Source organism: Nyctibius grandis, chromosome 13 (assembly GCF_013368605.1).
Source record: "Nyctibius grandis isolate bNycGra1 chromosome 13, bNycGra1.pri, whole genome shotgun sequence".
NCBI lineage: Eukaryota > Metazoa > Chordata > Aves > Nyctibiiformes > Nyctibiidae > Nyctibius > Nyctibius grandis.
This window is the reverse complement of record NC_090670.1, coordinates 235,930-480,408: the sequence shown is the minus strand read 5'-3', so window position 1 is coordinate 480,408 and position 244,479 is coordinate 235,930. Positions and strand designations below refer to the sequence as shown.

General features: G+C 51.1%; 8 protein-coding genes and 1 long non-coding RNA gene across 16 annotated transcripts; 5 read left to right on the top strand and 4 right to left on the bottom strand.

The window, feature by feature from the left end:
• Window positions 1–2,269: 2,269 nt before the first annotated feature.
• AR (androgen receptor) lies at window positions 2,270–41,791 on the bottom strand. The gene is made up of 8 exons (XM_068411787.1): window positions 40,771–41,791; window positions 26,221–26,372; window positions 19,072–19,188; window positions 13,775–14,062; window positions 9,694–9,838; window positions 8,861–8,991; window positions 8,399–8,556; window positions 2,270–7,412 (listed from the first exon to the last, which is right to left on the bottom strand). The coding sequence occupies exons 1-8, from the start codon at window positions 41,733–41,735 to the stop codon at window positions 7,257–7,259; spliced, it is 2,112 nt and encodes a 703-aa protein (XP_068267888.1). The 5' UTR covers window positions 41,736–41,791; the 3' UTR covers window positions 2,270–7,256.
• A 47,259-nt stretch (window positions 41,792–89,050) lies between these two features.
• EDA2R (ectodysplasin A2 receptor) lies at window positions 89,051–102,904 on the top strand. 2 transcript variants are annotated; one of them, XM_068411945.1, is made up of 9 exons: window positions 89,051–89,248; window positions 93,899–93,998; window positions 94,586–94,764; window positions 95,433–95,518; window positions 95,825–95,989; window positions 96,518–96,664; window positions 97,108–97,586; window positions 98,165–98,213; window positions 98,641–102,904. In XM_068411945.1, exons 1-9 carry the CDS (start codon window positions 89,163–89,165, stop codon window positions 98,934–98,936), a joined length of 1,587 nt encoding a protein of 528 aa, XP_068268046.1. In that variant the 5' UTR covers window positions 89,051–89,162; the 3' UTR covers window positions 98,937–102,904. The 2 variants fall into 2 exon arrangements, with proteins under 2 accessions (XP_068268046.1, XP_068268047.1); XM_068411946.1 differs by lacking the exon at window positions 89,051–89,248 and adding an exon at window positions 93,254–93,334.
• A 6,335-nt stretch (window positions 102,905–109,239) lies between these two features.
• Window positions 109,240–113,409, bottom strand: LOC137669811 (G-protein coupled receptor 83-like). Its single transcript, XM_068412130.1, has 4 exons — window positions 113,032–113,409; window positions 112,801–112,926; window positions 111,425–111,558; window positions 109,240–109,822 (listed from the first exon to the last, which is right to left on the bottom strand). Exons 1-4 carry the CDS (start codon window positions 113,374–113,376, stop codon window positions 109,240–109,242), a joined length of 1,188 nt encoding a protein of 395 aa, XP_068268231.1. The 5' UTR covers window positions 113,377–113,409.
• Window positions 113,410–140,288: 26,879 nt separating this feature from the next.
• On the bottom strand, window positions 140,289–145,372 carry LOC137669741 (G-protein coupled receptor 83-like). Its single transcript, XM_068412030.1, has 4 exons — window positions 144,995–145,372; window positions 143,674–143,799; window positions 141,442–141,575; window positions 140,289–140,913 (listed from the first exon to the last, which is right to left on the bottom strand). The coding sequence occupies exons 1-4, from the start codon at window positions 145,370–145,372 to the stop codon at window positions 140,289–140,291; spliced, it is 1,263 nt and encodes a 420-aa protein (XP_068268131.1).
• Window positions 145,373–161,255: 15,883 nt separating this feature from the next.
• HEPH (hephaestin) lies at window positions 161,256–185,898 on the bottom strand. 7 transcript variants are annotated; one of them, XM_068411851.1, is made up of 23 exons: window positions 185,388–185,482; window positions 184,721–184,914; window positions 183,137–183,225; window positions 182,155–182,351; window positions 180,007–180,251; window positions 179,094–179,306; window positions 178,354–178,533; window positions 177,682–177,936; window positions 176,940–177,108; window positions 175,595–175,734; window positions 173,908–174,039; window positions 173,112–173,323; window positions 171,299–171,449; window positions 170,769–170,981; window positions 169,779–169,989; window positions 169,377–169,516; window positions 168,339–168,470; window positions 167,273–167,379; window positions 166,300–166,525; window positions 164,681–164,820; window positions 164,134–164,296; window positions 163,555–163,587; window positions 161,256–162,391 (listed from the first exon to the last, which is right to left on the bottom strand). In XM_068411851.1, the coding sequence occupies exons 4-23, from the start codon at window positions 182,316–182,318 to the stop codon at window positions 162,147–162,149; spliced, it is 3,471 nt and encodes a 1,156-aa protein (XP_068267952.1). In that variant the 5' UTR covers window positions 182,319–182,351; window positions 183,137–183,225; window positions 184,721–184,914; window positions 185,388–185,482; the 3' UTR covers window positions 161,256–162,146. The 7 variants fall into 7 exon arrangements, with proteins under 7 accessions (XP_068267952.1, XP_068267953.1, XP_068267954.1 ...); XM_068411852.1 differs by lacking the exon at window positions 184,721–184,914 and having other exon boundaries at window positions 185,388–185,488; XM_068411853.1 differs by lacking the exon at window positions 183,137–183,225.
• A 189-nt stretch (window positions 185,899–186,087) lies between these two features.
• LOC137669653 (heat shock factor protein 3) lies at window positions 186,088–201,675 on the top strand. Its single transcript, XM_068411862.1, has 13 exons — window positions 186,088–186,243; window positions 187,665–187,773; window positions 189,135–189,262; window positions 191,420–191,544; window positions 192,391–192,466; window positions 193,197–193,258; window positions 193,716–193,797; window positions 194,067–194,200; window positions 195,027–195,272; window positions 196,586–196,691; window positions 197,240–197,305; window positions 198,472–198,538; window positions 199,125–201,675. The coding sequence occupies exons 1-13, from the start codon at window positions 186,124–186,126 to the stop codon at window positions 199,454–199,456; spliced, it is 1,653 nt and encodes a 550-aa protein (XP_068267963.1). The 5' UTR covers window positions 186,088–186,123; the 3' UTR covers window positions 199,457–201,675.
• LOC137669654 (V-set and immunoglobulin domain-containing protein 4-like) lies at window positions 201,284–210,136 on the top strand. Its single transcript, XM_068411863.1, has 9 exons — window positions 201,284–201,369; window positions 201,917–202,039; window positions 202,668–203,990; window positions 204,859–205,215; window positions 205,824–206,105; window positions 206,621–206,689; window positions 207,442–207,555; window positions 208,384–208,405; window positions 209,331–210,136. Exons 3-9 carry the CDS (start codon window positions 203,936–203,938, stop codon window positions 209,524–209,526), a joined length of 1,095 nt encoding a protein of 364 aa, XP_068267964.1. The 5' UTR covers window positions 201,284–201,369; window positions 201,917–202,039; window positions 202,668–203,935; the 3' UTR covers window positions 209,527–210,136.
• A 2,689-nt stretch (window positions 210,137–212,825) lies between these two features.
• Window positions 212,826–216,988, top strand: LOC137669810 (V-set and immunoglobulin domain-containing protein 4-like; the record flags this gene model as incomplete). Its single annotated transcript, XM_068412129.1, has 4 exons — window positions 212,826–212,937; window positions 215,497–215,853; window positions 216,486–216,767; window positions 216,888–216,988. Coding segments are annotated over exons 1-4 (795 nt in total), but the record flags the coding sequence as incomplete, so codon positions are not given.
• A 184-nt stretch (window positions 216,989–217,172) lies between these two features.
• Window positions 217,173–219,312, top strand: LOC137669684 (uncharacterized). Its single transcript, XR_011049157.1, has 2 exons — window positions 217,173–217,400; window positions 218,224–219,312. It is a non-coding gene; the product is annotated as an uncharacterized lncRNA (long non-coding RNA).
• Window positions 219,313–244,479: the final 25,167 nt, after the last annotated feature.

Below are 244,479 nucleotides of genomic sequence, written 5' to 3'. Positions count from 1 at the left end.
CGGGGGTTCGGGCTGGGCTGAGCTGGGCAGGAGAGGAGCGGGGAGGTGCCAGAGCCCATCGCCACCTTGGTGGGGCCTCGGGCTCACCCAGGGCTGCCCCGGGGGGCTGCAGCAGCGCTGGCACGGCCCGTGCCGAGGGGCGGTGGGACAGCAGCAGCCAGGCTCTCCGCGGGCTCCAGCTGGAGCCTGGAGGGCGAATTAGTCTGTCCCAGAGGGAGCTGCAAAAGGTTGTTATGCAAATCAGAGAAACTGAACCAAATTTAAAGGACTTTCATTATAAACAGTTAATTTGCTCATTACCAGGCCCTGTGGCCCCCGGCACACCGTCCCACTCCCTCATCACAGCTGGGAGCCCTTCACCATGGGGTCTGTATGAACAGCAGGCTCGGGCCATCGGGCCATCAGGCCATTGGGCCATCGGGCCATCAGCTGTGGTCACTTTGTTTCCACAGCCCATGGGCAGGCTGAGCCCCTTGGAGAGCTGCTGTCCGGACGGCTCCTGGTCCTGGGGCTCCTCCTGGACTGGGACAAATAAGTGCTGTAAGATGTCACAGGGTGGTGGTCTGATGGCTGGATTCTGACCCCTCAGTGCAATGCAGGGGCACGATGTGCACAGGCACGAGCCAGCAGCACGGCTCAGCCCCGGCACGGCTCAGCACCAGCACGGCTCAGCACCAGCATCGCTCACCCTGCGCCCGTCCAGCCGCAGAGCTGAGCCTGGCTTGGCAAAGGGGACAGAGGAGCTGCCCAGACCACGGGGACAGGAGCTGGTGTCTGCGGCTGGAGAAGGAGCAGGGACCTCCCCACCATGGGGCTTCAGCAGCAGGTGGGTGTCCTGTGGGGAAACGGTGGCCAAGCCGCACTGTCGGGGGGGGTCTGGGTGCTGCTGGCCAAGGGCCATCCACCTCCTGAAATAATCCTGCGGGCAGAGCAGCCCCCTCCTCCGGCTCAGTGCAGGGCACCCTCGGGGGGGTCAGGGCAGCCCAAGCCCGAACCCTGACACGCTCCCAGCCCCGGGGAGGGGAACCGCTGGCACAACGAGTGTTTAAAGTGACTTGTCAGCGGTTCAGGAAATTGAACAATTTTTCTGTTTTAAAAATTTCCCACTGGCTGTTCTGAGGACAAAGGCAAGTAAACTGCTTCAAAGCACCGAGCTCTTTTAGGGCTGCTTGACATGAGGTGTCTGCAGCCAAAGAAAGAAAAAAAAAAAAAAAAAAACAAGATTGATTCCTCGATTCCTCCCTTGGTTTCTGCTGTTTGAGCCCATCCTGCAGCAGACGGGCCAGCCCTGCAGCCCTCTCAGACCTCCCAGCAAGCCCTCCTCCCTGCTGAAAAGTGTTGCTTGCTCTAAATTGAATGGTTATTGTGGATACGAAGTGGGTTTCTGCTCCAGAGCAAGACCATTGCCAAGGACAAGGCACTTTCCCCCATCCCTCGGGACTCTGGGCTGCACCGAGCCCCCCCTGCCCACGCCCCCCATCTCACGCACTATTAGAAACAACCAGGAATATCAGCAATTTCAGTGTAACTTGCAGGTCACGGTGAACGTGGTGGTGGGTGGATGCATGATGTGGCAGGAGCGTGACAGAGTGAACCTGGTCCATGCCCTTGGGCCAGCCCCAATCCTCCGCAGACCCAGACCAGCTCCCTCACTCCTCGCACAGCCACAGGAAGGACGGGTCTGTCACACCGTGACGCGTTGGACTGGTGGCCCCAGAACGTCCCGGGGGACATAGGTGGCCAAGTAAAAGTTTGATAGGGGGACACTGGGGCTAACGCGGTGCCAGGTACCTGGGACGGCGCCGCAGCCCGGGAACGGGGTGGATTTTTTTCAGTATGTGTCAATTAAGGATGAATTTTGAAAACACCCTCGTGTTTAACCGTGAGTCAAGTAGAGGGGCACCAGGGTCTCTGCAGCCAACTAAACATGGCACGACCCCACACGGGCAGGGCTTTTTGTGCTGCTAAAAGTACCTCGTGCTGCCAGCTTGGGGGGTGTTGGTACACGCACCGCCGCTGCGCGATTACACACCAGACGCTGCTGGATATTTGGGGGCTGATGAGGTATTATTTTGTTTTTCTAAGCTCTTTGGTTGGTCTCACAGCGAACAAACCGCTGACCCTGTGCAGTATTTACAGCTGTGCCTTGAATTAAGAAGTGGGCCGATAAGCAGGCTTGTTTATTGCTTGGAGAGCGTGGGTCAATTTTCTAAAGAAGTTCCAGCAGAATGGATTTACAACTGCTCATAAAGACACCGAGAACAACAAGGAGGAGGAGGACACTGGCCTTTATTAGCTCCTTGCTTTGAGAAATACATTAATCAAATGAATTCAATTTAAAAGACCCAAAGAGGCATATACGAAAGGATTAGTCAATTGATGTGTAAATGAAGTAACAGTTCAGACGTGTGATTAATAGAAAAATCTGACTGTGGAAAATAGCCCATGAATGACCCAACGTCCAGCCTCGGCCACGGAAAAACGACCCCCTTATTCCTGGCCCCTTCGAGAGCCAGTGTTCGTCACACCGGGTAACGATTGCATGCACGTAACAAACAAAAGCCGAACGCACGCACAGAGCAGGGCTCCAGCAAAGGAGTTCTGCCTGTATTGTACTCGGAACAGCAGCAGGTTTTAAGATTACAAAGAAGAGCCAAACACCGAGCGCGAAGGTCTGCCCCACGGCACGGCACAGCCCCAAAGGGAGGATTCTCGTTCCCCCTCACGCAGCGGGGCTGGTTCTGACCTCACCCCGGCTGCCAGCCGGCTCCTCTCTGCGCCCACGAGCACAGACACCCTCCAGGCACCGCCATCCCCGGGCACCCTCCGCCTCCCGCCGGCCTCGGGGGCAGTGTAACATTGCAGGGCTCCGCTTCCATGTTCTCAGTTCCGATTAAAACCCACCTAACGTCCTTCTCTAGAAGCAGAATTCGCCCTCGGACGCTATTAATTTGGCCAAAACTCTGCCATTTCTGAAAGGCGGCTGAAAAAGACTAAAGTTGCACCTGTAATACGATTGCAACAGTAATAAAACGGTGTAAGCTTCGCCCTCGCTGCACATCCCGCAGGGGTAAAGGTTCCCCATGCAGCAAAGTCCCACCGAGACCAGGCAAAGGCTTTTCCCTGTCACACGCAGGAGGCTGAAAGCTCAGCCCTCACCGTGGGAAATAAATAACCTGGAAGTCTTCCTGGCTTGTTCTTTTCCTCTGGCAGCCCTGCAGCGTCTGCTCCGGACCGTACCCAGCTACGGCCAAACGAGCGGCTGCAGAGACGACGCTTTGTTACCTCCATGACTACAGCTGTGGGCTGGGAGTCCCCCCCCCCAGGCACAAAGGCACCAGCCATGAGCTTTTTGGCTTCTCGCAAAGAAAACAAAATATATCAGTATAGAGAACTCTTTTTATTACAGAGACATGTTAACAAATAAAAACAGCATTAAACTGCCACGGAACACAAAATACCCGGCACAGAGAGCAGCTTAGTAGAAAGTCACCGTGGTTTTACGTGTGGTGCAGGTGTTTACTGCTTGAATCACAAGTGCAGGCTCCCCTGTCATCTTAAAAGGGAACGAGCAAAAGTCCCTCCGTGCTGCCGGGGAGCAGCTGAGCCAGCGTAGGTGGGCGCGGGAGGGCTGCAGCCTGCACCGTCCTCCTCCAGCCCCACATCATCCCCCTGCAGCCCCCTCCAGGCCCACACCGTCCCCCTCCAGCCCCACGCCGTCCCCCCGTGCAGCGGGCACCAGGACGTGACGGTGCAGGACACGACTTGGCCAGTCGTTACGGTACAAGCCAGGATTTCCGTGCCTCGAAAAGTCTGCCTTGAAACAGTTAGAAAACAGCTGCCGCTCTGTAACGCCAGGATTCTGCCCTGAAGTGCAAGGACACTTGGTGCAGTCAAAGAGGGCAGAAATAAAGGACACTGCGCCGTCCCCCAAGTGCAAATACTATCCCTGTCTAACCAGGATCAGCTACAAGAAAGCTGGAGAAGCAGAGACCGACACCAGCCTGTGCCAGTGTCCGCTCCATTCACGCCGTGAAAGGACAGACCTCTGAAAGCTGGGCAGCACCTACCCAGAAAAAATTATTAAATTAAAAATTTCCATTACTATTGGCACAGACTGACTCATCTCCTGAAGAAAACTTAGTTGCAGTGAGTGTGCAATCAGAAAAGAAACTCTCTTAGAGCATCACATTCCACAGGTATCTGTAGCAGTATAAAATGGGGCGTGCTTTTTTTAATATATATATGTTTAACATATATTATGTTATTGAAGCACCTCGGGAGAGAGGTCAGGGAGCAGAGCAGCAGCTGCACGTAGCAGGGAGCTGCAGAGACAGCCCGTGCGGGCAGTGGCTCTGGGGGAGGCCAGCTCTGCCCGGGGCACCAACAGCCCCTCGCCTGGGGCAGGGACACCTCGGGTGCCACCTCGGGTACCACCACGTCTGCTCCCCGGCCGGGCGAGGCAGCGATGCCAAGGGCGGCCCCTCTCCCAGGGCCTGATAGCTTCTACATGACTGTGAAGAAGATGGTGAAATTCTCTTTGCTTTATTAAAGCAAAAGTAGACAAGAAAACGCAGAAGGAAACACAAAGTACAAAGATATAGGGCAGGACCTGGGCTTTGGTATGTCTTACGCCTCCTTTTTCCCCAGTTCCTGCAGCAGCCCATGAAAATCAACGAGGAAACAGTGTTAACCCCCGCTGCAGATACACACACCGGCGCTGGTGATCCTCGCTCCCACATCCTCCAGTCACCCCTCTAACAACATCACAAAACCTCAACTTTTGAGTAGAAAAGTTCACTCTGCTGCTGAAGAGGCACCGAGCAGCCCGGCAGCGCGGGGCTCGGGGTAGCTGTGGTGGGGGCTGCCCTGCGCTCCTGCTCCCTCCCGAAGCACTGTGCTTCCACCAGCGATCAGTGCATGCAAATCCCTGTTAAGTTTGATTTCTTCCCAGTCTCCCAGCAGAAAAGCACCCAGCAGGGTATCTCCACTCTCATTAACTAATGAAAACATTACCAACGTGAGCTGGGGTGAGATAAAAGCTCTCCAAGAGGAGCTATTCCGATGGCTCGTAAACACCCTCCTGGTGATGACAGAGACCGGGCACCACCACCCCGCTGCTCACTGTGCTCTTCTGCTAAGAGCCAGACCGTGTCCGAGGGGAGAGGAACGCACCAGCAGGGTTTTTTTAACTGGTTCATTTGCAAATGTCAGTAGATCATATCAACATTTAAAACGCTTGCAGCCCTCTGAAATAGAAGCCACAGAGAACACCGTGCTGTTAGCTGGCATTCAGGACATTATCTACAGAGTCTGTTGCCACCTACACGAAGGGATTTCAGGGGGAAGAGCAGGATCAGCGCCGTGTCTAGCAGGGCAGGAAAACCCACGACAAACAGCTGTAAAGAGAGACCCTCCCCTTCGATAGCTTTGGGTTTGTTTCCTTACCCCTGCCCGTAATGAAAATCCCACAGCGTGACTGAAAAGCATCAGGAAAATTAAGTGTTTGTTCTTGCTGAGAGTTTGCAAAGAGCCCAGACGTGCCACGGGGGCATCTGCCTGAAGAGCTGAGGGTAACGCTCAGCTCGTGAACGGCCCGAGCAGCAGAAGCATCAGCACTGTTCTCTGCTGGCCCAAACCTCATCCCCTTCGCTTTGAGACGTCTGGCAAACGGAAGGAGCTGCCATTACACGGGGAAATGCAGCGCGATGGGGTGGATGCGTCTGATCAGGGTCACTGCTCCAGACTCCGGCGTTTGCTTCGTGCTCGTGGCATCTGTGCCAGGGTACCACACCGGCGCCCTGGGGGGGGGGACAGGGCTCGGGGGTATGAAACGGCGTCAAGCCAACACTCACGCCCGACAAACAACGCCTGCTTTCCCCAGATACCCCCAGGAGCTGCGGCCCCCCAGCCTGTGCGGTTTGCTGGCCATGCACTGAGCACCCTGTGAGCCAGGGCACCTTCATCCATCAGCCGGGGCATGGGCTGTGCCACCCCTACGGCACGTGGAGCTGCTGGGGACAGGCGGTGCACGTGGGACGGTGTCCCCCAGGCTGCCATCAACCACCCCCATTAGCAGGAGCCGCGCGCGCCGCTCGGAAGGGCAGAAGGTCTCCTCGGCATTTCCTTTACGATCCCCAGAGCCGCCTCCCAAAGGGCAGGACCAACGCAGGGGTCCCGTGGCCTCGCAGCTCCGGCAGGTCCCAGCCCCGCTGCTTTGCTCCCGGGCGCTCGTCTGCCAGCATCAGAAAGAACCGTTGGGATAAAGGGAAAATAAGTCGTGTGGCTGGAAACGTGGGGTCTGCGGGCAGCCAGGAGGAGCCGAGCTGGTGAGGGGCTGGGCAGGGGCTGCGGGCGCCCACAGGAGGAGGGCAGAGCAGGAGGTGTGAGGACGTCAGGCACTTGCAGAGGTGGGTACGACCGTGCTGGAGGAGCAGCAGCTGTTACGGACGGGAAGGTGACTGCTGAGCACCCGGGGGGCCGGGGGGCAGACCGAGATCCAGCTCCACTGGCCTCAGGAGAAACATCCCAGGTGGAAAACAGCACCCATCCACCACCACCACCTCTGGGGACTTCCAAGGGTCACCTGCCCCTCCAGCCCTTCTGCTGCCAACCCCGTAAGGCTCCACCAGCCAACATCAGCAATGCAAACGCGTGGGCTGCGGGGCGCGGACAGCAGCAGCGTGGTGTCCAGAGCAGACCCCACCGTGGCTGCACAGCAGCTGACCCAGCAGCGGGTCCTGCAAATTCATCAGGCTGCAAAATCCATCTCGTCCCCCATCTCAGCCCTGTTTCTCTGCTGCAATTTTTTAACTCCTCTGCTTCCCAGCACCACAATGCAAATAAAAAGCCCCAAAGGAGGCCAGTGAAGTAACCCACACCCAAACTCACAGGTTCAGCCTGCTGCTTGTCTTGTTCTGGTTTTAAAACAACACCCAAACCCAACAGCTGCTGGCATTTCTGCCGTCGCCCTGGGCCACTAAAAGTCACTGTGGAAAACACACAAACGAGAGAGCGCAGGCGTGGTGCCGCTGCCCCCGTGCCACAGTCCTGTCCCAGCACGGCGAGCCGCCGAGGGCGGGCAGGTCGGTTCGGAGGTACCTCAGGAATCCCAGGTATCGCTGGGGACTGTCCGTCTCCTTGGCACACCGCCTCTGCGGAGGGGACTCCCCAAGGCACTGCAGGACAGTAGTGCAGAAACAACAGCAGGAGATGGCTGCGGTGGGGCGGCAGAGCAGGGAGGTCCCTCCAGAAGGTCACTGCGCGTGGAAGTAGATGGGCTTGACCTTTCCAGACAGGATCTTGGGGACCTGCACGGAGATGATCTCGGCCATCATCTCAGGGTAGTCCACGCTCACCATATGTGCCTTAATTAAAAGGTCAAATGTAAACTGATGCAGATCCTTGGCAATCTGGGAAAGGAAGAAAGGTTGTTAAGCCAGAAGGGGTTCCCCCGGGAAGGCGCGGCGCAGAGGGCAGCGGGCACGGCAGGCCAGGGCTGCACCTCGCTGCAGAGGGACCTGCTCTGCTCTCCGACCATCGCTGCCTGGCCAGCAGTTACCAGGTGGCCGGGATGCACCCCGAGGAGGAGCAAGGGAACCACCCAGCCTGGCAGCACGGAGCATATTTTGCCGTGGTCCTTCACACTCAGACATTACTGAGTCCCACAAAAACGGGAATGTATAAAACCAGCACTTTCTCACTCCTACAGACACTTGTCTTACTGTGTGCAGATGCTGCTGGCTGCACTTATTAAGACTTGCTTCTTGCTGGTAGACACAGAACTGTACGGGCACGGAGCTGAGCCCCAGGGAAGGGGCAAGGTCTCGCTCACGTGTCACCAGTACAACTTTAAGTCACAAACAGAGAATTTGTTTTCACCCCTGCAATCAGAGAAGATTCACTGGGGGCACTGAGACTGAGCTGTTCTGCTAGGCTGACGATGGGGAAGTATCACCTACAAAGAGCTTTTCATTGCTAAAAAAGGACGCCCACAAACCCGAGCACGAGAGTGGTCATTGCAGGGAGTGACAGACACAGACAACTCTCGCTCCCTCAGCAGAGCTGGTGTCTGCCTTTTCCCTGTCACTCAATCTGGGAGCACACCGCAGCACCGTCCCTGCAAAGGTGTGCCAGGAGTTAAACCACAACGAATCACAGAATCCTCCAACAGCCCAGGCTGGAAGGGACCCCGAAAGGTCACCTCGTCCAGCCTTCCCTGGGAAAGGGAGCCTGGATGGGACGACCTAGCGCCCTGCCCAGTCGCATCAGGTAAACCTCCAGGGATGGGGACCACCACCACCCTGGGGAGGTTGTTCCAGTTGTTCTCACTGTACAAAGCTTCTATCTGATATTGTTTCTTATGTGCATAGATGGACATTTCACTGTCCTCTCTTACAGGATGCACGGAGTCCAGGACCTTGGTGAGCTGGTAAAATCGCCGAGAGCAGGAGGTAGGGTTCTTCCTCTTGCAAGCGATGATACGGTCAAGTTCCTTAATGTAATTCATTCGAAGTTCATCGAAGAGCTTCTGGTTCTTCAGGCCATCCACTGGAACTGGATGGAACAGGGGAAGGAAACAGTGAGAGCTGCCCAGAGAGCGGAGAGGATAGAAGGGCAAGAGGAAGGCCGAAGAAGTGGTCAGTGTGGACCTTGGAGGAAAGACCCACCCACCAGCTCTGCTATGGCCCCCACTGATCAGCTCGCCGGGCTGCTGCTCGCCCCAGGACCCACGCTGAGCCCTCGTTACAGCAGAGGGGCACGGTACCAACCGGCAGCGCTGTGGCCCCGCTCAGGAGCCATGTGCGGGGGTCCCCTACAGCAATGGGAGCTGCGGTGAGGAAAGGAGGTGGGTGCTTACTAATACTGAAGAAGAGTAGAGCCTTCATACAGAGGAACTCCTGGGGCGTGATCTGAAGCCAGCCGAACTCCTGCGAGAGGTGCCGCATCCGGACGCACTGGCTGTACATCCTGGACTTGTGCATGCGGTACCTGGCAGGGCGACACACGCGGGGAGGTGAGAGCGCCTGCGGTGTGTGGTGAGGGCCCCTCTGCCCAGCCCGGCAACCCCTGGGACCTGCAGGGCTCGTCTGGCCCTCAGCCCCCCTCAAAAACCACGGCGATGATTCACCAAACGTGGCTGCCCGCGAGGGACAGGAGCTGAGCTCGGCCTCTCGGAGGGAAGGGGTGGGTTTGCCTTCTGCTGCGCTTAGTTACTGGTTTTACGCTCTTCTACCTCAGTGTCAACAAACCCTCCCCAAGCCTAAGCTGGTGGTACAGCAGAGGGAACCCATCAGAACACACAACAACGTGTGTGGCCGTTTCTGCTCGCTCCAGCTGACCAGCCAAGCTGCAAACAGGTGCTCAGACCCCTCCGAACAACGGCAGCTCTGTGTGCACCAGCCCTGCACGCCCAGCACCGGCCCTTGCTGCTGCCCTGGTGGAAGTCAAACCCAGGGCAAGGCGGAGGGAAAGGGAAGAAGGAGCAGGAGAGACATTGCAGCTCTCCTTACTGCTCCTGGAGATTGCTGTAGAGCAATGAGAGGGGGAAAGCAGGGCCCTCCTATGCTCTGTGGGCAGCTCTGACAGCAGGATTGCTCAAGCTGTACAGGATAGCAAACCCCTTGTTCTCATTTCTCACCTAGTCTGACCCGGACAAAGCACACTATCAGATTGCTGTTATTTCACACTTACTCATTAAAGACCAAATCCGGAGCGAAGTAAAGCATCCTGGAGTTGACGTTGGTGAAAGATCTCCAGCCCATAGCAAAAACCATGAGGCCCATCCAAGAGTACTGGATTATTGACATCTGGTCATCCACGTGCAGGTTGCGAAACCCTATTAAAAAACGAGAGGGACATTACAAATTAACATTGGCTTCCTGCAGCTCCCAGGACTGTTTTCGTGCAGACTCCAGCTCTGCCGCAGCGCTCCTGTCGTGACAAGGTGTCCTGCAGCCCAGCCTCAGCCCGTCCCAGGACACACAGGCGCAGCTGGGTGGCACAGCCACAGTGCCAGCAGCATGGAGCTCCCACCCCGATGGGCAACGGGACCCAGGCAGAGCCGAGAACTGCAGCTGGGAGGGGAGAAAGGGGGTCTGCAGACACAGGAGGGGACAGAGCAAAACACGCAGCAAAGCGTTTTAAAGGCAGGCAGTGACAAGGGGCAATAAATGCCATCTTCCCCCTAAGAGCCTCACAGACCTTCACAAATCGTATGTGAAGGCTTTGCGAGACCCAGTGAGGTGACCAAGCATCATTCTGCAATGGACTGGGCAGAACGGACACAGCAGGATGGATTTAGTGACTCCCCAAGTCCCCGAGGACGCACAGGGGAACCCCACAGCCACCACTCCAAAACATCCATGATGACGAGGTGAGATGGTGTGTCAAGAGCGAGTGAAACAAACGGCCGGTGGGGATTTGTTTGCCTTGTTCTGCCAACAGAAATAAATCAGCTGGAGGGGAGCTGGAGCCCCAGCAGCCACACAATTAACTGTATCCCAGTCTCCAGGCACCGAGGCAGAAACAAGCCCTCCTTAACCAGCCGCCTCCTTCGGTGCAATCCTGGCACTCAAGGAAATAAGCCGAAAAACTTCCATTATTTTCAACCCTTAGGACTTCACCAAATTTATGTAAATGGGTTTTAATGTATAACGCTCGGCGCCAGCAAGGAACCCCGCGGCCCCATCACACCGTTACCAGACTGCTTCGGTTCCTCTGTCAAACACACACTGCATCTATCTAATGACTATGAAAACGAGTATGAAAACCTCTGCTGAACGGCAAACTAAACAAAAACATCCCTTAAATTCAAATCAGTGTTCCCAGACGGTGGTTCACAGTTAATCCCAGGCATGGCCACAGCACACGCACAAACGCCACCTCCACACTCGTAAGCAGCCAGATGTAACCTGGTTTCAAGAAAACCGTGTGTTATTTCAATCAGGCAGCTGCAGACACTAGTTCCCATCTAGGACTGCCCTTCCCTCAACCCCAGTACCAGCTTTTCAAGGCATTTCTGCAAGTATTTGTTGCTCCTATTCTTTGCTGTGAGAAGGATTTTGCTGCACTTGTTCATTACTTTGTAATTATGTTCACTAAAAAAAAAATATTTGCACGAGCTTTATCGGTGTTTAAGGAAAAGCATCTGAACACACCAGTTTTGGTGCTACAGGACTCAGAGTTCGCTTTCTGCTTCTCCACAAAAGCAAGTTAGAAACACAGTGAAAAGGAACCGCTGCCTCCAGGTTCGGAGCTGAAATGCCTTGAAACAAAACTGACTTTCAGAAGCAGACACCTGTGGTTTCCTGGGAACCTCCCCCTCCAGGCACCTCACAGGGTGTGTGCCCAAAACCGCTGTAAAAGAGAACAAATACAAACCCAATGCTGCAATGTAGTGTTAAATTTTTAGTCCTGGCGTAGGTTGAAGAGACCCAAATGAAGATCCCTCCTACGGAAAGGACTCAGCAGAAGCGGTCATGGTTTGCAGCCCGGGTTCTGCACAGCTCCGGGAATGAACTGAACACGTCCTGTTTGCTGCCAGACAAAATGATCTTTAAACTAATGTGTCTGAGTGCTGATCTAAGCTGACTGTAACACCTTCGCTGAATTTATGTATGTGGAAAAGGGAAAATACATCCTCCGCAGAGGACAGATTTTATGGATTTAATCAGATTTTTTAATTCTGTGTTTCAGCAGCTTTCTTGGCAGGCTGTGGTTACTTAATCTTTCCTTTCCAGGGAACCCACAGCTTGACTCTACCATCTCCTACGCAGAATTTAAACTGCGCAGGGTCCAAAGGGCCATACGTTACAATTTTCTCCCCTGGACAGGGGCTGATACTGCTACTGCAGGCTAGCAGGATCCAGGAATGCTCCTGCCTGGCGCAGTCTTGTGTCTAGGGTATCACAGACCTCGCTGGCAGTGCAGCAGCACCCTGCGGCACATCGATCGCTCTCGGTACGCAGGTGATGCTCCACGCAGGACACAAGGTTAATAATCCCCCATTAACCAATACTAATCCATGCCAGCACGGCCAGGCTGAGGCTGCCTCTACCACAGGTGCACCTTCCCCCTCCTCCCACCAGCACCAGTCACTGGAAAGTAAAACCTCTGCCCCTTCCCGCTGGTATATACCTGAACCAACACACACAGGGCTGCTCGCGCTCAGCTAAGCCAGCGCTTGTGCCGCATGTGCTCCATTACTGGGGAGAGGGGAGGAGGGGGTAACATCCCCCCCTCCCCGCAGACCTGCCGAGGACCCCGCAGCACGTCCAGCAGGCACCTGCCGCCCGCTGCCGGGCTCCTTCGGGGCAGGGCAGAGCCAGCTCTGCCCGCTCGGCACCAGGAACACCCGCTGCGACTGAACCCGCTGCTTTGGCCCGGCCTCGGGCACGCTCAGGCTCACGGCCGAGGCAGCAGCGGCGGGTCGAGCCCTCTGGGCTGCTCCCACCGCACCGTGCCGGCAACCGTGCTCATTACACAGCCTCCCATCTCCCAACAGACCCTGTGAGATCTTTCTGGTTTGGTCAGAACAACTGCATCCCGCTGTTTTAAACTGCTGGGGCTTTGTTTCCATTACTTCTCCCCCTGCACGCGTTCGCCCACACCGCCCCGAGCCTGCCGAGTGCCAGGCTGCCCAGCCGACCTGCGCACCCGGGAGCTGAAACACCTCTGCTGTACTAACCAAAACACAAATTACAGCCAGCAAACTGCCTCTCGCCAGGGGGGAGGATGCTGCACGCCTACCCAGAAAGAGAGGCGGCCGCAGCGTGTGCAGGGAAGGCAGCACCTGGGCACAGCCGCCCGCTCCTGCAGCCGGCCCGGTGCTGCCAGCTGTGCCCATCGCCGCCAGCTGTGCCCAGAGCCAAACTGGCTTTGCCTCTCGCTTGGGGCACAGCGATGCTAACGGTGAGGCCAGCACCGGCTCCGGGGCAGGGAGGGCAGCCAGGCAGCATCCCCCCAGCGCGCCCACGCAGGAGAGCCGGCCTTGGAAGGGACCCCGGGCCGGCGGAGGGGGCTGCGGGTACACTGCAATGCCCGCAGAGCGGTGACGGCTCAGACGGAAGATCATCAGCATTAATTTTGCCCAGATGCGTGGCCGGCAGAGCAGGCACCTGCCCCGGGGGCAGCGGTGCAGCAGCTCACACCACCGTGCCACCACACACTGGGGTCGGTGATCAGGTGCAGTACGGGGGAGCAGAAGCCTTTGATGAAGGGGGTTGTGACGATGAAAGTGCTTTTCACAGCCCTCTCCCTTCCCACTAGCACCACTGCAGTGTCACCACCTCAGCCCCCGGATTTCCTGTCCCCTTCGGTGGTGTCTGCGTGCACTTTTCTGAAGAAATCTTGATGTCTGACATAGATAAGCCAGAACAGAAAGCATGCTTTGTCCCTGGTTGCACAAGCTAGCTGAACCTTTTCTGACTCCAGAATATAAGAAATAGAATTCTGCATTTAAACCTATTCAGAGTAACACCCCGCCCGGACCCCCGGCCAAGCTGCTTCGAGGGGGACTGCTGAATTCCTGGCAACATCACACGTCTGACTGCATTTCATCACCAGGTTTTGGCATATAATGGCAAACTTATTTTGCCTCAGTTTCCTCCTTTGGTCATATCAAACCGCACATAAAGCTTGCATCGGCTGGGGTGGGTTTGGAGGAGCTGGTCTGCAGCCTGTGTCCCACCATCACACAGTTCCTTGGGCGAGTGTCCCCTGGATTTAGGAACGTGCCAGGGAAGGGATGGGATTTGTTAGTTTTCCTCCTCACCTGGCAAAGCCTTTGCCCATTTGACCACGTAGACCAGCTGCCTCTCCCCGAGCTCATTCAGGCTGCTCAGCAGGTTGGAGAAGGAGTCTGGCTGGCTGTTGTCGTGGCCGGCACACACCACGCCAGGCTCAATGGCCTCCAGGACGTTGAGGAAGATGGGCTGGCACTCATACCCATCGATGTGCGTCATCACCATCTTGGGAGCTTGCTCCTCGGTGGGGCTGGATGAGCTGGCTCCATCGGCGTCATCTTGTGTCTTCAGGTTACTCAGCTTCTTCAGCTTGCGGGCTGTGGGAATGACACATTCTAGTGTGAGACTCGAAAATAAAAAAAAAGACGAGGCTTCTTGACCTCCAGCTCCATCACTTATAGTTACAAGGAAGGGGAAGCTGATGGCCAGCGGCAGCTAGTCCTTCCGTGCACGCCGCCCAGAGTGCCCAGCATCACAGACCTCGCCTAAGGACAACAGGGAGCACACGCTGAGCAAGGAAATCCATTTGCTCATTAATCTTATATGGAAAAGAGCAAGGATTGTTCACATCCTCAGCCGTGACTGGTCTCACATCAGCTCCCACTTAGAAATGGAGAGGAAGAACTGGGAAAGGAGGGAAGAGGTGACTCGATTCAAATGTTAATTACAGCTGCCAGTCAGCGAGCAAGAGACACCAGGAGCGTCAGATGCCCGACTCCAAAGTTCTCAGGGAGTCAGTGTTCACCTCATGTGCTACCTGATGACAGCGCTCGGCACAACACAGGCTGGCAGGCCCCTGCAGACAGCAACAACTTTCACCCCTTACCGACGCCAAAAAACCCTAATTCACTAGAGACAAAAAAGAATCCTTTAATTCAAGCAGAGAATATAACATCAAACCAATTGTCCTTGGGGTTTTGGCTCCTTCATTACATGATACTTATCTCAGATTTCCTTTCAGCTCTAATTAGAAAAATAAGCAGCGAAACATAAAAACGTCAAGTTAAAGTGCAGCTTTGTAAATCAATTCAAAACGATCTTTAAGTAGTGTACTTTGGATGATCTACTGTATGAGCAACGGAGACGGGCTGCTCTGTAAAAAAGGAGGAGAAAAGAGTAACCAAACCAAGCGAGAGCAGCGGGAGAGCGGGGCTGCAGCGCAGCCCAACTGCATCTTCCCAAGATGAACAACCAGTGCCCACCAGGTCGTGTGTGTAAATGGAGCCAAACCCACACTGTACAAAACACACACATGGCTTGGTTTAAATGTTAAGTTTTTTTCTTAAAGTTGCTTTATCTAGTACTGAAAAATATTGAGTGAAGTAAGAGGAGAGCAAGTGACCAACCGTGGTGGCTCCAACCCCTCCGTGCTGGAGCACAGGGAAGGCAGATGGTAACTGCCCCTACCAGAGGAGCCCCACGTCTGGGCTTTCCAGGAGCAGCTGTTCCACGGAGCACCGAAACGCTGATGTTATGAGATGGAGAAGAGCTTCAGGGGTAAGGAGCAGCTCACATTGTCACCTGTGCAAAACCCCTCTTTGGTGGTAGCTCCTGCTGGGAGAGCATCGCAGGGGTTTGAAAGCAACCTTAGAGGACACAACTATACGGCATCACGATAAAATACTGCCCAGCGCGAACACGTCCAGGGAGCGCAGCGCGGAGGATTGTCGGTGACGCAGGCTCTGAGTTAACCTGCCCACCCCGAGGCTGGGCACGGAGCGCGCCGGCTCCAGCACGGACTTGTCACCAGTGCTGGGGCTCGGGGAAGTTCTGGGGACCGGGAAGAAAACTGCTTCTGCACTAGCAACGACAGCGCAACCCTCCAGCCCCAGCACCGCGCGCTGGCTTCAGCTGCAGGCGGAGTGTCAGAGAAGCTGAAACAGGAGTGACTTATACCCTGTTCTTTGAAGTTTTTATTAACACCAGCGTGTGGCTTGTTGAAACCAGACCCTGTCAAGCTCTCAGTCTTTTCTGGCACAATAATTTTAGTTGATAATTATAATAGTACTGCTATAGCAGACATTTAAGATCAATCTGAGTCAGTCGGGCCCACATGAATTAAAAAAACTCGAAAGATATATAATCAGATGGTACGGCTGACTGATTCACATCACCCAGGTGATACATCTCAAAAGTAATTATAAGTGTTGAAACAACATCAGACAGGTTTGTTTCTTACGAGGGCTGTGCTAGCGAATGTCTACATTCATTCCAAAAAGAAAATTAAAGGCTACTGAAGTCTGTACAACAATGAAAAGATGGGAAAACATCTTTAAGATGTCAGAATTTTACCCAGGCTATGCAGAAGGCTGAAGGGTTATTAAGCCACAGCCAACAAATACCCGCTGCGGGGACAGAAATTCAGCGAAAGCAGCTTTTTCAACCCAGCAAGCAAAGCCGTAATAAAGATCCAGTTGCTGGAAATGAAGGACAGACAAGATGAAAAACAGGGACATCTGTCACAACACTGAATGTAATTAACTCCTGCAACAGTGCAGCAAAAACGTGTTAGATTCTCCACTGCTGGAAACGCTTACCTCGGTACCAGGGGATTTTATGAGACACGAGCTCTACTTTAACCACAGCAACTGGACCTGAATCAGGACTAAACACCCACTCCTTGGGCTTTCACAGGCCATCGGCAGTTACTGCAGTAGTTTTCCAGCCCTGCCATCAGTGAAGTGAACTGGACGTTACGTGTTTGGGAGGTTTTGCCCCAGGACGGAGCAGCGGCCAGGCTGAAGGGGCACGGCAGACGCCCCGCAGCACGGCGGGCTGCCAGCTCCAGCCGCGGCAGAGGCTCGCACGATGGAACAGCCTGCGGGACCTCGCACCCCACCACAGTGTGAACAGGAGGTGCCTTAAACCCGGAGCTGCTGAGCGGCGTGCGGGGCCAGGCCGGGGCAGGGCAGGGGGCCGGGATGCCCGCGTGTGCACGGGGCCGGCAGGATCCATGCGAGCACCTGCGCTCGCAGCAGGAACCGGTGCTGCCGGAGAGGGAGGACAGTGCACCAGGATGGAGCACACAAACCCACCATTATCACTTTTTTTTTCCTTTTTTTTCTCTTTTTTTTTTTTCTTCTCCTTCTCTTGGGCTTTGCAGTGTTGATTGGGAGAGAAGATTCTGTTTAATGGATTTCAGCTTGCAGGTCAGGGTGATCTCAATCAATAATGAAGTGCTTCGACGTATTGCCATTCTGTGCCAAAGCAGAGTCCTAAATAAGGTATTCAGCGTGTCACCTCCTCCTCCTCCCATTAAACATCCTGAGAGCTGCGGCTCTGCTGGTCACAGGCGGCTCTATTATACCCTACAAGTGACTGGTAATTAACAGGCGGTTAAAAACAACTGTTTGGAGCTTGGAAGCCTTTTCAAATGCTCTGCCTCTCTACTGTGGGAGAAATAACTGTGGACAAACTCATAGCATGCATGTTTTTAACAATTGCCTTTAAACCGACATTCAAAACAAATGTAAAACAGCCCAGGCAGAACGGGTCAGGGTGACCCAAAGAGCATAAGAATAAAAAAAAAGGAGGGGGGGGGCTATCAGTATTAGCATTAATTTTGTCAGTGTGTCCTGCGGGAGGAGGTTACACTGATGTATGTCTTCTCTTACTTAAGGAAATCTCACCAGAAAAAAGCCCTTACAAACCAGAGCACGCTTGTTTTGGATGGCATTACGAAGCCCTGCGCTGGCCGCTGACCAGGGAGCTGCGTTTGGCTCCTCGCCCCCGTCCCCTGGAGCCCAGCAATGCCATGGGCAGGGTGGCAGCAGCCTGGTCCCCCCATCCTGGGTGGACAAGGGAAGGGTCCCGGAGGAGGGTCCCTGCTTCCCAGGAAGCCATGGCTACGAACGGCCACCAGTGGTCACGCCAGTGACTGTCACCAGGAGGTCCCGCAGGAAGGCGTGCGGGCAGGCACGGGCCAGGCGCCTCTGCCCTCGCTCCCTCCCGGCCAGGCTGGGGCAGAACCCGTGCAGCAGCCACTGGGCACCAAGATGGAGACAGCTGCCTGGTCACCCCAGCAAGCCCACCGCCTGCCTGGTCGCATCGGGTGGGCTGGGCACCCCCCCTCGGGGCTGGCGTCGTGAGGTTTTAGGACTGCGTCACCCCTTGGGACATTTGTTTTTGCTGCTGGCTACCAGGAGGAAAGGAGTGTTTAGATGTGTTTAAGACAAGACTGGACATGGCACTTAGTGCCATGGTCTAGTTGACAGGGTGGTGTCAGGGCAACGGTTGGACTCGATGAGCCCAGAGGGCTCTGCCAACCTGGTTGATTCTGTGATTCTGTGAGTGAGCTGCACGTCTCTGCGTCACCCCCTCCCCAAGAGCTGTGTCCCCACCGTGCTCCAATTTACTGCCCGCTGCTGCCACAGCAGGGGCGAGAGGCCGGCTCCTGCCCTGCCGCCTGCACGTCTTTGGTGGTCCCTGAGCTGTGAGAACTGTCCTGGGGAGAAACAAAACAAAACCACTGCTCCTCGATGAGCAATAAAGCAGAACCTTTCCGGCAGCAAGTTCTTCAAGACCACGTCCCAGCAGCTCCGGGAGACACTGCCCATCCCAGCGATGGGGCAAGTGTTTAAACCGAACTGTTGGCACATCCAAGGAGCCAGGACTCCCCCACGTCCCTCTGCGCTGCGCTGGCGCTGCCAGAGCCTCTCCGTCCTGTACCACCGTGACCCCCCTCCCCTCCGCTCCCAGGGGCCTTTTCCCGTGGGTCAGGCCCACCCCATGTTTCGGGGTATTTGCTTCCTCACTCCCGCATCAACCAAACACAAAGATGAGCCACTCGGTGATCTACATTGTGGCTTCTACATTTTGAGCAGAAAACCTCACATTTTGGACACGGGCACTCTGTCACGTTTTGGTAGAGCTACAGGTTTCGTAAGAGAGACGAACGGTGTCAAGGATCTTTACCAGTGATACAGGAGCAGCTTCCATTCAGCAAAGAAAAATATTCGTGCTGTGATTTTGTAAAGGAAAATGCCCCTTTCTGCAGGGGAAGAATCATCTGAACACGGGAGTGCTCTGTTCCAAGAGGCTCTGGGGTGAGTGAGCATCCAGCTAACCCATCTGTTTACATTTTTTCAGATTAACAAGCTTTTAAGTTAAGGAAAAGAATGTTTCCTGAAACTCAAACAAAAGTTTAATGAAATTCACAGTTTTGGTATTAGAAACCTGCGCACGTTTCCCAAAGCTCACCACGCTCCATCAGCCCCGTTTTTTCAGACATTTCCTGACTTAACACGCCAGGTACCTTCGCTATCTGCAGGACTAGCCCAGTGCCCCGGCCCACCCCAAGGACCCCGGGACGTTACCCAGACAGTACCTCCGAGAGTCATCCCGGCCTCGTAGCACTTCCGCAGGCGGCAGGACGGGCAGTTCTTCCTTCGGAACTTGTCGATGGTGCAGTCGTTGCGGCTGGCACAGAGGTACTTCTGCTTCCCTGCGAACAGCAGAGGAAAGGGCACGTGGGTGGGGGGTACCGATGAGAGCAGGCTTACAAGGGGAAACGGGCTCACGGTTTCTCAGGGTCACCAGCATCGGGAGAGAAGAGGAAGAGAGAGGAGAGGAGAAGGAGAGGAGAAGGAGAGGAGAAGGAGAGGAGAAGGAGAGGAGAAGGAGAGGAGAAGGAGAGGAGAAGGAGAGGAGAAGGAGAGGAGAAGGAGAGGAGAAGGAGAGGAGAAGGAGAGGAGAAGGAGAGGAGAAGGAGAGGAGAAGGAGAGGAGAAGGAGAGGAGAAGAGACGGAGAAGAGACGGAGAAGAGACGGAGAAGAGACGGAGAAGAGACGGAGAAGAGACGGAGAAGAGACGGAGAAGAGACGGAGAAGAGACGGAGAAGAGACGGAGAAGAGACAAGACCATATCAGGGGTCTGGTTTCCCAGTTCATGCCTCAGCAGAAAATGTGAGTTGGAAGTTGGTATTTTTAGGGAAAACAGCGCAGTTCCTCCTCCGCTGCCCCAGGAGAGGGTCCTGTGTACAAGCGCTGGCCGCCCGGCACGCAGCCGTGGTCACTGCTGTCTCTCCATGCTCCAGCACTGCTCTGTGCCTGCTTTGGCACCAAGAGCTCCAGGGAGAACAACCACTCTGTGCTGTGCAGCACAGCACAGGTAGTCAATAAACAGCAATTTAAAAGTAATGAAATACGGACAGATTGGTTCTCATACATTTATTGCTTGGCTTTTTGCTGCGACGAGCCGTTTTTCTCCCAGAACACCTCCAAAACACAGTCTGACCCTCCTGCCATGGCACTTACCGATAGCGTGCTGAGTCCGGTCCCCAGACAGCCGCCTTCCCTCTACAGCCACAACTCTTTACAGTGCTTTTTGGGGCTGAATTACTTTTTGTGCCACCCATTAGTACTGACTGGGTTTGTTGTCTGCAGGTTACAGACACTGGGATTGGGAGCTGACTGCACGGCGAGCTGCTGCCCCACAGGCGCTGCCGCCGTGGCCTCATGCCGGGCTGGCCCCAGTCACCCTGTCCCCTGGGCTGCCCTCGCAGCCAGCCAGGAGGAAACCTGCCTGTAAGGGAGACCCTGGCAGCAGCAGGTTCAGGGGGGCTTGCAGAAAATTCAGAAGTTACTGTCAGACCTACCTCAGACCCACTTGTTCAGCGAGCAGCCCTTAGAGCTCCACACTTCAGCTCCTTCTTTTTTTTTACTGCCTCATTTGCTCGACATGCCAAGAATGAACTTTCCTTCCTGACACATCATTTGTTTTCTTGTCAAGCCTAAACACGTTCACTGGATCAGGATTTATCTGATGTTCTTCGTAGCGTTCCAAACTAAACCGCTCTCGGTTAACAACAGAGCTGTGCACCTCAGGCTCTGCCTAAGTAGCCTACATGGGAAGTCAGTCTATATCCAGCTTAGCCTTTATCCATCATCCTGCAAGTGTTTGCTTGCTGTATTCTCATAGGAAACAGCCCTTTGGAGTCATCCAAGAGCCACTGAAAGGATGAGGTTGAATCGAACCGATTAATGCACCAGTTTGGACAAGAGATGCGCGGATTTTGGTGCCCTGATGCAACAACTCCCCACCTCCCACACGCACACCCACAACTTCTGAAGATACCAGGATCAGAAAAAGCAGCAAGTTTTTAGCAGCCCGGTATCACAGACCTCGCTGGCACCGTCTGCTGCTTCCCCATCGCCCTCCCAGCTCCGGGGAGCAGCTCTGCCTCCTGCGCCCGGGGCGGGAGGAGCCCACGGACGGTCCCACCGCCCCATCCTGGCGCTGGCACCACGGGCCAGCCGCAGCCCCCACCCGCAGCCCCTCAGCACCGGGGCGCAGAAAAGCCCCTGTAAGGCTGAGCGTGTGCCCAGCTCCTCCCCACGCTGCGTGCGCACGGAGCTGGGCCAAAGGGCTGCAGAAATACCACACGTCTGAACTCCCTAGAACCATCCTCGTTACAAGCTGGTCATTACGCCACCCCCAGCGCCTTAGCTGGTAAGGCTGGAGACATAACGGGGCAAGAGCACGTGACACCTCACTAAACCCTCTAACGCCGTTCTCATCAGCCCCTTCTCACCCCCTCCCCTCGCTCATTACCAGCGTTAAGGACCCTTGGACAGGCCTCCCAAGCAGTGATTACACCAGATCGCAGAGAACACAAGCACCATCCTCTCTTTCAACAGCCCATTGAGGAGGGTGAGTAACAAACAACTTCAGCTGAAGATGGGTTACTTGGAGTTATTTTTATGCCATGGAAAATGAGTGCTGAGGCCACACTCTCTCCACTCGACCTCTTTACGTGCGCACATCACACAGGAACGGACGCGCTGCTTTCCCAGGCACGGAGAGCTGTGAGGTGGTTCTGCCCTCCTTCCCCTCCAGCTGTCACCCTGTCTGGTGACAACGTCTGACACTGGGATGGCTCCAGAGCCCATCGAAACTACCACGAGTATAAACTTTTGTTGAGTTTAACACTGGAATGATTTTTTTTCTCCTTTTTTTTCCTGCAAACAATAGAGATGCTTTCTCATAGCACTCCAAAGCAGAGTGTACAAACCTTTATGTACAGGTCTAAACTTTAAACACACTCTCCCACTTTACCCAGCAGTCCTGCTCTTTGCTAAGCCCATCACTCAGACTCTTTACAACGGGGGTGTTGGCAAGGCACCAGCCTCAGATATAACCACCCAGCTGACGACATCGCAGATGTATGCCTAGAGAAGACCCCTCCCCTCCCTGCCTCTGCCATCACCGAGCCCCCCTGCCCGTCACCCGGGACTGCCCTGACCATCCGGAGCAGAGGGGAAGAGCCTCCAGCCTCGACCGAAAAGAAAGATTTATGGAGCAGGATTAGTTGCTCAATCCAGAAGTTATTTAACCAAAAGCCTGTTGCCACATGAGTCGCTGTGCCCGGAGTAGCTCTCCCTCCCAGAAATCAAAGCAACCTCTGCAAATGTCTGGAGTAAGATTTACGATCGTGAATGTGAAACCCCATTAAATGCCTTTTGGAAGAGAGACACATCGTTGCATTTCAGGGCATAAACCAAACCCTGACAGCTGGGGGATAAGGCCACGGATCCCCCAGGGTCTCAGGTAACCACAGGGGCCCCAGTGCTCTTCTGTAAACCTCTGGTCCCAGCCCTCAGCTGGGCTGAGGCAGGAGCTGAGCTGTGGGCTTGGTGCTGGGACCGCTCTGACGTTCCCACTTTACACCCCCATTAGAAATAACCAGAGGGCACCGCTATGAAGCTCTCGGGAACCAGCACTAAGCCACTATTAATAAACCATCTTTGCAAAGTCACTTTCTTAATAGTCACCTGTATTTACCAGAAGACTAAAGAAAACAAAAGGAAAGCATCCAGCCCCGGTGACACAGGGCAGGCTTCAGCACCGGCGCCGGCTCTGCCTTCCTGGGGCAGCGACTCCAGCAGCCGGCGGTGCGGGGAGGGCAGGCTGGCTCTGCGGGGAGGGGTAGAACAATAACCCATATGGAGAGCGACTGAGAGGGAATCGGGACGGACTGCACAGCGGGCTGGCTCTCAGCCCGCTAGGAAATTTGCCAAACACTGCGTTATTTTTCTCATTTAGCTCTCTGCTATTTAAAGGCAGCCCCACCAGGCACAGAGCCGAAGGAGTCCCAGCCCCGCGCTGCCAGGAACGCCGCACAGAGGCAGCTCTGAACTGGCCACGACGGCCACCAGATCCCAAGCAATCCTGGAGGGACGAGGAAGGTCCACCATTTTTCAGGGATGGATGCAGAGGAGACAGAAATGACTCCCTCCCTGGGTGGGATGGTACAACAGGAACCCCTGGGCTGCCAATCGATCTGGAAGTGTGTCGTGTTGGAAGCATTGTGCTGTCTCAGGGACAAGTGTGGTACCGTGAGGACCAAACCCCGATGTCCTTAACTCACCCCAGCCACCATAACCACGCGCAGTGATGCTGGGCCTACGCGTGTTGAGAAAAACCATCATCTGTGCCGAGGTGGATGCACTTTTTGTTTATCAAATCTCTGTTATTGGAGGAGAAAGAGGAATCAGAAGGAGGAGGAGTCCTCGGCTGAGAGCGTGCCTGGCAGCAGAGGAGCAGCAGCACCTCTCGCCGGGGCAGCAAGCCCCCACCCTCCGCATCCCTCAGCCCTGGGACACCAGAGCGGGTGACAGAAAGGGACAGACAAACGCCAGGTTTGGTGACAAAAATGAGGCTGGCCATCTTCAAGTGAGGAAGCCCACATCAGAGCTGAAGAATCTGCAGGTCTATATATAACCTGGACATCTTGAGAGAGTCCATAAATCGAGAGAGCCGACAGAAAGAGATCAGGAAAATATTCCCGTCTTTTCTGTTAACTCTTCCAGCATCTTTCTGGAAGAACTGGCTGGGCTTGAGCTTGCAAAAAACCTCAAATCTGCCAAAAGTTTTACCAAAGCAGAGTGATCTGCTCTGCTGGAAACCACACGAACCCCTCAGCGTGTTCCAAAAGGGAAGAGGAATCAACGCCATAACTTTTTTTTAAAAAAAATCTTTTCCCTTTCTAATCCCTGAGAAGCCAGTGCATGTCTAGAACAACTTCTTAAATATCCCTGAAGTGCTGCCAAATAAGTTCGGTATTATATTAGTCAAAGAATATGATAAAAGAAAAACTACGTGTCCAGCTATTCTCCATTCCCTCCGAGGTGATCTGTCTGTGCTGCTCTTCAGTCCCCAGCCCATCGCTTCTCCTCCCCATCAGAGGCTGCTGATTTACATGGTAACAGGAAGGTAACAGGCAGAAGAAAAGGTTTCTTTTCTCATCGGGGAAGCTTTCTGATCTGCTGCTGAAAAAAGCCTCCAAAGGTGACCCAAGGTTTTCAGAGATGCATTTTATGGACTTTAAAACATGAGAACACACTGCGATATCAGCTTTCAATATTGCTCCTCAACTCCAAGAAGGAAAGGTCTGGCTGGAAACTCTCCAAGAGCCAGGACAGAAATCACCACCTACCACTACCCTGCATCCACTATCTATAAAGGAGTCTGATTTATTGTCTCTTCCCCAACACACAGACTCTATCCATGTGCCTCAGGGTGAGGTACGATGAAACCTCACGCTCAGGCAGGTCCCCTTGGGCTGCTGCTCCTCCCTGCAGACACACTCCGCTCCACGGTCTCGTCCAGGGGAAAGGCAAAGGGCTGCTGCTGCCCGATCCCAACGCAACCACTTTTAACCCTCTGCGATACCTCGAGGCTTAAAAACTAAGAAGAGGCATAAATACTGTTTAAATTAATGCCATGACCCCATCAGGAGAAGGCCCACCACCACGGCAGGCGATGAAGAGCAGTGCCAGCAGCCCAGGCGGCCCCTCTCCCCGAGCAGGCACCCCACAGCCCTCACACCGCGCAGGACGGAGCCCACCCGGGCTCAGAGGAGGAGCATCGCCCCGGGACCCGCCGGCTGACACCGGGTATTTCATCAGCGCTTTATCTGACAGAGAGAGCCAAGACTCCACTTACTATAAATCACCGATAACTTGCTGACTTTACCAAGCCTCTGTTATTTACTCTGGCTGCACACGCCAATCCATTTGGCCTTACACAGAACTGGTGCAGAGCAAAGAGACAGATCTGTAAATTATCTACTTGGGAAAAATATGCCAAATGTATTATGTATTGATGTTGTTTGACTGTCCTATTACAGCAACAGGATGCTGCTGTCCTCTGTGGCACAGCCCGACTCTTCCCTGGACTAGCGCTGCCAAGTTACTCGTAGCACGCACGATGAACCAGGGAAAAGGTGACTCACAAAACGCTCAGGACAACGCCAGAATTAATCCAGAAGCAGTGCTCTGACAACGGCAGTGGGCACCCTCCGGTTTGGGACCCCCGCTCCGCAGAGGGGTGACGTCAGGCGCGGGAGGGAAGGTCACGGTGAGACACGCCAGAGGCGGCAGCCTCCGTCCCTGTCCTGGCCACCAGCTGGGAACCACGGTGCCCCCCTCTGCCAGGGATGCCACGGCCTGCAACACCCATCGCCAACCGTGTGCCAAACAAATTACATTAGCACCGAGGAGGAATGATGGTCCGTATTGGTTCATCACTCCAGAAAACAAGTCAGACGTGTGATTTTCAGGCATGTGACCGGACAGTCAGGCTTCCACAGCAGAGAGTCCTGCCCTGCTGCCAAGGAACCACGACTCTTCGCTGCAGTGAAGAAACCAGACATTGCTGACCCACAGCCCAAGGCGACAGCTGGGCTGGGTCCTTCTACGTGCTAATTACCAAGGAAAGACGGTGCAAAGAGCGTGCTGCTGAGAGGGGACATCTGGGCTCACACTTATCTCTGGAGAGCCTGGCACTACAGAGCTGGATGTGAAGGAGAAGTTGCTTTCTCGAGGGCTGGGGAGAAGGATCGTGGACACCAAGGTCAGAGCACAGCTCTCCACGGACAGATGGTTCTGCCCGTTTGCATGTACTGAGAGAAGTGACCCTCTGAAGGGGATGCAAGAGAGGAAAAGCAGCCCCTAAATTTGGAATTGTGGGTCTGAGATCGCAGGAGGGCTGATGGGAACTTAAAGCACCCTTGAGAGCCAAGAGGAGAAGCAGGAACTGACTCCTCCAGGGTCTCACTAGGTCACTAAGACAAACAGGCATTGAAAAGGATTGTGTTTTGGCAAACGGATTTGGCTACTTTTTGAGGGCAATCTGTAATGTGGAATGGCAAACATATGACAAAGAAATCAATTTATCCTTGAATTTTCTCCTTTACTTGTTTAAGAAATCTTAGAAACCACCACACTTTGACCCCACCACTCTTGCCTCAGTGCCCTTGGCTTGGCAGGCTCCCCAGAGCCAGGCTGCTTAACCTCTTTCAACAGGAGGAAAACACAGCACGATGCTGCAAATGCCTCCAGCACTCAGATGTTACAGACTCGACTGCTGCTGAGAGAACTCATGTTAGTAGCATTTGACTCTTAGGCTACTTTGGTAGACAAAGACAACACTTGGAGGTAGGAGTGATTTTCCCTTCTCTCTCCATGTGCATTACCTTCAGCCGCCCGTTTGAAGAAGACTTTGCAGCTCCCACAAGTGAGGGCTCCATAGTGGCACCCAGATGCTTCATCTCCACAGATCAGGCAAGTCTTCTGAGGTGGAAAGTAATAGTCAATGGGCAAGACATGCTCACGGCCAGTCTCCAACCTGCAGCGTAAAACAGAGAGAGAGCAAGGGAAAAGGTCAGCAAACGAGGTTAGGAGGAGCTACAGGTGAGCACAGAGGATAGTGCTTGGGAGAACGTTCAGGGCAAAACCCAGAATGCTGGTGACGGGACAAGCCAAGCACTGAGCAGAAAGGAGGCAAGCAACGACTAAGCCAAACCTCGCCCTGACCACGCAGAGGACCATGCTGGGGTGCCCCTCCTGACACTGCCCCTAGGTACAGTGTGTGACGAAGTACAGGCACGGTGACAGCACGGCCTAGAAAGACAAGACAACTGGGACTGGCTGTTGTAGTGTTCATGTAACTTTGGCTTCAATAGTGAGGCTTGTGCATCGAAAAAGGACTCCATGCTCATCAAGCTACGTGATCCCACTCCATTAAGGTCACTGTTGTCACTTCACTGCAGATGAATTTATCGACTCCTAATTTTAAACACCTTATTTCCCCCTAAGCTATCAAACTCCCTTAAGCTATTCTTTTCTTCTTGCTTTGTTGTCTTGCTGGTTGTCTACCCACTCCGTCTTTCAATACCCAGCAACAGCTGGACTGAACCTTCTTCCAGGATGCCTTGTTCATCCACATGACTACTAAAACCAGCCAGAAGCCTCTGGTGGAAACATAAAGCATCTGCTGTGCATGTGTCCCAGCAGACTCCTGTTTATATCCATCCCATGACTAAAGGCACTGCCTCTACGTCTCCCAGTCGCACAGGGTACGTTGGGATAGTGCCACCGAGGTCCCTGCCCTGGGACAGCCCCATGTGCAGAGCACGGCGCTGCCAAGCACCAAAGGGCGAAAACAAACCTCAGAGCCAAAAATAAAAGTTGCAGCTGCCGTATAATAATTATGATTAAATGCTGGGAGTGGATCAGTGTGGATCACGGAGCTTCACATTGTCCACTCGCCAGCCCAGTAGTCGGAATGACCCGCTCTTGGTTTTCAGTCTGTGTAGCTGGGAACGAGGATGGGGAAACCAGCTGCCAGCAGGGGCACCGCGTGGGCTCCCACGAAGACCTGGGGCCACCCTTGCCCCTTGCTGCTTTGCCCAATCCCCAGTTTTACCACAACCCTTCCAAGTGCTGCTGGGGAAGCATGAAGAGCCTCCGGCAGCCCTGGCACAGCCCGGACAGGCGCCAAGCATGACGAGAGGACAGCGGCGGTGCCGGGGTGCTCAGGAGGCAGAGCTCCACACCCCCACCCTCCCACCGCTCCCCAGCCAGCACAGCCCGCAGCTCCCACCGTGGTGCGAGTGTGGGACCGGGTCACGGAACCACAGAATCCTTCAGGTTGGAAAAGACCTTGAAGATCATCAAGTCCAACTGCAAACCTAACAGTACCAAACCCATGTCCCTCAGCACCACATCTACACGTTTTTTAAATGCCTCCAGGGATGGCGACTCAACCGCTTCCCTGGGCAGCCTGTGCCCATGCTTGACAGCCCTTTCAGTGAGGAATTTTTCCTAACATCCAATCTAAACCTCCCCTGGCACAACCTGAGGCAGGTCCCCGTGAGCCGGGACCATGGGAGAGGACTTCACCCGCCCGTGCTACGTTAACCACAGCACCAAGACGCTCCGAGAGCGTTGACTTGTCAGAGTTACAAGCCAATGCACGCCCAGGCACTATGGGACCCAACAGCATTTTAAGTTATTTGTTAAAACTGGCTTTTTGTCAAGCCACTGGACGAGGCAATTAGCTTCTAACACTCAGTAGGTCACCACAACTTTTTGGTCAAAATCAGATCTGCTTTTGGTCTCTGGTATTGTTTGAATGCTTGCAGGTGAGCTCTTAGAAATGAAATTATATTAAGAGCAAATGTGACAGTGCCAGGACTTCTTGGGGAAAATCTTTATGTTCTGAAAAGCCCCATTTGGGCCCACAGCGTGAATAAACCCAAAATCCACACAAACAGAAAACCGGGTGCAACGCTCCTGCCTTCGGGGTCCGCACAGGGCAGCACCCAGCCCCCTGCGTCCCACCGCGACGGGAGGTGGGTGTTTGGGCAGCTCGGCCGCAGGCTGAGCCCTGAGCACCAAGACAGCTCCCAGCTCACTCCAGTACCTTTGCTGCCAGCAGCCCCTGTCCACAGAGAGGAAGGATTTGCCCAGGAACACCCTTGATTTTAAAAAGACACCAATTTGCCTTTTCTCTTTTATTTTTAGAGGGAAAATTGTAAGAAAAACATCACTGAAAGCATGGGCAACTCGGAGTGAGCTGTGATAACGGTACCTTGAACGAGCTATTTTCCAGTTTCCAAGAGACCTTTGAAGGGCATCCTCAAAGCACGTAGCTAATAACGCTGCAATGAGCCAAAAGGATGTGTGCGGAGGCGGCAGGGGACTGGCAGCTCTGGGCAGAGCCCCAGACACCCACCTGCACGGGGGTCCCATGGACCGCAGGGGGGGTCAGCAGCAGGCTCTCGAGGGGCTGCCCAAAGCTTTGAGTCTTCCCTCTGTCGGTGCCGGCTGATTGCACCCACCCCACAGAGCTCAGGAATACCGAGGTCTGGCAAAAACAAGCCCCGAGAGCACTGCGGAGGGCTCCAGAATACGTGAGCGTGGTTTGCACGATGTATGGCAAGTGTCAGGGTGCCTCGGGAACCCAAAGCAGGAGATAGCGCGGCGCGGGCAGACACAACGGAGCGGCGGTGACGTCGGGCAGAGATCCCAGCCTGGCACACGGCTTGAAGGCCAAGGTCAGGGCTGCTCGCAAAGCAGCGCGGCGGTTTTCAGGGGCGAGAAAAAAACAACCTCGGTATCTCTCTTACGGCTACAGGAAGCATTTTACTGTCGTTTCAGAAGGGTTCTTTAAGGAAACGGAGAGTCTGTGGAGCTCCTGCCACATGCCAGCATTTCTGCAGCGCAGGAACTACAATTGTGCAATACAAGCACTTGTTTGTCAACAGCTAATTTCACCAGCCAGCCAAGATTTCACAACACACCCAGAAAACCAAGAGCAATCATGGATAAGAGAAAACTGAACCACTTCTCATAACCCACAGAGAAAGTTTCTGTCCCAGCAACAGGCGGCACGTGCCACCCGAAAGGAGCCAAGGCACAACTGCTGCCCCTGCCCCGCAGAGCCTCCGACTCCTGAGACAGACCACGACAAAGTACATTTGCTGCTTTCTCTGCACCACTCCTGCAGCCCACGCTTACCTGCTCAAGTAAGAGTCATTCATTAAGCAATTCACCATGCTAATACAGCACTACGCCTATTCCTCACGCCCCCTCTGTTCTCCATCGGTCTGACACAACCCAACAAACACAATTTCCACCTCCTTCACTCTTTAATTTGACTACGTTTTCCATGTTAAAATTACTCCAACAGTCGCAGCAGAACAACCCACCAGCCTGACGTGAAACGCTGCAGGGCTGGCACAGCTCCTCGTGGCACCGGCTCCCGGCACGAGCTGCTCGGTGTCCCCAGGATGTCACTGCCTTGTCCAGAAACACGTCTGCTGGAGCACAACGTGGTGGATTTGCAAACACGGGCACTCAGCCGGACTGGCCGTCGGAGAAGCCCTGGCCGGGCCGTAACGCTCAGGTGCTGAGCCAGGAACGGAGCGAGCACCTGCACACAAACTTGGATGGCAGAACCCTGCCCAGTCACTTCAGGTATCATCTCTGAGATAGTGGGATGTTACCAGTAGCAAACGTTGCCTTTCAAACGGCATCATCTGTGCGTGATGTTTTCAAACACAGCATTAAAAATAACTGCCTTCCCGTCAACAGTTGCGTGGCTCATGCCCGGACAAAGGTCTGTGACTCACGCTGAGGTGCAAGGCCCACGTTCAGCTACGAGCATGGCTGTTCACCTCGGGAACGAGCCTCACATCCTCTTTCACAGTCCTGTTTCACTGCCTTCAGCCAGAGCTGAGCTGGATCTTCCACCCACAGTCACCAAGCCACGCTGATCCAGATAACAAGGCCTGCGCGGAAACTTTAAAGCATCCCATCTGTTAAAACGCTTTGAGCAGTCTATAAACATGCAGCCTTGTACGCTGAATTTATTTCCTTTTTTCTAAATAGCCTTGAATATGTTTCTAAACTGACCGTGCCTTGTTTTCGTGTGTAACTGCTGGAGGCGGAGAGCCAAGATCGCATCTCGCAGAGAGCAGAGCACAGCGCGCGGCGCGAACAACAGCGACGGTCCGTGGTAAACACACATGGGAACCCGATCTGCACCAGATTTAAATAAACACTAGCAGATGACAACGGGTTTTCCAAAACTCCCTGGCAGTGAAGGCAGGCAGGGCCAGCACGCCTCGGGAGAGGGTCGTCCCTCCCACACCTCCGCGGCACGGGGCTGAGATGGCAGCAGCTCAGAGGCTGCCTCCCAGCCCAGGGGCACAAATAACTTCCACAAGCCCAGCTTCACAAATCCATTCTCTAATCTCCCCAATTAAATTATCTTTATTCTTTTCAAATGCCCTATTTACTTATTTTGACAGTTTATTTTTCACACGCTGTGTCCCCGCTGCACCTGAATCCCCCCTCTGCCAGCCCCGGCCCAGGCAAGCCCGCAGCTCTTCCCTTCTGCTCTCCTTCGCTGCGCAAGGAGGCTGCTCCAGCCCGGAGCTGCACCAAAACCATTTGCCCTGTGGGGCAGCCTGTGCCCTGGCACCCAGGGACAGTCCCCAACAGCCACCGACCAACCGAGCCACCGCACACCTACTGCCGGGAGGGATGGCAGAGGCCATGTCATAACCCGACCCACTGGGGACTCTCCTGGTTTTAGCGATCACCATTGGCTCCCACCCTCCAGGCATCCCTGAGAAAGGGGCAGAAAATGAGGCTAAAAAGGTGAAAGGAGGCAGGTGTGCTACACGTGACACGCAAAGCCTGGGCAAAGCCACCCTGCAGCCTCTGCACCACAGAGGTGGCCGCTGCAGCAGGCTGCTGCCTGCACCCCAGGTACAGCGCCGAGACCAAAACTTCTGCCCAAAACCTGATCTCCAGCCAGTGAGCTCAGGGAGCTGCTGAAATAAATCATCTCAGACAAGATGAAACACTTGACTTCCTCAGACCGAGAAGGTATCTATGAGAAGAGACAGCATAAACGTATTGCAAGGTTACTTAAGACAGGAACTCACCCGATTATGAACCATGAAGGGGACAGAAAGCAAAACAGGAGCAATGCAAGCAGGCTCCAGCCCTGCCGAGCAGCCCCGAGGTCATCGGTGCCGTACACCGTATCGTCCTGGTGACTGCAGAGTCACCTGGAGTCCCCAAGGACAAGCCCTTGGTGTCCTTGGTGCACAGAGAGCCCTACTTATTTCCCAAGGAAACAGTCTGGCCTGACTAATACTTAAGTTGGTTTAACCCACACCATAACCTTCCATTCTCAAATCCATCTCCTCTGGGGCAGGAATCCCCTCCTCTCCCCAGGCTCACACAGCCACGGAGATCACCGAGGGGCAGAAGACCAAAGCTGCTCTCTCCACACGCCCTCCACGTGCAGACTAACGCTCCTTTTGTGCTTGCACTACACAGATCTTAATGCCATTTATGAATTAGACAAGTAGTCCCTGCTCCTGCTCACAACGCCTTTGCAGAACGATACCTGCTCCGAGCCCTTTCTTTTCGCTGCAGGACACGGGGATAGGGGAGGCTGGCGGGGCTGGGGGCTCGGCCAGCACAAACAGACGAATGTCCAGTGACAGGGTGCAGCCACAGCACCCCGTGTGGACCGGCCAAGCAGCTGAAGAACGAAAGCAGCCAGGAACCGTTTTCTTTTAAGCCCACCAGCGAAAGCACAGATGCCACATCTAATTTTAGGCCTCCCAGCCTTGAGAGCATCCTCTTAACACTCTTTTGAGCAATCAGCAAGACAGCCATCTCGGGACAAAGCCGAGTGCCTGCCTTGACCCCAGCTCCTGGGAAGCCGGAGGGTGTGTGGGGGCAGAGCCCCATCCTCCCCTCGGGCCATGAGGGCACGGCTCTGCCTGCTGCCAGGGAGCACACGGATCCCCACCAACCCCAGGGGATCCCCGACGGAGCCCCCTCTGCTAACCAGGAACAGGCGTGCAGAGGGACCGGCCCCCCCCACTAACCTCAGGCTCCCATCCCATCCCCGGGACTTTGGCAACTGCTCCGACTCAGGCCATAATTCAAGCGTTGAAGAACCGACGTGGCAACACGGAGGGTGAGCTGCAGAAAGAGTGAACAGGGGGGATGCTCCATCCCGCAGTGCCCCAGCACTGCCCCGCTCTGCTCCCCCTCCGAAATGGCCCAGAACCGAGGCCCTGCCATTCGGCACAGCCTGGGCTGTAAACAAGAAGGGGAAAAAGTTCCCTGTGCTGCCATTTTTTTTTTTTCTAACCATTTAAAAGATGTTCCTGAGCAGATGGGGAAGTAACAGATTTCTCTGCAAGTGGAAGATCGTGTTATCAGGGAAAGACTCTCCTCTCTGACCACAGGGGACACATAAAAACAAAGTAACTGAAAACCAGAAAGCTAAATCCATGTGAACGGGCCGAGCTAACTGGGATTGCCACACACGTTCTGAAGCGTACCAGCACACACGGGGACAAAGCCCAGAGCCAGCCGAGGAGGGGACGCGGTCCCCGCGGGACCCACGGCTCCGGGCTTCGGACCCGAGCTGGACAAGGGCCACCCAGACCTGCCCCGCTGAACAGAGACGGCACCTCCAGACAGCGGGAGAGGGGACGGGGTGACCTGGAGGGTTAGTTCTTAACCTTGTGCCTGAGCAGCGAGAAAAAGAGGTGCCGATTTCACGCCAACCCCCACGACATCCCCTCGCAGAGCCCCAGCCAGCCAGGCTGGACCTGTGACCGGCACTGCTTCCCTCAGACAGGATGGTGCAGAACGCCCACTCCTCCATGGACGGGGTCTGCAGGGGGAGGGCTGCGAGGAGGGCAAGGGATGGAGATGGTACTCATACAAGAAGAGAATATGCATGCAAAAACCAGGCCTTGTGTCCACGGGCAGATGACACACACCCACAAATGCTCACACACACGATCCAAGAAAAAAATGTAGAACATCGGAACAATATTTTCATGTGATATTTCATTTCCCAGTTAATGCACCTAATTGCTTTCATCTGGGTGGCAATTAACCTGACCTGCACACAAATTACGTTTCTCCTTTTCTCTCTTTAACAAGAGGAAAAAGGAGCTGCTGGACAGCCCACCCAAACCCTCCCCAATGGCACGTCAGAGCGTGCGGCCGCTGCTGCTGCCCGCTCCGGATAGCGGGGAGGGGGGAGGCAGGAGCCTGCGCTGGGAAATCACTGATACAAAAAACTTGTGCCTGGACTCTGTTCTCAGCACACGGGCCAAGGTCAAAGCATTTTTTCTGCCATTTCTAACCAGCAAAGAAGCTAATGCAGCTAAAATATGTAACATCAGTCAAACTGCTGAAGGGTTGGTGAGAAAACACCAGAAAAAGAAGTAAAGTATCATCTTGGGAGAGACAAGCAGCAGCCCCCTGACTCACGGGACGGCTGCCTGCAGCGCTCCCTCCTCTCGCAGCAGAGGATGCCCCAGACAAACACTATTGGTGTCCCAATATCAGTGGTTCTGCACCCACTTTCTAAGCCTTATTTAAGACATATCTTTTGCTCCCAGAGCTGTTTTGGAAGCAGCGGCCACCTTGCCTGCAGTCTCAAGGAGCTCAGCGTGGTCCGTGGCCCCACACAGCCCCTCGGCAGCCCCCACTGCCAGAGGCACCCAGCCAGCCCCTCCAGCAAACACACGGGCTTATCCACTGCTCTTCACTGGGGATCGCTACTTATTTATTACGGTGTGATCCAGGCTGCTTTTTGATTGCACAGAAAAGTCACCAGGAGCCCTGCAGAGAACTCGGGGTGTCGTTCACCCTGTGCGGACACCCGGGACGGGTGCCCACCGCCCAGGGAAAGGGCAGCGGCTATAAATACCTGCAGAGCTGGGCTATACTTTAAAACGATTTCTACTACTGCAGTCACTTAATCTGTGGTCTGTGTCCCAACAAACCATTCTTACCGCTTCCGAGGACGTGTCAGCATTTGACTTTGTTTGCTCTCAGTATTTAAAAAGGCCTCCCCAGACGGGGGCTGGGGAGTTTCAACCCACAGAGGAGCGCGGGTGACCTTGCTCTTTCTGCCTTCTGCTCAGATCGCACTGAACAGGAAAAAAGCAGAGGCGGGAGTATTCTTATTACTGTTAGAGGATACACTGAACTTTGCTTAAAAATACTCGCAAGAAGAATCGGGGTTGTAATCGTTATTTTTAAAGCAGAATAAAACAAACACACGTTGCAACAACTGCCAGTGCTGCCTGTTGCGGGCACCTCGCGGGGTGAGTTCGGCATCCCAGCACGGGGGCACAGGGCTCCCCGGGGCGGCTCGCCCCACACCCGGAGCTGGCAGAGGGACTGAGCTGAGGCTGGGTGTGATGAGCAGCACAGTCAGCACCGGCTGAGCAGTGGGGATGACAGAGACAGCAGTGGGTGCAGTGAAAGGGAACATGGATGAAGAGCCTCCGTCACAAGCCTTTGCCATGACAACTGGGTCGGTTCCTCTTTATTTCAATGAGCTTACTCGTACCACTACTATTGTTAAAAAATAAAGCCAGTTCTGGTCCCCTCAGCGTGCAGCAACTATAGATACTAGGGCCACCAGCCCGTCTGGGTTAAAATCCCAAAGCCACCAAACCGCTTTCTTCCACTGCAGGGAAGCAGACAGAGCCCGGCTCCTCCGCGGCGCCAGGCCAGGCCTGGACGGGGCCACTCCAGCTCCGCCACGCAGATGCGGCCATCAAACTACCCGTCCCCACACGGGTGCACTCCCTTCGAGGGAGATACCCTCCACCTTCCGCGTGCTTGGGGGGGTTGCCCCGTTACTCACCAGGACGCAGCGGCGCGGCTGGCGCAGGCACGGCTGTGCCCACCGGTGCGGCCGCACAGGGCCGGCCAAGCCGCACGCCGCCGCCAGGCTCTTTCCAGACTACATCAGTCTCCCCAACGCTATGAACAAACTCTGCTCTCCTCAGCTGAAGAGTAACTGACTCTGTGTCTTGACAGGGGAACAGATGATGGCGTCCGGCCACCGCGCAGGGACAGCCGGGACAGCCTCTGGTGACGCTGGCACACAGTGCAGGGCGGTGACACCAACTGACATACCTACTGTTCATACCCAAAGTCAAATCCCAACTTACACGTTGTACCAATTAATTTAAAACTGAACAAGAGGAGGAAAAGACCATGTCTCATAAGCCCTTCAGGTTCATGGGATGCTCCTCGCCCAGCACTGCCTTCTGGCTGATGATACCGTGCTGGTTTTTTCCACTTGCAAACACGTTCAAGACCGCTAATACCCTGAAAACGGTACAGGGGAGTGCGGGGGGAATGCAGCAAAAGGGGCAAAGCTGACACTGCTCAAGGCATGTGGATCACCTTGCAATATACCAAACACAAAAATCCTCCTTTGAAAGCTCATGTGTATGCGGAGGTGTAAGGGTTATCGGGCTGTCACGTCAGGATTTCTGTGAGCTGTGACAGCGAAGGAGGGTTTTGAGGAATGGTGTGACGAGGGGCAGAGGCTGCTCAGGGATCAAACAACTGTAGTGCAGCGCATTCACACATTATGCTCACGAGCTGTTGAGCTGCATCGTGCTGGTGACCCGGCCCCAGCCAGCACCGCAGGCCCCGGGGCTGCAACGGCCCAGGCACGACGCTCCCAGGCCTCGTGCAACGTCTGTGCAAGGGGAAGGTCAGATTTTCTGTGTATTCCCCATGTTTAACTGTCAGAGCCGCACAGCCGCTGCACAGACTTTTGGGATCTACCAGAGCAGCTCAGAGAAACAAATGGTTTTTCCTAGAAGTAGCAGAAAGTCTCCCACAGAATAGTTTTATTTCATTAAATGCTCATTTGGCAAATTTAAAATGTTCCATGGGATGATAAAATAATGTAATTTTTTTCTTTTATATTTAATTTTGTAACTCTAGCCTACAATCACAAGCAGAAAGTATCCATTTCAAACCAAAGAGCCCACTGAAGCAGCCACCGGCGAGCGTGCCAAGTACAGCCCGAAGCCAATTAGAGTAACAATTGCCGATACCGAAGTGGCAAATTAGGACAGCCATTTTCAAATCAGCAGTTCATAAAACGTGAACAAAGCTCAGTGCTAAGACAAAACTGTAATTAACATGAATGACGGAAAAATACAAAGAACTGAACTGCTGCTCTCTATTACAAATTATTTTTAACTCGGTGAAATGAAACTGCTGTCATCACTGGTGTTCACTGGGCTCTTCCCTCGCGCTGCCCATCCGAAATGTGCTCTCGAATGCCTTTGTCTTTCCTCTGCCTGAGAGCACGCCATTCCGAGGCACCACCCTGGCACGGACACAGAGCCAGCCGTTGTCTCCCGCCCGGAGCCGAGCGCGGCCTTGGCGGGTCCGGGGAGCGGAGGGGAGGGGAGCTGTGCGCGGTGCGGAGGGGCTGCCGGGCGCGGGGGGCACACGGCGTTCCCCACCTCGATACAGTGCCTGCCGTCACTCCTGCGGGACTGTCCCACGCCTCCCACAGCCCAAAGCGAGGGGCTGGAGGCAGCGACTTCCAGGAATCGCCCGCTCTGCGCCGCAGGGACACACCAGCAGCAGCAGCACGCTCCCAACCCCAGCACTCACAAACCCAACAGAGGGTCCCGGGCTCCTCGGCACGGCACAGCCCCTGCCCAGTGCCAGTATTTTCTATGCCGCGATGCCCGCAGGTGCTTTTGGTAACGTGGCAGCAGCCCCAGGGGAGGCACGTCCCAAGGGAGGGGGTGATGCTGCACCGGGGGCTGATGCCCGTCCCCATCGTGATGACCCTGCACCGGGGGCTGATGCCCGTCCCCATCGTGGTGACCCTGCACCGGGGGCTGATGCCCGTCCCCATCGTGGTGACCCTGCACCAGGGGCTGATGCCCGTCCCCATCGTGGTGACCCTGCACCGGGGGCTGATGCCCGTCCCCGTGGCCTCCCAAGAATGGAACACGTGTGGAAAGGCACAGCTGTGCACAGGAGTGGTTTTCTTTCCGATATGGCAACATGCAAAGCCACAGGTTCCTACACAGGCTACAAAACCTGCTTTACCTCTCACTCACAAGCAGTATTTTGAAATATATTGACCTTTTGTACCAAATCATTACCAATTTTTAATTAGCTCTCTTTGGCTGCAATGAAGTTTTCATAACAGGAAAACCAACAGCTTGTACTATAGACTGACTGCAAGAAGTAATGCAAAGCACAGCTGGCATCTGCATAACAAATACATACCAGTGAATACTGTAAACAGCAGCAGAACTGTAAAAGCTGTACAAGTAGGAGAAAGCTGAGAGAGGGCACCCACCCACTGCTGCCCAGGACTTGCTCAAAACCTGGAAGTGATCAGGAAAAATATGGAATCTGTCTTTTTTCAAACAAGATCTGACAAGAGATCAACCCAATCACCTACTAAATAAATGACAAGAAATGGGCATTGCCTGGTGACGATGCAGTGCTCTGAAGGCGGCACTTGTTTGCCCCACAACGAGTCACAGGAACGACAGAACCCGATGCCCAAAGGCTCCTGGAAAGAGCAAGCACCTCGGCTGTGCTGCAGGAGAAGGACCTGATCCCGGCCGAGAGCACTGGGAACAGGAGTGCCTGATGTGTACGGTTAAAGAAGAAAAGACAAGAATTGAAAGGTGACGAGGATGAGATTTTTTTTATGCTTTCTCTTCTGCTTCTACCAGGAACCATCAAAAAGCTCCAGCACGCCAGGCGGGCGCAGGGCCCCGGGAGCGAGGGCAGCCCAGGGAACGGCTCCTGCCTTCACCCATCTCCGAGGGTCACAGCCTGCCTTGATCTTTCCATCCGAGCCTTATCTCCTCCTTCATCAGGCAGAAATTACCGCGGGTATTCTCTGTAGGCGGTATCACAATTACATAGCTGGCCACCAGGAGATTATAGAGCCATCGTGCCAGGTGAGGCATAAACCCATGGCGCTCGCCCAAGGCGATCACAACTGAACCGAAGCAAGGAACCTGCAGGCAGGCGCGGCCAGCGCACACGGGGACACAAACAGGTAACAGTAGTAACAGCAAACGCCACTTAAAAAACATTTGAAACTACAAGGACAGACAGATTTTTCTGAGCCAATTACCCTTAAATTTGTTGATCCCCTTTGTTTCCATTGCCGCAGTAACAGCTCCTCCCTTGAGTCCATTTTAGCCCAAACCAGACAGACCTACACCACTTACCCGCCGCTGTGTTTCGATCTTACAAGTCAGTCTGACACCATAACTTTGGATTTATTCTCTCAATGCCGCATCTCACTCTTAAAACAGGTTATTCACTCACCTCAGGGACTGCTAGTAATAATTATGCAATAACGAGAGCACAAAGATAAACAGTTACGAGTCCACAGCGTAACAAAAGCTTGGATTAATTTGCTAATTACACATAAGCATTACTGGCACCATCAGGTACCCCACATCAAAAGCTTTTAATTAAATCAAGCCCCGGCCGTTACAACACTGGTTTCATGAGCTGTGCGAGCTGGATCCCGGAGCGAGGCGGACGCCAGCACATGATTTTCCATTAGCGATCCCTCCAGCCTCGCAGCCCCCCTCTCTCACGGCTCTAGGGGTAAACTCTGCTACTCGGGACCCCAAACCCAAACCGAGAGTAGTTTAATTGAAGGGAAAATGTAAACAACTCCCCCAAAGTACTAAGAAACTGCTCATGCTTCATATATGAAGGGGGGTGCCTCTAACTTCAAAACCAGCAATCCATCCCCGACCCAGCGTGCGCCAGCGCAGAGCTGGGGTTTGGAAGAGAGGTTCACCTTGGAGGGAAGAGATGCAGCCCCGCTAGCACAAAGCCGGACCGTTCAGAAAGAGAACGAACTAGGAGCACTCGACAGCACAGCACACTGTGAAGTTAATGGAGACTTTGCCAGGATGAACGACTCCAGCCCGCACGACTGCCTGCTGACCCCCACGTGAGCCCAAACCTGCTTTCTCACCGCGACGTTCCCTGTGTGGGGTTCCATCGCACGGGCTTCGCAGGGAAACCAACCATCGCAGGGCTGAGCCTTCCTCCATCAAAAACCTGCACCACCCACCGACAGCATCTGCACAGTTAAACGTTCCCAACCGTTCACCCCTGCTCAGCCGCACGGCTTTCGGCAGGCTGTACCTGAGCCGGGCACACACAGCTCCTGCCACCGGCACAACCCTCCACCGCTTGGACTCATTTTCACCTTTCCTTACTTTTACCCCAGGTTTTTTGCCAGGCCCTCAACTTCTTCATAAAATCCCCAAGCAAACTGTTGCGTGGATGATAACAACCACACTGCCCGAACAGAGCTGCGAGTGTTCTAAAGCCACAAAACAAGCACAGGAGCTCCTGCAAACGCAGGATGCATTTGCCCTGTGGTAATTTAAAGGGAAAATCTAACAGTTCGTTTTAATCTTTGCTCCCCCCACGCAGAGTACCACAGGGCGAGCCCACGGATGTGCAACTCCAACGACGCAAACCCGAGCTGAGGCCGTACCAACCGCCTGTGGCTGGGGCTACCTCCGCACCAGCACAAAAACCCTTTTGCAGTCACAGTCTCGCTCCCGTTTCTATCAGCTGCAGCGATTCTCTCACGCAGTAACGCGTTTTGCCGCGATGAAAGCTGACGATGCAGTATGCCCACTGTTTGTGTACACCTGTTTTACACACAGAGTTACTCTTTTTTGAGATTAATCCACCAGGAAAAGTTACTCCTGACCAAATCCTTCTTACACATGTCAACCTTTCCTCCTCTGCTGTATTCCTAAATACTCTTCTGTCTCTAATTTAAGACACATCTTCTGCCTGTGCTTAAAACAGACCTTCCAGGCACACACGGTATTTCTCTGCCTATACACCCAGCAGTTTCAGCTTGCTCTGCACAGCCCATTCCCCGTCAGCAGCTCGCGGAGCAGCAAGGCACAGGGAGAATTTTAACTCGATCTAAAGATTGGTCCGTGCTTGAAGCGCAGCGTCCCGATTCCCACACGCTTACAGCAGAAGGGGGGTAACAGACACGCAGGGAAATGAGATAAATTCAATCAACCTTAAGGGGATGGCGGAGACCACCGGGGTTTAGCGCAGTATTTCTGTCACAGTCGTGCCTAGTAAGTCCCAAATGGCAGCATGTGGGCGAAAGGGAAGGCTCCGACAGCGGAGAGGTGACCCAAGCCGGGGCAGCCAGGACAGAGGCGGGCTGGACCCGCGGCGTTACCGGGGCAGCTGCGGGAGGCGGTGGGGCGCGGGGTGCCGGTAGGATGCGGGGTGCGGGATGCTGGGGGTAGCAGGATGTGCGGTGCGGGATGCGGGACGCAGGACCCCGGTGCCGGCGGGACGCGGGTACTCACCGGACGTCGCCGTAGGCGCCGGCGTAGCCCTCGGCCCAGGGCCCCAGCTCGCTCTTGATGCAGGCGGCGGGGGCGGCGAAGGGCGCCCGGCCCACCGGGTACCAGGCGTCGGCGGGGAGCTCGGCGGTCTCGGCGGCCGGCCCGCGCCCGCAGGCGAAGGGCCCGGCGGGGGGCTCGGCGCAGGGCCCGTAGAGCTGCCCCTCCTCGGCGAAGAAGGCGGGCCAGGGGCCCGCGGGGCCCGGCGGGGCCAGCTCGGCGCCGTAGCGGCACGGGCCGCCCCAGCCGCCGCCCGCCGCCGGCGCCGCCGGGCTCTCCAGCTTGACGCGGGCGGGCGCCAGGCTGAAGCCGGGGGGCGGCCGCGCCGCGGGCCCCGGCGAGCCGCGGTAGAGCCCCGGCCCCGGCGGCGCGTCGACGGCCAGCGCGGCCTCGGCGCCCGCGAAGGCGGCCAGGGCGGGCGGCGGGTGCTGGGCGGGCGGGCGCGGGGCGCGGGGCGGCTCGGCGAACATGCAGTCCTCGCGGGGCGGCTCGGCCGGCGCCTCCAGCGCCTCCAGCGCCAGGCCCATGGAGGCGGACACGGCCCTGCGGAGCTGCCGGGCGCTGTCGCCCAGCGGGTCCTCCCGGGGCGCCGGCGCGGCCTCGGGCGGCGGCAGCAGCGGCAGCGCGCCCGCCTCGCACAGCAGCTCCCGCAGCTCGCCGGCGCAGGGGAAGGGCGAGCCCATGGCGGGGCCGCCGGCCGGCAGCGCCCTCCCGGCGCCGCGGGGCTCCGCGGGCGGGAGGCAGGCGGGCGAGCCCGGCGGCGGCCGGGGGCTCGGCGCGCACGCCGGCGGCTGCTGGCTGGGGCCCGGCTCCTCCCGCGGCGCCTGGAAAGCCTCGCACACGCTCTGGAAGAAGGTCTGAAAAGCCCCGCGGAAGGTCCTGCCGCCCGCCCGCGGGTAGACGCGGCCGACCCCCAGCTGAACCTCCATGGCCGCCGGGCGCGGGGCAGCCACGGCGGCGAGGGCAGGCGAGGCGGGGCCGGCAGCGCCGGCAGGTCCCGCCGGGCCGGCTACCAGCGGCGCTGCCCCGCACCGCCCATCCCCGCAGCGGCGGCGGGCGCGGTGCTCGGTGCGCGCAACAGGCAGGAAAAGTTGGAGCGGAGCGAGCGGGCGGCGGGCAGGTCCTGCGGTCCGGGCGAGGAGAGCGGGCGGGCGGCTGCGGAGACCGCCCCGCGCCTCGGGGGCTCTGCAATGATTAATCCGGGCCCCGCGGCGGAGGGCAGCGGTGCCCGCCTGCCCGCGGCTCGGCTCCCCCTCCGGTGGCCGGGCTGGGCGGCGAGCGGAGCCCCGCGGGGCGGCCCCGGAGCTGCGCGGCCCGCGGAGCCGCAGCGCCGCCGCCGCCTCTCGCCGCAATTTCTGCGCTCGGCGCCTCACCGGTGCCGGCCCCCGCGGGCGGAGCGGGACGGGGCTGCGCGGCCCGCCCGGGGACAGCGCCCGCCACCGCGGCCTCTGGGCGAGCGCCCGTCCCGCCTCCCCGCGCCCCCGCCGGGCGGAGCGGGGCGCGGCTGCCCCGTTCCCCTCCCGCCGCGGCTCCGCTCGCCCCCCGCACCCCGGCTGGCAGCTGCGGGGGCGCGCACAGCGGGGCGGGATCCGGTAGGAAATCCGCTGCTTTGGGTGCGCTGAGGTGGTCGGGGCTCAGCAGGTTCCCCCAGCTGGGCCCGGCGACGGGGGGGCCGCGTAACTCCGCACCCGCGCACCTCCCGCTCCCCAGCACGTGGCAGCGTTTGCTCCACCTTCCTCTGCTCCGCACCTTGCAATAAGCCCCAGTCGCCACCAGCGAGGAAGAGCAGGTCCGCGCATCGTGTGCGTAGGTACCACCGCTCTGCTCTAGCAGACAATTAGTGTAGGACCTACTATAAAGAAGACTTGAGCTCCCCTCACTGGTCCTGTAATAACAGTCCTAAAGCAACTTCTCGTAGGCACCATACCCAGGCAACCCGGGAATGGAATCATACTCAAATGGGTTAAAATAAGACCCTTAATTTCAACCCCTTTGGAGACAAAGGGGGAAAAGTAATAATGTGCTACAAATGGAGAAGTGGAGCCAGTCAGGAAAATGAAGAATCACATCCAGCCTTTTAAAAGCATTTTTACAAGCCATAGAAGATTGAAATAAAAAAACAAAGTACAGCCAAGCAAAATCTGGCAGTGTCCTCTGTACTGCTCGAGGGGCCAGAGAACCCCTCAGCAAAGCGGCTGGGGAAGGCACGGGCTTGGTGTGCGAGGTGAGGACGGCGTCGGTGCCGCCCCACGGACCTCGCCGTTAGCTGGTACCGGGGGCAGGATGGCAGTGAGCAGGGGGTACCAGGGGCAGGATGGCAGTGGGCAGGGGCAAGTTGGTTTTTAATGACAAGTAATATAGCCCCTAAAATAATAAAGCACAGCTAAAATCTGAAAAGGTAAAACCAGAGGGAGGCACTGTACAATACGTGCCTGTTTAAGCGCTCGTAGGTCTCAGTAATCCCACCTGCGTCGCTGGAGAGGGGCCTGGCTGAGGCTCGGCGTGGGCTCCCTCTGCGCGTGGCCAAGAAGCCCCAGCCCGCTGGCTCAGGCGCAGCCCTTCCCTTCTGCAGACAACCCCCCCTGAGCACTCCCCACGTCCTGCACCCTCCTGCCACACCACCCCTCTCCCAGCAAGGGCCTCCTTCCCTCCTCTTCCTCCCAGCACTGTGCCTCCCATGAAAAAGTATGCAAACAGCTTCTCTTTTTCCATTTTCATGCTTTTATTTAGTGCTGCAGACCTCAAGAGGACAATTAAAACTGAAAAAAAACCCATTAATTTTGTTAAAGCCAAGAGTGTGACAATATTTATACTAATACCGAGCATCACCACCCGTTAGAACCCCAGCCGTATTCACATCCTAATGACTGACCTCACTTGCCCATGGCAGGTGCTTTAAAAAGAAAATGTAGGTTATTAGGCAGAACAACTCGTTACTGGCAGTAAGACAAAGCCCATCACCGTGTTGGTAACACCTCCCCAGCTGTTACATAGACATCTCCTACGTTCCTTCTGCATTACTGATACCAGAGGGGCTTTTGGCTTTGTTTTCAGCAGTACCTACAGGCTCCCAAAGTTAAAAGCTCAACTCTTCCAGCCCTTATTAGCATTTACTGGTTTGAATCCTTACCAAACAATTCTGTTCCTGAAATGCTGCTTGCCATGGCCCTACCTGAAACGCTTTGACCGTCCTCTGGCCCGCAGCACCCTCGGGAGAAGCCTCAGCAGGGCCACATCGGGGCAGCGGGCAGGAGGGGGGGGAATCCCAGTAGCGAGGTGGACAGACCGAGATGGATTCTTGCCCAGGGAGACAAAAGCCAGGCAGACCCGATTACCTGCTGCCTCTGTTTGGTGCGACTGTGAAAATGTCTCTGCAGAGACTTAATTGTATTGCTCTGGAGCGTACACCTTCTCCTGCGAGGCAGAGGAGGGAACTCTTCGGGAGGCTTCCCCTGGCACGCAGCTGAATCAGACCAGGAGGTGTGTAACAGATGGAAATGCTCTCTGGACATGTTATACAATTGCTCATCCCTGGAAAGATCAAGGAGTCACTTTCAGGATGGGAGGAAGGGAACATCACAGGGGTTTCCCACAGGAGCTCGGTACCTGGGTAGGTGAGAGTTAGAGTTAGTTAATCCTCATTCAAGGACGGTTCAGATCTGCAGCCCTTAGGAACTTCATCTCTTTGATCAAAGAGGCAGAACACTGTCAGACATCTCTGCTTTTCCCATTCCTGCGGGTTCCCCCTTTGGGAGCACCAAAACGCCTCGCAGCCTTTTTCAAGGCGAACCTCAGCGCGGACGTGGGCAGCGGGAGGCGGCGGCACGGTGGTGCCACTGCTCGTCCCCGTGCCCCACGCAGGGACACGCGGGGTGGCCACGCAGCAGCGTGACCCGGTGGCGATGGGATGGGGAGCCCGGGGCTGGGAGCAGCACCCACAGCTTGTTTCTCTTCCTCATTCTCTGACTCTAAGCTTTTTCCACATGTGGCTTATTGCAAATCAGTCACGGTTACAAAAGTTATCGTCTCTCTGGGTGTTTCATGTTTCTTCTCCCTCAGTCAGCCCCGGAGAGCACTTGCTCCATAAACAGAGCAGGGTTCTTCCAACTGACACGACCGACAGGTCAAAGGATAACAAAAACCCAGCGCTCTTTTCTCCCGTGTTCCCCAGCCCTTGCTGAGGGTGAAGCAAAGCAGAGCTCAGAGCCTGCCTTTGGCTGCATTGGCCTCTGCTTCCCCCAGGGCAGAGGAACCCGGGGCTGTAGGCATCGTGCAGTATTTCAGATCTGACCTGTTCTCCACCTGGATTTGACAGGGCTTTGAATTTTATTCTCCCATTCTCTCAACAGCATGGACTGAGGTAATTTGTATCTGTTGTAAATATTTTTTAAAGGGTGAGTTTTAAAGTCCCCTACAGATACTTACAAGGGACCTTCACCGTAGGCTTAGGTTAGATCTGCGGATGTCACTGAAAGTTTTGCCTTTTGGTTCAGAGAAAGTCAATTTAAATGCATGAGGAAGAAAAAATATAAAAGATGCTGAACTCGAATGTGCGTTACTGAACAGGCAATTTGTCTGACTTCATCACGAGCAGAGTGAGATCTGAATAGGGGCAGGGGGAGATGCTGAAGAGATCTGATCCAGGAAAACACTTCAACACGTTTTCATCTTTAAATATATAAATAGTCCCGCTGAAATCTAGGAAATTCTCATGTGCTTGATGTTAAGTATTCACTTAAGTGCTTTGCTGGATCAGTACCAAAATGATTATTTACGAAATCTTGTCAAATACATCAGACACCAAGACAACACTTGTTCTGATAAAATCCTTTGGCTCAGGATATCCTACGTGACTGCTCAGAATCGCAGCAAATAACGTGTCAGATAGATAGGGGACATTCCATTAAAAACTTTCTCGACTCCAGATTAACAGCTGTTCCTTTGTTTTGTTTCCTGAAAAATATTCAACAGCAGGTGATCTTTAAGAGCACAAATCCACAACCATTGAGAACTCAAATGTTATCGTACTCCCGTGGAGCTTGCCAGGAGCAGAATCAATCATTTTTTGCCATTAATCTCTAGTGAAATAAGGGCAATAGCGCAGTGCAACAGCTTTGCCTCCACTCCTCTGAGGCAGGTTGCAGGCATAACCCATTAGCCAGTCGCTTACACTACTATCTTGATTGCACAACTTCTTTTGTGCTGTCCCAGCTACGCAGCAATTAACCTATTTACGATACAGCTGCAGCAGACCTGCCTCGCCCACGTCCTGTAAATGTTGAAATAATAAAGTCCTCTCCAACCACAGCAGCCTGTACGGGAAAATTAAGAGTCATTCTTGCAGTACATTTAAAATAATGGCAAATATTCAGAAGGCACTCGAGCACCATCGCATCCCGCAGAGGCAGCTCGGTTAGCCACGGGCACTGCCAGCCTTGGCGTGAGCTCGTGCCTGGACTGGAGCTCGTTACTGCGCCCACCTCGTGTGACAGGGAAGGATGCGGCCACGAAGAGCGTGTAATTTGGGGGAAAGAAACGGGCAAGGAGGTGAGAGAGATCTTATTTGTACCTCGTCTGGATGCTGTCGCTGAGGGAGCCACGACATGAGCTGCTGGTGCAGCAGACGGCCCCGCAGACCCCCCCCACTTCTGTGTGCAATGACATTTTGGTCATTTGTATCAGTCCTGGACTGCTAACTGTGCCTTGGCTTGTCAGATAGACATGTGAGTTCACGTGGGCGGGTTTAGAGGCTTTAAAAATTGTCTTTGTAGACGGGTGCAGAACAGGTTTTCACTTCCATCTATTTTAACTCTGAACAGTAAGAACATCTTACATTGCTCAGTGTGCTGCATCCTTCTGATTTAGCACCACGGGTTGCTTAACTCTCCCCTGTGCCTCTCCTTGACGTCCAACACTCACGCTGCTTTTACCCAAGGAAGCCCAAACCCCACGTGCTCCTGGGACAGGAATTGCCTGGCTCCTTGCCACTGCCTTCGGCGAGTTTGGGTCAGGCTTATGGCGCAGATTAGCGAGAGGATCCTGCTCTGCTCATCAGTCACCCTGCACGCCTCGTCCCAGCAAGGGGGGAACAGGTTGAGCATCATTACTTCTCAAGAAGAAAGCCCTCAGGAGAAGCTGAGTTTGACCAATTCCAGGCACACGGCAGGACCCCCCGGCCGGTCCCTGCCCAGGGGCAGCATCAGGCCAGCGCCAGGTTGCTCAGCAACTGGCAGCCTCCTTGCACAGAAAGCGGCAGACCTGCACGGTGGCTTCCAAATGCCTTCGTCCACACGTTTGGAAACAAATCTTGCTTTAAATGGCAGACTAAGCAGATATCTTAGCCAATATTTCTGGAACAGTTACAATCACCTGAAACGTTATTCTTCTCTTTGCCCACATTCACTCCTGTCACTCCAAAGAATCACTAACGTATTTTCCTTCTCTTGCAAATTGGAGACAGATTTTCAGAACAGCCTGTTCATGCACCTTAATGAAATGACTGAAGCGCTTGGTCCATTTCATCAGAGGCGATCACTGCGGTGCCAGGAACTTTAAGAAACTCCATTCCTAATGAAACACACATTTGTACCATTTATTGTGTCTTTCACAATTGCATTTTGGGCAGAGTCTAAAGTTCCCCAGGAGCTGGGGAGGTAACACACAGGGCTGTGACTCCCAGGTTCCTGTATGAAATCTGGTCCGAGGCAGCAGTGCTGATAGATCCATTTTCCCAGTGTACAGCTGGGAGAAGCCTGGGGTAAGGCCACTTCCATCGCTGGACAGGATGGCCACCTAAGGTGAGATACTGGAAGTTGATGGAGATTCATTGGCTCCACTGAAGTCCACGGGTGCCAGATCATGCTGATAACACACCGGTACGGATCCCTGTGCCAGAGCTGGCTGATAACACACCGATACAGATCTGCTGTGAGAGGCTGGTTGGGTTTATATTCACCAAGTGTTTTTCTGCAGTGCAAAAGTAACCTGCTGGTGAAACAGGCTTTCAGTGATTTGCCTCCTACTGCCCTTCAATTAGTACTGAAAAGTTTTGTGTTAGTACAAAAAAATTGTTAGGGACATCATTACAGGGCAGTAAATCTTGGCATAAGGAGGCAACAGAGACTGCCAGCCTTTCTACGTCCTGAGCAGTATTTCTAAAATACTGCTCCCATGGGGAGAGAAATGTTGTCTTTATTTCTTAGCCTTTATCTTTACTGCTCCCATTCCAGCCTTAGCAGCTCACGTACACACACACAGACACGCTGCAGTTCCTTCAGCCCCGGTGAATGACAAGAACCCCGACACTGAAGGAGGTGTCTGCATGTGTGTGCATTACAGGAGACAGCTGGATCAGACACAGCACTTTGGTTCCAGGTTTCTGTTGTCAGTAGAGCTCATACCTGTACAGAATATGTCTAAACGCGGGGACTCAGGAGCAGCTTCCACCTCTCGGGTCCAGCTGCCCAGTTCAGCAGCATCTCAATGCGACAGCAGGACATGGCTGGGGCACGCAGTGCCCTGCTGCCAGCATCCCCTTCCCCTGGAAGGGCAGCCTGGGTGCAGGAGCCAGGCGGGAGCCCTGACACATTTCAGACAGGTTCCTGCTCTGAACAGCAGGAGAACTGCAATGCCGGGCACTTCAGGGCACTCCTGCCTCGTAGGGTGCAGAGCAACGGCCGTAGCAGGACTGTGCAATCAGTACATGCTCTCATATATAGGGTTGAGAAATATCTTACTAGGCTTTAAAACGTTGTGAAATCTCAGGAAAGGCTTTAGCAGTCAAAAGCAGCCTCCTCACATTCTAGTCTTCGATGCTAGGTTTGCGTTTGAATGGCTGCAGTGTTTTCCCACGCTGGGGATGGAGGTGAGGAGAGCTGTTAGTGGTTACAGCCCTCCTCTGACCCTTTGGTGGGCTGAACCAAGAACAGAAACACTCAGGAGTGGAGTGTTGGTCTGTGCCTTGCTCAGCCAACAACAGATGTTTATCAACTTCAAAATTTGACATAATTGTAACTGGAACCGTGTTGCCCAAAGCTTCCTTTTCAGAGCTGATTGTTGTTCGTCATGGGATGTTCTGGGTAATTCCATGAGCTGTTGTAGCAAGTCCATTCGGGGAGGCTTTTTGTGCTTGTAAATTATCGGCAGATGTCTCGTTTTTCTGAAACATCAAGAAACTGGCAGCTCTACTAATTAAAAGAAAAAGAACATTTTTTATTGTTGTTATTGTAGCGCCCCATTAAACAAGAAAAGTCTTGAGTACTTGCATAACTTGGATTCTGTTGTTTTTCAGTCTTTCCCTTGAGGAACCTGGCCTTTTGATATCGAGCCCTATTTTGAAAGCAGAGACTAGAAATGGCATCTCTGTCCAGCCAGGTTTTGAAATCCTGACCTATCCTCGCTGCAGGCTTTGCTAGCCCGGTGCCCGCCCTTGCTCATTAGCAGATCGGTGCGGTAATTGCCCCCCTTGTGACCAGCCAGCCGCCCGTCCGCAGTCCCTCTCCCCGCAGATGCACCGAGCTGCTGTCCTTTTACCCACTGATGCTGCTGTTTCTTGTTCCTTTGCTTCGAGCACCAGATGTCATTCCTGGGGTCTGGTGTCCTCGCCTTCCCCTGGACCTGGGACCGTTTTGGCCGCAGCTGGCTGGCAGCCCTGGGAGGGGGTGAGCCATGTTTTGTAGCTCTGTAGTTCCTGCAGAGCCGCACTCGGCTTATTTTGATGAATTTTGGTTTTTATTCCATGCAGACACAGTTGTAACCCTGCAGGAACAAACTGATGCAGTGCCACGTTCTAACCTACACGGAGGCAGCCTGAAGTACTCACTTTCTGCTCTTGTTTGTGCCAAACAGGCAACTGTGACTGAGCCACAGAGAATATAAAACTGTTATAGGATTTTCCTTGCAGCAGTTCAGCCCAGGCATACAACAAAGCTGGTCCAGCACATCAGCACACACTCAGCTTTCTTTCAAGCTGGTACGCTCTGTGATCCCCCGAGCACGTACTCGGCGGGGTCCGTCGGTTCTGCTGCAAGCGGAGCCTCCGGCTGCGTCACAGAAGTGGAGCTACACGGGTTTAGGAGAGCTGCCTTGCTGGGGGCTGAACGCTGTTTGTGCATCTGCAGCAGAGCACTAGGCAAAACATCCGCATTACAGACAACAGCTTAAAAGGAAAACGGAATTCCCTTGTGTCAGAATCGCTGTCAGTTGTCTGACAACCCTGTTTATCCTGTTTTCTGGGAAGCCAAGAGCTTCAACCAATTATTCAGGGCTTCCTTCCTCTTCACTAGTGCTGCTCGCACCACCTCATCAGGGGCATCTGGTTTTCTGCTCCATTAGACAAAATCCTGTTTGGTGTTAACAAAATAAAGTAGAAACAAACAAAACGAGGAGTCTATTTCAAGTTGATTGCCACTGCTCAGGTCCTGCCTCACAGCAGATCTTTGAGTACCTTAAATCTGCACTGTCTGCTGAGCATGACCTGAGCTGGGTTGGTCTTCACGTGGTAGAAAAAAACCCAACCAACCAACCAAAAAAACCCGACAAACACACACTACAAAAGGTTTTCAGCCTTTTCAGCCTGCGAGAAACAAGTGCAGAAGAAATGCAAAAAGTGGATGTCCCAAAGATGACAGTAAACCCAAACAGCTGATTTTCCCCCCGATATCTGTGACTTTACTGCAGGCACAGCAGTGTGATCATCCTGCTGGGTGGCCAGGGCAGCGCGTGGGATCCCCCGGCCCTAACACTTAGTTGTCATAAAACTGGACTCGAGTGCAATGAGAAAACTGATGTGAGCAAACAAGAATGAAGCTGGTTTATGTATAAATAATCCCATTAGACCTGGAAACGCAAACACATCCAGAGTCAGGTCAATGAGCCGCATGGCAAACAACAAGGACGTGTGAATGGGCTGGTTTTACTCTTCAGTGTAACTGACACGCAGAGAGACAACAAAGGATGGGAAGAGAAGCTGGAGAATGAGATTTTCGCTTGTCTCTGAGCCTTCGCAACCCTTTGGGCTCTGAGGTTTGTGTAAAGTCCAAACCATCTGTACTTGTTGGTGGACTCCAGCCAGGCCCGAAAAATCAGAGACCTGATTCAAAGAAGAAAGAATCAGAGTGCGTAATAGTGCTGCGGATAAGATTGAAGTCTTGTCCATGATCTTCTTGGGGAAGAGATGTAAGAGCTCAGAAAAACAATGAGCTAAAAGGAATGAGTTGCTTTCACCAGCATGACAGCAAACATCTAAAGTCCCATTGAAAAATCCCAGCGTGTCTCAAAGGTATGAACAGAGTGGGCCGGTGTAGCACTTCCAATTCATCTTTTTCTCTGCTAATAAAGCCTCTTTTCAACAATCTGCCCTTGTTCCAGACCTCAGTCACGACACAGCAAATCCATATTAGCTGCTTATTGGGCAATACGGGACATGTTGCCTCTGTGCTGTCTTATCTGTCTATCTGCAGGAAGGTGCCAGGTTCTGCCTCATGCTTTCTGACTGATTGCTGCCTTCGTTGTGTCATTTGGCAAAGTGAAATGCAGCTCCTCATCCAGCGCTCTTTTCTTCTCAGCCACGCAAGAACATTCCACACGCAATCAGATTTGGGAAACGCTTCCAGTCATTTTTAAGGGTGGGACCTCATTGATTTTGGATGTGACTCCATTGAGCCCACATCTAGGGCTAAACAGTAACCAGTTGCTCCACCACCCAACGACCCCTCCCCAGCCGAGGAAGGAATTCGGAAAAGGAGGGAGACTTGTGGGTTAAAATTTAAACAGATTTAATAACATAAGAAAACCAATATCATGCTAATACAAAAACCACAAAGTTATACTTAGCTGATATAGTGGTGGCGAGACCCTCCAGGGATGGCAGCCATCGAGCAGAGCAAAGAGAGGAAGGAGCCCAGGCCATCCCCAGCAAACTTCCCAATTTATACGTTGATGGTATAGAGCACACCTGTGGGCCAGCCTGGGGCAGCTGCCCTGGGTTTAACTGCTCAGAGCTTTAGCACCTGGCTAACTCAAAATTGCTAAGGGCCTCGATCGCCATGGAAACCTGCATACCATGGCTGGCCATGAACTGAACCAAAATGTAACAGAAAATGGATTCTATGATTTTATCCCAGCAAAACCAGGACAGGATGAAATTGTAAGTTTTTAGAGAAAAATGGGGGAACAACAGCTGCAGAGACTGCAATATAATAGTAAATAAAACGAAAAAAATTTTGATCAAAGAATCACAAACACCCAACAGAGAAAAGAGACCTTCCATGCCAGCTCTGCCCTTCCTTAGAAGGGTTAGGGTGTTGCTATCTTGAGAAAGCTGTCTTGTCAAGTAGAAGGAGAATTCCTTTTCCTCTGTGTAAGGCCACTGGCATCAAAGCCAGCATTCTCTCTACAAAGCTCCCCAGTCCCTTGAGCAGACCAGCCCCTCCGCCTCTGTCAACAGCTCTCCCCTGGAACCACACTCTGGCAACGGTCAGGCTGGGAGACACGAGCACTTTCTACGGCAAAGCACCACGTCCTGGCCAGCTTCCACTTACTCTGTACATCAGGAGGGTCCAAGGATGTGCGTGAATTCTCCCCAAACCCAGAGCTACGCTTGCACTCTGTCCACGGTCTTGGGTATCTAATTTCATGGCTTTCCGTCTTGAACTTGGATATTTTGCATCCTTCAGTGACGCACTGACCAGACAATCCATCCCGGTGCTGGCTGCTCCTGCAGCACCGAGCTGCCTGACTTCTGTCTCTCTCAACCAAACCAGCTCCTTTGCTTTCTTTGCATTTGCAAAAAGTCCTGGCAGTGCTGCTGGCATTTGCTTCTTGCTCATGTGGACAACACGTTGCCAATGGCTCATCAGCTGTGATTCCTGTCACCAAATCTACTTCAAATGTGGTGGCTAATGTGGCTAATGAGGCTTTTGCCCTCACTAGAAGAATGAGGAAAAGTAGTAATGGTAAATTAACTCAAAAATATGAAATCCTCTAGCCAGGCTGCCAGCCAACAGCTAGGCAGACAGGTAGCTTGTAGATGTAGACAGGTAAATAGATAAGCAGACAGACAGACAAACAGACAGATAAGGTTTTAGCACCCAGGGTCTTCCCAGCCTTTTCCATAAAGCACTCCGAGACACGGATGGAAAAACGCTGGTGTAGAGATTATCCTTGTTTCAGCAGATGGGTCTGGTTTGTGGCGTGAGTCTGCAGCTAGACATGCTGCAGTGCAGGTCTCTCCATCCATCAGCATTTCCAGCCACTGAGCTAATGCAAAGCGCATTTAGACGTCCGACTCGAGGCACTGATGTATTGGAAATAACGGCCTGTTTTCCTCGGGATTTTCAGACCCACACTGCTCTAGAGATACAGCTGCGTGTGAAAGACAGGAGTTCCTCAACTTCAGCAGAATTTAAAGGAAATGTACCCTGAAATAAGCCTCAGTTCACTTTCAGTCTAATGAAGTTATTGGGGTGTCACTGATGGAAGAATTTATTGCACTCTGTTTTTTTTAATTTTTAAAGAGAAATAAAGGCAGGTTAGAAACAGGGTTTGTCTCAGTTAAATCCATTCATTCAAACTAAGTTTAAGGTACGCAGGTTAGGGAGAGCTTCCAAAGTAAACCAGAATGGTCTCTGAGTCTCTGTAGTGCTTTGACATAATTAGGAACCATCTGTGGGAGGGCTGGGGTCTGGTGGCCTCTCCTCTCGGCAGCGCTGCCGGTACACGGTCCAGCAGCGTATGGGGACAGAAGGACCCTTCGGCACCGATCCGGTGCACGTCGGTACATGGGTGCTCAGGCCAGAGCCCTGTGAGCCAGTACCATCAGCTGCTGTTGCTGGAGAAAAGGAACTTGAGTGAGATGTAGGTGGGAAAGGGAAAAGAACAGGACTTTTCTATTTCCTTCACCCTCTGATCTCAAGTACAGGGCTTGGGCTAAACAGGATCTGAGCAACTTCTTGTTTCAGAAAAATTCCAGGAAGGGTTTGCATAAACTAGCTGAGGAGTGCCTTGCTCTATGGGATGGACGATTTCTGGAGAGAGTTCAAGCAGCTAAAAGAGATTGTCAGCTTGCTAATGGTCATTCAGAATAATGCAACAAGATGAGATTTCTAATGTCTTGAAAAATCAGTTTAGACTGTAATTACAAGGAGGAAATTTCTCTGAGATTAGTGAACTTGAAGGCTCTAGGAATGCATGTTCAAGAACTGCATCCTGTAGTTTTGATACTTAACAAATAATAATTAAAATAATTTACAGCCAAGCAGAGACATTCACGTTACGGACACGACCGCTGGCACTGTTTGGGGTTCACTTGCTTGCTTAGAAAAGCAGCACCTGCCCTGCAGGTTTCCCCCCTGAAGCTGTGTCTGTGGCGTCATTTGGGCCCAGTCACAGTGTCTGCAATTAGCTGTGGGCATTCTGCGTGTGTAATGAGGTATCAGACAGGGGTAGGAGGGGGCAGTGTGTTGGAGGGGATCTCTGTGCCCTCTTGCTGGGCCTCACTCCTACTCTAAGCAATGATTCATTAATTTTAGCTTTTTTAGCAATTGTCACTGCAAGCTCAGCTGAGTGCCAGGGACTGACAAGTGACAGCGGAGCTGCTAGAAACCGACCAAGGACACAAGCCTCAGAGGTCAGGATGGACGCTCTTCCACATGCAGGCAGCATCTCAGATCCACCTGAATAAACTGACCCCACCAGGTCCCACCTCCTGCCAAACTGCGTGGCTGTGACCCCCGCGCAGCCCCAGGCTCCTCCAGCGACCCAGGGTGGCTACAAGGCTTGTCCTGTGCCAACAGGTGGGACAGTTTCACTGTCTGGTTTTTCACCTGAACTTCTATGCAGTGATTATTTCTGAGGACCATTAAGTTGACATCAAACTTATTTTCACCTTTCATCTTTCCCTCAGGCGTAACTGAGCTCGTTCCCCACTGTTCGGTTCAAATCGAGATTCAGGTACCAGGCACAGGTTGCACAGCATCCTTGGGAGTCCAGCTGGTAATTACCTGTCAGCCTCAGAACTGATGTTGTCAACGGTGGGAGCAAATGCTCTAACGCTGTCACTCTTTGGCAGCCTCCTGGCCTGCGGAGGGATGGCCCTCAGAAACTGGAGATTGAGCTGTTTTTCTGTCCCATTCCCATTCCTTTCTCTTGTCTGAACCATTCCTGTTCCTCCCACTGAATTGGCAACAAAGATCTTACAGCTTTCTCAGCTGTGGTTTGATCTGTGGCCTTTTGTGAAGTTCCTGTCAGGTGTATCTCTTCACACCTTTTACATGCAGAGCACAATGAAAATAAACCCTAATTAACGCGCAAAGCCTCCTTGTGAGGCTGGTGAGCTTTCTGATCCTTCATCTGTCTGTGGTGAAGTTCTCTGCTTTCTCCAGGCTCATAAAATCAATGTCAGAATCAAGGTTAAAGCTCAGAAATCCTTAGCTCCTGTTCCTGGGATCTGACCTTGCTCCTCCCCCAGGAAACCTCCCCAGTCGGTTCACAACTGGCACATTGCATGACCCATCCCTGCCCACACCAACAACTGCCAGGAGGCTTTAACCCCTTCCTGCTCCCACCGCCCCAAGGAGGAGGCTGCGGGTTAGCAGAGCTGGGTACAGCCGAGTCCTGCCGGACCAGGCGGGGGTTTACCCAAAGGTCAGAGGGAGCCTTTCAGCTCAGTGTGAAACGCCCTGTTTCATTTTTCATGTTCTGGCGTGGGCATCTCCTGTTTGCACTGAGAGTCGGTGTAATTACCCTCCCTGTAAACAAGGAGGTTAGTGCACTGAGGGGAGTTTACTTAACTCGGGCCATGGCAGATTTATAGCTTTTAAATGGAATGCCAGAACCTTGTTGGCACTTCGGGGATCCTGGTTTGTTATATCATAATCACGTACTTACGGTTCCCACAGCACATTGTTTCTGTCTTGCCGTTGGTTTATTGCAGGCCCATTAAGCTGTCACTCCTTAGCTCCGAGGCACTGGGCTGTAATTCTGTCCATCACTGTGATTGCACTTTCATTCTTCTGGAACGGTTTTGATGGAGATCGATATCGGTGCCTTGGGGGATGTATAAGGAGCATGTTCTGCCCTGTGAAGCAGGCACAGAAAAAGCGAAGTTTGTGAATGGGCTATTGTCTGAGGAACTCACTCCTTACGAGGAGGAGTAATTATCAGCGAGCCCAGGTGCTGGCTCTTTGAGTGTACTGGCTGATGGACAGGATCCCATGTATCAGGACCCACCTGCACAGTTACTTACTATTCCTGTTGGCAATTTTAGCAGAGAAACCAGGGTTAAAGTAGGTCATTGATATTTAGCTCCCTTGGAAAAAAAAAATTACCACTTGGAAATCTTTGTGTATTTCTTTGCTGGGCCAGAATTTTGCAGCTTGTTCTTGTCCTTGATTTTTTCTCCTCCTAATGGGCACTCACATTCTTCACTGTTTCAGAAAAGGAGCTGCCTGGTTCTTCCTGTGAAGATAAAGGTAAAGCAGAGTCCCATGCAGCCTACCTGAGAGTGGAGCGAAACGCTTTGCTTAGTAAAGGGTCAACACAGTAACCCAGCCTGTGCCCCCAGCCCGTGTTCTGGGCAGGCTTTGTCTCCTGCTCTCCCGCTCCGTGGTCTGCCCTTCCCATCCCTACAGCAAGCCCCGTCCAACGGCTGAACACCAGCAGGTCCCTGGCCGTTCCCAACACAATCCTCTCCTCGTGAGCTCATTGCTCATCAGATCCTACGTATCTATCTGCCATATGGAAGCGAATCTCCCCCTCCTCGCCTTCTGCTAGAGCGTTTCTGCTGCCTTCTGATCCCTTCTGTAGCTGCTCTAACTCCTCCGAGGGCTGTCTGGCTCCGCTGCTCTCCAGATCTCATTTCACATTCCTCCTCCCTTCACCAGCGTGCCCTCAGCTTTATGCACTCTGCCACCCCTCACCACCCGCCTGCAGCTTTGCTCTTGCTTGTCCGTGCCTCCCACCGCTTCCTCAGTCTGGTGAGGCAGCTTCTACTTCCCCCTACTTCCCCCTTCTGCTTCCAGACCTTCCTCAGAACAGATGTATACACCTGTATCTATGTGTGCACACACTCATAGATACATGAGTTTACCTATAGGGATTAAATCTATCAGCTTTTTTTTTTTTAAGAATTAGACCCATTGACACCGTCTTAAAAAGTGCATTTAGAAACTGGGAGGGTCTGACACGTGTGTGCCCTGTGAATCGGATGTTCTCCAATACATACTGCAAGAGAGATCGTGTCCTTAAAAAAATCAAGTAGAAATTTTAAACAGCTATCTTCCGTGCCCTCCTTTAAACGCCTATAATGCGTAGTCATGACAGCTCTCCTCTGCACACAGCATCATTTTCTTCCAAACTAAAGTGAAGAGGAAGTTCAGGTCTTGGACCAGTATGAACATATTTCAGTATTTGGTTTGTGCCTTCTCCAGAATCAGTACAATCAATTTTTGCTGGAAATTCCAACAATCAATGTGCTCTAACTCAGGCTGAGCACTAGGACAACTTGATGACAAGATCGACAGTCTACCACTGGAGTATCAAGATGAGCCAGGCACAACCTGGTAGGCAATTTCCCTCCATGGTAGCTCATAATTTCATAATTATGTCTAGAATGCTGCTAATATCACAGATGTCTAGTACAGCCAGCCCAGAAAATACTAATTTGATGAAGACTATGGATGCCATGAGAATTTCTCACACAACTATTTTTGACAAAGTCAGTCTTGAGACCTGGCCTTGCTGCGTTGCCATGCCAGTGACAATCCGTGATGCTCTCCTTCTGGGATACCACTTTAGAATGAATTAATGCCTGCTTGTCACAAAGAGTTTCCAATTCATCTTTAAAAAAACACAAGGGAATGGGAGAATGCCCTATGTTGCTCCTGTTCTGGAGACAAGCAGAGGCTGCAATTGCCTGAGAGTGGTACTCCAGCACACTTTATCAGCATTAAATTAATTAAAAATACAAACAAAGAATTCATCCTTCCAACAGAGCTTTTTTCTTTACTTCTCTTTTTTTTTTTAACTGTAAGAGATTCAGCTGATGCACTGAAAAACCTTGTCCAGACTTCAAATTATTTCAGAAACTTTTTAAAGACAGGATCTTGTGCTGTGTAGTAGTTGAAGTTTTGCAGATGACTCATTCCCACTCAGGGAATAACCTGGGGAGCGCTCTCTTGTTTTGCTCGTCAATACCTCCGTCGGTTCTTTAGAAAAAAGAATTTTGAAGTTAATGGATAATCTAGAACTCCACAGCTCTTCAGTCAAGTTTGAAAAGCAAACATACCGAAAGAAACCCAAATTTCCGCTTTTGTTTTGTACCCAAAACGTTAAAAAAAAAAAAAAGAGCAAAGCAAAACACTTCATCATGGTTTGAATTCAGCAGCCAACTTACAGACACACACGTTCACGAGGACAAACAGACATTTCTGAGCCTGTTTGTGATCTGATGTGAGCCACTCGCAGAGCGCCCCATGCTTAGTGAGTCTGTGGCAACAATGGACCATAACTGTGGCAAAGTGAAATAACAACAGGCACATAATGAAAGTTTGGATGTCATTTGGACCATGTGAAAAACAGAGAATGGACCAAAAAATAGCAGAAAATAGAGCAGGAGATGCCTGTGGTTTATTCAGCTGTTACTTAAGAGAACAGCTTGGAACTGAGGCCAGGATTCAGGGCCCCACATACTCAGCGATGTTCCTGTCCTTGAGACTATCAACACATTTTTTTTTTCTCTGCGAATCTTGCATTCCCTTCTAGGAAAAGGAGAGCAATCAACAGGACTGGTGAAGCTGTTCCCTTCTGCGTGTAACCAGCAAGGTTAGTCTGTGAGCACTGTGGATGTTGTCCTCTCACAGGTCTGGATGCCCCCAGGTCAGGAAATAATGACAAGTGTAATGATAGCAATAAAGCCAATAATAGTACCTAAGGCAAGTGCAGTAGCTGCCCTGCCTGGAAGAAGTGTTTTCACCAGGATGACACGTCAGCCAGCAGAACCAACACCCCTGTCAGCACTTCAAAAATCAGAGATGCTGTTTGATTTGCAGTTCTCCACTGCTTAAGCTTCTTGGGCTGGGTCAGGTTGTCTTGCCCAGAACCAGACCTACAAGAGTCCAAAGGAATTTCCAGGTCAGACGAGGCATCTTCCTAGTCAGAGGGATGCTCAGAGCCGTGGAACTTTTCATCCCATTAGACTGCAGTATCTGCATTAAGCATCCAACGCCTGCCAGTGTTTTGACTGGGAGTGAAGTGAGTGACCCAGGTCCGCAGATGGAGGCAGAGCTGGGAGAGCTCAGGCGTGCTCAGCTGCTTCGTAACCTGCTATATGGGACGAGTCGCTTTGGGCTTTTTAGTTGTCATCCAGCAGACAGCATGAAGATTAGCTCTTATTATTCCAGCTCCTTTCTCTGTCTGGCTTCTAGTTTCTTTCTGGTGTGAATACAGGAACTGGTCTGTGCGTAAAAGATAACAATCCATTCAGATACTTACAAAAGGTTTAAAACTATTTCTTTGTACTTAAAAATGAACGGATGCATTGAAATTCTGCTCAAGAATCCAACTAAGTAGAGGAAATAGTGAATATTGTGTTTGCATGAAGGGAGGGTAACGCATAACAGAGTGCTCAGCGATTGCTGATTTGAATTTTCAGCATTTTGAGGTTTTATCCACTCTGGAAGTTTCTCTGCAAGGCCTGGACTTTCTAGAGAGACTTGCAAATGCAAATCAGCCTTACTGGTGCTGCACACTGTCCTGGCCCTCACCACACTGAGATCGGGATCTTCTCTGTCTTGCCATCAGCGGATGGGAAGTTTTCCCCAGGTATTTCTAGCATCCAGGCAAAGCGTGGGTCAGCTCTGGGCTCTCCTTAGAGAGGCTCGGCCTCACCTAGCCCTCCGCCAGCGCCCAGGTCAGCTCTGGTCAGCGTGTGCTGGGCTGGCTGCGCTCCTCGGGCGGGCGGTGAGCCCTGCCCAGCCTCCTCACACGCTGAACGTCGAACGCAGAGGGTACCCCGGGAGTGCTCCCACGACCTCCTTCTTACCTCTTCTTTGTCCTTAGCCAGCTGAAGCAGTCTGAGTCTGCAAAGCCAGTGCTGAGCTCACCCCTGGGTTCGGGCTGGCTGGACGGTGAGATGGTTATGGCGACCAGCTCGCAAGTTCCCGCAGCGCTGGTACCCCAACAGCTCGCTCCTGTGAACAGCGGCCCTCACAAATCACTGCAATGCTCCCAGTATGATCCAGTAATCACTGAGGAACAGGCATAAGAAAAGCACCGGGGATACAGCGCTTCTTGTTAGCAAGAAATGTTCTCCAGACCGTCTTGCCCGGCTGCTGGGGGCTCCTCCTTCCCTTCCACACCTGACACAGAGGCTGTAGGTGTGCAGGCTTTTTGTGCTGTCTCCATCTGCAGGGAATTTGCTGGACTTTTATCTGCTAACAGATTTATTAGGAATAATTTTTGCACAATTAACACCAAACGTAGTTCTAGATTTAGAAGAACATGAGCAATTCTGAGGTTCAATGACAGTGCATTTGAAAATAGGATGCACTCAAGTCTATGCTGTTACAACAGAGTTGCTAAGCTGACACGATGCAGGCAGTGAGTGCTCCTGCACGAGACAGGACCTGCAGCTGTGGTTCTCACAGTGCCCTACCCTGCACACAGTCCGTTCAGCTAAAGCAATATCTAATTTCTCAACGCATGCTTATTTTTTTCATTTACTTGATCATCCCAGAAACCTTTCAAGACTTTCTAATGAGAATATTTATTACTTACATGGCACAAGCTTAAGTTTTGTTTAAAATATAAATTCCTTCAAAAATATCAGAGAAAGTACAAATCTGTAGTGCACTAGAGTGCACAATCTGTGTTTGGCAGAGTTGATGCCTGTGGGTATGGATGGAGACAACAGCATTTGCTTCATGACTGTGTTGTATTATTGCTGGAGGTGAGAAGAGGAAAGGAAGGGTAAGGATCACATCGAGAGGAGAGCAGACATCACCGCTTCTGATTCGGGGGAGTTACTCAGCGATTTTATATGAGGTGGGTGATAGCTCAGGGTTACATGAATCAGGATAGCATTGCAAACTCCAGCTTTTCAGCAGATGTTCCATCAGAGTCTATATTACAGAATTTAAATGTTAGAGTGTTTTAATTGTTTATACATTCAAGTTTTCAAACCAGTCCACAGGCAGTCACACTGAGTGGGACTAGTTCTAGAGCAGAATAAGAGTTAAGGAGACGCTGAGTCATGTCCATAAGCCTAGTTAGTCCTCAGAAAACAATTGACCCAGCATGTCACAAGCCTCCGTTTAGGAGTATTTAAAACCAGAATCATGCACATAATCAGTCCAATCACTTAGTAAAGCTAATGTTAAAAATAGCTTTTGTACCTTGACTTCTGCCTGCAGCCGAGAAAATCATTGGTTTAAGGGGAGTCCCAGCTTTATGATTTATTGTGGCTGTATGAGTATAACGCTGTCACTCTGTGATGACTGCACACTGATGTTTATGGATTGCCTGGTGTGGATTTGTGTCACACAAATCACGTAAGCACGGCAGGAAGGCTGTTTCTGCAAGGGACATTTACACATCCCACCGACCGGCGAGGTGCAACGCACGCAGACAGATCCCACCAGGGAGGCTGAGACGGGTAACGGAGCAATTCTGTCCCGTTATTCAGGTTCTGCTCCAGAGTTATGAATTACCTGTCTACAGCAAAATATCTCTCTTCAGGACATAAAAATCTGAAATAGGCAGCATTATCAGCATCACTAGTTGGCTGATTTAAATCCTTATCTGACCAAACATCATCTGTTCTGTCTGAGGCCTCCATTTCCCACCTCCGTGGAAGGAAAAGACTAAGTGAGCACCAGAGGACTGTTTCACAGCAGAGGAATGAGGAAAACTGCCTGAATCTGTCAGGCTGAAAACCCCATGAAATCTACTCTTCTAAACAGATGTTAACCTCTTTCAAACTAACTGGTACTTTTTGTCATGCATATTCTCAAGACATTTCTGAACTGATGAAATATTCATCCCAAATCCTCTGTGTGGGGATATGAAACCAATACTTATGCTCAGATCCTCCTCCCGTCGTGCTGCACAGCCTATACTGAGGATCAGGCTCACAGCTCTGAGTTGTTTCCAGTTAAATAAGTGTTCTATATACACACACTTTGTTTCATATCTCAGCTCTTTGGTTTAGGCTTGACACCTACCTGGAAAATGTTACCAATACATATAGAATTTGATTATATTAAACCCAGATCAATCTATTATGCCCATTTGATGTAAATTTAGGAAAGGTTGTTAGTTTAGCAGGAACCAAAACTCCATTCCTGGCTTTGCCACTGGTCTGTGAAAATCTGTTTTCTGTTGCTCTTTTAACCTCCAGTTTGTAACCTTTTTGTCTCTGAATGCAAACTCTTCGGTATAAATACTGCCCACAGGTACAGTGCCTCGAAGAGGCTGAGCTGTGTCAGACTCTAGACTCTCTTGGAATACTAACAGTTACAATGTGCATGCTCAACACATACACCATTTGTATGGCAGTCTGCCGTGTTCTGGTGTACTACGAAGGGAGGAAAAATCAAGGCACAGTTCAGCGCCACTCCTCCAGAAAGGAGTGTCTGGGGGATGTCTGAGCTCAGGCTACTGTCCTGACTATCTGTCTTGGCAGAAAGGAGGATTGTCCACAACCCAGGCTTATATTCAAAGAAAAAAAATCCTTATTGTGTGTTACACTGCTAAATTATTCAGAAGTTCCTGTTTTCCCTGTAAAAAAATGAGAGAATAAACAAGGTGGGAATGTCAAAGGCCCCTTCCCCTGAGCGCACCGTACAGCCTCCACGATGCGAGGTGCCGCACGGTTACCGTGTGATCCCTCCGGTCCTACAAGAGGATTCAGAAAGCAGAAACCTTGCCTAAATAAAGACAACCTTGGCAAAGCACATCGCTGCAGCTCGCGGTTCCTGTCAAGGCAGCCTGCGGTCACAGTAAGGCCGTGCAAGGAAAGGAGAGCAAAGCAGCAATCAGACATTTCTGTTGAAATAAACAAGAGTGAAATTCAGCCCAATGGTGAGAAACCCACGTAACTACCGGGGCCGTGCCTCCATCCTGCACGGAGGGCAGCCCTCCAACGTGTATCTCCAAACAGACTCCTCTCTGGAGCAGGGGTTTTCAGCCAGGGGCCTTTACACCCTTTCTAAATCCCTGGTCTAATTCTGAACAGCTGATGTAAAGAGAAGGGCGGCAGCACAGGTACCCACATACACACTACACACATAACAGTGCTACATATAGCAGATTATGTATGTTAATTTTCTCATAGGAGATGAATTTCCCTTGAAAATGTTGTATGCCTGCAAGAATTCAAAAGAAGTTGGATTGCAGCTTCATGAAACTCGGAGGGAGCGCAGAGGGTGAGCACCCTGCTCCAGGCAGAGGTTCGCCACAGCTGTGGTTTGGTATGGCAGCTTCTTTCCATCAAGATGTGAATTCTGCAAAGGACAATAAACCCATAGTTTGACACAGGAGCCTCCTTCCTGACCCAGACCCGTGGCTGCACACAGACCCCAGACTCATTTACTTCTCTAAGTCAGTACCTTGGAAAGCAGAACCCTTATGCAAAAATTTCATTGATGTTTGTTTAATAAAGTCCCTGGCTAATAGAGTCCTTAGATCAAATATAACCACAGTTCAAGTCAACTAAGTTCTGTCTGTGGAACTTATGATCGTTCCTTCTGAAAATGGGACTGGCAGGGAAACTTTCTTCTGAGATATCCTTAGCAGAAACTGGAAATAAAAAGAGTTAATAGCTGAGCAACTGCTTTTGCACTTCAGCAGGGGTTGGCAGAGACAGGAGTAGACAGAAAAGTTTATCAGACTGATATTTGGATGCTTGTTCATCTCCAGAAACATCATTTCTCCTACCAACTTAGCAGTAAGAAAAGTGTAAGTGGGGTGAGAGGGATCTCACATAGGCCCCATCAGTCTCTGCAGGCAGACAATATCCTTTAAGAACTAACACCCTGTCCTGCAGCTCAAACATCTAGGTGGCCTCCAGCCTGTTCCAGAGACATTCATGCTGCTTCAGCTAGGCATAGGCTTCTGCAAAGTTGGTTGTCCACCTACAAGAAAGAAGAAAGGCATAGGAAGTCTGTCCATAACTTCCTAAAAAAAAAAAAAGGGTCTTAGATATGTTGAGATATATTTTAAGAATTCTCTTTGCCTTTTTTCATGAATCTATTGTGGAACTCCTGTTCAAAAAATTCTGTGAGAAACAGTGATGTAAAATATCCAGAACTCAATATTCTGTTCTCATAATGATAAACCATGAATTCCTAGTCTTCAGGATCAGGAGGGATATTCTGTATATCCTATTCTATTGAGTTCAGCAACTCATATTTGATGAAAGACCACATCCTAGTAAGTTCAACCCATGGTCCAGAAAGAAACCTAGTGAGAACATGGCACCAAGAATGAGCAATTTATTCTTTGTTGAGGTTGTCTGTTCCAGGGTTTAATCACTTTGCTGTTAAAAATGAGTCCCTTTTTCCTATGTAAGCCCCTCTGATTTTGGAGTGACCTCCAGCCATTGTCTCTTTTTCCCCCGTTAGACATGGCAGGCACAGGCCATATATGCTACACAAAGAAGTGTTTATGGATTTTTTTCTCCTTCCTCTGTTGTCTTTTTGATTAAAAAACTAATTGAACACAACTTCAAGGGCAGGTTCCTTTGCAGAGGTTGTAACGTATATTACAAAACTCTCTTGACTTTGCAGCATTTCTAGAACTATCTGCTATACAACAGTTTTTTTAATCTTAGAGTTGGTGACATACTCATGACTTCTTATAGGAGCCACACGTGACAAACTGACAATAGGAATAACACATTTGACAATACAATGTAGATCAAGCAGCTGTTCTCCTCCCTTCCCCAGCGTACCATCATTTTTTTGCACGACAGAGATGCTCTGAAGACAGAACCCTCAAGGGTTTTTGATCCTCAGATGCCTGACCCAGCGTTGGTACTAAAACACTGACCAAAAAAGCAAGGTAGCAAGGTCATGTACTTCATGCTCTCCTATCAAGATTCAGAACATGGTCCCATGGGCACTGTGAGGTATATGCAATTACAGAGGAAAACAGCAGCATTTTCTTCCTTTGGTCAGAGAGGGTTTGTGGCTGTTGGTCTTATATGAGAAACACTACTGTGTTCAGGGAGATTATGTAAATAGAATCCAGTTTCTAATTTTGTACTGGATTCCCACTTAAACTGCTGAAAGGAACAGCAACAAATACCCAGCCCAAGCTCAGGAATGAATACAGCTAAATAAAGAGGCAAATACTGTAATTTATCTGGGTTGCAGTCACTGCAAAATGACTGCTAAATTCAACAGGATAAGTAAAACTTTCCATTCTGGTTGGTATTTTAGAACACTGGCAACAGACATCCTGCAAAGCAGAGCAGTTCATCCAGGTACTCAGAGGGTGGGAGCCATGTATAGGTCCTGAAGCTGCTGACCAACGCAAACAGGCTGTAAATTTAGTAGGCAATAGTGCAAGTCAGAGGAAAACATGGAGAGAAAACAGAACATATGGTCATAGTCTGAAAAGCAGATGAAAGTTCAAACTGGGAAAACAAACCCAGTCATTCCAACAGGGAAATACTTGCGTCTGCTTGAGCATACACAATAAATCATGTTGAGAAGATCATGTATGACATTATTTGCAGGCAAATAGTTTGACACACTCAAATGGAAAAATGAGTTCCAGATACCTCTGAATGTAATGTAATTTGCAAACCTGCACCCATATTAAGTACCACGTAGGCACTTGACCTGAACCCTGAAGAAGTCCAGTTGCAAATTGTGTTGCTCTGACCACTCTCTAACCAAACACAACCTTCAGGCTGCTCTGAAGTTAGCGTCATTATCTGATGAAAGCTGACACAGATCAGTAATTACACCCAGATGTTAAAGTGTTGTGAGCTGAAGCTTTCTGCTCAAGAGCTTCACCAACACTGAAGCACGAAAGAAGTTGCGTAGCATTGTAAAGACATGAGTGATGTTCCTCTTCAGCTGACAAAATGGCTGGTGCCACGTGCAAGTGGTTTCATGTTAAAAAATGTGTGTCAGTGGGCAGCATGTTACAGAAACCTTTACTTTCTGCATGTTACCTGGTGAGCTATGACTTCTCTGGAGGGGAGTTTGCACCTCAACATCATTTATTTTTGGTGAGTGAGAGCATTTGTCCAAAAACAATGAGTCATAAGTAGTTTTGTAAGCCCCTGAGCAAGATATCACTCTGAACAGCAGAACATATCCAGTACTGATAATTCCAGGTATCTTTGAGATCTCATGACAAAAATAGTTACCTGGGAGCTTGTACTATTGCCATAGACCTCAATAACACAGGGCAAGATTTATGCAGTGACACAGTATTCTCTGCGTAAAATGGTACGGAAAAATGAAGTTTTTCCCCTTGGTGAAAAAAGTAAGTGGGAAAATTGGAGTGGATTGAGGTTGTGGAGCATTGACAAATGCTGCTTGTACTCTGCATAGCAAGGATGTACCTTGAGCATCATCACACCTCTAGTCTGGGTCCCTCGCCTTTTGGGAGCACGATGGCTGAGCCTCTCTCCACGCCACACTCCTCCCAGGGCATGCCCAGTTCTGAGTGCTCACTCAAAATATCGAGGCATGGTGGCTCTTGGGGCTACTGTGACTAGAAGCAAGGGACATGCCGTGTTTCTTCAAGTACTGACCCATCAGCACTGTGCTCCTCAGGCAGCGCAGTGAGAGCACCTGGTTACGCTGCACAGAAGGAACCAGCCTGGACCAGCTAAGCCCAGTCTGGGCTTGCAGTCTGGAAGGAAAATAAGGGTTAAATGCACAACAGGGACTGACAAAGAGCCAGCTAAATGTCCAGGTAGGCAGAAGGGGCAGCCGAGGCCGGCATTTGGGAGAGTTGATACTGGCAGAAGATAAGACGCTATCAGAGCGAGGAATTCAGCTTGGAGTAAGCTTTTGTTGGGAAGAACTATCTGTCTTTACAGGCACGGTGCATATTGATTGACTCCAGCTGTGGGCAATGGCTGAAGTGTGCACCTACCTCCTGCTTGAGCAGAAGTCATGGGCTTGGAAAGTGCTTGTTCTGGCAAGCAAGCTCAGAAACCTTACGTGAGTGTAGCCGGGTGGCACAGTCACAAATACAAACCAGAATTCATAGCTAATTGTTAGTGTAGCTTTACCCTTTGTCCTTGTTACTTTGCCTTTGAACAGACATAATAAATACTGTTCATTACTCAGATTTATTCTGAAGGAGTCTAAACTTCCCCAGCTCACTCTTTAATCATCCTCTGGCTTATGCTTTTGTCCTTCCTTCCAAAATGCTCATAATAAATAAAGTTGTTGAAATGGTCACAGCACTGTGGTGAGCCTGCTAGCCCATACATTTTTGTATTTGTCTTTGTTTTGGTTTTTTTTTAAACTAATATATAGCCTCTGTATTGCTTAATTTCAGAGACTTGAGAACTTCAGTATTTCTCAGCTTGCATTCTGCCTCAGAAGATGTCTTATGAAATGTCTGCTAAGAGCTTGTCTCTCAATATTATAAGAAAAACAAGAAAAAAATACATCAATATAAAGAAATAAAAAATATTTTTTTATATATATTTGTTGAATAAATATAAATAAGAAAAACAAGAGAGCAGCTGCTTGATGCTTGGGCCAAAGGACAAGGAGTAGTATATAAACTCTGTATATTCTCTCTGCTGCAAAGCAATAAAACAATGCTGGTATCAAAAAATATCTGAAAGTCTGGGCAAAACAGGAGCTAATGTCTTAGTAGCAACAAGGGATAACAGCACCCATCAGCCAGACTCCAAGATTTTTGTCAATTAGGAAAACTGAAGGCTGGAAAGGCTGCCAAAATCACCAAAATCAAAGATTATCTCAGGCAAAGCACAGAACAAAGAGACTTAACTAATAACTTTCTCCTTGAACCTCTGGAATGATGGTTCCATGACTAGTTCATTGCTCTGGTGGGTCCCCCTGGACAGGTTGTGTCATCTGTGCTGCTTTCCATGGATGGAGTTCAATCGTATGCATGGGAAAATGTTGGTAAAGAAAGTCTATGATGAAAGGGAATTCGAGCTTTTAAGTTATTTAGATTACTGTGAAAGAGTTATTCTGTACAGCATTGCTTCATCCAGCTTGTGCTTTTAAGTTAATGAACTCTGTTACGCAATTTTAATCTATCCTTTTTCTGGACTGCAAGCATTAATCAATCAAAAAATAACACTGATCTGACTGGAGAAGTACTGATGGCAAAATACTGATTCCAACTGCCTGAACAAACTTCAGACCTTGCACATTGCCAAACCATCAGCTTGGGACTGCTCTAGGATATCTGTGAAGAATTGAAGGAACATTACCTCTTTGGCAGAGAGCTGTCGGGCACCAAAGATAATTCCTTTCTTTGGATTTTTCTGGCAAACATCTCCAAGATCAAGGCGTGACTTCTTTAGATGCTGCTCACTAAGTATTGGGCAAGTCTCACATGAATTGCCAATCAAAATGCCAAGGAGCTGCAAGGTGTCCTAGCATACCCTCTAATTACCTTCCAAGCTCTCAGACTGAAAACTCTTAATGCAGTTCCTCCACAGTCTACCTCAGTCAAGTTGCTTGGTCTAACTGTAAATCAGGGGTAATATTTACTCAGTGGCTCCTAAACACGTGAATGAACATGTCATAATTACTCCATGTGATTGCAGTTCTCAAGGTACCGGGCCTTGAGCTGATTTCCAACCATCTATTCCTACCTGACTGTGTTTTCACAAGCACTCAAAGCTGCACTCAGAGAATCCTTTGTACAGTCAAGCCAGAAAAGATTCTGATTTTTGAAAGAAAACAACCCCCACCAGCACCACCCCAAGGAACTGCAGGAGAGCTTACTGAAATTCATCAGAGGACATAAAGACTAGACAACCCACTTTTGCTGATTTCTTCTTGAGACTTGGAAAAGAGAACATTAAAAGGAAGAGAATGTCAGTTTGACTGAAAACAAAAGCAAAACTTCTTCTAATGCCAGAACTGAGTTGGCATTTCTTTCCAATATATGCAAAATGAAACACCAGGAAAATATCACTTCTCACAATCATGGCTGTAATTAAACTTTCTAAATAAAGCTTGATGAATATGTTCAATAAATACAGAAATAAACACAGGAAAAAAATTTCAAAAGTCATGTAAGTTTAGATAATACAAAGCAGAAAACACCTAGGAACAGCATCAACACTTGCACAGAGATTTTCCAACAAGAGTGACAAAGTACTTCACAAACTTGAACTAGCTAAACATGCTTTGAGGAAATATATCCCTTTGAGTGGGAGATAACGGGGACATGGAACGCCTGGACACATCAACAGAGGTGAAGGAGGGGTTCAGTGGCAGAGGTAGGAACAGCCGCCTTTCTTTCCCATCCAGGATAAAGTTATATTGGCAAAAAAATGAAGTAAAGCAGCTGTGAGTCAGTGTTCTAATCTGCTGCAGGCATTTGCAAACACTGACTATCCTGATAAACCATTTTCATTTTTTTCTGTAGTAAAATGCCTTACTCAGGACAGCAGCACTACTGAGAAAAGATATGTAAGCACAGATGGGTTCTAAAAATGGGTAAACATGACCGTGGTGATTAGACAGTGAAATACTGGGAACAACTTTGGGTCTACTTGTATCAAATAGTTTTTGAGAATGACTAATATGCCATTTCCACTGGCTCCAAAACACACAGGTACAAATTAATACACAAGATAAGGGGAACTTCTGTTCTCCCCCAGGCTATTAGCTTAAGACTGTGAGATTTGTAATCACCAATTTCTATTTATCTATTAATGACCTGTGTACGTGGTTGATTGACCAACCATGCCTGGCCACAGAAAGGAGAGTTTTTGTTGTGCAGTTTCATTTCTTCTACCATAGCAAGAAAGAAATTTGAGTCACCTGGGTCATCATGGTCCTCAGAGAGTCACCATAGTCACTCTCCTTAGTAAACAGTAAAACACAAGGTAAATTTCATCAAATTGATGGAACTTCTACAAAAAGCATTGTGGGAAGGAATATTTCAATATCCAACCATCATAATTTTCTATGTATGTGTCACTGTAAGCTCCTTCTACACTACATAATTTACACAGTCATTAATGCTCTTCTACAGGAACCCAAGTCTGTTGTGGATGTTTCATGGGGATATGCTAACTGGCTTTATTTATTCACACAGCTATACTAGCTAGAGCAAGTCCATTATCATATTCCCTAATAATGTCCTATAACAGTATATAAGGCTCTTTGTTTCCCTGACATCCTAATAGTCTTTCTCCACACCTGCTCTAGTCTGAATTTTAATTACTAAATCTACTTCTAAGACAAATATGTTGGAACAGTGGCACAGGACAGAGCTCTGACACCATTTAATTCTCTTTCTAATCTGGCTCCTTCTGGCAATAAGTCATTATTTTTTATCACTGACTGAGAAATTCTCAGATGGGACGTTGTCTCCATTTAGCCCTCACCCGAGGCTAAACAATAAGCAGTTGCTCTCTCACCCAATGTCCCTTCCCCAACCAAGGAAGTGAATTGGGAAGATGAGGGAGACTCCTTAACTTCTTTAAACAGAATTAATAAAATAAAAAAAACCAATATCAATGGTAACACAAAACACACAAAATTATACTTAGCTGTAGAGTGCTGACAGGTCACCCCAGGGATGGCAATCGTTGAGAAGGAGAAAAATGGATGGGAGAAGAGAGCAGAGCAAAGCAAACCCCTCCTTCCCCCCAAACTTCCCCATTTATAGTGACCCTGAGGTTAACGTTACAGAACACACCTGTGGGCCAGCCTGGGGCAGCTGCCCTGGGTTTAACTGCTGATGGCCTCGATCACCAGCCCACAGCTGGCCACAAACTGAAACAAAGTGGAGCAGGAAAGTGAGTCTATAAATTTTATCCCCACGAAACCAGGACAGACATATGAAAGGCAAACCTCAAAAATATAACAAAGAACCACTGGGGAAAAAAATCCCCTAAAGCAAAAACCTGATATCCATCTCTTTCTTCTTCCTCAGCTTCTTGGGCTACAGAATTATCAGTTCCCATCAGACCTCACACAAACATCTATCCGGTCTGTAGGTTGTAACATTACTTTCTGCTGAGGACACGGTGACTAACAATAGCTTTGATCAACTAACCACTGCAAACTTGTATTTATTTATTTATTTACTTTTTACATAGCAGGCATGGTTTTGCAACCAAAGGTCACTCAAATAAAGCAATTTGGCCGGTGCCCAGTGCAGCAATGTTTACCCCAGTACACTCTGTTCAACTGCACGGGTACTGGAAGTACCTGGGTTTCTCTCAGCACAAAGGAGCCTCTTGATTTTGATTTTATAGCTTCAAATTATAGAAGTCAATAAAGTAAACATAGGGCAGAAGAGGCAATGATAAAGCTGACCTACAACTGTATTTGCAGGACTTAATTGTAGCTGGGTGAATTCTGGTTGGGAAAATGGAAAAAAATCTGACTCAGAGATGTGATGACTGCTCCAAATATACTAGTGGAGTGCAAAAAGAATAGAAGCTTTGAGGTGTTTACTCAGTGACAACAGTAACAGCAAAGAAGAAGGTGGATAGGGTTAGGCAGCAGCGGAGGGACAAACCAACACGGAACAAAGTTGTCATGTATTTTCTCTTATTACTAAGGGCTTTTAATCAAGGATCACTCAGGTACTTGGGGCATCTTTGGGAGATGTGCTTCCCAAAGCGCTGTCAAACGCAGCACAGGGGATCTGACAGGAGTGAGCTTACCTAACATTGCCTTAATGCTACTGCTGCAAGACAGTAAGAAAATCCAACAGGTTGCTTGGGGGAGGACAGAATACTTATTGTAGCACTCTTTTAATGACAGGAACATAGTGTGGTGGAACAAGAGTAGTGTGGTATCCTTGTCTGCTAGAAGTTCAAGGATCATCACTCAGCACTGGACACAAGTCCAACCATCTAACTCGTTTCCCCAAAAGAAACTCTCATCTGTTGAAAGTGAACATTACATCATTATAAAGAAGAAACCTGTACAGAAGAGAGTCCAGATAGTCTTTACTGATTGTATTATGCAATAACCCCTGACAAAATTAATTAAGATGCCCCAAAGAAGAAATGCATAATAAACATCCCAAACTTTTCTGGTCAGTCATAAAGACACTCCATAAATCTCCAATGAAACACCAGACCCTTCTGTCAGCTTGCAAAATTTCAGCAAGAGAGCACAGGAGGCTTATAGGAAATACTGTGCCAACCCTGCTGCAAGGAGGGAGCCACATTTAGGATGTATCAGAAGTTCAAAGGAGACACAAAACCTGACAAGACTCTAATCTAGAAAATTAATAATGCCACTGGCCAGTAGAGAAAGGCAAAAACATACATGATTTTGAGGTTTCATAAAAGCATCTAAGCTGTCTTATTTCTGTTGTGCCTGGAACATCTTATGCATGAACTCAAGAGACCCTTGATAACTTAGCTGGAAACTCATTAGTCTCCATTCTTGATCACAGAGTTTGTAAACAATGGCAACACGCACTTGGCAGCGTTCGCTACACCACGACGGTTAGAAGAACGCGTTCACGCTCCTACAGCACAGCAAGGCCACGGGAAAGGGTATGCCAGTGATATCAGATAAACAATAGCGTCACAGAAAACAAGGAGGGGCCCCAGAGACCAGATAATCCATCTTTTTACCCCAAACCAAGTTTAATCAAAACCCACCACTCCCAACAGATGCATGTCCAACCTGTTCTTAAAGACCTCGCGTAAAGGAGACTTCACCACCTCCCCAGGCAACCTATTCTAGTGATTTCATTGTCCCTTGCCAATACTTTTTTAACTTTATATCTCGCTTTAATCACTCGTGCTGCAGTTTAAGCACATTATTTCTCGTCTTTTCCAGCATGAGCCCCAAGAACAGATTATTCCCTTCTGTGCAACATCTTACATATTTGCAGACAGTTATCTGCCTTTGTAAATTACAAAGACAGGTTATAGGATCTCTGATGATTTTTTGTTATTCTGTCTGCAGGCTCTCCAGCCAGTTCGCATCTTCTTTGGAGAGCAGCTCCAACTGTTTTATTTGAAGCTTTACCAAAATTTAGTTGAGCCACAAGATTACTTTGCCTGCTTTGCTGGCTGTATTCCTAATTAAACATCATATTATCCATCTTTTTTTAAACAGTAAGATTTTATTTTGTGTTCAGTTTGCCATCCACTGTAACTCTACATTCTTCTCTGGACAGCCATTCACTCCCCATCTTGGATCTTGGCACCTGGTCACTCCTTCCCAACTGCATTGATCTCTATTTGTCCTCTCTGTACTATATCCTACAGTTTCCCAGTCATCCTTCCTGTTTGCCAAGAGTACTAAGAACTCCAAAACTGTTTCTTCATGCAGCACGTTAAAGGAGACATTGACGTAGTCGAGCCTAGAACAGATGACTCTGAATTCCCATCTGAAACACTTCACTAACAATTTTTGATAAAGCCTCCCTGGGTACTGGTTCCAAAGCCTTTTGTGCACGGTAACTTTCCTACTGGTCGTGTTTCCCTAGCTTGCTTATGATAATATCATGATACATGTCAAACCTCAAACCACCTTCCGTCATTCTCCCTACCCACAATGACAAGACACCTGCATAGTCTCCCGGATGATGAGCCTATCAGGGTGGACCTTCTAGACAAACAGCCCTAACCTGAGGAAGTCTGTATCACAAAGTGCTCTAGATTCTGCTTTGAAAGGCTGTTTTGTTTCTGCAGTGCTTGTACACAGTCCAGGAATGAAAGAAATGTTTATTTGTAAATGAGGACAGCAACCATTTATAGACGTTCTCTTGACCTCGCTGTGTTAGCTGAAGCTGGCTCATCACCATCCGCACCGTGAAGGTCTCTGCTCTCCCAGTTTCCCCACTGGAGCTCTACACCAGCCCAACATGTTGTGTCTACTCGCGTGATCCCATCTGCCAACAGAGCTGTGGGGGTGGAAGCTCCCAGCTTGCGAGTGGGGCTGAGCAGCTGGGACAGTGCTGTCCTCAGGCAGCACAGCGGTCTGCAAAATTAATGTCTTGTGTAGCCTCCAGCACAGGTCGCAGAAGAACACAATGCTAGTCATTTAAACTAAAATAGCAGGAGAGACTGTGAGCAGGCATCATTTCAACTTGCTGCTCCCGTGAAATGTCTAGAGAGAGAAGGGATTACAAAGGCTCGTTTCACTGCTACGAGCTGCACTGATGAATCTGTAATCAGAAATGGGAAATGAAGCAGGGTGGAATGAAGTGCAGGCGTACAACCCCCCAGGGCCCTGAGGAGTGCTGCACGATGTGAGAGGCCACCCCTCACGACAGAAAGCTGACCCAGGGCAGCATCTCCGGGGTTCTGTGGGTCCACCAGAGAACCAGAGCGTGGACGAAAGCAGCTCACAGTCCTCAAGCAATCCCTGAAGCTGTTCTCAGTGTCCCTCCATCTTATGCAAATAAAATAAACTAAACTGCCACTAATTCAACAGGCAACTGTATTTTCGAAGGGTTCTGCCATGTTAAATAACCAGGAAGTGCCAATACCAGAAAACCACCGGTGAACGCTGCCAGAGTAGCAGAGGAAAACTAATTCTGAAAAAAACAAAGCCTAAAGGAAGGACAGGCCTCTTAGAAACCTTAGACTAGTCATGCTATGTAGGCCTCGTGCCTTATGGTCTTGTGCTTTCACGGAACCCATATACTAAGTAGTCTAATAAAAAAAAGAGTGATAAAAAGGATCACGCTTGTCTGCTTCTGTCATGTTTGCTCCAGGTTGGAGAACAGACAGACAGAGACTTGCGTCTGTGTGTCACGAGCTCGAAGCTGGTGGCCAGAAGGCAAGGTGCAATCGTCACTCTCTGGACTATCGTGACAGCCCCTCAGCAAAAGCCAGAGATGTCCTAGTTCCAGCAGTTCACAGCAACGCCTGGAAACCAGCCTGTGCGTGGCGAAGTTGTGCTCTGTAAACTGCCGACCCACCTCTGTTTGTGACCTGCACACTCCTCTGGCTAGAACCTCGATTTTAGTTCCCCAATTCCTGATGCTGCTTGAGAAATACGAAAAGGTTTGTTTTCCAGAACTTCCTTTTCTGTAACTCACAGCTCCCATGTTGTGGGTTCCTATCCCTTTAACAGCAGTTGCCTTTAAAATACAATTTCTGCCAGAGAATAGCTGTTTTCCTAACCGAACAGAAGGCTGCGTTATGCAAACATTCAAAGCTCTTTCTGGATATTTTACCTATAAAGTTCTACATCAATCACCATAGTATGAAGAGAAGATATACCAAAATGGGTTTGCATGCATAATTTGCCAGCCAGTTGCAAGTTCAAAGATCTGATTTAAATCAAGATCACATTATTTTTTGAAAAGTTCTAAGTCTCTTGACAGTTTTTCCTGTTCTCACTACAAATACATTTTTCCCTGAAAATTCTGACTGCTCTTTAAGATGTAGTTTGCCAATTGTCATCCATCTCCATCAAAAAGCTTTCAATAAATTCTATCAAATCTTAAGCCACAGGGTTCAAAACCAAACTGGATCCCTGGAAGATCTGGTGTATATAATGTTCAGAGACACAGCATAAATTGCAAAGTAAACAAATCTATTTATATTACCAACTTAAAATGACCAGCCAAATATAACAGCATAAAGAGTAACGAGATTAAAGGTGCATGCATAGAGGCACTAACAGGATGCTGCCCTGGTTGAAGTATCTAAACAGAAGTGTACATATATGTGCATATGCGGAAAAACAAACATACAGTTGTCAAAAGAGCCTCTAAAACCAGTTAAAATACCTTTGGGAATGATACAAATACAGCTGATCCTGCCTGAGGAACAGGGTCCTGTAGAAGACGCCCCTCCTAGCCTAACACTAGTGAATTTTCTTTGGGCAAAGGTTAAAAGCAAAATAACGTAATGGGGAAAAAAAAAGTCACAGAATAAAGATAGTTCTCGGGTTCCCACTGCAGATCACTTCTCTTTTACCTGCTAAACTGCAGCAGGCACCTCTGAGCATTTTCTGGAGAAATGGAAGGGATGGTAACAGCCAGGAAAAATAAATCTGGAAAAAAACCAACAATTTCCACTGCTAGGAACGCTTTAGCAATCCTGCTGCAATCCTAATTTTAGACCATTTTTCTATTAAACTTTGCAAATTCTATAGTTTAACAGTAAAGTTATTTCATTCAGCTTGACAGCAAATGATTTCTTTGTGATTTCCTCACTTTCTGGAAATGCTGCACTTAACTTGAACGTCTCGTGGAGGGTGATACGCTCAAACTGTCGCTGTAAGAAGAAAATCCACATCCAGCAGAGGAACATCAGCAGTGTGTGTGCACCTGGTGAGAACGACTAAAGCAAAAGATCAGAAAGTTTGCAGATGAGCATTATGGCTACATGCTGTCTCGTTTTTTTCCTTTTGGGAACAATGAGGAAAGCATTTAGCTAAAGCATCTGCAAAGGCAGCATTGCCTTCGTACTTCTGTTCTGAATTGAGAACTGAATGCATTTTATGCATGAAATATAGAGCATAAATACTGCTCCAGCAAGGGCAAAACATATTATGGTAGTGCAGAGTTCAGAAAAGAAGTGGGGACTAAAGGGCCATTAAGTCTCTTGCATTGGTTTTACAGCACTAACTCACAAATATTCTTGCATACTGATGGACTGTCTTTCACCACAAATTCTAAGTGCAGACGCTGGGACTGCTGAAGAGGAACATGGCAGTGTGCCAATATTTGGACAGACTAAAGAAAATTATACAGAACTGAAAAAGAAGTAAAATTTTAGGACTGTTTGTTCTGCTACAGCCAATTGAGAAGCCTCAGAGGAGGGCACAGGCATAACTGCAACCTGTCATGACAGATCTGAGAACTAGTGGACATCAGGCATGTGAGGAGTTCTGGGTCGCTTTGTTCACTGTTTCATCTCACTTCTGTGGATGTTCATCCCATGCAGATCACACAGGATTAATATAGAGCCTTCGGTGACCATCTGAACTTCATTCAACTTCTATCTATGTTGCTTATCCTGGTGTCTCACATTTATTCACACATCTCTCCACGTCCCTAGACTTGCTTTGCACAACAGGGCTACGCTTAGTGATTCTCAAACGAGCACAAGTATGCCAAACCAAACCAAAATTTTCTTTAGCTCAGCCAGAGCAAGCAACAATCAGTGTGCTGCGAAATACTGGTGGAGGTGCCTGTTGTCATCGTTGAGTCCAAGCAGCACTGAGCTGTAGATTTAATAATCCACCAAAATTATTTTACCTTGACAAAGGAAAAAAATCCCAGAAAGTTTCTTCCTGCCCACCCTGTGGCTGTGCTGGAACAATTCCTTACTCTCTGTTCAATTAGCACACCCTCGTTCTTCCAAGCTCCTCAGGCAGTCTCACGTTCTCCCATCAGTTCCTCCCTGCACAGATGTCTTTCGTCTTTCTAGAACAAAAAGATGCCGTCCAAAGAGGCGAGGATGCCTTTTTCATGATGCAGGCATCTGGCTGTCATTGTTCACGCACAGATCCCTGCCTAGCCCACGCTGCTGAACTTTGCCTCAGTGGTGATCAAGAATTCACACTATCCTCTGGCTTTGCTTTAGTTTCCTTCCTTTGGTTTCCTTCCCAAAGGTTTAGGATTCCTGCCCAACCCATAAATCTGTCACGTCTGCCAGTCAGACAGCAATGCCTCAGCGTGGTGTGTAGGACAGACACACGGCTCTGCCTTCCTGAGGAGCCTCACGCTTCTGCCTCTTTTGTCCCCTGTGCCTGTGTGTGTGTCCTGGCGCGCTGCCGAGGAGACAACAGGGAGTTTGTCTGACCCTTCTGAGCACACCACTGGTGAGTCTCAGCATGGATCTTCCAATTCTCCAACAACTCCTCTCTCACCTCAAGCAGGATTTCATCGATGACTTGTAGGGTTCACCACAGAATGCATGGATTGAGGAGGAGTGGCATAAAGCTGCTCAGCTTTTTCCTTTCAGAACTTCCTCCTCCTCCCATGCACCTGAACCGCTTCCAGACCAGTCATGGGGGTCACTGCGGAGCACAGGCAGCCTTCGCTCCCACTCCACACGGCCCCGCAAAGCTTCACGCCTTTTCCAGCCCTGCTGCTGCTCCTGAAGTGAAGCAGTGAAGCCCTGGGCTCAGGTCCATAGTGTACTACCAACACGTTAACGTGTGCTTGTCCCCTTCTGGGTTTAATCTCTGCTGGTTTTACATTTCAGCTTTATTTTGTTGTAAAGTATGACCCAAAGTCAGGATATCTGTTATCTATGACTTGTGTGCATGTTCCAACATATAATCCAGCTACAGAGCATGATAAGGATCCATTTTTGGAAAATAAGTCCTTTTCCCACTTTGCTGGTTCTCCAGTCATGTAACAGCGTGATAGGTAAATCCTCCTTCACGCACCTCCTTAGGAACGCTGGAAATCACAATTTAAGTCTGCCTCCATATGGAGAAAGAGCTGTTGCACCAAAAGGTACTGATGATGATTAACAAACATGCTGAGGGCGCTGAGAACCAAAGTTCTTGATAAAACAAGTGGAAGAGGTGGCTGCCCCTCATCCTGATAAATGGAAGACACCATTAGGCACCTTTCTGTAACAACAGTATAAAGAACAGAATCCATTGCCCAAGGTGAAATGTTGCTTTGCAAGTCCTAAGCAAGAAATAACTGTGGTGAAAGAATGTTTTCCTAGGAAACAGGCTCCCAGTGCTGGTGGGGTATTGAAGCTTTGGCTGGCTTCGTGTTCGAGGCAGAAGGCAGCTGAAAAGCCTGAGAGCTCCTTGGAAGTTTGATGCAAGGAGAGAACAGAAAGAGCGCTTCAGGGCACAGAACTGGCTAGAAAAGTGTGCTTGGAAACTGCTAGCATGGAAACTTCTAGCTGTTGCTGACCTTTGCCATGTTGACAGAAGCAGAACTTTCGGCACCTGTAAATAGAAGGAACGAGCTGCAAAAAGATCTGACTCACATCATCACTTTCACCTCTTAACAGAAACAACTCTGTCAGGCTCCAAGTACCAGCCGTGTGCACCACGGGGCAACATCCCCCAAAAACAAGCTGTCTTTGACCACTGCCACCTGACCCCTTTACCAGTGTTCGCTCCACATCCCTTTTCGTCTCTCCCAACAGCATCCTGACATCTCCTGTGGCAGAGTCCACCCACGCTGTCTGATCCCTTTCTGCTGCTCCATCCCCTTGGCTCCCTCCCGTCCTCCTAGGTGCCACCCTGGCAGCAGCACACAAATAGCAGAATGGATCATGCCTGAGCTCGCACTGCAGCTTTTCCTTTCATGAGAGTATGACTTGGGACCTCTCACGTCTATCACCACCAGCGATTGCCCAAACCTGTAGTGCCTTGGTTTCTGTAAGACCTTTGCTGTTGAGCCACGGCTGAGTGATGGCTTCCAAAGGTAACCAGGAGGCTGCTGACAAAGCTGTAAGGACAGAAAGGCAATATCGTTAGATAAGCCTCACGTGGGAAACCAGGCTAAAAAGAGACGTTGATGTCAGCTGCTGCTGGTATGTTCATTCAGGGAAAGTAAACAGTAATGTCATCCAGTCTATCAGAATCACAGGTGAGACTTTAAAATACCAGGAGAGAGTGCTTCAAAATCATTCATTATTCATATTTCTGAAAAGAGCACTGTGGAGAAAAAAAAAATCCATTGTTTTTGAACTTTCAGACCATTTTTTGGCTATCCTGTGCAACTGGGAGGGCTCTGCTTTAAAATTCTGCTTTCAAAACAACAGAAAAATGAGACTGATATTTGAATGTAGTCATCTGGCACCAGGAGCTGAAGCTGTAAAGTCTGAACATTGCATGATTGAGGATGAAATTCTGGGCGTTGGCAACGTGGAGTGGGTGACAATCCAACTGAAATCCACGCTTCACACAGTTATCTCTGTGTGCTGCCCCTGTTGCTTGAAGAAACTCATTATTTCCTCTTTCTGCAAAACATGTAACCAATTCCTTTCTCTGTACAAAACAATTTGTGATACTGGGCAAGAAGAAAGTTCATTGGAAATAACCTTTTGGGATTTTTATTAACATCTCATTGCTACCAGAATATGGGTTTGAGTTTTCCCCCCTTCTTTAAAGTTTATTTTATACTAAGTTTATAACTGTGACTCTGTAGGTTTTTCTCTACCTATATAACATCAAGAAAATGGAGCTAAAATCTGTGGAATGGTGATAATGTTATATATTCTTTTTTTTTTAATCTGAGGTAGGATTATTTATCCACATTAGTGCTAGGCAGGGGTGTTTCAGATATTAGTGGCTGAATCAGTGTTAAGCCACGCATGGCAGGGAGAAATATGGGTACTGTAGTTTTTGTTTATGCAATTTCAATGAGCAAATGGAAATGGACACATTGTTTTTATGCTCTACACCTGCAAGAGCAATTCCCATGGCTGTTGAGTATTACTAGAAATAACTGTTAAATATTGAAATAACTGAAGTACAGGGTGCACAATTGTCATGCAGATAGAACTTTTTATTTCAAAGTGTTATTGTCACTCACAACTCACAGTTAAACCACTGCCTTCGGTAGGATGAGATTTAATTATGAGACTCCAGTATTTCTGTATTCAAGACTAATTGATTTCTGGAGAAAGAAGTGAGAGAGAAGAGTGAGAGAGAAGAGTGATGCAGAACTGATCTCACTGATACACGCATCCCCAGGCCAAGAAGCCAAGACGTTCCTGTTTTGTCAGGATGAAATAATTCAAATGAAAAATTAATCTCAGCAAGGTGAAAGTTACTTTTTACAATTTTTATGTTTTTTCTTCATTATGCAGTGCTTGAATTAACCCTTATGGTACGTAGCAATTGTCCTTAAGCAGAAGAAGTTTTCCTGACAAGACTTTCTAGACAGGTCACTTCTGACCCAGTGATGTTTTGTGAACCAAGCCAGAGGGGCCTTGCCCGAGGTGGAGGAGAGGGTGGTGGGGGTGACCTGCAGTCCTGCAGACACGCCAACGCGGGCACGGCGCTGGTTTCCCCTTGCTCTGGAGTGTGATCTCTCCCTCTCTGAGTCTGCTCAGCGCTGACTTTTAGTCCAAGTTGTTTTTTCTTTATGGCCACTGGAAGCTGCGAGCACCCAGAGCCTCTGAGCGGGCAGGGCTGCAACCTCAGCTCCGCGGGAGGCCCTGGGTGAAGGTGAAAGTACAGCTTCAGCCTTTTTGATCAGTGAAACAGGCCGGCGGGCAGGAGCCCTGGCACGGGGCGTGACGCGGCATCCCGCGGTCGCTCTGTTGTTGGCTTTGAATGTGGCATTCCCTGAACGCCTACGAGTTACGTTCCCACTTTGATCATCTCTGGTTATTGCAAAACATGATTATCTGATGGTGCTCTGCTGGGCTTCTTGGAGCCGCTGGTATCCAGCACGTCAGCAAAGGATCAGCAATGTTAACGCGCAAGGTTTGGGCAATGGAAAGTATCTTCTGTAGGGTGACCTCCCAAGTGCCTACTCCCTGCTGCACTCATTAAAGATACACACTTACTTTAGTGTGACTTTTGAAAAGTACTCGGAGTGTTTCCTCTCATAGTGCTCCTTTGACCTCCTCTGCTCTGCAATATACTCACCGCTGCACGCTGCAGCAAGAGGAAAGTTGAAACATGCTCTGCTGCCTTCCGAGAACATTCTACGAGCACGGACACGCACGCTGACAAATATGGACATGAATTTGTAACTGAGACCTGATTTACCTCGTGTGTATTTAACCAGGTCACCTGCCAGGATGCACGTCTAATGCACCAGGCTCCGGCAGTGTTTGGTGATGAATAACGCAGCCACATCCAGCGATACCCCAGCGATTTGGCAGCACACTCGCAGTAATTAACACGTTTGAACTCGTCTAGCTGTGAAAGGCTTCATGCTGCGTGGACCTTTTGTTCACAACAGACAGCTCTGCAGCAGGCTCAGCCTCTTCAATGAATCATTCCCTCACTGAGACGGGTTTTAGGATGTTGTCTAACCCTTTGCTCAGGAAAAAAAAGTCATGTCGTCTTGCTGCATCAGTACCGTACTGTCCTAAATGTTTTTCCTGACCCTCGTGGCTGACTGAGTCCACTCAGAAACAGCACAATTTTGAAGCTTACATTCCTAAGCTGGCCGTGAGCTACTTTAATTCCTCAAGTTTCTAGCTATATGTCCAAAATCATTAATTCACTGGGGATAAAAGGGCATGATGGGAGCTCTTGATGGACCTTCCCGAAGGTGGTTGTTTTTAAGACAGTCATCAGCATCTCCAAGTAGTTTTGGTGTCACACAATGTATCTGGGAAGTTGTGTGAAATTAATTTCTTGCTGTGTTTTAGCTCTTCCTGCTTCCAGCTGGGTCACAGATACACCAGACAGGCTTCCCTGCAACATTTTGGCACTTGTATTTCTCACTTCTGCCAGACATACTGGGAAAAACAGTATTTAACTGTTACAATTTGGCAAAGCTCCAGTTCAGCTTGACTTTAGGTGAAAAGTAAAACAGAAAGCGAGGGAATGGGGTTTGTTTTTTTATTGGTGACTCAAGTTAAAAGATTCAGCAAGAGGTACCCTCTGAGGAGCCAAACTGATGGTGCTTTTTGAAGACATACGTCTCTGTTCTTAAAGAACGTTTCATTGGGCTGCTTTCTAATGTCGTTATCATTATATTGTCTGTGGTAGTATCAGGCCGTCCTCATGCTTGGTGAGCAATCACGATCATTAAATGGTATAAGGAGGAGGAGGAGAAGGAGAAGAAAAAGGGATAGAAACTTGTATGCAAGTGATGTTTCAGTCCAATGAGAGTGTATTCTTTGCCAATCTCTCACATGAACATGCTGAGAACTGATTAGCTTTGGCTTTTCTGATACTTATCTGCGTAATTTGTTCTATATTTTCACTTTCTCTTCCGTAATAAGGAAACATGCCACTAACAATACTTGGGCCAAGTTCTATTTGTCAGTTTAATTTATTCTGGCTACAACCTGAAGATTAAATCATGCAAGTGAAAGGGTGGATAAAAGGGAAACAGGCTGAATATGAAAGGGTGTGATCTGAACACACGGTCAGAAACCTGGGCTTAAAGCATCTGTTGTAAAACCCACACTTGGATCATTTAAAACCTCTCTGTAAAAGGCACACTGGCATCGCCAGTCTCAAACTCACCTATTTAGTGGGCCAGATGTGACCAAAAAGGGTCCTCAGATCCCCTGCTTTGTTCATTTAACATATTTTAATATCAGTAATGCTTCGTTCTTTGGTATATTTTCTTACATCACTGTTGCCAGTAATATCTGTACATCGGATGGGATTTGAGAAAGGAAAAATGCTGAGGTGATCGTTTGGTGTCTTTCAAGGTTATCGCTGTGTAACAAGGCAAATAAAAATCTAGCTTAGTCTCTGTGAAAGGAAACGCCACTTATGATTAATATAGAGCCTGTCGAGATTAAGAAAGCTAAAATTTGGCCCATTCTTTATATGTAAATCTCTTTGTAGAATCAGAGTCATTAAATGCATTTTCTTATTTTCAAAACAATCGCCCAAAGCTTTGGTTGTGGGTTTTTTTGTGTATAAAGAAAATAACGGAAGGAAAACAGAGGAGTTCAGTACACAAACACAGACAGACTGACAGTGCCTTGTGAACGTGCAAATCACTGAGGAACTGGAAGAGACAAATGGGTGGAACTGGAAACGCACAGCAACGTTCGACTTCAAAAGGATTCTCATAAACAGGATTGGGTGGTTTTTAATTGGCTGAGTAAATGCAGTGAGAAATCACTTTTACTTTCCTTTGTGCAACTGCTACTATTCTGCAGGTGTTATATTGCCAGAGCGTTTTGGCAAGAGGATTTCAGGGCACAGGCTTTCTGTCACCACCTATTGCTGGGCTGAAGAGCAGGAATCAGGAGGGCGAGCAGCAGACCCTCCTCTGCAGCCCGGCAGCTCCCCGCAGAGGGACCCTCTTGGTGACGAGCGGTTTCAGTTTGGTGGCCCATCTTTCAGCAGCTTTCTATTTTTGCAGACCCACATAACCAGTGTGTTATAACCCACATAACCAGTGCTGGAGCTGCCTGTCCCACAGCAGGCCGGCGGTGAAGTCCTGGCAGGCGGCCTGACCAGTGTGTGTGACCACTGCGCTGTGAACATGACCCGGGCTACGCTCATGGACACGGCTTCTCGTTTATGTTACAGCAGAAAAGTCCTTGTCACTGCCAAAAAAAGACAAAAGGCCACCAAACAACAACACAGCCGTACATGAAGGCTATAAATACGGAGACGGGTAGTAGATAACTACAGGCTTTCTCTCATACGCAGGGCATCCAGCTTGGTCAGTGTCCCGTAGGTCAAGTTGTTGCTTGTTCAATGGGACGTAGGAGTTGGCCCCAGCAAATAAGAGGCTGTCTTTGCATACAACCCTCTGGCAACTGCGGGTGTTTTGGAGTTCTTTGCCTCATTTCTGGAAACCTTGCTCCAGTCCTGCTCAAAGTCCAAAATGAAGCAAGGTCTGTCCGCCTCTGTGGCTCCTCATGGCAGTTTATCTACATCACTAGGGTACAAATCGTGGGTTTGCTGCTGTTACACTTTTTTTCTGGAAGTTAAGTCTAATTTTTCACTGGCGGAGGATGAACACTCTTGTTCAGTGGGAGCTGAATAAACCTACCAGAGGGTGTAACAGGAACCTGCAATACGTGTAGGTTGCCTTTGGTGAGCAAGTTGCTTACCCCTCTAGCTAGCCGTTGCATTCAGAAGCCTTGATGCTTTCCGGGCATTTTCCCTTTCTTTGGGAAATGTGGACTTTGGAGGGCCCTTGCTGTGGTGCTCCCTGGCTTAAATGTTGTATTTTAAAGAACGCACAGCAAAGCGTCTCTGCCTCCAGAAAAAGGTGTAAAAAGGGATCTTTACCGTGAGCTGTGGGTGACTGATGGCACCAGTGCTGAGACCTGAGCTGGAATGACTCAAAGCTGACTTTGTACAAACAAAGCTTGTAGCTGGCTTTCTGTTTATTCACAGGGACTCGTTTTACCTCTGCATTAAAGCAGGTTGACTGATATCCCCCCAGCTCAAGTGCCTCCTACCCCTTCATGCCTTCACGAGAGGGGTCCAGCTGTACCCCTGCTTATTGCAGCACTTTGTCTATGTGCAAAATACAACAGATCAGTATAAATGGCATGATTTTGCTGAGATATGCCTTTTTAAGTGGGAAAGAGGAGACATACATTAGATAAAATATGGCCTTTTTGAATGATTTTACAGAGGTACTTGCTTGCATGGAACCCACCATGGGGGTTCAGGGGGGTTTGAGGAACAACTCTGCAGATGTGTCATGTCACTGGAGTTGTGGCAGCCAAGACACTGAGTGGCAAAAAAAACAAATAAACCAACCCCAAGCAGGTATTTCACAACAGGGAAAGCTGAACCTTCACTGCATTGTTCCATTACAAATTAACACAAATTCATATTTTGTGTGATGTGGAAGGTTTTGATCCCAAGTCCTGGAGTGCCCACATAGGCTGCCTTCCAGGGAGCAAAAAGTCCATTCTGAATCCTCCACTGAAATCTCTCCAGTGTTTTTGTGACATGACACTGTGCTGAAATACCTCTCTTAGAAAGAAAAGCAAAAAGCCAGTGTTTTAATTTGAATCCATCCTTCACTAAAAGAGAGGACCTCAGGAAGCTGATAACAACTCCTTCTAAATCAGTCTGATTCCCAGCAGTATTTTGATGTTAATAAAACAATACTTTTCAACAAAAATGTTACTTACTGAGGGCTCTCAGCCGCTGGTGGATTTCAAGGGAGCTGGTGGTGCTCAGTTCTGTCTACAGACACTCTGGTCCTGCATTCAGCGGCTCCAGGGGCTCTGTGTGTGAGGGGAAAAATTGAAAACTAAGTCTTCGTTCTAGTGCCTGTGAAAGCAGCTGAACATTTATGGAAGACAGAAGCAGGATCTGCTTTTTAATGTATGTAACAGACCTCTAACCCTGACACAAGTCAACATCAAGATGCAAGGTCAGGGCTCAATTTTTGATGGAAAACAGTAATAAGTGATGCCTGCAGCCCCTGAACACCGCCGAGCCTCTTGTAGAGAAAAAGCTCTCTCATGGATTTGAAAGGAAGTTTGAAAAATCAAAGAATGTAATCAATTGACATAGAATGAGGCTGTGGGCACAAGCGAGAGCAAAAGGTTGCCCAAAGATCCTGGTATGTTAAAAAATCGTGCTGATTTAAGCTGACTTCATGCTGTGGCTGCCCTTCTGAAACAGTTCTTTGCAATATTCATTTGTCAAAGGCTGAAATGTTATTTAGTTGTACAATGACACTGTAGCTGTGTAACAGCCACAGTTATTGCCAGGTGGTTAAGAACAGTTGATTTGCATTAATGCCCACAAACGTCCTTCAGGCAGCAGGTTGCTGCTGCCATTGATGAGTTTCTGCTGAGTTATTTATTCTGGACTGCCAGCTTTGGCACCTGATGTACAGACACATTCAGGGCTGACTTCTGTTCAGCTGCAAGCGGCCTGTGTGCTATTGAAGTCAGAGGAGTTATTTTTTAAGGCAAAGTGAAATTAAATCCGTGCCGGTGGTGGCGTGACCTTCATCAGCTCAGCTCGGGAAGGAGGGTGGGTGCTGCTGCGAGCGGCTTTGTGCAGAGACCCAGTGCCCTCTGCTGACACCAGCCCAGCAGCAGCAGAGCCGCCCGCTTCCAGCGCAGACACGGCGAGTTTCTGGGCTCTTAATCCCTCTGGCAGCAAGAAAACCCACCAGTTCCCCTCTGGGGAGATGCTGAACTCAGCGCCCTGCCCGAAGCCCTGCGGGCGATGCCCCGTGTCCTGCCCACGCGTGTCCCCGCACCCTCCAGCGCCCACGGGAACACCCGTGATCCAGCCCCAGGAGACCCGTGGGAAACCAGCCCTGTGTGAGGGGTGCGAGGGCAAGGCTCACCTCGAGAGGGGCTGGGGTGGCTGGGGACACCTGGGGTGGCTGGGGACACCTGGGGTGGCTGGGGACACCTGGGGTGGCTGGGGACACCACGTGTCAGCGGAGGGTGTTTGTGTGTGTCTGTGCGCAGGGGGGGTGTTCACAGCCTGCTTTGCCCCTCGATAGGTTCGTCCCTGGACTTGGTGCTCTCTAGTGCTGTGAATACTCCAGTATGTAAGAAAAACCGTAAAACAGATTCTCTGCCTCAGAATCCATGGTTTTGCTAACTCATAATACCGTAATTTTGTTAATTGTGCTGCGTAGTTGCAACTTAATGGAGAGAATGTGACCTTGAGCATATCAGGTAATTACAGCCACAACACCAAATACTTCAGGGCACGTTTCTGTAGGCTGAAGCTGGCATCTCAAAGGCCTTAGTCTGCAAAATACGCCCGAATCTGCGGGATGTGCAGCGCTTCACCTGCCCCAGTGACCCCTGCATCTGCAATGCCAGCATCTGGCACACACCACACCACCAGTCACTCCTTGGTGCAGTTTGCCAAGGCATTAAAGCCCATCTAAGCCTGTGCCGCTACCAAAAGGGCAGCCCTGCCGCCTCCCCAGCCGCTGGAGGCTCTCACAGCGTCCTCGGGACAGCGCTGGTGCTGCTGTGTGTGGCTGGGAGGTGCTGGTCTGACTGGGGAGAACCCCACCACAGCAACAGCATCTCCAGCTCCACCGGCAGCTTTCTCCGGCTCCCGTGAGGCCACCGAGGAGGGCAGCAGAGCCCCGCAGAAGGGAGCTGGGGCGAGAGCGGGCGTCTGCATGATGCAAGAGGGGCAGCGGCGTTACGGTGCAGGCCGGTTGCATCAGACACGGCCCCACGTGAGGCAAACTGCCCCGTGTGAAAGATGAAGTCATCCTCCTCCCCGACAGAACAGCTCCCGTTGAGCTTTGTTGCCTGTGGAGATTGCATCATTAACCTGGCTGAAGCACCGAGCCAGGAAAAACCAGAAGACTTAGGGAGAAAACCATGAGGAAGTTGACTGCTTAATTGGATTTCATATTAAATCCTTCCAGTTATTCCAATCTGACAGTCTGGCTTCTCTAGAAGCTGTTACACAGTGGTGGTGGGGAACTTACAGGAGTTCTCAAAAGCATTTGCTGGAGAGAGATTCCTTGAATTTTGAGAAAAAGAGGGAGAAATGGGGACAATGTCCCAAAATAACAGGTTTAAAGCCAAACACAGTTCAGGTACACATCCTTGTGCAACCACTGTTACTGAGAGCTGCTGCCCAAGCCACCAAAATTAAGCAGCGCTGACTCTGCCTGCCCTCCGCCTCCCAAAGCCTGGGAAGGCTGCAGGGTTGTGCAATGGGCCTGGCAGATCCAAACGTCGGAGCTAACGAGTATGGAGGCACAATAGACTGAAGGGAGGGTGCCAAGATCAGTACTACTGGGAAAATAAACTCCCTCCTGTGCAAAAAGTTGGATTCCACATGGCAGTTCGGTAAACACGGTGATGGAGTCAGTCTTTTGCACAATAACCCTGGGACGCTTCCAGGATAACTCCCCTGAACCACCCCAAAGACCCACACGATGGGTCACGCCAAACGCGCTGTGGACGTTGAATTCTGAGCATGAGAGAAGCCCCCGGCCGCGGCGAGCTTGTGCCACCGGGTGGTCGCTGCTCTGTACACGCTGTGTGTGCCCACGCTGGACGTGCCCGAGCTGGACGTGCCCGCGCCGTGGCAGAGCCGCAGCCGGACACGGTAACTGTGTTCGCTGACCGTGTGCATTCGGTCTCGCTGGTGGAGAGGGGCTGGACGGGGGCTGAGGAGCCCACACGGGCACGAGCGGGGGCATCACCGCACCGCGGCCGGTAACACGGGACGCCCTGTTGTTGCTCTGCCCAGCCACCGGGTGGCGCTGCGCCGCGCCGCTCCCGGTCGGCGGCTCCGAGCCCGCGGCGCCCGCTCCCCGCTCCCGGCCCCGCCGCTCCCCGCTCCCGGCCCCGCCGCTCTCCGGTCCCGGTCCCGGTCCCGGTCCCGGTCCCGGTCCCCCGCCCGTCCGGTGTTCAGCGCTGCAGGCCGGCGCCGCTGCCGGGTGCCCCAGCACTGGCCGCTCTTTTGCATGTCCCCGCCCACGCAGCGGCGCCCGCCAATGGGAGGCCGCGGGGCGGGGCGGGGCGGGCTCTCCCCGCTGCCCGGGGCGCGCCGCGCTCCGCTCCACGCGGGGTCCCGCCGGTACCGCCCGCTCCGCTCCGCACCGCACCGCATCGTCCTGCCCGCACCGCACCGCACCGCACCGCTCCGCCCCGCGCCGTCCTGCCGGTCATGCCTGCTCAGCCCGCCCCGCTCCGCACGGTCCTGCCTGCGCTGCCCGCCCCGCTCCGCACGGTCCTGCCGGTACCGGGACACAGGTGAGCCACGGGGCCCGCGCACCCGCCTGCCCGCCCGCGGCGGCCGCCCCGACCCTCCCCCGGTGCCGGAGCGGGGGCTGTTGCGGGGATCGGGGGGACTGGCGGGTCCCGCAGCCGGGAGGGCGGTGGCAGCGATACACGTGGGCTGCAGCGGGCTCCGGCGGACACCTCGGAGCGCCGGGGGTACCGGGCGAGGGCTGCGGGAGCCGGGGGATGCGGACCCGGCGGGGTGCCCCGGGCGGGGGGTGCCGGGCGGGGTGATGCGGGGCGGTCGTGCCGCCGCGGGCCGGGGGCCCCTCGCCGAGACATGCCCGGGCAGATCCCGGCGCGCTGCCGCCGTCCCGCGGGCGGCTCTCGGCACCGGGCGGCTCTCGGCACCGGGCGGCTCCCGGCAGCTCGCCCCGCGTGGGTCGGTCGGGCCGTGGCCGCGCTCCGCGCGTGTTGGGCCGGGGGAGGCGGCGGGCGAGCCGGGGCTTGCCGGGCCGGGCCGCGGGTGGGCGGGCGGGGGCCGTCCGGCACCGCGGGGACCGGCCCCGCAGCGCACCCGCCCCTGGGCGGCGCACACGCGTGGGCGGCAGCGCCGCGGGCACCGCGCATCCCGCGCGTGGGAGGCCGCGCACCCCACGCCGGTGCCTCGCGGCCCAGCACCGGCCGCACCGGACTGTAGGGTCCGGCCCCGGTCGCCGCAGGCCCGGACCCGCCGGGGCTGGCGAGGGTGCGCGGTTCGCTCCTCGCTCCACGCGAGGGCTCGCGGCGGCGGTGGGGATGCGCTCGGGGGGCTGCGGGGCGCGGTGGTGCTCACCCCCATCGAAAGGTGCCAGCGCTTTAAGGGCACGTTTAAGTAGCTCAGAACAAGTACTGCTGGCGAGTCCTTTCATTCATAACAGCCATTCGAATTACACGGTGCTTTGCTCTTCTCAGTGTGAGTTTGTTTTATGATGGTGTTAAGAACTGAAGAGCAAACCAGGCACTCCAAAGAGTCTGAATTAGTATTGCAAGCAGGACAGTGACAATTACTGTAGGTAATTACAATACAATCGCAGTAATTACAATTACAATTACAGTAGGTGTGGTGCAAAAAAACAGATAGAAATCCAAGGTTTTATGAAAAATGATAGGAGTTTTGGAAGCCTTACTTGAGGTATCTACTAAGGCAGAGTGTGGGTGCCAGAGAAGCCAGAACTTGACAAAAATCACTAGTTATGGTCCCATCTATAATTACGTATCAAACCTCTATGCAGCGAGTGTAGGAATAGAGCCCTGTAGCCCTGGGGGCCCTAGGACTGGTGTCACCCACATGCTGGAGGGCTGTCGCGGGCCCCCAGGACCCTGCGTTCTCCCTCTCTCAAGCCTTGGTTGTCCACCACAGTTTGTAGCGTGGCTTGTGCTCCCCACGGGCACACAGTGCCAGGGCAGCCCTCCCTTTGGGCAGGGATAAACCTGTGTCTGGCTGGGTGCCCTGGGGGACTCCGCAGAGCTGAATGGGAACAGCAGCCAACCCCGGAGCGATGTGCTCTGTCCTGTACTGGGGGGGGGGGTTGGGTGGTGTTTCAGGTGCCCCCTCCGCAGCCAGAGCCAGCGAGCAGGGGTGGGAGGCAAGTGTGGCAGCCTGGGGGCTGGTGTGGTGAGGGGAGCTGAGAGCAGCCCAGAGCGCTCCCCGCCTGAGCCTGGGGTGCTCTCGCCTAAAGCAGACAGAGGTTCCCAGCCACTCCAAACTGAACAAGTAGTGGGCAATTTGTGAGCAGAATTTCCAAATATATTGGAAAACCTACTGATTTCCAAGCCACACGGAAAGATTCAGATTCAGCCTTTTTTCCCATATTTTTGCTTCCCTGAGCAGTCCTTCGTCTACACGGCATCCTTCGGGGGCGGCGGGGTCACTCCCAGCGTGGTTTGTAGTGTAGGGAGGCACAGAGAGATGCTGTCTGGACAAAACGAGTGCAGACTAAGGAGGAGGAGCAGAGGAACGACTGAGTAAGAGACTGGGACTAGACAGTGTCCTACGCGAGGCAGGCAGTAATATTTTCCAGGTAACATTTCATTTTCCCCCCCCTCCTTTTTCCTTGCAGTTGCTGTTTAGGATTTCAGCTCTCTAGTTTTATGTTCCAGCGTGTACAAGTATCTCACCTGGGCTACAGTTGCTGCCTGGCTCTGCTACAAACCCTCCTGCGACGTCCCGCTGGCTTGTGCGGTGACATGAGAACTGCCACTGGTGTGCGGGTGTCACAGCCCCTGAGGATGGGACTCAGCACTTTCACTTACTGATTTCCTTGCCCCTTTTTTTCCGACCAGAATCGATCAGCTGGACACAAAAGAAATTTATAAATAGTTTAGATTCCAGATAGTCTGATCTTTTTGAAAATTACATTTTTCACAGGAAAAAGAAAACGATAGAGCTCCAGGACTCTCCCAGAAGTGAATGAACTGTGACTTTTGCTGTGGCTCTGCTGAAATGCTTTTTATCTCATGCAGTGAAACTCATTCAGCAACTCATGTTTTCCCTGTCTTGAGTAATAACACAGTGGGGAGCACACTCTGCTCGCCTTGCTCGGGCAAGTTGTCCCATTAAGGCAATAAAAGAGTCCTTTAACAAATTATGATGTTTTTAAGTTAGAAGATTTCATGCAATCTTGTAACGAGGGAGGTAGGTTTTGCTTCCCTCCAGCTTGTAAGTACATTGATACTGTGTCATGTTTATATTCCTCTTTGGCAAGTAAGTTGCTCTGGCAGTCACCTTGAGATCCCGTGTAGTTTCCAAAGAGGTGGGAGGGTTTCGTTGTTTGTTTTTTACTTTTGGCTAATTAGGACCAGTTGTTTTAGTGGCTTATTAGACTATCAGAAATTGCTGCTTTACCAGGGCAGTGCAGTGTGGTTTGGATGGATGCTCCACTTACAAATTAAATGTCTTGGTTCTGGTATTGTTAAAATAAGAAGTAAAAAAAAAAAAAAAAATATCCCACAGCTTTGAATTTCATGCCAGATATCCAACAAAGCGTTCGTTCCATGTATCGTTATATTGTGGCTTGAGAACTCGCAGGCCTGGGCTGCGCCTGGCAGTTCTGCTGGCGCGGCTGCGCTGGTCCCCCGCCGGCCCGGAGCTCCCGTCACACTCGCAGATGTCCTCGTGCGTGGAGTCGCCCGGGCGCAGGGCTCCTTTTATCTGTGTAACTTTCTGTGTTTGGGAAACTGGTTTAGGCTGTGCCTGTGCTGGTGGAGAGGCTGGGAGGGGTGTACCGCTGGCTGCAGCCCCTTCTGAAGGGCAGGAAGGTCCATAAATACGTGAGAGAAGGTGGTCGTGTCGTGTTCGCGGGGCAGTTTCGCCGGGAAGACAGCTGGGTTGGTTTGGCTTTTTGTCACCAGTTCTTCGTTCCTGTGTTACAACACTTGGGAGAGGTGATGAAAGCCGGTCCCCTCGCTCTCCAGACGCCGGTGTCTTGGCTCCTTTTCTGTTGCCTGCAACTCTATTTTGTACATCTTTATGCTCGTTATGAATGAAGGCTCAATCAAACTCCGGGCTCCAGCCCAGAGCATTGGGCTCGGAGCTCACCAAGAGCCTGGGTTCGGGCTGCTCACGTGCCAGCAGTTGTGTGTCACCCCCGAGGAGCCCATCTCCCCCCTTTTTATTTTTCCTGCTGCCTGTAGCTGAACCCTAATGCTGAACCCCGTGTGTCTCCCTGGGCGCCGGCACCCAGCTCCCTCTCCGCCACCTCCTGAGATGGTGACAAATCTCCTTTATTTATTCGGCAGCGTCAGTAACCTTTATGCTATTTATAGGCCGTGATCATGCCCCTCCCGAGATGTTTGCAAGATAAATTTAGCTCCCTTCGCTCCTCGCCGCCGGTCCTCGCTGGCGCGCGCTGCCTCTCCTTGTAACGAGCGCGGCCCGTGCGGAGCGCGGCGAGGGCTGACTCACTCGCTATGCTCGTCCGGGGCAGACCTCATCGCCAATGAATCTCGGTCGCTCAGAGCCTGGGGAGCCCGTCCAAGTGTCCGTGTCCTGGCGGCAGCCGGCGAGGGAGTGGTGGGGGATTAAGCGGGGGAGCGCAGAAAAAGCCTGCGGAGGAATGCTGCTGTGGGCTGTGATCGGTGCGCGGGACGGTGTGGGTGGGAGGGGAAGGGGCTGGGGGGGGGGACGGGGGGCTCGGGGGCTCTGCAGTGTCCCCCCTTACAGGGGTGGGTGACCCCCCCGAGCCATTCCTCCTCCCGAGGCTGCGGAGCACGACGGCTCTGCTTGAAATGCCAGGTTTGCCCAGGAGCTTCAAGCTGTTCAGGGTGGTGGTCTTCAACAGAGCGTGTTCAGGTGCTCCCCGTTCCTGGTGGGTGTTTAGAAGTTAACGAGGGCAGCCCCAAAACTCCAAATAAATTGCTCAGTTTTGTAGCTTCAGTCTGAGTTGCATGTCCTCAACGAGACACCGGTCCCGCGTTGCCCTGCGAACCGCTCCACGTGCAGAGCCAGAGCCTGAGCTCTGGGAAGCCCTCCCCGAGCTGCCGGAGCAGCCTCCTGCCGCGGTGACATCCATGATGCCCAGGCGATGCGGGCTGCCAGCCCGGCCGGAGCGGAAGCTTCTGCCCCAAAAAGGGCACGCTGCTCGTCTGGAAAGCGTTGGGGCTGGCTGTGAGCTCTCTTCCTTCTCTTCCTCTCCTCCTCAGGCTCCCGGCCGCGATGAGCTGCCAAGAGAGCGAGTACCTGGACGAGCACGGGAAATGCACGCCCTGCAGAAGCTGCATGCCCGGGCAGGAGCTTTCCAAGGTAAACCGCTGCTCTGGAAGGACCGGGAATCATCTGGCACCGAGGCTTTTACCGTGCTAGGGGAGTCCTCTGCCAGCCGTCCTTCAGAAGGACAATCTTGGGTCCTGGCATGCTGGGACACGGTGGAAGAGGTGGTGAGCAGTTCCCTCACCTTGGACAGGAGGGCGAGGCGATGGGAGCACCGAGTGGGACGGGATTTCGGGTTGCTGTGCAGGGTGCTCTCTTTCCTTTTTGCCAATGGAAATCTGAATTTCCTCCCGGTCGGTAGCGGCGGGTGGAGCCGTGCTGCCTGGCCAGGCTGCGCGCTGGATGGGCACCCGTGGGACACGGCCGCGGGGGGTCCGGCCCAGCCTGGGCGGTGGGGCTGGTGCTTCAGGCCCCGGCTGGGCGGCACACGGCCTCCCCACGTGTCTCCATCAGAGCTGCTCTGGTGGCATCTGCTCTCGGCTGGGCTCAGAGGACCCTTCGCCTCAGCAATAACCCCTCCACCCTTTGTCCCCAAGAAGGGACACCATTCCCCCCGGGATGGCTTTGGGACCTGAGGTGGCTCCTCACCGCAGCCGTGCACCCGACCTCGTGTCTTGCAGGACTGTGGCAACGGCAGCGGGGGGGACGCGCAGTGCGTTGCCTGCCCTCCCAGGAAGTTCAAGGACAGCTGGGGGCACCACGGCTGCAAGCCCTGCCTGTCCTGCGCCCTCATCAACCACGTCCAGAAGTCCAACTGCACGGCGACGACCAACGCGGTGTGTGGGGAGTGCCTGCCGGGGTGAGTGGGGCTGGAGCCGCCATGGTCACACACGTGAGAGCGGACAGGGGGGGTCCCCACCCAGAACATGGGACATAAGAGGAGCCCTGGTGACCCGGGGCTGCCTCTCTGAGGACACCGCTAATGACATGCAAATCGGACCCATCCGATGGCCCCCTCGTAGCTCCAAAGAGGGGAACCGGAAGGCTCCCATGAACGAGCAGTGGAAGGAAACTCCTTCCAGGCCTGAGTTGTTCCTGTGGGCTCCGGGGTGGCTCAGCCCTGGAAGAGGAGTGGCTGTAGACCACCACAGTTGGTGGTCCCCAAAGAGGAGGATAGACGGTGCCTCGGGTGATGGGTTTAAGGAGTTGCTGAAATGAAGATGCCGCGTGCAACCAGCCTGCAAAACACCTGAGGGCTGCAGGCCACGTGCGGGGAGCAGCGTGGCTCCTGAGAGAGGAGCGAGTGGGAGCTCTGGTTTGTGACCCCTTCCCAGGCGTGGTTGTGGGCTGGGGTGTTTCCGTGGCTTCGTGGAGCTATCGATCTCTATTGCCACTTTAGACGTGAAGAAGTAGCTGCGGGTACAGCTCCAGGCAGCGAGGGAGAGACCTGCTGCCCTGGGGTGTCCCGGCCCTCTGCGGCATGGCCCCGGGGCCCTGCGCTGCTGAGACCCTCTGCTCTGTCCGCAGGTTCTACCGCAAGGCGCGGATCAGCGGGCAGCTGGACTGGGAGTGCATCCCTTGCACCAAGCAGACGCCCTCCTCCGAGCCTCAGTGTACGTGCCGTCCCTCCCCGGCGGGGCTCGGGGTGCTCTGGGGTAGATGGGGGGCAAGGACGTGGCGGAGCGGATTCGTGGTGCATGCTGTCATCGTGGCCGTGTCAGAGGCGTGCGCTCAGGTGTGCACCGTCCTTCCACCCCCCCTGCTCGCTGGCCAGCCTGCGCCACTGGCACAGCACAAGCCGCTGTCCCACGGACCGGCTGGAGGGGGCACGGTCGTTACATGTGAAGAGGGATGGGCAGGGAGGGGGTGGCCCCAGCCTGGCGCTGGGCTCCAACGCTTTGTGGCTGGTGTGTTTGCAGGTCGGTCCAGACTCGGCCTGGTGAAGGTGGCCATCCCCACCGTGCCGCCGCAGGACACGGCCCTTCTCGCGCTGACCAGCAGTGCCCTGGTCATCATCGTCCTGGTGCTTCTGGCACTCTCCATCATCTACTGCAAGAGGTTTTGGAAGAGCCAGTGCCAGCGAGGTGGGTCGATGCCTGCAGCGCTTCGCTTCCGTCTCCCTTTGCCATTCACGCATGCCCGTGTCCCGCCTCGCTGTGCCGAGCGTTGCCCCCAGCCTTGCTGCTCTTGCAGCACACAGTGACCCACGTGTTCCTCTGCTCGTGCAGAATAAGCACCTCGTCGTGCTTTTTACATCTGCAGGACCTCCCGTGTGCTGTGCCTGCTCAGAGGCACGGCGGAGGCTCCCTCCTCCCCAGTACCCTAACCAGCAGGAGGAGGATGCTGTTCCCAGTCGGCACTGGCCATCCTCTGCCTGGGGTCCCTCGGGGCAGGCTGAGCCTGAGTGGCTCCTTGCAGGGCAGGGCTGTAGGACTGCAGAGGGAAGAGGGCGGCAGGTTTGGTGCCTGGGGTCGGGGCACATTGGCATCCAGCAGCGTGCCAGGGAGCTGCTGGCTCCCGGCTCCTCGCCGGCACACATACCGCCCGGCTGAGGACATGCCGGGGCGGCGAGCCAAGCCTTCACTCAGACCGGTTCTCCTCTGTCCTCCCAGTCTTCCTGAGGACTCAGAACTTCTCAGGCCAGCGAGCAATGTTCCCGACGGCGGCGACGCCCGGCAGATTCCTGTGTGAGGAGCAGATGTCAGGGCCCTGCTGCCTGGGTGTGAAGAGCCTGAGCCCCTGCCACAGGCAGGCAGAAGGTACCTGCTCCTGCCGCCTTCCTCTTCCTCGGGGGAGGGAGGGTGGTGCTGGGCTCCAGCTCGCACGGTCCCCAGACCCACTGAGGTGCCCTTAGGCAGGAAGGATGGAGCTGGATGGTGTCTGAGTCCCACCAACATGAAATCTGGGACCTCTCTTAAGAAACGCTTGCAGACCTTGTACCAGACAAGCTGGTGCGCAGCCGCTGCGGCTCCCGATCCCCCCAGCCCGCTCCTGCTCTCCCTGCGACCGCGGGAGGGATCGGTCCCGCTCAGGCCTTGGCACAAAGGCACAAAGTGTCTTTGCTCAGTGGTGGGGCAGGGGACAGGGTCTGACCGCTGCAGGGTGCTCCCAGGGCCCGTGAGTTTAACAGGGGGCTGGCAGACCCCGGAGGGGCCAGGGCAGACCCCGGGCTTCACTGAGCCGTGCCCGTTTCTGGTTTCAGGCCCCGTGGAAGTGGTGCAGTTCATCTCAGACGGGGAGGCCGTGGGCCTCCAGCTGCCCTCGCTCCAGCCGGAGATGGACTTGCCGCCGGCCGTCGCGGTTGGTGCCGCCTCCAAAGCGCAGCTGGGCAGGAGCCTCCTGGAAAGCCAGCCCCTCATCCGGGCCTCGGGCCGCGGGGACTGCCTGGCCGGGGTCCTGCCGCCCCCCGACCCGCGGCAGGGCCAGGCGGGCACGGCGGAGGCCCTGGCCCCCCTCTCCTCCTGCGCCTCCGAGATGCAGCACAAGTGGCCGCACGCCCCGGTGGAGTGCACCGAGCTGGACCTCCAGAAGTTCTCCACCCAGGCGGAGTTCGTGGGCAGCGAGCGGCCGGAGGACGTGGCGCAGAGAGGCCCGGCAGAGAGCGGTGGCGCGGGGCGGGAGGGGGCCCGGCGCCCACCCTCCGCCTTCCCGAATCCCACGGCCGAACGCGGGGAGCAGCCGGTAAGTTCCTCTGGCCTCGTTGCTCACCGGACACCCGGCGCTCGGGCACAGGGTGCTGGGCTCGCTGTGGGTTAGGGATGTAGGCTAAGACTCATTAATATCTGGGGCTAACTGGTAATTACCAAAAAAGATTTACCAGGTATTTGGGGATGTGTCACTAACCGTGGAGAGGTGACCTGCTGGGGCGGCTTCAGACACCCAGTTATCGAGTGTATCAGCATGTCTTTAACTGAGGGGCTCTCGAGTGGTTCTTGTCCCCTTGCTCTCCCGAAAGCCGGCCTGGCAGCGGGGCAGCTGGCTCCTCATCCCTCCCTGCTGAGCTGCTAACAAACCTGGTGACTAACATCAGTGAGGCTCAGAAAATATCTGGCAGAGAGATGGCTTTAACAGCTTGGCTCCAGGTGCCCATTCATGGAAGCAGTTTGCTGGGAGGCTCTGGAGCATCCCGAGGAGGTCGTGGGCTCTGGGATGGCAGTGCCAGAACTGGAAGCGCCGTCCCTCTGAGGGGCCTGGGAGCAGTGACAGGCGTTGCTGTTGTCACCACACTGCCACCAACCTTGGGGGCTTTGTCTTGCCAGGTGGACGATGCCCAGAGCCTCGTGACTCAGATCAGCAGCACCGCGAAGGGTAAGTGTCTCTCCAGCCTCATCTTTGTTCTCCAAGGACTGGGGTAGCAGAGAGAGGCAGGTTCTCGGCAGGGAGCTCATCCAGGCGCCCACCACAGCTACATGGAGGTGCCCGTCGTCACAGGGACTTATTGGGCTTTGATGGCCTTTGGTGCCAGTTCACAGGGTAGATTTCCTGTGATGATGCCTTGAAAGGTCTGCAGGTGGGTGGTGGATGGACACCCGGTTGTCACCGGTCACCATCCTCCCCAGGACTGAGCCAGCTCCGTGTTGCTGAGCTCTGAAGGTGATGTTGGAGGAGATGCCTGCCCTGGCAGGGCGTTTCACCTCCTCGGCAGGAACAGGGCTGGAGCCTGGCCGCTGGGTTTGTCCTTATCCCCGCCGGATCACTTGGTTTCTAACCTGCTTCGCTGTATTGCTGCCCCCAGGTCTCCCGGTAGCGGAGCTGCCCCATTCCTTGGTGCAGTCGCTTGCCTTCTTGTTGGACCCTTCCTTGAACGGCGTGAAGAACTTCAGCCACGTGGCGCTGGAGCTGGGGGTCGCGCCCCAGCTGCTGGGACGGCTCTCGGGATTTGAGCAGCTCGTCGCCCACTTGGCCCGCTCGGGAGAGGCGGTCACCGTCCCACTCCTGGCCCAGGCTCTGCAGCGGCTCCAGCGCTTCGACGCCTTGCTCCTGCTCTGCGACCACTTCGCCCTCAGCCAGGCTCAGGGCCGCCAGCGCTAGGGAGGACCCGGGACGGAGGAGGCTCCAGGCACCGTGTACTGGTACGGGAGAGGATCGGGCAGCCCTGCGGTCACGTGCTCTCTCTGGTGTGCACGGGAGGAGCACGTGGAGCTGGTCTTTGCGCTGCGGAGCAGAAGGATGCATGGGGGAGCCCGCACCCCGGTGCTCTCACTCCACAGGGACCCCCGTGCTGCCCCCCATGTCGGCATGGGGTCCCTTGGCCATGGGGCTCGGACCCGCGGGCAGCCACACTGCCCCGGCCATCGCCCTCCTCCCGCTCCAGCGTCCCATCCTTCGGCTGGCCCGTGCTCTGCTCTCCCGGGTGCCACTTTCCCAGTTTCTGCTCGCTCCTCTCCCTCTGTGCCACAGACGGTTCTGGCAGAGGACTGGCCATGGCCGCTGCGCCGGGCTCCAGCCGTCGGTCCCCCTGTGCCACCCCGGTGCCTTCCCCTCCGTGGCCTTTTCGTGGAGTGGCGCGGTTTTTCTCTCAGGAGTCCCGGGCTGATCCCTGGCACGGGTTGGCGTGTGTCCTTGTGACACGCTGCAGCTACCGGCGTGGGGAGGGTGCTGGCTCGCTCCCCGGGCTCCTGCCCTGCGCCCCGGCCCCGCGGGCGTCTGCTGACCGCCACCTCCGAGCGCCGGGGCTTTGCAAACCGCCACGGGGTGACACGGGGCCACAGAGCCTGGGCTGCTCCATGCCCTGCCCCGGGGAGCAGCCGGCACCGTGCCAGTGCCGGGCAGCAGCTGGGGGCTGAAGCTGTGACCGTGGCTGTATCACAGTCGGCGGTGACATCGCTGTGCCAGCCACGGCAGAGCCCACTTGTTTTAAAATAATATTTCCTTTTTTTTTTTTTTTCCTGCCTAAAACAGCCTCATCCTCTCGTTTCTGGGAGTAGCTGCTAGGGAGGGGAGCGCCTTCTGCTTTCCATTTCTTCCTGGAGGATGTGTCAGAGCTCGCAGCAGTCCCGCCCATGCCGGGCGCCCCCGATGCCAGGGGTTGTGCCCCGGGTGGGTGGCTGCCGGCGTCGGGGCCGCTCCCCCGAATCTGCCCTCAGCCTCGGGGGTGTTATGTGGGATTTTGCCGGCCGCCCAACCAACAGGGCTTGGGGGATGCGGCGGGACCCGTGCCGGGGCCGAGCCCTGCCCTGTCTGCGGGGGCGAGCGGCTGTGCAGGGCGAGGCGGCGCGGGGGCGGCCGGGCATGCGGGGAGCTGCCCCGGCGCGGCGGCCAGGGCGGTGGATGCCGTTCCTGCTGAGGTCACGGGCAGAGCGGGCGGCTGCGGCGGGTGCCCGTGACCCCACAGCTTCCAGCAGCGGGGCTGTGGTGGGTGCCCGTGACCCCACAGCTCCCTGCGGCCAGCGGTTCAACACCACGCGCCCTTAGGTGCCATCCCGGGTTGTCCCGGGACCCCTGGGCAGCAGCGCTGGGGCCGAGCTGGTGGCACTCACCTCCCTGACACTGTGGCTGGCTCTGGCGAGCGCTTTGTGCTCTGTCCCTTGTCCCCGGGCCCGCGGCGGTCGCCAGCAAGCGGCACTGTTACCCCGCCGCCCACCCCGCACCCCGGGCATCCCCGCTGCGCTCGGGGTTTTGCCTTTTATCTGCCCGCAGCACTGGGAAGAGGCGGGCGACCTTCTGGGAAGGCACCCTGGCCTCGGAGCCGCCCGACACGGGTATTAATAGCTGCTGTTCTCTTCCCTTTCCCCGTTAAATGCTGTTAAGGCTCGAACGCGCCCAGGATGTGGTCAGATAACGGGAGGCACAGGCAGTTTCAGCTGGATGTGACACTTTCTCCCTCCCCGCTGTTTTTCTGCCAAAGTCAAGGTCATTCTGTCACTCTTTGCTCCACAAGACGCAGCAGTACTGGACCTTGTGCCTGTTTCAGGCCGGGGTTAGTCAGGCTCTCGTTACGTGCCTGGGCTGTTACGGAGCAGTCAGGGAAAGTATTGCTAAAGCAGAGGCAGCCTGGGGCCAGGGGATTTTCCGTTCGAGGTTTATCTGCGGCAGGGAGAGAGCATTTGGATTAACCACAGTCGAATAAATATTTAATCCCTCTGTGGACACACTTAGTCACTTCCAGCGGGAGTGAAGATAAATTCACCGACAGCGTCTGAGTAAGAGCATTCGTGCAGCTCGAGTCACCGGCTCTGGCTCTGGAGTTGGGACCGCTCTGGGTGGCTTGTCCCGCGTGTCCCCGTGTACGTGTGTCACCGGTGCCACCCCGGAGGTCCCTCGGGGTGCCCAGCACGGCAGAGCCGCCTCCTCCTGTCCCACGGCAGCGTCGGGGGCGAGGGGTGGGCAGGAGCGGCTCTTAAACTAAAAACAGTGAATAACGAGGACGTTGTCACACGAGTGCTGCAGGTCCCCGTGTTTGTCCCTCCAGCACGTGCTGACCAGCTCTGCTGGTGTGACAGTGGGTGGGCTTTGGATGCATTATTTTTTAAATTCTTTTTTTTTTTCCTCTCCCCTCTTTCAAAAAATCAACCCCCATTCTCTTCTTAGTTTTTAAGGTAAACTATTATTTTTTGGTTGTTTGATGTCTGAGCAATATTATTCACGGTCAACACTTAACCTCTGCCTCGAGGCTGAGGAGGTGGCGCGTAGGGTGGGTTTGTGCCGTGTCATATACAGTGTGTAGGGTGGGTTTGTGCCGTGCTGCAGGGCTGGCAGGAGCTGGCAGCACGAGGCAGGGGTGGTGGTCAGTGTGTTTTAACTGTTCCTGGTCCCCTCTGTGGTCTTGGTTCGAGTGGCCGTGGTTGGTGCTCCAGGGAGGCGTGTCTCCCCCCCACGAGAGCGTGGTGGGACGGGGCTTTGCAGCGGGGGAGCCCCCCCAGCTCCCACCCAAGGGCTGCTCCCCGCTCTCGCTGGTGGCCGGGGCGGGCACCCTCCTTCCAGCTGCGGTGACAAAACCAGCTGTGTTTACACGGGCTAAAATTCCTCCAGGAATTAACCGCCCCCGCCCCGGGCACCCCTCGGGCCACATTGCCCCATGACGCCGCGGTTTGGCCATCGGAGCCGGCGGCAGTCCCTCTGTGGTGAATTTCTTCAGCTGGGAACCAATGGACTTGACACTTGACCTCTGCTTTTTAATAGCATTTTCAGCACAATCCACGGACCGTGAGGGAAGGGAATCCCTGTAGCGCTGGATCTCACGTGGCGGCGGCAGGAAGCTGTTCAGGCCGAGCTGGCACGGCTCAGAGGGAGCTGAAAGAAATCAAATAGTTCAGCATCTGTGTAAATTTCAGCTGGGGCTGAACAAGGGAAATACTCTTGTGCAGCGGGGTTATTTTTTTACAAGCGATTATTTTTGACACCGCTCTTGCCTGGAAGTCTGATTTGCAGAGGAATTTATATGATAAGTTTAAATCCAGCCCTGTTCTGGGAAGCTCTTAAGCATAGACTTAAAATAGGCACATACTTTAATAGGATTTAAGTGTTCATTAAAATGAACAATTAGTACATCCTTGGGTGCTGTTCTTGAACAGGGTGCTTGTAAGAGTTGTACCTTCCACACGCTCTTCCAGCAGCAGGCAATGCTGAAGAAAACTTGGTTTTAATCATCTGGGCACACTTCTCAGAAAAGTCTGCGAGTGGTAGGGGAAATGCCCCGTGTGTTTTGGATCACTTAATAATGCAGACTCTGGTGCTTTTTAAAAAATAATAATAAATACATTTCTGAAGCCATGGTTTACCTGGGGGAATACATGGTATTTTTTATGGTGGATGTTATTTTTCTCTAAGGTTACGAATAGGTTATTTATATTTTTTGTAAATTCTATGTCACTGCCATTGTAATTCTGCAGTAGAGTTGTTCCTGTTGTTTTTGGGGTGATGTCTGTGTTCAAATAAAGCAGTAGCCGAAGCTCCTGCCCTTTTTGTTAAGCAGGGGCTGTGTGCGTGCCCCCCATTCCTCCCAGCCCTGGTGCTCTCGAACGCTGTGTGTTTGTAGTTAAATAAATTTCGGAGCCGGTGGTGGTGGTGAGTTTTGATTCCTCTCCCCTCATGCCTGTGGGTCTGGGGGCATCAGCCATTTGTTGTGTGGGTTTAACCTGCCTTAAGGGTCAGATCCCAGCCGGGGTTCATCGCCTGGAGGAGGCAGAGACCCCGTAAACGATGCCCAAGGAGCTCCCGTTCCTGGAGCTTCACTGAGGAACAGTTGTTCTTTAAGCTCGCTAATTACAGTGCTCGTTAAGTCTGTTCATGCCCTCACCCTTGGTCTGTTATTTAGAACAATTATCAGCATGAAGGATATGCTGATTTTCTTTTCCAATTAAAGCTACACTACCTGTCCGAGCTCTCGCAGGCGGTACGGGTGCTAGTAGGGCCGTAGCTCGTTCCCAGGGTGAGGAACACCCGCGTGATGCTGTCGCGAGCAGCCCTGCGTCGCTCGCGGTGCCTCTGCCAACGCCATACCCCAGGGAGGGTAAAGAAGCCTCCGAAACCAAGGCCCAGGAGAACCAGTCGTTGATCACTGGCTGCAGAACCACGGTGTCGGTGTTCAGTGTGCGTGGTGGCCAAAGGAGCCTTTTCCATGGAGCTCCCTGGGCGTGTGGAGCCTCCGTTTTCACAGATGCTCGAAGTAATACACCCCAGGTTAAGAGTTAAATTAATTTGGTGCCGTACTGAAAGCACCCAGCCTTACTGCAGGGCTGTGAGGGGTAAGTGATGCCAAGGTCTGCCTGCCCCAAGCCCTGGGTGAACCCGCAGGTGGATGGTGCTGCAGAGGAGCCCAGCTCCGCTGCGGGAAGGCTGTTTGTGGGGTGTGTGCGGGGAGAGCAGCCTCTTGCACCCTGCTGGGATGGGCATTGAGTGAGCCTTGCCGTCCCTGCGGTCCCTCCTGGTTCTGGGGCTGTGACCATCCAGGACTCCGCGTTCTCAGGTGCCTGCGGACTGGAAGCGCTGCTGTAGGTAAGGTGTGGGCAGGTTTGGCCTGACCTCAAGGGTCTGCTCTGCTGGAGAGCTCCCAGGGGTGACCACTCCCATGCAAAGCAGACGCTGACACCCAAACTGGGAGCTCCCTGTGAACACGAGGTTTACACCCCGCTCTGCTCCTTGCCTCAGAGCGTTGGTGTTGTCTGGTCTCGCCTCGGTTTTGGCTGAGGCACAAAGAGCGATGATGAACCATGTTCCCCTCAAAGTACTTGGGATTCTTGTTCTCGGCGCTGTGATAAGAGGCAGAGAGCTGTGGGCCCGAGCTGGCAGAAGGAGCGTACGTACTCCACGCAAGCAGAGAAGCGTGGGGTTGAAAACCAGCTCCTGGGTGGTCAGAGCAAGGCTGAGTCCTGCCTCTCCTGTGCCTGGTGCCTCATCGGCCACAATCCGCAGAGAGGCTGGCAGAGTAGCAAGGTGCTGGGGTACACGTGGGCTTCACCTCAACTGCCTCCGGGAGGGACATCTCCAGTGGGGACGCAAAGCTGCACAAAGGCATTTGGAGCACACGGGCTGGGCTTGGCCAGCCTCGGTTCCACAGGGGGATGCCAGTAAATGCCACACGAGGCACGTGCACGGGGCATCCGCCTGAGCTGGTCTCTGGCGCGGGATGCAGACGTGTGTCCTGCCCTTCACAGCAGCCACAGCTCGCAGCCAGCGATCCTGCCAAGCCAAATCTTCCTGCTCAATGGGTTTTTGCTTTAAAGGACTTGGCTGAAACGTGTGGGGTGTTGAGATACATCACTTGCATCCCCTGACGAAGTAACTGCAGAGGGGGAGCCCAGTGACTCTGTGTCCTGCTGTAGAGCAGCAAGCCCTGAGCAGGGTACTTGTGGCACTGAACCCCCGACCTCGCTGCGCTCCCGGCTCCTCTGCACAGGGGCTAGAGCACAGGCAATTACATTTCGGTTGCTAAAAATGAACACTTAAATCTGTTAGAGAGAACTGAATTTCCAGCCCCAAGTTTCTTCTTCACTTCCCTTCCCCACAGATGATTTTTTTATTGTTTGTTCTCTGATTTTCCCATTTTGTATTTTCCACAGCCGTTCCCCTGCGTGTGCAGTTCTTGTATCACTGCTGCCCCGCAGGACACACGGGCAATCACAAGTGAACGAAAACACGTTTTACAGAACATTATTGAATTATTGAATGTGTTTGCCAGGAGACAGAAATTGACTTTTCTTCTGCCTTCCAAACTCACCTGTCGAAGCTGGGGCTGGCTCCCGGGGACGCTGCGGACGCAGTGTCAAGCAGCTGAGGATGCTCGGGAAAGAAAACAACCCAAAAATGGGAGCCTGATCCCTTCTATTGGCAGCAGAAGTTCATTTTTAAGGGAAAGCATTGCAACTCCAATCATAAAGCCTTGCTGCTGACAAACAAACACTCTTTGGCTTCAGGGACAGTCTGATGCCAGTAATTATTATTATTGGTCAAAAATACATTATTATCCCAGTGGAATTCCTGTATTCCTTCCAGGAGTCCTGGTGGTAAATGAGGTTGGTTGAGCCTGGCCAGCCTATTTCTCTGTGACAATTACTATGTTAACGGGAGCCAGTGGACTGGTAGTGGGCTGGTTTGGGATGTGAATGCAGCTGCATTGGGGAGCAGAGTTTTAGCAAAAGAATGAGGTGTTTTTGCAACCCATTCAATACCTCTTCAAACTCCCCCTCACATTCTCCTCTGAGCTTGTTTTAAGAAATTATTGGATTACAAATAATGACTCCAATCAAATACAACAACAATAGGGCCAATTTTCGTGCTTTCTTACCTCTGGCAGTTAATTTAAAACAAGTAGGAACGAGCACATGATGCCTCGGGATGTTTGGAGGAGGCAGACAGGACCCCGAGCCGGGGGCTCCGTCCCCCTCCACCCCGATGCTGCCCGTGGGCACCGCAGGGCCTGGGCAAGGACGGCCCCGTTGGCAGAGCCCCGCGGGAGCAGGGGAACAGTGTCCTCGCTGGGGTCTCATGAGGGTCCTCCCAAAGCGTGTGCCCCGTCACCGTGGGCACCAATGGGGATGTGCTCCTGCACTGGGGCACGTGCGCCCCAGAAAGGTGTTTGGGATGGAGGGTGGCATCTGAGCACCCACAGTGTGTGCGTGTGTGTACATATATATATATATAAAAAAAAATATATATATATATATATATAAAAAACGTAACGGCCGTTGTTGGGAAGGTGTGTAAGGAACATACACTGGGATGTGGGCAGGGGTTAGCGCTGGGCACTGGTGGGACAGGGCAGTTGCATGAAAAGCCTCCCATCTCCAAGAGCTGGCTGCAGCGCGGTGCGTGGCGTGACAAACCTGCCCTCGCCCTGCCAGCGTTCCTGCTGGGCTTCCTCCAGACTCGAGATCAGAAGCATTTTTCTCCCTCCCTCCCGCAGCGCAGGAGGCGATAGCTGGAGGGAAGCAGCATGTCTGCTCCTTGGTCGGGGAGAGGGCAGAGTCATGTGCCCCGACCTGAGGGAGAGGCTCTCCTTGCTGCCCATGGCGGAGGGTGGCTGCTCGTTATCCTCGTTAGCTTCCAAGTGTTAATTCTGGGTGTGCCCTTTGCATCTGAGCCTCCTGGGAGGTTTGGGCTGCTTCCTCCCTCTTCCTCCCCGGTCTGGGGTGACCCAACCTGCTGAGCTGTATCCCAGTGCACGAGGGTGGTCTCTGGCACTGACCCAGCCACATCCCCACTTCCCAGCTCTGATCTGGATTTAACTGAGGACATTCCCATTCATTCCTTCAGCCTGCTTTGGACAGCCCCTCCGTTCTGTTTTCCACTTGAAGAGCTAACTGATGGTAATTTTATTCTGTTTCTCCTTCCTGAGCTAATTTTCTGACTCATTGTGGGTTTTTTCCTGCTTGCTTTTTGTTAATCTAGTTGGCATGTTGTGGTTTCTTTGTTCATTATGTGACGGAGCTATATAAGGGGATTTGTCTCTGGAATTCAGGTATCCCCTGCGCTGTGTTCTCTGTTATCGTCTTCATCAGCAACTATGCTGAAGGCAGTGAGATGCATTTGGCATGAGCTAACCTTAATAAATCTGGGTTGTTAATCACTCAGACAAGTCTCTGTTGAATCTTTGCATACTGATCTTTGTGTGCTTACACAGCTCCTCTGGAGCAGACTTCTGGCAACCCGGTGTTTCAACAATCTGCCCTCCGAGTTCACCCTCAGGTCTTTTTCCTCCCTCTCCCTCCCCGGTCTGGGGGTGACCCAACCTGCTGAGCTGTATCTCAGTGCAAGAGGATGGTCTGTGACACTGACCCAGCCACATCCCCCCTTGCCTGAATGCTGCTGCCTTAGTCAGGGCATCCTCAAGAGATACAAGAGCCTCGAGGCAACGGGCAAGGCGTGCGAGGCTTGGAGTCTCATTCAGGCACTGATAACTGCCAGCGTAGATAGCTGAGCCCTTAGGAGGATGCAATAGTCAGCTCTTACATCATGCCCATTTAGGGGAGAAAAATTCAGCCATCAAGATGCTACAATTGACAGATCCAAGGAGAACCAGTGAGGTTATTTTTCACAGCAAGTGACAGCTAACTACATGGATCAGCAGAAGATCAAGGGAGTGTGAAGAGAGACCCAAGAGAGTCTTTGGAATGAGGTCTTGGGTTCCTCCAGAAAAAGATGATGAAGCCATTTAAAGAAAGAAAGGAAGGAAAAAAAAAAAACACACTAAGAAATATTAAAGATGGACTCAACACAAGAGTGTTCAGTAAGAGCCTTCTACTTGAGCCATGGCCACTAGACGTGACAGGGGCTCCCAGAACAGCTCTCCTGGCGAAGGGATGATGGGCAGGTACGACTTCAAGGTTTGTTGGCTGCTTCCCAGGAACTTGGCTGTTTCCCAGGAATCCAGCCCCCAGTCCGTACCAGCATTCTTGGACCAACATCTCAAGAAACTACCGAAAACACCTTTCTACCCCTCTCGCACTGTAGAACAGCCCTGGGGATGGGATTTAATCCCCGACTTGGCTCGTACCCCAGAATTTGCCAACAGTGAGGTAGATTTCATTTCAGCATCACAGCAAGAGCCACAGCTTAGTAGTTCTCATGGCAGATATCAGTGTTAGTGTTGTTGCTATGGTTATTTCATAGAAGCCCAAGATATAATGTGTACCTTGAAAGGAAACATAGAAGTATCTCTTTAGAAACTGTGTGAGTTTTGTGTGCACGGCGCGTCATAGAGCAGCCCATGGAAAGGGACACCGAGAACAGCACGGGGCTGGGCATTGGGTCTGGGCATTGGGGCTGGGCATTGGGGCTGAGCACGGGGCTGAGCACAGGTTGTGATTTTCCATCTTCTGTTTCTCTGTGGAACTTTTGTTTTGAGGTGTTATTCAAAGAGCCCTGGAAAGTTTTGGCCAGGGCAATAAAACATCACAAATGAAGAATATGCTCGTCCAGGATGGAATTTTAGGTGAGTGTTTGTGTTCAAGTCTGCACGGTTTTCGGGTGACACCAGTGGTGTTTTTCATATCTACCTGAATCAGCTGCGTACACGTGAACAGCAAAGCAGCCCACGGATCAGAGCCCACCATTAGCTGGTGGGTGCTCTGTCACCGGTCACTCACCACCACTGCTACGGCACTGGGGAGATGGGGACCCTGGTTTTCACCAGCACGAATCCTGTTACTTACCGGCAAAGAGTGAGTTTAAACCTTGTTCAGTGACAGTGTAGGTTTATTTCCTGAAGTAATATATTCATAATAAAACCAAAAATACATTCTCAATGGACTGTGCTTGTCCGCCCGAGTGCCGCCGCTGCCCGGCGTGCATGCCTGCCCTCCTGCTCCCCTCCTGGCCGGGGCCGGGTCTCAGCTGTCAGCTCTGCGGCTCCAGAGGTGGGACAGAAGGAGCAGCACCCTCTGACATTGCTCCGGGCTGACCCTCACCTCTGCAGGGAGGCTTTGCTGTCAATGAGCTGGTGACACTCGGTACAGATGGAGCCAGCCTGGGTGTCCCAGTCCTTCAAACGCAGGTCAGAGCGGGTCCATTTCTGTTGCTCTGCAAAGCCCCCGAGTCGTGGCACACTACGGGCTCTGCGACAGGCCAGCGACCCGGGGCAGCCTGAGCAGTGATGGAACCCTGGGTCCCGCTCCCTCTGCTAGTCATCAGACGGGAAATCCCAAAAGCAAATCACCAGCCTGTGGCCCTCCGTGTCCCCTGCACATACACCTGCTCCTTGGACTGGCTGCGGGCTCTCAGGGAGGGTGCTCGAGAGGCTCTGCTCCCCCTGCTCCGGGTAACAGGGGTGCTGCTGGATACCAGTCACAAGTCAGCAGTAAAACCCCCGCCGAGCAGCGCCGTCAGCTCCTGAGGAGAAACGGGGAGATGCCCTTCGGTGTCCACCGGCCCCAGCCGGCTCCCCGCGCCCCTCGGCTCACAGGTCCGTGTTGGCCGTCCGGGCGTTCAGGGTGCGCGAGGCCGGTCCCTCCCTGCGCCCGGCCGGCTCCATCCAGGCCCTGCGGCAGGACGCGGCCGCGGGCGGCAGCGCGTCGTCCCGGCTCTGAGGCACCTTCTGGCACAGGCCGAGCAGGGCCTTGAGCTCCGCGCGGAAGCTCTCGTTCAGCCAGCAGTAGATGAAAGGGTTGTAGCAGGTGCTGCTCATGGCGAACCAGTGCAGGGCGAAGTACAGGGAGTTCTTGGTCTTGATGCCCAGGCTGGAGATGAGCACCACGTAGCAGTTGAGAGGGAACCAGCAGACAGCAAAGACCACCACCACCAGCACCAGCATCTTGATGCTCTTCTTCTTGTTCTTGTGGTGGGTGATGTACTGCTGGGTGGTGACGTCCCCGATGGCGTTGCGGAGCCACAGCTTCTTGGCCAGGCGCGTGTAGGTGACCGTGATGATTAGCAGAGGCAGGAGGTAAAGAAGGAGAAAGGTAGACAGGTCCAGATACTTCCAGACCAGCTCTGCAGGCTCGGGGAAATCCGGGAGGCACAAACTCCGGACAGTGGCTTCCCTTGAAAAGAAATACATACATATACAGCATGTGGCCATGGCTGTGTAAATGGATGCTGCTAATCAGGCAAACCACAGTGGGGCTTCCACACCACCCACCACCAGCTCCAGAGAAGGGCCAGATATTGCTCAGCTCAGCAAAACAAAGCTCAGTCAAACCTTTGCTTCCCAGAAAGTCTTCTTGTTATGTTCTCTGTGTCCCCCCCACACACCACCCCGTGTCCCCCCTGCACAGCACCCGTGTCCCCTCCACACCCCACAGCAGGCGGCTGGAAGCGATGAAACGTTGAGAGGAGCACTTGCACAGTTATTTCTGTATTCTTTTTCTTTCCTTTTTCCCCTCTTTTTGTTTCTCTTATTCCATTTTGCCCTTCTCTCCTCAACCCTTGCCCTCAGCTCACTTGGATTCAGCCCAGACGTTAGTCCCCATCCGGCTGCATTATTTGCTGCAGTATTGATTAATATCTGTAATATCCTGTTTTCAACCTCGGAGCTGGCTTTTGTGACACAAATAGAAGACAGTTTGAAAGCAGACGGCTGCGAGCGGGGCGTGCAGCGGCTGTCGGAGGGGTGACAAAGAGGTGACACAGCTCCACTGAGCACGGCCGGGAGGACCCTGAAGCTGTCTGTCAAGAGGGGAACTGATGCAGAAGGGAAAATCACCCTCTGTGAACCACGCTCCCAACTTTTTCCTCCCTGGGATCACGACCACGGCCTTGGCCACACCGCTGTGCACTGCAGCCAGAGGTCTGATGCTGGTGGAGCCCATGTCCTCCTGCCCCAGGAGCCCGGCCCTGCAGCAGCTATTACGAGCAATATTACGACTGCAATTTTTATTCAATGGAAAGCCAGGATGAGAATAGCACGCCCTGGAAGTCCTTATATTGCCGAGCTGCCCCATGCCGATGCGAGGCTGGGTTTCCTCTGGCCGTGCTAAGGGATCAGCAGAGACAGGTGCCGTGAAACAGATCGCGGCGTTCGTTCATTCATGAGCAATTTGCTCGGCGATACCCCGAGCACAGCTGCGAGGCCAGCGCAGCAGTAACCCAGCACTTTGTTTACCAGGTCTAAGCAGTTGAAGATATTCTGTCCCCCATGGAGGCATCCATCCATCAAATCAATCACAAGCCCAAGGAAGAGCTGCGAGGCCCCACGTTACCCTCGTGTTTTGTGTAACCTCTTGTACACAAACAGCGGTAAAAAGCCTGTGCGGGCAGACAGACACCTCCCGGCCACGCTGACGGGAGGAAAGTGGCTGTGCTGCAGGAAGAGAGATTTGTCCTTTACACAGAAGCTCGACATCTACGACAGAAGATGGAAATGCCACCTGACACACCACCAGCACAAGGTTGGGGAGGTGAGACCCATCCTCCCTCGTCTGGGCGCTTGGGCGATGGCGAAAGCCAGCCCAGGGCCCGAGGACGTGCGAGTGAGCCAGGCCAAGCCTCTGCTGCGGGAGGTGAGACTTCACCCACCCACAGCCCCCACCCGCTCCCCGTGCCCTGCCCCAAGCTGGGAGCCCTTCCAGCAGCTCCCACCGCTGCAGCCGCTGCCACAGAGGGCTATCAACCTCCTCACGCCCGCGTGGGAGGGAATAACTCACCTGTAGTTATACTGGAAAAGCTTTTGATAGATGGCGTGGGGCAGGGAGAAGCAGGTTGCCATCAGCCAGATGACGGAGATGCTCAGCGCTCCCTTCGCTAGTGACATCCTCTGCTTCAGCGGGTTCAGGATGACCTGCGGCAGAGGCGTCACCGTGACCCCACCGCGCGGGAGAGCCAGGTCCCTTCGCCAATGCACGGGGCAGAGGCGTTTTTTAACGTGATCTAACGCTGGTAAGAAAATGACAGCCGTGATGAGGAAAATGCTCTGCTCGTTAGGGTGACCTGGGAAATGGGAAACACTGAACTTCTCAGCCTGCTCAGAAGTGCTTTCAAATAAACCTTTTCCTCCGTTTTGTTCTGTGAGTTAAATTGTGGGTTATATTAGGCAGGAAAAAAAGAAGACATCTACACAAGACTCTTCACCTGTGGGTATGTTTGCTTGTTCTATGTGAATTACATAAAGAAATGTCTCCTGTTCTAGCTGAACCTACGAAGCTGAGCCCTCCTCCCCTCTTCTGAGGCATTAACTCACCTTTTACGAAATTTTCTTTGTTAGATGAAAAGGTAAAGAGCTTATAAAATCTGAGGGTCTGGAAGATGCTGTGTGACTGCAGGACAGAACAGGGGAGTGATCGCTAGAGACGAGGGCACGGCCTGGCTGCCCTCTCCTTCCCCCAGGGGCGACACAGACAGCGCTGACCGCAGCTTGGGGGTACAGGGGTGGGGGGTACAGGGGTGGGAGTACAGGATGCGGGTACAGAGGTGCGGGGGTACAGGGGTGCGGGGGTACAGGGGTGCGGGGGTGCAGGGGTGCAGGGGTACAGGGGTGCAGGGGTACAGGCTCCTCACAGCACTGGGGCCTCCTCCCAGCACCCCCAACAGAGATTCCCCTCTGCCGCTCCCCGTTATAAGGGTCCAGCGTTAGTCCCATGGTTACACCAGGGACTTTAGTCTCAGAATTTCTTTTCACTCCAACCGTCCCACAACTTGGTGATGCAGCAAATGCCCAGCGGGAGAAGAGCAAAAGAACAAACAGGCAACTAAATCAGTGTTTAAGCTCAGGACGCTACGGATGGGCGTGCTGTGGGTTTGGGTGGTAAAGTAAAGAGCCTGGGAAAGTTCACTCCAGCTGCAGCTGTGAAACTTGTGATTTTTTGTTTTTTCCCCCCTGCCCCGTACCTGGGAGCCCACAGAAGCCCATCGAGCCTCCCCACCCTGACACACGAGGGGCGTCTTTGAAGCTGGCTCTAGAGCCTTCTCACTGCATATGGGTTTAACCCCCAAGACTGGGCCACCCTGAACCCATGGCTCGACCCAGGCCGGCAGGGGCTGGGGAAGAGCTGTGCACGGGGAGGGCGGATGGGTGGCGTTTTACCTGGTGCCTGTCCAGGGCGATGGCCGTCAGGGTCAGCGTGGAGACGTGGAGGGAGCAGTACTGCACGAAGCGGCTGACGTGGCACATGGCCTTTCCAAAGATCCACGTGCTGTTCACAAACCGGACCTGGGGGGAAAACAACCGGCCATCAGCCAGCAAATGTACTGAAAACAAATCTGTGGGGAAACAGATCTGTCCCCGGCTGAAGGGACAGCACCGTGGGCCACTTACCAGCGTAAAAGGCGTGTTGAGCAGCGTGATCATAATGTCAGACACTGCCAGGTTGGCGATGAAAAGGCTGGTGGCTGAGTGCATCCTCTTGTTCTTCAGCACCACGTGGCACACCAGCGTGTTCCCAAAGAGAGACATGATGATGATGACCGAGTACGCCACAATGAGGAGAGCTTTCACCGTTGGTTTCTGGGATTCCGGCTCGTATTTAGCCAGCTCGGCAAACTTCTCCCACTCAACAATGCGGCTGTCTGTCCAGTTGAAGGTGGTCCTGTTGGTTGCTTGGTAGATTGACATGAGTTTGGCCAAGGAAGAGTAATGATCAAACTCCTCAAGAAGCCCCATCACCTGTGACCTGTATGACTGAAGCAGCAAGCGAGGCACAGTGGGTTAACCTGCGTCTTCACTCAGCTCAAGGCCCTGGGATCACAGCTCCAGCTGACATCGCAAGTGATCCATCAGCTTCGACTGCCTGGTTCTCTAGGAAGCTGGGGAAGATGCAGCTGCCATTACAAACACCCTGAAACACAAAGCTGGCGAGAGCCTCTAAGGTGCGATGGGTTCCCTGGGGCAGAGGCGGCACTGGGGAGCAGTTCCCATGGGCACGTTGGAAAGGGGCTGGTTGGGGACCACATGCTCTCAGCCCCTTCATAAACCAAGAAGAGCAATAGCTCCACAGGTGGGCTGGAAAGAACTAGTTGTTACACGTAGCAAATGTAGGAAAACCTCAGGTAGGGTTTGAACTTGTTTTAATCCCACGTCAGCTTTTTCTTCTTTGTTCTCCCCTGAGTCCATTTTTCCTCCGAGTTCCACAGAAGGCTGCGCTGTCGGCGCTTTCATCCTCTACTTCAAAACAGCCCTTTCTTTTCTGTTGAAATGGAGAGGCAGAGCCATGTGGGGTAGCATTTTTAAGAGCACAGGTAGCTTTTGTCTGTCCCTAACCCCAGCAATTACCCCAAAGCAATTCAGAACCCAGAAATCACATCAGAAGTTGACCTTAGTCTGTCTCATATTTTCTCCTCCAAACAACAACTGAATTCTACTTCAAGTGTTTTCATTTCAGTGAGAAAATGGTCTTTCCTGCCAAAGGCGAGAATTAGCACAAAGGCGCACACAGCTCACAGAGGAGCCACTCACACCGTACACAAACCAAGCAACACGCAGCGACAGACACACAACAACCATTCCCTAGAGACAACAATCTCCGCTCCCCCACCTTCACCGACATCCATTTTTAGGCATTTCTAAATAAATTTTTTAGATTGCATTGATCTATTGATGTTGGGTGGACCCTATTCACTACACACACCAGTACTTACAGATGTGCTACACACAGGAAGAGAAAGTCGCTCAGAAGCTCTGCCGGGCTCTCCGAGCGGTGGCTGGTGTGTTCGGGACACGCCATTCCCGTCAAGCCCCGCGGTGATGTGCACGAATCGATGGGCCTCACGCGGCGGGAGGGATTAATAAGCAGAGCTTTCAGCGCACTAACAGGCTCCCCGATGCCTGCCCACGCAGCAGCCCGGCGGGCGAGCCAGGGCAGCCAGCCCACGCGTGGCAGGCGGTGGCCCGAGGCAGGCTCCAGTAGACCCCGACCCTACACACCGCGCAGCCTCGGCCGCGGCCACCACCGAGCGAGAGTGGGAGATGGGCTGCCTTCTTACGGAAACAAGGTGCAGGGATGGGTGTGTTTGTAGCCGTGCTGTCCCACAACACAATCCACACGTGGATCCTACTAGGGCACATTAGCCGTAATGCGGCAGGCAACCCAGCTCTTGTCGCTCTCCCGGTGCTGAGCATCCGACAGGACCAGCCCCAGGCCAGGTCCCAACCCGACTCTCTCACAAGACATGAACCTGGGGAGCTGCCAGGAAACTGGGAGCAGAGCTGAAACCGGGGAAAGGGATCAGTCACCTTACTTGAGAAAGATGGGACTCGTTGCAGTGAAACGTCTCTGAGACGAGGAGCTGGGCACGAGGCTGAAAGGACGCAACGCTTACACGGGTAACGAGAGGATCCAGACCTGCATCCCTCTGGGCTGCTGGCGCGGGACAGCAGGCGGGCACTGAGCACCTCAACAGCCCTACGAGGGTCCCACACTGGGGAAAGGTGAGCAGGACCCCACACCTCTTTGCTGTCCGATGGGGTATATACCGGGATGTCATAGCTTTGCACAGCAGCTCTCAGCGGGCAGCGAGAGGGAGCTGCTCTGAGCTGTAAGGGTACCACAGCATGTGCGTAACAAAGAAATAGGATTTTACTCCGCTCCAGCTGAACCACTTTGGTCTTTGAACAAGCACAGCTGGGATATCCACGCTACACTGAAATGCCACCCCTGAGCCTGAGAGAGGATGGAACCACATGTTGCCTTCCCTGCATCACTTTACACCAGGTTCCCATGTAGAAGCTGGTCTTTGCTGCCATGAGATGAGGACAAGTTTCACGAAACTGCTGTAGTGCGCGGGTCAGATCAGATTTGCAGCCTGTATGCTTCAGACTGGTGGACAGCAAGAAGAAACTTTGTACAGATTATTCAATTTAAAAAAGCCAAACAGGTTTTCTCAAGTGCCCATGTGACTGAGAAGCCCATTTCTCAAGGACTACCTGTAGGACCTGCACCCTTGAGTAGCTCACAAAGATCACGGAACCACAGCCTTAAACGTGGACTTAAATGGGGATTCTCTTCTTCCCTACTACATACAGCCATTTCTCCTGTGCCTATGTGCAGGACCCTGCACAATCAAATCAAAAAGCTGATCCACCTGAAAATTAAATAAACAGAGCTTTCAGCTGGGTCAGTCTCCTGCCCTGGCCCATGGCATGGCTGAACCTTGCTCTTTCCAGGGAAGGCTGCAGGAACAAATGCTCACGGAGAATGGAAGACCTTAAGATGATGGAGCTATGACCTGATTTTCTAACACAGAATTTCTCCTCAGATCTGCCTGCATCCAGTAAAACACTACTTTCAGCAACTGCTGAAGCTCTCGGTGTCGGCTGCTGCCTTGGATGAGACCACAGGTGCAGCAGAGAGGACTCTCCTGTTTTCCTGAGAAAGGGTGTGTTTAAAGGCAGGTTATCCCGACGAGCTGAAACTACAGTTTCATGCAATACGAGAGCCTACCTTTCAGTTTTTATAACTTGATATAACCCGAAGGACCGGAGAGGAAGAGCCTACAGCAGTACATCTTCTCCCAGCTCTTTTAGCCCCCGGTCCAAGGGGCTGCCCGCGTACTCCCGGCTGCTGCGGCAGTAATTTCTGCCCGGTGCAGAAATACCAACCCTCTACCTCGACGGTGCGGGGCCACCTCGCCGAGAGCAGCCTGCCCCGACGAGTGCGGGGCCACCTCGCCGAAAGCAGCCTGCCCCCGACGAGTGCGGGGCCACCTCGCCGAAAGCAGCCTGCCCGGCCACCTGAGCCCCGAGCAGATGCCAGCAGCTCGCTCCCTGCACCAGACCAGCCTGTCCGCACCCCGCGGACGCCGCCCGCCCCGCACGGACGCTCCCCGCACCCCGCGGGCGCTGCTCGCCCCGCAAGGACGCTCCCCTCGGATGCTGCCCGCCCCGCACGGACGCTCCCCGCCAGCCCCCGTCACTCACCCCCCGCCGTCCGGCCGCCGCGTCCCCCCGCCCCGCTCCGCTCCCCCGGGGCGGCGGCGGCTCCCCCGCCTGCTGGCACGTGCGGCCGGGCGGGGCGGAGCCGCCGCTGCGGGGCGGGGCTCGGGGGGGGTCCCGCTCCATTCATAAAAGCCCGGGACGCCCCCGCTGCCCCCGGTCCCTCGGTTTAACGGAGCTCGTTCGGGTGGGCAGCGGCCCCCCGGGTCCCACCGGGGTCTATCTGGGTGCTGCGGGTGCTCCCACGCTCCCCGGCCGAAGGCAGGAGTTTGAGCACAGAGAACTCGGCAGCAATCAGAGCTCCCGCGTTCCTCAGTGGCCTTTAGCACAGAGCTGTTGAGAAGTGTCCTGTTATTCCATCATTTTAAAAGCATCAGAGGCAGCAGACAGGGTGCTCGACACACATAGTGAAAACTGTCACTGCTCCTTTGAGGACGAGCTGTTCTGAAGTTCTTGTGAAAAAGGAACAAGATTCTTTTCTTCTTCCAAGAGATTTGGCTGGTCTCAAAAGTCATTAACAGGAGCTAGAATAACATATCGGGTTTTTCATCCACGTGGGTTGCCAGAACACATCCACGCTGATGCTGAGGATGAAAGGCCAATCTCCTCCCCACGGTAATTCCCAGCCCAGCTGGTGTGGAAAGTTAGTGCCTGTGCCACCTTTCTGAAAGGGGATTGTTGCAAAGCCCGATTCGAAGCCCAGCGAGCTCAATGGGGATCTTTGTGTTGACTTCTCTGGGCTCCGGACCAAGTCCTCCGGCAGAGCCGCGGCGCCTGCACCCAGCGAGGATGCGGCAACCGCCGAGGAGCAGAGCCCGGCCCAGCCGCCGTGCTGCAGGCTGTGAGCGTGGCTCCCTCGACGCCTTCTCAGGTATGGAGCATCTGTGTGGGCAGAGGTGCTGGCAATGTAATTAACAGAAAAAAAATGCCCACAAAACTCTCCGAGCCCAGATTTCTGAAATGAAGCTCTTACCAGTTTGCCGTGAAGCAGACTGAGCATCCCAGCCTGCACCGCATCAGCCAGAGGCTTTTTGAGAAACCAGTGAAGATCTTCCAAGCACACAGGAGCAAAAGAGAGCCCAGGCAGTGACAGGAATTCCTTCTATGGGAGGAAAGACGTGTCCATTTGATGTGTGTGTTCCAGGGACCCAGTTCTTTGCTCAGAATTTTGTGTTTGTTTCTTCCCAGGGTCTCAAAGCTGCTCCAGTTCGAGGCTGTGGCAAAACTCCAGTTGCTTTCAGCAGAAGCAGAGTGAAGTCTTGTATTTACTATATGGAGTTTCTTGCCCAAGGGCTGTAGGAAGGACACACTGTACATTTATTTTCATTACAACAAGATGATCTGATAGGCTTCTGCTTTCTCTTTTTCCCTCTGAAGTCATTCTCATCACGACTGTGAGATTCCCAAGCATCTGAAGAGCCATTTCATTACCCTCTCATACTTTTCTTGCCTGGCACATATTATTACTGGCTTCATAACTGCAAGTATGTTCAGAGAGGGATGCTATGAGTTTAGTCTACTCAAATTTCCAGCAAAATCCCAGGCATGTTATCTTTCTCCAGGTGCAAATTATTTAATTACAGGTAAGTGCTAGAACCTCTTGAAACACTCTAGCACTCACTGGTTGAAGAATTAAGACTTGATTCATTCCAATTGTTGCATCTAGCCTTCCTTTGTACAGCAATGATCCTTATTAACCCTCCTGACTGGGGACAGAGACTCTTCCCTTTGCAGTTGCCCACTTGTGCCTTACCGCCTGCTTGGTTCCCAGATGGAGGACAGACAAGCAGCTGGATGCCCGCTGCTCCTCCTGGCTTCTCCTCTTCCCCTGGGCTACTGCCCCTCTGCTCGGTGAAGGGGGAAGAGGGTCCCAGCGCTGCGGCAGGTGTGGTACTCTGCTGCAGTCAACATTTGTGCACGCACCTGAATGTCTTGATGAACTGAACATCTCTGATAGTTTGCAACCTGAAAACCAAGTGGAGAATATATCATTGCCAGCCGTGTTCCCAAAGGCACAGGTCAAAGCACTTGGCTGAAATCAAGCTATTTCGAAAGATTTCACAGCAATGAAATGGGTCTTCCTTCGCTTTAAGGTTCCCATGATGTTGATGCTTTGACTGACGTTGACACTGCACGCTCTTGCCTTTGCTCCGTGCCAGCCACCTCCTGTCCCACGGATGCTCCATGGAGCTGCCATCCTTCATTTTCCACGTCATTAGACAAGTTCTCATTGATGCTTGTCTGCTTTTTTTCCTACTGGAAAACATTTTAGGAGCAGGAATGGCTGTGCTGTGGAAAGAAATTGCTTTGAGTTTTCTGCCTGTTTTTGGGCAAAATTCAAGTTACCTGCCTGTCTCTGCGGAGACTTTGCAGGCTGGAGATATTAAGGACATTCAGTATCTTTCCTTCTTGTGTCTTTTAAATGTCAGAAGGTTTTTTTGTCTCCTGGAGGGCTGGATGCCCTCTAGACAGATGAATTAATAACACCGCAGATACACAGGCGCCAGAGGCATTGTGACTTACGAGCTGCAAGAACTCCTCCTTTTGCTCTCAAATATTGGTGTCTACTCTATTGTCACCATCAGATTTTAAGGCACAAAAGGCAGAGCGAAGTCCCTGAAATATTTATTACCAAGCCTTGCGTCTGCATGTGCTGTTCAATGCGCACAGCCGGGCAACGTGTACATCCCTCACCCCTTCTCGCCCCCAAGATAAGCGTTTAAAAAGCCAGCTTGGGGTTACCCAAGGTGGTGGCAGCACAGCCAGGGGTTGAATTAATAACGTCTGAACTGCAGGGCAGGACCTCCTGCACCAGCCACCTTCCCTGCCTCTCGCTGCTTCCCCTGAGCTCCTCTCACTGAGCGTGGGCACCACGAGCCTCCCCCGAGACGCAGCAGCCATGCGGAGGCTTTCCTGACCCAGGATAAACATGCCAGGTTTCTAAACAACTGACATTTCACATTTAAAACAGAAACTAAAACCAAATTTTACGTTCATTTGCTATCTTAAGTCAAATTAAAATTCCAGCAGCAGGAGCTGGGAAGTGCAAAGTAATCTTGGAGTGATATTCAGGCACAGTTTCCCCAGGGTCAGAGTATGATCAGCGTTAGCTGCCCACCTGAGTGGGAACAGTGCTTTCAAACACATTATTTCAGATTAAAGTCTGCCATTAGCCTATATTTCAAACAGCACTTATATTCATCACAAGCGAGTGGGTGGAGGGGTAAGTTTTACAGAATGGGCTTCAACGGGAGAAATAAGAAGAGAGAATCAACGCAACAGCAATTGCATTTGATTTTCTGTGGACAGTTACAATTTAGACTTTATTATTCAAAATAGGAATGGCAAGTATGTAATAGCTACTGATAATGGCACTTCAGAGTGGTTAGGAAAGAAAGGCTTGAAAATGGATGTGATGGTCCTTGAATTTTCAGCTGAAAGGCTTGGATGGCAGAACAAAGAAAACCAGCGTGACAGCATAAACCTGCCCTCTTCCTGAGCTGATGGGTGTTGTCTAGTGACCCCGATGGGGTCTGGAGCTTCAGCCTTGATTTCTTATTTTCCTTTTTTTCTCCTTGAAATCATACAGAATGCCACTGAGAGCACGTTGGGTTCCTGCCTGACAGCTGAGCACACGATTGCCATTGTGGCACGAAAACCCCGCGGGTAACACTGCAGCCAGCCGGCCCCTACCCCATCGCGCGGGCCGGCCGTCCTCCATTCTCCTGCACAGAGCAGCCCCTCCAACACTGCTGAACGCACCTTCCTTCCCTGTGCTCAGCTCCTGGCTCCAGAAGCTCCGAGCTTAACACCCCTTAGCGCATGTTTTCTTCTGAGGAGGTTCTTCTTTAGTTCTTCACGCTCTGTGTAGGAGTACAGGACAGAAAAAACAAACAAACAAACAAACATGTTTTCCTCAGCAGAAAACTCATTGCTAATAAAAGCGACTTGAGGATGAGTGGGAAGGGTAAGTCATTTTTGGTGTGTGTGATGTGCATGTGTGGACAGTAACTGCTCACGCTTATTCCTCCACCTCTGACTGCGGCTCAGCCCTGGCCGCACCAGCCGGTGCATCGTGCCTTGGCCTGCCTGTGAAAGTACCCGACCGCAAACGGGGACACCCCCAGGGCCGGGTGAGACCATGCAAACACCACATTGGAACCCCACTGCGCTGAGCTCAGGAGGAGCCCTGTTGCCCTTGGTGAAAAGCCCAAAACTCGTTCAACTTTTCAGTCTTCAAACTAAGCCTGTCTACGAGCGCTGGAGAGCTGAACCTCCACAGGCAAGAGTTTGCCACGGAGAGGCTGTCGCTTTGAGCCGCTGTGAAGGGGTCCAAGAGCTCTCATTTGTGCTTCTCCCAGCATGAGCCAAGGAGCTGGATGCAGCTGACAAGGTGAGAAGAACTCAGGCAGCACCTTCGCATTTGCTGTACGTGTTCCTGGCTTTTAAATAATGGCATCTTATAATGGCTCATCGCCTCTGTTCCCTTCAAAGGCTGATTAATTTAAAGGCCTGACAGGTTTGCTGGGGTGACTTACACACCAAAGGGAGGAATGGAGGAAGACTCAAAAAGTAGTGGTAAAATCTACATTTACTTGTGCAGCTCTGACCAAAGGAAGAGAGGTGACAAAGCCAGCAGTCGCATAAGCCAGCAAAGGAGGGCCATGTAGAGAAGCTGACAGCGTCCTTCCAAGCTCTAACCAGGCCCAAGTCACCCCCCAGGCTCCTGCTTTGGGGACCTTCCCGTGGTGGCAAATGTGTCTGTGAGCAGCCCCGTCCTCTGAATGGGGGGAAAAGGTGGCTGAGCCCCGGCAATGGAGACCCTCCCGCATCGCCCCTCGCTCTGCCAGCCTTGTGCCTCGACCCTTCTGCCGTGCGTGGGCAGAGGCTTGTACTGGCCACGGCGCAGCCTGGGGTGGCCGAGGCTGGGGCACAGGATGGTGCTGAGGCTCCGGGGGCTTCTGGACAACAGAAAAGCCAAGCGAGTCAGTGGCGTGCTTGAGGGAGGACGGGGGCAAAAGCCTTGGCAAAGCTGAGAGCCAGCGGGTACCAGCGGGTGTGTGAGCAGCACATCGCTCACGATTTGCAAACAAACAGCACAGAAGCAAAAACACCCAGGAAAGGGAGGGGGGGGTGGACAGTCACCCACTCTGAAGCATTTAATATTTAGTTTTCAGCTAATTCAGCCAAGAGGTTGTGAAATTATACTAATGAAATTTGAAGAGCATACTCCAAATGGCACTTCCCCAGGAGGCCTGAAGAGCTCAAATACGAAATTACTGATTATTGGGCTTTTTAATGTACAAGGTAAACCTGCCTCACCGCCACGGGAACAGAAAATGGCAAATGTGGCATCCTTCTAAAATGGGCTCCGGGTTATTCTACATCCAACTTCCCTTCCAAGCAGCCTGAAAAGTAGGATTAATACACACGTGGAGAAATGCGATTGACTGGAGGAAAAGTCCAGACACCTTCGTTCTAGAGAAAAGATGCGGGGCTTATCAAGGTGCAGCGCTTGGGAAAATTGGAGCCTCAGAATCTCAGGTCTATGGAGCTGAATAAAACCACCGGGGAATGATCTGTGGACCTGGCAGCAAGCACACAAAGATTTCCAGAGCTGCTTGGAGACACAGATTTCTGTAATAACTGTGGACAAGGTAGTAATTTTCCATTTCTTTCCTTACTGGTGCAGAATCCTAAACAACCCAGGCGAGAAATAAACACACAAACCACCCAGCTAGCGTACGGCTGTACAACAGAGCCAGCCAGCACCCTCCGGGAAGGCTGCTCCTACCTCCAGTTATTGGGCAAAACACGTCACATGTGCAAGCCTTGGCTCCTGTGTCTGCAGTACTTTGTACAACTCACCCAAGTGGAAACCGTCGCACAGTGCAAAGTTAAGGCCCATCAATACACATTTCACTGCTGGGTAAAGTTGGGGCAGATTATTTCTTCTTCACTATCTTAGTGTACTGTTTTCTATAAAAAAAACGCATAAATATAAATTAGAAAAAAAAAAAAAGAGGCAGTTTTTCCTATTGCAGGTTGTTGGAAAAAGAGGAGATAACTAAAAGAAACCAGAGAGCTTAAACTGGGAGTGAAGACAGGCACTGGCCAGCGCCTTCCTCTTCCCCTCCGAGGAGCCATGGCATTTTTGAAACTCGCAGGTTTCACTCCGGATTTGGGGAGCTTTGGTCAGCCCTCGGTACCTGTCAGAACAGATGGGAGGCTTTTGGCCCCCTCTGAAGCCGAGGCACCTCTGGTGCGAGGGGAGCTCTCAGGAGCTTTCAGGAATGCTGATTTCCTGCTTCTGTGCAGCTTTCTCGCTCGAGGGACTGATCTAAATCGCAGTCCTGTGGGGTTCCTCCCTCTCCAGAGCAAAAATTACGAAAGCCTTTCTTGCTTTTGAAATGTTGAGCAAGCTGCGAAGGAGCGGCGGCACCAACCACCCACCCAGCGGGTCTGCTGCTGGCACGGCACGGCCCGGCTTGGCCGAGAAACCACCGGGGACAGGGTGAAAGGAGCCAGGTTTGGGGACAGGGGGCTCGGGGGACTCCTGCTCGCTCCCAGCATCGCTCCCCAACACACACTTTGCTGCACCAGCCCGCGCCCAACGCCCTGACACCCGTGTCGTGGGGCTGCGAAGCGCTCGACGTCAAGGGGAAGGAGCCCCGCACATGGCAGGGTCAGCCCGTGGGCAAACAGCCGCTGAGTGAAACGCGGAGCTGGGGGCTTTTCCCATGAGGAAAAGCAGAGCAGGATTCAACACCACCACCCTCCCCGGCGCCACGGCCAGCCCGGACCTCTGGAAAGCCTGCCCGGAGCGTCTGCTCAGCCTCCCTGGCAGCCCGCTGCTCATGTCAGCGATGCGTAATTACACCGGGTGATGGGTTAATTTGTATATTTGGGGTTTATCCAATCTGGAACTCAGCTCCTACCCGTTTTTCTTCCAGTTTTTTTCCTGCCCTAGCTGCTGTCTCAGTCAGGAAACTTCAAATTGAGAAAGTCCCCTCTGCCTCCCTCGCCCCAGGCTGAGGCACTCACTGTCGAGTGGCCCTGGGGATCAGGTGGGTTTGTCTTACAAACATTTCTTCCTCTTTTTTGTGACTATACAGCGTCTGGGTTTTAAATGCCCGTTAATGTTCTGTGCTTTGTTTCACTGATGAGCTTGGCAAGCACAGAAGCCGAACCTTTCCCAGGGGCGAATGAATGGCTGCAGAAGAGGAGTACCAGGAACTGCTCTTTGTTAGCTTCAGAACATGAACACTTAAAACTGAAGACACAGGCATTTCCTTTTTGTATGGGAAATTTGTTGCCAAGTGCTGGGTCTGGGGAGCAGTTTTCCACTTTCTATTAAGTTCATTTGTGCTAATCAACAGGGTATAATCTAAGTGAAAAAAGACAGCACAGGTCAGTGACCCTGGTCACTGATGGGGCTTGTTGGGGTGGGGGGACAGCTGGCTTAGACCAGCCTGAACTGATTTGTGGACCTGAACCCTAAAATCCTTCTGGGATGAAAACAGCCATCTCTTGTCCACATTGGAGACCTCGTCTGAGAGCAGAGATACATCTCAGGGCTTATTTTTTAGCCTGCTTGTTTTTGCAGTCTAAGCCCTCCCATTCCGATTCAGGAAACACCCTTTGTTTACCTCAGAGAGGAGAAGGCACAGGAACAAAGACGGGCCCACAGTCTGCTCTGCTTGCAGCTCAAGTGACAATAAATGGACAGCTTTGCTGTGTGCGAGGAGCTCGTTGTCAGAAAAGGTCTGCTAAAGCCAGGGGCAGTTTTGGAGGCAGCTGTGTCTCTGCATCTCCTAATCACGCCAGCCAGTGTTTTCTGCTCCGGTCAATCAGGACCGCAATGAAGCAATGGAAGCTACTTACAAACCACCTAAGCACCTTCACCACCGCAGCGAGGAGGATGAAGACCTTACGCAGCGAGATTCTTCTGCCAGGCCAATCAGCAAGCAATCTTCTCTCCTCTCTCCTTAGTACATGATTGGGATCACACACGCTGACAACGAAATTGGAAGGAGGATTTCAAGAAGAAAACAAGCGTCGTGCGTATGCGTGGGGAAACAGGCACAGCACAATAACAGCATCCTATAACTTAAACCAGGCCACAGATCTTCTGGTGGCTTCTGCCCCGCAGACCCAGCTGTGCTCCAGCGGTGGCAGCTGGCAGGTTCCTGCAACAAGGCAGCAAAGTACGCAGCCTCAGAGCATCCTCCCGAGCTCAGAATTATTTCCGACTCACCTGCAGTCACAGCCCCAGGAAGGTGCCTTGGCAGAGCACTTGCTGAGGCTGCAAAGCCAAAGACATGACAATCAATAAATGCCAGAGTGAGGATTTCTTGTGCAACATGAATCCTTGCTGCTTATGTGTCTGTTTTATGATAGTCTTCATCTACGCAGTCCAGGACTATTTTTCTGTCAGGACTCCTGTTCCTTCTCCACCAGGACTGGATAATGTTTATTTAATGAGCATTTTATCAACGTGCAGTTGCTTTATGGAGATGAGCTGCCAGGGCACAACGGAGTCTTTCTGCTGGATGACATTCAGATTTCTTACACAGACATTTTTATTCAGAAGTATCGAGTCTTCTAATAAAAGCTTTGAATCAATCTGTAGCTCTCACTACTGGATGCCATCCTGGAGACGCTGGGGTGGTCTGGAGATAAACAATGAATATTCAAGACTTCAAATCTAGATTAAACAATGGGTTTTGTCCATGTTAGCTCATGTCTCCTTGCTAGAAGTCAGTGTATTAAAATGAAAAGCCAAGTGCAACAGTACTTCAAAGAACTTTAAAATCCTTTCAAGAAAATGTCAGCCCAAGCCCTTGGCAAGCGCTCGCCAATCCCCCGCCCCGTACCGGGCGCAGTGGTTTGCATTCTCCTCCAGAAACACGACTGTCTTGTGAAATCCGCTTCCTCTACCAAACGCTGTACGTTATACCAGAAGAGAAACTCCAGCTTTGATGCTGTTACCTGTGTTTGTTTGTCTGTTTCTCAAACACTTTGGAACAGGCGAGATCTCCTTTTACAGCCTGCACCAAAACGCTCCCTTTGCTACAGGGCTCAGCAACTAATGCTGGTCTGAGCTCTCTGACACTATCGAACACAAAAGGGAGCAAGAAGACACGGGGCAGCTTTCACAGGCTGTGAAAGTGCTGGTGGAGCTGCTGCAAGTCGAGTCTTCCCTGGTGCCTGGGCAGGTTCTCACCGGGGAAGAAGAGAGACCTGCTGGGGATGTCCCCAGCCAGCCTGGGGGTTTGTGCCACTGAGGTGCCAGTGAAACACCAGCCCAGTCCTTACGCTCCTTCCCCTCCAGCTGTGTAGGACTGTCCATTTCCTCCCAAACCAGGAAAGACAGAAGCAAGTTCTCCTGAAGAACGCACAGAACCGCATGAGTTTGCAAGGGTGCCCAGGCGGGCGGTGCTGGTGTCCCGTACCGGGTGCAGGGATGGGGAGGAAGCCTCACCGGCGTGTGCTGCTCCTTCGGCCCCTTCCCTCCTGCTCAGCCCTGTTTGCTTCGGGCCCTTTAACACCACCAGTCCCCATGGTTTTATTTTTGTGTACCTGAGCACATGTGCTGCTTTTAATGCTCCCTCAGCATTAAAAACTTCACAGGTTGAGGACTGCGACCTCAAAAATCAAAAGGGAAGGTAACTGCAAGTGAGCTGATCAGTCTGCTCATCAGGATGCCTTTCAAGATTGCAGACCGTATATCATTTCCTTTAAAGGGTGCTAGAAAGCAGGATATTTTCTGAGCATTTAACTGTCTTTTAGGGCTGTAAGCAATGGATTGCAACAAATTGTTAAATTTGTACCTCTGTTCGCAGGCTATTTCGCTACCGAAGTGAGATCACAGCAGACATAAGAAAAGAAATACCAACATACAATTACATTGATTTTTTCCTTTTAACACAGATCAACATCTTCAATGCTGGATTGCTCAGACAGCAGACGTCTTTCATTTTGCTCCTTTGATGATGTCTAAATACTTCCTCTCTCTGCTGCCCTGCCCCGTGTTATCTCCCATCATCCCACCAAGCCACGACGTTCTGCTGTCCTCTGCTCAAAATAGTACGGTCCTGACGCGGGAGAAAGCAGGACCCTGATGATCTAACTAAGTGCCTCTCCACGCTCCCAGCCATGCAGCAACCTCGGGAAAGAATAATGAGCACAGATAAAGGGGAAAGTTATATTTTGGAGCTGTTAAGTGGAGAAGTCTACTAAGTTTACATTCTACTTAATTCCCAGAGAAAGCAAAATTGCTTGCTCCGTTTAGAGAATCTTTTCTCTTCATCTCCTGAACCAAACAGGCGTATCTGAGTGGCTGCTGCGTAAAGCCCGAGCTCCAGACAGCAAGAGCAGGTCCCAGGAGCCAGAGTGCTCCTCCCCACCACGGGCAGCCAAGGGAAAACCCTGAAGGGCTGAATTTCCCAGAGTTCTGAATTGGCATTTCCAAGCATCACAAAATCGCATCTTTCTGGGCACTGCAGATCATGTACTGGGGTAATCAGTGAGGCTGGCAGAGGCAAAAAGGGCAGCTTCAGCTGCCGCAGGATCGCCTGATGCTGCTGAATTCTCATGGTACTACAGCGATGCTCAGAGGAGCGAGAGTTGTGAAACAGCCTCACCAAGAAGAGGAGAGAGGTATCATGGAAAGGTTCATGGGAGGGAGAAACCACTTCATGGCTCTGAAGAGCAGACAAGAACAGGCAATTGTGCTTCTGTGGGTAGCAAACAAGGCTTTTAGTTGCAAAGCAAAGCCTAAAGTACTGAAACCGAAGCCTGCTAAAGACTAGGATGAACCTCTTTATTCTACACCATATCGTGCAGCACAAACCTACTCACAGATTCTACGGCTGCGAAGGAATTACGGGACACCCAGGAAATGCTGGATAATTGGTACCTATCCCCCTTTTCTACGCCCCTCTGGCAGATCGCCCTGCAGTCTCCTGCTGGTATGGTGCTAAAATAGCAGGGAAATTGTTTCCTTGTGAATCAGCACAACCAGTATCTTTTGCTTGTTTTATCTGGCTGAGTAATTTGTTCTTGGGAGGGAGAAAATAGTGCCTGTGATCCCATGAAACATCCGTGGTCAGACACCCACAGACCCCGGGGAAGGTGAGTGTCTCTGGACCCGGGAGCCAAATATTGAGACAATTTCTGACTATTCTTTCTGTCTGCCAGCTTTTGCTTAGACCCTGCAGGCTGTGCTGGGGTGCACGGGCAACGTGTCCCGCAGCCTTCGGGGGACGCAGCGCGGAGGGTCGCCCGGGTACCACCGTGCCACTTTGTCACGGCTGCTGTCCCGTACGCACCCGGAGCCGGTCCCAGGGAAGCAGGAGGGCAAGGGGACGGACAGACCCCTGCAAGGTTCACGGCTGCGGGCCCCTCCTCCCTGAGAAAATGTGACTTGGCACAAGCTTAAAGGGCTTTTAAAATGCTCATCAAGAGGCAGCTGGAATTTATCACTGTTCGTGATCGCTTTAACCAGGGGATGCACGTTCTTCACAGGGAGCTGATCAGGAGCACTGCCTCCTAAACCCGTGATGCTCCTTCCCTCTGGGAAAGCCGCAGGAGACACAGACCCATCTGGAGGGCAGCGCTGCCGTCCCCACTCCCTGCTGCCCTGTCGGTGCCGGTGCCCCCTGGGACATTCCCAGTTCCCCTCTATCAAGAGCTGAGCTGAGCTGCCCTGTTACCCTCACCTGGATCCGTGGGATCCCGGCCACATGAGCTCAGCCTCGGTGGTGCTCGTTCCAAAGGTCAGGATCTGACTCACGGCTCTAGCATGGCGATATTTTTGGCTCTGTTTTAATCATTTTCTCCTGTATGTCTCATGAGCTGCCTGCCAGAACTTCGTGTCCTCCCAATTATGGTGAAAAGAGATTATTAGTAATAGACTAATTCAGGAACTACTTTGGAATTATTGACAAACACAGAATCTAGTCCAGCAATGTGAATTCCTCACTCATGTTCCTCACTCCGGTGCTGGTATGTGGAAAAATGTCAGACCAGGCTTTCCACGTTAGCTGGAAGGTAGAAAGTGAGGGAGATCGCTTTTGTGTGCTGCTGTGTTTGTCTTAAAATCCTGGTGTTTAATGTTAACTTGCCAACACAAAAAGGAAGAGAAAAACACTTCACCTGGACCCTTGCTGTTAACTTGGGGTCTCCTTTCCACGTCCAGTGACAGAACCAACACTTCTCTCTACTCTGCAGAAAACCAGCGCCCTGCTCCTTAAACCCACGCTCTCCCTGCGTCAGCCGGAGGCGTCTGGGCCAGATCACAGGAACTCCCAAATCTTTCTGACGTTAATTCGTATTCCTCGGTCTAGACCCATCATGCCCAGCTATTTCACTCCCGAGATCTCAGCAATTTTAAAACTGCATTTCCTCTGCAGCAATTCTGTTCCACGTTAATACCATGTCTTTTATGTCTCTCATTATTTGGCAAATGTTAATTCATACCCAGCCCTCCTGTGAAGCAGAGAAATTGCTGTCATTAACCTCATTTCATGGAGAGGAGAGAGTGGAGAAATTAAGGGATGTGCTGAGGGCAAAGAGGGAGAATCAGTATTAACGTGGGAGTAAGAGCTCAGAGGTCCTGTCTCTGAACCATCGCTCTCCTCCGCATCCCGAGTACCAGGCAGCCTTTTTTGGGTACAGAGACCTACACTGCACTTTGCTGACATCTCTTCTGTTTTATTCCATGTAACCTTTTTAATAAACACCGGGGCTGCCCAGGCGTCAGAACAACAAGGGAAGTCTGCCTTCCCTTCCTCTGCTGCCCGGCGGTTTCTCCCTTGCTGGGCAGGTGATTTAATTGCTCAGTTTCGGTACAAGTGTAGCTGTGAGGATCACTCCAGTTCTGCCTGCGTGTATCTGACATGCCTTGTAAGAGCTCGCCTGACCAAGCCCCTCAGAAGACACTGGTGGGAAGAATCTCTTTTGTGTCCTATCCAGATTACCAGCCTCCCAAGCCTACTGCTCTTTCCAAAGCGTGTGGCTTTCATGGGAAATCAGAGGAAACTGGGGTTATTAGGAGAAACCAGAGGCACCTTTGATGGTCAGAGCTTTTTGAGGCTGCTCCTGTGGCTGCAGTGTTCCCTCAAGATGGATGATGGCACATGCATAAGGTGTCAGGCAGTCATGCTCCTGGCCCTTTAAGCCCTGATCTGAAGTGTAATGCTTCAGGAATACGATGGTTTAAACAATTTTAGTCAGTGAGTCAGTTCCGGATTATCAGCCTGCAGCAGGAGGGTAGTGACTCTCCCTCGTAAATTAGCAACCAACGAGCTCTTCCCTTTGATGAATGTTATTTTAAAGATCCATCTCACACACTAGCTCCAAGTACACTGCCCATTAGTCACTGCAAAGGAACATTGCACCCTCCTCCCCCTGATGGCTTTGTTCCTGGGATGACTAGTTCAGCAGCACCAGAAAAGAGGGAGAAGGGACCAGAAAAGATGAGGGTCCCCCCAGACACGTGGGGAAGTAGGTGCCATCATGGGAAAGTCACCTCAAGTGATAGGAAGGATTGGAAGTAGCTTGCAAGGCTTCCAGACCTAAAAATATTAGAAACCACATAAACTACTCCTGTCAAAGTTTTGCCTGGCTTGGGAAAAAGGAGTGGGAAAGGTCCTGTGCCAAAACACGAGCAGTTCAGAGCCTGGGTAGAGCAGGCTCTGGTTGCCCCATCTGACGGTGTCTCACCAACTGCCACAGACCCGCTAAGTTTTCACATGAGCTGTGCTTATCTCCACTGCCTGCTGCTGTCTCACCAGTATTGAACTCTGCTACTACTTCAATGAGCTCCCCACTCTGGCTGTGAGTCTGTACCTCTGCTGTTCTCCACAAGCTGTGATTTACTGAGGGGGAATATAGGTTAAACAGAGCCTGACAGTCGATGGAGCTGCTGAGAAGTTCCTTGCACATGGCTTAGATTACCCCTAAAGTAAACTTAGTGATACCAGCAAAGAGCCTCCGGGTATGACTGAGCAGAAAAAAAGTCCCAGAAGTATGAGTTCAGTGAATATTTATTCTAACTCACAAGGCATCATGGGAGGGTGGTGACTGCAACGACTGCCAAGATGTGATCCAGGCTCCTCAGATCTCAGACCAAATTGATTTGTGGTCTAATTCCGCTGGTTTCTGTGGAGACAGAAAGGGTCTGCCCTCCCCATTCAGTACCTATGGAGGGCATTGCATTCCCAATGAGGGTTGTGTATTTATGTACATACGCACATACATGTATATATACACATATACCCGTGTGTACGTACATACACATGCACGTTTTCAAGGGTGAGGAAGGGGGAACCACTCTCTGGTGCTGTGGAACTAGAGGCTGATGTTGCTTCACACTTGTTTCCAAGCACAGCGAGGGATTCACCCCGGTTTAACAGTGCTCCTGAAGCAGCGGGCTTTGCCCAGCCTGGCAGATGCTGGGACTGTTCAGGAACGACGCTGCCCAGATGCTCTGCTCCCGGTGTGACGTGGCAGCAGAGGAATGCCCATGGCTTGTAGCTGATTGCGTGCTCACAGCATCATTTCTATTTATTCCTCACAGGCTTCATGCCACCCTAATGCTGGCTCAGCTCAGACAAGCTAAAGCATACGCTTATTTAGAACAGTGTTTTAAACTCTTAACTCTTCCAGGTGAAATCCCTCTTTCTAGAAACTCTTTTTTCTGCCTTCCCCAAACTCCTTGAACCCATTCTCCTCTCCCGAGACCCCTTCCTATACTGGAGTCTTGTTTGGAGATGGGTCACTTGAGGAGCTAGGCAAGATTTCAGAGGGTCACTGTCTGTGCTGGTCTTGTAGACTTGCCCATTTGCTCAGAAGCTTGAGGACCTCATGGGCAACACTGCTCCTGACACCACTTACTGTCACTTCAGACTGTTAAATTCTTCATACTAGAATTTAGTGACTGGCAAATCAGTGAAGCGCATTGACAAGAGAAAATAAATCCTCACTTGGCTTGTGTTCCACCACCGACTATCAGCAGAGAAAGGATTTCAGCTATAAACCTTACGTGATGGTGAGATAGGGCTGCAGCATCTCTCCCTGATGTACAGCAAAGCGCCAAGGTCAGGATCGCACTCCCCACTCCCCAGACCTGCCCGGAGCCCTGGGCAGGGTGAAGCTCTAAGTTTAGTTAGTTTATGTGAGCTAAACCACTGATAACAGCCCCCCAGCAAGCACAATGGCTCGAGGGCTTCATGCAAGCGGTGGGTACGAAGAGCCTAACACACGTGATGGGGCTTCACGGGAACCGGGAATCTCCTGCCACGCAGGACCAGAGTGGAGAGGCCAAACAGACACCAGGCGTGTTTGTCTCTTCAGGTAAACACAGAAGTACCACAGTAATGGGACAAAAAGGGGTTTAATAGACAGGCAGATATTTGTTATCATAGTAGAGAACAAGATGATGCAGTTCATCTAAAAACCTCAGACCTCAAAGCAAATTGAACCGACATTTATACACACACACACGCTAATTACCCAGGACATTAGCACATCGTATGAGTTTCCTAGACTGAAAATATCACAAACTGCATGTTGCTAGGTACCTTGCTTCAGGAACTGCTGCCTGAAAGCCCAGTCAGCTTCAGCAAATTAAAAAAGGCAAAATCCTATTTAACCACAACAGTGACTGAGTTCAGAGTCAGGCTCCAAAACTGCAAAGGTTAAAATATCGACCGAAAAAACCTTCCAGTAGAGAGCAGACATTCTGGGGCAAGACTCAGGGGTTTTTTTCTGTTCAAAAGAAGAACCACAACTGAAGAAAAATTATCATGTCAACTTTCAGCCCTAGCAGTGAGCCCCAGGGTGGGAGCCAGCTTTTCTCAGCAGAGAGAGCAAGAAACCAAAGCACACCCCTAATTCCAACAAAAGGCCCCCAGAAACCTGTTCTTGGGGACAGAAGGGAAGGCAAACAGTCCTTGAATTTCTGTAACCCAGTTGTACCTGGACTTACACTTCACAGTGCCTGGCTTTCTCTGTACCAGGGATGTTTCCCCAAAATACCTTTTGGTACCTATCATGACAACAAGAGACAGAGGAATATGGCTTAATATCTATTCTCTTAAGTTTCTAAGGCAAGCTCATCATTACGTGTCCTCTTGCAGGGCAGGAGACCAACTCAGGAAGATGGGGAAGAGGCATGACAAAAAATAAAACAGAATAAGCCACCTGGAGGCAATAGGCTCACCCTTGTCTGGGAGCTGGATGCAATGGGTCTGGCCGTCTGCTGGGGTGGTGGGAGGGGAGCCTGGTACTGGGAGCCCAAGCCAGAGGAGCAGGCTGGCAGAAATAATCCCTGGGTGATGAGGTGATGAGCTGCAGCTGGCTCAGGGACACCTGAGGTGATCACCACCATCACACCTGGCAGGGTCAGTGCCTTCAGAGAGCTTTGATCCCTGTCCTCACGGTACTCAACAGCATCCTCAGTCTCCTGTGGCATCCCCGTCAGGTGCCAGCATTTTGTATCCTAAATGCACATTTATACTTTGAAAAACAAGTCCTGATTTTTTAAAGCAGCGAGCCCTAATTAGCCATCTCATCCCTTATCATCTGTCCAGACAATAACAATAGATACGGTGCTTTGCCCAGGCCAGAGGCATGGTTAAGCCTGCTAACCCCAGGAAGGGTTTCTATACACTTAAGCAACTATATGTTTAAGGGCACTCCCATCAGCCTCATCTAACACAAGACAAAAATCTTTGGGTCACCTCTCACCAGAAGCCCACTTTAACTCTGGAGTGTGTCGGAGTGAGGAGAAGGGGAACAACTGTGGGATCTGGGCAAAGCTGTTCCTGGAAGCCCCGGCTTCAGCCTCCGAGCCCTGGAGCACCTCTCCAAGGACAAGGCGTGCAGCCTGGCTAAGTGGCTGTGAGTAATCCTGTCTGGCTGATGTTTTCCTGAATTTGTCAACTTTTAACTTTTTGATGACCTTCTTGGGTAAGTGCAAACAGTGTAAATTATACACCTCCTGAAAGCAGGAGCTGGCGTGTGTGGTAAAGCAGCTGTCAGGAGTGTCATTCCAACTCGAGATGATGGCAGATTCAAGGCGTCTTTAATAAGGCTTCTGGTTGTTACTTCTATCTAAAAGAAAAAAGGAGAAAAAAAAGAATAAATACATAAGGAGAATTGTGTGGTTTGCTTTTACTACACACTCCAGTTGAAAGCTTTGAGGCTTTTCATACAAAATGAAATGATGAAACCCTGTTCCCACCTGTGCTCGTGTAACAAGGAGGAAGCACTCTCCTGAAAGATTAACGGGGAGACCAGATCCCACATCTGCAAACTCAGAAAGTATCCTGGAGGCACATAAAACAGGGCAATGCGCTGTGGGTATGAACACAGCCTATAAACATTAGTCCAGGACCGCTGGTACTCAATACACGATGCTCCGCGAGGCTGGGCTAAGGTGGACAGTGGGGCAGCGGCGGGGTAGGGGGATGCCCCGAGCACGGGGCACACCGGGAGGTGACAGGCTGTGGCCATCGGGCTGACCTGCTGCGCAGAGCCTCGGGTCTGCTCCAGGAATCCTCCCTGGCGCCTGTGCTCAGCTCCGGCTCCAGCAAAGGCTCTGTTCATTCACCAGCACAGCCAAGGAAATGTTTTATTCCTTTCAGGAAAGCGTTGGACACAAGCAATGATTTATGGTGACCTATTTATGGTCCGATTCTGCCACCTTTCTGTACACACCGAGCCGTGCCCTGTTCCCCACACAGGGCTTCTGTGCTGGGGCACACACTCCCTGGAGTGAGGGGCTGTGTCTGACCCTTGTCGCTAAACACAACAAACAGGAGCTTCAGGCGCAAGGAAGAGGAGGAAGAAAAGTTAAAGACAAGTCATAGCAGCATTCACCACTTAAAGCAGTCACAGAATTAAGCAATTGCTCACAATATTGAGGGTGAGCAGGTGCCAGTGAGGTGCCAGGTCGAGCTCTACCCTGCTCCTGCAGAAAAGCTTTACCAAGACATGAATTCCAAAGAGCTGACTGACGTCTGTGTCTTCAGCTTTCCACTGTTAAAACAAGGGTGAGAAAATGGGATTTTGACTGAAGTGACAAGGGACCCTCCCTGGTGGCAGCCCAGCACGGCGGCAGACCTGCAGCGAAGGCACTCGGGGCTCCTGCAAGGACAGGGAGACGGGCAGTAAATCCAGGGCGCTGGCACGGTCCGGAGAGGACCTGGAAGGAGGCACACAGACCTCTTTCTCCTGCGCTCCCAGCCAGCCACGTGCCCCTTCTCTCCATTCTGGTCCTCCTGAATTAGCCCAACCTCCGTATCTCAGCATCGTTCATTCACTCCCGTGACAAAGAGGGACATTACTCCACTATTTTATTCCTCCAGAGTTTTTAAAGTTGTCACTTTTACAATTATTCTCACAAGACTAAGCCAATGCCTCCTTTGCTGACACTTTCTGCATTGCACTGTGATCTTAGCATCCTTCTGCCAGCTGATGGAAACAAACCTTGCGTGCATTGCGCTTTCCATATAAAAAATACCAAGCCTCGTGATTCTGAGACTAATGTAGACTACTCAGAAGAGTGGACAAAAGACAGGATGCCCACCCACGAGAAGAAATGGAGAAAAAAGATGGCACGTTGTTCAAAACAGCCTTCAGAGCGGCGATGAAACCCTGGAACACATTAATGACGGGAAAATATCTGTGAGATTGACCTGTTTGTTTTAACTTCCCCAGGGCAAGTGTTTTCCAGCCATGGGCTTTTGTGGATATTTAGGTGCGACATTATTACTAACAAATCACAAGCTGGAGAGACATTATGTCAGAGGATGAAAACTGATACTCTCAACATTTGGTTCAACTTAGCGGAAATTTGTCACCTACCTTGTCTTTTTTGGAAGAGTCCAAAGTTTTAAGTTCAGTGTTTCAGTGGTATTTGGCTACTCCCTGCCTTGGCTGACCATTCCAATTCAGCCGTCAAGACCTATTTTTAGTCATGTGAATAATGAAGAACTTTTGGAGGGGATCCTGAAATGTCCTGAGACTCCACAAGAATGCGATAGTGGCACTCAGCGGAGTGCACTTGCAAGTGCTTTATTTGTTCATTTGCACAGTGCCTTTTTATCCCAGTGTTTGTAGTGAGTCACAGTTCCTCTGCCCACGGCTTCCTTGTAAAAAGTAGTGTAATAATGAGGTTCTCTTTCACCAGCTTAGCATTCAGCACAGGTCCAGGAAGTTTAGCTTTTCTATTGATTGTTTTCTTGTGAGCACAAACGCCTCTGCCAGAGCCCTGTCTGCCAGGCTGGCTGGTTACGGTCTGTCAGCGAGGTGCTTTGGACAGAATTGCTCCCCTTGCTTTGCCGATCTGTGCTATCACTTCTGGGAACTCAGGGCTCGCTGTAGCTGTCCAGCTGGGCTGCATTAGGAGCCCGAGGTCGGGCTACCTTATCTCATTTATTTTAATGTGTTCTTTTAACTTTGATACGGGGCTCCTCAGATGTGTGTTGTGTCTGAGGCCTGAGAGAGCTCTGCCAAGGCAGCAGGCAAAGCTCCAGAATTACAGCACCGGCCTCAGCGAAGAGTGATTTAAACCAAGGCACAACCCTGAAAAAGGCTGGCTGGCTGCTTTACCGGGACCGTGGGTTTCTCGAAGTGCAGGTGAACTTCCAGGGACACGCACAGACACAAGTAACCCCTTATTGTATGTAGGTGATCTCATTTGCTATCACAGGTGACTAAAATGCTCCAAATAGGTGCCCAAGTTCGTGTTGTATTTCTCTAGCCTCGAATTATATTTTTATATGATTTTTCAAATCCTTGGAGAAATCCCTCTTCACTCACACCACTGCAGCGCTACTGAAAACCAGCGGTGTGGTGAGGGGGCTGCCCGTGTGACAGTCTGCATCCTGCTTTCCCTTCCCAACGTTAACAAACCTGCCCACCTCGGGTCACGACTCGGGGACAGGCTGCTTTCACGGCGTCCCTCGCCGGCTGTTTGCCCCGGAGGAAGGCGGCAACGGGGCCCCGCGCCGGAGCGGGACCGGTGCCGGAGCCGGACCGGTGCCGGAGCGGGACCGGCGCGGTTCGGGGCCGCTTCCAGCCGCCGCGCTGGTGATTGTCCCACCGGGCCCTTTGGAGCAGCCCCCCCCAGAGCCGCCGCACGGCGGTAACGGGGCCGCTGCCCCCGCAGCGCGGCGGGGGGGGACACGCACGGCCCCTCCCGCAGCCCCGAACGAGCGGCGGGGCCGGGGCCGCAGCGCCCCCTGGCGCCTCCCGCGGGCACGAAGCCGCCGGTCCCGCGGGGATGGAGCCGCCGGTCCCGCTCGGGATGGAGCTGCCGGTCCCGCGGGGATGCAGCTGCCGGTCCCGTTTGCTCGGTTCAATTCTTGAACCCGAGTCAGTGATCAAAAATTCAAAAAAAATGGACAAAGTCCGCAGTAGAAGTTGCTAGTAGTTTTACCAGCTTAATAATTACAAATTAGCTAATAATTACTCCACTGGCAAGCTTATCTCCTGCACGGGATTATTAAATAATAGCAATAATCCTAAACTGAGTCTAAATTTAGGCTACCAGTGTGACAGGTTTATAGGAGCGTGTTTGGGAGGCGGAGAGCCTTTCCAGGGAATCTTCAGGTTTCTTCTTGTCACAGTTAAAGACAAAACAAGAACGACGCTCTGCGGATGGATGTATTTCCCCATTCCCCTTCCTTACATCTCCCTTTCTCTTTCTACATCTCCCCGTTTTTTAAACTAAAGGCCTTTGGTCCTGATTAGGAGAGAGCCCCAACGCTCTGCACTTTGATGGTCCTGCGAAGTGAGCCCCTACTGGCACATTGCTTTTGTTCAGGAGTGTGGAGCTGCAAATGGATGTAGCAACACCAGTAACCAGGCTGCCTGTCCGAGACCTTGCTATCATATTCCCACTTTGTTCAAAGAGACCAGGTCTGGTACAATCACACTCACATGTTGTTACCAAGCAGCTCCTTTCCAACCAATACGACTCCATTAACCAGCCTCAAAGACCTGTGACAGAGCTGGAGCAGCCTCAGTGGGGCACGTTTCCCACCCTATTTGCTTGGTGGCAGGCGAGGGAGATCGCGAGGTCCCGGTGAGGGGAAGGGGACCCATGAGGTGGCAGAGGAGCACTAGGGAGAAATGCACAAGCAATGGGACTGTGCTGCCTCCACTTGTTGGAGAGCAAAAATTCAGTTCAAGTGAGAAGTGCCCATGTTCCTGCCTGGACCGCGGCACCCAGGCGAGGAGAAGTGCTGCCGAGACCAACTGCGTCCTGCATGGAGCTGCAGTTGGGAATGAAACGGCATTTGCAGTCGGCACACGTCCACGGCTGACTCCTCATCTGGGTAATCACAGCTCTGCTTTTTACAGAGGGCTTTTCATTCGGAAAGATGTCAAAACACACGCAGACATAAGTTTTGGTCGTGGTTTTGAGACTGGCAGGAGCAGCAGTCTGTGCTTCAGTGTTCATCCTCTTGTAAGAGGGAATGGCTGCCCTTCAAAACTTAACAGTTACACAAAACCCACAGGAGAGAGAGGGTCCTAAACCAGATATTTTATTTGGCTGCTATCAGCCCCCCAAAAAACCTTTGGTGAATCAAACCTTGTTGTATTACAACCATATGGAAATTTTATCAGAGCTCATATTAAAGCCAGAGCATCCAGCAGAAGGTTGAAATAATGATGGTGAATTGTGCCAGATTTTACAAAAACGTAAGCTTTTGACAATCACCTCAAGGAAATGACGTTTTTTAAGGCAGCTCATTGCCAGACTGCAGATTTGCACTGAAGAAAGTGCTGCTCATGTACGGGTTAGTGTAGGATGTGCAGTTAGGAAACGAACGCAGGTTTTTCCATCTGGGAGCAAACTGTCCCCTGGAGAAGCCGTGCCAGGGGAGGGACGTCTCTGCCCGCCCGCCGCGGTGGGTTTGACCTCGGTGCACCCCTCCTGCGAGGGCTGAGGGAAGCCAGGCCCAGCTCGCTGGACGGCTAAAGAGATGAGCAGCAAGAACAGACCCCGTTTGCTTTATTTGTTCCAGAGTAATGAGTTCTGGCAGTTCTCTGGGAGCGTGTTGGGATACACATGCAAACTGCACTATTTGATTTCATTGAATTTTTCCAGTGCAAGAAGAACAACATTTGAATGAGATGTTTCATGAAATTACTCACCTTAACAATGTTGCGTTTGGGTTTGTGGTTTGTTTGTTTTTTAACAAGAGACATGTTGTTTACAGAAACCCTCCAGACAGTTACATTATGGAAATGCCATTTGCAGTGGTGCGAATTCCAAGTTTTCCAGGCAGTAAAAACCCCCACTTAGTAGTAACACCAGGTTTACGCTGTTATTTACTTGTAACACAACATGAAAGACTCGGCTGCCTGCCTCCGCTGCGCCAGCTCTGCTCACATCTCCACCAACGCTTCTTTATCAGCACAACCAGAAGGAAGGCTCACGCGGGAAAGCCCACAGGAGAACGTCTCTTAAATACATTTTGTGTAGGTGGGTCAGAAGATACCCGAGTCCTGCGTGCTTGCTCTCTGAAGAGGTTTTTCTAATCCCATTTCCTCCCCTACGTGCATCCTTCAGCAGTAACTCCTGCAGATGGCGGCAGGGACGGGTGGTCGCCGTTTGTGGGAGGGGAGCATCTCCCTGAAGCACCAGCACTGGAAACGCCAGTGTGCTTCAGGATATCCGAGCCATGTGAGGCCTCTGTTCCTCCTCCGGTGTGCTTCTGTCCTCTCCTCTTCCCTGGGTCATCTTAGGAAGAAGCAAGATTCGTGTTACTCTTACTCTTTCCTCAGCTTCACAGTTTCTTTTTTAGATGCAAATACATCCTGAGGTCACACGTCAACATTTTTGTACCTATCAAAGCATCGTGATTTCCAAGTTTAAATAGACTTAAACTCAGGTTTGCAGCTGTAGCAAACCGACAGCCTTCAGTGGAAATGCCAGGCTGTAGAAGGGTCGTTCACAATTATTCTGCACAAAAGGATGAAACTCATTTTCCTGTCACTCTCTTTTGAGGTTAAAGCCTTTGCACTCGCGAAGGCTGAGCCAGCACTGAGTGGACACAAGCAAAGAAACTGATTATTCCTTCTGAGGAAGAGGTAAATGCAACTCTGGTGACTTTTTGCAGCCGTTGGTTTGAAGTTGGCCATGCTCCCACTCGGTATTTCCCCCATCCAGCTCTGCCACGCCGGGGCTCGCTCCCGCCGTACCCGTGAGCGCAGCAGCCGCCGCACGGCTGTCCCGGCACCGCCGGCCCCGTGCCGAGGAGTCCCAGCTGTGGTGATATGTGGGGACCCTCTGCTTGAACGGGACAAACTGCTGAGAGCTCCCGGTCACCACCAAGAGCAGCAGCAACGCGAGCGTCCGTGTTTGAGGCGGACGCTGTAGCACATTATCAGATGCTCAGTCTCGCTGAGCGGGGGAGCGTACAAAGGTTTACAAATGAAGTCTTTTATCTAGTGCCTCCCCAGAGATTTTTGAAAACCTGGCTGGACAAGTCCTGAACAGCCCCACCGAGCGCTGAAGTTAGCCTGCTTTGGGCGGCAGGCTGGACTAGATGTCTCCAGCAGTCCTTCCCGACCCAATTTTCCCCGTGATCCTGCCGTTACAACACGATGCTGCCTGGCCATTAGCTTTCTGCCACAATGGGCTGAACACTGGATATGTCTGTCCTTGCAGAGTTCCTCTGGGAGGATGCCCGCGCTTTCTGGCAGGCGCTGCCCCTTTTGTAACGGCAGTTCTCAGCCCAGGCGTGCCTGAAAGCGGGGGAGATGGACTGCAGAGCGTGACCCGGGGCTGCGCTCCTCCGCCGGCACACGCACAGCAGGGACTTCAGCTCCGATCTGAAGCTCTCGTTCAGCCAACAGTAGATGAAGGGGTTGTAGCAAGTGCTGCTCATGGCAAACCAGTGAAAGGTAAAGTACAGAGCGTTGCTGCTGTGGATGGCCCTGCAGGAGATCAACACCACGTAGCAGTTCAGGGGGAACCAGCACACTGCAAACACAACCACCACCACCATCAGCATCTTCAGCGTCATCTTCTTTTTCCGTTGATGGGCGTAGTATTGCTCCATGGTGAGGTCCCCGATGGCATTTCTCAGCCAGAGCTTCTTGGCCACCATGGTATATGTGATGGAGATCACAAGCAAGGGCAGGACATACAGGAGAACAAAAGTAGTCAAGTCCAAGTACTTCCAGAACAGATCAGCAGGAGGAGGGAAGCTGGGGAGGCAGACCATTCGTATTGTTCTGTTCCTGGAGATCAAAGAGAGGAAGGACTGTCAGTTCCGCTACCAGACGCACACAACACCTGGAGGACAAACATCTCGGACGCTCTTACAAGGTTCAGTAAAGGTCCAGAGAGCAGAAGGCATTCAGCAACACAGGCAAGTACCCCTTTCCATGGAAAATTTTGCTTTAAGTTTCACCTTTGTCCCCAGTGAAGATATTTTAAACACATCCCCAGGAAAAGAAAAAAATAACCCACATTGACACCTGTGCGCTGTAACGACAAAGAGCACCACTCCTCTTGCCTGCCTCAAATCACAGGGCTGAATGTCTGAGCCAAAACCAACTAACAAACGAGCCTGAGAGCAATTCCATTGATTTTCATTGTCCTTTTGTGGGAAACACGCTGCCTAGTCAAGGGGAAGGAAGGCTTCTCTGTTTCACCATCCTTTCTTTTTTAATAACATGGATGGAGAGATGTGTGCCTTAGAAGCTGTGGGACTTTGATTAAGCTGCATATGTCATATAAAAAAAAGCACTGTGCAAATGCCTTACCCGATATAAAATCTTGTCAAAGTCTGATAAATGGCATGAGGCAGTGAGAAGCAGCTGGCCATAACCCAGATGATAACGATGCAAATCCCTCCTTTCACCATGGACATGCGCGGCTTGAGAGGGTGCATGATAACCTGCAGAGAACAACCAATCCTGAGGATTTATAACATCCTCAATTGATAAAAACGAGCTGCAAGCTTTAGGAAAAAAAGAATGCATGTTTGCTCTACCCATGTCCAGGAGCAAGCGTTTCACACCGAGCACCGAGTAAGAAGCAAACGGTGTGTGTGCTCCCCAAGGCAGCAAGGAGTGCTCAGCATGGGCGTGAGGTGTGGCACAAGCTGGAAGCCAAGGGGCTGTGCTGGCTCCTACTACAGGGAGCACAGAAGGCTCCTAACTACTACAGACAAGGTCTCCAACACAGATGACAGCCACGGTGCTCACCACGTTCGGCAGCTGGTGGACTTGCAAGACAGAGCTACAAGACGCTTGAGAACCACGGCTGAATGTAACCTGTGGCCAGCACAGCACTAACAGCCCTGAAGGCTGGTCTCCTTTATGGTCACAGTTTACCTGGCTACAGCGTGGTGTAGTCCAGGGATGTTTGCTGCTAAGGAGGGCTACTGGAGGGCTACTTCATCTGACAACATCTGGGGCACTCTGAGTCTCACGTCGCAGTCTGAAGCGCTGCATCCCCCTGGTGTCAGAAGGCAGAAAGGAGAGACTCGTTTTACAGGACTTCGGAGAGTAAAAGGGCTGGAAAACGCCGAGTTGTGCAAGTATTAAGTGTTAGTGCTGGCCCAGTGCCCTGAGCAGAGAAACGCGCTCAGCGTCACCCACCAGCTTGGCTTCAGGGATCGTGACGGCTAGATGTCTGCTGAGCTACGTGCACTATGGAGGATTATATTAGGCAATGAAACAATAATTAAAAATAGACCTATCACATCATCCAAACGACCTCTTGGCTGATGAAGCCTTCAGTATTTTATGCATGCATGTCTTTTCCAGTCTCATTATAAATATCTGCTTAATCAAGCTCCTACAACTCCCCTGGAGCATCTGTCTGCTCTGGTACCTCTCAGGACCAGCAATATTTTTAGAGGCAAGTGTTAATTTCTTTGCTCAGTGACATCTCCTTATTTCTATTTTTACCTCCTTAGGCCATACTAGCTAATTCCAGTTCTGAGGAACCTACTGCACTGGATGTAAAGGCAGGTATTGTGTTTGCCCTTAACTAAACAAACACTTCTTGATACCTAGCTGTGCTTTGCGATCAGCCCAGAATCTATGATTAAAATGAATCCTTATCAAAATGCTTTGCTTTCAGGAGCTGCAATGTCTCACACGGAATGGGCAGACTACCAGACTTTTTGTGGTTAAAAAAGACAGAAACGGATCATCTATACTCTGGCAGTTGCTGTAATTTTCTGACAGCAGATGGGGCACATCCGAGACGATCGGAGTGGAAGCCGTTGTTCGGCACTTCATCTAGCCAGGTCATTTATCATGTGAAATTGCTTTTCAGTACAACCATTTCTGTGACTCCAGCTCTGACAGAAAAATAGCCTGAGAGCAGACCTTGCGGGATCTGCTCTGCCAGCGTGCAGCGTTTATCAGCTTACATGGCATCACAGGCTGTGTTGTACCTGGAGGAGACCCTTGGGTTCGCACTCACTGCTCGACCTGTCAGGTTTTCCCGGTTGGTATTCGCCAGGAAAGCATCGGGGCGGGGGGAGGAGAGGAGAATTTCTCACCTTGAACTGAAAGCGCTAACCCGTTCTCACAGCTTCCAGCCTTGGGCGTCCCACAGTAACGGGGCAAGCATGAAAACTGTGACTCTTCTCAAATAAATGCTGAGAAAATGCCTCGGCTTGCTGGTGTGGGAGCTTGGGAACATCCCTGCCGTGCTCTGGGGCTGTGCCCTGCAGAGCGGCTGGGCTGGGACCCCGGAGACATCCAGGGCAGCTCCCGCACAGAGCGGGGCCAGCGAGGGCGGGCGGCTCTGCTGGGGTTGGGGTACTCCAGGAGAGGCTCCACCACCTCTCCGGGCAGCCTCCCCCATGTTTGACCACCCTCGCTCTGAAAACATGGGGCTTTTGTCCACGGCCGTGACAGCCAGAGCTCTCCGTGCCATCCCCTGATTCCCAGGGCAACGCAGGTTTCCAGGCACTGGGATTTGAAGGGGAAAAACCCACGTATTTAGTGCCTTATTTTCTCGCAAGCATCACCTACCTGATGCCGATCCAGAGCGATGGCAGCGAGGGTCAGCACGGACACGTGGACGGAGCAGTACTGAACAAACCGGCTTACGTGACACATCAGCTTTCCAAAAACCCAGGTGCTGCTCACAAACCGCACCTGAAGAGCGGACAGAGTGGGATTAAAGCAGCGTGCGTTATCTGAAGAGCAGCAAATAGGCTTCCCCGGAGCACGGCGGGGAAGAAATGCTTTAATGTAGCTTCCCCGTGCTTTGTAGATGCGTTATACTCAGTTTTTCTGGGGAAACAGTGGCTATGCAAGAGGCTTTGAAACAGAGGCGAGAGTTACTACACTGAGCAAACAGATCCGCCTGAGCAGTGCTCCGTGCGTGTGTGTGGGTGTGGGTGGGTACAAGCGTACAAGTAACTTGGTCCTTCTGGAAAACATAAAGAAATCTCAGCTCGACTCCTTGGTGAGTTTCTGTAGAGAAAAACAGGAGCTCGCCTCTGTGAAAACCGCTGCACAGCTGTCGTTGTTAGCGCGTTTGGATCGGTGGGTGCTGAAAGGCACATGTGTTTAAAACTCAGTGAGACAAATCCATGGAAGAAAAAATCATTGAGGGCACTGACGGGAGGCCGGGGGGGTCGAAGCCTCCCGAGGCTGTGTGGCGAGGGCAGCAGCCCCTTCCTTACTGGTTCCCACAGAGCTGTTTCTTATCATGGCTTTTCTGCAGAGGAGATGATTCCAAATAACAGTTGTTGTCTCGCCCCCTCGTTACTCCTGACTGCACAATATTTATTCTAAATTACTGCAACTCACTCTGGAAGCAGGTTAAGCTAATTTGAAATAAAGCACATTTACTACAAAACATCTGTCCACCCAGAAAATTAGTCAAGACCAGCTAATCCGTTTTCAACTAATTTAATAATTTCCCCATAGAGGCAACTCTAGTAGTAACGACTCTGTCACCGAAACCGTAGCGATTTGCTGTTTGTTTGAAGTTGATGTAAAGACGTTTCCTCAGAGAGGTCACAGTTATTTAATCGCTTGTGCCTGATGTGCAGATACACCAGAGGGCACCATCCTTTCCCTGAACAGAGGAAGGGATGCGAATCCCCCCAGAGCAAGGCAGGGAAATCCCACCAGAGAAACATGATCAAATTGGGAAAAGGTGAATTCCACTGATAATTCGGGAGCTGCTTTTGGAAGGCAGGATGGACGGTGCACGGCTGCAGCTCGTCCAGGGGGCAAGGGGAGAGGGGGGAGAGCCAGAAAGAAACCCGTCGCGATAGCCCGTGCCCGTCCCGTCCCGCACCCGCACGCTCAGCCCCGACACACCGGCACAGCAGCTCACCAGCGTGAAGGGGGTGTTCAGCACGGTGATCATCACGTCGGCCACGGCCAGGTTGACGATGAAGAGGCTGGTGGCCGAGTGCATCCTCTTGTTCTTGACCACCACGTGGCACACGAGGGTGTTGCCGAAGAGCGAGATGCAGATGATCACGGAGTAGGCGACGATCAGCAGCGCCTTCACCGTCCGGCTCTGGGACTCGCCCTCGTACTTGGTCCCGCTGCCGAAGTCCCCCAGGTCCTCCAGGTCCAGGTCGCTGCGGAAGAAGGATCGGTTCGGGAAGCCGTAGAGCGCAGAGAGGAAGCTGGTCGTGTTGTGGCTCTCCGCTCTCCAGAAGGGCTTGGAGATGAACTGCAACGGGAACCACGTGTGCCTGCTCATGGCGTCCCCGGGCAGGCTGCGCGTCCCTCTGCCTCCTTCCTGGCAGCTCAGGTGCTCAGTCAGTGATTGCAGAGGGAAATACACACGTCTGCATTTAAAAATCTGCCCCAGACTGTGGGGCAGTGGCTGCAAACTACGTAAGAGAGTTGACAAATGGGTCCTTCTTCCTGTGCTGACCACACGTGAGCTTTACCCCAGGGCTCTCCAGCTGCTGTGCTTTTCCAGTCCCGTATGTCCGATATACAGAAGCTGATTCAGATGCTGAAATACCAGAGATCCCCAAACACATTCTCTCTGCACCTAGGAAGAAATCCCAGTGCATATTTCCTTTTGGGCACTGTTCTGCTTCTCTCCCACAATTTCTCCCTGGAAATCTGCTTTGTTGGGTTTCCACATAGTCCTTCATCCGTCAGGTCTCTGTTCCCAAGAGTCCTCAGAGCTCGTCAGAATTAAAAAAGCAAGGGCAGCCTTTCCCTTCCCTTTCCATCCTCAAGGTCTGTTCACCGGAGCAGCTCTGCTCAGACTGAGCGGTCCCTGCTTCCCCCGTGATGTACACAGCCTGCCAGATGACACACCGCGTGTGCAAGAGCCAATAGTGGATCTCCTCCCAGTTTACCCCGAGGTGTACTGCAACCCCACGCAGAGACGACGGGAGAGTCTGACGTGCAGACCCAGCAGAGCAGCACAGCACAGAGGGTGGATGTGCCCTGATCTTCACTGTCTCCTCTCTCCTCCTCCTCCCATCTGAACTGGTCGGGTCTGCAGGTACCCAGCACAGCAGCTACGGGGGGCCACTTCACACTCCTGCTAAACCACGCTCTGCAGAAACACCCACAACGTTTTTTGGCAAGATTACAGACAATAGCAAAGCCTACGGCGGAGCGCGTCCGGTGCCTCCAGACTGCTTTTGCTTCAGAAGGCGCTCAGAGCCCTTTTACACCGTGAGGGTGCTCCGGGGCACAAGGACACCCAGTGCTTTGGGGAACGCTTGTCTGTGCAGGTACCCCAAGGTCTGGTTTCTGGGGAGGCAAAGATCTGCTCGGCCCACAGCACTCGGCAACACGAGTTTTATCTGTGTGTTCCTTCAGCCCCACCACCATGATTCACCACGGGCTTTCCCTTGCATTCCCCTCCCAGTATGTGAGGGCCATTGCAGATATAATCCAGCTTTTACAAATTATTTTCATTTACCGAGAGCAGACTTTTAGGCAAAATCACAGAATTTGCCACTCTGAAATAGTAACAGCTGCTAACATTTAAATTAGAAACATTCCCTGACAACTAATTCCTTCTATATCTGCTTGATGGCAGTAAAATTGATGGGTGTGTTTGGTGCAGATAAGGTTTATTTGGGGAGCCCAGTAAGGCTGCAGTTTGATCCTCACATTGTGAACACTTAAACGATGCATTGCAGCCCAAAAGCGGAGCCCTTTCTGCTAAGTGCAGCACCCCGGATCTCTTGTCAAAGTGATTAAATTCTGACCCAGAGAGGATCCCTGCAGGTGTGACCTGCGAACGATCACACATCCCACCTGACATCTGCTGAGCTGCCTCAGTGTCCAATTAATGCCACGTTTAATGATGTGGACACTGAATTAAAAAAATAATTTTTTAATTATGGAGAGGTAAAGCTCTCCAATGACTTGGTGTCGGCCAAGGGAGCTGCTGGCGATGTCTGTGGCTCTCAGGAGGACAGGCAGGAGCTGGGGGCTGTGGGGAAGGTGGGCTCTGACCCAGCACCGTGTCCTCTGCAGCACGTTTATCCTGAACGCCTAAAATACCCCGTTCCGCAGCCTGGAGCCAGGGCAAATCTTTCTAATATTTTGTGCTAAGAGACATTCGAGCGTGTTTCCTACTTTCTTTTTGCAACAGCCATTTAATTTAGCACAACCCTTTGTCATTAAGAGGGGCGCTGACCCCTTTGCCACCCAGAGCCTCTCTGCAGGCTGGTGGAGCTGGAGCACGGCCGCTCTCCATCCTCTCTCCTGTATCTGCAATTACTTCTAAGTGTGGGAATACAGCAGAGGATCGGCGAGAAGGACAGTGAACACGCTCAAGTGACTCGCACATGGGTGTCAAAGAACACATACATCACGCTGCTGATCGCTGTGGAGCCTGGTGTGCCTGACAAGGGGGACATCTGCGTTTGGATAACAAACTATTGATTTTGTGACTATCAAATGGCTGTAAAGTAAGAACAAGGTAAAGTAACGCAGGGATGCGCTGTCGGTTCAGGGCATGAAACCCAATGTACGCTAATCCTGAAGGTTTGCTCTCAACGAGGAAGACTTGCTTGATGCAGCGGAGACAAGGCACAGAGGAGGCAATCACAGGCGGTGCGGCAGCTGCTGGTCACGGTCCATCGGGACACAGAAATGAGCCCTGCCATGTCCAGGTAACGGCATCATTTTTTTACTTTGCAGAGGAATCAATACCAGGAGAAAAAGCCAAACAGGCTGTTCTGGAGCCACGTCCCGTTGGCAGAGGCAGGCGAGTTGCTGTGGGAGCTCCTGTCATGCCTTTTTTTCCTTAGTTTGATGAAAACCTCTCTGGGAGGATGGGAAGATGCACTAGACCAAGAACTGCTCTGGAGTTTCTGAAAAATAGCCAAAAAAATCCCTAGTCTGATTTTACCAACAGCTACAAATGTGCAAGTGAGGTCCCAGAGCCCTGTTCCTTTAATAAGCGATGCAGAAGATAAAATATTATTTGAAAGGCAAAGTGAAATAAGTAGACTTGAAACACCTCTGAAGACTCCCTGGAGGCAGGGATGACATGAGCCCTGACACACAGCTGCAAGGCCCTCCGAGAACAGCAGCTTGCCTTTTCAGGAGGTGACCGGAGGATAGGTGCTGTTCTGCGGGTCACACTTGTGTTCCCAAAATGCTGTTTTTTCACTGAAAATCTGAATGAAAGCCAGGAGGTAAATGTGATCAATGCCAAGCTGAAATTTTAGCTGTGGACAATAAATTTTACCTCATTCAATTAAAAAAATAATTTTTTAAAAAAGTCTTTTTTTTCCCCTTAGGAAGCCTGTATTTCTCTACAAAACCAAAATTTTCAGCTTCAGTCTCTCAAGCTGGACGGCGGTTACTGACAGCTACTGCCAGCTCTGGAGGGTCTCGCTGTGGAGCTGGGGGGAGGCACACGGGGAGGGGACAGCCCTGCGCAGGAGGGAGGTCACAGCAGTGACAGAGGGAAGCACAGGGTGGCCTTGTCCCAGGCCATGGGAGCCGGCTCTGGAAGCTGTTGGAGACACCAACCCTCGCCCCCGACCAGCGCCCACCCGCATCATTCCAGCCCAGGTGTCTCCCACTGGATTCTTTTGTCCTTGTAACATTCACAGTCTCTTTCAACGGCTCTTACTCATTTGGGGATTTTTTTTTTTTCCCCTTCAAATCTCTCTGTTTCAGGGGCTAAGGTTTTGAAACACCAATGACTATTCCAGCCTGGATTAGTTTGCATTCATATCACAAAAAACATTTCTTGCATTCAGTCCCTTCTCTCTTTTCAACTCCAAGAAAAAGCAGAATTATTCAGTGCTTTATTTTCTCTCCTGAACATTATTTCCACATCCCCAGCTGCACTCGCTAAAATTCCTGGCTTTCAAGAAAAAAAAAATCAACATCTACTGTTTCGTTCAAAGGCTAGACACTGCGTTCACGTTCCCGAGTGGTCTGTGAACCCCACATCTCTCTGACATCCAGAAGTTGGGACACAGACACCCCACGCAGCCCAGGGTGAACCTGGCTCCCCCGCACTGTAGAGATTCAGTGTAAAATTTGCCCAAGAAAAGGGATAAATACTCAAGTTCCTGGTAGCATATGGTCACAAACTGACACAAAAAAGGCCCTGTTAGCTGGAGAAAAACTGGGCAGGAGGTTTTTGTACGTGCCCTCCAGACCCTTCACCAGCTTGGTTGCCCTCCTCTGGACTCGCTCCTACACCACAAGGGGCTGCTGACCGTCTCCCAGCTAAACCTCACCACGTGCCGCCCCGTGTCCAGGCGTCTCTGTATGGAGACGTAAACCAACCACAGGGATCCAAACAGGACCCACGGCGTCACTCCTGCACCCGACCAAAGGTTTGTGGTTTTTAACAGCCCATTCCCCACGCCCGCCCATTTCAGAGCGCAGCCCAACCGCAGCTGCAGCAGCCGCACAAAGAAAGATGTTACTATGGCACAGGAATGAGCTGAAACCTCCCAAAATTGCTTTGTTATATAAAATTACACAGCTGCTACCTTCTCTCTACAATAGCCTAGCTTTCCTCTTTGCCTCTGGGATCCTGCTGCCTCTTTTTCCTCATTCTGGGGGAAGCCAGGTGGGTCACACCAGCTCAGAGAAACCCAGAGAGTTAGGCAAGGCTGAAATGCAGACCCCAAAACGCATTTACCTGCTCTTGGCTTTCGGTAGCACGGCAGGATGTGTTTGCAGAGCAGTTCTCCCTGGGTGAGAGCAGGGACGAGGCATTTCCCACACATCCCGGGGGACAGCAGCCGGCAGCCCACTGCCCCGCAGCACGGGCCCGTCCCACTGCTCCAACCCCAAACCATCCGGGCTTCCCCAGAGCGACAGCCCTGCCGGGAGGGCACTTCAAGAGAAGAGCGTGATCGTGCTTCTCCGTTGTGCCAGCTCCACGCTGGTGAACGCCTTCCCTCAGTGCACCCTGCAGGTATTTCTGCCAGCCCACCCCGCACTTCGGAAATGATCCCTTTCCCAAGGAGCCACGGGGATGTTTTCCTCTAGACAACAGGCTGGTGTGTTGCCAACAGCTTTAGACTAGATAACACCTTCACGACAACAAAGTCCACCTCTCGTGCTCGTCTCTCTGCCCACCCAGGGCAGCTCCGGACACCCCAGGCTGAGCTCCCCACCCACCACCCAGCTGCTCCGTGGGCTGTAGGCACCAAAACTCTTTCAAGGAACGGGGCTTACCTTACCCATCCTGCAGCACAGGGGAAGCCTGACCACAAAACCGTGCCCCGTCCCCGTGCTGCTGCTCCCCAGCATCACCCGCACCCCAGCACTGCTCTGCCCTTGGGTCAGCGATGGCACAAGGTGGGTCTGGATCTGCTGGGACTTCTGCAGCCCCCCCCCTCTATCTCAAACCTTTCCCCAATAAATCACTTTCCCCTTTTTTGAAACTCTTTTTAAATTCTGAGTAACTGGTATTTTAACAGTCTTGGCAATACCGTAAATTACTAGTGAACAGAGAGCAGAAATGATTCAGTCTTGTTTTTGTCCCCAGCACGCAAGTATTCAAGAAGAGTTACTTGAAAGTGAGTGGAAGAACAACAGGCAGCATCTGTGCTTATCTATTTCTCTGCAACGTGATCTACAAGAGCGAGTGAAAAAAAAAAATTTCAAAGCAGCTCACTTGTACCTCATCCAGCTGAATCAGTGAGGGACGGGAAGAACATTTTCATGTCGCATCCCCCGTGAATCAGATGGAAGACAGCGCAGCAAGACCCATTAGCAAGCTCTGAATTATTCGCTCTCCTAGAAGTAACTAATGTAAGGATAAAGGCAAAAGCGCTCTGAAAGGGAGATAAAGCCGCTCTGTTCCTTTATTGGGCTGCTTCAAAAGACTAAGGATCGAGTCACTGAGAACAGGAGTCCATCGGCGCAGGGAAGCACATGTCAGGGAAAGAAAAAAGTGACTGAGTCAAAGTCTCCTAAAGGTTTTGCTTTCTGATGCAGTCTGACAAGGTCTCACATGCCTCCAGAAGACATCTACGACAGGGTCATTCAGTTCTCTGTCACCGGTGAACTTCAACCAGGAGTGATGCCACTGGGGCTGCAGCCATCATCACAACTACCTTCCTACAAAGGCTACATTTGTGCCTAGGAGTTCAGGAGGCTTTAGCTTGGGAGAAATGCTTGAAAAGAGGGAACTGCAGAAGAGAAAGAAATAAAGTTTGAGGTTGTATTATCTCTTTCCTAACAGGCATAGTTTGAAAAGAAATACAAAAATCTATGGGAGACGTTTCCAACAAGACTACAGCTTCCTACGTTTTTTCTTTCTGCTGCTGGTTACTTGAACTAAGGAACTTCTCTTCAGGTTGGCCAGACTCAGGCATTAAATGAACGCAGGCAGCTTCTCTGGTGGTTTGTATTTCCTGCGTTCACCAATAGATCACACAGCAGCTGCAACTGCCCTGACACCAGCAAGGGGGGATTTGGAGGAGTCAAATGATCCAAGTTGGAGATGTTTCTCCCCATTCACTTTTCAGTTACTTGGTTTGACTCCTTACAACTCTGCAGGTCTGTGGTGACTTTGGAGTTGGTGCAGGAGGGGAATAAGGGAGGAACAAGAGCAGAGCTGGCAAAGCCACAAGCCACTCACCTTCCAGAGAAGCTGCCAGGCTCCAGGTCTCTTCAAGCTCATGGAAGAGAGAAGGATTTGCTTTCAAACAGGAACCACGTGGTGTTACCCTGAAAGAGCTCTCCTGTAGCCTGAGCACTTCAGGAACTGCTGCCATCAAGCAAAGCTGCTTTTATAAAATTGCCAGTTAATTATTCATCTCCACAAAAGGAGCACCTGGGACTTCCTTTAATGTCTTAGACCAAGAACAGCTGTGACTGCAGTAACGAAAGCCTGAGTGCAGCCCTAGCAACGAAGCGGTGGGTTCGAGAAGCGCAGTGCTCTGCCCCCAGCCCTGGGTCTGCCCTGGGTCGGGCGTCCAGGCTTCGGGGTGCGCTGCTCCACAGCCCTGCTGCTGCTGGCACCGAGGACACGGGGAACAGCAGGAGGAGGATCACCTGGAGGAAGGTGATTGTGTACTTGCCACCCTGTTTGGAAGCACAAGTCTGGTTTGAATGGTGTCCCAGCAGCTCGAAAGGTGCTGGCCAAAGACTAAGCCAAAATACAGAGAGAGGCACCTAATTTTACAAAAGCAGCTTAGAGGTGAAAACTGTTATTCCTGTCTTTAGCCTTAATCCTGATCCCTGTGAGATGAATGGCATTCTTATTGTCTGTGTTTTCCTAAAATTTCCCAGAATTTCGCCCCATGAAAGATCAAAAATAATAATCTGGTCGGGAACAGGACGTCTCGTTTCATACGCTCAAAACAACAGCACCTCTACCGCTGGCCAAAAAGGGTTTGTGTGGCTGGCCACCACGGCGAATCTGATTTGCACATAAATCTTACCCCCAGAAGGTACTGGGAATTTTTAATTATAGACAACCTAAGCAAAGCAGCCCTGGGTTCCCTCCAAACTCCTCCCAAGCTGGGCAGAGGGCTCTGCGCCTGGCAGGTTGTTAAACCCCTTCAGCCAACTTAGGATAACGCTCAAACAGCCTTGAGAGGCTCGAAGGGAAGCGGCTGTTAGTGCAAAGTTATCACCAGCAACGGCATCCTGAGCTGCTGAACCTCGGGTGCCAGTACACAATGTCTCCACAATTAAATATTGGCTCTGAGTCACGTTGGAACATTTGCTGTGAGTCAACCTGAAGCAAAACAACAGGCCCTGCAGACAAAGGATGGCTTTTCATCCCCGATCCGTGGCTGCGCCGTGACACGCGCTGGGCAGCACACTGCTGGAGCAAAGGCCGAGCAGCCAGAACGGCTGGGAGGTAAAGCAGCAACAGCACAAGCAGCTGGGCAAATTTTAAAGAACATTGAAAGGATGCCTACGCGTGTGAAAAAAAATCAAAGTACTTCTACATAAATGTTTGGGTTAGGACTTTTATTTGGTTTAGTGCCTTTTTGCTACAGAATAAGCAGGCCAAGTGAGACAAAACCTGCCCTGAATTTTAGTCTCCACCTTGGTCAGCCTGTTACTAATTAGCATCTCGGACAATAGGGGTTTTATTTCTGTTTTCTATGCAGCCAGCTTCTCAGAACTGAAACACAGGATGCAGAAGGTGTGCTGATGTCCGTGATCACTGCCCTGACAGCAATGAGAAACGTCTCGGGGTGTTAGGGAGGAATATCAGCGCAAACCAAGATGTTTTGAGTGTGTCTTGGAAAGGTCTGGAGAGGGGTTACCCCAGCCAGGAACCCGCAGCACCAGGGGAGGTGGTTGGCCACAGACATCAGAAGGACGGGGAGGAGGTTGACAGTGCCAGGGAGGCAGAAAGTCAGGAGTGAGGAGCCTTGGAAGAGCTTTGGTGGATGAGGCCATGCCAGAGTGGTGGCTCCTCCTGGTCGGGGTGGGCTCTGCCTGGCAGAGCTGTGACAGGGACTGGAGTCATCTGCTACATAAGCCTCTGGGTGACTTCCCCTAAGTGCCATTTGGAGGGTTAGTAATGACCTTAAACATTACGCTGTCTGGCTGCAATCTGCTTTTCCCTCCTGGCTGCTTCAGTAAAATAACAGATATGATGTTAATATGCTTATGAAACAAAACCTGAGTTAAAAGAGAACCATCCAGTCCAGAAAGTGAGGGCTTTTATCTGATGGTGCTCAGAGAATGGTGCTTGTGCTATTCCAGCTCCGAAGTTAATCTAAATTAATCTAGTTAATCTAAAAAAAGATTCTTTTTTATCACATAAAGCAAATATGAATCTCACAGAAGCCCAGGTGGGTTCTGACGCTCATGGGATTGTGCCCTGCGGTAGGGAGCTGGCTGTGCTGGGCCAGTGCAAAGAGCCCAGTTACTGTTTGTTGCCTTTCCATTCCACAGGGTGAAATTTATTTTTCATTACCTTAAGACAAAGCACACAGGAATCCACCGACTCTCCTACATTCAGTTCAATAATTTATATATCTTTAGCCTACAGAAAGCTGGGCAATCGCCTTCATCTTGCAGTCTAAGGACAGACCCCAGGAAGGTGCACATGAACATCTGTAAACCCTCAGGTGGGGTTCACCACACTTTGAAATGCCTTATTTCCACTGCCCTGAGCTGCTCACCCAGCTGCATCTCAAAGCACAACCTCCAGAGCGAGCTTCCAGTCGTTACTTTGGGCAGAGCACTCGGGTCCATCGCTGGTTTCCCAGGAGGTTCGCGCCGGCTGGTTTGTCCAAGACGTCTCTGGCTGGGCTTTGGCATCAGGATTGTGTTCATAGAACAGAAAATTCAAACTCCATGGTTACCTTTTTGGTAGCACGCTCGCAGTCTCACTGCCAAGCAGCAGGAGCTCTGGCAGACGCTGGCAGCCCGTGCGGTGCCTCTTCGAACCCGCGCTTTGCCGTCCCAGCCCGAGGACACGGCAGCGCCTGGAAGCAGCACGGGCTGGGCAGGCAGGAGGGAGCCTCGGATGCCACGGCTTTTTGAACTTTTAAAGGACTTCTTAAGAGCAAAGCAAGCTCCTAGCTTGTTGCATAGCTCTCAGCAGAAGGAATTATTTCTGACACGCTCATTTGCAGAGTCACCCGTGGGCTGAAATGGCTGAGAACAAGCCACAGGCTCCCAGGCTTCTCTGAACGTTCACAAATGACACTGGTCTCTGCGTGGAGTGAAAGTAATCTGAAAGCAAGTGCCAGAATGAATATGTATGGCTTCCAGGAGAGCCGACAAGCTCTCATTGTGTTTGCAAAGCAGTGAGGAACATGCGAGAAAAACGCCTGATTATCCACACTGTGCTGTGGGATAGCGACAGAAAACGGGTGAGTGACAAACCTGGGGCTTCATCCACCCAATCCAGATTTAAACCTTTGCACCCATTGCATTACCGAGGCTGAGCTGAATCATTCAAGCCTCCTTTCCCCACATCCCCCACCACTGCTGTGAGCCTTGTAACCAGTCTTCAGGCTTTAACGCGACTGAACAGGATGACTTACCTTGACAGTGATCTATCTGAGTCTCGCAGAGGCAGAACACGTGGCCTTGTCTCACACCCCAAATCACTGCTGACAGGGACTGGATGCTCTGATGGACAACAAGCCTTGGGGGAATCTGCTGGCTAATGAAACACTGCAATCAGTTTTATCAAACCTTTGTACAGCTTCACCCAAGGGAAATCACGTAACTCAGCCATGACACTACCAGCAGGTTTCCCAGAAGGTTGCTTGTAAAGCAACAGTAAAACCTGGTGTTTATTACACCAAAAATTTGCAATTTCACACCAAACCCTCCAGCCTGAGGGTCCCACTCGTTCTGGGCAGAGAACAGCACCCACGAGGAAGCCTTTTCTGAGCTCTGCATCTGGAATATTAACAAAGCCATAAGAGTCATGACTGCAACACCCCGAGGTGGTTCATCCCACAATGGGCTTTTCAGGCTGGCAGTCAGCAATGCCAAGGGACCCTGGCCAGTTCCTCCAGCCTAATTCACCAAACACCTCCAAGGTGAAGATCTCTAAAGGCTGCAGAGAGAAAACCAAGAGCCAGGAACTATTCTGGCACAAGCCACATCTCTGGAGTGTGGATGGAGAGAGGTGGTGGGAGGAGGGTGGTTCACGAGGAAGGGGCGGCTGTTGTCCCCAGATGACAGCTTTGCTTCAGGATGGCCCTTGGCACCTCCGAGGAAGCTGCCTGGGTTTTGTGCCAGTGGCTGCAGAAAGCGACAAACTCAAACCCAAGTTGCTGCAGGCCCTAGTCCTGGCTGAACCAGTTCACTGCCTCTTTGACCGTGAGCGTGCCAGGTATCTGCTCCTCAAGGCATTTTCAGGTATGAAAACAGACAACTGTGTTTCTCCTGCCTTACGGTTTATTTAGAGGGCTGGCATTTTTAATAATAGACATGCTTACTCCCTCAGTTTCAGATGACAGGAGGGATTGGGGGAATCTCCTGAAATGCAAAAAAATAAAAGATGGTGGGAAGAACTTGTGTCAAGACTTTATTGATAGCTGTGGTTTCGAATAGTTTGTTTCAGTCATGCCTTGTAAAAATCAAATGAAACATTCCAGTAGCATCAAAACATCTTTGTAAACTGAAGGGGTAATTTCCATTTTCCACCATGAACACCTTTTGAAAGACAGCTCATAGTTTTGACATAAATCTCCCCCAGGTTTTTAGAAATCCGAGCTGGAACGCCTGTTTCCGTTTTACTGAGGCAAAACCTTTCAGTCAGGAAAGGTGTGTTGGCTTTTTTTGTGAAACAAAGAGATTACAACTTAAAAGCACAACATGCCTTGGGAAAGGGAAAATGATCACGCCTGCTCAGCTTTCCAGAGCTGCACATGGGAGGGCACGGCCAGGCAGAAGTGGGGAGCTTCCCCCATGAAATCCGCACGACCTCCGTGCAGGACGGGAGATCCCCCACCAGCCCCGGGGCTGCCAGAGACCCTGAGGACAACGAGGACCCTCCTGTGTGGCCACTCAACCATTTTAACAAGCTGTTGTGCATTAGGCCAGTGCAAAATGCACCCGTGCCCATAAGCACCCGCATGCGGCTGCACAGACACGATGCTGAACGCCTGGGCCACGGCGCAGCTCCCTCCCCAGGAACAATGATTTCCTTTGCACTGAAGAACGGAAACAGAAAGGAAGTTTTCTGGGGTTGCACGCAGCTGTAACCTACTGGAGTGTACACTCACAGAGTATTGATGAAAGAAGGTCGAAGAATAATGAGCTCCTCTAGACAAGCCAGAGCACGGCCGTGCTGCCAGCTCAGTGTAACCCAGCTGAGGAGCCACCCGTTTCAAGACCCTCATTGCTGTCGCACCTCGGGTTTTTTTGATGTTTAACAAGTTGAGAGTCTGTAAATCGGACTAGACACAATCCTTATGCTCAGTCCTGTTCGACACGTTAGGTCTTGAACCCAACCGTGAACCCCTCAGCCCGCTCTCTCTGCACAGTGACTGACGGGCGAACACCGAACCTGAAGCGGCAAGAGGGGCCCCGCACCAGTGGCCTCTTCCCACATTATGTTTGACTTGGGGCCCTCCCGTATTTCACACTGAAAAGTGAGGAAAAAACCTCCCCCCTGACCCATGAACCTCCTTCCTGCGGCACGTCGGGCACAGCCTCTGGCACAAGGAGCCCGCGGGCAGCAGGGACCCACCGCGCCCTCCGGGCACCCCGAGCTTGGTCACGGTTGGACTCGGTGATCCCAGAGGTCTCTTCCAGCCTGGCTGATTCTGTGATTCTGCTTGCTGATTTCTCACAAAGCAAGCCGGCCTGACCAAAAGCAGAGGGCTGTTCTTCGCTCACCTCCAAAGCGAAAGCTTTCATTTGAAGAAAATATCCCTAAATACGAACAAGGATCCAAAAGGAAGGTCCTACAGGCTGGGTTTTCTGTAAGCTCCTTACAGCAACAGACTCAAAACTTCCCACTGCATCAACATCCTTCTGTACACAAAGGCAAGACAATTTCGTTGTTATTCTTGATGACCCTGAATAACAGAGGACTTTTCTCTCCTGCCCCCACCAGACACGCTGCCAGCAGCATCACACCTGTTTAACTGCCCCTTATGCAGCAGGATTTTTGCCCATCCCTTCTCCCCACAGACTGAATTACTCCCTTACTCTTCCTCTAGGGCTCATCGGGGATAGGTGACTATTTTATCTCTCCTGTCCTTCCCACAGTGTACAAATGCAGAATAAAACCTGTCTCAAGAACACCAAAGGATACGAGGTTTATGAAGAACACCTGCTGAGAAATAGATCTACTTTCCCCAAAACAGGAGCAAATTAACAAACAAATTGATTTCCAAGACAGGCTGTCTTTGCATTTTAACACCACAAATACTAATTTCCAGCAATAGCTGTTTCATCAATCACATGCCCAGTCCTGCTGTTCTCACATTACCAGAATAATCTGTGACTAAATCCATCGATTGTTTCTGGGACTAATGCTTTGGCAAGCCTGGTACCTTGTGTATGCACACTGCCTCATTCCTGTATGCCATCTAAGCTGGAGGCCAGCTCTCCCTTCTGCTCTGACCCATCCCCTGACTGTGATCTTGCAGATCACCTTGTTTTGGCAGCTATGGGGCTTGAGTTCCTGTCCCCAGGCAGTAGATATGCACATAGCTCCTGACTTACAATCACTTCTATAATTCGCCGTGCTAACAAAATCATAACCACTGTAAACAGCCCACACGGTGATTATACATCACCAAGCAAGCTGCAGGCTGAGCCATGCATTATTTAGTTCAGAGCCAAAGACTGCATTACACCTGAAAGACACACAAATCCTCTCCCTGAGAGTCTTTTTTATGGTGCACATCAGGTTAATTTGACATTAACTTTTGTGTTTTGAGAAAAAAAAATCCAGGCAGCATTTTATACTTCCCTGTGTACATCCCAAAGGCACCCTGCTTTTGACTCGCGCATCTCTCACACTCAGAGCATGAGTGGGAGCATAAAGGAATGTCAGCTGAACGCTGCCCCGGCGCTGGCATGGGGTAAGGATGTGACTGTGCCTGCTGAGGTACCGCGGTGGTGACTGTGCCCATCACCGAGCAAGATGACAGCACCCATACAGGGATTCTCACCTCAGCCCCGCTGCAAGCATCCAGCTGCTGCCACATACACAAGTAGCTCAGCTTTGCAGTCACCTAAGCCTGGCAGAGTGTGGGTGACTTCAGACAGGTGAGTGATCACCTGGGTAAACTCCTGAAGTCTGTCACATCTGACTGGGGCCTAGGAAGGGTAACTGCAGAGCTGCAGACAAAGTGAATACAATAGGAAACGTTAGCTGCTGCTTATGTTTATCTCATACAAAACCTGAGAGACCAGTTCTTCCATGGAGATCAACCTGTTCTGGACTCACACCGGCAGCACGTATTAAAGTGGGGTGGTTTTTTTGTGGGGGTTTAAGTTTCCTATAGCAAACTATCTAAAAGCATGTATACATGTATTCCTCCTATCTTCTGTCCCCATGAGCTGAGCCGTGCTAATGGATTACCTGAGCATTTCTGATCCTCTTCAGTGTGAACCATTTATCCTGAACCACCACGGAAGAGAGTTTTACCTTCGCTGGGTTATTTTGCGCTGGCACAAGCAGCAGGAGCTCTCCCACGATCCCTGGCCTCAGCTCAGCGCAGGAGCTATGGCCACCCCAGGGTGTCCCTGCGGAGCAGCAGTGCTGAGACCCCAGTCCTGCCCACCCTGCTGTCTTCTTGAGAAGGTGGCTCCTCGGCAGCCACACGTGCATCAGGGAGAGCACAGAGATGACCCGTGGGATGCTCAGACAGGCGGCTCGCTGCCCAAGCAGACTCACTTGTTCGCAGGCTCCAGCTCAGCCACCAGAAGGTGAAACATCTCCTCTCCTCCTCCTCGTACGCCCACTGGCTGGGAGAGCCAGCTCCTGACTAGAGGCGGTTGTGAAGTCCCTGATAAGCTGTTCTTTGTCACAGTTTCTTGCAACAGAAAGTTTTAGCAAAATGATCTGTTTTGTCCAAAGCTTTCTCTTGAGTTTTCTCAGTCCGGGGTGGAATTGCTTATCAGAGGACACAGTCCTCTCCAAACCAGCCGCTCAGCTGAGGCCTCCTCTGGGGTGTGGGCTCAGGCATGTCCCAACTACCAACACTGGAGAAGAGACCTTGCCACTGATGCTCCACTTGGCCCCAAAAACATTAAATGGGAGGAATTCTGGCAGCCTTTCAGGCACGCGTGCAAATCTGGAGACCCAGCTCCAGCCCCCGTGCCACCCTGCGTCGGAGCCAGCCCAGCCCGCTGTGGTCCCACTTGGTGCCCTGGCTACTGGCTGAAGAGCTGAAGAAAGGGCAACTTCCCTCTTTCTGCTGGCTTGAAGAAAGTAAATATGTTTACAATAACCCCTTTGGCTCAGTGTGGGCTAAAAACATTTTTTGATCTATTTTTTCACAAGCCAAAGGGGGGAAAAAAAATAAAGGTTTCCTGGTTGGTTTTTACTTTTGATGACACAGCTTCTAAAATCCACCCAGGACTGGTGGGCTTGTAAACTGGTTTGCAACAGGAGCTGAACCAGGGCTGACAACAAGCAAAGACTACCCATGTTCAAAGCATTCAACCGCCCTCCAGCTCCTCACCAGGCTTAATGAAGTGTAATGAAAGGAAATTAATGAGCTTTGTCCCCATTGCCAAAGGAAAGGGCAGCTGGAAATATGCAGGGACCCAATATGAATTGAGCATGATTAAGTGTGTTATAACTATTGTTCTGAATAAAATGGTGCTGCTGTACCTAAACAGCAGTCCCTCGTCATTACAGCCATTTAGCTGGCTCTGCTTTAATTGCCTCTGAAAGCCACCCAGAAAGGATTTCTTTTATGCCCTTTCCCATTTAAAACCAGACACAAATATCTGAGCACTACCCTGCATCCATTTAGATAATGGGGATTCGGGGGGTGAGCCAGGAAGACGCATATTTTATAGGGAACCACTTGGTACTTGACCCGCAGGGCGACACGACTGTGATGTGTGGGCACGCTGCCGCTGGAGGACGGCTACCACAGCCTGCGTGGTGGGCTACGGCTCCGGCCTTAGTCACAAGCCACACCACCCACTGCCACAGCCTGGCTCCCAGCAGGCAGCTGTGGTGGAGGGAGCAGGCACTGGGGGTGCCCGACCCCGACCCAAAGGCACCCCGGGCCGGAGGGGAGGCACCGTGTCCCCCTCCTCTCCTGTCTCCACGCAGGCTCCCCCCAGCACCCAGCTCCTCTCCCCATGGGGACCACCATTAGCCAGAGGGTCTAGTAGACAGCAATGCTCCATGAGCACTTCTGGATCAGGACAGGCCTCTCCGTCTCCAACACCTCTGGTTCTGTGCTCTCTCCAAGGCAGGGGTCCCCCGAGTACAACCCCTCCTCACGGCAGGCATCCCCTCCTCTCCGGCCGCACTACCTCAGGCTCCACCGACTGCAGCTCGCGTGCTCCACGCTGCCAAATCCCACCTGCACTTCACCTTTCTGCTTCTTCGCCGCTGCCACACTTGCCTGGACCAAACTGCCCTTGTGCCCCCACGGGGGAAGCGCTCCCTCGCTTTCTCCATCCCAAGCACAAACCCCAGCTCACACAGGCCCGCGGCTCTGGCTCGGCTCACGGCAGTAACGCAGCGACAGCTCAGCTCTGGAGAGTATTTCAATAAAATGTATTTGAAACACACAGAGCAAACCACAGCACAGAACATCCCCGCACCCTCGACCCCGCTGCGCGGGCGCCGAGGCACAGCCCCTCACGCACAGACCCAGACCCGCGAGGCAGGGCAGGCCCAGGACGCTCCGCAGCACTCGGAAAAGCCTCTTCTCCCAGCGCAGGCCACGGGCTGCCGGTACCAAAGCCCCTTGCCGGGGGTGCCGAGGGCACCAAAGCCCCTTGCCAGGCGTGCCGAGGGCAGAAGGACGTGTCCCAGCAAGGCTGATGGCGAGGCACAGCTCTGTCATGGTCCTCAATGGAGCTCCCGTGCCATGCCGTGTTCTGCCCTGAGTCTGCATGTGTCCCATTACTCAAACAGCAGCAATCCAACTCTAAATTAACACTTTCTCTTCTGTATCTTTAATTGATTCACAGGAATGAAAAGATTATCTTCCTCCCTCAGATTAATTACTTTAAAGGCTCACAGTTTCTTGGGAGACAATTCCCAACTCAGCTCTGGCGATGGAGTAAGACTGGAATCTGGCCTAAGCTGGTCTGCTGAGAAAGACCAAGTGGAGTTTTCTGGAGAGAAGAAAATAGGGGAAATGTCTCCTCTCCTCCTTGGGGAAGAGCAGTATTTTAGAAGGACCTTTTTACTCTTGTTATTTGTCTTCAGTCAGTTCAAAGTGTCCTCAGATCTCTCCTGGACGGACTTTTTCTTTACAGAGTGCTGAGGAGGACACACGAAGAGGTCAGGGCTCCAGCTGTCCCTCCTTAGCTTCTAGAAGTACAGTGTATGATTGAAATGATGCCCCAAAATCTTGGCTGTGGGCAACCATCCAGCCTCTGCTGCAAGCACACAGCCCAAAGTTTGTACATGGCTTTTATAGCCCCGAATTCTTTTTAGACATGAGTTTGAATCCATCATCCAGGATGGACCTCCGATTGCGTCTTAACCTCTTTTGTCTCTCGAGATAGATGACCGCTCCCAGGAGGAAGCAGGCGACCAGGAGGAGCACCATTCCCACAACGGCTAGAGTGATGACTGTGGCCTCTACCTGTCCCCGAGACAACTTAGCTCCAAAAAGCATGATCTTCTGGGACTCATCCTCATCCTCAGGTGGCAAGTCTGAGAGACAAACAGATAGTTCCAGTGAGAGACAGAAATACCACAACTGAAAGGTTCCAAAAAATATAAAAAAGGAGCAAAAGACCCAACGCAATCAAAGCAAGTCAAAGTAGACCCAGTCACCATCCATCTAATGGACTGTCACCCCTGAGGTCACACACAAATCTGAGACTGGAACTATCAGGAGAACGTAGATGAGAACATGCTACCGCTCTGACACCTTTCCTACTCCTTTACACCCAGTTTAAGTGAGGAAAACACTGTTGGGAAGGAAATGACTGAAAGATCAGTAGGGAAAGACTAAAGATTTGTAGGTAGATGGCTTTATTTTCAGCTGGTCTGAGCTGGCTCTGGAGTCAGCTCAGCTGGAATATTCACAGCAGCTGAAAAATGCAGTTGTGGAGAAAGATGAAAAATCAGGGAAAGAAAACACCACCATAAACTATTCAGACTTTTACCCCAGAAAAATTTAAAGGGATCTTATCTACTACACCCCTTCTCCCTGGTGCTGCTCAACCAAACGTCTTCTCACATCTGTTCTTTAAAATACCTGAAAGACCCAGGGCACGCGCTCAGGCTCTCTTCTTGGGGGAAGAGCAGAGCAGAAGGCAGATGTGCTTGTCTGCATGCTGACTCAGGCCCTCCAGCTAGCAATGGTGAATGTGGGAAGTCCCTAAACCAGTCACTGACAGTCCAAGACGGCAAGACAACTAATTTAAGGCACCCCCTTGGGTTTTGATTGAAAGGGATAAGAAAAATCACCTCCTTCGCAACGCCCTCCTTTAAACCCTTTGAATCTCTGCTGGTTTCTAAGCTCGCACTCTCCTCTGAACACAAATCCATATGCAGCAAGTACAAGACGATGTGAGGCCACTAAACTTTTTCACCTAACATGGCCAAACAAGCCTGACAAGCCCAACTTGTTTTTATCATCAGAGCACAGACACTTGGAGGCCAGATAAAGAACCTGGAACCCTCCCTGTTTCCCATCAGCAGCCAGGCCTCCACCTAACACGCTGCCCAGCCTGACAGAGCAGAGGCTGTAAGCGTGTTTGTGCTCCTCCCCTCTCCCTGGACAGATCTAAACCTCTGCACTGATCAGGTCTCCCTGCCTCCCCCGCCTCACACACAGACGGCACTCAGCAGTGCAACACACACCGTACCTGCACTGTAGTTTACGACTTCAAGCGCTGGCTCTGAAAGGAAACAAAAAGAGGGTGAGAAAGTGTTGGGCTGAACAGGGGGAGAGGCCAGAACACGGCGCGTTTGGCCAGGATCAGATCCAGAGGCAGCACGGTTTTCCACATCTTGCAGGTTTTCTTTTCTCCTGTCAATGTTTTCCCTCTCCCCATCACACCAAGAGTGTTTTTGTGTTACCTGCTTCAATAGCTGGTGAAATGAGAAGCCTTTGGACATGCATTTAGATTACAGGTAATATTCTTAGTAAACAATTACTAGCTGATGGCTGAACCGTGCTTCTCAGACACAAGCTAAAATAAAACTCCTAATAACAACACAGGCAATGTAAACCCCAGAAACCAATTTGTTATTCACTCCAGCTGCAGGTATTACCATATTCAAAAGGAATATCTTGGATTAATAGTACTTAAGTAATTATTTGCTCAATTAACTGGCTGTTTATGGTATGCAAAAGAGTTTAAGTGTGATGCAAACACTCAGAATTCAGCAGCAGTAGCAGCAAGCGCTGTTAGATGTTTTATGTAACAGTGACAGCTCCCTACCTGGTCTAGGCAAGACTGTGAAGACTATCTCCATACCAGCATGGATATGATCAGACACATGACAGTGAAGCAGCCACGTCCCAGGGTTCCCAACCAACATCTCCACCATTTCAAAGGTCCCAGGGAACAGATCCACAACATCTGCTCTGTAGCTTTTGCCATTCTGTCAAAGGCAAGGGAGGCTGTTAGCATGCAGTGCTCTGCACAGCTTTTCAGAAAGAAAATTCTGTCAGTGTCACCAGAGACCACTTCAGTGCTAGTACAGGTTTTAAAAGCTCAAAAAAAATATTTCAAAGAGCAGCTCCAGGGCTGTAGCTGGGAAAGCAAACACAATTTGGTAATGCCTAATCCTAAGAAGGGTTAACTAGACACATCAGCACAATACAGGGGCTCAGGGAGTCAGACTTGGATGTGTAAAATCACATCCCTTTCCTAGTTGGCTGAAGTTGCTGTGAAGTCATTCAAGAAGTCCAAGTCCATCAGAGTCAAGCAAAAGTGATGATATCCGTGGTCAGCCTGTGCTTCAGCAGCAGCAGGATATTCTTACCTTGTATATGAAGGTCTCAGCATGAAAATGGACTGTGTGGACATCAATCTCCTGACCCATTCCCAGCAGGTACCAGTTCACCCACTCACCCTGGAACATGGTCAGCCCAGGCAAGGTCGCATAGAGCCTCCCGTTGATGGCTGTGCAGTAAATAACACACGAGCAAAAAGAGAGAGCAAGAAAGGTTGTTATTGAAATGGTAAAGATGCTGAACCGTCTCAGAGGAAGAACATGCTGGACAAGTAAGCTACAAAGCTCATACAGCAACCAGTGCAGCAGCAGCTAGTGTCTCCCATATGACAGTGCCCCAAAAGTCTGGCAGTCTCTCTCCAGCTCAACTACTTACCCACTGCTAGCAGACAGGAAAAGTGACTCGCAGCCAAGGCCATGCTGTAGCTCAACTCAAATCTCAAGAACTACCTCTTGCTGAACACCTGCAGTCAGCCAGCAGACATGTCTGCTTCTAGAAGTTGAGGTGTGCAAAAATGGCCTTCTTAGCCCAAGGATGGGGAAATATGTACAGATCTATAAGCACACAAAGCTTTGAACAATTTACTTGGTGAACAATGAAAACAGCTAAATCCTACCAACAGGCAACCCTGTCACGCTGTGTCTCGTGCTGGCTGCACACATCCCATGCTGATCACTTCTAAAATCGCTATGTGGCAGGACTTTATGTCATAATCAGCAGAGCAAGAAGGAACACCGCTCTGACTGCAAATGCAGGAAAGGGACCGGAACAGCGAGTGAGCTGAATGCGGTGGCACACACATGGAAACTCTCATGCTCAGATGACAACAGAGATAATAAGACAGAAAAGAGACAATCTGAGGGCAGGAACACCAATGTTTTACTCCCAGATCTGCCATAGGCACTTTCTGCAGCCCAAAACAAGCATTCAACTTCAGTGTGTTGGTTTTGCTAGCTGTAATATCACATCAATTATTACAATGGATACGTGTATTTGGAGATTCTTTATATCAGCTGTACAAAACCAGCAGTAATGATAGCACACATAACTCTTCACTGTTCTTATCTCCACAACTGCCAAGGGACTTGTTTTGCTGAAAATACTTTAGGTAGATCCAGATATAATATGCAGAAAAGCTATCATAAATAACAATTTAGAAAAATGTGTTCATCCTGCTCTGGCAGAAATAGCTTTTTGGTGATCAGCTAAAACAACTGAGCCATGCATTGCAGCCACATAGCTCGGTCAATTAATTTCAAATCTAACATATTCTAATGGTCCTGAGACGAACAGAATTAAACTAGTCTGACAAGTTAATTTCACATTTGATTTTATTTCCTGTCCCGAGTCACTCAGATGCATCGGAGATTAACCTCTCTGGCCCACATCTTGCTATTCCTCCTGACAGGGACAGCCATAACAATTAGCCTTCATTGTAGATCAAAGATTCGTGCCATGTATGTGCTACAATGTTGAAAACAACAGACAGTTTAATTCTGTTCGTGCCACTGATGCCAGAAAAGGATGAGGGCACTCACTACGAGCCAGGCTCTGGGGTTGGGGTGGCTGACTACTGATAAGAGGTCACAGAGCCAACACCTCCTCTGCGCAGGCAGTAACGGGGGCCCGTGTGTCTAACAGGCATTACCGTGCATTTTGTTGCTTTCCACAAACTTCTCATCCAGCACGTTGATCTCCTGGTGATCTCCCTTACTGTAGCGCTCCATGTTCTCCTCCAAGTACCAGGACTGATTTTCATCAAAAACCAGGAATAGCAGAGCAAACTCCCTCTTCACATCCCTCCTGATCCCATCGGACCGCAGTGCCCCTCTCCGGCAGATCTTCAGGGGCCCAACCAGACCGCTGTACATATCCTGATCAGAAGGAAGGAGAAAACCTCTGAGGCAAGGATCTTCTCACCCTCTCTTTTGTACGCAGTTGTCTTTCAGCAACCTTATTTTCTGTTCCCTGCATCACTCCACTTAAAACAAACAGTGCTAACGGGTAAGTACTCTCATCAGTGAGCATCAGCTACCACAGCACAAGAACAGAGACTATACGTGCTCTTATGAATACAAATCCCAAAGCCATAAATATGAATGGTATCAAAACACTCTAATCTGTGACTGCAAAAGCATCTGCAACCTGAGATAAAAAGGCAATGATCTCCAGGCTGAACGCGATGGTTTATTGCAGGATCCTCCAGGGTGGCTGTGTGAAATCAGTGCTCTGACAATTGATCCCAGCAGTGCTCCAATCTTCCTGCGTTATCCACGGGGCCTAATTTTGGACAATTTCTGCCTTTCTGGATTAGCCCTGCTTCTCTCACTAATAGAAACCATGACTGGAATATGTTCTCACACCCTGCAAATAACTGAAGGAAGGTTAGTGTCAAGGAGACAGCGGAATTGTTTTATGAAGGTTTGTGTTAGGAAAAAACAAAGACAAACATCAGGACAAATTTGGAGGATTTCCTCTCCCTGGAGAACGCTGCACATGTCACCAGGTGGTTCTACCTCTTGGCTGGGCCAGTCTCTAAATTGTATTCAGCTCACATTGCTTTCTGGAGGAGGTGAAAAATGGGTCTAACTAGGCTTTTCTGGTTCTAACTTTTATTTTACCTTTACAGGGTCCACCGTGGAGTAGTAGATCCAAGGAACACAGGCTGAATCATTTGGCCCTGGACCAGATCTCTCAGGAACTTCCCACCGGTACGTCACAATGTCGCCTGAGTGACAGAGAAGCACCATCACCACCAGTGTGATACACCCGCTCACCAGCTTGCAAAGCAAAACAAAACAAAGACCATCCTGTCTCCAAAGTGGAAATTCAGTTCTGATTTTGTCAGATATTGCACCTTCCTTCCCCAAACACTGCAAAGCAGGATGGAAGGTCCCCTCTCAGGAGCAAAGCAGAGGGGTCACAGGATGCGCACGCTGCCTGCTAGCAGCACAGCTCTTATCTGCCACCTTTGACACTGGACCTGACCAAGGAAATTCCACCTCTCCAGTACAGGTGGAGCTTGAAATGACCTTTCTTCTCTTTGAAGTATATTGAGGCTCCTCATTCAAATTCATTTTTAAAATTACTATTTTGCATATTAGCAATACGTTCAGAAAGGGCCCAAGCCAAGAACCTGTTTGTTGCTCAGCCAGCCTGTGCGAGTTGAAGGGGACCAAAAATTATACAGATTGCATCTGGATCATGAAACAAATCGGTGATTTCACTCAGCATCCTGGCAAGCAATCGTGCATTTCTCCTATTTCATCCTATTTTCATCCTATTTTCATCCTATTGCACACAAGTACAGGTCCCAAAGAAGAGGGGCAGGCTTCCCCCACTGTGGGTGGCCAGCCCAGGGCTACCAAGGACCGACTGAGCTGTGAACTGCCATCACCCTTCTCCTTCCTACAGGCAGACCACACTCAGTGCAGGGATACAGCTGCACACAGACAAGTTTGTGCTACACTTATCCTACAAGTCGGAGGAGAAGCTGAACTCCCAGAGCTGCCATTCCCACACAAGCATCACTAAAACCATGGTGAACCTGAAGGACCAGTTGTTGTTCAGTTCCCGTTCTCTCCCACAGGAACATCTAAGCCTCCTTAAGGAAACCAGCCTAGCCACAGGCCAGACTGAGCTCTGTAAGCCCAGGCAGGAACACGGCTGGAGACCACAGCGACTTACCAGGGTTGGCTACTCGCGGCTGTCCCGTCTCCCTCTCCAGCACCCCGTGTGCATGAATGGAGTAGGGTCGCGTGGCATTGTTCTTAAACACGATGTTGAGAATATCTCCCACTTCTGCCCACAGAAAAGGACCTTGGGACAGGAAGAATGTACTCTGAGACTAGCAAAAACTGTCACCATATCTCCTGAGGATATTCCCGCCTCTCATCATCTTCTCCCCAGACATATTCCCTTATCATATTTACGATGCTCTACCTCCCTCTTCTCTACCTTACCTCTACCTCCCAAAAAGACAATTGGAGGCGAGTCCTGATTCAAGTAAGTCTTAAGAAAACCAGACTGTGCATTTCACAATAAGGGGAATGAAGGTTGTTGTGCATTTTAACTGCACCCAGTACAACTAAGGCTTGATTTCTGAATACTGCTATGCCAAATATCACAGGGTCTTGATCATGCCTTGCTACTGGTTTCAAAAAATGTGGCAATATCCAATTTGGCCTCACAGTGTCACAAATCAGAGCTGCACCCTATTTTGAATGGCATATACTGCCTCAGCCTCGCTGCTCTGCACCACTTACAGTCCTGGGAGCTGTGTCTCCTTGGACTTCCATCGCACATTGTAACATGCTCCTCCACCTCCCAAGGCCTGCCTGCTTTTGCCCCAAAAGCATTTCTCTCACAGCTACAGATTTTCACCCACATCTCTCAGACCGGTCTCTACAAGTCAGCAGTTATTTCTGCTCTACAGCGAGAGAAATGCAGGTGTAAAAAATGCTTTGCCTGAGACATGGAAGAAAGCTGGTGCACAGGCAGGCACGAGAACCCACACTTCTCTACTGCAAGCTGCTTCAGGACCCTCTTTGCTGCTGTCTCCAAAGCTGGCAGATCTGGACGGTCTGAACTTCTCCTCACTTGCATACACAGCAATGCCTAAATAACTAGGAGGCCTTCAGATCAGAGCCCTTAGCCACTGAAGCTCTAGAGTCCAGGCCCCATCGCTGTGTGAGTGGAAGATGTACCCTCTGCATATATCCTTACCCAGTATCCCCAGGTGTTCATCACCATTTATCCTGGCCTTGGGGGTCTGGAACGTCCCATCGGTGTACTCCCTGTAAACTGCTTTCTTGTACCTGGAGCCGAGCAGTCCATTCTCGTTGCTCAAAAATACATCGGCGTGGCTGAGAAATGCAGAACGAGTGCTGAGATACCCAAAAGCTCCCAGGGAACAAACGGCTAACGTGTGGCAGGGGGTCCACTAGTGGAATGGGTTTCCCAGAGACCTGCTTTGGCTGCAAAGGCGGGCACAGGGGCTGCAGCTCCCATCAGCAGCACCAGCAGTGGCATGTGCACCGTGTCGCAAGATGGCCAAGATCCCTAACGGGCTTCACCAAGGTCTACTGAGAGACTTTGCCAAAGGCCTCCCCAGAAGAAGGGCTCTACCTCTGCGCAGAATGGTTGTGCCGCTCCCTCTCCCAGCTTCGGTCAGGCACGTAGTCCCACACCACCTCCTCTGCCACGATGTAGTACGTCCGCACCCCTTTGTACTGAGGGGCAGGAGCAGGATCCCTGTTTCCACACTTGGACACCGAGTAGCGCTCCCTCATCCCAGCCTGGTAGTGGTTGCTCGTCTGGCAGTATATCTCAAAAATCCCTGAGGGAGGCAGCACAAACAAGGAAATCAGCTACTTTTAAAGATCCCAGGAAACAGATGCTTCCCATGCAGAGCTTGTGACGTGGCCAACATCGGTATGTGTTGTGTGTATCCCGGCGTCTGTCTGGGGAGCTTGGTTGCCACAGGCCGAGATTAAAAGGGGTTGTTAGGGAAACCAAGCAGGAATGGAACAACAAAGTCCGACACAAAAACCATCTCAGGAGCGTTTCTTACACAATAACCAGCTTATGAGATGTGAAGAAACCAATAGGGACGTAACTGTGCTACCCACTGCTGAGACACTGGTCAAGTAAAAGACTAAGCCTGGGAACGCCAAAGCAGAAGAGACCACTGGCAGCTGAGGCCATCACACGGTGTGAACGAGACACGGCATCGTGTGCCTGTCCCGCACACAGGGAAGGCTGGGCTCTGTCATACACGTGACTCTCCGCAAGCACGGACAGGAGAGTTCAGCTCTGGCGACTCTCTGCTACCTTCTTCTGAACACCATGTTTCTATGGGTCGCAGGCAGCAGTGTCCACTGGGGCTGTTGCTACCAATATTTAATAGGAAGTGGCAGCCTAGAGAATCAGTCTGGGACAGTATGGGACAAGATCCTGTATCTCCTGTTCTTCTCCAGGATCAGACGCAAAGACAGGAGTGTGGCCTTGTAAATGGGACCAAACAGGATCTAAAGCACAGCTCACCCTGCAGAGTTTACACTGCTAAAGAATCAGCCACAGGAGCAATGCAGCTAAATTAGATATGCAGGTGCTTACCCTCGTTATCAGGTTGCATGAAGGCAGTAGCAAACGTGTGGGGGAACAGATTGGTTGAATCTCTCCGCATGCCGTTCATCTGCAGGGTGTTTCCCTGAAACACAGCTCCATGCACATCCGCTTCGCTGCCCAAGCCCAGAAGGTGCCAGGACACATTGTCTCCTTCACACACGTTCAGCCCAGGCAAGTTACCAAACATAAGCCCGTTGATGGCTGCAAAGGAGAAAACAATTACCCCTCTGCAGGCAGACACCAGCCAAGAGATTCACTTTGTGCACACACTTCGACAGGGCAGCCCTGCCACTGGAAATGTAGCTTGCTTGTAATTCACCCCTGCATACGCCCAGGACACGCTTCCTGAGGCAGCTGTGCCTCTTGTCCCACGTCCCACCCTCTGCCTCCAGCCTCACTTGACCTCAGGCCAACACAACCCACAGCCACTCCAGCCTCCCAGCACAGTCTTTAGGTGACCACCGCCCCGTGTTTTGCAGGTTTGTTCCCACTGCATGCAGAACAGTGTCAGGCCATACCATGCATCCTGTTTGACTCCTCAAAGCCATCATCCTTTCTCACAGAAGTCTCTTCCATTCTCAAATAGTACTTTATGTTTGCATTTAAATACCAGCTGAGGTTCTCATCAAATACGCTGAAGAGAAGGTAAAATTCTTTGTCGATCCCTTTCTAGGATAAAATCATAATGATGTTAATTTTTAAAACACACAATTCACCATCCTTACAGCTAAAGCTGCTCTGTCTGGCTCTCACGTTCCCCTTTATCTTAAAACTTGGCTCATGGAGGGCCAGGGCTCTATCCCTTTACTCCTGTTGAATGTTCCCCCTTTGTTCCACAACAGGCACACTCGTGGATTTTCCATATTTCACATGAGTAAAAGGATCAAAATTCAGCCAAGGGTATGAAGTCATCACCTCCTTCCCCCACCACCCCTACGTTTAGGTGTAGGTTTCACCACCTACCCAAATCAGAGCTGAGATCAGAGCCCAGCCCACAAGACAGGCTGATGACTGTTCCACCCCTCCTTTCTCTCACCACAGGCCTGGACCTGGGATTTTTTTATCACCCCAAATCCTTGAAAACATTAATTCTGCTAAGAAACACATTCCAAAGCACAGTGTGTTCCCCCACTAAAAGAACATTCCCAGTGTGGTCCAGATTCTCATTCTGATACCAGCTTCCTCAGCTGTACCCAGGAAGACACCCTGCAGCAAGGGCTCGGCGATTCCCAGTCTGCGGCACGCGGGCACACGAGGAGTGGCCGTGCACCGTTCCCAATTAAGCATTCATTAAAGGGTTGCCTAAGATTGTGGAGCCAGAATTGCTGCCCCGGGTGATTTTTCCCTGTCCTGCCTTTCCGAACAAGTCTGTCTCGGTTTTGTTTACACCCTTTCAATACCTGCAAACATTTTATCACCATCACAGCTCCTGCACATAGTGGGCTGTATATATTCAAAGATCCACATTTCCACCCTGTGTGACATGCTGAGCTCTTCTGCACTCCTATTTTAGCCACGTCGTGCCACCACTGAGAGTGAACTGCTCTAGGGAGGCTCTCGGGGCAGCTCTTTTCAGGCTCACCAGCCACTCTCTACCCTACAGCACAAGGTACGTAGGGTGGCACTAGGTTGTTTTTCTGCCACCTAATGTTTTTCCCAATCAGGCTCTGCTAATCTGCCTTGCACTTCCCCAGTGTATTAATTTATTGCCCTCCATAGGCTTACTGCCACGAGCAGACTATCCCTGAGTGAAATTCCAAGAGGAAGTTCTGGTCGCCCCTCAGATTCCACCTCTCTTTCATCAAAAGCATCAAGGCTGACATGGATTTTCACATGCTTTTTTGTAGCGAGCTCTGCTTGGAAATGAACTGACCTTGCAGAAGAAATGAGGCTCACCCAAACCTCAAAGCGTTCTATCAGTCAAGCAAACCACCTGTAAGTACGTGAAAATCTCTCTTCAATGTTTCTGAGGCTGCAATGAACATTCCACATGCCTCTGAAAGCAGCCTGCTGTGCAAGGCTCAGGACAAGAGTTACCTATAAAGTCACATCCAAGGTACAGCTGTTCAGCCAAGTTTGTCCATGAGTTTTAAAGCTGAGCCCAGAAACCATTTCAAGGGCAGCCCTTGGGAGCGCCAAACACCAGCCATTCCCACCCGAGACCTGGGCACCAGCTGCCCGATGGTAACCTGCCTCATGGCTTTGACTTGACTCCCCTGGACTCACACTATTGTGCGTTTGTTTTCATTATGTTCCTTAATGTTTTGCTGATGCTTCCCTTATCCGCAAGAAAACAACCTGGTAAGAGCGTGGCAGGAAAACCCCCCTTACCTGTTTGTTGCTGTCATCCAAAGTGCCCGGCTTGCAGATGACCAGCGGCCCTACTAAGCCCGAACTGGGGTCTCTGACGGGATTCACAGCCGAGCTGTACATCCAGGTCAGGCAGGGAGGGTCGCTGGACGCGGGCCCCACGTGCTTCGGCACGGTCCAGCGGTACGTAAAGTTCTGCAGCGGTGCAACAGAAACCCCATTCTGGGACAGACCTTTAAAACACAGATGGGGTTGGTTATTGCCAAGGTCCCTGTACAAACTGGGTTATGTTTCCTCACCTGCTACATTCATACTGGACTTTACTTCATTCATGTCACCAAAATACTCGGCATCTCTGAGGTGGGCATGTTTATAAGGCACATGGGGAGCTGCTCTCAGTACCACATAAATTCTCCCCGGTGCCGTGGCAGAGATGGGCATGGTGATGGGAAATAACAAAGCAGATCCAGCTGCATCTGGGGAGATGGATGTTGGAAGCACGTGGTTATCTAAGCTGGAGTGCACTGGGCACATTCCTCTGCCCATGCCGTCTCAAACAGCTAGAAATGGCCTGAGCTTTGCTTTACAATTTTCATCTGAAAAATAGCACCTCTGGAACAATACTCCCTGTGGTATCCTCCCTGGGCACCAGTTCAGGGGGAAGCCTCCTTCAGCGAGGCCTCAGGCAGGCTCTGAGGACCAGGCTGGCTTCCACCCAGCAGGACATCCAGTCCTTCCTTGCACAGAGGAGATCCGGGCTGTGGAGCTCCACCACCAGCATCAGCACTGAATTACTCGAGAGAAAGGAGCCACAAACCATCATGGTACCGCATCCCTTCCCACGCCTTCCCATAGGAGACTCCGTGAGGCTGGATGCTGAAAGGCCAGGAGGCTTTGTTAACAAACGTCACCAAGATGGTGTCTCCAACTTCAGCTTTGATCACTGGACCTGCACAAACAGCAGAGAGAGCATGTCAGCCACAGCGACTCCCTGGATGACCAGGCAAACCGAAGAAGCCAGGGCCACCTCTCACCCAGGCTGAGGGCAGCAGAAGATGCAGAAGAAAGGTGGACGCCTAAGGCTGTTCAGCCCTGACAGTGGGAGCAGGGGGCTGACAAGAATTATCTGAAAGTGCTTTGGGTCTGCAGGAGAACTCGGAGGGGCTTCAGGCCTTTCACAGAAGGAGGAATAAGCAAGCAGCCAGCCATGGCTCATGACCCGCACAGGGCACCCGCAGCGTCCCGCAGGCACAGACTCGGGGCAGCACCGCAGCCAGGGAAGGCGCGTGGAGATGAACTGCCCGGTGCCCACCGCCGCTGTGCCCAGCAGCCCCACGAAGGAAAAGGACAGCGCTAAGAGCCGACCACCCAGCCTTCCCCACCACACAGCTGCGTGTGTTTTAGGGCGAGAAGAGGCAGCGCAAGCCCCTGGCACATCCCTGCGCAGCGAGGGCTGGCCGCACTGCACCACATCGCAGCTCAGTCCCTCACGGCCCCGTATCTCTTCTGGGCTTCCCAACCACTTTATCAAGTCTGCTTTAATCAGTCAGTTCAAGTGAGTTCACATAACTTCCCTGCGGATGTCACTTGTTTATCTGACCGGGGATTTTCATCAATTAATCCTTCAGCGTTTTTAGTTTACCAGTAGAAAGTACCTGTAACTTCCTTCTACAAAGTCATATCCCAGTTTTCCCTCAGTCTTTCCACTTGTCTTTCTGTAGGGATGTGGCTGTTGCTGGTAATGCTAACCCTTTTTTTAACTCAGTTGCCAAGGTCCAGCAAGACCCTGTCAGCTCCTGGTAGTTACGCTGCATCTCTCCTATGCATAACTCCACCATTTTTCAGCTGCTTACATTTCTTTTTTGCCTCTCTCCACTATTCCCTCCCCCCCGCCCCCAGTCTGTATTTTACGCCACGTGCTCTCGCCTTCCGTGGCCTCTGCTGGCATTGCTGTTGCTAATTTCTGGTGTCATGAGATTATCAGTCACTGCTGATGCAGCAGATGGGACCACACCTACATGCTTCTACCACGTACGTCACAGCCTTCACACACAATTTATTTGCCTCTGCCCTATTTTCTCCTCTCATCTTTCTTCACCACCCTCCCTGTTACCCGGCTATAACAGAGCGCACCCACTCAGGAGAGGAAGCTTTCTGTCAGACAGTGGGGTTTGCAGCATGCCTTGAAGGGGCTCAGTCAAAAACACCCAGCTGTGGGCTATTACTACCTGTTCAGCTCGAGTTACAAATACCATACCGTGTCCCTCAGCCCTTACTACTCACCCCTGAAGACTGCCCCAGCAGAAGAGGGATTCTGCCTATTCTACCATTCCACATCCTCACTCGTCCCCCTTGCTCTTAGATGTGACTGCTGCGAAACACCTCCTCTGTGCCCCTCACTGCACCACGAAACGAGAGGACAGTTACAGCCGACCGGCACTCCCGACACCAGCATCATTCTCACTGACACTGAAAGAGGATTTGTGTTGCTGGATGATTCCTACCGAGTATCCCGAGGTGCTTCTCTTCTTCCAACTGCTGCTTCTCCTCACGGAAGCTCTCATCAGTGTATTCCACATACTTTGCCTTCCAATAGACTCCCCCGATGCGGTAGGGGCTACGCTTGAAAAACTCCTCAGCAGGGCTAAATGCAAAAAGCAAATGTCAGGTCATTTCTATGAAAATCAGTTTTCTTCTCCCCACACTCCTCTGGCAATGCCAGCAGCCTCTCCAAGCAAGCAGCTTTTCAGACAAGGACAGCATCTCTGGTTTGGAAGCAGCTCAGCTTGTCTCTGTGAAGCTCTTTTGTCCTACAGACTCATCTACCGGCTGTGTTCAGGGAGCACCTCTGGCAGGCAGCCCCCTCCCAGCAGGAACAGCCAGGTTCGATGGCACAGGTCTGAACAGCATCTCTATGCAAGATGTGCAAAAGAGGGCAGGGAACAACACGGCAGCGCAGTAAATGAAAAGGCAGTGCTAAAACACCGAGCTCTTCAGAGCCCGGGGGACAGCCAACTGCAATCATAACTGAAAAAAACCCCACACAACAGCTGTAAAGAGATTTATCTCTCCACCACCCTCTCCAAACACACAGGCAGATGTAACATGCCTTGCAGAGGAGGCAGCTTGGTTACAGGGCCAGCTCACAGGTCTAAGGAGCTTTCAGTTCTAAGGTCTGCAGGAGAGCTGCTGCGTGGCTTCGGGTAAATCATTAACCGCTCTGCATTCCTACTTCTCCATCTGAAAGAGGTACACCCTCCCCAACAGCTTCCCAGGGAAGGAATGCAGGGGGAGGAATCTCTTTGTTTCAGTTAGCCAAAGTCTGAACGGGAAACCACTCACCCACTGCTGTCACAGCCTGACGTGCGGGGTGGAAGGCTGTCATCGGGGTCACTGCGTTTGATTCCCTAGGAGCTGTGTGCTGCAGCAAGGCTGTGCTGCAGCGTACCTGCAGGCCAGCTCTGCCACCCCGTGTCTGCTGCAAGACGGGCTTTCTTAACAGTCCACACACACAGACCTGTTCCTAGGTCAGGCACCACGAGCAGAAATGAAGCCCAGAGACAAATGGGACCGTTCACATTCTGCATAAGCTGGGACTCCCGGTGTCTGTGGGTAAGGCTACGAAACACAGCACACATCCTGGAGGTACCTAGGGCCGCTCTCAGCACAGTCTAGCTACAGCAGCCTACGTTTCCAGACGGGGTGATCTGCCTTCCCAGGAAACGTACCCCACGAGAACTGCAGGCATGTATTTTGGTAAGAAAGAAATCCCACATTTTCCTTTGCAGCCTCCCCGACACAGACCAGAGAGCCCCAAACACCGCCCGAGCCCACCAGCCTCTTGCTCACCTGCCTGCCTCACTCAGCCGTTTCCCACTGCTCTGGTCGAGCCCTGAAGGTCCGTAGTCCCACTGCACCTCCTTGGCAGCTATGTAGTACTTCCGAACTCTCCCTTCCAGGGTGGATGCCGGAGCTTGCCGAGAACAGGGCCGGACTTCGTAGAGTGCCCCCATCCCAGCTGTCCAAGACATGGCAGAGGACACACATGCTTAACCCCTCTCAGCCAGTCTGACCGGGCAATGAGCACGGTCCCACCTTCCCACCATGAACTGGCCATTTTCCCTCTGTTGTCCCAGAAGGCACACGGCTGGGAGGAGGTGATGAGGGGTGGTTCCCACAGCAAGGAGCTTTCTGTGCTAGTGGGCAGAGCTTACCTTAGATATTGGAAGCTACAGAAGTACAGAGAGAGAGCGAACAGAGCCTTCTGCTATCCTCAGAGGTACCACACAAGTGCCTCTTACATGGACCAGAGCTCTGAAGGCACTGCCTCATCTTGGCTTTCAGCTGTACCAAACCTATTTTCTTCACCACTGATCAATGTGGAACATCACACAGTGGTGCAAGTCATCCCCACTAAGTCTGGCCTGCACATTAATAACCAATCCACCCCAATTTACACAAGACAAGGAAGCAGTTTTTAATGGGAATGCTGCCCGAGCACTGTCCCCTACCACACTGCACATCACAGGACCACGCTGGGAGGAAAAAGAGAGGCCACAGAGTGCAGGATATATTCCAGCCTCTGCCTTACCTTGTATGTGATCGTTGATCTGACAGCTCAGTAGCCATCTCCCAGGGTTACTGGGGATCATGTCTGCTGTAACAAAAGTGGCTGGGAAGAGGCTGGCCACATCTGTCCTGTGGCCTCGAATATTGAGCGTTTCTCCATGGAAGTAGGCTGTATGAACATCAATTTCATTGCCCATCCCGAAGAGATGCCATGAAACGTGATCCCCAGCACACATCGTCACCTCGGGGAGGTTCCCAAACACGTAACCGTTAATAGCTGTAAAACCAAGCAAGACAAAAATCAGAGATTAGAAAAGGGGCCTTCAGAGCTTCTGCCAGCAGGTCACAGCACAGACGTGTTTGGAGGATGGACCTAACCAGAACTCATCCTCCTCTTGTTCCAGGAAGCCCGGCTCCACAGGTCATTGCTAACACAAAGTGTACTCAAAATCTCCAAACAGCTCACAAAGGCTCACTCAAACCACAGACTAAATCAAAGTAACATCTCTTTTTCCTGGAGCTGTTGCACTGTCCCTGTGGTATTGTTTGCGTGGCACATGATCTCAGAGCTTGTAGTCTCCCCTCTGCCCACACCCTGGCACACAACAGCAGAAAGGGCATTTCAAGACACCAGAGCACTGACACCCCCGAAGCGTCTGGGCAGAGTCAGGGGCTTCACAAAGATGACACTGACCGTGCATTTTGTTGCTCTCTTGGAATTCCTCATCTTCTTTGTCTACGGAGCCTGGGTCTGTGCAGAACAACGCTATGTTCTCATCCAGGTACCAGCTTAGGTTCTCATCCACCACACTGAACATCAGAAAGAAATCAATGTCCACATCCTGGCGCCTTTGAGAGCTGCCAGTCAGTATTCCTGGGGTGAAAGAAAAGATGAACCAATACCCATGCATGCAGGAAAGCAGACATCAGGCAAGGGATTAAAACACCAATAGAAGAGTAACTCTTATCACACGAACTGGAGACAGATGCTTTCCCCACCATCCCGGCACAGCACACTGCAGAGTCCCAGCAAGCTCACTCTTTTCTAACCCAGCCCTGCTAACCCGTTTCTCACTCCCAAGCAGCTCTGCCACTGCGTGGCTGAACTGCCTCACCCTCGGTGTTCTTACTCCTGCTGAAATCAAACAGGGCCCATTCATTTTAACACACAAACTAGGTCTTGGACAGGGTTCCTGCTTTTAACATGGATTCAAACAGCTCACTCAGATCAAGAGGCCTACAAGCTCACCTGCCCAGCCACCAAGAAAACCCAGCTAGAACACAGATACTGTCTTCTCCAGCCATGCTGTATTTTCCCATGAAGCTGGGAGCTGCCCACCAGAGTATCTTCTCATCTTATCCTTGTTCAAGTCACCAAAACATCTTCACAGTATGACACTGCAGCCCTCAGCTGCTTTCTCTTGTAGTTTTTACCTTTTTTGCATGTAAGTAAAGGCCCAATTAATCCAGATGCAATGTCCTTTGGTGCATCAATATGAGAGTGGTAGATCCAGGTCAAGCAGTTTGGGTCATCAGCAGTTGGGCTGTGATCTTCAGGGACAGTCCAAGTATAGGTGTAATTCCCTCCTGGGAAAACCGCATCATCCTTCTTCTGATCCTGAGGGGACATATCGGGATACAGGGATCCTAGAACAATTGAGCAATCACAACATGCACTCAAGAACAGTAGAGATGTCCATACACATAACCTTACACTGAGCTGCTCTCACTCAGCAGAGCTGCACATAAACACTTGGGTAGCAGGTTTCAAAGTGAGACTCACCATCCCAAGGCTGAAATAGTGATTAATCATCATTCTCAGGGAAACTGAGGCACAGAGCCATTGTAAGGCAGCTTGCCCAGTAAACGGGTCAGCACGGAGTCAGAAAGGTGATTCCCATTCTGCCTATTGCTACTTTGCCTTCAACTCTGCAACGTGCCACAGTCAGCCTCTCTACAATCTCTGGGGTTGCTTCAAATAGCAGTTCTCTGGTCTCATCCTTCACCATTCTCGTGAACTCCCTGAAACTCATCACACTCATGACTCTTATACTACAGCACTTCAAATAATGAATATAACTCTTTTCCTTCTGCACCACTCTCCCACAAGCAAGTTTTGAAGGTTCTTCTAAAATGAAGAAGCCTGGGCTGTGTACTGTAATGCCCAGGTCAGGAAGCTGCTAACCCAACATCAGGTGACTTCACTAAACACCTAAGGGCAGTGGCTTTCCAGCACTACAGCTTTGGGCTACCCAAGTCTGCGGCTTTACAGACATCTCTCATCCGTGCATACTCCTAAGTTCCCAGTGAGAAAAATCTGTCTCCTTTACAGCAGTGGCTCATTTACCTTCAGAGTCCTTTTCGTAGAAAACACCATGCGGATGGATCGTATACGGTCGACCAGCAAAATTTTTCAGGTGTACTTTGATGGTATCCCCCACTTCTGCCCGGATGACAGGCCCAAGGAACCCCAGCCAGCCAGGTTTGGGAACCTCAGTGGTGTACGTGGAGTCCGTGTATTGCTTATAGACAGATTTCTTGTACGTGCTTCCCACCCTGTCTTTGCCAGGCTGGAGGAACGTTGAGGCCTTGCTGTTAAATTCAGAAAGGGGAAAGGCACCGTGAGTCATGTATCATATAAAACAGCTGGTTGATAACAGAGTGACAATGACACAGCTTTCCCAGGTGAGCCCGAAAGCGTTGGCATCAGAGGACCTCCTGCGTGCTCCAAGCCGCCCGTGAACTTCCTCCTCCCGCTCCTCTGACTGCTGCGACATGGCTACCTGCTGCTTGAGGAACAGGCAACACTGGCTGTTACACTTGCCTGCTCTCTGAGCACGTGAAACACAGCGGGGACATGGGCACATTAACAGCATGGTGAGCCTGGGATCACAGCCCCAGGTACAGCCAGACACCTGCCACCGCACACGGCCACGGCCCCGTCCCCAGCTCTTCACTAAGGGACACAAAGCGCACCCCGAACTGTGCAGCGCACACAGGGAACGGGAAGGATGGTGCTGCTCTGACAGCCACATGTGGGTAACACAGGGAAGACAAAGCCCTTCTCACACCTGCTTCAGAAACTCACTTCGATGCCTTCAGGGCATTTGCAGCTAAATCACAAGAGGAAAGAAAAAAAAAAATCTCCTGAGCTCTCCAGCCAAAATTCAGTCAAAGATTATTTTCTACTTAAGAGATTCTGAATTACTTGTAGAATGGCAGCTAAGTCAGGCAGGTACGTACCCAGCACATAACCAGCTTCCAGAGTTAAAACCTCATACAGGTACCAAAGTTCAACTCACAAGTATATTTGCTCTTTATGGCTATTTCTTAGTAGGTAAGAGATGAATCATAGTCCAGGTATTAGTGGGTCTGGCCTAAATGAGAGCTGAAGTTACTCCCTCCCCCTTCCCCCCAGTATCAATCACCCTGCAGTAATATAAGTAGCCCCAAAATACAGGCAAACTCTAAGGTGTATCTCCAGAAGAACAGTGGAAAACAGAACATTAAGTGCTGCTCTCGTCATTCACAACGTGAAGGGCTGGGCTCCAGCCCCCTCCCCACAAACTTTCCCATTTATAGTGACTCTGACATTAACATTATAGAACACACCTGTGGGCCAGCCTGGGGCAGCTGCCCTGGGTTTAACTGCTGATGGCCTCGATCACCAGCCCACAGCTGGCCACACACTGAAAGTGGAGCAGGAAAGGGATTCTATAAATTTTATCCCCACAAAACCAGGACACCCTCCTACTCCTGCTGTGCTGTTTCTGAAAGATATGTATAAACCTGTGCTATTTATTATGGAGGGGAAAATGACTGAGAGCAGGTTAAGAAATACAGGTTATTTGCCACAGAAAATGGGCAGGGAAGCATAAATGCCTTTAAAAAGCCGTGGAAAGCTACAGAGGGAAAAAAAAAAACACAACAAACAAAAAAACACCAAAGAAAAAGGTTTGGTGTTTTGAAAATTAAAACCAAAACCTGTTTTTGTAGTGACTCAAAGTAATTATTGCAGATCTACTTTTGCAAGAAAAACAAAAACATTTCTCAAACAACCCCTGAAATTTCACGCAGGAAGTTCCATTAAGTCTAAGGCTTGAAATTCCATTTCAGCAAAAACCAGCTGTCCCTGTGAAGTCGTTTACACCAAGGTGAGAAGTCATCATGCCTCAGGATACACAAGCTGATCACCAGCTGGAACTAAGGAAAATGAAACCCCAGGGCAGAGCACTGCACAATCTGTTCTATTACAGCGTGGCTGTACTTCCCTCTAGCACACTGGATGCTCCGTCAAACCGACCATTCCTCTTCCCACTGATACAGTTTCTATGCTCCTACGATAAAACAAGTTAACCATTAAGCTCAAAGATCAGACATCTATCAGATCATGCCTCTTGCTTGCTTAGATGCCCCAGAATACTTGCATGAAATCACTCATAAAATTACTATTTTAAGCCAGTACCAGACTAAATTCTCACAGAACTAAACACACCTGTTCTGTGCAACGCTTTGGTTAGTGAGCACGTTCCGTCCTGTCGGAGCGTAGTTCCAGTCCACCTCGCGGATCCCCAGGTAATAGACTCGGGTGACACCTCCAGCGAATGTGTGTGATAGCACGTGGGCATAAAGCAGCCACAACCAGAACAATCCCATCATAGCCCGAAGCGAAGGCTCTTCTGGAGGTTACACCTATTCGGGAGAAAAGAAAAACAAAGGTAATGAAACAGCAATGGAATATGACCACGTGGTTTGGAGGTACGGGACATTTGGGGAGGGTATGAAGAAGGCGGGTAGAAGCCCTACTGGGATCATTATTCAAACATCCCCGGGTTCTGAGACAAGAAGGAAATCACTCCCACAACAAAATGAACGCACAAGGTGGATGGAGATTATGCCTTGCTCATCAGTCCCCAATACCAAACATGCTTCTCTCATAACAGTTTGATTAATCTTTTTTTTTTGTCTGTAGTGCTCTTCCAAGTGCTTTGTCCCAGTGTTGAGACAATATTGCTGATTCAGTAAGGTTTCACGCAGCAGATGAGGTGAAGCAAGCACTACATCAGTGGAAAAGGCACACGTAAACCCATACGCTGTGTGACTGTCTCAGGGCGGCGGGGTCCTGAGCACAAAGTACCTTGCACATTGGGATTTCAAGTGACCAGTTTTTCACCACCTCTGATGTCCCAAATCATCTTACAGGACCACACACAAAGCTCAGGGAAATAGCCCTGACCAAGTATCTTTAGATTTTAAACTGTTGCCAAGATCCCTCTATTCTACTAAGCAACCTGAGGAAGTCCAATTTAGTCACTATGAAGTAACTTTGAATTTTAACTTCTTTAAAGATTGCTCTTAAAGAGTGGTTCTCCGTAATCCAGGGAGTGCATCTTAAGTGGGCTGCACAAGGCTCTTTGCTTTGTCTAGTTCCATTAAATATTTTCCCTATAATTTAGATCATGACGTAAAGAGCTTACTCATAAAACTTCCAATCAACACCAAGCTCGGTGTGAATAAGCACCAGAAATCCTCCGAAAAGAGATCCAGGGCAAGTTGCAGAAATTGTCTGAAATCATCAAAATACAATTTGTGAATATAAGTTCAAAGAACTACCTGTATGAAGGAGAAACTGGTGCAATATAGGGCAGCAGAATTACACCAAAGGATAAGAAAATAGCTTAGGGTGAAAATGGATGACAAACTAAATACAAACAGACATGAAAGTGCTCATCCAGTGATATAATTAACTAAGCTGCATGTAACCAATAATTAAATTATCATCTAAAATAGATGTCCAGCTCTTGAGACACATAACAGCAACTTAGAAATAAGTTCAGCAGAAAGAAACAGAAAGCAAAAGAATTGGAAAAATGTGACCCAGCAGGAAAGCTTTAAAGGAATCAGTTTTGTTCCACTTCAAAAAGAATGGGATGGTGACACAACACCATGCCAAACACAGGAAGGTTTATTTTATAAAGAGGTTGCCATTATTTATTCTCTCCTTTCTTTGGTAACAGCAACATGAATATATCAGGTTTACTTGCAGCAAAGCTGGATGGTCTGCAGGCTTTCAGCTAGCACGGCACCACGCTAGAGCGGCTTTCCCAGAGCAGCTGTGAAATCCTACCACATCCAACACCCCCTGGACAGGATCCAAGCCCAGCATGGGGCCAAGGACTAGGTACCTGTTCGTATCACTTCCAGACCTGTGCTTCTGACTTCCAGACACACTGTACTATCCTCAGAAGCTAAAAATAATCAAGCATTACTGATTCCAGTCATTAAATTTAACAGCTGAGAGAAAACAACCCTCAACTTGGAAGAACCTTCTTTCCCTCCTTTCTCAAAAGGGGGCTGTAGGGATCTCTCCAAATCCATCAACACGGTACAGCTCTGCTCCAGCGGCTCCATCAGCAAGCCCTTCAGAAGGTCAGTCTCACATTCCTGGTCCCACACCTGAAGAAACTCGGGTACAGAACAGCCCCTTCCCCGTGGCCCTGGCAGAGCACACGCTCGATCCCACTGCTGCGCGCTGTCCCCTAACCTCACCGCCCTCATTCCCTGCTCCTGCTGCTCCAGCGACTGGTGCTGGTCACCGGGGGGTGAAATACCTGCGCTGACCCGCTCCCTCCGTGCCAAGAAGAGGTTTCAAAGCCAGGAGTTGGGAAAGCTCCCCCCGTGCTGCTTCACACACACACACACCACAGTAGCACAAGGCAGTGGCGACAGCAACGGGGAAGTCAAGCCGGCAGCACCAGCCCCCAGCCCGAAACCTCCCACCCCATGGGCACACCCTGCTGGGAAGGGCAAGGGGATGCCTTTGACCCAGCCGAAGAAGCGGCTGTCTTGTCAACGCGGGTCAAAGGACACGGGAGCAGCTTTCCGGGGAAACGGGTGGCCGTCCTCGGGGACCGGGAGCAGCCGAGCCGGGGAGCCAGCGGGGGCTAACCTTTACGTCCTCTCACGCTAATGGTTTTTGCCAGCAACGTCACATCCTAGGAAAGGGCAAAGCTCAGACTTTATACCAAGGGTGTAGAGCAACTCTGACAGTCCCTGCTCACCACATCAAAGCTCCGCACCGCAGCATCGGGACACTTATCAGGTAAGTGAGACGTGACCAGAAGCCACAGCAATCTAAATGCCTTGTGAACACGCTCTGGCGTCAAAGGCAAAGTCTTCAGGACAGCCTGACGAGGCTCTGTAAAGTCCCGTCTGGATCTTGGGCTGGAGTTTGAACATGACATCGCGTGTACCTCTGTGGCAATTTTAGGAAATCACAAAAGAACATCACTCAATGAGGATTCAGCAGGCTCGACTGATCCTGTTCTCACAAGCTCTTTACAGTGACTAATCACCATTTACTCTAGTGAAAGAAACAGACAACCTTACATTCCTTTCAAAAAAGTTAATTTTTCTTTGAAATATATGCCTTGACTAAGAAAATAAAAGCCAGCCCAAACTTTGTATTACATTCACCCCGAAACTTGATACTTTACAGCAGAATCCTCACTCCCAGGACTTCCCTTCGCCAATCCATTACTAGTACAGGAATTGCAAACGAACAGAAAATCACATTTCAGCCCCTCTGGTAGCTGACCAGCCTCCATTTCATCACGGCAGACAGGCTGACCCCACGGGGCTTTCCCGACACTCGACTGCAGAGAAGCCACTGCCCAAAAAAGGGGGAAAAAACATTAAACGGACCAAGGAAACGATTTCATCCCTTACCGGCGGCGGGGCTGGACGCGGCTCTGCGGGCAGGGCGGGAGCGGCAGCCGGAGGGGACAAAGTCTGCGCCGTAAAACGGGCGGGCGCTGCCTCGCCCCCCGGCTGGCCCGGCCCCGGCGCCGCCCGCTGCCCCGCCCCAGGCCCGCTCCCCCCGCAGACCCGACGGCGGCTTCCCCGCCCGCGGGGCCCGGGCCGCTCCGCTCCTCACCGCCCCGCCGCGCACCTGCCCGGGCCGCAGGGCCCCACCGGGCCGCCGCCACACTGCGGCCGCCCGCGCCGCGCACCTGCCCGCCCGGCCCCGGTGTCGGTCCCGGTGGGCCGCGGCCCGGCCGGGGGGGGCTCGGCCCCACGGTGCGGCGAGCCCCGGGAGCGAGGGGCGGGGCCGGAGCTGCAGCACGTGGGCAGCGGCACCTACCTGCCGGGCGGGGCAGCGGGACCGGACACATCCCGGGCCCGGCCCGGCGCCGCCAGCGGCCCCTCCCCAGGGACAGGCCAGGCGTGGCGCGGCCCCTTTAAAGCCGCCCAGTGACGTCACGGGTCCCGCGCCGCGCTCCCTCGGGAGCACAACAAGAGTCACGCGCGCAGCCGCCGGGCGAGGCCGGCGAGTGGGCGGGGTCAGGCGGCACGGGCCAATGAGCGCGCTCCGCGGCCGGAGGCACCGCCCCGCGCAGCGTCACGGCCGCCGCCGCTCGCCCCGCCCTCCGGTCCCGCTGCGGGAGCGCGGCCCGGGCCGAGGATGCGGGAGGGGTCGGCGCTGCCCGGCGCCCCCGGCGCCGCCCCGGTGCCCGGTTTCCTGGCCAAGCTCTGGGCGCTGGTGGAGGACCCGGAGAGCGACGACGCCATCTGCTGGAGCCGGGTGAGGGCGGCCCGCGGGGCCCTGGCCTGGCCGGGCGCCGCCGACCGCGAGGCGGGGAGAGGGGGGGCCTGCGGCGAGGGGCGGCGGGGCCGGGGTGGAGTGGAGGGGGCGGCGGACCGGGGAAGCGCGCGCGGAGGGCCCTGGGCGTCCCGCGGGGGGCCGGCGGGTGCGCTGGGCCGGGGAGGCGGAGCCCTGCGGGTAGGGCGGGGGGTGGCGGCGGCCCCGCTGCGGGGAGCGGGTCCTGGGGCGGGGGCGGTGGGGCCGGGGGGGTCGCTGAGGGGCAGGAGGTGGCTGGGGAGGGCCCTGCTCTCCCCTGGGGAGCCGGTGGGTCGGGGCTCCCCGAGGCCCCCGTCCGGCCCCGGCAGCGGCCGCACCCGAGGCGGGCGTTCGTGCGGGCGGGAGGTGCGGGGGTGGCGGCGGGGCCTGCCGCCGGTGCGGGCGGGGCCCTGTGCCGGGCCGGGCCCGGTGCCCCCGCGGCGGGGCGGGGGGGGGGCCTGTGCCGGCCGTAGCGGCCACGCGTGGCGGTTCAGAGGGAGCTGGCATTGCGCGGCGGGGCACAACCGGGTTTTAAAATCTCACATTACACTTAATTAGCCCAAAGCGGTGACGCTCGGTAGAAAAATCACTTTAAGAAGTAACTGACTTTTAATTTTTTCCCCCGGAGATGAGGAAGACGGGCCCCGCGTGCCCGCAGGCACAGGACGGTACACACACAGCCCAGTAAAGCGTCTGACACAAACACGGTGTTTGTTTTGTCAGATTTTTAAATCTGTGGATTTTTTTCAGAGGTTTGGCCTTGGCAAGGACAAAAAGCAGCACGGTATCTCTGTTCTCTCTGTGAACGGCATAAAAGCGCTACAAAGACCTGCCCGGTGTCAGGAAGTTTGAGGTTGAGAACACGATAAATCTGAGACTGCCCGTGCCACGGTCACCCTTCTCTGCTGGGTTGTGTTGGCCGAGCTCTCATTACTCTGCGGCGTTCTGGGTTATTTTTAGTGGTGACAGCGCGTACAACGGCAGGATCTCGTCTGGAGCGCGCAGCTCTGGCCACCGCAGATAAAAGCCCTCTAATGGCACGCGACCCGTCATGCAGGGGCACAATTTGTGTTCCCTGGGGGTGCAGAGAGCAGCAGATACGTGGCGTTTTAGAACGATTTTTCTTTGGATTAAGGTCAAAACTTGAGGGCTTTAAAAGCTCCCCATGCAGTAGGAGTGTTCCGGGTAGCTGTCTTTTTGGATTCAAACTGTTTAGTGCAGCCCCAGGTACTCAGAAGTGCTCACACAGACAATTCCCTTTGCTGCGTGTTTTGCCCTTGCCTGCTGTAGGAGCTGTCTCTGTTCGTTTATAGCCTTGACTTCCGAGCAACACCTTAGAAAAATTGTGCTTGTTCTCTGACTTGTTACTTTTGCTTATTTCCTAGAATGGTGAGAACTTCTGCATTCTGGATGAGCAGAGGTTTGCCAAGGAGCTGCTCCCCAAGTACTTCAAACACAACAATATCTCCAGCTTCATACGACAGCTTAACATGTGTAAGCATCAGCTGTTCTTACGTATTCTCTCTGCCAAGTTCATTGCTACTTGGCATCGATTTGAATTTCCTTAAACAAGGCGGTTGACTTGGCAGGTCTTTCATCCCTGAAAACCTGAATTCTGGTCTCGAGTTTGCTTTGCAAAAGAAAAGAATAATAGTAGAGCTTGGCTTAGTCTTTGTTTTCTGCGTTTCAGCTCCGGGTCCTTTTGAGCAACAACCATAAAAATATTGTTTCACGTGCTGGTTACCTAAAGCTTGGGTAGAGTTCACTTGGCTCCAGTGGTAGTGGTAATGGTAATGGTGACAGCAAACTTACGCATACCTAGAGGAACAAAGGCCATATCTACACCCATGCATCTAGTGTAGGAAAAAAATGCCTAGATCATGCTGTTGCCTGCATTGCTGTGTTGAAACAAGATTAGTCACACTGATGGATCGAGCTGGACTAAGCTGCCCATGTTTTCTGGGCTCAACTTGTGAGCATCATGTAGCATCCATTATATAACACATGTACAGCTTGCACAGGCAGAGCAGCTGGAGTGAGGGGGCGATTCAGAGGTGTAGTAAATAATTATCAGTTGCCTTGTAGCGAGGGTAAATGCTAAAATGCAAATGTTCCTATGAAGACACACAGGGCAGCCCCCTTTTCCTGCTGCACCCATCCTAGCTTTGATAAAGTGTTCTAATGATGGTGCTGTTGGGGCGCAGTGAAACTGGGATACATTAACTGTGTTAAAAACTTGAACGAGGAGGGATATTGGTCGGTCTGTCAACTGCATTTTGCATCTACCCCGTGGTACTTGAAGCAGTGCTGGAAATAGAGCTGGCAATGTCTTATTTCATGCAGGCAGTCTGGTATGGGGAAAGTGCTCCGTGTGCATGTGTTTGCATGGGCTGAGGAGTAATTTCTCTTCCTTTATTCTGTAGACCCAGGAGGTACAGGATAGTATATAGTTGTCTGGGATGATAGGCACGAAAGGGAAGGTGCACTGTTCCCCTGCTTCCACTGGGACAAGATTTTATTCAAGATGTCCTAACAAATCCTACTTCTGACTAACTTCTGTGATTATTTGGACATCACTGTCTTGCTTGCAGGCGCTAGCTGGCCTCTGCCGTGCGTGCTGTTCATACAGGCTGCGAGGTCATTTAATGGTATTGTGGCCTGTTCTCTGGCTGTGAAGATCGGAGCAGTCACATCATTGGGCACCACAGAAGCTGCTTTGGCTGGTTTTCATAGTTTCTGCTCCCAGTAACTGTAGTGCTGTAGGTATTTCAGTAGCCTGGGGGTTTTCTTCAGCTACGTGTTGTAACAATCAGCTTTGCACTGAAAGAAATGACTTTGTTAATGCCTCTCCACAGATGGTTTCAGGAAGGTGATTGCTCTGGAGAATGGGATGATTACAGCAGAGAAAGGCTCAGTCATTGAGTTCCAGCACCCTTTCTTCAAGCAAGGGCAGGCACATTTACTGGAAAACATCAAGCGCAAGGTACGGTCTAAGCATGTATTTACTTCACTTTGTTATGAAAAGTAGCTTATCAAGAGCATGTCTGGAGGTTTCAAACACTTGTAGCCAACAAATGCCTTGTGAAGCAAGCTTGTGCATCAGCAAGCCTTTGTAACTGCTTCCTGACTGCCAGGCTAATGCTTGGCTTGGCCTCCTCCTGCCAGCTTGTAGACAAAACACACCCTGCTGTTGTTTAGCAACGCACTGGAGTAGGACCACAGTCTTCATAGCTGTCACACTGGAGCCCTTTTTCCATAGAGAGTTTGTGTACACGATTACAGCTTACCACGGTCTTCAGTTCTGCAAGCATAGCAGAGTTGGAAAGAGTCACAAAGTGAAAGAAGTGAAAGAAAATACAATTCAATTTGGTGCTCATTGAAAATTAGCAAGGGCGTCAGTAATCAGTTCATGTCGGTGAGTTTGCATAAATTACGTTGTTCCGCCAAAACGATGTTGCCACTAAGCTACATCTTTATTAGCACTTCCCAGTTTTCTTTTGTACGTTCCGGCCTTGTCTGACCTGTTTCTGCACAGATATTTATCCTCTGTTGGCACATTACAGTCCATAATATCCTGGCTGCCAGAGAAAGAGAGTGTCATGATACATCATGTTGACATTTGAACTGCAGAATCTTTTCGTTAGAATGCCATAATGTGGTAGCTACATTGCCCAAGTTAATAAAAGCATGGGGTAGGCTTGAGAGTCACAATTGTGTTTTGATTGATTCTTCACTGAGCTGTCTCTGCTCAGAATCACAGCTGATTAAATATAGGTGTACAGTTGCTTCTCTGACTCAGGCCTGTGCTCTTCCCCAGTGCTGTAATCGCTAACTTGTCTTGGCCTGTGCTTGCTGGTATGTCGGGGCAGTCAGCTGATGACGTTGTGTAGCACCAGGCATCCCAGGAGTGTTGCACTGGGTGGAGTATTCTAGATGGAAAGACAAAAGCTCTTGTTCATGCCAAGGACATTCATAGGAAGCTATTGAATAGGTTGGTGAAACGTATTCTTTGTTGCACAGGAAATGTTAGTGGGTTTTTTGCAAAACGTCCGTTAGTTTTTCCTTGCTCTTTTGCTGCCTGGAATGGGGTTGTATTCCAGTACTGGTTAGAAACTGAATTTTGAGCCTCTAACAAGAATGAAAGCTTGAATGCAGGACTTCCTTTATTTGCTCCCTTTTACTGTTAGCTCTGCTGGTGTGCTTCAGTCTTGACACCCTTATTATCTAGTCAGAGACTGAAGAGAGCAATTCCTTGCACTGGGCAGAATGTTTTAATTTGGCCCTTTTTTTAGAGGCAGGCTGACTGCATTTGAAATTTCCACCTGCTCTCTGCATCTTTTGGGTGTCTTCCCCATGGAGAGGGAGGGGGTATGCTGAAGAGAGATCAGCCAGCCATGAATTTCATTTGGGATACAGCTTACCCCACCATAGCTCCATCTCTGACCACCCCATTCTTCTTTGGAAAAAAGGGACCTGTGAGCCAGCCTGCATGGAGGTTCTCTAGCACTTCAGCAGGCTCATACCAGATGTTTTCCTCTCCCTCTTGGGATTTAGTAGATTAATAAGAAAAATGGTAGCATGCTGTGGGTTGGAAGGGACATCTGGTGGTTATCTGGTGCAACTCCATTGGGTTCAATTATGGTCTGTACTTGGCTAAATGATTTTTAAACTTATGCCCACAAAACCTGGACGTGTCATTCAGACCTATCTTTTTCAAAATCCTGAGTTGTATATTAGCCATCATCTCGTTCTTACTCCACTGTCATTGGCTGGTGTCTTAGTCTTTGACACTAGAGGGCAAGCTGTCACCAGGCCTGTCAGGGAGAACCCCCTAGGGAAGGCCCTTTTCAGTCAGTGGTAGGTTTTTATCATGAATTACAGTGGTGAATCTGCTGTCTGCACATACAAAATGCTAATGGCATGTTTTCATGAGCATCTTGTTTTTTTCATACAGTTGAGGCTGTCCTAAGGACTATCATCTGTAGCAATGGAGGTGTTTGTGACACACAAGAATTATGGTGTTACCTAATCTTTTAATGGAGTTTGTACCTGTTCTACAGACTAACTACACTGTTCCTGTAGAAAGGAGTGTGTGAGGCACTGTTCGTAGTAAAGCATGTGTAATCTGGTCCTATTTTAGGTGTCTGCAGTAAGAACTGAGGATCTCAAGGTGTGTACAGAGGATTTGCACAAAGTACTCTCTGAAGTCCAGGAAATGAGGGAGCAGCAGAACAGCATGGATGTCAGACTGGCTAACATGAAGAGGTAGACTCTGTCTGTTTCAGAGGCACTTACACACTGAATGTTGCTTGTATCTAATGCAGCTTACATTTTTTTCCTAAGAAATCCCATTCCACCCCACACAACATTCTGAATCTTGCTTGTCTTCACAATTCAGTAACAGACCAGAGATTAACACTGAGAGTTCGTCGACTATCTTGAGATTTCATTTTGGTTGACATCACCTGTAGTAGTTCCTTAGGGCGATCAAAGCATTTCCTGTTCTAAACACAAGACAGGGTTAGATGCAGTGAGGGAGAGAGAATTAGCGTTTGGTTTTCTTTCTAATTGGAAGTGGACTTTGCACATCCTCATCTCTGTTCCCTCAGATCTTTTTTGTATAGGCACTGGTAATTCATTCAGATCATTGGTATGCAAGCAGGTATCAACCAAAGTTCAGGAGATACCTTCCCTCCACTCCCCCTGTTCCTTAAAAAAAAAAAAAAACAAACCACCACACACCACCAAAAAAAAACCCCAAACACACCTTCAAAACTGTTCTGAGGTGAACTGTGTTACACTCGGCTTGTTTCCAAACACCACGTCTTTATTTTGAGACTTTGAAGGAATACCTCAGATCAAGGTGATGGTGGAGCAGCAGAGGATAAGAATGTCCTTATTAGTGAGTGTTTGGTCCTGCCTGATGGAAAATAGAGTTAATTTAACCCAGGGTTTATACTGGTGGATCAGATTAACCGATTGCTAGTTACCCGTGGAAGGAATGTTGCCATTGGTCCTGCAAGGTACTGTGAAAGTTTGAAAGCTGTAAAACTAAAGCATATAAAGTAAACTCTGTTCATCCTCTGTCTTCTGATTTATTCTGCATTGCAGAGAAAATAAGGCCCTGTGGAAAGAAGTGGCAGTTCTAAGGCAGAAGCACAGTCAACAACAGAAGCTGCTGTCTAAGGTACCATTGCAGCATCTTCAGTGCTACCATCCTTACTCCTGCCTCTGTGATACTTGATGGCATTCTTTGCTTATGTAGAATGACAAATGACACAGAGCTGAACAGGCTATTTAATACAGCACAAAGAAAATGTTCACAGTTCCTGAGCGTCCCAGAAGTAGCGCAGCAAAGAACCACAAGCAAAATACTAAGGAAAAGTCGTAGTAAAAAGAACCTCAGTGTGTTTGAAATTTCAGTGAATCTTATTTGGAGAGAAATCAGTAGATGAAGCTGGCCTGGGGTAAATGTGGGGCTGGAGGCAGTGCATGGTAACAGGAGCCTAAAGCGAGAGAATGCAGGCATGTGGAATGGACTCTGAAAGATCTCGGACCAAGACAGACTTAGACCACTCAAGAAGTCAACTTGGAACCCAGAAACTCTAGGAGCTTCTGCACTGGAACAAATTTTCTCTGGTTTATCCCTCAGCTGTTTCTGGTCTGGAATCCTCTGGTGACTTGTGGTGTTATATTACATTAAAAAAAAAAAACAAAACCAAACTGTCAAAGTGGGATAATTTTTCAGTGCCATTTGTAACTATCATTTTGGTTTTTAAGACATGAAGACAAATGGATTTTTAACTTACCTGTATAATTTCAATCACATAACTACATAATTTTGTAGTAAAATCTTAATTAATGTTAGGATTGCTATGCTGACCACTTGTTTTTGGCTTTTTGTTTTTCCTTTTTAGATTCTTCAATTTATACTAAGCTTGATGCGAGGAAATTATATTGTTGGGGTCAAAAGAAAAAGGTAATTACTGGATAGATCACAAATCAGTGTCAGATGTGAATTAGAGGGATAAATCAGCTTCTAGAAGCAAGATTCTTAAAGTGTGTAAAGAATATTTTGATCACTTGTATTTTTTTATTCCAACTTGAGAAACCTGAGGAAATTGGATAAAGCATGAAATAAAGATTTCCTCTTCTTTATCACTAAAAAAAGTGGGTGGGAAGAGAATATACTATACATTTGAAATTTCAAAGTGCACAGTTATCAGAAATGGTAACTCTTGTAAAATGTGCAAATGTGGCTTTTTCAAAACAAAAAGCATGTTCAGAATGCAGCCTGTCTGCAGTACGCTTGCTAGAAAACATTTCCAACAGCCCGTTTTCTTAGAAGTGGAAGAATTATAGTTCTTACTGCACATATTTGGCATTGCTACAGCTTTTACTGCAGACCCATATACTAAAGCCGTGCTTTGTCTCAGGTCTCTGACGGATGCTGCGGGTGCTTCACCCTCCAAGTACAGCCGTCAGTATGTTCGCATACCTGTGGAGAGCGGCCAAGCAGTAAGTCTTGCCAGGGAAGGAGGGAATGGGTTGGACAGGGTTGTACACAGTGATCTCAACGTCCTTTTTACAGCTGTTAATGTTATGAACAAATGCACTCCGTTTTGAAACGGGCAGCTTTAAGGCATTGCTCTGTAAAATCGTGCCAATCAGTACAACTAGTCACAGATGGAATCTGAACAGGAAAGAGAAGCTGCGAGAAGAATGGAGCTTCAACGCCAAAACAGTCAGGCCTTTTGGTTTACTCATTCTGTTTGCTTATCCTGCAGATGGCTTTTTCTGAACATGATGCAGATGATGAGGATGGAAATGGTACAGGTCTCATCATTCGAGATATCACTGACACCGTGGAAAATGCCACCGATGGTCTCCTTGCTGTGGCACACGCGAGCGGCAGAGCCAGGTGCGTTTGAAGGATGTGGAAGTATTACGTTAGGTTGTTAACTAGGTAGTTATGTTAGTGTAAGTGATCCCTATGAATCCTCTCTGAGTTTTTCCTCTATTTGTGCATGACGGGCCTGTTTGGAGGCTGACTTTTGTCATTGGTCATGGTCAGGGAAGCTTTTTAAGAGCTCGTGTCTCCTCAGGAGTGCCTGAAGGCCTGTCAAGCTGGTTGGCACTTGGATTTCAATTTGCTGAGGCTTTTCTGCCTATTCAACAAGTAGGCACATACTTAATGTTTCAACTGAACAGGGACCCGCATGCATTTATAGTTTACTAATAAACAAACCAAAATGTATATAGTTTGCTAACAGACAAACCAAGGTGTATAGTTCTGTCTTCAGTTTCAGTACTACTCTCCCTAATATTATGCTAAGCGTAGCTGGAGGGAAGGCATTCTTTTGTGTGGCCTCAGAGTCCTGTGAAAACCAGATTAGTTGTTAACATCCAGAGTGAAATACAGAACGAATCGGAATCTTTTATTTCCTGAGACACTATGTTATGAGTTTCCCTCCTGCCTAATGTCCATGTACTATTGTGCTGCCTTTGGTCTGGCAAAATGGGGTGTTTTGCTCTGATACATGCTATCTGTATAAGCTGTAATAAGAGATTTTTCATCTGCCTTTAGGAAGGTGCTTTCGTTCTTTTTCTAAAGACCTGTGCGTTATTGGAACCCTTGACTGGCTTGACCTTATTAGGTGTCTTATTTGACAGACTAAACTTGCAATGAGTAGTAATACAGTTGGTGAATTCTCCTGTGTGTTGTTTCTCTTTGGGTCACGTTTTAGAGAGACACAGGCAGCTCTGGATCCTGGCTTACCTATTTGTCAAGTATCGCAGCCAAATCAGTTAAATTGTGCAGAACCTATCCCACCAGTTCACATAAATGATGTCAACAAATCCAGTGAAATAGGAAATGTTGCTGTGGAACTCCATACTGCACAGCCTCATGCTCCAGAAGACCCCGTGTCAGTGATTGACTCCATCTTGAACGAGAACAACTCTGGAAACCAAAGTGATCCTTTACTGGACAGGTATTGTTTCTGGAAACTGTTACGCTGTTGTCATATTGTGTCTAAAGTTTTAGAGCATGCGTTTAGCAGAACATAGTGAATTAGCTTTTTAGATGTTGTTGATGAACTGAATTTTCTGCCCCTTTGTTAGTACGTCTTGAAAAAGACCAGTGTTAGCATCATACACTAAAAGCAGGACAAGTTCATCTGTCACGTCTCTGATAACGAGCGTGCCTGACTTCTGAAGTGTCAGTCTGAGGACTGGTGAGCTCAGCCAGTCTGGCAGTGCCAGAAGCTGGTGATACAACTGCTGCCAAACAGCAGATCAAGGTTAGTGATTCCAGGAGGGCACCACGTGCTGCCTTGATGCTGAGAACTGGATATGGATTTGTATCGGTGGTGGTCTGATGTTGTTTCGCTGCTGCTTCCTTTCTTTGCCCCTCATTTGTGCAAAGGTTCGTTTCCCTCGTGCATTGTCAGGTCAGGCTTTCACCCGTGGGATCAAAATCACGTGGGCTGTGGTTTCACACGCAGCAGCACCGCTGCTCAAGCAGTTCCCAGCCCTGCACTGGCCCTAGAGCTTTATCAGTGCGTCATCTGTGTGGCTGCAGGGGGAGCTGGATCAAGGAACAACTTTGGTTCTGTCTCCTGACAGCTCTTCTGCTGTGGTTAACTTCAGGTGGGAAGTACTGAGGTGATGTGTCCCAGCTCTCAGGGCGATCTGAAGGCCCTGTGGTGTCTTACCTCAGCGGCACTGCAGGCTGTGGGGCAATGCCTTGGAGCTGTACGTTGCTTGTAGCCCAGTACTCCAGCACAGGAGGCAGCTTGCAGCGCAGCGAGTTCAGTGCTGGTGCTGTGCACGCAGCTTCCTTTGCACTGCATTTGCTGTCCCTTCTGTCCTGCCCACTGTCCTTGGAAACATCTACGATTTGGCTACAACCTGATGTTTCAAACTCAGTAGCGTTCCTTCAGATCCAGGTTATTTCCAGCCCTTTGCTTGTCATTTATTGTACCCAGGTGAAAGCATCAGGCCTTAGTTCAAACAGGCATTGGTGTATAGGCTGGGATCTGAGAACATTCAAGATATTAAACTGAAGGAGGAAGTAGGCATGGAAGGAGGAACTGCTTTTTGATACGATAGCTATGATTATGCCTGCTGTTCAGATACTCTTCCTTGTCCTTCAGAGAGTTGGACCATGAAAAGTGATACAGGAATGTGGTTTCGTTCGTTTGCAATAAGCTATCCCAGATTGTGAGCAGCCTGCCTCAGGGTGCAAAAGAAGGCCCTGACTGCCGACTGTTTCTTACAGTACTATGTAATTTTGTCTTTTCAGAGAAGAAATTCAGGATTTTCTTAATTGCATTGATGCCAGCCTTGAAGAACTTCAAGCAATGTTATCTGGGAAGCAGTATAACTTTGGTTCTGAAGCTTTCAGCGATGTGAGTGTCTCTTCACTTCTTCTGATCTCTGAAAAATACTGACGAGGTTGCATTATGAAATTTTACTGTTCTATTCCATGTTGTAATGGGCAAGAGAAAATCCTGAAAAGCGAATAGTTATGGATAGAAAGATACACAGTCATTCTAGGAGTCTAACAATGTACAAGGTAACACTGAGAGCCTTTTTCAGTTCTGTAGTATTTCTGTTACACATAACTTAAGGGGGGAAAGAAAAGGAAAAAGTTGGACTGACTTCTCAGGCCTTTGTCACATATCATCACATCCTGATTATGTGTTTGATTGTGCATTACAATATGGAATGAAACTCAGCCATATACCTGGAATCACTGGGAAATATGATGTCCTTTTCTTCTCCTGTGACCTCAGTTTACTGCCACAGGTTGAAAGTATATTGCTGTAGGCCTGAGGAGCCACCTTCCCTGTGCTTCAGTGGATGGAGCAGTGTGCTGGCTCTTGCTGTCCTTTCAGGAGCTCTCTGAAGTTTTAAGAACCTTATTATATGACACACGATCTGGTTTTATTTTCAGACACTTAATCCGGAGCTGCCAGCCCTGGATATCAGCTTGATGGAAACTTCCCCTGGTATGGAAAATGTAAGAGTAAGATTTGCTTCTATGTCGGGGAGGGTAAATACAACGTTGAGAGCTAAACTTCGGCTGATGCCATTTGAGGGTAGGGACTGCATTGATAGCACAGGATGAAACTGCCATTTTATCTAGTCCTGTGGACTTAATGTTTTCAGTTACTGCTGTTGGCATACATGAATTTAAGAGGGTTCTCAGGATAACTTCAAGTTTTGTGTCCCTAGCTGCAGTAATGCACTCATTGGGCCGATTTAAACTGCCACTTTGCTTTGAGTAACATGTTCTTTGCTTTCTGAATACACCTGAGAACATAAGGCAGAGGGAAACAAACTGGGGTCTGTTGAATCAGCTGTCTGTATGGAGGAATTTTTTTATTCCTATCTATTACTTCTGTACCTTCTGTTCAGAATGAGGAGGCTAGAAAATCTTGTCTTTCTTTGGTCTAAGTATGTGAGAACAGCTTCTTGGCTTGTTTCTCCGAGCCTCAGGGATTCCCATGATGTCTTTTAGCCAAGTAATAACTAGGTCTGGGGTTATAGTTCAGATGAGATTGTGTGTCTTCAGTCTGTCTGAAGAGTGAAGGAGAAGTATGAAATGAAAAATACAATGCAATGTACTGTATTTATTCTGAACATTGCTGTATGGAATTTCCTCAGAGAACATACAAAAGTTCAGTGCAAATTTACTTCTCTTGGTCCAGTTCCTAAAACTGACTCATGCTAAAAAAACCCTTGCAAGTGTCATTTATTTTGTAGTCCCGAAATAATATTTAAACTAGGATTTCCCAGTCATAAGAGTTTAGACCACAACTGAGGTAAAATGCAGCTGTGTTCAAGCAGTGCTTGCAAAATCTAATTATATTGATGAAATCATGTTTAACAGTGTTATTGCAACAAGACAGGCTATAACAAAGCTTCTGGTTTGGAAGGTAAAATAAATATCTGATAGTCAGAAGCTTGTTTGGCCTCAGTAAGTTAAGTTTGTCTGTATTTCACCGTGCCACCTTCTGAGAGCTCCTGTTTGCTGGCCCTCCTGAGCAACAACGGGCTTATTGGTCAACAGTTTAATTTCTCTTTCCTCCTCCTGTCACCTCTAATTTTGTTAACCAGTGAGTGAAGACTTGGATTTTGTTGTTGTTAAGCCTTCTGTCTTGCTCTCTGTCCATTTTGCTTCAGATTGCAAACTTGGCACAGACCACTGAAGATCTGGGAGCCGGTGAGAAAGAAACAGCAGGAAGCAAAGGTGGGCAGGAAGAAACACTGAGAGCTGTGACAGGGCCAAACTCTTCCAAAACTGTGTATTGAAATGGAATTTTTGTAGTCTGTAGTATGGTTTATCTCCTCCTTTGGTCTGGGCTTAAAATTTTTGTGAAGACTGGGATGTTTCACTGATCTTGATGAAGTTGTGCCTCTATCTTAAGAAGCCCCATCCTATGCCCCATGTTGGTGTTAACTGTTTCCTTTTCCTTGTATGTGACAGAGTGCCACAAATAGGGAGCAGAACAGAAAATGTCCTTGTGGAAGTATCTCCTATAGGGGCTACAACCCCCACAAATGCAGTGCTACTCATCACTTTACTACTTCAGTGCTGCCATTGCATGCCGTATGTATTAGGGGCTTGACGTGTGCGTCAGATATTGATCTTCACAGACCCAGGAGCCGTAGCTCCCCTCTTGCAGCTGTGGATGTAGCCTGTCAGAGCTCAGCTGCGTGGGTTTCTTTAGTGAACCAGGTTTTGAAGCAGCCTCTCCAGTTTTCCTTGTCTTGAATAAGAGCCTTCACTTGCGTGACACAGGAGCCTGGAGTTTAAACTGTTTGTTTTCCCTCAGATATGCAGCTGATACAGTACAGGGCCAATCCTCTGCTTTCATTATTTGAAGAACTACCTTCAAGTGAAGCTGCAGGGAAGATGGAGGATCCGAAAGACCTTCTGCTGCCCCCCCCAGAGGAGAAACCTGCTCTTCATCCTCCGTCAGGCAGCGGAACTGCCTTGCCGCTGGCGGCTCCAGCAAGCCAGGCAGAGCCTCTGGATGCTCTGGGAGTGGGTGATCCACCTCTCCTCTCCGAAGATGGGAATGGAGAGTATAAACTGTTTCCGCTCTTGCTCCTCAGTCCTGTTGCTAACTTCATAGAAGAGGCCTCCGAGATAGAAACTTCTTGAACTCAAATAACATCTCTAACGGGCGTAGTGATGTGAGATAGACAACAAAGAAATGGATCAGCAAGAAGTTTTAGCTCTCTTCTCACCTGCTTCCTGGGTGTCACGTTCTGTATAGACAAAAGAAAGTTCTTTGTACAAGCAAAGAGCACATCTGGAAGAACTGAAGAGCTCAGAACGAGAGCTGGTGGGAGTGAAGGCACTGGGCAGAGGGGAAGATCAACCTCCCTGTAAACATACCGCAATGTATTCCATAACTTTTTATCCGATATCCTTATTGCAAAAGGAAATCCGTTTGTATCCTGTTTGTAAAGTTTGGCTGGGGTTTTTTGTTGTGTTTTTTTTTTATTATTAGCTGGGTAGTAATGTGGTGTGTAATTTTAAACATGAGGTTTACTCTTTCTGAGAGCCTGTTTCAATAGGTGGCTTGTGTACTGTTTGGAACTAAGATTTTTTTTTTTATTATTATTATTATGTTTTTAGTTTGAGATTTCTTTTTTGATAGTTTGCGGCTACAATTGTTTGCATCTGCTTAGGTCACTTTCGTACTCCTAGATTTGTTCCTAAGTACAGGGAACATTTTTCCTATGGAAAATTACATTTTAACTGTGGAATATTACTTTTTAACATGCTGACACGCATCCATTGCCACGGAGTGTAGGTGTTGTGGTAGGAAGTGCTCGCCACCCTGCATAACGCTGATTTCTCATGCACGTTGCATGGCAATTCTTCTAGGGTAACTTGCACCTAGCTCACAGGTCACGTGTCCTCAGAAATTTGGAGCAGAACTGATTCACGTCTAGCAAAGTCCAGCAGCTGCCCTTAAAATTGGGGAGGGGGAGAAGGAGTCGTGGGGTAACTTGCATTGACGTATGACATGACATTAAGATTTCCCTTCTGCTTGCAGCAGCTACTTGTTACCTGACCCTATGTGAACACCGGACTTCTTCCTGAATTTTCTGCTTGTGGAATCTTAAAGCTAAGTTGTCCAGATGCATTTGAGTCCTTTGACAGCGAATTACAAAAACTACTGTCTGCTTAATCAAAGAATCTTTCCCCAAAATTCCTTTCTACGCTGTTTTCCTAACTTCTTTGAGCAGCTGTAACGTAGACATCAGCCCCTGGTGTCAGTGGAATTGCAAGTTCTCCTCCTCCGATACCAAGCTTGTAGCAGCCCACCACTAGCCCACACAAACCTGAATTTGCTGTAGTGATGCAAAGCTGTTGGCGCTAGAAGAGGGCTGGAGGCAAGCAGAAAACCAGCTGTATAAGATGACGTGATAGCTCCTACCAGCACAATTACTTGAAAATTTTTTCAGTTTTAGGAATTGAGGCTACCTGCAGGCGTTGTTCTCTCCAAAGTTTCTGAACCAATAAGCTTTGAGTTCTTCTATATTCGAGAATCCAAGTTAATCTGGTATTCTAACGCCTGCTTAGATAATGCATGTTATCTATGCTGGCCTTGCTTAATTGGATTTGTGCTTCATTGTCAAATCTCTTGAGTTGCAGAGGAGGATCTTGCTGCTGAGTGTGCGTGTGTAATGCCTTCACAGTGTCATTTTATTCCCTTGCTTCTGTACCTGTTCTTTACCTCGTGACCCTTCATGTTTGTACCTTTTAAATTGCCTGTTGTCAAGTACATCTTATTCTAGCCTTCTCTAGTCTTTCTTTTGCTTGCTTCTTGAGACAAAGGGCTCAATAGTCTCAAGATTTCGTGAGCTAAAGGGAGAGAGGGAAATGAATGAATTGAGTATCTGTCTTGGGGTCAGCTTTTTTTTTTTAATTTCCTCCCAAAGGCCTCAATTTTGCCAAGAGTGAAGCAGTAAAAACCAGACCTCTGCGCTGGTTTGACAGCACAATGCAGACAACAAGGTCTTGGAGAGGCTGATCTTCTGTTCCTCTGACTTCCTGAGCAGGTTAGACTGAAGTGTAGTTCCTGTTAGGGGTTACTGTCCTGTTCTGATCTCAGTGCATCTCACCGTCAGATATTTGATCTGATTGCATAATAGTTTTTAAATACACGTTCTCTCTTAAGGAGTTAAGAAGCCAAGGCTTAAGAGAACTGCAAATAAAAACTTGTGCATCTGTGTCTGGCTTATGTACTAGTCTAGGAAAAGCTTTTATTTATGCGAGTTGCCTAAGAAAGATTGCACTGGAAAGGGGAAGGCTGAACAGCAAGAAAAAGCCACATGCTGAAGTAATTAAACTCAAGAATTGCCAAACCATTGCTGTGTTTCTTGTACATTCTTTTTGTGTGTTCCTGTGTGTGCCAATACTTCCCAAACCTGTTTACTGGATTTTCTAGAAGGGAGAGCTTTAGTGCTCTCTGGGGGGTCTCGTTATGCAACTGCTGCTGCTTCAAAAATAACTGAAATGCGAAGGTGAGGCTGGCAGCTCTGAGAACAGGTGCCAGGCTGACCTCAGCAGTTCAGTTACTTTTCAATTTCAACCTTTGCATTTCAGTTATTTTTGAGAAAGGCTTTTCCTGCTTCTCCCCATCCCCGTGACTGCAGGCTGGAGTTGAATCTCATGGAAAATTCCTGATGAAGGAATACAGGGCTACAAGGGAGCAGCACGTGAAATCAGGTCCCAAAATCTCTTGAATCTCTGTTGAACCTTTTTCTCAGCTTTATCAAGTAGGATATATTCAGAAGCATGTAGACCTTAAGCTGGTTAGGTGTCCTCTTTACTTACCGGTATAACTGCAAATATAGTAGATGGTAAGAAATTAAATGAACAGATGATTCTCTAGGTTGTGACCAATAAACAACCACAAGGATATAAAGATTTTCTAACCAAATAAAGGCATGAAAATTGTGTATAGTAAAATCTCCAGCTCCAGAGAAACAGAGATCAGAACGTTATAACCTGAAAAGAACCAAATTCAAACTCATACCAATAACATTGTCATAATTAGATCAATGTTAATAATCACACTTCTATATGCATATATACTTTTAAGCAGCATTGTTTTGCAGGATGAACTATCAGTCACTCTGAGGTAAGAATATGTGTAAAAGCAAGCAATCATAGTGAAAGCAAAGACCTCGAAAGAAAAGGAACGAGATAATATCGGGGCTCCCAGGGGTGTATACACAAATCTGGTTTTCATGTTCAATTACATAACAGCCTAATGAACCTGCCTACAACTGACAAGGCAGGTGGAGCTGTCCTTAAGCCATATATAAGACTAAGAAATATTTTTTCCCCACAGTGCCCCTGTCGCTGAAGGAGGGCTGGGCTCTAGAATGGGCTGGGACTTGGTCGGCTGCGTTTGGTTATTCTGGTTACTCACGTGAGGACGTGATGCTGAATGCGGAGGCAATAGCGAAGTGCTCGTGTCGTTTGGCTGAATAGAACGAAGCAGAAGAGATTTCTGTCATTGGAGCGTAAGAAAAACCAAGAGCTGCAGAAGACAGAAAAGGGCACGTAAAATCTCTTGAGAATGTTTCAGTAGAGAACAGATACTTCTAGATGGGTCTAGTGCTCAATTATTTAATCATACAGATTAACTATAACTAATACTACCTATAATTAGTAATAACACATCTCGTTACAGTTAAGAAGTCACGATTTCACAGTCTCAAAGATTTTCTCCTTTGGTAAGTTCCTTTTTTTCTCTCAAGGCATATAATTGGTTTCCTGTTTCCAAAGTAGTCTACAGGGAAATGCAGGTGCTTATGGCCTTGATCCATGTTTTTAATTGAATGCAATTAAGCAATTCAACCAAGCAGTTAAATTGCGATGTGAGAAAGGAGGATCAGCCTGTGACACAGAGTGGGATGGTCAAACCAGGTGCCTGCAGCTCTTGGAGATCACTTGTTTTCAGGTTTGTGTACCTAAATTTCCCACCTCTTAAATGGGATATGATGATATAGAATAGAATATTTTCGTTGGAAGGGACCTACAACAATCACCTGTCTCACACTGGTAATGTAAAGATCTAGGGCGTTTCATGAATCTTTTCATTTAAAATACAGTGGTGAACTTCACAGAAAAGCTGGTAAGAAAAGGAATAGCAAGGACCTCGGTTGTTCAGCTCCTTCAGAGTACTCCCTCTGACCTTCTTGTATGTAACATGCAGGTTAAAACTCACTATTTAGAAAGCAATGCAAGGAGGAAAAGAGGAAGAAACAGGTGCTTAGGAATAAAAAGAAACAAAGGAAACAAAATTAATTAAAATAAATTAATGGAATTAAAAAACAGAAGGGGAAACATCATAGCAGGAAATATGAAATAGAGTAGAAGTAATTCTGAAAATTTCTTCTTTCCACCTTCCTTTAGGACTTCTGTTCTGCCCACACCTCTGACCGTCATCACTGAGACACTTTTGTTCTGAAAAAGAGGAAGGAAAAACCATCAGCAGCTGTCCTGGGTTCTCAGTGCCGACGTGAGCGAGGAAAGGAAAGGTTCCTGATCGACGCCGACTCAGGAGAGAGGGTCTGTTCCACGCGAGAGGGAGCAGCGGCAGCCGCGGGAAGGATGGGAACGCTGGTGAGAGCAGCCGTGCTGCTGAGTCCTCTCCTCTTCTGCCACGGTGAGTCCACGGGAAGGTTTGCTCGGGGCCGCTCCTTCCCTGGCACTGGCGTGTCTGCGTGTGTTTGTACTGGGGTGGGTCTGTTTGGGAATAGAAACGTGGCAAAGGGGCCAACGGGTTTGCATGCGGCTGGCTCGGCGTCCAGCTGTTCCAAATCCAGTGGCTGCGGAGTGAGACGGTGCATGAAGGCTGCGGACACGCTGCCCACGTGCTTAGGGAACGAAGCTTGTGACAGCTGCTTCACGGAGCACAGTGAGCAGCCCAGCACAAAGGGTCTGGTTAGCTCTTGTGTTCCCAGGCGAGGCGAGGTTTGGAAACCGGGAGAAAAGGGTAAAGGAGCATCTATGGTAGCACAGGTTCAGCCCTAGCAGTGACCCAAATGTGCTGGGACAAAGGCAGCAGACCTCATTTTTATAGGAAAATTTGAAGAGTTTTAGACTTCTTTGATCCGTTGCTTAAATTCAGCTTGGTCTGAAAAAGCAGCGTCTTCGGGCCGCGGAGGAGAGGAAACCATAAACCCGTGGTTTGCCGTTACCGCGCGGTGCTCCCCAGCAAAGCCCCCCTGACCCTCCGCTCTGCCGGGTGTTCGCGGGCAGGTGAGCTCCAGGCAGAACGCGGGAGCCCAACTGCCTGGTGGCGCACGCCGGTGCCCCAGCAATCAGCTGGCTCCCGTCTGCCCTCCTCATGCCACCCGGATCTCTTGTCAGCCCACCCCTGAACAGACCATCCCTCGCCGCCTGCACTGGCTGCCCGTGCTCTGGGTTTGGTGGATTCTGCTTGCTGATGCTCCCACCACCGCTCCATCGCCCGGGAGCTGCCTGCACCCTGATTGCTTTTTTTTAATTTTCTCGCTCCACTCTTCCTGCAGCCTTTCTGGACCTGACTGGCCCCAGTGAGATCGAAGGCTTGTGGAAGGGCTCTGCCACCTTGCCGTGTGCCTATGTGCCCGTGGAGGACTTTGTGCAGCAAACGCTCACGTGGACGGTGGTACATGACCAGAGCTCCGGCACCGTCTTCCGGAGGGACGGCTCTGGCGACCACGTTCTCCTGTCCGAGTACAGGGACAGGGTCAGCGTCCCCAAGGACGCCCCAGGGAACGTCTCTCTCCGCATCCTGAACCTGGAGGTCTCTGACAGGGGCACCTACACTTGCCACGTCACCTGGAGGGCCAGGAACAACAGCCTGATAGCCAAAGAGCTCACCACTAAAGTGGAGGTTGTTAAAGGTAAACCCAGGAAGGAGTCTGCGCAGGAGCTTGGAGGGAAGGTCTGAGGAGTGGAACAGACCAGGGGGGTAGTGACCACCCACTCCCGATGCAGGAGCGCTTTGCTGAGCGGTGTCAGGCTCCAGCAAGAAGCAGCAAATAAGTCAGAGAGAGGAATTCTGCCCGTGATACTGCAGTTCGGGGGCTGGGGGGCATGTGTGGCCTCTTGCTTCCCAGTTCGTCCTTGGCTCTACCTGTGTCCGATGGCTCAGAGTTTCCAAGGGACACGCAGCAGAGGGGAGGTCCCTGGGTCACTGCATTGCTCTTCTTTGGCCAAACCTCATCAGCACGTGCCCGATCTCCCTTTGCCTGGGCAGGGGTGACTTATAGAGGAGCGGAGATGGCATCAGCCCAGCAGAGCCAGCCTTCGTGCGGGAGGTGCAATGGGCGGCGTGGCTGGTACAGGCACAGCTGAGCCAAGCTCGACCTGTGCCGAGAGGTGACGTGAGAGCGGTGCCCTCTTCCTCCCGGGAAGCACCGAAACCCAGAGCCAGAGCTGCCATGGGGGGGCCCTTCCCCACCGCAGCCAGCGCCAGCGTGACCTGCGCCCCGTCTGCTTTGTCTTCCAGTGGCCGTGACCAAGCCCGTGATCAGGGCCGCCGAGCCGGGGCTGGCGTTCCCGGCAGGAGCCAGGGCCAGCCTGACCTGCGTGGCCAGCGGGTCCCCCCCCATCAGGTACCGCTGGTTCCGGGGAGCCCCGGGGGGCCGAGCCCTGCCCGTGGGCAGCGGGGCCGAGCTGGCGTGGGACAGCCTGCGGCCCGCCGACGCCGGGACGTACTACTGCGAGGCGGAGAACAGGGCCGGGGCCGGGGCCGTGCAGCGGAGCGACGCCGTGGAGCTGACGGTGGGAGGTGAGTCCCCCCATCTGGAGTCCTTCCATGCCAGAACGACGGCACGGAAAGAAGAAAACCCAACAGGCCGTGGCCTTCTGCACTCCGAGCTCCTCTCACCACCGGCTCTGGTTTTCTATCATATTTTATTTCCTGTATTCAATCTCCTTCCTCTTCTTCAGAGGAACCGCTCTTTTCTGATGGAGAAGAGGTTTTGTGTTCAAAACACGTATTTATTCCTCTTTGGCTTCTTTGAAACCCTTGCTGGCTGTGTAATGCTGCCTGTTGCAGTTTAGCAAGTTTAGATGAGGAATCAGGACTTCATTCTGAGTGTGATAGTATCTATCTAATGTGTATATACAGAACTATATATTATAGCAAATACATAGTACTCATTTCTAGAGTTTGTCTGTTTTCACTGCCTTGTAAAGGTGGTGGAGGCATTTTCTTTTGATCCTACAGCTCTAATCCCAGATCTTCTGCTGCTGAAATGAGGGTTGGAAATGCACCACGAGCCTTTCACTCCTGTTTTGCAGATCTGCCCGTAACAGCGGTGACTCCTGAGAATGGTGTGGGATATCCAGAAAAGAATTCTACAACTCAGGGTAAGTGGCGAGCAAAGCAAAGCTAAGAATGAGATTAGAGACCCAAACCGGCTGCTCAGTGGTCAGTACCCTCAGCCTCAAAACTAGTGTTTGTCTTTTGGCTGCAAATTGCATTAATGGCTGTTCTCAAGGGACCTTGGTGATTCACGGTGACTCTTTAAAATGGCTCTGGATGGTTTTATGGTGGGAAAAAAAAAAAAAAGCTTTCATGGTTGGGGCATACAGAGTTGTGGCTGTGTTCCCCAACAGTCCATTTTGAGCTTTTCTTTGAGTGTCAAAGCTGGAACAGCGGAAAAGCCCCAGTGTGCAGCTCAGGCAGATCTGCTGTACCTCCTCTGGCTTTGCGGCGCTTGTGGTGGGTTAAACGTGTTCCAAATACAACTGAACAGCACCCGTGAATGAGCAGCTGAGGCCCTTTATTTCATGACATGTACTGCGACTGTCCTGCCCAGCTGGCAGCCCCAGTTACCCTCTGCGTTCAGAGCCTCCGCGGGCCATCCCTGCGGCCCGGCCTCCCGGCGAGACGCTCGCCCAGCGAGCCTGGCCGGCTCCCACAGCCGCGGGGCTCGGAGCCACCGGGCGAGGTGCCGTGAGGGTGGGCACGGGCAGGGACAGGCACGTCCCGTGCAGCCCCGCGGGCCTGGGGCAGGGCTGGCTGCTGCTGTCCCCAGGGAGGTGGTCAGCATTGTGTAGCTGCCGCCGTGACCCGGGAGGGCTTCTCTGCTTGAAGCTCTGCTGCCGTATCCTTCCAGATGTCCCGAGGAGTGGCCTGTCCCTGTACCTGGTCGTCCTGATCGCTGTGGCTTGTGGTGCTGTGCTTTTCCTCGTCATCTTCCTTATTGTTTGCATCAGAAAGCCCAAAGATGGTGAGTGGAATGTGCTGGGAAACTTGGCTGTGTGGTGCGTGGTTTTGCCTTTGAGGGGTTTCGGGGATGGGGCTGGTACCGTGTGCTTTGAAATACCCCTTGGCACCAGCTGCTGTTTGGCGTTTCCCTTAGCCAGTACCCGGAGGAAAAGAGGCCACCAGTGGTTCTCCCTTTCACTACAGATTCATTCCCTTTCTAGTCCAACTGTAGGATATATTTACTGCGTGCTTCTGTCCTTCCTGCACCAATACCAGAAAACTCCTGGGCAGACGCTGTCCTGGAGTCCCCTTTCTCGCTAAGAGCACTCAGCAGTGTACAGAGAGCACACTGGGGTTTTGGTTGGGGCGTTTAATACTGGTGGCCATAGCATTCTCCTTGTGCCTTTGTTTCTTTAATTACCTTTCTACTACTCGGTGCTACCAATTAATAATAATTACTATCAGATACTCCTTTAGCCTTTTTTTCTTTTTTTTTGTTTTAAAGGAATCCAGAATAACCTCTCTCTGAATTGTCCTTTATTGAACTTCTAATGAGTAGGGAAACTGTGGGAACTGGGAACTTGTAGTTTCTAAACTCAACTTTACCTTTGACCTTGGGCCTGTTATTTTGACCCAGTTGTGCTACATCTGGGATATGGGTTGTTTTCATTTTCTCGAACTGAGTCCTGGGAATAGGAGTCGTCATCCACCTAACATGATCTCTAAGATTCCTATTTTTATTCTGTCTTCAGAGGTCACTTTCTTATATCAAGAAGACACATAGCAGAAATTCTTTTTTGAGAATGTAAATGCAAATTATTGACACACGTTTCTGATTATTCTTTTCCAGCTCAAGTCTATGAAGTAAAATTGTGAGTATAAACCTTTATCTAACATATTTGAGTCTTTGGGGACTGTATCAGAGCAGGAAAAAAAATGGTGCTACTTTGCTGTCAAGATGAAAAGCCTCAAGCAGTATGGGTGAGGAGGTCACAAGTTAGCTCAGTAGTGTATTGACCTGATGATATGTGGGCTTTCCACATCAACACAGTGTGCGAAGAAAGATCTTTTCCTTTGCAATATTAGAATCATAAAAATGAGCAAGAGCTGTTTATTAGCTCCTCAGCCCAATGAGGCCTGTTGAAGATCATTGCCAAGGATAAATACCCAGTGTTTTTTCAAATGCAAAGAACAGGCATTCCCCTTCTAGAGAGCTCAGGCTCCTGACGCACAGACTATACTCTGATTTATCCCTGAAACACCCTTGGCAGAACTTGCCTCTTTTAGTCGTAGCTGTGGCAGGAAGTTATAGGTATTTCTAAACTCAGGTTTCAGCATCCTGATCTACCTGTGACCTATGCAAGCCATACTGAAGAGCCTAATAACCCAGTCAAAACACACGAGAACCACTTATCCAGATATAAATTAAAGTGCTGAAGAGTTGAGTGCCGTGGTAGAACATGCCAGCGGCGCTTGCCCAGGTGCTGTGCTTCCCAAGCAGTTTATAAAGCAGCATTTTAAGTAACAGTTGAACCCTGAGCAACTGAACAAACGGTGTGATGGTATTTCTCCCCAGAGGATTTACCTTCATTTCAAAGATACTAGATTCCACAAGCCTGTTCCTGCCACCTCGAAGCAAAGGACAAGATTCTCTCCTTCAGAATACTGTCATAATCCAATGGCCCAGGTGTACCTGGGTTTGAACCAGACCACAATCTTGCTCAAAATCTTGATGACTGGGAGATGCTTTGTCTACTCTGGTTGCAACTTTTCTTTCATATTGTACTTTTATTTCAGCCATAACTCGAGAGCAGCAGCTTCTTCAAGAAGTGAAAGTACAGGTCACTATGAGGAACCCATCTTCTCCACTCAAAACAACTACGTGATGGAGCACACAAAAAATGAAAGATCTGAAGAAATGAACATGAAAAAGAATGAATATGAATGTGGAAACACCCAGGAATCTGAATATGAAGTGGGGGACACTGCATGAGAACCAACGGTGCTCCACAGGTAGCAGTCTTGAAGAGTACCTTCATCCAGGCAAAATTTATCTTCCTGTTCACCTTTGCCTCTGAGAAATAGGTTGGACAACCAGGTTTTGCTCCTCCACGGTTTGTGGAGCCTTAACAATCTCTGCAGTGAAAATGCAAACCTCTTTAGGAACTTCAGTTACAGCGGTATAGATCTTCTGATTTTGCTTTTCTTGGTTCTCTTTCACCACCGCTGTCGAAGAAAGCCCTGTGCAAGCCAGGGTGTGCAGATCCCAGGCCGAGAGCACGGCACTAAACTTACTGCTTGAAATGACCAAGAGGATCTGCGTTCACAGCCTTTGTGCGGTGGGAGAAGGACCAGCACCAAGGGCTGCCCAACATCCCCATCATCTTCGGGCAAGAAGCGCGGAGGAGGCTGGCCTGGGAATCGCACGTCTCCTCCCGTCCGTCGGCCTGAAGGGCTGCGTAGGTGGCAGAATGTCCTTTTAACGTGAGACAGCCCTTAAAGACACTGAAAGGCAGATTAAAGGCAGGATGAAACCAAATTGTCAACATGTACATGCAGGTTATTGCAAATGAAAACCATTAAACTTCAGGACTGCAAAGTTAGTAGATTTTATTATACTTCTCTTTATTTTGTCTCTAAAGGTGGGTGTGTGTGAATGTGTGTGTGCCCAGGAACTGCGTTCCTACGAGCATATTAGGTCCCTCCACCTGAAAGCAGAGGAATCACTGTGAATCTGCTGGCGTTTGGGGTAGGTTTTGGATGTGGTGCCAGGTGATGTTTGTAGGCTGTAGTCAGCCTCAGGTTAGGGAACGGACGATGCAAGAGCTGCTGCTCGTCCAATTTGAGGTTCAGAGCTAATGATATGAGAGGTCAGGATGTGAAAGAAAATGAGTTCTGTTATGAAGGGTGTAAAAAAACAGTGAAGCCTGACAGTCTTCCTAAGCAGGAAGGTGAGTAGGGGAGGAACACTTGGCAATAGTATGCAAGGCACAACCGTCACTAAAAGGGTTTTCAAGAGAACAGAAAGATCACGACTGGATAGTGTGTTAATGTGATGACAAATCAAGTGTTGAAATTTTCTGGGAAACTATCATGTTTTCTTAATCTCAGTTCTAGATGAGGTGGCAGTTTTTGGAGCCCTGCAGGGATGTTCTCGTTCTTTAGAAAGGGCATTTTTAAAAAGTGTGTGTGTAGAGGTCCTGTCTGCACTCATCTGCGGGAAAAAGGGGTCTGGACGGTGTCACCTCTGATTAGCCTGAGCTGCAGTAGCAGAAACTGCAGAACAAAGAGTCATGCTGGTCCCTTCGCCTGAGCTGTGATACCTGAAGGAACGATGCCGGAAAGCGTGTGAGGTACGGTGCGTGGAGGAGGGTGGGTGCCTGCGGGGGGAGAGGCTGCAGGTGCCTCACCCGCCTGGCACTGCAAGGGGGAGAGCAACGGGTTCGATCCAAAGCAGAGACACTGATACAAACATGCTTCACTATAATAAACCAGGTAACTAGCTGTGACATCTGAGACATTAAAGGCTTTTTCTTCATGTGTGCAGATGCAAAACTGTGAGGAGTTCCTCTGGTAAGAAAGACATGGGCTGGCTGTGTGACTCAGGGAGGAGAAACCCAGCAGCTACGTCCCTGTCCCAGGGAGAGAAGGATGTCATGTACATCACGTTTGAGGAACTACAGTTCTTCGTGTTTGTTTTAGCTAAATAGTCATTTTTTTATCCTGTATAATTACAGCTTCAGGAAGTCTTGCATGTCCGGTTCAGAAAGCAGTCACATCAGCGGTTTTAGCTTGGGTTTTCAGCTTGTTCCAGGGCATGTTCCCCAAAATCCAGCTTCTGTTAAAGCCTTTTTGTAGGAGATGATCGTTTGTTGGGACAAGCTTCTGTCGCGAGTCATGGGCCAGGGTGTGCAAAAGGCTGGCTTTAAGACACCTCTCTGAGGATGGACTCATAGTCTCTCTTTCAGTGACAGTGCTTGAATTTTAACAAGTGCTTGTTTGTTTGTTTGTTTGCTTTTAGGCAGGACTCAGACACAGCTAATGGCTTCTTGGTGGCAGAGTGGGCAGGTGGGGCACAGGCAGTCCCTCTGCCCCCAGCCACAAGCTGCCTCCTTAGAGAACACTGTCCGTGCTCGCAGAGCACGAAGCGTGACGGCTTCTGCCCATGAGCGGGGCTATTGCAGCAGCAAGGGGTACCTCTAGTCCGTGATGCTGTGAGAAGGAGAGCACCAGGCAGTGACCACGATCACTAGTCATGGTAAAAGCTTGTGTGACATTAAATGCCTCCAGCTTGTTAACCCGTTGTTTCCCCGCGCACCTTCTCCACAGCCCTGGTCGGTGTAACGGCGTCTGTGGCTGTGCTGCAGCAGGGCAGTTTCTGGGCAGGTGGTAGAAAATGGAGCTTCTGCAGGGAAATCCCTGTCACAGTAAAGAGCAGGATGTTGGGTTTTTAATACCTCTTCTCTGCTGTTTTCTGTTAAAACAGCAAAAAGCAGTAAAAGTGACATCCTAAGTTTTCTGGTCTAAAAGGCTCGGACTGTTTGGCAAAGAAACTAGGGCTGGTTGTCTTCCTCACTCAGGTCACAGACTGACCTGCTCAGGTGAGCGGGGTTGCCCTCAGAGAGGCTGTTGCTGCAGAAGCTGGTACATGCGAGTGGTAGAAGAGCTGAGGACCGTCAGCAGGAGAAGACACTGAGGAAATGGCATTGAGCAGCAACAAGCTGGTCCCTGCCTCCTGCTCCTGCGTGGCGTTGGGTGAGTCGGGGCACTCCGAGCTGTGCTGTTCCATTTCTGGATGCCCAGTTTGAGCCCTCATGGTGCGATGGAGCGAGACGCTGAGCACTCTGATGGACAGTGTCACCACACACAAGCCAGAGGGAACTCAAGTCATGCTTCACAAGCATCCTCAGGTTTGCTTTCCCTTGCTACCGAGTGCTTGACTGTGTAGTTGTCATAAAGCTCTTTCACTGTGAAGTGAATGCACATGTGGAAGAAAAAAGAAAGAAAAAAAGAAACACATAAATTCTATTTATGAAGAATAATAAAAAAGAGCACTAGTCAGGAAAGTCAAAAGAATGGTAAGAGAAGTGGGCAGGGACAGGGAAGTGCAAATGGAAATGGACAGATCCATAAATGCAATGGAACTGGAAAGGTCCTTATAGTCTTTGTCATCCTTTACCCTTCACCTAAGTCAGCAGTGAAATGGACTCGTGATATTTCAGAAAGAGGATCCTAGATGACAAAGGGCAGAAGAAAGGGAAGTGTTCTTCACTTGCATTCTGATCCCAGGAGCGTGGGGGTCTCTCACAAGGTGCAGGGAAAGGAGGACGGACCTGCAGTCCTGGGAGCATGGGAGAAGCCGTGCGGATAGTGGTGTTGGTGGTGGCATTCACCAGCTGCAACGGTGAGTAAATGCTTCCATGTATAAGAACAAAATCAGAGCTCTAAGAGGGCAGGGAAAATCTTTTGAATTATAATGTCTTAATTTTTAAAAATTGTCAAGTGTGCAAAGTCTTTAGTTTCTTGTATGAAAAACAGAGCCTGAGGGTTCACAGGGGTCTCTTTGGTATCAAATACAACAAGGTGCAAATGTTGGGCAGTTGGGCAGAAGGGCAGCTCCCGTGCCCCAAAGCAAGAACAAAACAGGACTGTTCAGGACCCTTGGAGAGGACCTGCTCTGGTGTGTCAGCTTCCAGAACAGTCTTTGTGCTGGAATGCACATTCCTCTAGAATTCAATACTGCATCACGGCTGTTCTGCCAGCGTGGTCCTGGGGAGAAGAGTTGTAATTGTGAGATGAGGTGCGGGCACACGCGCTTCCCCTCGGTCTCTCCTGATCTGCTGACTCTCTAGGTGCTTCAGGAGAGGTGGCACTGGGACCTTTGCTTCAATTCATACGCCCATGAGGCACGTGTGCCACTCCCAGGGCACATTCGCCACTGACACCACCGAGGAAGGCTTTGGGCAACAGGAGAAAGGTGCTTTAAAAAGTTGTACACAGAAGCACAGAATCGCTCCTGGCATTTAGGAAAACAGGTTGAAGTACGTTCCCCATTTCATCATAAAAAAAACAGCTCTGCAGATTTCTGGGATCTGCCTCTCGAGCGACTTACTGTGGGTTACTGCAGCTGAACATAACCAGTGCCTTTGTGGGGAGGAGGGGAAGGGGGCAGCGAGCTAAGGGGGTATGGGTAGAGGTGAGACAAGCCCAGCTAAACTCAGGTAATTTGCTACTCACAAGAGGCACTTCCCAGAGGAGCCGAGGTCTCGGTGGGCAGACAGCTGGAGGGACTGGGAGACTGAGCCGGGCACCACAAAATCCGCCCCCTCTTCTCCTGTGCCCCCCGAGCGCTTGGCGGGGGGCTGGGCTGGTTGAGGCAGGTGTGAGCCAAGAAATCCAGGTCAGATCTGAAGTTCTCTAAGGCTAAAGCAAAAAGGCTGGGCTTGGTCCACTGTTCCTGTTCCGGGTCCAGCACTTCGGAGCAGATCCCGAAAGGCTCCTTCCACGCCACCAGGACAGCGGGTGCTGGCAGGTGAGGGAGGAGGATGCTCAACCGTTTGAGAAAACGGGCCAGAATATGGGAGTTCAATTTGTTTTCCATTATCATGCATTACAGAAAATACAAATCCCTCTGAGCAGTTTTATTTCTAACATGGCCCTTCAGGTTTTCACCTGGTCCAGCTCTATTTCCCTCTGGTGGGAGAATTCACATTGTTTGTCTGGAAGATGACATCCTGGGTTAAGAATTGTCACTGGGAGGAAACACTTCTTTTAAAAATGCTGTCTCGGGGGTTTTATTTTGCTGAGTTTCTCCCCTCCTTCCAGTCAGCCCTGACTCCTTTGGAGTCACCCCTGCCAAGGTTGAGATTGGTCGTATACAGAGTGCAGCTGCGGCACAGGGCGTCGGTGGGTGCTGACAGCTCTTTCATGGCATGCAGCAATGCAAAACAATGCGGGAGAGAGATTTAGACAAAATTGTGTCCAGGTGAATACACTGGATAGCAAACATACCTGAACATGAGTGCACCAAATGCCTTCAGGGTATTTCTGAGCAGTTTTCTGAATAGCTTCCACCCTTCTTATTATTTCTTGGTGGGAGATGTGAAAAGAGGAAGAAGATAAATGGAAAAACCTTTAAAAACTGATACATCAGGGAATTGTGTTTGACTGGGATGTGAGATTTGAAGCATGGAGCTGTGCCTGCCCTCTCAAAGTCATCTGGTAAAGGAAAACCAAAGCCCCACGTCAGAAAGCAGCATCCCCCACGCTCAGCCCCAGCAGCCCCCTCGGCTGTCCCCGTGGGCACAGACCCACAGGCACTTGCCTCTGGACAGCGATGGCACAGAGGGGTTCTGCTCCCCGCACGACTGTACTGCTGGGTCCTCTGAGCACCAGGGAGGCTGCATAAAAAATAGTGTCGTTAATGAAAGCAAACACGCTGCATTCATTAACTGCCGCCAAGCAGTAGCCCTGCTGTGGTCACCCTCCCTGCCGTGCAGAAGGCAGGAGTCACCGCTGCGGGTGGTGTTGGCAGAGCGTCCCGTGCCGGGGGGAGGCCGGTGCTGTTTGGCTCATCACGTGCGAGCGTGAGCAGAAAGGCAGGCAGCAGCAGCAGGGTGTAAAGGCTGGGGCTGGGCAGCAGGAACAAGAGCTGCTCCTTAAGGCCTTGTGAAGACTGTAGCTGTGATGCTGCCACCAGGAGCAGGATTTGTGCCTCTGTACCGAGAAGGAATTGAGAACTGGCAAGTGTCCAGAGAAAAACAGTAAAAATAATAGCCATGAGCTAGAAGTAACTGTTCACTTCCCTGTGCTCAGTGAGGTGGGGACAGGCCCTGGTTTAGCTGGACGTGGTCCAAGACATGGCCACATGCTGGCTTCCACCGCCTGGTGATTCCCGTCTATCCTAAGCACGTTCACTCCTGCTGTGCTCTTATTTCTTCCCTTCAACTGTTGTTCCCTGCAGCCCTCCTGGAACTGTCTGGTGTCCACCAGGTCAAGGGCACGTGGATGGGATCCACCACTGTACCATGTACCTACATGCCCTCAGAAGGTTTCACACAGCAAACGCTCACCTGGAGCGTGGAGAGAGACTACAGCACCTCGACCATCTTTCGGAGGGATGACTCTGGTGACCACGTCTTGTTGTCTCAGTTCCGAGACCGGGTCAGTGTCCCGAAGCAGAGCCCAGGGAACATCTCACTCCTAATCGAGAACCTTGAAATCCCCGACAGCGGACACTACACCTGTCGAGTCATCTGGAGGTCTACAGATGACAGCTTGATAACAAAGGAGGTGACCACTACGGTTAAAGTTGTCAAAGGTAAATCCAGCAGCAAAGCCCCGCTCTTGTGCAGCCTGTCTAATCCACAGAGCATGTAGGAGGAGAAGCAGCTGGTGGGAACAGTCTTTCACACCACACTGTCCACCCACAACCAGGCTGGGTGTTGAGGCACCCTCCTCCCTTGCTGTGTTAGCCCTTCTCCACTCGTGGGGCTGTAGGGATGGACTGGGGAAGGGGGCTCGGTTAGTACACACCCCACTCTGGATCTGCTGATGGGCCCCTTGAACCGGTGGTACTTGAGGTAACACCCAGATCTGGCTTGGGTTTTGTGCAGGTAGCCAGCATCTCTGCGGTTCTTGTAGCCAGCGGGACAGCGAGCGGGTGTTGTACTGGCCAGATCTGCCCTCTCCCCTTCCCGAGCATCCTCAGAGGGTGCTAGAAAGAGCGGTCTGGCTGCAAGGGGGGCACCCACTCGACAGGACTTGTGTGGCGTGGCAGTAGCAATGGTGGCAGAGCCAATGTAAACCTGGCTTTAGGGAAGGTGACTTGGGCTCAACCTGCGCCGAGAGGTGACGTGAGAGCGGTGCCAGAGCCAGAGCTGCCATGGGGGGGCCCTTCCCCACCGCAGCCAGGGCCAGCGTGACCTGCGCCCCGTCTGCTTTGTCTTCCAGTGGCCGTGACCAAGCCCGTGATCAGGGCCGCCGAGCCGGGGCTGGCGTTCCCGGCAGGAGCCAGGGCCAGCCTGACCTGCGTGGCCAGCGGGTCCCCCCCCATCAGGTACCGCTGGTTCCGGGGAGCCCCGGGGGGCCGAGCCCTGCTCGTGGGCAGCGGGGCCGAGCTGGCGTGGGACAGCCTGCGGCCCGCCGACGCCGGGACGTACTACTGCGAGGCGGAGAACAGGGCCGGGGCCGGGGCCGTGCAGCGGAGCGACGCCGTGGAGCTGACGGTGGGAGGTGAGTGCCCAGCCCGGGGCCCCTCGTCCCCGCTGCACGACTGGGGCCGGGACCTTCCCCTTCCGCGGCGGGATCGGACACAGCGCTGAGCACGGATCGTGTCTTGATTTGCCACCACAGAGGGAACCGCCGGGGCCGGCATCCTCCCCGCTTCCCGGGCCGCGCCAGCCCCGCTCCTCTACGCGCTGGCGGCCGCGCTGGGCGGCGCCGCCACCATCGGGGCGCTGCTGGGAGCGCTGCTGCTGCGGCGGCGGCGGCGCCGGGCCGGTGAGCGGGGCCGGGGAGCGGGGCGGGGCCGGGCCGGTGAGCGGAGCCGGGGCGGGGCAACGGGAATGCGGGGCGGGGGGCGGAGGAAGGTGCACGGTGGGCGGGGCGGGGCGGGGCGGGCCCGGCGGGGACCGACAGGGCCAGGGCCGGGGCCGAGGGGCCGGGCGGCGCGGCGCTCTCCACGGCCCCATCGCTCCGGCCCCGCGGCAGCGGGTCCCTCCGAGGGAGCGGCAGGGCCAGGGCTGTTCCTGGAGGCGGGTGGTCCTGGGGGCCGCTGGGTTTCTTCTGCGGCGCTAATCGTGAAATACATCGATGCGCATCTTCGACTGTTCTTTCTTCCCCAGAATCTCCCTACGCCGTGGCTTTGTGAGTACAATGTCTCCCCTGGGGCGTTCAGGCAGCTTTGAGGGCATCGTCCTAAAGCCTCTTTGCTCGGTGAAAAGCCAGAGACTTCTCTGACTCGCGGGGGGAGGATCTGAACGCCCTGACAGTCTCTTTAGTTCGCAGCAGGAGGACGTCAACATCTTAGCGCAGGAGGCAGCGAGAGCGAGTCTGTTCTTTATGTGTTAGAATGAGAGAAAGATACTCCGGGTCCTTCCCTCTGCCTTGCAGGCGCCGTGGGAACGCTGCTCTCTGTAGTAAATTCCCACAACGCAAAGGATGGGAACTCTCAGCTCCTCCCTCAAGATAAGTTCCCTCTGCACCTGCCTTCCTCTTTAAGAAACACATCCCAGTGCTTATCCAAGTATTATTTTGGGCAATTCCTATTTGCTTACAATTACACGAACGCATCTTCTGCCCTGTCCTAACCTCAGCCTTTAATCCCTTCATGCTGCTTTCCCATTCAGACATACCTTAGCCATCTGTAGCCTTGCACGTTGCTATTTTCCCCAATTATTACTAGTAGTTGCTTTCTAAAGGCTGGAGTATCTGCTGGTAACTCTTTTGGGTATAATATGATAATGCCATGAGAGTTTATGGTACCAATGTAACTGTTTATTACTTCTTTTTGTGTAATTCTCCTAATGTTACTTTCTAGTGTCTTTCAGAGCCTCCCAGGCCCTCACTAGATTAACGTAAATTTTGCTGTTCCACAGATTATGTGGTAGATCTTGTCTTTGACTAAGAGGTAAATCAAATGGCTTCTGATTTAGTCGCCCTCCTCAGCAATGTCTCTCTGTTGTTTCAGCCAGAGCACTGCAGATCTCAGACTGGAAACGGGTGCGGAAACCCCTGTTAAGTGCCTGCACAGGGAGACAAATTCTAAGACTGAAGCATCCAGTGACACTTTCACCGTGAAAGACAACGGCCGTGACAGCATATGCATCAGGAAAAATCCCGAGTATGAGAACCTTGTGGATGCAATGGAATCAGAATATGAAATAGAAAAAACTGAGTAGAGTACCAGCGTTTCCACATGAGCGGCCGTGCAGGGCTGCAGGTATTGAGCGATAAACTTTACCAAAGGAAACTCTTCTTCCGTCTGCCTTCTGCTCTGGTGAATATACCAGTCTCACTGCTTGCTTTAATGCAGGGGAACTGCAGTCTCCTCAGGCTTGGGCAAGTGAGGCCCTGCTCTTTGGTGCAGAAACCCCCAGCCCAGCAGTTACCTACCTGCTTGTACAGAGCGAATAATTTCTGAGCAGCCTGAAGGAGCAAGGTGGGGAAGAGAGGATCTGCAGGAGTGGAAACACAGATGTCTTTAGCCTGCAAACCCAGGTGTAGCTGGGTGCACCGCTGCTAGCCAGTAACACCAGCAAGGTGTGCCCTCAGGTGCATGGTCCCCTGTGAGGACACCCCAGACTGCGGGGAGCGGGGATGCGCTGGAAGTGGACGTCCTCTGGCTTTCACAGCTCAGCTGATGCCCCGGGAATGTCATTTTTGCTCTCAGACTGGGGCTCATTGACAGAGGAAGAGGGATGTGCCTGCAGGTGACGAGCCTCCTAACTGCCACCCTCTGGTCTTCCCCTGGAAAAGCAGAATCGGTGCTGAAGGAAACTAGCATTTTATTTTTACAGCGTAGGGGCCAGAGGCATAATAAAATAGAGAGAAATTTGAGGCATTTGGAATAATGATTGAGCAAGGGACCTCTCTGGATGCAACAGACTGACATGGAGTCGCTCTGTGGGACACGAGTCAATCTGATTACAGCAGAGATTAACGCTGGCCTGTGTTAAGGGGATGCTCTGAGCGCTCGTGTTTGTAAACTGTCTTGAAAAGTGCTTGATTAGTGCAACGTGTTTTCTTTCCCAGGGCAAATACAAAAGGCTTCAAAGGATTTTTTTGCATATGAATTCTGACTTCCTTGGTATTTCACCATCCAGTGCCATCATTTTTCTGTTGCTTGCAAATTTATGCTTTTTCTCTGTCTTCTGATTTAATTCTGCAGAACAGGCAGGGGTACAGCCATGGCCACGGTTTGACTTGGAAGTTTGACTTGGGTTTCCCTTTTAGAGGAGAGGACAGGAGAGGGGCGTCAAGTCAGCCCACACCAGGCTCCTCGCGTGCCTACACCTCACCCCGGCCCCCAAAGCGAGTTGTCAGGGTCTTGGTGCCGCCTCCACATGCAAAGTCACAAACCTGCAGCCGCCTGGCCTTACTGTAGCCAGCCCATCCACCCCAGAAGCTGGCCCTGGGGACACCAGGCTGGAGCAGCAGCTGCTGGTGTCAGTGGTACTGGGGTGGTGCAGAACAAAAGAAATGGGGGGGACAGGGAGCTGCAGCCGTGCTCAAGCAGGGCAGAAGTGTGTGGTGTGAGGTCGATGCTGTGTGGGAAGGGAACTGAAAACTTCTCGGCTTCCCCATCCTCACCCCAGCACATCCAGGCCCAAAACACAGGACATGGCACTCTCTTTTTCCCCCTCAGTGCCATCCTCATTAATTTTCAATTAGCCCAGTGTTTTATGCAAGATTTCCTGCCATTATAAGCACCCACTTCCAAGTTCCCTCACTGACTATGTAACATGATTTTTCCAACTTTTGATGCCTCCCAGCACTGGTCTGCCCTGAGGAGGTCTGGGCAGCTTCCTCAAAAGAGCTGAAGCCTGGAAGAAGCTGCAGAGGAAGAAGGCAACAGGAGTTAAGACAGGGGAGGCAGATGTCCCAGCTGGAGCAGATGCTACATACCTCATGTTGTCACTGCCTCTAGTTTGGTCAGCAAAACAGCTTTGGTCATAAGCAGCAGACCAGTGTTGTTTCTCCCTCTGCAGCATGCAGGATTTTTTTTATTATATTTTTGGCATGTTTGGTAGTAAAACCTATTGGAAACAGAACATTTTTCTTCTGAAAGTCACAGGGGGCTTTGCTGTGTCGTATCCCCATCAAACAAGAGAGCTTCACCTTTCCTTGCGCTGGTCACTCACCCGGTGACGTGACTCGTGCTGAGCGCCAGCTCTGCTCCAGCGCAGAAGGGAAACCTCAGCTTCCGCCCTGAAACTGCACTGCCTCCAAAACCTGCACTATTTCTAGCGGCCAGAACAATGTCATGAGACTTGCAGCTCCCCTTGCTTCAGAGCAACCAAAGTGCGCGTACAAGAGAGGGGACCTGTTGGCTTTTACACTTGCCGGGTTCGCCCTGGCCTTCAGAACCTGCCGTTCCCAACAGGGAGAAGGGAGAGGAAGTCTCAGAAATTTGTCCCACTGTAATTTGGTATTTGTTCTTGTAAGAGAGGAAGGGGTTCACTTTCTTCCCCTTCCCCCCAGGCATCTAGAAGGAACTGGGGGCTGGGGCAGGGAGGTGTTATTTTAAAAGCAGAGGGGCAAACCCTACTGAAAGTAAAAACTGGAAATGCATGAGAAAACAATGGTAAAGGGCACAAATGAACGCTTGGCTAGCTGGGGTGCAGAGGAGTTTAGTCTGTGATGGCAGACAGGCTTGGGGTTGACACAGCTGCCTGCTGCATTAAGGATCCGCTGGGGACAAAACAAACCCTGAAATAACAGACTTTGTTCTCCTTTGAAGCTGACCTCAGTGATAAAGATCAGGGTGATGTCTGTGAGTCATGAGTAGGTGCTTGAGAGAGACCACGGGGGCGTGAGTCACGAGGAGTAGGGCGGTGTTTGTCCAGAAGTGCACAACAAGCCTTACTGATAGGACCTATTCAAAAAGCAGAACACAATTTGCTTAGGCAATGATGTACATTCATTGGTCCCGGCTTCATACAAGCTCCAACTTCTTCAAAATATTTAGCAAGAAATAGTTGCAACAAAAAGCCCAAAAGATTAGTATTAAAGCTTATCAATATTCTCAAATGTTGCAAAATTAGCTGGTGGTACTGTCCTAAAACAAGTCAGTAGGGTCTTTGGATTTTTTCTTAGCTCCTGAGTTTTCAATGTTAAATGCTTTCAGAGAGTTTGACTTGTCAGACTGGGCTGGGCACTCCCTCCCTGTCATTCCCCTCACCCTGAGATCACTCAAGCTGCAGCTCTGATATGCTACAAGTCAGTTATTAAAAATGCTTACCAATCATTAGATCTCCAGGTGGGATGATTTAGAGGGAATTACTTTAACTAAATAGCAGAAATGCAAGAAAAGCAATAGGTAACCTTGCTGCAACCATTCGATAGGCGCTTCCGAAATCAGGGTGGAAGGGAAACCTGGCAGCACGGGGCCAGAGTCAGCCACGATGGGATGGGTCGCTCGATACCTCGCTGGGTTTCGGAGAGGAGCAGAGTGCGGGCAGGCAGGCTGCCGCCCGAGCGGGAGGAAGGAGCCGGTGCCCTCGGCGTGCCGCCGCGCTGCTCAGCAAGTGCCTCACTTGGGGTATTTGACAAACTGACACTCTGCACACTGAGTGTCGGACTCAGCTTGTCAAATACACGCAGTGCCGCACTGCAGCTCTCGGTGGGGGCCGTGCAGGTCTTCGCCAGAGTGCCCTCCTGGGAAAAAGGAGAGGGAGAAGAAGGGCTGAAGCTGCTGTTAACATCAGAGGCTGCTGTTAACATCAGAGGCTTCTCCCAGTTAACAAAAACCATCATCATCCCTCCAGTATTTCCCTACCATTGAGTGAGAGAGAACCACACAAGCAGACACTGCCTTCTGCTGAGGACAATGTCCACTATTCAAAGGCAGAAGGTCTGTGGAGCTGAAAATGATGCTGAGAGCTCCAGACTAACCTTCTGCCTTAGTTACACAGCTGCACTGGTAGCTTGAAATACTGACAGCGTCCATGCAAACACTCAGCCGTGCTGTTTGGGTACAAAGTCATGAAGACCAATGTCTCCCTAGACAAAGTCTAGACAGAGACCCAGAGAACATATGGCCAGGGAGCAATTTTGCATTGGGCAGAGATAAGGGCATGATAATCTAACAGACTTTTCACAGCTTTTCTTTTTAACCACCTAAATTTAAACAACTTGTTCAGGCTTCTCACATTTAATTTCTTCCACTTGGGTCCCTGTGGTAATTTTGCATTCAAGTGGTCATGCACACACGAGTGCCCTCAGCTTGCGAGAAAGCAGCTGTGCTATCTTTAGTATCAAAATGAAAACCTAAAATGGATATGTTAATTATATTTGTGAAGGTAGACCATTAAAGACATAAAAGTAGAATTCAGCTGAAGTATATTAACAGCATCATACAGTGGGCAATTTATTAACCCTTTTCTATCTCTAACTTCTGGGACTCTTTTTTATACAGATGATCATAGGATCCGATCTAATATTATAGAAACATACTGGGAAAGGGCAAGTTTTTTTCATGTTAAAGCACAAAATAAAAAACAGTTATGTCAAATAAGTATTCTTTATACATGCTCCGAAACCAGCAGAGAGTGAAATGAGATTCAACAGCAAGGGAACAGCTACAGCTTTAAAGATAAAATCAGTTTCTAGACTGGGTTACTACAAAGGCTTTGCAATTCTTACATTCCCCCTGCCCTCCACATCAGGCCTTCAGTGAGATGTAGATAGTGAACAGCTCTTTGTTCTGGCTCCTGATTCAGAGTGAATTTCAACCATGGTAGATAAAAGAAGTGGGTTACAATGGATAAAAGAAGCATGTGTATTTCATGAGCATTAGAAAACGGTGTTAATAAGCTGATTTAAGACCAGCCTAGCAAAAGACAGACTGCTTTAAGCACAATTAATGCTGATTTCTGCTATCCCTGCCAAGCTCTTGGCCCGCTGCAGTGACACTGCTGCAGTAGGAAGCAGCCAGGCATCAGCTGTGGGAGAGGGGTGCCACACTGCCTCACCCGGCCCTTCCCAGCACTTTGTCACCCTTGTGTGGATGTTTTAATGTAGCCAAGGCTCTGGGTTAACATTTCTCAATCCAAAATACCCTGATCTGTGGATTTTAGCAACAGACCAGCCATAGACACCTGGGTCCTTGTTCCAAGCTGTCTGTCAGTGCGGCTGGCCAGATTACTCTCCTTTCACATCGAACACGGCTGTACCATGAAAAGTAAAAGGTTTTTTAAAGAGCTCTGAATGGTTTGCATAGTTGTTGCTGATGTTACTAAAGCAGAGATCACTCTTTCTGCCTGAAAGCAATTTTCAGTGAGAGTTAGACACCGCACACTAATGAGAACACAGGGGTAGAATAAAAATGAACCTGTGGTCCCCAAAAGGACTCTCAGCCATATCAAAGTGTGACATGGAGCTGCACGAAGAAAGACTGAGCGGGCTCTTCAGCAGGTATCAGTCACCAGGCTTCCCTCAACTTCATTGCTGATTTCTAACAGTGGAAGATCTGGCCTTAAGAGGAAGAAAAAAAAGAAAACAGAAAAAAAAAAAAAAGACAGCACTGCTTCTGCAATTGCAGCTTAAAATAATCCCCCACTGTGGCTTTCTGAGGGGAAAAACAGCCACTTGAAATATTGCTGTGAGAGATAGATAAGAGGAGAGTACACAGTGGAGATAATTATATCAGCAGATGGGAATGGAGCTTGCTACCCCACCCCGTAATGATAATATCTGATCTGAATGGATTTGTCATTGTCAGAGCTTCTGGTTTCAAGCTGAAGTGGGTATTTCCAAGTAAAAGCTCAGTGTTATAAAACAGACTGAGCACTGCATACTCTGAGGGGAAAACAGAAAGAGTTCTTCAGTCAGTCCCTTATCAGTCACAAAAAGTCCCCCTCCAAGCTGCACGTCATCTCTCAGGTATTTTTACAGGGCTGTCAGACTGCTCTGCAACTCGTGATGAAAACAAATGAAAAGTAAAATTATTGGATAGACTTGACTCTAAACCTAATAACAGCACGCATAGCAGCGTGGCTGCGTGGTGGTCACAGGCTGGGTAGCAGTGCCCCAAGACGCAGGCTGCAGCCACTTCAAGACATGCCCTTACTGTGCAGGATTTGAACTGGAATCAAGGTCATCTGTTTTCCACTTGGTGAAACCCAAATCACAGCCTGGATTGGAAGCAAGAATCCCCACAGATCTGTGGGCAACAGGGTCTGCTGAACCCCTGGCCATCAGTAACCTTGGGGTGTGCTTCTCCTAGGAGCTGGAAGCCTTCGTTATAACGAAGTCAAACTCAGATGAGGCTCTGCTCATGGCAGGCTCCCACCGGACGCTGTCCTGCTCCACATGGGATCCTCATGTGCTCCCAGCCCTGCACCTGACACTGCTGGGAGCTTTGCCTGACAAACACTGGAATATTTGGCTCGGTAAGGTCGATCTCATCTCTCAGGCAGGCTCCAGCACAGCCTGGAGCTGCAGCCCAAAGGGCTTGCTTCACTGCAGGCAAGCCGGGCCGTATACCCCAGCACGGTTCTCTGTAGCACATCTGCTGACACAGGTGAGACAGTTAACAATACAAACACAGAGCAAGAGGCCAAATGTTGCAGTCGTTAATTAATAACTCCTGCTCCTTTGCCAGCAGGCGCCAGAGCAGCTCCGTGGCTGCCTGCTCTGCTGCAGGGAGCAACTTCAGGCTAAGGATGCTATTGCTGCCGACAAGGCCATGCTCCGCTTTCCGAGAGGGCTCATGTGGGCAAGGAGGGAGCCTTCTCCGCGGCACACGAATCGCTTGTTCCACAGCACGAGCTGTGCGACAGCAGCGCAGGGCAACAGCTTGTGTGATACCCTTGTCCCTGCCCTCATTAAAACCAGGAGGTGATACCCTCTCCCTCCGTCTCTAGAGCGACTGGGAGGTCCCTTGCCCCCTCACCCCAGGCTTCCAGTTGTCTTTACCATGCAGTGAGGACCTGAGAAACCCCCCGTTACCTGGAGGCCACCGGCCGCACACCCTCCTGCAGCCCCCGCACTCACCTGAGCCCCTGTCCCCGCTCCAGCACGCCAGATTCTGTCCCTGCTCCTGCTCACGTCCCCGACGCCCAAAGGGAGGAAAGAGGGGTGCACGGTAAACCTTTGTCCGCCGTCCTGAAGCCATGGGGACAGTGAGAAAGGGAGCTGAAGAGCACGCTTGTGCCCGGCTGGGACACGGTCCTTCCCTGGTAAAACCCTCCTCCATCCCGCAACTTCCCCTGCTCTTTGTGTGCTGTCTCATCTATGACTAATTTAGATCAAAATCTCCCTACTGCCAGCAACTCGTGTAGCGTGTGTGTGCATGCGGGCCAGGGGAGCACGCTCACGTGCACCCCGGTACCAAGCAGGGCTATGTACACATCGCTATTGCTGTTAATTGTAATTCGTCCTCACCAACAAATCACGGCCCCTGGCTGGGACATCCCCTAACCTGCCCTTACCAAAGAGCACCCAGCCCCACACCACCACTTTTCCCCTGAAGGAGATACCCAAAAGCTCCTCCGGCTCAGGCAGACGTGCTCCCAGCGCTGAGGGGAGGCAGATCAAACCTGAGCTGGCTTCAGTCCCCCCAAAGCCCGAGGTGTCATGTGGGGTGGAAGGACAGCTTTCTGCACTGCCAGAAACACGGACACCCCACGGGTTTCAGTGTCCCAACCCCTGTGTTCCTCTGGGACCTCCCAGCAGAGAAATGGGAGGTCACCCCCAAGGGACCGATCCTCCCCTGTCCCCAGCCACCCCTTCCACCAGACAGGACAGGAGCTGGCACCTACCGTGCTGGGCCAGCCTGGCCTGAGGCGGGCAGGGACGGTGGCATGGGGCCAGCGCGGGCCAGCATGGCGTGGGGCCAGCAGCGTGGGGCCAGTGTGGTGTGGGGCCAGCAGCATGGGGCTGGCAGCGGGGTCCACACAGGAGCAGCATGGTGGGGGCACAGCCCAGGCCCACAGCTCGTTTTTGAAGGGGCCGCTCCTCCTTCGAGAGGAAGCTGCGAATGGGGAAGATAAGGCTGAGGTTAGATAACAGGAAATGTCTGGATGTGAGTGACAACACGTCCAGGTTGTGAAAGCAGCTCTCCCCATCCTGCCGCCAAGCGGGGCGAGGGGCGGCTGGGGGGAGGGCGAGTGCCTCGCACCCTCACCCATACAGCCGTGTCACCCCTGCGGCCCTGTCACCCAGCAGGCCCAGGCCGCATGGAGCCGGTGGCCGCCCTCCTCGCGCCCAGGCCAGAGGCGGCGCAGGGCAGGTGGCCGGGGAAGCTGCCCCAAGGCCGGCCAGTGCACGGCCACCCGGCCCACAGCAGTCGGGCCCTGCGCCCTGGGCTGCGAGGACCAGAGGAGCCGTGGGGAGGGCCGGGGAGGCAGAGACCACCAGAAGGGCTTTGGCTCTGGAAACAGGCTCGTTCCCGTGCTGTGCCCGGAGGGAACTCTTACCCCTTTGGCTGCACAAGGCGCAGGGAAGCAGGGCTCTGCGTGTGAGGGAGAGCTGACTCTCCAGCCTGTGAAGGCAGTTTTGCTCCCAAAGAGGGTAGAAGGGGATGCAAACAACTAGCGATGCAGAAGCCGAACAGATTCAAGCAAAAGCAGGAATTTGAGAGAGACATTCCTGGTCTCTCCAGGCCAGTATGGTGTATGGCATGTGCTGTGAGGCCAGGACTCATTAAAACTACGTCACTCTGTGTCTCCATTATCCCAAGCGTGTTTGCCATCAGCTAGCCCCACCAGTGTGATGGGGACCTTGGGATCCTTCCTGTAGGACTGGTTTTCTCACTCCCAGCACTCAGCCTCTGCCCTTCCTTTCCAGTTTTGCCCCTCAGGTTTCCCCTTCCTCGCCTCCACACTGCTGCCTGGCTCTGCAGCCAGACTGCACGGAGATCCTCCGGTACTCGCTGTCGGGGCCTGCACTCATCCAGCAGCTTTCCGTTACGTTATCAGCACGCTTGGGCTGCAGCCACGTATTTTATTATGTTCCTGCAGCTCTGTCCAAACCCCTGATCTGTTACTTATGCCTCCAAGTCACTGCACGCTGAGCTCCCTGGGAGTGCTCACAAGCTGCTCCTGAGCCCGCACGCAGACACTAGTGAGGCCAACCTTCCTGCTAAGAGCAAAACCCGGCCTTGTGCACGAGGGATAGTTAGATAATGAGGAATACAGTTACTGTCCAGTTCCTCTTTCATCTGCCTGTGTTTTAAAATACACAATAAAAGAGGAATGGAAAGGTCTGGGTGGTTTGGTTTTGTTTTTGCTTTGGTTTTAATTGGGGGGAAAGAAGTAGGTTTGTTCATGTAGTTTGTGTAGTTTTTTTCTAGGCTTTCTTTTTCACTCTCTCTTTCTCCTACTTGTACCCAAAAGGCTTTGAAATGGGTGAAGTTTTTGGCCACTGCATCTCAAAATTTAATTGTGAAAAGCATCAAACTCGGATGCCCAAACGTAGGGTACTAAATCTGCAGATAGTCTGGTAGGTAGAAACAGCCCTCTGGCAAAGGATGCGGATCCCTGGCCTCCAAGCTGCAGGCTCCTGCAGATCAGGTCCTTTGGATCTCAGGAGTTTAGGAGACTCTTTACGAGTCTGGTGATTTTGTCCTGCTCAGTTTTGGGGCATCTGGCCGCACCTAGTAGCAAGCCCTGAGAATCTGGGATCTGAGTCATGTGGAAAAACGCTCTTTGGATATTTCATGCTCCCCTTGGGTGGTAGCACAAATTATTATTGACTTTACATGTCCAGGGCAAGAAATGGACAGATAAGAGAAAAACCCCAAACAGTAACAAACTGAATCAGTGTGAAAAGCAGCAAGACCCCTGCAGACTCAACAAAACGGCCTGAGGGCATGTCTGCAAACCTCCCATTAGAAGTTGAGATTCTTCACTGCCAACCTGCATTGAATCCCTTGCCTGCATCCCATGGCACTACCCAAACCTGCTAGCTTAAAGCTTATTTATGTATGCCAGCACGAGCTTCAGTCAATTAAAGCTTTCTAGCAAATGTGCCACCACGAGCCTGAGCCCTGTTAACAGGGGCAGCAGGAGATCAAGTGTTCCCCTCCAGCCAGGACACCCTGCTTTGCACGGCACCTGATTGCTGCACAGCCCTATAGCCCAATATTGGTGTCCAAGGTGGATGTTTCACAGCGAAGCTGATTTCCTCTGCAGTTTGCAGATGTCACCACACTACCCCACTCTGTGCAATAGCCTTGAAATCGCGCTCAATGTTTCCTAATCAAGCTACTTTTTTCAGTACATTTGCAGCATGCAGCTCTGTGGCTTGCTCTGGGAAGAGGAAGAAAGGAGGTAGAGAAGCTGGGGGGATTACAGACTGCCAACAAATACTGCCTCAGAGGTTTCTGCATACTGTTCCCCAAACCACAAAATTCTCTTGGACAACAACTTGAAAAAAAGTGGCTAAAGAATGGGTAACACAGCCCATTTGATTATCACGCAGCAAGCTCTCTTGCACTGTAGTTTCAAGTTCTTGTACTTTTTACCTGCCATGCAGTAAGGCACGAAGGATCAGCACGTTTGTACCGGACACAGACACACTGGAGCTCGTTCTACATCGGTGCTGCTGTGCACCATACCGGCTTAGCCAAGGCCAGATGAGTGCAGAGTTTGGTCCATTGGGCAGCACACCTTCAGAGGCTGCCAGGAGATCTTGCCTTGGGACAGTTCATTGCACAAATATCTTCAAAGCCAACATACTCCTCTTGATGAAGGAATTAAAGCTATATGTTACCAAGTCAGGCCTGATTTCAGTCATTGGTGACTGTCTGTCATTTCCTTTTGCTCATTCAGCCCAGTTCTGCCATCCAGCAGCATCCAGAATTGAGGCCATTGGTTTTGAAGCCACTCTATGAAGAGATGCAAATACAAATTATTAATACATCAAACTCAAAAATACCAAAGCACTCTCACTCAGGTTCTCCTCCCAGGTGAAGAATACTATTTACTCCTGCATTGGCTAACTGTTTTAAGTATCATTTTCAGATTATTTTCCTCCATCCTTGGGTCTTGCAGAGCTTTCAGATTAAATCTCAAAGATCCAGTTGCTACCGGACTTTCTCCAGAGCTGTCTCTGTGAACATTGCTGACCTGCCCTGCAGCCTGGTGTCAGTGCCCCGGGCTCTAAAGAAGCCAGCATGGACCCCTCCAGCAGTCAGCTCTAAACACCGCCCTTGGCAATTTGTCCAGATGTTGCTGAACTCTGACACTTCTCGGCATTGCAGGGGCTGTTTGGGCAAAGCTGAGGGGTCCAGTGTGAGCCTAGCATGAATGCACACAGGGAAAAACAGCACAAAGAGGGTCTCTTACATGAGTGACCATAGCGGAGTGAGGGGAGGAGGAAACAGGAGTCCAGGAGCAGTCCTGAGCCTTACACCTGGAAGCACTCATGGTGCGTGATTCTCCAGGGAGCAAGATGGGGTGAGCACTGTCACGGTTCCTCCCCTCCAGAAGATGGTCAATGAAGCCACAGCTTAGCTCTAGGCACTAAAAAACGTACAATGATGCAGGAAAGAATGACAACTATTCCTTGAAGGCTGAGCTGTGCACGATGGAGGAACTCACTGCGGAGACCCTCCCGCAGCCCTGGCCTTTAGCCTCTGCCGCTGGGCACCAAGGAGGAATATCTTCAGCCAGCAAGCTAGGTCAGAGGCATCGCATCCTCACCACCTGCCTGCCTGGGACAGACAGAAGACTTCATTGCCAGCCTGCCTGCTTGCTAGTTCCTTCAGCAAAACGCACACTTGGCCGAACCCTGCCTCACTGGCTAACCTGGGCTTTCAGTCGCGTGAACACCTCACTTCCATTTCCATCCTTTGCCTCATTCAGAAAAGAAAAAACAGATCAACACACCATGTGGACATTCTCGTTTCGCTGTGAGATCTCCCTCCCTCCCTGCCCCCTTTTCAGGAGGGCACATCAGCCGTGAAAGTCAGAGGCTGGACTCTGGCAAACGGAGGATGTTTCTGTTCGTGGTTGATTATGCATTTGTCACTTTTATTTTAGACTTCTGGTTAAGAAAAAAAGAGCGAGAGAAAAAGACAGACACAAACCAGAAGGTTCAAAGCTGTTTTTCAGATGGACAGTGACAGATAAGAAACCCTCACCAACTGTCACAGCCATTGAATGACCCAAAAGACATCCTGTACAGCACACACTATTAATAATAATAGTATACAATGAGTAACTGTAGCGTTAATATTGTAATTCCAAAGAAGCAGAAAAATAGCACTAGCCAGAGGTCAACTGGGTTTCAGGTAGCTTGGGTTCATTCTTATTCCATCTTAATTAGTACATCTAACTTTTTATATGAGTAGAGGAAAGATACACTTCCTTTTGTTTTCCCCAAGTCTGCAATCCCCAAGTCTTCGGTTGAGAACAGTTCTCTGTTCACGGATGCTGAGTAAGAATCACAACCTTGCCTAGAGGTTTTGCCTCAAAACAAGCTCATATTGCAGCCATCGATCTCCTTAATTCCAGCACATCATTGAAAAACAGAGCCATATTTTCCCATATTTACTCCCTCAAAGGACTGTCTTTTCTCTTGCAGTAATCTTGTTATGTGGTTAGGCAAAGAGTAAAGTCTTACTTTGGGTGTGAAAGATTGATAGACTTTATCTCTTAAAGAAATTAGCAGCTATGGAGCTGCACTTTATTCACTGCTATGTCAATACAGGTACTCCACACACATTATCCCTGAGAACAGAATCCAGCACTGGAATACTAGAAAGACAGCCATCAATTCACTTTGGTTTTTTTTTAAACATCAAAAACTTTTAACAAGGATTTAAGTTGCCAAAAAGACAGGACTGTGCTGATTCTTTTTCACAGACAATGAAGGCAGAGAGCGATTGCGCTTCTGGTGCTAATCGTTGTGTTTTACTGAACACGCTAAATTACTTTTCTCTGCATATTACTTTCAGAAACCTCTTATTAGTCAAGTTTCTCTGCTGCCAGTTTCTGGAGATCTTATCAAAGAACATCCTGGGTACAAAGCACTGCTGATTACTACATGGCAAGGCAAGTAAAAGCCTATGTTAAACTCACACCCTCGCTCTGCGACTATCATCTCTGAACCATGCCAGGCCCTCTCCCACGTGGGAACGTGCAAGGAAAAGCGGCTTTGCAGAGTGGCCTTCTGAGGTGGTCGTTTCAGACCGCTCCCCTCCCTGGCTCAAGGGGCTGTTGCTGGTAAAAGCAATTGGGAAAGTCAGGGAAGAAAAACTTTTAAGTTCAGAGATACGACTTCTGAAAGGCTCCCGGGTCACAGATAAGTGGTGACGGGGACTGCACTAGAGAGATACCCCTTGCCCAGTTCTTCCATTCCTCCCTTGGCATGGGCTGCTGGCGAACCCCGAGCGATAGGGCGCTGGGCTGGCTGGCCCCTTCTCTGACCCCAGGCAGATGTGCTGCTCTTCCGTTAAGCCTCAGAAACAACACGGGACCAACAGCACCAGGAATACCTATAATGGCCCAAGGGTGTGTTTATCAGTCCCGTGCTCCCATGGGCAGCCACCGCAGCGTCACCAAGACACTAGCGTTTGCCATTCTCAGACCCTTCGCTCTGGGTTTCCGGGAGAGGCAGATGTGTAGCTTATCACTCACCCCACTTTTAGCACACAGAGGGCATTTCAACACCGCTGCCTTTGCCTGCAGAGTCATCATCGTAGGGAAGTTTGTGACCACTCGGCTCCAGCTCGCAGCTCGCGCGCTGTGTTGCTCAACAGTGACAGTTGGGTTTACATCAGCCATCACCCTCTGTGGCAATGAAGTGCTTCCCCAAGACCAGAGCTGCTCTTCAGCTGCAGAAACCATCGTAACAGAACAAAAGGGGTTTTGCTGTACAACATACGCCTGTCTCTCAGTCCATGAGGTATCGCTGTAACCATTGCGTCAAACCTCTTCAGTCTGGACACAGATCTTTGCAGCTGTTGTCCCCCAAAACCAGCTCTCATAGCAGGATCACCTGGTCCATCAGACCCCTTCACAGTGGGGTACGAAAAGCCCAAACAAAATTGTGGGGGTTGGTACGATGGCCAGCAAGTTTTGTGAAGGTGGGAGCCCTGGTTTTTGTGAGCATTGCCTTGACTGCCTGCCATGTTCTTCACCCTGCCCAAGAGGAAAACTGTACTTTGAAAGATCACAGTCCTCATAACTTGGGCAGCCCTTTCTCTTCTTCTGAGACTCTTAAGAGAGTATTCATTAACTCATATGCCTCCACACTATAGCTGAACTGAGACAGACCCACCAAAGAGGCCAGAATATCTCCAACATCCAGTATCTATTTCCAGCATATATTCCCTCTTGTGATGGAGCTCTTGAGACATGCCAGGGCACTTTCCACTCCAGTGAAATTCCACCAGCACACCTCCACCAGCACACCCCTTCCCACTGCAATGTTTCACGTGATATTGCCTAGAGCAGGGACACAGGCTGAAATGCCAGCATGTAGTAATCGGGGACTTCTCGCCCCTTCCCAGAGCAGCTGAGTTGCTTGTTATTCTTTACTCAGGTATGAATCAGAGACTCCTTCAGGCAAGAGCATGGAAAAATAAGAAAGGGAAGAGGTTTTATTGAACCTGATGGCTTAATGTTATCCCAGGGTGTGAATGTGAATGCTCTTTGAAAACTCTCAGTCTGAGGAGTTCAAATACATAAACAAACATCTCCTTTCAAAGCAGCTTACAGAACACTGCACAAATCTGACAAGGCACATAAAAAGTGTATTTTAAGCAGCACCCCAGCCTTATCCAGACAGCAAACTTACACTTGGCATCAAGAGAGACAAGAAGTTGCCCATCAGAGCATGTTGCCTGAGCAAGGTATTAGTGTCAGAGCACTGATTACCCTGCTGAGCAGGTTAAAATGCCAGCAGGCAACGAGACAGGCCTCCATGGCTGCCTAGGAGCAGATCGGAGGTCTTGAGAGGGTCAGGGCTGGTCCCATGGCTTCCTGTCAGGGGCTGGGTAAGTATGAACATTAGGCCTTAAAACTGGAGCAGACAGGGTGACTTTGAGAGGCAGGCTAATTTTTGTAAGCAGGTAATTTTCTAGCCTGATGGGTAGGCTTTGCAGATGTGATGTTCTCAAGGAAGGACGAAGCTGCTCTTGCAGTCTTGTATAGGGGAAACCCCAGTGTAGAATTCAGCAGGGCCCAGAGGCGGGCATGAGTATTTAAACAACTGTTCTGCTCTGTATCACTTCTACATGATATATTAAGGTTTTATGTAAGGATTTGCAACTTTTTAGTAGATACAAAGCCAAATTTAGAGTGACTGATGCAAGGAAGGAGAAAGAAACGTGGCGGGGAACATGCTTTGCACCCAAAGCACTCTGTGCTCACAGTGCTCTCGCCTCATCCAGGGCTGCGTTGGCATCGCCCCCTTCCCTCCCCACACCGGGCCCGACCCAAGCTGCCCGCTACACACCCCGTAACGGAGCTGGCGAAGCACCCGGGTCCTGCGGCAGCCCGACCTTAGCCGCCACCTCGCTCTTGCGGGGGTCAGGGGAGCCTGATGGCAACGCGCAGACGCTTTGGCCCAGGCACCGCCCCCCGGGCTCGGCTCCGTCCCGCCGCCGCCGGCGGGTGTCGCTGCCGCTCCGCGCCCGGGGCCGCCGGGCCGGGTGTCCCGGTGCTGGGGCCCGGTGTCCCGGCGGTTCCCAGGCCCGGCGGGGGGCCGCGGGTCCCGGCTGCCGCTCCGCGCCCGGGGCTGGCAGACCCCCCCTTTCCGTGGCGGGCGGTGCTGCGGGAGCTGCTGGGAACATTCCGTGCGATCCCGGGCCTGCAGCCTCTCCAGGGAGAGCTGCCGGTCAGACATACCCGAGGAGGGCTGTTCGCTCGGGGGCTGCGCTCTGTTTTTAAAATCCGTGTAAAAATAATGCAAATAAAGACCCGTGCCCGCTGTGGGCCCGGCAGCCTGGAGGCAGGCAGTTTTAACTGACTTTAATACTATCGCTGGACGGACACACATTGTGGATTCATTACCATAACAGACTTTATACCTTGAAAGCAATCCCCCTTGCTATTAGCAGTTCATGCATCTTGTGTTTCAAACTCTTCAAGGAAGGGGTAGCAGTTAATCACAATCATGCTGCTTAACTGTAATGCAATACAATCGTATTTATACATACATCTGTATGAGAGGCCAGGGCCTGACTCTGACAGGGCCTACAAACAGGCAGCGGGGAGGCAATCTCTGCCCCAGAGGACTTGCAGACTGTGGAGCACAGACAAAACTGAGAAGGCAGCAATCACCATGACTGAAATACCGGGTGCAGGATCACACGAGTGATCCTCAGGTTCAGTCCCTGAACTGTTGACAACAGCCCTAGGCCTCCATGGCAAAGTGCATCTTAAATACAGGGATGATTTTAAATTGCTCAGCTCCTAATTAACACACCTAAAACTTATTGCTCCTACTGTTGCCAGGCACCTAATTTGACTTCCCCAGCTAAGAGCCTAGCTCCCTTGCTAGCACATCATTGATGTAGGAATGTAGATCCCATTTTGCCTAGAAGTGCCTCCAGAAGATGCACCATAACTACGGCCTGTCCTGAGCTGCCCTCTGGAAAGGCCTTCACCCCTGCATGGGCCACAGGGACGGTCAGGGCTTCCAACCTTGGCACCGTTGGAGATGCCTGCATTATGTAGTGTAACTACTCTCCTTCAGATTCCTCTTTAAAAGATTCCAAACTGCCCAGATCACACTTGGGTGGCTCCTTCTTGGGCCCCTTTGAGAGGTCATGCAAAACTTCTCTAGAATTATGCTGTGTGTGACATCCAAAGGTGGTCTGTACTGCCCATCAGTGCCTTAACGGGAGATGTGCGGGATCCCTGTATGATTTTTGCACCCCAAAGCCTGGAGACACACACCCAACTTTCCCAACTTGCATTGGGAGTCGGAAGCAAGCAGCAGCAAGCAGACAGCCTTCACAGGGGCAGGTACGGGATCCGCTCCGCAGGGGCAGAGTGGCCTTCCAGCACAGAGGCAGGGCAGCTTTGGCTGTCAGGGCACAGCAATCAGCTCTGCCACCTTTCCCCCATGGCACAGCTTTGCGTCCCTCAGCCTGACCCTCGCACAGGTCCTGCTCCCTATTTGGCAGCTACAGCCCCACAAGTTTTGCAGGTGTTTCCAGCTGGGATGAGTGCTCTAACAAGATTTAGGCTACTAATGCCTTGAGACAGGGAAAACTTGAGGAGCAAAAGTGATAGGTGAGCAACAGACCACGCCATGCAGCCAGCACCGGGTGTGCAGATGCAGCATCAGCTGCCGTGCTGGTGAGTACTCACCCCTGGAATGTCCCGCAGAAAAGGGGCCGGTGGCAGTGTCAGGGCCGAGAGGATGTGAAATGAGGTGAGGCACCGAGCTGACCCACAAGCTGCTCACATCCTGAGAGAGGAGACAGCCTGGGGGGAGCAGTGCTGGCATTTGGCTCTATAAATAAGTGCAACCAGGTGGGTTTGGCTGGGCTGCGAGAGTGATGGCAGCTGCAGATCCCAGGGGAGCAGGGCCAGAAAAAGGGATGTTATTACTCTGCAAGGACACCTGAGCTGAATCATCGAGAGTATCTGCAGTTCACAGGGGATCAGAGTTCCCATGAGCGTGTGGGGAGGGAGAGCAAAGGATAATGCAGAAAAAATGGCAGTGCCTGTTCTGTACACTGCATGGACAGGCAGCCTGGGTGGCACAGCTGGACGGCCTGGGTGGCACAGCCCAGACAGCCTGGGTGGCACAGCCCGGGCAGCCTGGGTGTCCGCAGGCGGACTGCAGGTGCCTGCCCCATCATGTTGCTGTCGCAAGGACCAAACTCCGTTCCTGTGGGGAGCGCCCAGCTCTGCCGACACCACAGAGCGGGCCGTTCCCTGAGCCCGGGGGTCAGACAGCATGGATTTGGTTGTGTCCCCATTACAAAGCTCTTAGTCCTTGCTCTCCAGCATGTGGAGGCCTTGTGGTCCTAAGGCATAAGCCTTAATTTTTCATGCGTTTCTTTTTCAGTTCAAAGCACATGAAGGAACACGCATCCTGCGCTGCAATCCATCAGGGCAGTGCTTTCATAGCATGAAGGGGTACGCTTGCCCATGCTGCCTATTGGCAACGGCTCCTGATTTATGATATTGTCCAAACAACGTTCAGGCATTGTTTTGGGGAGTGTTATTAGCAAAGGCTAAAATAGTGCCAGGGTGTGAGCTAATAATGGAGCAGGACAGCGATCACCGGTCCAGTGCTTCAGCTCTCAGTGTTTTGGTCAGCAGCGCAGCCGTAGCCTGGGCATCAGCTGGGGCTGGAGGGACGTGACCAGGGAAGTGCGTCGTTTATACACTGCTCTGCCAACTGGGACATCCCAGAGCATCAGGAAACCTTGGGCCTTCCTACACGGCTCTTTATTTCTTCTTTTTCAGTGACCATCAGCTGCTATGCCACGATTCAAGCACTGTGATATTTACATCCGTGTCTAAATCAGCACAAAATCAGTTCTGCTATGAAGGTTGTTTTGAGACAAAAGAGCAAGAACATGAGTGATGAAGTGCTGCACACTGAGTGAGGGGTTCAGGTGGGAATGGGACGAGGTGGACGTGGTAGGTCTGTGCAGCAAGCAGAGGACTGCAGCCTGCAGAGCAGGAGGAGGCTTTTCTCCAAGGAGGGTGGCAGCATTCGAGCATCACAGCATCAGTGGTGCCATGAGGTATTCTGGGTACTAAAGCAACAGGGATCAGGGCTGCATGTGATGATGAAATGGTTTTGAAGGGCTGCCTCCTTTGTTCTTCTTCAGACGCCCAGTAAGCTACTTTGCTCCCACTATTAGCAGGGAACAGAAATACCACGGCAGCAGTATTGGTACTGGGGAGGAATCACTGCTGATTATTCCTAAAATCCGGGGTGGTCCACACTTGGCGGAAAAGCAGTCATAAATATTTCAGCGTCATTAAGCTAAAAGAAAAGCATTTAAGAACAAAGACTCTTAATGTGTTTTGAAGGACATTAGAACCTTCTAAACAGCTCATTTTCTTCTCTTGAGAGCAGCAGGAACTACTCACAGCCAGTAATGTGTTCAATGCAGTTCACCCTCTGCAAGTTTTCTGTTCTGACATACACCCCCCCCTTATTTTCTCTATTTGACTCACTATTTACAACTATTTGCTTGTACCAGTCTGTGAACACATCCTCCGCGTGCAGCTGCTTCGCAGGCAGCTCCCAGCTCAGATGCACGAGTCAGAACCTGACCTTCCTGGTGAATACACCTGGCTCGTACGGGGTGAGCCCGTTCCCAGTGAGATGGCCCTTACCAAGGGACTGACCTCCCTAATTTGGTATTTGTTCTCAGCAAGTTTTGACATTAGTTCACGTTTTCTTAGGTATTTCTACCAGTCAGTTCTTCCAGGGACCGTTACGTGGAAAGTGAGGGCAGAAGAAAATCACACTCTATTTTATCTTCAAAAAGGAAGACTACAAAGAGATGTCTGCTCTCCGTGACACCTGTTTCAATCCTCACGTCTGGGGTGGGAATAATTGTATGAGTGGAAAGGCACTTTGGCCCAGCGTAAGCTGGTTCCCTGCAGCACATTCCCGAGCTGCTCACCAAGCCCAGGTTAATGTGATTTCCGTGGCAGGGCTTCCATCCCCTCACCTTGGGAAGTGCTGCCAAGGTCTCACAGATCTTGCTGCTAGGGCATTTTTCTAACTGGGTTTCAATCTTAAACGTCCTTTTGCACAGTTTCATCCCATTGGTTTCAGATACAGGCTAAAATTAAAAAGAACGACAGGAAAGGAAGCCAAGGGAAATGCACTAAGTCATGTTTGCAGAGCACATTGAGAGAACAGGACAAAATGTCCTTGGGAGGACAAAGAAATTGATCATTAATAATGTATCTCACGGTGCAGACACTTTTACAACTGCTGGGCAGTCGGTGTGTATTAACCTTACCGTGCAGAGCTGCAAAGCGAGCACAGGGATCAAGGCAGCTCAAGGTACGAGGTTACAGGGTGTCTGTCTAGGTCTTGTGAAGCACCAAGCAGCCCTGGTCCTACCACCGCACAGTCAGAAGGTCTTCTCCAGCGCTGGGCACCCACACGGGAATCTGCAGGACCTGCTGGCTTGCGGGGTGCACACAGCAAGGGGGTAACTTTTCGGAGCAGAGCTCAAGCTCAACAAAAGTGCGTTCATCTGACCCCAAGTATCTGACAAACCTTGTTTAATTGTATGAGAGTTAAACAGTGTAGAGGGAATTGTGGTGGTCACTTCACTGAAAATTAATTACTACTCTAAACCCTGGGTAGAAGATCTGAGCCAGTAACCTCTGACAGTAGCTGTGATCATCCCACATACATTTGGCAAACAAAAGAGAGTTTTAAACTGATTTAATCTTTCCCCTTTTTGTAATAATCAAGTTCAGATAAGAGTCATGCTGCAGAGGGAAGGAACAGTCCAGCTCAGCAAACGCCAGCATCCATCCAGAGAGAGGTAAGAAGATGGATAAAGAGGAGAGATTTGACCAGGGTGATGAAAGATGACAAAAAAGTGAATGCTAAAACTTGACAAAGACAAATTAGACAAAGTGGGGATTTCTCAGTGAGTGGAGCCGCAGCAAAGGAAAGTCTAAACATGCTGGGACTCTGGGCCAGTCCCGAACCCCAGACCATCTGAATCGCTGCCAGTGGTTTTCCTTTGACAGCGTCAGCTGCCAAGGGGGAAGAGTTGGGCAGCAATTGCAGACGAGGAGATCCAGATATCCTCGCAGCAGGTACAGCACAGCTGGCTACCAGCTCAGTATCTTTTCCGTAACACACTGGAGGCCTAAGGGCAGCAACATGTATAACAAATGAGGTCACCAGAACTAATATTATTACAACAAATTCCACAGGAATTAATCACATTTGAGCCATAACGATAACAGAGTGTTGGTTAGTGAATTATCTCTCAAGCCTCCCATCCCTCTGGCACTCGCTCATAGGCCAGTTTCTTGGGATGGGGCACGGACTGTTTTCTTTCAAAAGAAAGCAAGCTGTCCTTTCAGAAGCAGCAGACTCATTGGGTCTGATTGAGGTTTATTCTCAGGTGGGTCAGGTTTTTGTAGTGTAAGCCATTCCAAAACTGCCGTGTGATATATTTTTGTAAGGTTTTTGTGTTGGGTGTTTTTCCTCCTTTCTATGCAAAATACTGTCAGGACCCTGGGAAAGTTCCCCCACCAGCCTTCTGGCTTTGAGATAAATGTAATCTCTTTGTAAAAACACAGTTACATAGCTTACACCAGCCTGGTGCTGGATGCAGTGTTCGCCATAAATCACACCCCTTCACTGCCATACCAAGTCTAAAACACAATGAAAAAAACATCTTGGTCAATGTCCACCTTAATTTTTGCTCTTCAGCAGCAGGAAACTCAAGTGAAAAGTGTTTATTAGTCCTCACACCAAAAAAAAGCTTGTGAGAGCTCCAGATAAAGGTCTTCCTGAATTAATAGACCACATAGATGAACACATATCAATAAACAGAAACTCTTATGACCATGAGAGGGAAAACCCACGCAGGCGGAGCTGTTCGTGTGCATGTGTGTGAGGTTGGTAGGTCTGGTAACCGCGCTGACTTCCAGCGTGCCCGTCCTCCCTGCTGATGGATGGCTGACAGGCTTTTACCAAAGGAATGAGAGAAATAAAATAAAGAGAAAGAGAACTTTGACCAAACTCCTGGAAATCAGAGCAGTTGTAGCTGAATCGTACATCACCAGGAAGGCTGAAGTCAGGTTAGTGGCAGTGGGTTATCCACAGGCTGTTTTTCTCGATCTGGCCATCCCAGAATAGCTGCTGCGCTTCAGTTTCCAACACAAAAGCTGTCTCTGTTGCTCACATGGAGTAAGCAGGAAACCAGCAGGAAAGAGTGAAGATTCCACAAAAATTCCGCCTTTTCCTGTATTACTGGCTGTGCTGATGCTCTCTCTGCTCAGCTCATGTTTGACTCCTGGGCGCCCATCCAGATCCCCCCTCTGGCAGGAGACAAAAAGTGCCGTTCATAGGCTGAAAACTGGAGCTTCAGTCTTGAGGGACCATTTGGCTGGCAGATGTTTCTGCTCGTCTGTCTCCAACGTTATTTTTTTCTCCTGCTAATTTCTGTCCTAGGAAGCGTGTGGCACTAGTGCAAAGAAGGGAGGGGAAAAACCCACAAAAAATAAAAACATTTACAAAGCCTTGGGACATGAATCCTTAATGCAACAGTGTAGGTCTGGTTATGCCTGGAGGGGTGCGTCTGCACCTCTGGGTCTGGGTGGGAGGCTGCCTGCAATGAATATTTCATGTGAATCAAAGGGCAGATGTTACACAACGTCTCTCAGCTTCCATTTCACAGAACAGGGAGCATCAGCAGCCCAACGGTCTGCAGAAATGTCATCTTACGGCATTTCAAAGTTGAGCCCCAGTCCCGCAATGAGCGAGGACACTTCTGTCTGTGCAGAGCGTGTTGTCGGTGCCAAGGCCTTTGGACTCAAGACCAGCAATCTCAATGAGGGATGTGTTAGAGCAGGAGGTCAGTAAAGTAGCGGGTAAAGCTCGGGAGGAATTCTGCTTTCTTAATTCCTTGAGAGGATCAGATCGCATCTTACTTTTGCCCCCTTCAGTGGGTCCCCGATGGATTAAACTAGCCCACAAAAAGGGAGCACAAAGCTCAGTACGTTTTGCCTGTTGAAACCACCTCCACACACCCCCTCACAAAACCACCCGACAGCCCTTCGTCTGCTCTGCTACAGCCGGTGATGGGTGTTGGCACCCACGCTCTTGCTGGCCGTGTCCCCTGTCCTCCGCTGCTGCTCTTCTCCCAGCCTCTACCCAAGCACACCCTACTGGAGGGAAGACTGGCCGTGTCACTGCTGTGATGACGGGAGCTGCTCGCGAGGGATGCAAAATAACTCCTGCAGCTGCGCTTAAAGAGCAGCTGAGGAGCGGAGTGGTGTGTTGATAGCGAAGGTGTACGCCTTGCAGTGCTGTGCGGGGATGACCATATCTGTAGGTGACATTTTACTTTCTCCGTAAAAGCTGTAGGGTTGATGCAGCCTGTGACCTGCTCAAGTCAAGCCGAGGCCAGCGCAATCCGCCCATACCTGCTTGGCAGATTACATAAAGCAGGTGAGTGTTCGCCAAGTCCTCCTCTGCCGCACAGGCGTAACCACGGGCCTACACTGCAGCTACGCAGAAACCATCGCCTTCCACCGTTTGTGGAGACCCTTTTTATTGGCATTAAATACACCCACTGAAGCGAGACTGTGACCTGTTCAGCCTTCCCCAACAACAGGAAAGAATATCTTCAGGACACAGCTGTGCTTCAAAACTTGCTGCTGCCGTTCACTGGGATGGGTGGAAAAGCAAGAGAGAGTGGCTTAGGACACAGAGTCACCCCCACCAAGGGGTACCAAAGGCTTGGAAGATAACCAGGTCCTCTGAGCCTTTGATATAGAGTAAATTCTGGAGCAGGGCCGGAGCAAAGAGCGGAGGGTTCTGTCTCTTGGAGGCCCCCCGAGCACACATCTGTGCCTGTCTGAGGAGGGGCAGGGAGGAGGAGGGAGAGGCGAGGACAGCGGACGGTCCCGACAGCCGCACGGGGTTTCAGACCACTCTGCTGCCAGGCTGTGCGCAGGCTTCACACCAGGATCCTGCGAGGGGAAGGAGATGAGCAGTGGAAACAGGAAAAACTCACAGCAGCAAATTCCCCTGGTCTGGAACAGGGACACCACTCTGTTTAGGACTTGTCATTTATTTTTAACACGGGCTCTTGGACTCACGCGCTGTTGTTACGGATGTCACAGAAGGAGGGCGGAGGGGCTTCCTTGCAGCAAGGCGCCTGTGTCGCACCGGGCACAGGATGGGCTTGGGACATTTCTGATTCCAGGAATGTGACTTTTATAGATCACAATCCAGGAAATAAAATGACGTGGCTGACTTCTGCGCTGAGATACACGCCGTGCAGCCCTTGCACACGAGGCAGAGTAACCAGAGGAGCTGTGCGACAGCCCAGGCACGCACTTGGAGACGTGAAGAGTGGGGAGGGATTACATATTTTAGTTGGAACTCTGCAGCTGAGAGGAATATGAAAATTGTGCAAAGGGGACAGTAACCCAGCTAGTAACCTGACAAGTAAAACATCCTTACAGTGAGATATAAGCTCTCAAGAGAAATAGCAAAACCTTTTGTATTTCGCCTGTGCATTTCTTACACCATTGCAACCCCTAATCAATTTTAAATCCATCTCTCAGGCCCTTCAACCCCTGCTACAAAAGTCCCTGGAGCATATTCTTAGAGGATACTGTACTCGTACTAAAACTGATTAAAACGCCAACAGAGGCAAAAGGCTGAAAATGCAAGTGTAGTGTACAATTTTTTTCAGAATTGGAAATAGCAGCTTTAGAGAGTGACACATCCTCGTGCTTACAGACACACACATGCCCAGGGTGAAGGGAAACACATAAAAAGACAAAAATAGTGCAAAAGGCTTTAGATGGGTCTGGGGTGGCCACGCGGCTCCACTCCACCTTCTCTTCAGCCTGTAAGCACCTTATCACCTTTAATATGACAAAATCAGACCACTGTCATCATTGCCTTCTTCCAGCCTACTTTAATGGTGAGTTAATTGCCCATGATGAGACTTTGATTTTCTTGGAATGCCTTAGCCCTTTGTAATTTACAGGGTCTGGCTTGTTCACAGGCATTTTCCTGAATAACCGCAGTCCTTCCTGAGCAATAAAGGAAGACGGTCTTTTTATTTCCTATGTGTGCATGAGGTATCTGCCGATTTGCTTCTTTCAGCCTTTAAGCAGGTTTCATCTGCCCCCGTGCAAGTCAATCCAACAAGGCCAACACCCAAACTGTACCTCTACAAGGGATTTTTTTACTCAAGCAATGATGCAGCTGAATGGAAAATAATCGTGGAGCCAACAGTTTCCAACACTGAGCAAAGCCTGTGCTGCTGCTGGAATCTGGACAGCTTGAGGCTTTGGGGCTTTGCAGCGAGGACTCTTTAAATTAGGAATGTGTAAAGATTTTCCTGTGGTTTGGCACACGGGCAGCATTCCATCAATGCATCACAGAAATTAAATATAGACAAGACCTGCTGATAGGTCTTTTGCTTGGGTAGCACAGAATTGGTTCCTGTGGGACAGTTTGCATTGTCTGCTCGAGAAAAGTTTTACATTTCCTAGGTGATGCAGCTTCCACCAATTCTTTTCAGGAAACAATTAACAGCCTAACACATCTGAGTGTCAAGAAATTTTTTCTGAGATTCTTTCTACTTTTTTTTTCCCAACACACAGCTCCTAGATATGTCCTACTGCACTGTTACACATAATTTCCTTCCCACCTGAGTGCTTACACTTCCAAATTTTTCTGGTGTGCTGCATGCACTAGGCAGAGGACAGGATTAGACATGCTGATGTCCCAGTTCAATCCCTTTTTATTCCTTCACATAAGCTTTTCCCTTAAAATCCCCAATCAGCAAATAGTCCTTTTTGAGATCCTCCCTGGTTAGATCAGTGCTTTTTCAGCAAAATGCTGAAACGGGTGGGTGAAAGCCTCCAAGCACAGGACACAGCACACCCTGTCCAGCGTTTTGCCTTCCCTAGAATGAGTGTGCTGGAGGAGTTTTTCTTGGGCTGTAATGCCCTATGTGTTCCCGAGCTGCCAGTTATTTTGGCATTTGTTTTATCTTTGACCACAAGTACATTTTTTGGTATTGGAAAGTATGCCAAGGCTTTAGCGACCAGAGTGCAAGCTGGTCCTTGTTTTGTTCAAGGTCAATGTATAGTATAGGTCTCATCTTGGTGTCTGTGGAGAGCTTACTCACGGCAGCGAGCCACTCTTTAATTTGGCACGGTGGACAAAAGTCAGCACTGTAGCTCTGGAACGAGGTGTGTTGGCAGAAGTGCTGGGTCTGGACTAGAAACGGAGCAGCAGCAAAGTGCCACAGCCGAGGAGAGCAGGGGAGGCAGGACCTGGGGTAACAACGCTGTTGACCAGGACCACGCTCATCGGTGGGGCTCACAGCCGGGCCAGCGTGGCACCCTGAGCCACGGCTGTGTGAGCGGACAGGGCTGCAGCCAGAGCACGAAAGAGCTGAGGAGGCTCTGCTGGAGAGCACGTGGAAATTCTTACCTTTCAGAGAAAGACTCTGCGACCTCAAAGACACGCTCATTCATCTCGTTTCTCAAGACAGGGCACTCATCCAGCTTCTCACTTGTACAACGCAAATGGGGATGTACCCCGTTCTTCGTTA

Coding starts and splice junctions, on each gene's coding strand:
- AR (XM_068411787.1), bottom strand. CDS start 41,735: ATGGAGGTTCAGCTGGGGGTCGGCCGCGTCTACCCGCGGGCGGGCGGC. Junction 19,189..26,220: donor CTTCAAACGGGCGGCTGAAG/GTAATGCACATG, acceptor TGCTGTTCGCAG/GGAAGCAGAAGTACCTCTGT. Junction 14,063..19,071: donor GGCCGGGATGACTCTCGGAG/GTACTGTCTGGG, acceptor TCATTCCCACAG/CCCGCAAGCTGAAGAAGCTG.
- EDA2R (XM_068411945.1), top strand. CDS start 89,163: ATGCCTGCTCAGCCCGCCCCGCTCCGCACGGTCCTGCCTGCGCTGCCC. Junction 95,519..95,824: donor GCCCTCCTCCGAGCCTCAGT/GTACGTGCCGTC, acceptor GTGTGTTTGCAG/GTCGGTCCAGACTCGGCCTG. Junction 95,990..96,517: donor GAAGAGCCAGTGCCAGCGAG/GTGGGTCGATGC, acceptor CTGTCCTCCCAG/TCTTCCTGAGGACTCAGAAC.
- LOC137669811 (XM_068412130.1), bottom strand. CDS start 113,376: ATGGGGCTTCTTGAGGAGTTTGATCATTACTCTTCCTTGGCCAAACTC. Junction 112,927..113,031: donor TCAACACGCCTTTTACGCTG/GTAAGTGGCCCA, acceptor TTTTCCCCCCAG/GTCCGGTTTGTGAACAGCAC. Junction 109,823..111,424: donor CTTTTCCAGTATAACTACAG/GTGAGTTATTCC, acceptor TTTCTTTTCAAG/GGAAGCCACTGTCCGGAGTT.
- LOC137669741 (XM_068412030.1), bottom strand. CDS start 145,372: ATGAGCAGGCACACGTGGTTCCCGTTGCAGTTCATCTCCAAGCCCTTC. Junction 143,800..144,994: donor TGAACACCCCCTTCACGCTG/GTGAGCTGCTGT, acceptor TCCGCTCTTCAG/GTGCGGTTTGTGAGCAGCAC. Junction 140,914..141,441: donor TTGACAAGATTTTATATCGG/GTAAGGCATTTG, acceptor TTTGATCTCCAG/GAACAGAACAATACGAATGG.
- HEPH (XM_068411850.1), bottom strand. CDS start 182,318: ATGATGGGATTGTTCTGGTTGTGGCTGCTTTATGCCCACGTGCTATCA. Junction 169,990..170,768: donor CATGCAACCTGATAACGAGG/GTAAGCACCTGC, acceptor TGCCTCCCTCAG/GGATTTTTGAGATATACTGC. Junction 166,526..167,272: donor CCACGGTGGACCCTGTAAAG/GTAAAATAAAAG, acceptor CCTTCTGATCAG/GATATGTACAGCGGTCTGGT.
- LOC137669653 (XM_068411862.1), top strand. CDS start 186,124: ATGCGGGAGGGGTCGGCGCTGCCCGGCGCCCCCGGCGCCGCCCCGGTG. Junction 187,774..189,134: donor CATACGACAGCTTAACATGT/GTAAGCATCAGC, acceptor GCCTCTCCACAG/ATGGTTTCAGGAAGGTGATT. Junction 195,273..196,585: donor AGTGATCCTTTACTGGACAG/GTATTGTTTCTG, acceptor TTGTCTTTTCAG/AGAAGAAATTCAGGATTTTC.
- LOC137669654 (XM_068411863.1), top strand. CDS start 203,936: ATGGGAACGCTGGTGAGAGCAGCCGTGCTGCTGAGTCCTCTCCTCTTC. Junction 205,216..205,823: donor TAAAGTGGAGGTTGTTAAAG/GTAAACCCAGGA, acceptor TTTGTCTTCCAG/TGGCCGTGACCAAGCCCGTG. Junction 206,690..207,441: donor AAAGAATTCTACAACTCAGG/GTAAGTGGCGAG, acceptor GTATCCTTCCAG/ATGTCCCGAGGAGTGGCCTG.